Genomic DNA, 270,799 nt, shown 5'->3' on the forward strand with positions numbered 1-270,799 from the left:
CTATTTCAGAGTGCCTCTCTCAACTCCCATTTTTGGACCAGTGTGATTTAGCATAATGGACCACTGTGAGGACTGGTGGGAGGGGAAGAGAAGTGAGGCTGTGTGTGGGACTGTTAATAACTCGGAGGGACCATGGACACTTCCCACAAAAACCGTCCGACTTGTCAGGAAGGGATTTTTTTTAAGCTGAAAGCTCTTGGAACGGGGAGAACACATGAAGCAGGGAGGAGTGAAAATTCATAAAGAAACAGCTCCAGAAGTCTAATGTTATGTTCAAGACATGTATGGAGAGGGGTAAAGAGGAGCACAGAGTATAAATTAATGTCCTCTTCTGAAGGTAATTGAGGAATAACCTCATAAACTGAGCGTACCATGGATAGCTGAGAGGCAGAAGGGGCATTGGATAGGCTCTTGGTTTTAGCTGAGTATGTTATTACTTATAATTGTTATTAACTGCTTACTACATCTCAGTAACAGCTTTGTAGCATATATTAGTTTTGATTGGTTAAACTTTTATTTTCAGCACCTTTATTTCTCACCTGCTGTTTAATTGCTCGGTGTTATTAGACTTACTTGTTTTTTCCTACTGTCATTAGGAGCCTGATAAAGGGAAAGGAAAATTGACTGGAGCACAGCTCACTTCTCTCTAGATCCCAGGTAGGGACCTGCTGTAAAGCATGTTTCTTGGCCTATCACTGCTCTTCATCTGTAGCCCTACCCTCCCAAGCTAGGCAGACGCAGGCTGCAGAGAGCACCAGAGACAAATTAATGTCTTGTAGCCTTTTAGAAAGCAGCTGAGGTTGAATACAGTTCATCTCTTATATTTGCCCTTAGTGTTTTGAAAACCTGGATTGTAATTCTGCTTGTTTTGGTTCAGTCAGATGATATCTAGAGGGAGAGTGTGAGCTATAGTGAAAATGTTTTTAATGTGACTTTTTAAGTGCTATTGTCCTAAAAAGAGAGACGCTGCCTACCACATTGGTACGGAGGGGCACACTGAGGGTGTTGAAGCTTGTTTGCTGTCAGCACACAGCTGCTGCATGCAGGACCTTCCCTAACCTGCTGGAAGTTTGGAAATACAATTTTGTAGGTTTCTGTAGAAGAAATTGTTTTTTCATCACCCTTCACATAACTGGCAACCTGTCTGACAAGCTGCTAAGGCTGATATCAGTAACAGTTGAAAATCACCTCCTCTGCAAAAAGCCCTTCTTGTATAGGAGGGTGTGGACTGAGCTATCTGCCAAACTGTGTTTTCATATCTACTTCCTTCCTCTTTTCTGCCAACATTCTTGAAAAGTTCACTGTGCTGAGGTACACACTGATTCTTAGAATCTCTCTCAGCTGCTTTTTGCATTTTCACAATCTACACCTCTCCTTCCGCAGCTTCTGGTTCCTTCTTCACATCCTCTGGTCTGGCTTCACAACCTCAGGATGAATTCCAGGCAGTGCTTTCAAGGCTAACTGGATAGAAAGCTCTTTGCTTGCAAAATACAAGCCACAGAAAAGAAGAGGAAACCCTGATACAGTTAGTTGCCTATATTCTGCCCAAACCACACAGGACTTGCCATTTTATTCTATCTTTAAGAAATTTTAGGTTGCTAGCAGTTGGTTTTCATCTGAGCATCAGTTCAAGGCAGAAACAGAGCAGGGTTAGATTGGTGGGGCTCATGAGAAGCAGATTTGGATCTCCAGTGTGAAAGGTCAGGTTGAAATCTTGTGTGGGGGTTTATCAATCTTTAACTTGCTCTGTCTCCTAACTTCAGTGGTGTTTGTCAAGGCAGTAGTAGCATATAGACTAAGGTGATAGCAATCCTGGAAAGTGCATAGGACAAGTTCAAGGCAATTCATTATGCTGAGAAACATCTTCCATGAATGTGAGTGTTTGCCATATTAAAATACATGTTTACAATGCAGTATGCAATAAGTAGAGCCAAGAACAGGGAGGATTAAAGATGATGTGGGTAATGGAGAAGAAACCAAAACACAGCCACCCAGCAGGACCATGGGCTTCAGAGGACACTCAGTGTTGCTGTGAGATTCCCTCTTGAGTGGAACTGCAGAAATGCCATTGTACTATAATATAAAATGATTCCATATCCTGTTTCTTCCTAGTCATGATTTCTCATTTTAAAGCTGGGGCAAAGGAATGCAAGGGGTAAATGATAGGTTGCCTAATGTGCCATACTGGAGAAAAACTGAGTTTACAGTCCCTAGAGTCTGAGGCCCTGCTCCAGTTAGCAGGCAGCACTCCCCACCTGATGCAATTAAGGATCATGAATCCTTTTTAAAAGCAGGATCATTTGCAGGGTGCTATCTGACCCGAATATAGATTTGCTTAGCAGCTCCATGATTTCTGTTCCTCAGTTTTTCTGACTTGTTTTTCTCTAGAGCAGTTGATTGCTAAACTTTCAGTTCTGCTGCTCTCAGCTGAGAAGGTGGTGGAGCTTGGCTGGCTTATGCTATGAGAGTTCCCTGTAGCAGTGGTACCAAGATATTATCACTGTCCAGCTGTGATCTAGCTAACCAGGACTTTGCAACACAGGCTGATTTTGCTCCAAATTACACTGAAACTTTGGCTTCTATGGCACTTCAACATGACAAGCACAATGAAGTATTTAACACTACTTCAGTCTTACTGTACATGAACAGAACTGCTTTAAAAACAGATAATTCCCTATATGAGATATATTTCAAAGGGCAGAGATGCACTGCCATCAGCAGTTATTTTCAGTCAGATTCTTCTGTAGCAATTTTTCCTCCCAGTCTCTGTGTGTAGAACTGGGAACAGAAGGAAAGGCAGGACATTGCTTCCCAGGGCACAGTGCTGTAGAAATCAGACAATGATAGGGTAAATGGCCATTAGGTAAGGAAAATTAGAGAACACATCTGAACCGATGTACTTGAGCTTTGTTGAATGTAGTACAGTGAGACTGCGATGACCACTAGCCGAGATTGTTACTGCTGCTTTCTGCATTGCCCAGGCTTAAGTATGCTAAAAAGAGCAGCTCCTTGCTCATGTTTGTGTTTTTGGTATGGTAGCAGTTGCAATGGACACACAGGTCAAATATTGCAAGTAGAGGGACATGGGTAAACATCTCCATGTGTAAATACCCTTGTTTTGAAAATGCCTATGCACATTTAGTTGGCCAGCTCGTGTTCTGCAGTTCATCAGCAAAGGAAATTCTGTTCTGCCTCACTTCTGAGTTCTGCTAATCTGATTACAAAAGCAAAGATCTCTGGGGTTCCCACTGCTTCTCTCCTCCAAACCAGCCCATCCTCATTTATTCATTTTGTCTAGCCCATAACGCACCACACACAGAACAAATTCCAGATACGGATTGACAGGGACAACAGCACTTGACTCCTATATTGGGTAACTACTTCCTATAAGCTTATGTTTTCTGATTTGTCCTTCATTTTTTGATTAATAAATACCCTGTTTCTATTTGTTATTCCAAGAATTACTTCTTCATGGCAATCCCTTTTATAGCATATATGAGAATGAGATATAGGAGAAAGAAATGAAAAATGTAGCTAACAAGTGATACTGTCGTCATTTGCAATGTCAGTAGGTCCTTAATGACTACACAACATGCAGAAGAGGTTGTGTAGGTCTTTTTATGAAAGCTGTTCATATTATAGATGAGTCAGAATAGTCATTTCCCCAAACTATATAGAAGAAGTTAAATTTGCTCTGCAGTTGAGATTCAAGGCTGACAGGAAGAACGTGCAAATTGCCAATTTATTTAGTAAATCAAACTTTGCCATTGTCAGACACATTTCACATTGAGGTGGACTCAAGGATTTTGGAAAAAGGAAGTGAAGGCAATGATATGCTTCCAGGAGTTCCAGATTACAAGAAATTAGAAATACTTCCTCTATCTTTATGATTGCTTTGACCTTGCTTGCACAGTTTTGACAGCACCATCCAACATATGCTCAGACAAAATTTCTTTTGTTTTTTTCCTGTCTTCACTGTCCTTTGTCCTGTTGTGTTTTTCCCATGGAACAAACGTTGTACAGCCATTACTGTATATACCTTGTTATATCTTGTGGATTTTTTTTGCAAATTAATTCCTAAAGTATTCCAAGGATCATATCCTCCCAGTTACACAGGAATCAGATGAAGAGTCATGTATGCTAGCAGGAAATTGGATTGGAAATGTGGGCTTTCAGGTGTTCGTCAAGGAGTGTCAACACGTGAGTTGAGCAGGTATACAAGAGTTAACTGTTACTGCCTATTAGAGCTCTCTGCAAAGTTAATGGGAATGTGTTTTGTTTATTTTCTTGCAAGCTGGCTAGCTTCTATGCTGATCAGTCAATATGCACAAGTGACATTATTAAATACTTGATACTACCTGCCCATTAGATGGATGAGATGAGGCCTTCTCATAAGAGCATACAATTGGAGCTTTCACTCGCAAATTTTGTGATTATTTGACCGACCACCTGTACTCCCTCTTCCTGGTTTAGCTTCAAAAAGGAAGCTGATCTAAAATGAAAAAGAAGGCTTTGATGTCAGCAGTGTCAAAGGTGAGGGGAGATGCTGATAAAAAACGTTTTAGCAAACACATGGATAAATGGCCATAACAAAGAGAGTCTTTATGAAGCACCATGCATACTGTAAACAGAAGCAAACAAGAAGGTCAGTTGGATCCAAAATAAGAAATTAACTTAATGACTGCAATAACTAAGACCAGTCTGGGTGGCAGTGCCATCTAGTGGGGTGTCACCCAGCCACCCCCAGGTTGGTGAGGCTGCCAGGTGTTGGGGTGACTGCTGGCAGTGAGGCCCGGGGAGCGCCAGTGGAGACAAGGCTCCGCTGCTGCCTGCTGTGGCACAGATGGTACGAAGCCGTGCTGATTTACTGGTGGCCTGCTGTGCGTGAGCAAAAGGTCTAACTCCGGGACTGTCTGAGGAAGTTTGGAGACTAAGGGTGCTGGCAGACAGATGTAATCTAGTTGTCTCAGAAAGCCTGACCATGCTCGAGGGGTCTTCGGTGTCAGGCTGTTTGCCTCGATGACCCAAGACAGAAGTCTTTCAACTGAGTCCTGTTTTCATGTTTGAGCTGTGCTGGAATATAAACCTTGATGTCTATGTTTGAAATGTTAGTGCACACTGCCATTAAGTCCATCCTCTTGGAGTCTCTAGTTGTGTAGATAAACCAGGTTGTTCAGAGGTTCAGTAGTTGTTGTCTTATTTTTGACACTGGCTCTCCTAGAAAGGTCACTGTGTTGTGAAACTGGCCGCTTCCAGGTTATGGGATTTTGTGAGTGGTATTTTTATCTCAGGTATGTTCCTTGTTACCTTGACACGGAAGGAATGTCAAGGAAACGTCACGTCCTTCCTTCAGGCCTTTCAGTCTCTCAAAACTGCATTTTGAAATGACTATGGAAAGCAGGAAATTGTTCAGTATCCTTGCTTATATCATATCTACTCTACTGAAAGATCAGTTAGCTGTTTGACAAGCTGATGAAGATGAGAATAGTTAACCCCACTAGGTATTGCCTTTCACAGCCAAAGTTTAGTGCTAAGAATGCCTTCTTGCAACGCTGTGCACAGGCAAGGTGAAAACCCTAGGACTACCCTGCACCAGTTGACTCCAGTTGCGGGACTGGTTACAAGCACTTCGTACAGGTGATCCAAGATTGGCAGAAGCAATTTGTGATAGGCAATTTATTTTTTATGGAAACACAGACGGCTGCTGAGGGTTGCTGAAAAGCGAGGGAAGGAGGGAGAGCAGCAGAAGTGATAGATGCAATAAAAGATGTAAATTCTGGACTGCATAGTCAGTCATCACGTATGGCTGTCCCAGTTCTGATTCCCTTCCTAGGGCAAAGGCCTGAACCTCCCTTGTGTTTGGCCACAGGAGTGTATCGAAGAGAGCTGGAGGGGCTTGTGGTCCATTACATTCAGGAGAGACTAACCCAACCCCCTGGGTCTACATAGCTCGACTTCAGGAGCTTAATTCTGGTCTTGGTTGGTGAGGCACAACCAGCCAGGCAGGCAGGAGCTGGAGACACAGGAGCAGCCATGGGATAGCTCTCCTGGCAATCCACAGCTTACTCTGATTAGATCATAGGTCTGTTTTCTGGCTTCTAAGCTTAAGTGCCATAGCTTCTGCTACATTTCTTGCTATGGTTCAGTGTTGTGCAGGCATGTGTATGTCTGTATGCAGTTTGGTGTGACTCTTACTTAAAAGTGAAACCCAGAAGCACTCCAGTGGGGACAAAAAGGAATTTTAGTCCAAGTCCCCAAAATTAATTTTGAGTCTTGCATTTGTTTTCCAGTGACAAACCATAAGCCTGTAGAAACAGCAGATGTTTTGCTCTGTTTCAAAATGTAGGTCTTGCTGGCATCAGATGACTCTTCAGAAGGCATTTGGGAAGTGGGAACCTAGGGATAGGTGTCATTTCATCCCTGGAAATTAATATTCAGTCTTCCTGGCTGTAGAACCAGTACTTGCACCTTTAGGAATCACTAGATGAGGACAAAGAGATACCAGAAAATATGTATATGAGAGGGAGCCCTTAAAAAGCCAACTTGTTAATAATGTTTTGGGTGTCTCACAATAAGAATATATAATAAATATATATATAAAACAACTAGGAAGAGATGGACGTATCCATTAATTTTTTTGAAGGGATAGATCAAGATATAAAATAACTACTAGGTAGCTAGCTATTAAAGATAAGTGCATATTAACTCCTTATTGGCAGAGATCAGGCTACGAGGTGAACCTTGCATTATCAGTTAAACTGTGGGGACAGCAGACAACCCCCTCTTTCTTGGCAAAGGCACTGAATGTGCATCCTGAGGCACAATGGATAATGGTAGAATTTTTTTCTGCTGTGTTTTCATTTTTTTCTTGCCTCATTTTCATTGCATCAGCAAGTTTGGAAGGTAAGAACTACTTTTTAGAAAATCCTTTATGTTGGCGATGATGCACAAATCCGAGATACTGATCACTGGTCATTACAAGACACAGAGCTAGAGCAGGAATTAATAAATCCAATGTCCTGCCCTCTAAATTACATCCTACCTCTCTGAAATTCCCTATATGTTAGTGGTTTTCCATCTGCCCTCCCAAAAATATTATGCCCTTAAGGAAGAAACTTCTGCTATGGCAGAATAGCCCAGTGAAGTCAAATTCAAGAGTTCTTGTGTGTTCTGAAGTATGTGCTAAATGGGCTGGGAACTGGCAGACTGAGCAGAGCAGCACTGCAGGATTTCCTGTATGAGAAGGCGAGCACTGCTGTGTGTGTCCACTTGCACAAATTCAAATCAATTTTCCCAACCTTTTTTTCTGTTCAAAATAATATTCAGATTTAGAGCCTGTTTTCCATGAAGTCAGCTCTCAAACAGATTTACAGGAGCATGTAAGATCACATCATGGACAGAACTACAACTCCTTCTGAGTGCATGTATTAGTTTGGTCAGCATATGCTTTCAGAAAAATTATTTTCTCTTGATTTGCCGGGTTGAATTTAACCTATTACAGTAAAACATGATGGCAAAGGAGCTTGGCCTCACATCCCAGCGGCTGGGGGAATTCAGCTTGTGTTTGAACAGTAGACTAAACTCTGATGCTTAGAATAGGTTTAGCAGGACCCATAAAAGAAGCAGACTGAATGCTGTATGTACAGTGGCTGTAACTATAACCAGTTAGAAATATTTCTAATCTTGGCATGCGAGTCAAAAATCCAAATATATTGCCAGTTAATTTCAAGGCATTACATTCAGTTTCTGAGAAAAACAGCTGTCAAGTATCTAATTAGTTGCATGTGGAGGATCTATGCAATGAATAACAAATTGAGTATGTACAAAGCTAAACATTAACCTCTTTGGTGCTAATAGATATTAGGACTTAACAGAGGTCCTCAGTCACAGGATGAGGTGGGTGTGATGCTTTGTAGTGAACTGTTGGTGCAGGGACTGGCCATGGCTGCTGTGTGCTCTCCAAGGGCATGGCTGATTCCATGTAAGTTTGAGGACATGAGGATCACCTCGTATCCGAGTGGGTTCTCAGAGCTTGTTCAGGAGAGTGGCTGACGCTGGTCCGAGGTACATCGCTCCCTAGGACAGTGGCATTCTGCAGTGGGGCTGTGGAAAGTTTCCCAAAGATTGTGGAAAACTGCTGGCTGTCTATCTTCAGTAAACTGTATTTGGGATTGTTTTTTGCTTGAAAATAAGAAATAATTATAATAGCCTCTCTAGCCTTTTGTAGTTGAAGTATTTGTTTTTCAGTACTCTGTTGGTTCCTAAACCCATTCAGCCTTCTAGAAACTGTGAACTGCAGAGGCAGAGGGAGCTGGCAAGAGGAAAACGAGCTCTGCAGATGGGCCATAACGCCTGAGTCATTCCTATTGCAATCTGTGTTTTAATATTGTGCTACATCCCTGCAGTGTTGCAATGTTTGGCTTTTTAGGGTTTGGCAAAGAAAATGGGAAGGTGTGAGATTTGCTGAAGGCCTGGATGTAGGTGGGGAACACTGAGGACCCAGCCGGTCAGCCTGAACCAGCTGCAGCCCAGCCCTAAGAGGGCAGCCAGCCTGGTGGGAATCCTGAACTTTGAAACATGGCCACGGCCATGGAATTGGCACTGCACAGCAGAGTGCTTCCCTGCTTCTCTGCCAGTAATTCAACAAGAAGCTCCTTTAACGAGCTCAAGCCAGTCATTACAATGCTGGCTGCTGGTAACTCAGGGCCTGGGGTGCCCCTTGCCCACCTTCCTGCTCCCCATTTCCTGCATCAGTGCATTCTCCAGGCTGCCCTTTCCCCCTCTCCAGCACAACTCAGTAGGATTCCAGATTATTTGCAGAATTTCCAGAAAATAATACGAAAATTCTGGGAGGAGTGCAAGCGCTGGGCACAACCATTTAGTTTCCTTTTTGGAAAAAAAGCAGAGGTGGTGTTCTTACATTATGCAACTTGTCTTTACCTCATGGCTGGGTTGCAGAAGGGAAGGGAGCTCACGTGGCAGTACCTCTGCCTTTCCAGTCTGATGTGTGGAGATGCATGAATTTGCAGAGCCCTCTGTAAAGCGTCTTGTTTTGGTCTTTGGCTCAGAGCACTCTCTCTTCTGAGATGCTGTGTTGTGGTACTGACTGAGCAATAATGATGGGGCATGAAGTCAAGAGACTGTGATTGTGTTCTGAAGCATATTAATATGGGGTTTGTAAGACAAATACAGGAGGAGCATTAAATGTTAGCTCTCTTCATCTGATGCATTTATCCAAATAATGGTGTTACCCCTTTAGAGAAAGATTCCTTGCATTCTTTCATTACAATCTTTGATTTATCAGCCTGTCCTAGGTTCCACTTTATCAGAGATTCAGATCTTTGCCCATCCTCAGAGTGGAGCTGAGGACCCAATTCACTGAATGGGGGGATAGAGAAGTGATGATTGTATGAATGATGTGCGGCTAGAATTGGTATCTAAAATAAGCTCCAACAAATTTCCTTCTCAGCTGCAGGATGGTGACCCCTGCCACCATATGAAAAGCACAAATGGTATCCTATGTTATGAAAGGTTACCTAGTAAAGTGGTATGAAATAATAAAAGAATCGCAAAGGCAAAACCTTTTCTGTGGTCACTGCTGTGACTAACAGGGTTTCTCTGTGCTCATTTAAAAACATGCTGAGGATTTATTTGCTTGTGTGTGTGGGATGAGAAAGGATCCCTGCAAGGTGGCAACAGACCAGAACAAATTTCCAGCAAAAGTTTCCAGCAAGCCTAAAATGTGTATTCATGGTGTTCTCAGGTGGGCTTTATATAACAACTAAATAATAGGTGTACACTTGTGAGCCACTATATTTGTCCCGTCTGCACATGCTGGAAGGCCCAAAAGTGGGGTTAAAAAAAGGCTCAAGCAAACAAGTCCATAAGAAGAGTACACCAAGGTGAGGCATTTGCTAAAGATGGAACACAGCTTTCTCCTCATTGCTTTGCGCTCCTGGATCCTGCCAGAAATACGCCTCAGAATAACAGGATCATTTTTGTTGCTGGCCTCTGCTCTGTCTGCATCATTCACCACACATGGTCATGGTGTTGGCTCAAGAGCTTATATGCAAGACACTGAAGGAGTAGCCAGACGAAAGTCTTGCTATAAGAAAGACGGAGGCATTCATTACATAGTCAGCTCTGGCCTTGTCTAGGTTCTAAGCTGGCAGGGTGGAAGGGAGGATCTGGACAGGGTACCAGGAGTCCCCATGCTGGATTTCAGTTTCTGACTCAGTGATTGACTTCCTTCCGCTTAATTGCTGTCTCTACACCTTTGTAAATAGCTGTAGATGCTGCATACGTTCCACATTGCAGCCAACCAGACCCATAAAGCAGTATGAACTGGGGAAGTTTGGAAAAACGGCCTCATTGCTCTGTTTCCTTCTTCCACTGGCGCAAAACCTGCAGAGGTTCACTGCAGTTGATGCTACTGCACAGAAAGGATGAATGCAAGGACCCTTTGTCACTGCTCCTCCACTAGTTTCATTAGCACAGGACGGCTGGCTTGAGTCAGACCAGACAGAAGTCCCTTCGTTCTTCTTGGAGTGTCTACGTGGCAGAGGGATGTTATGTGCTCATTAACTTCCATGCAACTCTAGTTCTCCTTCTATTACAAAACAAAACCAAATAACTAAGCCAACTCTGCTTGTGACTGGAAAAACAAAACAAAACAAAAACAACAGAAAAAGAAAAACAAACCCCAAACCTAACTTTACAGTTTTTTCCAAAATATCTTTAAGCTGTCTGGAGTGACTCACTGATGTCTGCTACACATCAAGCAATCTAAAGTTATATTTTAAAATAAAACTAGAGAGGTGAATATTAACTCTTCTTCAGCCTCAGCTCCAGATGTATTTATGGCTTAGTGTTCTGGGCTGAGACTGTTCTAAATCAACAGGAGAACCTATGCTTAAGCAACTACGAGGTGATTAAAATAGCTGTCTCCTCATGTTGGGCTTGCAGAATGAGCTCTGCTCATGCAGAAACTCCAGGCAAGCTGTGCTCCAAGCAGTATTCTGTTAGCTTTGGAGACATAAAAAGCTTGCTTGGTTTGTCTTGCTGGTAAACACATTGCCAGTCATACGTTGGCTTTAAAAGCCAATGTGAAAGAAGTCAGTGTTGTAGTTTTCCAGAAATGTAAATCTCTTAATACTGACTGCAAAAGCCAGGGAGTCAGGGGTAGGGGAAGAGGGAGAGGTAAACGTGGGCCAGTTCTTTGTCATGAAGGCATGAAAAATGGGTGTGTTCTTAAATGAAATTTATTCTGCTTGTATTTTAATACTATGTTCCAAAAATCTTTTAAAATACTGTCATCCAAGAATGCAGGGAGTCCACATCTTTTGGCCTGTACTCCCTTTGGGCAGGCGGTGCACCAGTGGTGCAGCTGCTGGTTTGAAACCTCCCCACAAGAGGATTTTTCATGCAGCTCCTGAAGCTGTTGGAGTTCTCCCACCAGCTTGTTTACCGCAGCAGTCTTGTGTCCAGAGCTGCAAATGATATTTCATAGAGTGATAACCACATTATCATAGCAAACAGGGTAAAAGGCAACCAGCATAGCCCAGCACTGTAGATTGTAAGCATTCCTGAATAGCCTCTCTTCTTACAGAACTGTGAACTGCTGCAAACTGTTTGCTTACAGACGTGCTGCTGGGAATGGGAATGACTTCTTCACTGACAGGCAAGGCGTGAAGAGTTTTTCCACATTAGCTGCATAAGTCTGTTGAGATGATGGTAAGTCTGATGGATTTTTAATTTCACTTTTCATTTCAGCCCTTCATTTCAGCCCTTAGTGATGCATCTTCACAATCCCTCATGACTTGCAGCTAGCTAAGTCAATGCAACCTCAAACTGCTAAAACTCTGAAATGTTTGCATGTCTGAAAACAGAATAATTTGCAAACAATGTAAGCAGCATATGCCAACACCACATACAAAAAGTACACAGTGCACATACTTGCAGGAAGAAGTAAAGTCTAAAGGTAGTCCTGGTATGTAGAGACATTGTGGTTTCATATTGCTAATTGTTTTAAAGCACCACCAACAATATCTGCTCATTTTTCCACATGACAAGGTGACGTACCAGTTCTCTTTCTGTAGTTAGGAGCCAGTTTGACCCTAGACATCGGCACAATAGCTACCTGGAGTAGCAGCCTGCTGGCAGCAGCAATGCCTATGCCACAACCCTAGGCAACCAGGCTGGTTGTGGCTGTGGTGGTGTTCAAGCAGAAGGGGACGGGATTTGTATGGCAAAGTTTGCAGTCAGACTCAGTGGCCCAGCAACTGAAGTTGCTGTTTTCAGGTTTTTTCCTTTCCTTCTTGTCTTTGTGGCTGGAAGTGGCTCCATTCCAGCCTTTTATCCTAGGAATGGAAAAATGCAGTGTTGTCTACGTAGATGAGAAGCTCCTTAGAGAAAGACTGTAATGAGAAGCTTTACCTTTGTGCAGAAATACTGACAGCAATGGTGTTAAGCTTAAGCCCTGAATCTGGGAGCAAGATGCATGATTACGTGCCATGCTTCTGAGTACCTAAATGATCTGGCTATTTAGATCAGCCTTTTGATCTACTACAGCTGTTACGTTTACCCATCAAAAGAAAACTATGCTATGTTCGGCAAGCATGTCTTGGTTAACCTGCACTTCAAAGTTTTGGCCCTTATGTACCTGAAGGATGTTGAGCCTGCCATTTTCCCTTGGGGTTGCGTGAAGTGACATTAGGTGAGACAAAGGAGAACCAGGCATCCTGAATTAAAAGCTTTTTTTTAAGCTACACACCACATGAGTTTAATAATTTCTTGAGCTTGGATACTCAGTCATGTTTACAAGAGTAAAATCTCATTATGCTCTAAATATAGGCCTGGCAGTCTCAATCTACTTTAAATACCATGTTAGGTTAGTTACAGTACAGTTACAGTACAGGTTAGGACAGTACAACAATGAAGTCTCACATTGCTTAGACTTCACTAATTTTTAGGACATGATGGATCTTCTACTGAAACTAATAATTTAATGAAAGGATCACCATGATGAGACCCCTGCATAAGTTTTCTGGCTGTTTGCTACTTTACAAAACTGTGCTAACATGCAATAGGGATAGATAATGATTAGTCATCTGTTTTTAGCCTGTTTTACATTTCTTGTATGCTTGAACCACGGGAAGTGGTTCAAAAGAAATATGGAATGATGTCGATAGGGATATGCGAATCAGTGAAGACATCAGAATGTAGTTATGTAGCTGCTGCTCAACTATGTTCAAGTGACTAGTGACGGGGCAAGGAGGGACCACAAAATGCAGCAGGTCTTACCAAACTTACTCATTTACTAACTGGAACATCTATTCTGGTCCCTGCTGTTAAAGCACACTTTTAACAAAAGGGAATCAGAGTAGTGAAAGGTTTTACTGTAGTTACGTGTCACCTTAGATTCTTTTTGACACACATATCTCAGAACACACAGAAATGCGTGGTACAGTGTCACAGTGAATTGGGGATGGCTGCATTATCTGAGTGTGGATGAGTAAGTGCGTGCTTCCTGAGAGAGTGCCAATAAGTAATTTTTCATGGTGTACCATAAATTCCTGGACACACAGGCATTACAGAAATAAGCCTGGGTAAATTCTAGAGTCTGGCAGGTAGAGAAGTAGTAATATGGACCTGCAGATATTTTTAAATAGTTGCCTTAGTTATATTGTATCTAATTGCACAAGGCTCTGAGTGAAAGAAATAATAGGCGTTGCAGCTTTAAAATTCTGTGAAAGGTCTTCAGATAGTTTTCTTGAGTGTGAATCATATCATGCTAGGTACTAACTTCCTCATCCTCCCCTTCTACAAAATGCCATGCATTTAAATGATTAAAAATGTATTTGCATGTTGACCTTTCGTGTAAAGCAAATCAAAATCCCAGAAAACTCAGCTATGTGTCTGTTCTTCAAAATTCAGGGCTATCTATGTCAGCAGCTCATAGAAGCTCTCTGGTTACAGCACTGAATAGCTGTTGGCGCCTTTACCTTTTGCTATAATTAGTAAATCAGTTTGGTGTTTGGAGATTAGCAAGACTGCTTTGAAAGATCTAGTACTGCTCATAAGGTGTCCCGGTGGCTTCTTATTTCAGAACAAACGGAATATCTCTCTCTCACTGTATTTTACAATCTTGGTTGCAAGCTCCAGCTAGAGCGGAAAAATTTCAAAGGCGTTGTTCAGTCCTTGAATTAGCAGATGTTAAGTGAAGGGAGTGAGGAAAGGAAATCTGAACCAATGGTCTCCTTTTTCACAGTTCAGATTGCTACTCAACATAGTGAATAACGGAGCCTGAAGACTAACATAATAACAAATAATAGTGACATGGCAAGAAAATTCCTATTTCCCTGGTAATGAGCTGATCCCCAAATAGGATCAAATGCTGCCACTTGGGAGCTAACACGAGTCTCCTTCAAGTCGGTTATCAGTGAAGTGTATACACTGTCCGTGTACTATGGCAAGTTTTTCCCAGGGATACTTTGCTTTGGAGTCAAAACACTTCAAAATCAAAATGCTCTGCGACATTGGCACCTTTGGTGTTAATACTTACAGTTCTTGGTGGTCAGTAAGGTAGAACCAAGGGCTACTATGTGCATGGTGCAGTACAAAATTCTTTATACAAAACTAGAAGCAAGTACGTGCAACAGAGAGACAGATGGGATGCCTTTGTAGCTTAGAGCAAACAAGGAAGCAAAAATAGCTTGTAAAGTATTTTGGCTATCAACAGTCTTGTTTAATACAGAGGGAAAAGTGATATCGTTTGTGTAGTTACAGTTCACAGACACAGATGATACTTTTACTGTAGTAATATTCTACAGATACAATAGATATATACATATATTAACAGATGTTAGAGGTGACAAACGTTATATTAGTTCACCCAGTCCATCCTAGGACTTCCTAACTATATAATTTTTAAGTGTTTGGAATGGGACTTTAGAAATTATTTTAAACACTCTTTTACAGCATTTTCTTTTATCTGTTCTTTTCACAGGCAAACAGATTTCATATTCTGATTCCTGAATTTTATCTGAAATATTATAATTCTGTACCATCTCATTCTCTTCCCAGTCCTCCCAGATTATTATCGTCAGAGTAATTCTTCTTTTCATGACTAGTTTATTGTCCATTTTCCTTAGATTTGTTAACAAGCTAATCTAGCGGTGAAATGGAAAACCTGCATGTCATTTAAACATGCAATGTTTCTGTCTCAGAAAAGTCTATGGTTCTGCCCCATGTGACATAAGAGAGAGTACTAGTGAGTTGTAGGTTCTGTAATTACTCAAGTGCTTTTGAACAGTTTCCCCATCCTTGATCAAATGGATAGGCAGATAGGCTGGTCCCAGCTACCACATTTTCCAGGCAAATCGGTAGTACTAGGTTTTCTTTCAGCAGGATGCTGTGAGCTCTCTGTGCTGTGACACAATATGTAAACTGAGCTGCCTGATTTATTTTTTTTTTAAATATACCTGTAGTTCCCTTTTTTGCCAAAAATGAGTGTGTGAGCCTTGTTCAGTTTCGATGAAGAGAAATTAGTGATGTTGGCTATAAAATGTTCTATTTTGATTAAGATGGGATGAAATAAAGCCTTGCTGATCTTAAAAGTAGCTTAAACACAAGTACAGAATCATTATTGTATTTTCAAGACTGCCTTGAAAATAATATAATATAAAACTTGCATAGCTGATTACAGTAAAAGCCAAATGCCAGTGACATGAATTAACTCTGCTGGATGTCACCCTGATGCACTTGCATTATTGAACAGGCTCTGGAGGTCAGTAAAACAATTGATGAAGCTCGTGTTGAAAGCTGCCAGACATATGAGAACTTTCAGGCATTTGTTTAAAGCATTAATTGAAAAGAAGCCTTTGTTTGTACAAACAACACCTTAAGAAAACAATGTGGAGAATTTTAAAACAGTTCAATTTATTTGTATCATTTTTCACATCTCCCTTGGTTTGCTCAAAAACCCCGCCACACAGAATAGTTACATTCATCTTTCTTTATACTTTGCATTGTGACCAAGCCGTGATATGCAGACAAGGCAGAGTTTGGGTCAGAGTTCAAGTGTTGCCTTTGTTCAATAAGATGTTTCTGGAATCCTTGGAAAAGTGATGTAAAATTAGCATAGGCTCTCAGAAATCAAAGCACTAGATGATCATATGACTATCTCTCTACTGAAAATGGGAATTACGGTAAAAAGACTACAGGCCTTTGCTTGTCTGTTGCACTATTCTCTTCCTTCTACTGCTGCTCTCTTTTCCCCCACTACAGCTCTCAGAATCCAATGAAACAGAGCCATGTCCTCAGGATTTCAACCCCACTCATCTGGGAGATCAGGCTGCAGCAGATTTCCCACTTCTTGTGTTCCCATTTAGCATTCTTTACACTGTGTTGCAAACGACAAAATTATTTTGGAGAGCTTTCAATGCTAAGGTACTGTTTGGTTCCTGCAGAGGAGCATCCAGTCTAGAGGACTGCATCACCCCAAAGTACTCTTGCCAAAATGTCTACTTCTAGGAACTGGATTTTGCAGGTATGCGCAGCAACGGGAAAATCAGATTGTTACAACAGACTTCATGGAATACCAAATTGTTGTCAAGGCCCAGAAAATGTTCAATCTCTTTGGGCAAACATAAACTGTGGAAAAGGACATGTTTTTTTCTGACAGTAGCACATTAACAAATTGTGCCTTTGGCCCACCCTGACTCATGGACTTAAAGGAGAGTGAAACAACCTGACGATTTCCCTTGAAAGAAACACACAGAGGCAGCTCCTCAGCTAGTCTGAACTCAATAGAACAACTCCGGTGTATGCCATCCGGGGAGTCTGACCTGTAGTTTTGGTTGTTTGAAGGAACATCCTTCCAGAGAAACCTATGTATACACACACACAGAGGGAAACATAAAAGGGGGACACACACACACATCTATACACGTGTGTGCGCCTATTTGTACACATTCCAGCCCCCGTGGATCCTATTGATAGCATACAGTTTGTTTGGCCAGTTTCTCTTTTCTGTATGTTTTAGGGAACACAGCTGTTCTGTAGACCTCGGATTCATACTTGATATCGATTATTTATTTTTTTTTTTCCTGAAAAAGCAATCTTCTGTTCTGATGGAATCTCTATCAGCCCAATACAATTGTACTGCTATAGTCAACGTTATTCCCCACAAGAAGCAACTCCTTAAGAAATGAGGGATCCCTCCTTAGCACTGGAGAGAACTATTAATCCTATGATTAATAGATTAGTGGATACTCATACTATGAGAGTAGAAGTTTAGCTAATTTCTCACCGTGCGGGTGCAAGCGGGGGGGGGGAGTAAAGAGCACTTCTGTCCTTTGGGGCTCCCCGGTACCTTTGGCAATACTCGGTGTCACACCGCCCCCGCAAGGCACGTGTGCAGAAGTGTCCCCGAGGGGAGGCACGCCTGCCCACACTTCCCCCAGCACCGCCACGGGTGCTTGCTCTGGACGTTGTCCCAGTCTGAAATTTTTGTCCTTCATCTTGGCCATCTTGCCTTTTAGAGGAGAATCTTGAACCGTGTAAAGCGAGTTGCTTGTGGTGCTACAACCAAACACTGAGCAAGTATGTGACCTTTCTTTTCAGAGCACATGCAGGAAATGGAAATAGGTTTGTTAATGAGACAACACGCTGCCGGATATGTGCTTGTGGTATTTAATGTGCTGTGGTGTACTTTCATACGCAGAGGCATGCAGCTAAGCTTCTGTTTGCCGGAGAGATGGCATATAACTCACAGAGCTGCTAGGCCGGCCTCTAGTAAAGGTTTTATTAAGCTGAGGCCCTGTGTTAGAATTTACCTATTTTCTGATGCTTTCTGTTGATATTTTCCATGCAAGTTGTCTCCCTTAGAGACATGCAGAGTGCATCTACACTGAGTAAAGAATTAATTTCCTTGTGGTGGGTTTCTGTGTAGTCTCCATTGCTATGGCCATCGTATCTGAATATTTCACTTTTACACCTGTGGGAAGTAAGAGGTGAACGCCCCATCCATCAAGTTTCTACTAGGTCTAGATTGACATGTAGTGTTTTCGGAGTGTTTACTGCTTTATGTGTTCAGAGCAAAAGACTTGCTAAATATTCTTCTCAGTTGAGCGTTTAGGACATCTGCCAGTCCTATTCCACATGTTCTGAGTTTACCACTCAGAAAAGAAGCAACATGCCATTGGAGACTATATTCTTTCTCTCTTTAAGCATTTAATCTGGAAATTGAGGATGGATGTTCAGCCATAGAGACAGGAAGACTCCAACATGTATGCTCTGAACAGAGCTGGCCTCTCTTCCTCAGCTTTTTTTTTTTCTAACTTAAGAAAACAGGTCTACTTTGTAAAAAAATTGGTTTAAATAACTTGCCAGGTGGCATGCAAGAATTGTCTGGCAAAGATTGAATTAGATTCTAGTTCTTCAGGTTAGCATTCATTCCACTCCACCAGTGTCATCCCTTCTTCATTCCACGCTCTCCAGTTTCTACAGCAATTTCTACACTGATCCCTATCGGCTGCCCCAGTCGGAGAGGAAACAAGATGGCTCTCTCTTATTGACTCTTGTAACCTCATACTTGGATCTAGTAGTATCTTGCCAGAAGATACTCTTCCATCATGACCATGCTTATAACAACTGTTCTAATATAAGCTATTGTGGCTCTACTGATTTCAGTACATTGCCGCCAGCAGAGATGCAATAGTTCATGCTGGCAGGGGTTCAGCTGCAGCGACTGCGCAAGGCAATGCTGCTCTTTTGAGGCAGATCCCGGTTTTGTTTACTTAGGAAAGGAATTGGTTCTCCTCTCCAGGTATACTGTATCAACTGTACAGTCATGAATGAGCGTGCTAAAGTGAAAGTAGGTAACTTAAAAGTATTTACACAGGGGTTTTTTACCATATGCAATCCCTGTTAGCCAGTTCTTTACTTCTGAAAGGCTAAATATATTGCTAACATAATCCACGCAGTGAGGTAAGAACTGTTGTGGTTAAACCCTGGTTGCAAAATCCTACTGAGAGAAGGCCAAGTGATGCTGGTACAGGGGGGAAAATGAGAAAGGCAGATCACACTGAGGTTTCTTTTTTACTGTTTGTGTGTAAGGATGGGTGGGGCACGACAAGAGCATTAGATGTATGTATTGGTTAGAGAAGACAGCAACTGCAGTGAAACTGCTGCTGCAATTTAATGCATGTCTTCCTTGTACTTTGTGGCAGAGGGTGGAGGGCGGAGGGAGGGTAAGAGACAAAAGAACCCCTTGGCTAATACATAAACATGCTAACACAACCACCTTTTTGCTCCTTAAGCTTGTACAAGCAATTCTTAGATGTATATCTAAGTTGTGTTGTATGAAAGTTTTAGAAATTCTGTCCTCCCAATTAATTTTTGCTCTATTTAAACAGTATTTGTTAGAAAACTATAGAAATACATGCTTTCTGTAGAACCTGTAAAATGTATGTTGGGAATGTTACTTATGTGATTGATCAAAAGTGACAGTTTTGAAGGACAGGGAATACTTGAGGAAGCTCCATAGTTTTGTGTCAAGGTAACATCTGCAGCCATTTAATTCAGTTTGGCATCTGTGAACTATTCTGCTTCCAACTACACAGCTGGAAATACAAGCTAACTCCACTGAGTATAGTCGAAGGAGTTTCTGATGCTGTAGAAAATGGGATCTTTCATGCTCTGAATTTCTCCACCCCCCACACCCTCCCTGCTGTAAACACTATGAAAAAGAACACAAGGAGTAAAGCTCAGTGTTCTACCAAGGAGATCTGTGACCACCAAACCATCTTTGGTATAAATATTTGAAGTATCTCATCTGAAAATTCATAGAGCTGTCAGTTTCTAAAATAATCTGCTATGAAACTGTGCTGTGCCATGCTTTTGTGTCCACATGCAGGTCACACAACAGGCAAAATCAGTGGCAAAACTGTGTTTCTTGCATTAGCTGTGGTAAACGAGGAGGTTGAAAGCTCCAAATATGCAGGAGGATAAAGTATATTTTATATATATATAATTATTAACTATATATTTATATCTTTTAATATGTATTTTAAATATTATTTAATATATGTATTTTATAATATATATTAATATCTATATTAAGAAATCCCCGCTTTTTCACAGGTGGTGGACTTTACTTGCTGCATGAGTATTCTCAGTATAACACGTGTATTGATCCGGCATACGCGTGTAAACGGCTGAGCCATAAACTTCTTAGTTTGTGGTGTCTGGAAAAGCTGTCATGTTATCTGTGCTTTTATTGCCACTTGAAGGTTGCGGTGGTGGCGCGGGACACTCGGCAAGCAGCTCACCCTGGGCTCAGCGGCCCGAGAGCCGCGCCGTGGGGAGGGCCCTGCCCGCCGCCGGCGACGAGACCGCCGCGACCCGCGATGGCTCCCGGGAGAAGCCGAACCGCGGCGCCTGCCCGGCCGAACGGGGCCCCGGCCCCTGCCCCTGCCCCGCCGCCGGCTTTCGGGGGCTCCCCCGCACGGCCCGGGCTGCCGGCAGCGGAGCCCCGGCTGCAGGCCCGCCCGGCACGGGGCCGCGGGCGGATCGCTGCGGCAACGGCGGCACGGAGCTGCGGGCCGCGCGGCAGGGGGAACGGAGCTGCGGCCGCACCGACCTTCAGCAGGCCGCTCCGCCCCGCGGCTGCGCGCCGAGCCCGGCTGCGCGGAAAGCCCGGCGGGGGGCGGGGTGAGGCCGGCTGCGCGGACGGGAGGGCGGCTGCCCGCAAAGCCCGGCGTGCGGATCGCGGGCCGGCCCCAAGATGGCTGTCGTGCACGGGGTGCCGCCGCTGTAGCGCCGCCAGGACCCGGCAGCCGCGCCCCGGCCGCCGCGCCCGCCATGGAGTGCCCGCACCTCGGCTCCAGCGTCTGCATCGCGCCCGACTCGGCCAAGTTCCCGCAGGGCTCGCCCTCCTCCTGGTGCTGTAGCGGTGAGTGCGCCCGCCGCGGCCTAGGCTGCGCCGGCCCGCGGTGGCCCGGCCGCCCCGCCGCCCGGGCGCCTCTCGCCGCCGCCCGCGCCTTTGTTCCCCGCGGGCAGCCCCTCGGCGGGCGGGCGGCTGCGGCAGGGCCCGGGGGCCCGGCGGAGGGAGGCTGTCCCGGCCCCCCCCCCGGGGCCGCCCCGCGGGACCCCTCACCGCGGGGGGCGCCGCGCTGCGCCCTCCTCCCCGGCTGCCGCCCCGGGCCGGCCGCCGCCCGCCGCCCGTCTCGGCGGGGCTGGGGGGCAGCGCCTGGCCCGGCCCGCGCAGCTTTGTCTGGGCCCCAGCTCGTCCCCGCCGGGCGCGGAGCGACGCGGGAGCGCGGCCCCTCGCGCCTTTTGTCTGGCGGGCCCGGCCCTGGCGGTGGGGCGGGGGCTGCCGCCGGGGCTCGGCCTCAGCCGGGCGCTGCTTTCTTTGTGCTAACGTGCGTGTCTGGGAGGGCTGCAGCCGAGCGCGGGTTTAACTGGACCGCCGCGGCCGGAGGCGCCGCTTGGCCCCTCGGGAAGGCCGGGAGGAGCTCGGTGCGGGCGGCCGGGGGTCTCCGCTACGCTCGCCGACCGAGTGCCGCGCACCGCCGCCCTGGGCGTGCATCCCGCCGTCCGTGGGCGCGGGGGCTCCCTGTGGAGGGGCCTGCCCAGCGTGTGCTACGCTCGGCGCGCTGGTGGAGCCCCGCAGGCTCCCGCACAGGCACCCCCGGCGGCTGCTGTCACCTGCGCTGCGCGGTTCTGTTTGCTGGGAGCGCGGCGGGTTTGGGTGTGCGCGGCGAAGGGAGGTGGGTCCCCCTTAAAGGAGCAGCGCGGCCTGTGCCCCCCGGCACCGGAGAGAAGCCTCCGCTGGGAGCGGCCGACCGGGCAGCACCGGAACGCCAGGTACATTTTCAGGTGTTCGGTTTGTCGCACGGAAGACGGTTGTCCTTTGTCTCGGCGCCGGCGCAGCGCAGGGAAGGAAGGCTGCGGCTGGCCGTGCTCCCCGGGCTGCGGCTCCCGCAGCCGAGGTGTGGCAGGGCTGCTGCTCCCTGGGGCAAAACCAGTTCCTTTACTCTGTAATGCCTCTGGTTTTTACAGGGGAACGAGGTGGAGAAATGATTAGAAGGAAAGGAGAAGTATAGGGAAATTTGTTGTCCCCAGTGTTTCTTTACTGGGGAAAAATCCCATAGTGGCAAGAAGTAACTCTGTGTTACCTTCAGAGTGGCGAGGTAAGCAGAGTTGTCAACCCGAAGCATATGGCAGCGGGGAACCACCCTTCAGAGAACTTCAGAAAGATAAAAGTGCCAAAGCTAAAAATAGAACTTTCCAGACTTAAAAAAACAAGCCAATTTACAGCTACAGGACCCGGATAATCGTGCTGCTTCTCAACAAAGAAATTGAAGTGATTAGAACAAGTTATTTTGCTGTTCAGAGGTGTTTCTCCCAAACCAGCACTGGCAGGGAGAGCCAGTTTCTGGGCGATCGACTGAATCATGGTGCTGTGAGGCAGGAAGAAGGTGCTGGGCAGTTGACGAACTGAACAGTGTGGGCTGATGGCACCGTGTCCAGGGGAGTGTGTTTGCCGTGCTTTTACAGAAAATTAAAGATAAGTCACACAGTACTTGCATAGATAGCTATGGAATTCCTAACAAGTGGCTAGACGGGAAGATGGCTACGTTGAGTTTAAAACATTCCCATTGAACAGGCAGCAGGCTCTCGTTAATTTAAAGCAAATGAAAATTGTTCGTGTTACAAATTAATTTTACGTTTCTACTAGTATAGTAAAATGTAGTGCCTCCCTTTGCAGTTCCAGCTAGTCATACGTGATCATTTTTACATTAACTCCTTAATGGCATACAGAGTACTGTTTCTTTCTTGCTTGTACTCATTTTACTGAGATTAATTTTTTAAACGATACATAATACTGGTTTCTGTCAATTCACAGTAAATACCGTTTCTTATTCTCACTTCTCTTATTCTCTGGTTTTGCTGCAAATTGGTAATATAAAAATAAATAGAGAAAATGCCATGTATAAATGAGTATCTTGTCAAAATTTAATGCATTTCCTATTGCTTTTGATGGTGTTTTCTAAGGTTCCGTGGGCTTAGTTCTTTTTGTTGTTGGCGTTGCCTCAGTTAGAGAAAAATATTTGGAAAGTAATTTTCTGCAGCCTGTAATTATCAGGCATCTCTCATCAAGCACGTTGTCTTAAAATGACTCAGAACTTGTCGTAAGCCCTGTTATGAGTTGCTGCTGACCTTTCCAGAAAAGGAGAGTGAGTGGAGATAATGGTACAGGAAGCTTTCTGGCAGCCACCTGACGTGCCAGTGATAGCAAAACATTGCAGGATAGGTTGGAGAGCGAGTTATTATTTGAGACAGCCAGTGGCTATTTTTATCATTATCTTGCATTTCTGCGATTTGAGGAGCTGGAATTGTCACAGAGTGATGCGTACTGGTTAAGTACCTTTTCCTTGCCCCTCCACAAAAACTCTCATGATTGCAACAATGGCTTCACAAGGTAATGTGGAAACACTTTTGAATGCTCTTATTTGATACTGAATGTTGTGTCATTGTATAACGGAGGAGTGTTGCATTTGATGCTGATGTTTGGAAGCTAGCTTTACTGGAGGTTGAGGAATTGATGAGAGGAGCACGTGCGCCAGCCTGAGGGGTTCTTGTGGCCTAAATCAGTTCCCCTTGAAGCTACCTGCCAGCGTTGTTATGGAGGCCTGGGGATGCAGGAAGCCTCTTAAAAAAGCAGTAAGAGGAAGCATTGACAACAAATGTGTTGATCCAAGTATGATCGTTTTTGCTTCAAATTAAAGAGGAATGGTGTATGCTTGTTTGTAAGTGTCTTTAGAACTTCTCTTAGTGCTGTGCAGTTTGGAAGTCGGTGAGTTTAAGCACCAGCATTTAGAAAATGGCATGCCTTACCCTGAGTATTTAATCCGGTCAAGCGTGCTTTGTACAGTAAGCGAGGCAGAAAGCAGCATGCATTTCCTCTGAACAGCTTTGAGACTATCAAAACAGCACTCAGAGTGCCTTTTTTTCAGATCCAGAGGCAGGTTGTTGTAATTGGGCATTTAAGAGGAGAGGAGATGAATATATAAAGCAGAAATTGTACAGAAACTGAAAATGGCCTTTAATCACTGCTGTCATGTGAAATACTGCATGCAGATGTCTGTTAACTCCAATTAGAGTGCACTCTTTCCATGCACTTCAATTTCTGAAACTTCTGCTGAAGTTGGAAGCAGAGTAGCTGGAGGTGTTGGCAAGACTGCAAAGTGTCACAGACTGAATCAGTTGGATTTGTATGATGAGCCACACCTTCAGCACTGTTGTGAAAATCATGTAATTATGAAAAGTACTTTGGAACAGCTCAGATGTGGTATTTCTCCACAACATTTCATAGACTCATCAAACCACAGGGAGCCATGCCTCATGTAAGTGAGATTAAAATCTTCTAAGCACACCTGTGCAAGTCTGAAGAGTTTTTCCAACTTTTTTTCTGCATGGCTGAGGATTCATTAGTTGTTCTCACTGGACTGCTTGATGTTTGGTGTAGAGTTTGAAGTTCTTTCTTCAGAAGAACAACTGCAGACAGATTGTCTCTGCTGAAACAGAGATTTGGTGAACTTAGTGTTTTTTAAAGTGGAACTGTACTTCTTAAGTAAGCTTAAAACTCTTGTTTTTCAGATCACTGTTAGTTAAATACTTTTTTTTTTTTTTCTCCCCTCCCTTAAACAGCATAATTTTGTTAGATTTTGAAGAGCAGCAGTTCTTGCTGCAGACTGGTATTTCCTGCAAAAGCTCAATATATTTGCCTGGCAACTGTTCCTTGCATTCTAACTTCTGTTGAGTAAGATCTGTAACTTCACTGCTGGTCACAAACATACGTCGTGGCATTTGCAAATGATGCTGGGACCATACGAAGTACAGAGGAGAACTAGCACGAGGAAGCTGTGTGAGGCCTAGTGAGCAATGATTGTGATGGAAAGCCACATGCTGAATTAATGACATTTTTTCTGTGTTTGAAGTAATTTTCTAAATTACTTAGTAGTAAATTTAGTTTTAGTTTAGTTCAGAATAACCCAGAATATCACTGAATGCTTTATTTATATACAAGAGCAGATGTTTTGGGCTGAGGAGGAGAACTTTCAAGAACATGACTCTACTGAGTCAGACTGCCTTTGATAATTTTTTTTTTGTCCCCCCCCCCCCATCAGTTTTTGTTTTTGTTTCCTCGGTTAAATAATTTACACTGTTCGCTGGGGTAGGTAACAACCTTCTGCCACACTGTGTTTTTGGCACTGGACTGTTGCAGTCAGTGCCAAAACAAATATACTGTAAAAGCTCAGGTACACAGGCTTTAACCCTCTTGGTTTTCCTTTTCATCTCTGCTCCTCCTTAGTGTTTCTTCTCCATCAGTATTTGTCTCTCCATTTACTTTTTCTTTTTTAGTACTGAGGTAGACTCAGGGTAAAGCTCATCGACCGTGTGTGGAACTAATGGTCTGTATGTGTGGGGCTTATTTGTCACCCTACATCTGGAAAATGAATTTGGCTTGGAAATTACCAGATTCATTCTGAAACATAAAATGACAAAATAAGTACATTTAAAAAAAAAATACCTCTTTTTTTATTTGGTCAGTTAAATTTGATTTCAGAGTTGGGTGAGTAGTCTTTCATCTGTTTCTCTGGGTCACTGCAATGCAGGAATGCTTGTTAGTAACTGCAGGCTTTATAGGTGGTTGTAGATCCTTAAATTAATTCCCAGCTGTCTTTTTAAATAAAGCTTGTTAGGTTTGGGGTTTTTTTAGACTCAGTCTTGCTTTCCTTAAAACTGTAAATCCTGTTTGCATTGGTCACTGATGTATGAGCTAGCCATGGGGGCTGTAGTTCTCTTTGCCTGTGTGATAGAGCGTAGTGCTTTGGAACCCATTCCGTTAGGAGATGCGTATTTGTTGAGATGGGGTAAGGGTCTCAATTTTGGTCTCATAAACTAGACCTAATTTTCCTTTTAATTACAAAAAAGGGGAGTCTGTTCTCAAATGCTTGATTGTCTTTTAAGCAAATAAACTTAAATTAATATTTTCTAGATTTTCTTTTCAAAAACTTGCTTGTACTCTCTACTCAACAAAACCACAATCTGTCATAAAGGTTGAACGTACGCTGAGGAGAGAGGCTGCTTCAGAGGAGAGCAGTAGTTGGACGTTCAATACATTGCCTTTGTTTAGAAACTAGATCTAATCACTGTGATGATTTTGAAGCCGAACTTGGAAGAACAAATTTTAGTACTGTCTGTTCCAAAGTATTTAATGATCTAACTAAAAATCAGTGGTTTGAAATGACTCTTCAAAGCGTTCCATGTGGTAAGGAAGACAGGATAGTCTGAGACATCATGGAAGTGGGAGATACAAAGTGGGTAGGAGAGTGTGTGGCAGGCTCTTGATTTATCTACAGATTAGTGCCGATCTCATTACAGCTGGTTTAAGTGTAAGCAGGATAGTAATTTTCACCTGCCTTTCCCAAGCACTTCAAAATGTGCAGGTGTTAAACAAGATCAATGCATTATTCTTTGTTTTTCTGATCTTTGTGAGGTGCTAAGGCCCACAGAGTTATTAGGCTAGTTAGTTTTTTGTCGCATCTGCCTGAGGTTCGTAGAGTGAAAATTCCAGACCCAGTGTTTGGGATGAAATTAAGCTTTGAGCCATTTCTTTTTTGATCAGTCCCATCTGTTTCATTTAGTAACCTGTTCATGCTTTGATTTCTGTTTTAACAAACATTCATCAACTAGGTAAAAAGTGGCTAAAAGGCCATTAATTAAAATAATCCATGCGGGTTAGAAAGTGCAACTTAACCAGAAGTTTAGATCTGAAAACTAGTTAAGGTATTCCTGATTTTTATTTTGAGATTCTTAGAGGAAATGGTCTTTATTGTGTAGAGTGAATTAGAATTATAACTGATAAAGTATTCATTGCTTTATGGTGTCCTTGTTATGCGAGCAGTGTAAGATTTTGTGTCCTTAGTGATTCATTTCCTTGATTGTAAGAGGGTGTTTTGAACTGCACATGACATGGCGAATGCCCTTATCGTTCAGCGATCTTAGCTGGTATGTTGAAGCAATCCTCCAGTGGTTGGGGATTTTTTAGTCCCTTTTGAATACCTTGTGTTATTTTGGATCTTGTAGTTATGATTTTTTTTGACAGAATTTATTACCCATTTGAATCAAGTCACAATACTCACAGGCAGCCTGGCAAACTAAGGCGATTCTTGAAGTTAGCCTGCCCCCCGATACTGCAAGCAGACAGCTTTTTGATTTTAAAGTGACCTGGTGCTATCAGGCTTGGGGATGGGGGCTGGAGGTCCTTAGCAACACCAAACAGGCAGACACTGATTTTTCAAGGTAATTTGTAGGTACACCGTTTAGGATTCTATGTATGTGAGCATCTGCTTGTCCATGTCAAAATACAAGTGCATTTTCTGAGGATAGCCATGACCCTCTCAAAAAAAAAAAAAAAATTAACCTTCAGTTCATTATTTTTTTCATTTGGTAATGTTTTTTTTCCCCACTCAATATTTATCTCTTTTTTTTGTTCACATGGATGGTTAATAATGTATATTTCACTAGTATTGGGGAAGTAGAAATGAAATGGTGGGGACTACAAATAAGCAGATTAATTAAAAGGTTATATAAAGAAAGAATGAAGACTCCTTGCTGTCTTGCCCCTCTTTTCTGGAAACTCCCATTTCCAGCTTGAATGTTTTGACCTGCGCTTGATTGCTGACTGACTCAAGAAGAGCCCTTTCCTTAAGGGTTTAAAAATTACATTACGCTGTTGGCTTTGCTGTGTTTCTTTCTGGCTGCTGTCAGAAAATGAGTGTTTGTCTCGCTTTAATGTCAAGATTGGATAACTTTTTTCTTTTTTTTTTCTTGGCATGCTACTACTATAATGAGGAACAATATCTGTTTTCCTGTGAGGGCTAAAAGCATTGAATTTTAAAGTATATCATTATACATGTGTGTGTGTGTACATATGTATTTAAACGTAGTTACTAGTTAGTTATCAAAGTAGCCAAACAACTAGAAATTGTTTTTAGAATGCGAAGGAGAAACAGAGGCAGCAATTTATTTTTTTTTCAAATGCTTTTGGCCATGATTGTTCAGTAGAATAAGCCTTGAACTGATGTATTTTGTCTTCTTTTCCTCTGTCTTCATCATGCATGTTTTCTCACTGTTGCTTTCAGGTAGGATGTGATTTCTGTGGTGTACGCAGGAAGATCAGCTGCTGACGTTTCTTGACCTGAAGTTTGACTTGACACATAGAAAGACTGAATTACCAAAAAGTACAGCACTGCTGTAGTCTGCGAGCTAGCGCCGGTGTGCGTGATTGGTAGTGCTCAGTGACCTTATTTCTTTACCATAACAGAATAAGCAGCACAGCATGTTCTGGTGTGTCTTTGTGTACAGCTGCTGTAGGTGACCTGACTGGTTGTGCACACCTCCCCGTTCCTTTAACCGCTTCCTCAGGAACTGGCCTGCCTGTTTACGCTGCTTGAAAGAAGTTTTCCTTACCTACTTGTCTGCCTTTCCACTACTCGATTAAGAATGTAGGCAAGTAAAAAAGCACGCATTTTTTAACGTCCAAGTTTTTCAGTGTGGAATTGGGATTGCATAATTGAAATACTGAACTGTAAGCCATTGTGGCTGAGGAGGTGAATTACATGCAGATGAAGCTAATCATGCTGTTCGCTGACAAACATCCTTCAGTGTTAGGAATGTGTCGGGCACTTCAGTGACCTATTTATTCTATGAAAAATTGTTCACATACACGTGTTTTATATTCCTATTCAGTTGTTGTTTAGTATGTCTGAATGGTTTTCCGTTGTAATAGAGTGCTTCGCTGTAACCAGCTGAAGTGTCTTTCATGAGACAGAGCAGCACTTTTATTTAGTGACAGAGAGGAAGAAGCCATGTGTACCTGTATGCATGAGCACAAAGTCGATTTCATGAGTTCACTCACTATCACAAAATGAATGACTTGTTTCACTAAACTTAATCAGTCTGGTTTTGGCTGAAAGAAAATAGCAGAAGAAATAACTGGGTTTTTTTTCCATAGCTGTAAGGTGAGGGTAGCTTGTTTGGTAGTTTCAGTGTTCTTCAGACTGAATTCTCCTGCATTTGAATGAATTGGGTTAGGCTAAGGCTTGATACTGTTGAGACTTCTGTTTGTTGTGCATCTCTTTCTTTCAGTGTTTCATACCCTCATAACAATAGTTAACATTTTTGTTAGTAATGCTTACCAGGAAACTTACTTCCATGTAAATTCTCTTCCTTTGATGTAAATGTAATTTCAATCTCATCTTTTCTTTCCTTTTCCTCAAGAATGTGGGTGTTAGCTGATTTTAAAACACTTTGAATAGTGTAATTAAACACCATTTCCCCTTCTGCCTGGTTTCATTATGACCAGAATGCTGTTTTTCTAAACAGGCAATAAAGAAGTCTAAAGATGTAAAATATTGTTAAATAGAATGTTTATTTTTCTAGTATCAAACAGTTTAGAACAAGTTCAGGCCATTTATGAACTCAGTCCCAGACATGGGACTGAGTGTAGGATCGAAAGAAGAGCTTTATGTGAAAAGTTTGAAAACAGACTTTAAAACCTAAACAGTAAAACAGCTGACTTTGTAGGTAAGGTGTAGAACGTGGCTCTAGTTTTCAAAGCCTATAATGTTCCTTTTCCCTGCATTCTCTGTCTAGAAATGGGCTTTAGCCTATTTGAAGTTTTAAAAAATACTCTTGTAACATTTACTTCCTTTTTCAGTCACCTGGCTTTCATTACAGTTACACATCTGGAATTGACTAGCCCTAAGTTCTAAAAATGTAGACCAGATACTTTTACCAGATGTGTATACAGTTTAAACACACCACTCCCCCCCCCCCCCCGCCCCCAAATCTCAAATCAAACAAAAAAAAAATGAAACCCAATGCTAACCCCACCTCCCCACCCCTCCTACCCCCTGCCAAAAACCCCGAACTCCCAACCCCCAACCCCCCCACCCCTGCAAAAAAACCCAAACCCACCAAACCAACAACTATAGGCATTTAACTCAATATTTAAGTTCTGGAACCTGCTCTTAGATTACAAAATGTTAGCATTCTGCTTGAACTTGGTGGGCTTCTGTGTATGTTAGTGCTTGCCCTGTCTTATGATTTTACCAATGTGTTTAGTTGAGAATACTGGTTTCTGTATTATTGATTCCTCCTGAATGTAAATGGACTGTAGGGTCAGGTAATAATAAAGCTTGCATGTATACTTACAGCAGCTGGGGTTTTAAATACACAAAAGAATGCAAAGTCAAAAACTGTGAACATGATCAGTTGTGTTGATACGTGTGTACTTGGTGCTGTGTAACTTACGCTGCCTGTTATGTTTACGTGCTGCCTGTAAAAACACTGACTTACCTTGGAGGGTACCTAGATTTTTTTTAGGCCGCTTTTATTCTGCTAATAAAGTGGGGTTTTGAGTGCCAGGGTGTCCGATTCTGCACATATCCAGATGTCCTGCAGTCTTGACTGATGTTCTGTGATGAGTAAGACTTCTGATTTTTGCCCTGAGAAGCTGCTTTATTGTATATGCTGGTTTATGACCGAGTTTATGGGCCAGAAGGAAAGACTGCACATGGCTCTGTCATGTTGTGATTTGCACAGCTCATTGTAAGTGGAAAATCCTTGGTTCCAGTGTCGATTCTAATGATTGAATGTTTCATCTGGTAGATTTTGACTGTAGAATGCATGGGTATTCATTGCTGTGGAGACTGTAGCCTGGGTAAAAGCTGTGAAGGCTGGGCTCCATGAAAGTCACACTTCCTTGCTTTGGCTCACGGTTCCCCTCAATAACTACTTATTCATGGGAAGTGCCATCTTTAAGAGAAGGAGTTGTCAGTCCTCCCTCAGCACGGAAGAGCTGCCTGGAAGGAAGGTCTTCTAAGGGTGCTCCTGAGGTATTCACGGCTTGAATGAATGGGGATCTTATGGAGAGAACTCCTCAGCTGATTTATTCAGTCTTTGAAAAGAGTGTTGTGTCTGCATCCAGAGGGAGTTCCAGAGCTGTAAATTCCAGTGGTGGGCAGAGTCTTTTTGCAGCCCCAGCATGTAAGCCCATATGAGGGACCACATCCAAAATGTTTGTCTCCTTGGTATTTATCACAGTCTAATAACGGCAGAAGCTCCCTACTTAGAATACCGGCTTTCATCGATGGCATTCTCTGGTGCCTATACCTCTCACGTTGCATATAGCATATGGGAACTTTTAGGTATTTTAATTCAGAGCTGTTTTAGGCAAGTCACCTGAAAAGTTTTGTGTAGAGTGCTGAGTTTTGGGATGTCTTACCCTTGCCTGCAATTAAAATGACATAAAGGACTAAGGTGTTGGGGCCAGTAGGCTCAGTTCTGAACTATGCTGATAATCTTGTATTATTTTGGTAAATTATTTAATTTCTCATTTTTCAGTCTATAGATTGGAAGTGGGCTCTGAGAAATGCTCTGAATCCTGTGACTGAAAAAGTTTGCATTTGAGATCTTATACTAAAGGGTCTTGCATAATTTGGGTTAAATGTTTGTGCAGTGTTTTGTATTCCCACCACTTGTGAACGTTTTCCAGGATTTTTGCTGGCAGGTTTCTCTTGCCTTCCAGATCTTTGGAGGAGGTAGCTTTTCCCCTGATGCCTTAGGTCTGATGTGTCACAGACAGAAGGATGGTGTTTCACAAAGCAGGGGTTTCACATTCTGATACACAGATTGTTGCTGCTTTTCTCTTCCCATGTTGTTGCTGGAGACTGCCCAGCTCTTCTTTTGCTACATTTGTCAGGTCCTTTTAGGACCAAAATGTAGGGTAACTGAGGATGGTTAGGTAAAATGAAGTTAAAGGTATGGGGAAGGAAAAATAGGTCTGTTTCTATAGACTACTTTCACATTATTCTTGCGCCCCCCCGCCCTTTTTTTTTTTTGAGAGAGAATGGGCATGTGGGTACACACCCATGCATACGTATAGCATATGTATACATGGTACACATACAGCATGCTAGACATGTAGCACATATGTGTGTTTGTCATAAGTGCTTACATGAGTGGGGCAGTTTGCTCAGCGTGATGTGAGTGACCAGTGCAGACACAGCGATGTAAATACTGTTCCTTCTGCAGATGCTGAGGTGAGTAATGGTGGCCTTTTTCAGTTTAGCTTGTTCAGTGTAGCTGACCTGCTGTGTCAACATAAACTGAACTGAGAAAAGGTCTCTTAGTCCAAAGATATTTCTGTGTAGGTCATTACGTTATTGTAGTGTAACCGTATAATTATACAAGGAAGATAGTGTTGGTACAGCTCCTTTTGAGAACAAAGTCCAGGCTGTTTTGTAAAGGCTGTGGAGACTCTTGGAAACAGTTTAAAGACTCTTAATCTTGTTTCCATTCAGTGTGCGCTTAGCAGAAGGACCAAAGTATTGCTCTTATTGTGCTGATATTTCTGTGGCCTTTTCTTTAGTGATGTGGTAGAGTATTTTAAAACTTGGATGTAGACAGGGTTCTGTAGTAGCTATGGCCTCGGGTCACTTGTGCTCGGGTGCCTGGCGAAGTCGCCGGTTTGCATCGATCACACAGCTGCGCTGCTGCCAGGGCTCTGGTGGATGCTGTGTCTTGCAGGTTTCTTAACTTGGCTGCCTTACAGATACTGCTTCCTGTTTGTCTCCTCCTCTTCCTAGTTCTTTTTTCTTCTGCCAGTTTCTAAATTATGCAGCGTGCTATTTAAACAAAACTATTAGTTTCACAGGTTGTTTGTATGCTTCTACTTAGTTGTGACTTTCCTACAGTGGAAATCTGCAGCTTTGTTCTGTAAGGAATACTGCGTTTGCCAGGAGTGTTCGTGCTTCACAAGACGGCGTTGGGAGTCAGTTTTCCCTAAGAAAAAGTCAAGGTTCAGAAGTACGTATTTGAGTGATCCTGAGGGTTAGATGGGGCGTGGGCCCTGTGATGAGGCTGCTGAACTGATTAGCCCATGTCTTAGTCATTCTGCTTGGCACAGCTCGGTGGAAGTTATCAGGATGATTTACAGAAAGTGGAGGCTGGAGGGATGACTCCAAACATTCCCATAGTTATCTATGCGCCTGTATGTAGCGGTGTTGGGTTGTTTTCTCACTTGGGGGGGGGGGGGTTGATACTCCGTTTACAGAGGGCTCTGTAGGCTATATAACAAACGAGTAATCGGATTTCACTTGGAGAAATCATTCTGTATAAGACAGTATTTCCCCTTCCTATTACATCATGAAAAACTGATTCTAAGCTTCTGAATAAGCTGATACTGATGTAAAATGGCAGATGACTTGCTGCTTCAGACAACATTGTGGCATTGCAGATTTGCTTTCTTTTTTCTTTTGGCATGTTAAATATCGTCTTTGCCTAACCACTTGAAGGTAAGCTAAAAATACAGCAAAGTGAGGCAGTCGGTAACTGTCAAAGTAGCCGCTCCAGTTCAACCTGAGAAAACAACCAGTGTTCCTTAGCCTGTATACCGCTGAATAAGGTGTAACAATCACAGATACATTTTTTCTAATATGGTTAAGATGTTTGTAGAGTATAACTTTATTCCAAATTAAAGGGTGCTAATGTAGTGCACCCCTCCTCCTTTTTTATATAGCACTTAAAAAAATTTAAAAAAGTAAAAACCCCAATCCCAATTGGAATACTGATTGTTGAGGGAAGACATATGCACCTGTACAGATGGATTTGAGAGTGTTTCCTCATGGTTCGGTGTAACTGTCTGACCTGGAAGTTCTTAACTCCCAAGTCTGTTTTAAGGGCCAAGTTCCAGCGCTGTGTAAAGTGCTTTGAATTGAGAAGGGATTTGCTATGGATCTTGGTCTCTTGTTTCTAGTCTGCTTCTAAGCCTTGTGCCTTCATGTCAGTACCACATCTGAAAGGAGTCACATGCATTTTCTTTACAGATGAAGCCAAACTGTCTACCTTTAATTTAGATTATGAGCAGTTCAGGACAGTGACTATGCTTTTGCCGAGTTCCATGGTGCCTGTCTTATTAAGACTCCTGACTAATGCCTGAAGCTCCCAGCCTAATTTAACTTATTAATAGTAAGGGACAGATGGTAACTGCTTCAAGATCTGAATTGAGGAATACCTAGAGAGCCAAGCTTTAATGCAGGTATCTACCAAGCCAGCCTCAGAGAAATACAGAATGCAGTCTTCAGCAACCTTTAAAAAAAAATTGCTTGTGTAATCCCTCAGAACAGAGCAACTGTAGGTCACAAATATTGTACTGACTTCTGTGTTTAATCTTAAGTGGGAGTCACTTCCATGTTATTTGAGTTCTTTGTGGGAGGAGATGTTTGTGCAGAAGATAAACTACACATTTCTAATGTGATGCAATTGGGACAAAGTTCTGCCTAAAAGTTTAAGCAAACAAATGAGCCATCTTTTCCTATTCCCTGATATCAAAGATGAAAAATTTTAGTGGAAGCTATGTTTTTGGCGTTGTGCAGAGTTGGTGGACTTGTTTGCTGCCTTTGTACAGAACATATAAACCTGGTGTGAACTTCGCAGAATGAGCACTACTTCAGCAGAATTTTGACACTCGACAGGCAAGCAGTGCAGGTATTTAAAATACCCGAGTGTGACATTGTAATTGCCTGGTATAGGGTGGAAAGTAAGAATGATAGTTTACATCATAAAGCTTTGACCTACTGGTTGAGATCCAGTTCTGTCCACAGATGATAACATAGTGAAAGTAAAAACTTTTTTTTCGAAGTGAGAGATTTCTGCTGGGATTTTAATGCCAAGATGACTTTCACGTTCCTGGCAAGGAAAGTGTATGGTAGTCGTTTGTTCGTGCAGTGCTTAATCTGTGTTTAAGTGCATGAATGGTTTTGGTTTCTCTTTCCTTCTGGTTAATTTTTTACCTTTCAGTTTGTGTAACTCAGGAAAATAAAATTGTATCAGGTTAAACTGGTGGTACGTTTAGCCCATTTTTAACTGATGATGGCTATTTAAGGTCTTCTGTTTGGCAGTGCCGAATGTTGGTTTTCTTGATAACATTTTGGTCAAATTAGATGCACCTCTTCCACTTTCCTAACTTGAAATGTAAGCCAGAACAGCTCTACCTTGCTGCCTGCTATCTGTTGGAGGATTACCATCTCTGTTGTGGGAACACATCAGCTTTAGAAATAGAAAAATTTGGTTTTGGTTTTCCAAAACCAGAAACCTGAGACATGTGAGGAAATGTATTTCTGAAGTAAAGGAGTAATTGCAGCAATTGAAGAAAACAATTCTGGAGGCTTTACTAAAGAGTTTGAAGTCATTACTTCAAATAGTATTCTGTGGAATGTGCATTTTTTCCAGTGAACTTAGTTAGATTCTTAGTTTCAAACGTTCCTTGGATTGGGCCTATGAAGTGAAATACAACTATTTGTAATAATGAATTCAGATCCAGAAAACAATTCTTTAAGCAGTGTTAGCTAGTTTATTTTTTGTCTGATTTAAGTAAGAAAGGTGAAAGCTAATGGTGGAAAATTATAGAAGCTCTTCTAAAGAGCTAAGCTAGTTACTCATCTCCTGATTAAAAATTGTGACCCCCTCCTTGCTTTTTTCATTTTAATTATCATGTAATTTGATAAAGAAACTTCTTTCGCTTTTGCCAGCATGGTTTTCTCTGATAGTCTTTGATCCCAACAGTTTGATGTGTACCATGGTTTGTAGCTTGTGAACCTATTTTTGAGTGTTGCTAGAAGTCCTGCGTTGCCTGCTCAGGGGATGCTGCCCTGGAGCAGCTTCCGTGCACGCTTGTTACCCAAGTTCCTTTTTCTGAGGTGTGACACCACACAAGGAAGGCTGCTGCTTAAGCTTTCCCACAATAAAAACCAGTATAAATTACATGTACGCTAGGGTTTGATCCTCTTCTTTGTCCTTCCCTCCCTCGGCCTTGACACACCCTCATGTTTTTGGTGCCTTGTTTTTCCTCCGTAACTGTCTTGACTGACTGCTCCAAGCAGCAGTTATTTTCAGTACGTAGAAAAGTTAGGTGTCACCATACCCTTTTGTGTTTTGGGGATAACTTAAGTCATCTTTTATGGTTGTTTTCTGCCCTTGCGGAATTGCACTTAGCATTTAATTTTCTTTTCTCATTAGGCTGGGTTTTTGAAAGTCTAGTGCTCTTTCTGTAAATTCTGTGCTAATGGATAGATGTTAACAATTCTACTTCATTCAAATCTAAGTGTTCTGTGTTGTAGCATCCCTCCTTCAATGACATGAGCCAGATTGGAATTCCTCTCAAAATTTGAGGGTTCCATGTCGGTTTAGTTGTATTTCCAAAATTGCTATTGTTTATAAAGATGCATGTACTTTTTCTTGACTTGATTAATGGAAATTTTGCTCTGCTTGCCTGTTTTACTGTGTCCTGCTTACATGGGTTACTTACTGAGATTTTCTTTCTAATCTGAATTTACAGACTTTGCTACTGGGTTGAGGTAGGAGTTAGAACGATATCCCGTTTCTGTGACTCTACCCAGGGGTGGTGTTTCATCATTTTCTAGCATCTACTGTTTTCCCCCCTTTAATCCCTTTAGTTTAAAACATCCATGTTTGTTTAATTTTTCTAGGCTTAGAAAGCAGCTAAAAACTTCTGACACCTGACACTGTGAAGCACAGCACTGCATTACATTTTACCCTTTCAGCTTCTTGTGCCAGACTGAAAGAGTAAAATCCTTATGGGTAAAGCCTTTACCAGCACTGCAACATAGGAATGCATATTGTAAATGGTATATGTTATCGTGCGTTGCACAGTAACTTACTCTGTGTGCTTCTTATCAGATTGCCAGGCTTTCTTGCAGTATCTTCTTTAAAATGACTTCTTGTATAACAAGTTTTATGAAACAGGAGTGAAGTACTACGGCTTTTTTCCTGCGCGTTCGGTGGACTGTCCTATTAAAAGCCAAAAGGGAAGTGTTTAAACTTTACCAGTGTTTTTGCTACTAATGCTTCTGATATTCTGGTATTACATTTCAAAATCAAGTAAACCTCATGTGAATACAAATAAATTTTTAAATTTTTCATGGAGTATAACAGATAAATGTGTAGCTTGTGACTAAAACCCAAGCCAGAAGAAGGCTGATGTGCTTTAGTGTCGATAGCTCTTCAGTCTGTTAGCTTAGTCCCTAACACAGGTTAATGAACATGGCTGGCTGTTGTGTATAGCTGTGCTGCTAAGGTGGAGTCAGCAGAGCTACTGCTAATGCTCAGGATGTGTTACACAACTGTAATATCAGAGACAATTAATTTGACACTTTTTTTTTTTTTTTAATCTTTTATAGTGTGCCGGTCAAATAAAAGTCCGTGGGTCTGTCTGACATGCTCAAGTGTCCATTGTGGAAGGTGGGTACAAAGTGTTAGTATGCAAATCTTTTAATCAGACCTTTACCTTTTTCCTTGTTTGCTTGACTCTGAGGCAGTTTCCTGAATGCCTTATAATTCCCTGAAATAAACCTTTCATGATCTCGTTTAACATTGTATGTTTAATACTAAACACACTTCTTTGCTGCCTTGTGAGAGTCCCGCGATTATACTCAACATAATTCTTTTTCTGAAAGAAAAGTATACGGTGAATGTGATTGCTCAGCTCAAAGAGTGCCTGGAGAACTCCTAATTCAGGGGTTTGTTGTAAAGTTCCATTGCGTGAAAGGTTTTTTCTATTGTAATAAGATGAAACCAGTAATAATTCTTGGAAACCCACAAATCCAAAGTTGGCACAGCTTATTTTAAGAAAAACAGCAACTGTCTAGCTTAGACAGAAAATACCTTAAATGTACTGTAGTGTAGTTTTGGAACAAAGTTATTGCCATAACATTTAAGAACTAGCTACCATTGGAATTCCTTCAGAATACATCTGGTTTTTGTCTGTAGTAGTTGAAGTACACCAAAAGAATTTGTAGAGGAATGATGGAGTCAATGTTTATTCTTTGTCAGGATAATTGTAGAAAATTTGCTGCTACATAAATGTTTGAGATGCACATATTTATGAGGACGCAGTTAGTGTTGACATTTGGACAGTATCTGAGATGTGAACATGTTTTCATCTGTAGGGTAGTGTCTGTGCTGATGTGCTTCTATTCTGGAAAAGCATCATTAACCTTGGTGACTTTGTCTTTTAAAGTGGATTCAATGAACTCCAGGTTTTGTTTCTTTGATCTGGGTAACAGTAACTGCCACAGTTTTAATAATGTCTCTTACTCACAAGCCCCTTTCTTTTTCTCTATTTATGTATTAATTTATTTTGTAAATGTATACTTGGTGAGAGCTAAGAGAGGGGGAGCTACTTCTTGTTAGTGTGATGGTGTGAAATAAATAGTTTGGAATATTTTACTTGTTACTAATTAAAAAAAAAATATGGTTACTGTCCACTTATGACCTTTCTTGCGTGCAGTTAGTAGACATTGAGTGAATTACTTAGGCAGTTTGCTTTGACTTTCTGAACTGCTCCCATCCATCAGGAGTAGAAAATAATTGAATTAGAAGAATGTAATATAACTTGCAACGGGAGCACTTTTGATCGTGAAAGCACACAGCATATTCTTCTGTTCAGGTAATGTTTGAAATCAAAGGAAAATAAATAGAGCTTTTCAGATCTTTGCTTGAAGTTCATCCTCCAGGTTAGTCACTGGGAGCATTACTGACTGTGTTACAGCAGCAGAGCATTTCTGTGGGAGCGTAGCTTTATAAACCTGGCATTTACACCGTTAGGCACAAAACCAAACTCCTGCAAGCACAACTGTCGTATTCTGGTTGTGACAGAATTGCTGCAGGATTGTGCCAGCACAGCAATGTTGATAACTAGCACAGCTGCGTTAGCAGAATTGTTTACACCTGCATGTGGGAACAAGTGTAGAATACAAAGACCTTCATGTGGAGCATGTGTGGACTTCCTATCTGTTCGTGTGACTGAGCTCAGCAAGCAAGAAATGGGGAAGGAGGGAATTCACCAGAGGTCTGGCCATGCACTTCTAAGTATTAATGATTTTTCAGCTGATACTTAGGGCTCTTGCATTTGTAATGACGCTTTTTGTTTTAATTAAAGATACTTAATTTTCTAGATCTCAAATTTTGAGTGTGAAAATACTCATTGTGTCAGCAAAAGAGCTGTAGGTTTTAAATTTTTTTTTTTGGTTAATGTGGCCCCAAGCCCTAGAGCCTTTCATTTTCATGAACTTTAGAAAACATAGAATGCGCTAACGCTAAATCCTGCTGCAGAGTGGGAAAGCTTTAAGTGCATGTGCTTTCATATGGGGGTCAGCACACTGTTAATCACAAACATGATGAGTGCTGGATGGTAAAGAAAGTAGAGCTGTAAGAAAAGTATATGGGAAAGCAATAAGGAGAAGAACCACGTTACAGGTATGGAAAAAGGGAGCTAATGATTTTCTTGGTCGTGAAGGTGCGTCAGTCATTAAGGGCCCAGGTCCTGGGGTTTGGTACAAGGATGCCAGTTTGTGGTTGCTATGAAGGAGATGGAGAGATTAATTTGGACAACACGGGTGAGTAAAGGGATAAAAAAATCAGAAAATTGAACCAATGTTTTCACACAGGTCAATTGCCTATTTTAATGCCTGTATAAACATTGGATACTTATTAGGCTGCCTTTTTTCTTCTGTTTTCAATGAATGCTTGTTAAGTAACTGTTTAAAAGAATAATACTTTTTTTTTGTTTTTAATTTATTTTAGATATGTGAATGGCCATGCAAAAAAGCATTATGAAGATGCACAGATTCCTATGACCAATCACAAGAAAACAGAAAAACAAGAGAAAGTTCAGCATACTGTGTGTATGGATTGCAGTAGTTACAGTACATACTGGTAAGGGTTTAAATGCTGTAAGTTGACAACTTTTTACGTACTAGAAGGTGAAAGCTTCAGACTGATGTAGACCATTGTATTGCATGCATTTTTGAGCGTTTAACCTCCTGATTTCCAGACCTAGCTGTTTAAAAATAGTTACGAAATAACCTTTTGCTTTTGCATGCATACGTAGCACTGGTTGAGGCTAAACTTCGGCATTTCAAATGACCTAGCAGAAACACTCTGAAATAAATGTTATTTATGTGGTTTGGAGTTGCTTCTGTTTGCTTTGAAGTGTATTGAGAAACTAACCTTTTAATTGCAAAAGCTGCTGTTCGGTTGTAATTACTCCTTCCATCAAATTGGTGAGTCTTTTGCATACCCTTTATTTGTCAGAATATCAGGAGGAACCTGTCGTTCCTGCTGAAGAGATGTGAACTTGAGGGACGTGTGTGTGGTGTTTAGGGTTTTTTTTCTGATACCAGCTTTTTTTTCTTCACTCTGAAAGAAAGTCTGCTTTCTTTTGGAGATTTGGTGCAACATGTATGAGTTTGAGAAAGTGATGGATCCTGTTGGGAAGCAGCGTCAAATCTCTGGCAAGATTAAGTAGCAGAATCGCAGAAGTGTTTTGTTTCTAACAGAAGCATGGCCTGGGCTCGTATATTCTATAGTTTCTTAAGAGTGAGATATGAGCACTGTTTAGGGAGATGGAATAGTTACTCTGGTAGTGTCAGGTTCCCTATCTTCCCTGTTCCTCCAAGAGCAAAGACTGGAAGTTATTGAAAGCAATGCTTGTGTGTGTTCAGTGGCTTCCATCCTCTGCACCCCTAAGCAAACCTGTTGACAGCTGCTTCCCCATCTCCTGTTGGCTCCATGTTTTCCCATGAATGTTGTTAGTTCTGTGGTGTGGCAGTGCAGATTTGAACAGTGCAAATCTCCTGGAAATCTGCATTATGGTCTTGTAAAATTACTGAGTAAATAGCTCCACTGATAGGTATTTTTTTGAAATAATTGGGTTTCTTTTGTGTACTTCATCAGGGAAAAATCTGTTTGCTGAAGTTTGGGTATCCAGCTCTATGAGGAATACTTCTGTAACAAATATCTTTATCCTCTGCAAGTAAAGTACAGTTAAGTGGTCTCACCTGAAGAAATTTTGTTAGGAGCAACTAAAAAATTATTCAGATGGTGCATGGAGCTGCACAGACACTAAGCACAGAAGAAAGGTTTGAGTAGCTTTGTGATGTATGGGGATTTTGCTTTTATTTACATTTTATTTAAATTACCAGCATTTTCATCTGCTCCTATGTGAAAACATTAAGAAACATAACTTTTTCCCAGGTGGTATGTATGCACAGGTTACCAGCAGTGGAACAGCCATGGGAAGCTAATTCCACTTTCCCAATTAATGTTGGTAACAACTGAGTTCAATGTTGTGGGTTTTTGTTTTTGTTTTTGGGGTTTTTTTGTTTTTGTTTTTTTTTTTTTTTATTTGAAGTATGACCTGTCTTCTAGTCACTCTGAAGGTAATAATATGTGGAGGAAGTTTAAGCAGGGTATTTGAAGTCTTTATTATAAAATCTCCATTTACATTTTTAAGACTTGCTGAGGCTTGATACCAGCAAGTCAGAGCACCCTGCTGACCTTATCCAAAACTGAATGTGGGCATTGCAAAACAATGGCAGCCAAGCAGAGACTGTGGGATCTGTTAGTGAAAGAAACTGTGCTTGTGAGGAGTAGGTAGGCATGCACTCGGGAAACTCACTGGTGTTTCACAGCATATTTGTGGTAAGACAGATGAGAAGCAGTTTGGTATGTGCTATCTTTTCTGCTGTAATTGAAGTAGAAGGCTGAGTCATCTATGGATGAACTGGAACTAATTGTAGAGCTTTGCCTTGGGGAGTTCCTGTTGCATATAATTCACTAGCAAATTATAACTCTCCTATGTTAATATGAAGCTGAACAAGTTTCAAAAGCAATGTATCTTTGCTTTCATTTAGGATATTTCAGTGTTTTCTCACCTGATAATCAGGAAAAGATTGTTTTTGTAACAGGTTTTGTTATTGCACCTGTTGTTTTTCAGTGGAAATGAGTTTAAGATGTGTAAAGATGAAGCAGAAAGCATTCAGACCAGCTTCTGCCCCTTTGTTTCAGAGTACTGTAGGGATTGCTATCAAATAGTGCTTGCCAGTTAAAGCAAATAGTTGAGTGAATTCAAGTCATAACTAGCTACTGTGGCGACTGAATTTCAAAATGTTGTGTTAGCTTCTTCGGTGCAGACATGAATCCAGTAGACGGTGCTATGTTTATGCAATGATGTTTCTTTTAAGTGAACTTTTATTTGAAGACTAATATTTTATGCTAGCAATGTGGGCATCCTCAATAATTTGGAAGTCAAGAAAATACCATCCCAAGACTTAATTGAATTCTACTTCTACAGTGAAAATAATGGAGGTATTTTGATGTGGTGCTGGCTTTTATATGTTTATTTGCAATTTTGTTTGCCATGCGGAGTTGAGTAGAATACTCTTGTTCCATTTTTATCCTATGGATCCCAATTTACTGTGTTCCCTTAGCATGCATGATAGTAGTGGTGAACAAGCTTGTATGGGCTCTTTCCTAAGCAGAAAGCATTTAATCCTCTGCTTTTCTTTGTCCATGTCATAAACTTTCATGCAGTCATGAGAGCACAGGCCGGGGTTTGCCTCAGCTATTCTTGTCAGTCCAAGGGGAAGAAATATTATGTGACTGTTGAAGCTACCATGGTTTATTGAATTTTGTTTCTAGTTCACATGCAATCCTGCTGTAAACCAGAACCAGATCAAGCAGTCTCCTGTAACTGCATTTCAGCTTGGACGTCTAGGTGTGTATGTTGTCTTTTAGGTGGTCACAAGCTTTCAACATAGCTTTGAAAGGAAAATATTTCAGTTCTGGTGGAAGGGTGGTCAATTTTGATATTTTTTTTTAGTCTGAGATGACATTTTTATTGTATTTATGATTTTGGTAATGTTTTGAAAAATACAGACATGTTGGAGGTATCATTAAGTATTGGGCAACTAGGCATTTGCTTTCCAGGGGGTTTTGATCTTTTTCTATGTCCTCCTGTTTGCCTGTTCAGCTTTCACAGCGGAGAAGTTGAGTAGATGTTGATCTCTTACTTGTTATGAGAGTACAACTCTCTTCTTGGTTCTTTGGTCACTTTTGAGACAGTAGATGCAATACTAGATCTTCAGGCTGACTTATATTTGAGACCGTAAGCACTGAGAAAAAACAAGACTCCTGAATTCCACTTTTTGGAGATAATCAGCACAAAGAGTTCACAAGAAGTACAGATCTCTTTTCAGACTGTTGCACAGTGCTTTCTCCTGCTGTGTCAGTGGTGGTTTTTCTGTGCACGACAAGTAAAATGATATGTGTAAGAAGCCTGCTTTCAGAAATAAGTTTCCTGAAAGAGGACTCTTGTAAATTTGTTTTCTTGGTTAGCACAGAAGTAGAAAAGCTGCCCTGTTAATGTATTTGCATAATAGGTTTCCCATGTTCATTTAATCCCAACACAATTTGCAGGTCAGGTTTCTGACCCATTAGCCTCCTTGTTATCACTTAAAGGGACATGGTTGTGCTCATGTCCGTGTCTCCCCAGCCCCCTCCCCCGGGCCGATGTTAAAATAACTTTAACTTTTACTGTTAAAAAAGGACTTTAAAAAAATCCTTTCTTAGTCTTTTGTGATGGTGGTTCTGTTTATAAAACAGGCTTATGGTGCTAGCACATGAGCATCCAAAGGTAAGATTGCTCTGGGACCGTTATTTTGCATTCCGCCAGTCAGTGGAAACTGAAGAAGGTAAAAAGCCTTTTATCAAGACAGTAAAACTCGAGTTCTTAGTGTACTCATATAAGGTGTTAGCACAACTAAGGAAATGGGTTTTCTTAATTTTTCCTGTCCTGTAATTCTTCAGATCTGGGATTTTAAACATGGCATGAAGCTCTGTAACTTACTGAGACGGCCAGCACTAAGCGTAAGTGCTCCCCAGAGCAGTGCATACATTCACTGGCTTGCTGCCATTTCAGCAGCAAAGCAGGCCAGAAAAGACCAGCCCTTGGAGGTAGCAGAGGTGCTAAAAATAGAAAGTGTATAGAGAAGAAAATACATATAAGGGACCCTCCACGAGGTACAGAATTCTCTCTGCTAAAAGCATATTGTGGAACTTCTGTATGCAAAAAGGTGTATTGTTGATTGGTGATAATCCTGAGGATCATGAATTAAACATCCTTTGAACGTCAGCTGCACATATAGGAAGTAATGTATTAGCAGTTTACCTTTAAGGTCTGGGCTTAGCAAATTTTAAGCTATTAAAGCATAAACTACTTTCTATGCTGTTTAAATCATTTATGCAAAATAGATCGGTACTAGTGCTGCTGTTTCTCGTAGTTGTGCTGAATCCTCCATGTTGCAAGGGAGGTGGTTTAAAAAAACCTGCCCATTAAAAAGAGAAATAGAAGAAGCTTGTCTTATTTTTAAGTGAGTCTTGAACTTACTTTTCCACTGTTGCAAGGACCCTGATGTTTAATGATGTATTTGGTTTTATTCCTCATCTCGGGGAAAGTGCTAACTTGCAGTTTTAAATAAAGATGTAACTGGTGTGTGAGATCAGACTAAAAATAAGTTTAACATGATCTTTAGGGCGTTGGAGCAAGTACTGAATCATCGTTCAGCAGTACATTGGCTTAGAGGCTTTCAGTGAGCTTGCATCTGCTTTCATTCCCCGTTTATAAACGTAGGTAGCTACACAACTACAGTAACAACGTACTTGTGGTAGTGTAACAGAGCGTGTGGGCAGGCTTGGTGCTGGGGGGGAGTGGGACTGTGCTGATCCACCTGCACCATGCTTACCGGTGCTTGGCTCTGGTGGCTGTCCCTGAGCTGCGGTGTCCGGCCAGAGCGACAGAGGCGGGGACGCTTCGTTAGGTGATTGTAGGTGGCTGATGTAGCTGAACAGGGCTACTTAAAACATGGCTGAAAAATAAACATGTTTATTAAATTAATAAACAAATTTATATTATTGGGACTTCTTCCCAAACTAACTAGGTCTGTGGCAATCTTTTTGAGAGGGGAAAAAAAAAAAAAAAAGCTACTGCCAGCAATAGAATTATCTTAGTAATTTCTAGATCTTGCGTAAGTATCCATAACTGCTGTGTTCAGTGTTTGGAAATCTTGAGAGTTGTATTACTTTCTCTTCTCAGAGGCAAAAATCAACAGAGATCCTGGACAGACTGGTCTTACAGACTCCTGTCGGTGGCAAGGGCCTTTATTTCTCAACTCTTTAGTCTCTTCAAGAATCCAGTGTTTGTGTTAACATTAGCAATACTGTTGCCTTTGAACTACACCATAGATTTATGCAACAGAGAAGGTTGTGAATTCCTGTTGTGCCTGCAGTCGATAGCTTCATTACCTTGTGAAGCAGGATTTGGCCCAGCAAAGGGGTAACCTGCGGTGGTGAGGATGTGCTTCATCTTGGAGTCAGTTCTGTGCCCCAAAAGGAAGGGAGAGAAATAGTTACAGTTCTGATATTAAACATACCCAGAGTTAGTCAGTTGTCTTCCCAGGAAGCATTCAGTTGTCTGCCAGAACGTGAAGCTGCAGTTGATGCTCACGGTAAGCCCAGGGCTGACAGGTACGTTCAGAGCAGTTACCTCTGTGGGATGTGGGGGAAGGGAAGCTGTGACAAGTCTCTGCTCCCTTTTTGTCGCAGTGCTCTCAAAAGAGCTGGTGCAAGTGTTAAGCCTTGTCTTACCTTCCTGTTTCTCACACCAGGATATGGGTTAGCTAGTTGTTGAGCTAGCTTTTGGCTAACCCTGCAGGGGTGCTGTGAAATGTCACCTGCTGTTCCTGCGCGCAGCAGAAGGGCTGCCTTGGCTGGCTGCCTCCTTTGGAGAGACCGTGAGGATGCAATTCTTGGTTTACCAACGTGCAGGTGTGGATTCTGCAGGGCTGGGCTTCCTTACTGACTGCAGCATTTCTTTCCAGCGGTTTTAAGAGATATTTGTCCTTCCTTCCCTTCCGCTTTCTGTTAAAGCCACCCCTGTATACAGACATCCCCTTTCCTTGGCAGTGGAAGAAAGAGCGTGGATAAGAGGGTCCACATCACTCTGGGATCTCTGTTCCCTCCGTGTTGAGAGCAAGAAATGCAAGGGATTTAAAATACAGCTCGCAGCAGAAGTTAATGCTGTCTTGCAACAGTGTTCTCCTTGTGACAGTTTTCTTTGCTACTTTCTCCTTTCACTTCCTCAAATTGACACCTGCACTGTGGTATTACCACCACCTACTCAGGAAAACAGTGAAATAAGGGGTGGGGTTTTTTCAGCATTCCTTAAAGGACCCTCAGCCACCCCCTTAGAAGCGGTCTGTAACCTTTGCCTTTGCACTGTATGAGGCATTACGAGGTCACAGTTTGAATATTAAATTATAATGAACATCTTTGCTTCTTGGGAAATAGGAGGTCTTTGTAGAGCATTATTGGATCGTAGACTTTTGTAACCCTTCTGTTGAGAGGCCGTTTTGATTTGGCTTTACGTTTGCCTTGAGGCGGTGTGGGGATCAGCTTCTCTATCTTTTTCAGCTAAGTTAAGTTACTTTTGGACACTTGCCCTGAAAAAGCTGAAAATACTAGCTTAGGTTTTGTCAGAGTTTCTGTATATATGAAAACTATGAGACATTGGGTGATATTTGTGGTTAAAGCATTAAGTGCAAGTTGCTGCAGACTTCTGGTGTGACTTTGGACAAATCACAGAACTTCTCAGTTAACGTTCCCTGGTCTTTTTTCTGTAGTAGAAACTTTTACAGTATGTGTGTATCTGTTCAGCACCTCAGGCTTTAGTGATAGCTTTACAGTATTAAAATACATTGATTTATGCTATACATTCATAAATACTTTGTATTCTGTTTACCTGTTGTCAGCTAATCTTTTATGATAAATCTTCTAGATTGTCTACTGATGCTGCTTCTGGTTACACCCTATGTTTGAATTTTTGTTGAACTGGAATTCTGCTTTGGGACAAGCAGTACATTGTGCTTCTGATTTCTAATGAAGAACTGAGCTAGAAGAAAAAACATGTAATAAGATGGTGCCTAAACCTTCTCCTGCTGTTGGGTAGTTTTCAGTGAGGACCAAGCTCAGTATATAGGTGTTGTGCTCTCCTGTTCCCTTCGTAGTCTTCCACTGAGTCACTTCAGTGCTTCCTGCACTTTGGCTTGCATGGCTGTTTTTGGAGTACTTCACTGAAATCCTTTGCACATCCTGATAAATGTTTTTCTTGCAGTTATCGCTGTGATGATTTTGTAGTCAATGATACCAAGCTGGGTCTGGTACAGAAGGTCAGAGAGCACCTACAGAACTTGGAAAAGTAAGTAGTTTGTTTACATCCAGACTGCTTTGGGTAGACCAGTAATACTGCATCATTTAAGTGGTATTTCTGTTTTATATGTATTTACATATTTAATACGTATGTACATTTTGTTCCTTGTATGCATGTGATACTAGGTATGTTTACGTATCCTTTTCATCTCCGAGAAGCAGAGGTGCAGAGTGAAAGGATTTGACTGATCTTGTACGTTTTGTTTCTTATACAGTGATACAGGAATATAGATATAAATTAACTTGCTTGCTGCCAAGCCAAAAATTACTGTCTTTCCCATATAAATGGGAGAGAATTTCCAAAACCAGAATAAATTTCTGGAACAAGTATATTGAAGTGAAAATTGAAAATGCAGGTGGAAGTAAGTCTTCATGTTGATCGTGTAGTTTGGTTTCCAAACAAAAAGATAAAGAAGGCTTATGAATTTGGAATTGTACAGAAGAGACGTGGTTTTGCTCTGCCTTTGGCACTGTTCACTGAAAGGGAGGTGCTGCAGCCCTTGTGATGCAGGTACTGTGGCCACTGCTAGATAGCAAATAGTCTTTTCCCGGTTTGCTTGGAAACCTTGTATAATACCAAACAGAAGCACACGTGTGCACAGTGCTTCCAGGTAACATGCCAGTGCTCAAGAGTTCAAATAGGTCCTCCTAAGAAAACTCTCTGATTTTGGGAAATCTCTGGATCCTCTCTGCGGTGTGTGTTGTGGGTTAACCCCAGCTGGCAACTCGGCCCCACTGCGCTGGTGGGCAGGGGGTGGGAAGAGAGAAGGTGGGAAAGCTGGTGGGTTGGAACAAAGATGGTTTAACAGGTAAAGCAGAAGCGGTGCAGGGACAAAGCAGCCCAAGGGATTCACTCACCGCCCCGCGCGCGGGCAGGGTTCGGCCGTGGCCAGGGCTGCAGGGCTCCATCGCTGCTTGGGAAGGCCAGCGCTGTCACTCCGAACCTCCCCCCCTCCTCCTCCTGCCCCCGGCTTGTACGGCATGGTACGGCATGGCATGGTACGGCATGGCATGGTACGGGGCACACCCTGGGCTGCTGTGCCCCCTCCCCACTGCTTGTGCCCCCCAGCCTGCCCACGGTGGGGTGAGGTGAGCAGCGGCCAGGCTGTGGCTCGGGGCCCCCCCCCCAGGCCTGGCTGCGCAGGGAATAACTGTCCCAGCCAAACCAGCACTGTGGGTCACTTACTCTGTAGGTAACTTAACTTTTTCGTTATTTTCTATCCTCTTTTTGATGGGTTTCTCTGGTATGTAATGAGATGTAAAGATGTTTAAGCATAATGAGAAGTGCCCATTAGTATTTCAGAAACATCCTGGAGATCCAACTCTTTGAGAGATAAATGATACTGTGGAGGCTTCCATTGTGTGTGATGACAGTTTTTGAATGTTTGGAGGGCTTTTTAATTAAAAAATAAATAATAAAAAAAAAAGCACTGCCACACACCCTGAAATCTGCCACAAGTTGTGATTTTGCTGTTACATTAGAGGGAAATCATAAACTGGTAGAATTGAGGGGCTAGTAATTACCAGTGATGTGGAAAAGAATAATTAACTGTTGTTGTAACTTTGTATTAGTATTACACTTAAATATTACTTACGTTTTAAGTAAGAGAAGTCAGCTGTAATACACAAGTGCTAGCACTAGACATTTTTTTGATTTCTGGTAACCCTACTTTGTGCTGATTTTTTGAAGTTATCTTTCTAAAGGCTTAGATGATTCTTCTGACAGGAGTATTTAATGGAAAATTCTGTATTAAATATTCCATGATTAAGGAAAAATGTCAATATTTTAGATGAAAAGTAGCATGCTAATAAGGTGACTTTTCAGGGTGTATGCTGTAGCATACGTAACTTAATGGCATTAACTCGGACATTAGTGTTGAAAATAAGATGCGCATCTGTGCTCAGAAGGAGGTGCAGTCTGTTTTAGACTATGAAAAGCGTGTGTTGCAATGGGGAAGCTCTTTGCTGTCTTAATGACATCTGATGGCAGATGTAATCGCTGTGTTAAACATTAGGATGCTTATCTGTTGTCCATTTCACAGGATATTTTGTGTTTATAGTAAGTAACCCCTTAATTACTTTCCAACAGTTCAGCCTTTACATCAGACAGACATAGGAAAAGAAAACTATTGGAAAACTCATCTCTGAACAGCAAGCTATTAAAAGTAAACGTAAGTATGACAGATTCTGCTACAGTGAGTTTAAGGGTTTTTTCTAAATCTGCTGAGTCTTATAGTTGGCCGGGACTTTAAGTACTTAGTTACCCAAATTCTTGCTGTATTTTGTCTTTCTCTTCTCCTGACTGCACACCTAGATATTTTTGATATATTGAAAAGTATGTTTGATGTTCTGCTGCATTTCTGTTGACCTGGACTTTGAGCTTCCTTGCACTTAGGAAGGGTTTCGTATCGAGATGGAGCTTCAGAGCAGTTTGAGCTTGGTGGGATCAGCAAAATTGGAAGGAGCTAGTACCTATTGGGATGAAAACAGGGATAGACACAAGGCTTTCTTCTCCTGAGCAGACAGGGGTGTTTTGTCTCTCTTTTTCTTTGGTGGGTGTGCTTGGTGTTTGTGGTTGGGGTTTTTTGGTGGGTTTTTTTTTTTTTTTTTTTTTTGTACTGCAGAAGGCAAAGAAGCAGGTGCCCATTCTTTTGACTAGGGGGATAAAAGAGTAATTGTTAGGAAAGTAAAAAAAAAAAAAAAAAAAAAAAAGACAAAATTTTGAAAGACATCAGTTAAACTTGCTTTCAAAAGGAGCTGTGGACTATTCTGAAAGCTTTTCTTACTCTGATCTCTCACCATCAGATCTGCAGAACAGCACTCAGGAGAGGATGATCCAGCCCTTGTTGGTTGCTGAAGGGCTGCATAGTTTCTTCCAAACAAAGATTGCTTCAAACCAAATGTCTCTTTTTCCACAGTTTGGGTTGAGGGAGTTTCTAATCTTCAGAACTTCCCCTAGATTTTAGGGGGGGAGAGGGGAAATACTGACCCTGCCGTATGCAACTGCTTCATCTTCCCCCTGGGCAGAGGGAGTGGCAGAGCAGAGCTGTTCTCCTTGGCCCGGGGGCTGCAGGGCAGCTCTACTCAAAGGGAGCTGAAGCAGTCGCTGTCATCAGCTCTGAGGAGCAATTACCTGATTGCAAAGAGAAGGATTTCTCAAGAGGAGTATGAATAGAAATAAGGGGGTGGGGTGAGAGCAAAACAGTCTGTTTCTGTTTTGCAAAGTCTGTAGCAGTGTGGTTACTTTAAAAATGCACTACCTACGGTCAGTTTAGGGTCCTCTGAATGTGCCGTCCTGATCTTGGGGTGATTGAGGGAGCCTGTGACAAATAGTGGGTTTTTTTGCTGTGGCAACACACAGCATCATTGTCTGGAAAAACTCAAAGCCAGAGAAAACTAGAAGGAAAATTCTGGACAACGTTTAGATACAGAGAAGACAGAATTAGAAAGCATGAACTTAAATGCTGCTTTTATTCTTAGTCTGTGCTGTTTTCTTTTCTCAGTTTTATTAATACTTGAATATCGCCCGTGGCAACAGATGATCTTTTTATTGTTGGCACGTTGGATCCTTATCTAGAAAAGACAGGGCGCTGCTGTTTGCATTAGTAACTGTGCTGTCTCACCCTGGGCAAGAGTGAGAAAAGAATATGCTAAGGATGCTGTGATGTTTGTACTTTAAAGTTTTCTTCCTTTATTGGAAAGCAGGTCTCTCTTTATAAACAATTCTTACGGAATTGTAAATTGCTTATGTAAATGATACTTTTTTATTTTAACAACAGTATCTGCTGTCATTAGTTTTTCACTAAAGGTGACGTTTGTGGTAGATTTGGGGAGGAAAACAAGTTTTATTGGAACATTGAACACCTTTGGTAACCTGGATTTGTATGCAGTCTTTGGTGTCAAGAAGTATGTTAATTTTGAGATCCTACTACTAAAAGATAGTCTAGCTTCTAAATTCTGTTAGAATAATGAAGAATGCTCTAAAATGTCATGAACTTCCAATGTCATATTTTGTAGACAATTGAATGTGTCCCAAGTGTTGCAGATTCTAGAAGTTGTAAGTGCAACACTGTCCATGTTTCTCTTCCCTCTCCTCCCAGCCCACCCTGAAGATCATTTGGCAAAAGCAAGCTCATCTGTGGGTAACATTGCTCTAACCTGTTGAGACTTCTAGACTGTGAATGATTTATGTTTTGCTTCTCTGCATTCAACACATCACTTCTGTTGCACAGTCTTAACTTGGCTGTTTCTTTCCCAATAAGTGCTGTTGTCTGGCTTTCAAAAACCCCTGGCTACCACAAAACCCCACCAGGACAGCAGGGTAATGCTGGTGACTTAAAACCAAGCTGCAGGCTGCCTTACTGTGCATATTAGACATGAGACTACATGGATAAGGGTTGGTATTTTCAGTTTTCAAAGGCACTTCAGGGGAAATTGCTGTCCTGTCCAGTTCTCACTGAGCGTTATTGGAACATATATACACACAAGTACTTTGCAATGAAAGTTTCATGTCAAGTTGGAGCTTCAAGGCAGTTTGAGTTGGTGAGGTGGTTGCTTTGGCTTTGAGACTGCACTTTTCAAACAGTGAAGTTTGTTATTATTTACATCTATGCCAGTATACCAGCAAACAGCTCTGGGGGGACAAAGTGGGGGAGCAGCAATAAGCCTTTCTTTAATTTACCCGTTCTTGTTTGCAGGGAAGCACCACTGCCCTTTGTGCCACAGGCCTTCGGAACCTGGGGAATACATGTTTCATGAATGCAATCCTTCAGTCGCTCAGGTACTTCCGAAGCTTTCTCCGCGACTGTGAGAGTGGTTGTGTGCTGTAGCATTAGGCAAGTGAATTTGGCAAGTTGCCACTGTACGAGAGTGTACCTGGATTTGCAGGACGGGGGGTGTGCAGGTGCCGTGAAGCTGTGTTTCGCAGTGTGGGACTGCCCGTGATGCAGCGTTCCAGAGGAAGCCTGCCATATCCTCAGTGGAAAGCGAGATTGCCCTGTTATTGCTGAGGCTGTTGAAACCTGTTGATGCTTAGGGTTGCTGTGAAAGCAGAGACAGTGCTTTGAGGGATGGGGTCTCACGAAGGGGCTAGGGGAACGGTTTCTGCAGTGCTGAGATGTTAGACTGCGTTTCATTGCTGCCGAGACTACTGCTGCTCTGTAATTGTCCTTTTGCATTTCCCAATTTGCCTGCTTCACTGGGAGACTGCCACTATAGCAGGACTAATAAAAGCAGGACTCCGTTCTGTTTTCTATCATTCAGGGTTCACCGTCAGGAGTTGAGGCACATACTTTTCATGTTCCTTACTGGGACCGTGGTGGCAGAGGTTAGAATTGATTGGCGGCAGACATGGAGTTAACTTCTCCTCTGCAGATGCAGCCTGCTTTGTTAGGGAATGGCTTCCGATCCCTCAGTCTGTCATGGTGTCTTAGTCAAAGCAGAGCCAAAATGTAGTTATTTCAGGTAGCTGGGATGATGATATTTACAGATCTGTTCAGTCGTTTACAGGAGATGAGTATTTGCTCTATGGTATTTCTTCTCTTTTGTACTGCTATCCTCTATCACTGCATGAAGTTGTGTTTATGCATTTCAAAGAGCAAGTTCCAGAATACATAATATTCTCTTTATTCTCTGCTCTTTAAGGATTTATTTTTTCCTTTTTCCATAGTAACATTCAACAGTTTTGCTGTTACTTCAAAGAGTTGCCTGCTGTGGAGCTGAGGAACGGGAAGACGGCAGGCAGGCGAACTTACCATACCAGGAGCCAGGGAGATAACAATGTGTAAGCTGCATGTTCCTTGTTAGCACAGAACTGCTGGAAACTTTTATGGAAAGCAGCAAATGCTTAGGTGGTAGAGCCACTATATGCTTTCAGTGCTGCAGAATCATAATAAAAATGATTCATGGGGTACAGAGTCACAGAAAAATATTGGCTGTACAAAAACCCCAAAAACCCAAGCTTGCAGTTTGCTGGTGCTGCAGTGGGAAGCAGTCAGATATATCAGAACTGGAGAGTGACTGTATTGAAGGTTAAGAAGTGCTAGTTATATGTACTCCAGACATGTTACTTAATTCCAGCTAAAATACAGTCATGGGGATGTGTCTTTAAGGGAACATACTACAAAAACAAAACCAAACCTCTAAAAAAATCTGAGTAAGCGATTCACAATCTGTAGCTTGATTGAGCAGGTGTTAAGGGAGGGATGTTAGCAGAGTCTACAGGAAAGTGGTGAAAGGTGGATAGATTTCCATGTGAGTCCTCAACATCAGAAATGTGATTTTCCTAACCTTTGTCTCTCTCCAGTGTTATGGGTAGGATTTTGGACATAAAATCTTTGAACTACTGGAAAGGATATTTACCCAATCATTACAATCTTAGCCAAAGTAATGTCTGGTATTTGTACCATTGAGCTAGTAAACCTATAAGGGTTATAAAAGCTGGTGATTAACTTGGGTTTGTATTACTTTCTTTCCAGTTCATTGGTGGAAGAATTCAGAAAGACCCTCTGTGCTTTATGGCAAGGAAGCCAAACTGCATTTAGTCCAGAGTCTTTATTTTACGTTGTTTGGAAAATCATGCCAAATTTTAGGTAAGTTGTAAAATAAGGAAAGTATTCTTGATTGCAGCCTAGTATTGCTGGTGTCCTACTCTAAAGTTTGCTGAATCCATGGGGTGTACTTTATGCAGCTTTCCCATATGCCCACAAATTGAAAAGGATGTTCGCTTTGACAGTTTGTTGTTCATCGGTAGTGCTTTTTTTTTCCCCCAGCCTCCTACCATGTGCTACGTGTAGCAGTGTCAGAGAGGACAGACATCTCAAATACTAAAATAGTAGTAGTTGTACATTTGAGCCAGTGTTCCAAATGGCAGAAAGAATCAAGATAATGACTGGTAGATAGGTGCCAAGTGCGTGGTGTTGACAGAACCCAAGTTTGGCTGCAATAAGAAGGTGATGTAGTCAGATCAAAAAAGAAACAGCACCTACAGGCCTAAATGCAGACATACTGGCTGAAACTTCCTTGATTCTCTCAAAATACTGTATACTCACCAGTTGGACGTGAACTAATGGCTATAAGAAAAAAAAATCTTGTGCATAATAGGCGTTTTGTGCCCATACTGACAAAAAAAAAAAAAACACGATAAAAAGAAAGGCAAAAAGAAGGTTACCCAAGTAAATCAGTGTCGTTCCTCTCCAAGGTCTCCCTGTCCTGGCCCCTGAACTTCTTTCAAAGGAGCACTGAAACCTGTTAGGATATATTGTGATGAAGGTAAGTTGCTCCATGTTCTCAGACAGTAAAGATGTTCTGTTATGTGACATCTCCAGCAGTGCTGAAAAGATGCTGTGAACACATCTGCTCAATCAGTAACTGAATAACGCTAATCTGTTTATTCTTTTCTTCACGCTGCCAAATATGTTTCACTCGGCTTATGAGAATCAAGGAAGTTTAATACCAGTAGTTGCAAGGAGTGACCAAAACATGATAGGCAAATGATCATCATCCATAATGTCCTTGACCAGTTTCCCTATTACAGTCTTCACTATAATTCTTGTTAGATTGAGAAACCAGTTCGTTAGTTCCTCAAGCAAATTTTCAGCACTGTGGGTTCTATCACAGCTTTTACAATAAAAAGTGGTTTGTTGGGGTTCTCCCCCTTCCCTTTTTGTTCCCAGTTAGCTGGGAGCATGTCTGTGATTGACTGATAAGAGAACTCATTAAATCATACGGAGAATAGGCAGCTGCTCAGTAGATCTCCACTCCCACATGATCCGAGGAGAGAATTTGAACAGTGCTTAATTGTACCTTGTAAAAAAAAAAAAAAAATCCTACTTGTGAGATTGGGAGGAGAGGGTGGGTGGGCATACATGTGAAAGCAAGCTAGAGGCAGTAGTGGGTTAACAGCAAACATCTGCTTTGGCTTGTGCTTATGGAGCCTGAAGTGATGGGGCAGGGGTAGGAAGCATGGTTTAATTGTTGTAGCCCAAAGAGTTTTGGTTGTTAAAGGCAAGTTGTGCCTGCCTCTGAGAACTGCAAGTGCTGTTCTTCTTACAGAAGGCTACAGAGGAAACTGCTGCTGATGCACTCCATGGCTGTCTGTCTCTTACTGCATACAGAATATAATTTATGGTTACTGTAAGCACAGCTGGGGTGCCTCTGGGCTCTAATCCTGCTGCGGAAGTCCTGCCTCCTGACTGTTGGGCAAAGTCTGCTGCTGTTGTGCTGCATGTTGGGAGAGTTCTGTAGCCCCATGCTGAGCTGCAAGATGTGTATTTTGCTGATTTGCCGCTGTATAAACAGTACGCTCTATTTTCCTAGTGACTGCTCCTGTTTATAGGAGCTTGTTGCCAGTAGGAGCGGGAATGTCAGAGGTGGGCTTGAACTGAATTGCTTCAGGTGGATGGAGATCCGTTTCGTTACACAAGCTGACTAGCAGAGAAACTATGCTTTTTGCTGAAGGGCTCTAAGATCATAGTTTATTTTAAACTGGTGTTGTCCATATCATCATGTTGTTTTAAAGATCTGTATCTTTACTTACGCTTTTTAACAAATCCAAAGAATTTTTTGTCTATAATTAACATTTCTGTATGCAAGTATAAACGCATGCACCAGGAGCACAACCAACAATGTGGAATGATTCCAAAGGTTATTTCATCAAATTTGTGGCAGAGCAAGTGTGCCATATACTTCAGAGCTCTTTTGTAGAATCCTAGAGCCATTTGGGTTGGAAAAGGCCCTTGAGATGAGTCCAGCCATTAACCCAGGATGCCCCAGTCCATGACCAAACCATGTCCCTGAGCACCACAGCTACATGTATTTCAAACACCCCCCAGGGACAGTGACTCACCCACCTCCCTGGGCAGCCTGTGCCAGTGCTTGACTGCCCTCTCAGTGAAATTTTTTTCCCATATCCAATCTAAGCCTCCCCTGGCGTAGCTTGAGGCAGTTTCCTTTTGTCCTGTGGCTTGTTATCTGGGGGAAAAGACCAACCCCCACTGCCTGCAGCCCCTGACAGGCATTTGTAGAGAGCAACCTTAGGTCTCCCCTGAGCCTCCTTTTCTTCAGGCTGAACACCCCTGCTGCCCTTGGCTCCTCATCAGACAGGTGCTCCAGCCCTGTTGCCCGTCTCTGGACACGCTCCAGCACCTCAGTGTGCCTCCTGGAGTGAGGAGCCCAAAACCAAACACAGGGTTCGTCCTGCGGCCTCACCAGTGCTGAGTACAGGGTGCCGGTCACTGCCCCGGCCCTGCTGGCCACGCTGCCTCTGATACGAGCCAGGATGCCACTGGCCTCCTTGGCCACCTGGGCACTCTGTGGCTCACGCTCAGCCGCCACCCCCCGGGCCCTTTCCCCCCGGGCAGTTCCCAGCCCCCTGCCCCCACCCGCAGCTGCCTGGGGTCACTGTGCCCCACGGGCCGGGCACTGAGCCGGGGTGACCCTCACACAACTGGCCTCGGCCCATGGGCCCGGCCTGCCCAGCCCCCCCACAGAGCCCCCTGCCCCCCAGCAGGGCAGCGCTGCACCCAGCTGGGTGTCGCCTGCAGGCTGGCCAGGGTGCACTCGATCCCCTCACCCAGATCCTCGATAAAGATCCTAAACCAGACTGCCCCCAGCACGGAGCCCTGGGGACGCCCCGTGTGCCCGGCCGCTGGCGGGAGGTAACTCTGTTCCCCACCCGCTCTGGGCTCGGCCATTGCGGCCGGCGCGTTACCCGTCTGGGCCGGTGCATTACCTGTCTGGGCCAGCACATTACCCAGCTGGCCAGTGCGTTATCCGGCCAGTTTGTTGCCCAGCACAGGACACACTGGCCCAGCCACGAGCAGCTGGTTTCTCCAGGAGATGCTGCGGCAGACGGTGCCAAAGGCTTTGCTGAGGTCCAGGCAGCACCACCCGCGGCCTTTCCCCGTCCGCTGGGCGCGCCATGTTGTTGCAGAAGGAGCTCAGGCCCGTCAGGCAGGACCTGCCTGGCATAACCCCGTGCGGGCTGGGCCCGATCCCCGGCGGTCCCGCACGTGGCTTGCGCCGGCACTCGGGGGGAGCTGCTCCATGGCCTTCCCCAGCACCGAGGCCGGGCCCACGGGCCTGTAGTTCCCCGGATCCTCCTTCCTGCCCTTCCTGCAGATGGGCGTCACGTTGTCTGTGGGGGCCGCCCCGGCTGGCCAGGGCTGCTGGTAAACAAGGGCGAGTGGCTGGGCGAGCTGCTGCGCCAGCTCCCTCGGGACCCCTGGGTGGGTCCCATCCGTCCCCGCAGGCGCGTGCGTGTCTCGGTGGAGCAGCAGGTCAGTAACTGTTCCCTCCTGGACTGTGGGCACTTCGTCCTGCTCCTCCTCGTCCCCGTCTTCCAGTTTAGGGGGCTGAGTACCCTGAGGGTAACTGGTCTTGTTAAAGACTGAGGCAAAGAAAGCATCAAGTACCTCAGCTGTTTTGGCAACATTCCCTGCCACATCCAATAAAGGATGAAGATTATCCTTGGCCCTACTTTTGTTTCCAATTTATTGGTAAAAACGTTTTTTGTTATCTTTTACGGCAGTGACCAGCTCAAGTTCTATGAGTTTATGAGGTGTTTAATGTTGAAAAGATGTCTGAAGCAAAGGCATTCCATAAATCTCATCTTCAACTGTTTATGATGATTGCTTACATGTTTATTAAATTGAAGATATCTGTATTCAGTGAACTAAGCAAACCTTGTGTTATCTCAGCAACTTCAAAACGATCCTACAGTGCGCAGTTAACATTGCAGCTTTGCAGTTGAGTTCTGTTTTACTACTTCGTTTTGTAATAATGTATAATTGTTTTGCAACTTTGAGAGAATAAGTCCTAGTTTTGACTGTCCAGGACTGGCCTGGCAAAGCACAGCAGGGTTTCAGGTGCCAGTTTTTCAGTGCTGAAAGGGAGGTGGTGCTGCCGATGTTTGTCAGGGTGCTGTAAGAGCTACGTACAAACTCAATGTTTTCTTATTTAAAGCTGCTAGTTTGAAAGAAAACATTTCTGTAATCCTACAAGATGAAGAGAGTTTATCTCCTTTTTAGTTTGTTACCTCCTGGCAATACTTTTGTAGGACATACCCATGTTCTTCACTAAGCACATCAGCCTCACAGTTCTGCTGCGCCAGGTCTGTGCTCGCTTCTCTCCCGCTCTGGGTACGGTGCTGAGCGCCTCACGGGCGGTACCACCCCTGCCTGCCTCGAGCAGTAGCATGGAAAACCATCTCCTGTCCTTTTCCGGACATTCCCACGTGACAGCTATTGCCAGTACTTAGGTGGAGTAGTGAGGAGAGAAGGGGGCAGGGGAGGCATGATAAAACAGCTTGAAAGAATGGACAAGAGGGAGAGGGAAAGCCAGCTCTACTACGCAGGGATTTTTGTAACGAGGCCTACAGAGACTTGCGCGTTATTATGTCTGTGTTGTACAAAGCTTTCACTGTTTTGCCGTGTTTGCTTTCCTACTTCATCTCACTGTACGTCTCGTGGCAAATGAATAGCAGTGCATGATTTAGCTGAAATAACTTTCAAGGCATATTTTACCCTGATGGCTTCTCTGTTCCCTTTGATTAGGTTTGTCAGTGGTGAAATAATACTGGTGACCCTTTGAGCAGCATTGCTGCTGGTAGCATGACACATCTGGGACTGGAGCCCTACCCTTCTGAACGCAAATGCTCGAGAGATGCTTTCAGTGCCCCACTGTTCCCTCCCCCTCTCAATCAGTGGTGCGTGGGTTATGCAGGGGAGGTGTGCAATTGTCAGCATGGCTATAGATCTCGCCCTGGGAGAGGAAGAAATCTCTCTTTCATCCTCATTCTTTCAGACTTCGTATGGTAGCTGAAAGATGCATGTGGGAAACAAACCCAGGATTAAATTCCTGACTTTGGCGGGGAGGGGAACAAACAGGCAAGCAAACACCTGGAACTGCCAAAGTGAGTGGGATCAGTGGCTGAATGAAAACCACTGAGAAGCACCGACTCAGAGTCCCACATGAGCAATACATTTTGTGGTGTCTTCTGAATCTTACCAAGCCTGAGATTTCAGTATATTGACCATAATTTATAGTAGTTTCAAAGTAGGGGTAGATAGCGTGCTGTCTGAATGTGATTGCTAACAGTTCTGCGGAGGTGCTACTCACATACTAGCCAGTAACAAAGAAAAAGGGGAAATGCTTCTCGTGACTGAGGGGAAGTCAGTGCTACCATTGTGTACTTTTAATTAACACATGTATGAGACCTCAGATGTTACTAGCACAGGCTGGGTTTGGTGAGGCCAATTAACGTGGCAGCTGTGTTAACTGAGTACATGAGCAAATGTTAGGTCTGCTGCTCCCCGTTATTTTATAAAAGGTGTTCTCCTGTCTAAGATGTATATTCTTAAATGGTTCTCCATCCTGAAAGACAGACGCATAGAGAAAGAGCGAGCTGTGAAGGACAAAAATAGTTTAATTTGTCTAGACATTGCTGTACCTTTCCAAAGGCTACTTGGAAAACTTTTTTTTGAACAAAATACGTATGTCTCTGTAAAGTCACTCAGTATTATTAAACAAGCAAAGGTTGTTTCCTGTGACTGCGGTGCTTTCTGTGTCTGCTCTAAAGCACTCTGTGCAACTAGTGACCTTGTTGCTGTTGTTTCCTTTTCTCTTAAGGGGATACCAGCAGCAGGATGCCCACGAGTTCATGCGTTACCTTTTGGACCATCTGCACCTGGAACTCCAGGGTGGCTTCAATGGTGTTTCACGTTCAGTAATTTTGCAAGAAAATTCTAGCCTGTCTGCAAGCAACAAATGCTGCATGTAAGTGTTTTTTGATTTCTTTGAAACTTTAATGTCTTTGTATGGGTCTCTATGTGGTGGATCTGAAATTTCGAATTCATGGTTCCTTGTTTAAGTCTCCTTTAGTGCCTCTATAAATGTTAGAAATTACAAAGCTGCAGGTGATTAGCATCCTGCAGGATGTGCTTTCTTTCAAAAGGATCTTAGACCAGCATTTTTTGTAGGTGTGAGTGAGCGTACAGGCTAAGTTGTAAACACATTGTAATTCATTAGTCTGTCAAAAATAAAAAGAAAGAACTCTGTATTTGCTATTCTGTACCCATATAGAATTCTTTCTTCTGTTCAGACAGCCTCGTTGTCTTAGGGTGATAGGTGGCCTGAACGGTACAGGAGCAAAAAAGTGGGCAAATATTTGTAGGTTTAAATTGTCAGCAGACCTGGATTAACGACTGAGCAATGTTAGTTTTAAGTCAATTTTCCTGCAGATGATCTTGCTATATCTTGACACAGTTAAAGCTGTTGCGTTTTTTTTTCCTGGTAGTTGTGATTTTCATGTTACTGTGTGTCTTGAAACAGAGGTAATGTGTTTCACTCCTGAAAATACTGTTGTTTCTGAATTCTGTCCCAGGTGTGTTTTCTCTCAGATTGAAACTGTCACAGAGAGAAAGCACTTTAATTTGCTTCAGGAGGGAATGTTAAGTCAGTTCAGCCTGCACATTTGGTCCCTAAGCCCTTGGATTCCCTACGTAAGAGTTGAGTGAATTTTCCCTTCTTATACCAATGAGGACATACAGTAAGCAGGTCTGAGAGGTAAAGGATTTTATAGATCCTTCATTAGGGAAAGCCTGGAGTTTGGACTGTACTCTCAACCACGTTTACATTCCTTTGCTGATGCTTCAAAGTCCCACAGAAGAATTTTAAAATGTTTGTAGAATTTAAATGTATTTGAAAACTAAGCCCATTTTGTTTTGTCAACATTTTGAATGTCGAAACCCAAGGAGAATTTGAACTTTGTTCAAAAATCTACCGTACATTTGTCTGGAGAGTGGCTGTTCAAATGCATGGTGAGGTGGAGTAACGTTGAGGGCAAATTAAGGTCACATACACTTAAATGCCAGCAGTAAAGTAATAAATAGGCGGTGAATGCTCTCTTCTCGAGTGCCAGTTCATTTGGGTAGCCATTTCCTTCTGCTCAACAGGAAGCATTCACATTAACTGTAACGGTGTAGGTGGAGTGCAGATAAGGAACGCAGGTTTCTGCAGGCTTGTAGCGTCAGATCTGCAAGCACAAACTAGCAGGTTTAGGAGTTGTATAACAATACAACTTAAAACTCATGGTTTTTTAATTGGACTATGAGAAGTAAGTCCATTGCATAATCTGCTGAAAAGACTGGGAGTAATGAAAGCATAGAGAACAATGATGGTGATGCATATTGTTTATCATATCTTAATACAACTTAAGCTGTCTTTGGAAGTGAAGTGCAGAAATAAGCTCTAGGAAGTCAAAATGACTTGTAACAAAGGGTGTAGAATTAAAAGAAAAAAGTGCTCAACCTACTTAAGAGGGAAGAATTTTTGTTTCAGAAACAGCCTTAATCACAGGGTTAAAACACTGTACCCTGTGAGCATCAGCTCTCCACTACAGAAATGTAATCAACCAGAATACTTCCAACACTGAAATTTTGAGCATCTGCTTAGAGCGTGCGCAGTTCATGCTACAGGATAAAGCAAAAGTAGTATAGTGGCTAAATACCAAGTACTGTACAGTTCTAGGGGGAGTTAAGCACCTGTTGAACTCAGTCACTGTTTGTTACCCATGGACAAAACCGCTCTGCCTAGTAGCGGTAAGTTGTAAGCAGTGAACACCTGACAGGTATTGAAAATTAAGCTCAGACATTCTGACTGACTTTACCTCTCTGACGTTGTTTGTCTAGAAATGGAGCATCTACTGTTGTCACAGCAATTTTTGGAGGCATTCTCCAAAATGAAGTCAACTGCCTAATATGTGGGACTGAATCTAGAAAGTTTGACCCATTCCTAGGTAAGGTGCATCTTGCTTTGAAAATACCAGGTGACTTAAGGCAGACGAATAAATCTGAAGGTTGATATAGATGTTACATGACTGAATCAGAGTTTTAGCCTGCAAAGATAGGCATTGCTTTATTCAGCCCTAACTTTTTTTTTTTTAAAATCTTTGTTTTTCTAGACCTTTCGCTAGATATTCCAAGTCAGTTCAGAAATAAACGTACTAAAAATCAAGAAAGTGGACCAATGTGCACACTACGAGGTAAGAGTGCATGGATAATGAGGTCATTGCCAGGATTAAGAGTTTATACTCTTCAGAGTATCTACTTGAGTGACTTGGTACCACGTGCCATCTAATATTGTGAGGTTCTGCGGTAGAAGGTGCCAGAATAATTTCTTGTGCAGGTTTTATTTTACCCCAGTCACTGTACTGACATGCTACTGTGGTAGACTGGGGCCAAGAAGTGCTTCAGGAGGTCAGCTAAATATCAAGGAGGGTTCCAGCTTAGGTTTTTCTTGGTGGCCGGAGTATTTCTCAGGCATTCCAGCCTTTCCAACCAATCCCTCTGCATTGTTGCCTACCGCATTTGCTAAGGCTCTGTGTGCAGAAGTACACGGATGTTCTGCTTTTTAAACAACGTAAATACAATCCTGCAAAGCTGGGCAGGAGTGCTGTTACTGACCTTGTTTCACAGGACGTTAATTTTTGCAGAGCTGTGAATATACTTGCTGCAGATTGTGAAGTATTAATCAAAACCACATTGTTTTCTCTGTTCACTCTGTACCTAAAATCAAATCAGCTGTAAAAGTTGAATGTTCTTTGTTAGAAAGTAATTTAGTTTCTTTTGCAAATTGTTGTGCTGAACATTGCACAGAATCTTGTTTGAAAGACGGAGACCTTGTGAATGCCTTTTTTCTCTGGAACGGTTTATAGCTGTTTCCAGGAACAGGGAATGCTGCACGTTTCAACACATTATTGTGTTACACACATGATTGCGTAGCTTCTTGCTGCGCAGATATATTTAACAATTGGACTGACTGCAGCAGATAGACACACCTTTTCTACACTGCTGTATTTGTTGTATTTCACGTTACAAAAATCACTTGATGTCATCTTGAATCAGGTTTCTTTGCATGGGTGTTTTATTTTTTGTATCTTTTTCTATTTTAGATTGTCTTCGCAGTTTCACAGACCTGGAAGAACTTGATGAGACAGAGCTGTATATGTGTCACAAATGCAAAAAGAAACAGAAGTCCACCAAAAAGTTCTGGATTCAGAAACTACCAAAGGTTCGTACAAGCACTACAGTGTGACAGTATGTTGAAGGAAACAATGTTTCAGCTGTCAGTAAACTCCTAACCCTCCCACCTACTTCAGGTGTCTTAACACCAAGTTCATCCTCTTCCTCTAATGCATCCTTTTTTTCCCCCCACCCCCCCCAATCTTGTAGGTGCTATGCTTACACTTGAAACGATTTCACTGGACAGCATATCTGAGAAACAAGGTTGATACATATGTTGAGTTTCCCTTACGAGGCCTAGATATGAAATGCTACTTGTTGGAGGTAAAAAGCCTGCCAATACTTTCTGTAGAAACTTGTTCCACGATGTATGTCTTTATTACAAATTATAGTTGGTGCTCTTGAGATTTGAAGAGTTTTCTGTGTTTTTAACCACAGCCTGAAAACAGCGGCCCAGAAAGCTGCCTGTATGACCTCGTGGCTGTTGTGGTGCATCACGGTTCAGGGTGAGTACACGGAGCGAGCCTGCTTCCCGGCAGAGACCACCTCCCCACGGAAGTACATGCAGAGTTAATTAAGGTGTTTCTGTCCCCAGTGAATGTCTGTATTTTTACTGGTGGAAATAAGCAGTAATTTATGAACTTACATGGGACTAAGCTGAATTAATTTCAGATGGATCTATACAGTTATTTCTGTGAACACCCACTGGCAGTCCTTGGGAGTAATGACTACAAGTGTGAGGCAGAATGAAAATGAAAATAGTCTCGTTCCTCTAGGAATGGAAAGCCTTAAAGCAACGGAGTAAATCAAGTTAACGCCTCATTTTGAAATTCTTAGTACAAAGCAGAAATACTTTTTCCTGTTTTTACTCAGTTTGAAAGGTGCACGTGCCTTAATGCTGAGAGTGTGTGCGCGTGTTGGGAACCACTGGAAGCCAAGACTGGCACAGTGAAGGCAGTTATCCCGTATTGCCTGCAGTCCCGCAGGAGTGAACACTCAATAGGCTGCCGCAAGGCTGGCTGGTGTTCATATTTTGAAGTAAAGCTGCCGGGTGTGGTTTTGATTCCCCCCCTGCATCCTTTCTCCAGCCCTGGACGGATCCGTTGAGAGTAACGGTAGTGGGGACAAGACACCTGTTTATCCCGAGAGAAACACGGTGGTGGTGGTTGGGCAGCCACTCTGCGGGTGTGAGCTGTGAAAGGAGTTTTCTCAGAGTAACTAAACCCCATTAATCAAAACCTTGCGGATACCTGAATTTAATTCAAAGATACCAGACCAGTTCTGTCCAGGAAGCCCCTCTTGCTTTCCCTGGAGGAGTGGTCTGGACTCTTAGAAAGACGTGACTAGTAAAGGCAGCCCCGACAGCGCGCAGTGCCTCTCACTGGTGCTTCAGTCGTTGGAAAAGTCTATGGACAGCAAAGGAAAGCTGGTCGTGGTTATACTGGAATTAGATGGTTGGAAACATCGAGTGTGTGTTGTAAGGTGAAAGCAAGCCTTATCTTGGGGTGGCAGGGTAATGAAAATCGATGGAGTTGTAGTTCTGGTGTGTTAAGACTCTTATTTAAGAGATTATGGCTCTAAGACGTGGATTGGTTTAAGATGAACTTGAAAATTTTTCTTCTTGGTATTCTGGGATTAGTTTTGCTGTGAGTGCTTTTGACTGTATTTAGACTCTGTTCCTGTCACTAGACTGAAATGGGGAAGATTCCTGAAAACAGCGTAGCCAAGTTTTTAGAGCTAGTGCTTGAATCGCAACAGATAAACAGACTTGATTTTACGTAGGCAAACGTTGAAGTTCAGTGTTGCAAGCAGCCTTGCACAAAAACTGTGGGATGCGAATGAATGAATACAAAAAGCCCTTTTAACTCATCCCAGTAAGTGACCATTTTATTTAACGTGAAACTTAAGTTTGGAGAACTTTGAGCCCCACAGGTTAAGAAGGGAAGCATCTTACCAGCTCTTGTGGAGGGCTGCCAGTGGCTTTCTTCCTCTGGTTCCTGCAAGTGTCTTAGCCCTAATAGCAAATGCGTCAGGGAACGGGCTGCTCTGCCTCCTTCTGATTGTCCTTTCTCTCCCCCTTCCCCCCGCGACAGCGTTGGCTCTGGACATTACACTGCATACGCAGCTCACGAAGGCCGCTGGTTCCATTTCAACGACAGTACTGTAACTCTGACCGACGAGGAGACTGTGGTAAAGGCCAAGGCCTACATCCTCTTCTACGTGGAACGGCAAGCCAAATCTGGATCAGATAAACTTTAATACCTCCTTTAATTCTTACTTATCAAGTCCACCGGACAAAACATTTCCATTTTTCCATAAATACTTGATCCAAGACTATTAATTTCATTGTGCACTTTTCAATTTCCTCTTGTGGGTTTTAGTTTTGTTGTGTCAATGGTAGCATTTGACTTACTGAACTTGGACACAAACTAACTTTTTTTTAGTTATACCAGAAAACCTCAGCAGATTTTGATTTGCTGCTTTAGTCGTGATAACTCAATTTTTATATATATAGTTTCATGAAATAGTTATTTGACTTTTTTATATTAATGTTTTCAGTTCTCACTTTCTAAAGGCACATTTACATCAGAGAAGCTTTCTGTCCTCCTTACAAGCAAGATAAATGTGCTTCTGATTATGAAGAGCAATACAACTTCATGCTGTTCTTACAGCTGTTACGTAGATATGATTTAATCTCTTCAAATTAAGGAATTGTTTGCACGTATTATTTTCCCTCGTGCAAGAAACTAAACCGTGACCTCTGAGCAATCATTCTTTGTCTGCAGGAGAGAGGAGATGTGGCATCATTAAATAGACCAGGTAATTGCTGCTGTATTGGTGTGTATTCAGGCTGCTGACTTTCAGGAATCATTGTAAATAAACAGTTGGTTCAATTGTATCAATACTGCAGTTTAATTCAAGTATTCCCCACATACGCTCTGCCCTTCCCCCCTTCAAATTTTTTAAAATTATCTTAAAATATATACATGTCTCTAAATTGCATTGAGATTTTAAGTTTTTGTAACTGAACCTGAATTGCCTTAAGACTAGGCTGTCATCCTGAAATGTGATCACAAACACTTCCTTGCTTGAAAACTTGAGGGAGTTCCTGGTGACGGGCCCCAGCCCTCCTTCCTGCTGGGAACGGGGAGCACAGCCCCGAAGCCCGGGGTCTGTGAGAACAGGCTTAGGTCTAAGCACAGCTCCTGTCTGCTAAATGCCTGCAGTTCACTTAAAACTGAGTGGGAGCGGAGGGTGTTCAGCCGCGTGGCGTGACAGCTGGTCCAGCAGCTCAAGGGAGGACGCTCAGCGTCACAGCGTGGCCGGCCCGACGGCTGGTGACGAGCCGAGGCTGCTGCGGACGGGAGCAGACTCGGGTAGCTGTAGTAGTTACGCATTGGCCTTGGGGGGGGGTGTCTGTATTTACCTTCTCTAGGCAAAAGCTGGAGGCATGATACAGTTTTTAAAACTTGGCTATGTAATGGGCAAAGACTTCTATTAAAAAAAAATAGAGTAATTTTAGCTGTTCTGGAGAGTGGAAATCAGCAAATAAGATTTAAAAAAGGGGGACAGGAAAACCAGTACTGCAAAAGCCAAGAACCCCAAGAGAACCCTGAAATTTGGCCAATGCCGAATTTCCATTCCCTTCCGCAGCCCCGCCCTTCCAGCCCGCTCCCACGTGCCTAGCAAGGAACTGGGCAGCAGGAATCTCAGAGGCGTGGTAGTTAAGAGAAGAATTTACTTAACGCAAATAAACAGCGCCTTTCTGTTACTGTGGTAACAGTAAAACACGAAAGAACTCAAGTAAAATGTGACTACCCTTCTTAGTTAATGCTTCTGAAAGACCTTTTAGCACGTAGCGCAGTTGTCCCTAGGGATTGTACCACAGCTCAGCCTGGTGCTCAGGGAGTACGCGTCACTTCCCTGCCATGGGTTCCCTGCTGGCTGTACACCGATAAGTACAAAGAGAAATCACAATCGGGTGGTTTCCAGAATGTCATTTTTGTAGATTTTTTCACAGCATCTTAAGCCAGGAAGGAGAGAAATTGGCTCAATACAAAACTGCAGAATGCATTCAGCATTGCTAATGGTGTATGACTATGTAAACTGTACGCTAGTTAAAATCTTATTGTGATTATTGATACCTTAAGTGACATATATAAGGATGTCTTCTTTTACTGAAATTGAACAATAAATAGAAGTATTCATTGCTTTGAATTGTAGATAGTTTGTCACCTGCCATTTCTGCGTTTCTTGCAGCCCAGTAGGTAGCTGTCACCGTTGCCCCAGGCAGAATCCCCTGGTTGCGCAGGCGAGGGCAGTGTCCTGCCGCGTCACCCTGCAGGGCAGCCGTACTGCTCCCACCTAGATTCCACCTGCAGCTGTGTTTTGTCTGCGTGCTACTTGGATCGGATTCCTTTAGCATTTTAGTTTTGAGAATATGAAGCTTAAAATATACAACTCGCTACAGGCCAGAAGCAGTTTAACTTGAGTAGTCATTAGTCAGGTGTCTCGGTGTTCTCGCAAACCAGTGATGTAAATGTGCCTTTCTGTATTTATAGAAACTTCAATTTGTAATCTTCAGCAACGTTCACTTATTTTAAGCGGCTTCTACTTCTCCAGTTAATTTGTTGGGTCAGTTATGTTCCCACTTTGGTATTTCCTTGCAGTACCGTTTGCTCTGTAGGGCCAAGGTCGCCCGCAGGGGCCGGGCGAGCCGCAGCCATGGGAGCACGATGCAATCCCGTCACGCTTGTTCTCGCGGCAGGTGGTGACACAGACTCAGCCATATGCTTTGCTGGAACAAGTACATTGTCAATCCTTTCCTAATTTAACTTTCTCACACTGCAAACCCAGATGGACAGTATGAACAGTTTGTTGTGGCAACACAAGTATTTCTCTTCCTGGTGGAGAACTTTGCTTATCCACTGTATTCTATTCAGTGTGGTGTTGAAAAGAAAAAGAAGTAACTGAGCACTGAACCAGTAACATATACTGCACCTGGCCTAGTATTACATTTTTAACCTTGTATATCCTATATTTATCTACTAGCTTGGGGCAGGAGGGGGTGGGGGCGGGGGGTATCATTTCATTCAAGCCAAATGTTTCTTTTCTACTTACTGCTGATAATAGTACACACTAACTGGCAAGATTTTTTTTTCTTGCTTGTGACTGCTCCGCAAGCAACAACTGCTCTCTACAGTTCAGACTTGCATATTTTTCACCAAAATGTGTCTGATCAAAGGTTTTCCTTTTGTCAGTAATGTTCAGCCGCGTATACAACTGGAGACAAGATTTACGTAAAACAAAACTGCAAAACGTGCAGCGCTCGGAACACGGCGCCAGCAGGGTGGCGGATGGGGGGGCTGCGAGGCGCAGCGCCGTGCAGATTGCTCAGGCCCCTACAAAGGGAGCTGCTCCTCATGCTGTAGCAGAAGGTGCTGCTCAGGTGCACCAGGTGTCAGCAGGAGAGCAGAGAACTTTCAGAGAGGCAGGGACAGCGGCCCTGTCAAAAGCAGGCGGCCATCCGTCGGGGTTTTGCAGAATCGATGGAAAGCGTAACGCGTGTTGTTCAGAAGTTTCCCCCACAATGTTTCATTACTGATGTGTCTGTGTCTTACCGATGAGGTAATCAGCACCTTGAAAATTGATTCCAATGTGCTTTAGGATATCCTCAAGTACTGTAGTGCCATAGTTGTAATTGTTTACCATTAAAATCTAGTGTGTAATTTTCAGTGAGGATTACTGACTGTGCTCATCTTGTGTGTTTCTGGAGCATTTCCAGGTTGAATATGAATTATATCTCATTCACACAGTGTGTTTATGGAAAATGTGCCATTAAAGTATCTCCTTTCCTTAGAAAATGAAGCTCCTCTTGTCCTTCTAGGGCCTTGCAGAACATGATGACTTGTTAATCCTTTGAACAGAAATGGCAGAGTGCTTTACCTTGTGCTGGGGAAAACAAAACAAAGCAAACTGAAGTGTTCCCGCTATTTAACGCTGCTCCCAAAACCAAAACGAGGCCTTGGTGTTCAATTTTAAAGGGCCTTGTCAGCCAACAGCCGTTAATGTTGATACCAGATTGTGGCGTTTGCGTCCTCTGCATGGTAAGAGTCCACCCTGGCACTGGTATCCTCGTCATTCAAGTTTGCTTGCCGGTTGCCTTTTTTATTTATAAATAATTCTCCTGCACATACCGCAACTCCAAGCCATCTCAACTCTTTACACCTGCTCAGGAACGAAGGTAAGTTCCGAAGGCTAGAGGGACGCTCGTGTGAGCGAAGCCCAGCCGTGCTGGCCCCCTTTCTAGCCGCTGGTTCCCAGGGCCGGGGGGATGGGCTGGCCACCAGCTCTTCTTGCCCCTTGGTGGGGCATCCCCGCCTGGCTGCAGCCTGCCAGGAGCGGGATCTCCTCCTCAGCTCTGGGAAAATAGTAAATGACAAAGGATACGAAACCGAAAGACTGGCAATTGTTAAGCACAGCTTACTGTTATATAGTAGAAAATTACTAACTCTAAAGAATTAAACAGATCCACAACCGCTGCTTCTTTGCGTCACTGTGCGTCGGCATATGCAGCACTCAGGCACAGATAGGAGCTAAAATAATTGTTGCAGACTGCAAGTGAATTTAAAATGTCTGTTTTTCAGAGCTGAATTTCAGACTGCATTCACGGGGTAAGAAGGAAAAGAGAAACTCTGGTCCCACTCAACTCTGTCATATATTGAAACAAACCCAATTAAAATGCGGCTAAGTAAAATCCGGCTACTAAACCCATGCAAGCCGCCTGAGAAACCCCTGCAGCGCGCCTTGCTGTTCCCAGCTACGGGGCAGTTGAATGTGTTTTCTTGTATTAACACCAGAGAGAAGACAGACGTGAAATCCCTTGATCTCAAGCATTTTTATTGCACAAACGTTAAAGTGATAGGGCTGTTCATTGTTGCTTTTAATTCTGACCTGCCCTTTGCTGCAGCTTTATTTTTCTTCTAGGAGAACTGGAAAACAAGCACTTGCCCTCTTAAAACCGATTCTCTAGATCCTTTTCCCACCAACATTTCCAAGTCGATGGTAGCAGAACTGAACCTGTCACACCCCTCAGGGCGACGTGTACAGCCAGGGCTGCGGGCAGAGCCTGCGGGTGGCTGGGGGGGACCGGCTGCCTGGGCTGTTCACACCCCACGGGCAGGGAGCTGCTCCAGAGCCCGATGCTTGTCAGCTGGAGTGCCTGACGTGTCTGTGTGTAGGTGGCTCTGTCCGTTGGCGTCTGCCTGTTGCACTGATGTCCATGTTTGTTGGTGGCCTTTGGTGCCTGCTGGTGTCCATGTCTCGCTGCTGGTGTCTGCCTGTTGGTGCTCATTGGTGCCGGTTTGTGCCTGTTCGTGTTGGTGGTTGGTGCCTGTTGTTGACTGCTTGTGACTGTTGGTGCCCGTGTCCGGCTGTTGCTGTCTGTGGGTTTGCCCAGGTTTCTGTGCGTGTGTTTGTCGGTGGGGCTGTCTGTGTTTTAAAGCACCCTGGGAATGTTGCAGCACCTTTTACAAGCCGTTTGCGAAAGGTCATTACCCAGTGTAACAGCCCCCAGCCGTGATGCAGAAGGGGAAGCTTGGCCGCAGCAGCACCAGCAGAGCTGCCAGGGGCTGCGCCAGGGGCTGCGCCAGGGGCTGCGCGCTGCAGTCCCCGACCTGCTGCTGCCCAGGAAGCCAAAGCCTCCAGCGGGGAAGGCTGGCACCGCTCTGCCTTGCAGCTGCAGCTACACCCCCCACCCCCACCCCATTCAGTAACTCAGCACAAGAACTTCGCTGAACATCGGGAGCGCCCACAGCAACAACAAATCCCTTTTAAGGAAGCATTTCATGGCCGTCAAGTACTGCGGCTCTACATGCCCATCCCATTCCCTTGCAGGAACAGAGCAAGAGTTGCATGCATTCGTGTTTCTTTTCCTTTCCCCGTTCTTAGCTTCTGCACCAGTTGTTCGCCAAAAATAAACACCGTTCCACAACCATATATGTGCAACAGCCTTCTGGTGATTGTCAGCCCCCTCCGGCACTGCCGTGATTCCACACGGCCAGGAGACTGTCGGCTTTCTAACACGCTCTGAGGGGCTATGCACATAACCCAGCTGAATCGGGAATGCCTTTTACATCTGTTTTCTTTTCTGGACAAAAATAGTAGGAAAAGTTTAGCAAAAACATGTCACAAGTTGCTAGAAGTGTTTCAGGATCCTGTACTGTGGCCTTTGTTGAACTTTCACTCTCCAGTGGAACTAAAGAAGGATAATTTTCTCCTGGGACCTGCTTTAAAATACTTATCCATCTGCTGGTATTCAGAGAGAGTCAAGGTGTGTAACATTGAGGACTGGATGAAAAACAATTTCCAGAAAGACTTCTGTAACAGGCACGAAAACACTGTCAATGATTTCTTACTAGAAGTTTGCAACAGGTATGTTCTTTGAGTGTGAAACTCTACATCTGCTGTAAAGGTTAACTGCCTTGAAATGAGAGAATTGAGAGCTATTTACTCCATACATCCTACCTGAAATGGAGCATTAAGTACGTGAGTGCTTTGGCTTTGCAGTCTGATTGCAGCGTGAAGTTAGTTTTACAGTGGCAGTAGCATATACTGCATATCGACTTTCCTTAACCCTATTTTTTTCCTTGTTTGTTTTTGAAAAAAAGAGTAATACGGGGAAGTGCAACACTGCCTACTAAATGGCTGCTTAACTGAAACGTGCCATTCTGGCAGTGCAGAGCACTGGGGGGGGGGCGGGGGGGCACGGGCTAGAGGGAAGGCATGAGTTCAAATAGCAAATACATGTCACAACAAAACCAAGTTAATTAAACATGTTACCAAACACCAAATTTGTTTCATTCTAAGAAGTAAGTATTGCTTTTATACTGAAATTTAACTCTTAGCTTTTTATAAACTACAGTAAAGGAAAAGAATTATCACTGTGGATGGGTACACAGCATTTCTTGTAAGAGCTTTACTGCTACAAAACAGCTTTAAAGAAAAAAAAAAAAAGTTAAATTACCTTAGGAGCAGCAAACGGGGTAGGGCCAACCCTAGTGTTTTAGTACCACCAGGGACGGTTGCCATCGTAGATGGGAGCTGAAAGGGGCATGTCGGTGCCCACCCTGCCAGGGCAGGGCTTTGTGCCACAGCGCGGAAGGCAGAAAGCTCTGTTTAGCAGCGGCAATTTAAACCCCGGCAAATTAGAGGATACTGCGAGCACATGGTGTCCTGGTGAGAACCGGCAGCGGTGCAGGCTCAAAACAAGGACTGAAATGTAGGTTCAAACCAGAACGTTAAGTTGCAAGTAATACAGTTCAGAAGTAACTGTTCCAGAACAAACTGATAGAAAAGTTTGGGTTAATTAGCAGAGCATCATTAGGAAGCACTTCTGTGCCTAAAAGGAGGGTATTGGGTGATGCACTCTCTCATTTTGGCACTAGGTTGCCTACCACAATGCCAGACTTTAACTATTTCCACTTTTTTGCCATCACAAATGAGGATTCAGAAAGGGGACACAACCACAGGTCTGCAGAAACAGTTTAACATTTAAATGCTTTTCTCTGCGATCTCAAAGCCTCTCAAAATCCAGCAAAGGCCTTTCAGCCTTAACGTGGGTTTGCTTCCACTAGTTACTGAATTCTTAAAAATTACACTGACACTCACCCCCCCCGCGCACCTCATCCACTTTAGCCTTCCTAAGATAAGTTCCTGCCTTTTTTTTTTTTTTTCCCCCACTGAAAGCATTTCCATCTAAACAAAATCCCTAGCGTTCTGTGCAAAGAAGAATGCAAATTAAATATCCAGCTTTTCCCCCCGACCCTGGAGTACTTTCACTCTGTGGATGAAGTCACAGAGATGGCAGATTGGAGCCCTTCTGAACTTCGCCTGCTCTAAACCACGGGCTTTTCTAACTGTTCCTGAGGGTAAAGGAAAAGGGGGGCTGGGGGGACGACCACGCTGACAGCAGCACACTTTACTCCCCCTGCTCCAAAGGTGAAGTCAAGCAGCAGTGGGGGGATGGGCTGGGGTGCAGAGACGGGAACGTACCATGTACCAGTTTTAAGGACAAACGAACACGCCGCAGCCGTGGCAGAGCCCCTTCTTCGCTCCCACTGCCCTTGCACACCCACCCCGACACGGGCTCCGAGCACGGATGTGTTCACAGCAACCGCACAGCTCCTACGGGGGGAGGCAGGCGAACCGCTCTGCCCGGGGGTCTCCCAGGCTTGGTGCTGGCGCTGCACCAGCACGGCCCGCAGCAGCCCCGGCTAACGGACACCAGGCTGCACCGCGCTGACCGGGCGGGAGCGGAACCGTGCTCGCTCTGCGAAGGCTTGGCAGGGTGGCGCGCAGGGGCCCTGCACGCGGAGCTGCCTTGCTCCCGTTTGCCACCCACGGACGGGGAGTCGGAGCCAACACCGTGACTAGGAGCAGCCCTTCGCTGTGCTCTCCCCATCCGCCCAAGCCACAAAAAGGAAGCTTTTGAAATTTGCTGCGTCATTGTTTACCAGTAGCATTTTTACCGTTTTCAGTGATTTGAAGGAAGGTTTAAGACCTGTTTGGGGTTCGAGCATCAACACTCTTAGCTGGCATCTATTAAGTACATCCAGGGAGCTGAAACACACCCATTAATCCCCATAGAATCAGGAGTGGAAGTGTCTTACTTGCCCATGCTCGGCTCTTCATTCAGTTGTCCTCACACTCATCCTGACCTGAGTCCTCGCCCACGTGCTGCGCTCGGAGAAGCGCGGCACCATGCACCGCCTTCCAAAAACCAACGCAGCTGCAGCTGAAATAGGCGCCTACCTCCCCTTCCCCACCACACCGAGGTACCGACATACGGACACACAAGGCAAAGGTAAGCCTCACGACCAGCAGAGCTCAGCGTTAAGGCCTACATACGCCCCCACCTGCTCGTGCCACCTTACCCCTCCCAATGGAAGAGGATGTATTTTTCTACCTTTCATATTTACTCTTGACTATACTAGCTTCTTCAAGCTCTATTACGTATTTTCCCCCTTGTCTCACCTGTAACAATCGTGTTTTCAGATGTCCAAACCTGCTATCTGTGACCCTCGCTGGGTGTGGCCACGTTACAGATGAGTGCATCTTGCTGCTTCTCAAGAACTGCCCAAACCTCAAGACACTCAAACTGGAAAACTGTGTGCGGATCACAGACCAGACACTAGCAGCAGTGACCCTCTACGGGGGATCATTGCAAACGCTCCATGTGGATTTCTGCCGGAACATAACACAGACTGGTCTTGAAAAACTCAGAGAAAAATGTCCTTTGGTAACGCTGAGAGCGGACAGAAGCGCTAACATGATTCCAGACAATAAACCAGAAAAAAAGTCGATGCTTGAAAAGGCATCAAGGAAATGGGTTCAGTTTTAAGTGCAACAAATTGTGTAACGTGTAATCGGTCAGTGTGAGTATCTTACTCCACTCCCACTCTCCTCTTGGGTAGCACTGCTGCAAGGAACTGCATTCTGGTTTAAGTCCAAACAAATGGCTGATACATTTTGTAAAGGCTGCACAAAGGCATGCTTCTCCACCAGGATGGTCTTAAAGAAAAAAAACTGTTTTCTTTCTGTTATTCCTTGAAACTGGAAAGACGCGCGTTGCTGTCACAAACGCTAGGTCTGATTACGGCTGAGAACTGCAGTTTCGATACCCTCTTGTTGCAGATGACTGGAATGCACCTCACTTGAAAGAGAAGCAGCAGTACGTCTTACTGAGGTACAATAAAATTGAGTTGACAGAGTTCAATAAATTTTGACAAGGTTCAGTTAAGTTCATTAGCAAGGTTCACCTTATTAATTACTGCATGGAAGAAGCATACAAAGGAAAACTGAGTTAGAGTGATTCACACGGAGACCAGAGACACAAACAGTAAGGAAGACCCTCCGGCCGAGTCACGAGGTTCAGAGCGACCCCCCTGCTCCCTGCACTCCTTACGAGCCTAGGCGCGGCTGGATCCAGCCTTAGCCTCGGACTTGGTCAACAGTTTATGTCTTAACGGAAGACACACACACACACAGAGTAAGGAGGACTCTCCTGTGGGGGCACAAGGCTCAGAGTGGACCCCCCTTGCTTTCTAAGCTCCTTCCACAATGGGAAAGGGCATAAAGCCACAGCAGACAGAGCTTGGGTAACTGTATGATCTACACGAATTTCAGGGATATTAACAAACTCAGATTACAGGATGTATATATCCATACGGTCATTCCATCTGCTGAGGCCGATAACTACACCACAGAAGATCTTGCTAGCAAAAGCAGAGCACCTGGCAGCCATCGCCTCCTCGGTGACTCACACCTGTAGCCCGTTTGTCAGGCGTGCTCATTACAGGAGGGCTGCATGGCAATGCAGGCAAAACACAGTCTGACCCTTCGCACGCACTTTGCCAAGACACTGAAAGCTGCCACTGAAGGAAGGGCAGTATGACCGAACGCTAGACCTATAGGAAAAGACAGTGACCTAGAACCTGTAGCTTTAAATGCTACATTGGGAACACACCGCAGTACCGGTCTATATAAGCACCCGTTTCTCACTGCCAAGCACAAAACAAATCGCTATTTTCATCCCAAACCACAAAGCTGTCTCTTTCCTGCATGCTGCTCTGCTACATGGAAAGGAACCTTTTTCTTTTTCTTTTTTTAATGAAAGGTTGCTATGGCATCATCTACAAAATCTGACACCAAAAACTGGCACAGTTTTATTCTGCTGTATAAAATTTGCCTTGGTACAACAGATGGGGATTTGGTCCTGGGATTGAGTACTCGGGACTGGTAACACCATGTTCCAACGGCTTTTGACGCATGTACAGATTTTCACCCAGAAGAGGTAAACATTTCCCAGTGCCACCTTACTGTGTGCCACCTGCACTGCAGTTACCTGTCAACAATTTTAGTTGCCGAGTCTGTCTTGGTGTAATGATACAGAAAAAAAAAATCATTGTGATCATCTAGTTGGAATTACTCAGGTTTCTGTTTGAACCACAGCATGCATTTTTAAAAAGCACCCTGTTGCAAACCCTGTGCTTTGCTCTTATGTGAGAGCATGTCCTCAAATTCCACTTTCTGTTATCTTCCCTTTTGTCTAACAACAAAATTCTGACATGAACTCAGAATTCTGGCTCCTAGAGAGCACACCCCACCCATTCTTGCCGACTCTGCAGCTGAACTTGTATTTACCTTAAATCTCTCTCCCTTGCAACACACTCTGCGGGAGGCCTTTGCGCTTACAAAGGACGGCAGATGGTTAAGTCTGGCTATCGATAGCTGCGTTCCCCCAGAGGGCTAGATGTCAGTTCAGCTTGGACGTCAAACAGAAGGCTGCATACAGACCAGTCTGACAAACACTATGGATCCTGAACAGCTCCAGCTTAAATCACAGCGAAGTCTACAGCAGTTAAAAAAAAAAAAAAAAAAAGGCTTCAAGTTAAAACCTTACATAGAGTAGGAATACCTGAGTGTGTATGTCCTTACAGTTAACGCAAATTTAGAAATATTAACTTTGGGAAATCCTGTTCTGTCCCATAAAGACAGTCAACATTTCTGCTCCAGGGCTGTGTCACTACAAGCTACGTGCATGTACCACAGCGAGCCCGTTTCTCATTTACATGTGGGACTCTGCAATTGTTGGTGATTAATCTTACTGCACTGGTAACAGAACACTGACGATATCTGCTCGTTAAAAGCACACAAAATGGAACTTGCACTGCTGGAACTCACGCAGATCAACACTATCGTGGTTTCAAATGATCTGACAGCTCTGTTGCATTTTAACACTTGTAGCTACAGGTACAGCTTTGCAGACTTACTGCCTGTCTGCCTGCCTTTGAATCCTTTATATGCCCGGAAGACTCCAAGAGCCAGCCTCTCCTCTAAGGAACAGAATTTATGACTTCTTAAAAATGCTGTTTAACAAATTATTAAAAGATTGACACAAATATCTAACATGATACGTGTTCTTCCTTAAAGAACAGTGTGACTGTAGTACCTCTTTAAAACAGAAAGAACGCATGAAAAACTGCCACTGAAGCAAAGCAGACCTTCTTCCCCTCTCACTGGCATCTCAACTGCAGAAACAAGTTCTGAAGTTAGACCTCAATTACCTAGGAACAACTGGTTTGATTTTCCAATTTCTTGCTGTATATTCTTTTTACAATACTGTTGCTCCTTTTATTAAAGATATGTGGAGAAAGCGCTTGGAGTGTCATAATGGGGAACTTGGCTCGGGTGCCACAGGTAGTCCTGAACAGAAAATTTATTTCAACTGATACATTGTCTTTTGTTCATGTTTGAACAGAAAGGAAACATGCTATCAAAATTCCACTTGAAACCAATTTTTACTGCAAGAGTAGTACTGTAAAATTGTATTTCCAATTACTTTCTCTAGGAAGATAAGTTTCGAACAATCTCAGCAGAAATATTTTAGTAGCTTGCATGCCTATGGCTTTTTCTTTCCTCGGCAAGAACCGATGAGCTAGCTATCCTGAAAACATTCTTTATGTGGTGCATCAAAAATGGAAAGAGGACTTTACAGCTCTCACCATAAGTGAATATACTTACTCCTTCTTTCCATCCCGGTTAATTGATCCACAGATATCCTTTGGTACTCTCTAATTTGACTGAGCTAAGAAATAAATCACAGCACTACAGAAACTTAGTCAGAGCTGAAATTCTAGAGAAATACTTGACCAGCGTGACTGTCTGTAAAACACTCACTCAGAAGACAAATTTCATTATCGTATCTTCACATCTTAAGAGATATTTAACGGCACTGTATGACACTGTAATATTCTGGTATTGCATTAACTTATTCCTAAAATTGAGGTAGGACCCTTATGCATTAAAAAGGAAGGAACAAAACTGGAAGCACAGCCAGGAAGGACAAACAGCATTTATAAACCTGGAAAGGAGACTGCTGGGCTAAACATGCTCACTGTGATGTGGAAACTGAGGTGTTGACACAATTCTTACCCTGGATATACAACTAGTGAAAGAACACCAGTTTCACATATTGTTGACAAGTCAAAACAAGGCAGGAATTCCACAGTCACATTAGAAACCCAAGACCTTCTCCTGATGCCAGCTCCCCAAGCGCTGTGATAAAAGATACATGTCTGTAGATGTTAACACGTAACAGATTTTCAAGTAGCTACAAGATATGAAAGCAGGTTTGCATCTGTCAACATATTATTTACGCCTTTTTGCCAGTTTTCTATCAGGATTGTTTTGGGAGTGGTGTGGGGTTTGGGTTTTTTTGGGGGTGGGTGCTGTTGTGGTTTTTTGGTTTACAGAGCTAAAAAGGGTCTTGGAACACTCTCCCACTTGGCTTCTTTGCCTATTTGTGCACAAATGCTCAAGGTCATATTACTTTGCTCCTCCCCTCCCTGAATGGGGATATTTGTTCATGATGTGGTAAAATGTGAACATAGCTGTATCGATAATGTTTTTCAGCATGAATAATACATTTTCTTACTTAGCAATCCAATTAGAAAATTGAGTATGCAACTATTACATTTTACTTAGGGTATTAGGTAAGGATGGAAACATGTTAACCGTTTTCTTTAGTTCCAAGCCATTTGAGTTCCATCAAAGTTCTCTTAAAGTTACTGAAACATTTTTTACTCTTCACAGACCCTAATTCTAACTTACCAGCTATGTAGGGAGGAAGGCTTGTTATCTAGCATTTTATGAAAGCACTAAAAGAAAGGGGACGTAAACCAAGGTGCCTACTTGGAAGCTGCATCTGGTTAACAGGTGCAAATGGCAAACAAGACTTTGTTATCGAAAGTTTGTGCCCTTTCCTGTGCAACAAGGAAAAAGCAACATTCAGAAGACCCTTCAAATTTCCATTGTGATAATATTGCTCGGCTTGGCAAGAAGGTAAAAGAAAATTAAACAAAGCCCTGCACCACAGTGAAACTGCTTGCTTACCAGCAGCGGTATTTTTTGACGTTATACTTCATCACTCAGTCAGAAGAGCTAAATGACAGATCTAAACCAAACTTCCACACCTGACTGGATCACCTGTTCACCTCTTCTCCAGAGAACACTACTGTTCAAGAACACATTCTGCTCTTACCAGTTCTCTCTCAGCATGACGGATGCGCATTCCTCCTCCTGCTGCATTCTAGCTCTGGCGAGGAGCCAACGCTACTACTGCTAGCCCCAGAAAGAGCGGGGCTTCACCCAGTTCCAGTAACTTGCCTATCTCCAGTCACAGGGACTGGCTGCTCATCTTCTCTCAGTGTGGCGTGCCTACCTGTTCCAGAGGGCTGTCCAGCTGCCTGACAGCCCAAAAGGCTAGGGAGGCACTTCCTAGGCGGGAAAGAAAGAAGTAGGAAGAAGCGATTGGGAATACCAGAGATGGCAGAGAAGAAATTACCGAATCCCAGGGTAAAAACAGGATAAGAAACAGAAATTATGGGCTTCAAGAAGCGACAGCCTTATAAACCAGAGACAGCGAGCGCTTCTTGAGAGGTATTTAAGCATACAGCAAAGGTTAGGTACTACTTATGTGCAGCAAAAAATTAGCAACAGCAAATAGTAGTCATGTTCAACAAGGGACCCAGGCTTTTGGCATCGCAGCCATCTATGCAGCACATTACTTCTGTGGCTAAAGCGTTTCAAGCTGGTTTTCTCTAGTTATGCTTAGAATTTAACACTTCTATGCTTACTGTGCCCCTGTATCTCGTATTAATTTGAAAGGGTCTAGATAAACTCATTGTCACACACCTGTTCTCACCTCTGATAGCCCCTGCGTCACGTCCCATGCAGTGCTGGAAGGCAGAAAGGAAACGAGGCACGGCACTCGGGAATGGCTCGCAGCCACCTTGCCACAGCAAACTCTGCCCACTGCAAGGTTCGTTACAAGGCTGGGCTGTGTATTTTTTCTATAAATAACTGCACATACATCCTACTTATACTACTGAATACTGGTAATATTTATTTCCCTTTCTATATGGGGAGAGGTTTGCATACATAAAATACCCTTAAACTGACAAAGTTAGAACTTTCTCAGATGGCCTCCAATAGTAGGACATAATCAGTGTTGTACGTTCGTTATCTTTGAATAAATTATGTATAAGATACATTATGCAAGAAACCTGAACGTGATTCCAGGCTCACTCAGGTGCCTGAGCAACAGAAAAATGTCAAGTAGCAGGTTAAAAGGAATGTATGTGCAATATAATTATGGTAAAAACAAAGAGTAGGATAAAATAAAAATAATTAAGCGCTTGATAAGTTTTAATAATGCTAAGATAGAATATTCGAAGGACAAGCACAACAATAAAAAAGTCTCAATTAAAGCAATCAAGCGCAATCCTTTAATCAACATTAATATCATCATCTTTCACTTCACGGTAAGCTGCCTGCAAAAATACCCCCATCCAAGTAGCCAACTGCATAGTCCATATAAAACTAATTTTTAGGCGCAATTCCATTATTTTCTGTGCCCAATTGAAACAGACTCACAAACTAGTAGCACTAATTCAGACACATAAACGACATATAGCAGGCAATAATGCAGGTTTAATATGGTGTTTTCCCCTTTTACTTTTACCCTTGTGTTTTTTACATATTACACCTATAAATTTAGACCAAGATGTGAACACATGACCCTACACCATAGTGATGTGGCACCAAAATCTCCATCCCATTTGGAACCATAATACATAACGAGGCAGGAAACTAAGCCTGCATGATTTCACAGCCCCAAGTCCATCCTTCTAGAACCGCTGGAAGACCTCCCTCCAGATGTTTCATGTCGCAGTCTGGTTCTTGCTCATAGCTCAAGAACCTTTTGCCTTTTTCATGAGCCAACAACTAGCCCTAACTGACAGAACCCCGCTAGATAAAACCTGGATCTGCAGATTTTTACAGCTGATCAAGTCAGCCCTTTGACCAGTACTAGCTGGCAGCAGTGCACCAGTTTGGTCTCGGGCAGCCGGGAAGTTTCCCCATCAATCCCTGCCAACGTACAACAATCACATGAGGGAAAACAACAGGAATTTCTACCCCTTCTCCAGACTCAGGCGGAGCAGTCTTGTCCCAGGCGAGATGGAGTTAGCAAGCGTTCTCGCTAGCCCTCAGGCCCCGCAGCATCCTCACCAAGGGGTGTGGTGAGAATGGGGACGGGACGAGGGCTGGGCAGCAGTGACCCAGCTGGGGACAGACCCCCCCCTTCTCCTCAGCCCAGGTAACTCCTGAGCACCAAGTGGCAGTTGTGGTCTGAAACAAATCAGTTTTGATAGAGACACTGGGGAATTACCTATTCTACAGCACTTCCCTAACACGGACAAAGGTTTCTTTGCACAGGGCGTTAACATAAACGTTAGGTGCAAGCCACACGCTGCTGGCAGAAACACACCTACAGCTGCAAAGAAAGGAAACCAAACACCTGAAAGTTCCTAAACACAAAGGCGTAACCAAGAACATTTACAAAATCCATAGCCTTGACTACTACCCCCATCACTTTCAATTTCCTTTTTGGTACTCCGATCAGGGATTAACTCCATCAATCTGTACATTAAAAAGGATTTTTTTAACAAAAGAGGTAAAGGTTTCTAAGTCAAGGTGGCAGTATGTTGTTATTGTCAACAACTACTCTTCTGCAGGAGAAAAATGCTTAAATGAAAATCAGGAAGGAACCAAGTCCAATGTTAACTTGTATCAAAGTATGAGGAATAAATAGTGGCATACCCCAAAAAGCAGTACCTCAACGACATTACAAACGCAGAGCACAGTACTACCCATCACGTTCATTGAAGATAAACATTTTAAGATGCTTCAAATGTCACGTCCTGTCTAAACACTGTCCTACTGTAATTTCCTGAGAGAAAATATAAAATGCATACAAGCAACTGATTCTTGAATTTGCTTTATTTTTCTCTGCATAAGGAACCCTGCACAGGCAATTCAAATTAAAACAAAATAAATATGTGAATATTCATGTAAAACTGTCCTTGCTAATGAACAATTATACACAATGTACAACTCTTCATGTTCACTGGGAGGGCTTACAAATGTACTATTCCCAACAAAAATGCACCAAAATGTCTCCATGCAAACTTATCAAAAGTGACCAAAAAAAGGAGAAAAAAAAACTTACCGATCATACTTTTTTTTGTTTTCTTTTTCATTTTTTCTTTTTTACAATCACAGAAAAATAAAAACATCTAATTTTTTGTTACATTTAGAGTAACTAAAATGTGGCCACTGTCTATTAACATCTGGTTTTATGCTCCTAAAACATCTATGGTTACTGTAAAATTATGTCAACAATGAATTGGACTTAGGGCACTATCTGTAGTAAAAGGAAGATGATTTTGTTCACAGAATGTTAATAATCTGTGTCTGAGCCCTCTGCATTGTCCACATTCCGTGAGAGCATATAATTGTCCATATCTATAGACCTGCAATTATTGATTGCATAGCGCAAACGCTCTGCCATGATTAGTTGACTGGAGTAAGGTGGGAGCCTCAGTTGAAAGAAACAAGTCTGTGAGGTAGGCAAGCTGTCGTAAGGCTGTGGAAACGGATAAAAGGTGGGACACTGTTAGGTTTTGAATGAAGCAAAAACCGCAACATAGCCATATTTCATTGCTCCTTCCCTTCCCTGCCATCAATCAACACTTTCACTTTCTATCTCAAAATTCCTTCTAAGCGCAGACTAGCCTCCCTTGTTTACATCACTTGTTTTCATCCTTAAGTATGTGCACAACCACTGCTACCACCTGCTCTTTAAATAGCTCAACCCACTAATGAAATTCAACTATTTGAAAAGTTGATCACACTACTATTTAGCAGCTCACTGGAAGATACCAAGCACCATTCACATTACATACCACAGTGTACCTTAACAGGAGGCAATCTGAGAGACACCTAACTGGAAGACGGCAGTGAAACCACTGTTACCTTAGATTTGGCCAAGTTTTTGATTCATGTAGTTCACAGAAAATGTGTTTCACTGCACAAAACCCCAAAGTAATGCCAAACAAATGCACCCTGTATGTGAAGTAGTACACTGTGAACAGTGGTTTTAAGACGTCAAGAGTTCACATACTATTAGATCATATGTTGCTACTTACAGAAACTTAATTAAAAAAGAGCAAAAATCACTAAATAAAAAGGGATTAAACCAGAAAATGACTGTGGAGAAGTTATAACAGAAGAAGGTTTGTTTCATGTGCAGGAACTTGTCTTGACCTCCAATCATATAATTACAGCAAACACACCGAATGAATTAAGATGCAACTCATGCAGTGTATGTCCCTCTAGTCAATTGAAATGTTTGGTTTTAACGGCTCAGAGCATATCCCATCCCATACTTTCTCTGTAAATTTACAATTATGGAAACCTGTCTCCTACTGCCAAAGGACATAATATATTAAGCAGGAATTTAAAAGAAACAAAAAAAAAAAAAAAAAAAAGAAAACAGCATCTTACCCTATCAACCTTCATTATTTGGAATCGCTGAGAGATATCAGCTGTGTTGGCTGGCAATCGAGATCTTCCTGACACAAACCTCATGAAAAGGACTCTCTCCTCATTTGAAAATTCTTCAAGGGTATGCCAGAACCACTGCACCAGCTGATGCTGCTCATCAACTTCTCTGTACCGCACAACTTTCTTCAGAACTTCAACTGATATTTCTGGCATTCCACAGACCATTTGCTCCAGCTGCTTGGCAGTCAGAAGAGACAGCAAAGGAACTGGAACAATCCAAGACATTCCTTCTCTTACAGCAGCCACCTATTGCCCAAAACCAAAGAAACATTTGAAGTGCAATTGTTTCACCTCTGGCACTCAGCGTACCATCCAAATGCAAAAGTAACATACCAGCTGAGAAATGGGATAAAGACACAGAATTATAGAACATCTGCCAAATACAACCTCCCACACGTGCACCTCCCATAAGGGCTGTTTCCTCTCTCAAAATCCTGAAGAATATTACAGGTATTTTCAATTATAATCACACATTAAAGAATATGTTTTGATACAAAACAGAAGAAGTTAGAAGTACAAGTTAGCAGTACAGATGATGATGGCTAAACCGAAAAACTGTAAACACCACCCGAGTTGCGACAAAGTCATATTTGTAAGAAGACTGTACTTGTTCTAGAAGACTTAGGATCTGGTACCCCTGATGAGAAAGTTCCTTTTCTAATGCAGATAATACCATGCATGCATCTCTATCTTGAGAAAAAGGAAAAGAACTTTCCTAGCATGTAATTAGTATAATGCTTTTGCAAGCTTCACTATACAAACGAGACAATACACAAAAGTATGCAAATGGGTAATGAACACTTCTCAAAACGTTATCATGAAATATTTGTAGTTTCTATGCTAAAGCAGAAGAAGAATAGTTTTAAGTTAAATGTTTGTCAATAATATTTACTATAGCTAGTCTCTACATTGCTGTAATATCTAATCACAGTGCACAGCATGCACAGTTGCAGGTTTTTTTCTCATGAGGGACGGACAGTTGCAGTGGGGCTACTCTAATGAAAGACAAGTTTGGTTTCTAATGCTCTTTTGTCAACTTAGCAATTAGCAAGAAAACCAGGATCAATTTAAAACCAGCTCCCAAAACAGTTGGGAGGCGTGTGTGTGAGGAACCACAGGGACCCAGGTGAGATGCAGAAACCCAGAAACCCAAGCTTTTCTTATTCCCTAATAACTGGAATGGAAACTTGCATAATTCAAAAAGCTGTTGGCATTAACAACAGGGATAGAGTCACAATGAGATTCTTACCTGACGGTCCATTTCATGGAGTCTGTACTCAATTGCCCTCTCCACATACTCTTTCCTGTTTGAAAAGGTAAGTGGGATACTGTTCCCTCCAGGGATTATGGGAACCATCTTACCATCAGCACTTTGGCCAACAAAAGAATCTAAAGGAATCATCTGTTATGCAAAACAGGAAAAGTATGTTCAGTGTCAGTCATTCCAGGGATCCAAATGTACTATTTTACTCTCAGGCACCTAGAACTAAAATAAGATCACAAACTATTCCAAATGGATATCAAGTGCTTGTTTTCCCCAAACCAGACGTTGAATTATATAAATACTGAAGTTAAAGCCAATCTGATACAGTAACCACTTCCAGAAAAAAACTAAGAGCTCCGACTTTCGTATCTTACCTCATGGAAATTTTCTTCAGTAATCCCACTGTCTTCAATGTGAAGAATGCTGTTGAGGGTCTGCACATAGAGCAGATCTACCTCCTCCAAATCCTCCAAGATGAGTGGGATACAACAAAGTTGCTTCCAGACCATTGGAGCCAAATGAAGATCTAATGGCTTTTTTGTACGGATAGCTACACCCATGAGAATGCCCAAGAACTTAAACTGCATCAGATGTTCATCTAAACATGCCGAAGGGTTAAAGAGAAACCTGAAAGAAGAGGCAGTGAAAATACTCCAGTATTATTTCTATGCTACTTGGTTAGAAGTAAAAGACAAAACATTTCTAAGCTCAGCATAGAAATAAGCTAACAATTATCAGCAAGGGGTGGCCAAAGAAGATCATTGTTATCTTTAGCTGTTAAAACGATGGAGGCCAGGATAAGCAGAACTAATCCTGACCACAAAGGCCAGCATTCTTGATGTTACTCTGAATTCTGCCATCAGCAATCCAGCAAGTTCATGTTAAAAGCATGCCCTCTCCTCCACAATAAAATAACATCACAACCTGAAGGAAAAAATACACTACAGCCAACTATGAAATCTCATCATTTAGTGTAAAACAATTAATAGAAGATTTTAATTTTCACTCACTAGTATCTGCAATAAAAGCAAATGCTGGACGACTTACCTATCCCTATTGTAGCCTACTTCAGCTGTAGCATTTGGGGAAGGAATAAGCAGGTCTACTATTCCAGTTTCCAGTTCCTTAAAAATCAACAACAAAAAAGCCTTCTTAGACATAGGCATAACAAACCTATTACAGAAAGACTACGACACGATGGCATTACAAGACAGAATATTCAATCATAGTGATGATCGGTTCTTACAAATTAATATAAAATATTTAAGAGAAAGTAAACATGGTAGTGATTATTTTTAATAATACAAACATGATTATTTCAAGACCTGCCCTTACATCAGACTACAACGGTTTCTTCACTGCGACCACTCTTTGATACATTCTTGGTTCCTGTTTCAGAAATAACTGGAAGCCATAAGCTAGACACCCCACAGGTGCAGCTTTTTCAAGAACCAAATACGAAGCAAATTTTTCAATGAGTTCTGTTCTGAACCCTCATCACACCTTGTATTTAATGTAAACCATCTAGGAAAGAACCCCAAAATTACACGTCAAGTCCTTACCTGAATCAACCCTACTTTAATCTTAGAGGTTTCAGAAATTCCCTTAACACATGGAGTTCTTCAGCTTCCTCCATCCTGTATCCTAACTCTAAGTCCACTGCCAGCTCCAGCACTACCCATAGCTGTTGCTCTGTCCCAGACTAAGTAGATACCCTAATTATCCTCACTAATCCTCATTCTTTGCGTTTTGAGGCTCCTGGAAGATTAAGGAACAAACTTCTCCACCAAGCATTGCCTTGAATCCTTCTCCTAGCTACAGCCATGGATGTGTCACAGGGCTGAGTCACATCTTTAAAAGTATAGGCAGTACGCATTAGCATTGACCAGCTTTATCTCAGTCCTGGCAGTCTGAAGCCTTCAGCTTCCTGGGGAATCTGAGAAGACAGCTCTGTTGACAACAACAACAATATCGCTTATAGACAGGCAAAAGTGTGTGCTTCCTGCTACTGATCTCCTTCCCACACTGAATGTGTGAGGTGACAAGTCATCTCCGGGTATGTGAGAAACACCTGCCTGAAGGTGTTTCTGTATTGTGTACAGGGAACATACTGTAGTCATGGAATGCAGTACAACTGCTCTTCCAGGGGCACTGGCTGGGAAGAATGAGGGGCTGCAAAATGCATCGGTACCATGTAGGGGCCATCTCAGAATTCCAAGGGGCCCGCCGTAACACTAGTTACAGTGTGGCCTTATGGCATCTCCCTGCCACAATCTAGGAAGATTTCTTTACCCCCAGAGCCATCCCTAAGTAGGCAGCTCTAGTGTTGTGGCTCAGGACTGAAGAACAAGTATTTGCTATGCCTGGAAGAAAGGAAATTTGAAAAATACTAAAACACACCAGAGGCAACAAAACCTCTTCCCAGGCATTTTGAACTAATAGACTTTTCATACCTGACACATTTCTGTAATCGTGTCATCAAACACTCCACCTGCATCATCAGCTCCTTCTCCAACCAGTTTCACTTTCCAGGCACGGGAAGGCAGACGAAGGTCTGATGCATTCAGCTTTACCACTTGTCTTGCTATTTGTACAAAAATGGGCTTGCATTTCCGACCTCTTTCAAAAAAAAACCAAAAACCAACAAACCACAGCCATACAATGTAGCTCATGAACACATAAAGGCTACTGAAGTCACTTCATTAGTAAACTTGTACAGAGCGAGCTCAGTATGCCAGAAGTAAGGGAAAAAGTATGAATATCAGTAATTGTTTGGGGTCTAATATAATACAATGCCTGTGAAAACAATACTGACCTGGTTGATATCCTTTTCACAGTAATTTGTGGCCCATAGTTTTTCCCCTGAACCATAGTTTTTCCTATGGAGCGCACCATGGGGAGCGTGTACACTCGGGGTGCTAGCAAGGGCCTTAGCTGTCCTTGAACTATTCCCCATGTTCCAGCATTGTAATGAGATGTACTGTTCTGCAATAAAGCAGCATGAGAATAAACATATTAACAGAGGATATTAATTCCATTCTTTACAGAATAAAATTCTTCATTACTAACCACTAGCACTTCAGTATTTCAGGAAACAGGTTAGCACTATTTGTCTTTAGCTTTGAGGCTTGTAAGCTTTTGGAAGCTGAAACAATAACACGTTAGCATGAAACATTAATGTTAGCACAAGCGAAAATACGTTACAATACTTCGACAAAGTCTGGCTTAATCCAGATTTTTTTTTTCTTTTTCTATTTATTACAAACCCCCTACAGAACCTGTTATTAAGATCCATCTTGATCAGGTCTGAAACTCTCTAGTGACATGGCGTAACACAACAGAGCTGCTTTTTTTCAAATGGAACTTTACCTGGTTATTGGGACTGAGGTTAAGTAATCTCCATGAAGAGTACATGAGGTCAGAAAAATGGTACAACAGTCTGAGCCTTGCTCTCACTGTATGAATGCTCACTTCTTTCAGTGCCCCGTACTGCGGTGGAATGGCATCAGGTAAACCAAGCTGTAAAGGCACTGACACACCTACCACAGAAAAAGAGAAAAAGCATCATTTCATAAAGGGTAGCTGTACTGCTTTTGGCCAGGGTGGAGCTGATTCTCTTTGCAGTGGTTTATGTGGTGCTCAGCTGCCAACTGGATTTAAAGCATGACAGCAGCAAAATTTGACAACCTGCACGGATATAAAACGAAACAAGTGTTGTCCCAAACGTTCAGAAGTTCTCGTTGCACTCATCCCCCAGGAAACACAAAGCCTCCCTCATACGGCCACACAATCAGCCTCACTGCATTACCTGGCGCTCTCGGTGGAACAGGCGGAGCTGTCCAGGCAGCGCTGTGGCACCGTCCTGCTGAAATCTGCCGAACATTCTTGCCTTGCAGGACGGTTATTAGGGTTGGTTCTCTGACATGGTTGGTATGGCCCAGTCCAAGCTGACAATTTGTAACAGGTTTAAAAGGGACAAAGAAGAATCAACAACTGTGGTGATATTTCTAAAACTCTCTTAAGCAAAGATTCAGAGCAAATGGTAAAATATGGTATTGATCTACAGCATATACTGGGATAAAAAAAGATTTACTGTATATATCTTTATTATTTAGCATTTACCTTTTATTTTTGATAGAATATTGTACCCATACTCAATGGGAGTAGCAGATTTAGATGCCAAAGAGGCCTTAGAACAAGTAGAGATGTTTTGCAAGCTCTTCTGCAGACTGAGGAACTAACCGATGCTGCTAAGTCATCTATGTTGCAGTCTTTCTTAGGCACAGACAACATAGCTCAGGTGTCTCTGCTGGGCCATTTAAATGCCATTTTTGTTCTAGCACATAAATTCCTACAACAGTTTATGAAAACACAATTTGTGTGAAGAGAAAGTTTACTTGAAGCTGTTCTGACTTCTTACTGATAGTTTTGTATCCTATGGTAATTGCATATTCTAAAAGTGAAATTTTCATATTAGAAGAGTATAATTTTATTTTCTTTTTCATATAAAACAGTTTTTTTGCACTGAAAGGAAAATCATATAAAATAGGCTTTCAGAATGAAGTTTCTCTCAATTTTTTACCCTAACAATTTTTTCTCTTCCAGAAACACAAAGCAAGCACCCTATAAAAAACCAAACAAACAATCCAAACCCAAAAGATCCTCTCAGAAATTACTCTAAACAACTTGCCCAACAACCCTTCTCAAAAACTCAGTCCTGAAACACCAGAGAATAAACTCCAAAATTTTGTGGCCCAAAATCCCTGAAACACCAACTCCTAATATGTCAAGAGGCTCCTCCTTATACCTGTAGCACGCAGAACTATCAAAAAGCTGAAATCCTTTCAAAAATTTGAGTTAGACATGAGGTGAGGGACAAGAATAGACTTTTAAGGGCCGGGATAAAATTAGGGTCCAAAAGAAAACAGAGAATTTATTATTTAATAATTATTTTTTCTCACTTCAAAAAATTACTCTCTAAAGAGTTAATGTTCATGAAAAGCACCTAAAGAGTTCAAAAATGTGATTGCCACAAACCATAAGTTTTATTATGTTGAAAAAATTGATGATAGCTCAAGAATTAGGTAAAAATTTGTGATTTTTTTTTAAATCTTTGATTAGAATAATTCAGCTAGAACGTTTCCAGTGTTTTCCCAAACTGCTACTGTGTAAAAGCATAGGAAATAAAAAAAAAATAATGGAAATGCCTGAAGTGTTATTATGGCTGAGTGGGAAAGGAGGAGAACAAATACAAAAGCTTTCTTCTCCACCAAAATCAAGATATTCCAATCACATCTGTAAAGAACAAGTACAGCCTTATAAAGGTTAGAAATAGACAGGGAAGAGTTCTGACCTGCCCTTCCGAGTTGCTTCCCCATGCGTATACATCCCCCGTAGATGACAAAGCCAGCGTGTGCTCTGCTCCGACGGCGATGTCTTCAATGAAGATTCCTGACAGCACTGGAACCTGCTGGGGTCTGTTGTGATTTCGAGCACGACCTTCTGGCAAACCTATCAGGCGATCTAAAATTGCAAGCACATGTCTCTATGTGTAAAGAACATTAAAATGTTAATTTTACTTGCAGGTAGAAAGCAAGGAGGGACAAAAACCAATTCTACATACTCTTAGAACTTGGACACCAGTACAATTGGTTTGGCCAAGATCTAGAGTATGTCTCCCACAAAACAGTGATTCCTACAGTGCTCATTAAATTGCTAAAGCTGTTATTTTAAGTCTCAAAGATCAAATTCTGTTAAAGCAAGACTTCCATATGTATATGTATGGTTTTATAACACTTATGAATTAGCTGACTTGAGAAGTTTAAACAGGTTTAAATCAGTGCACTTGGAAACTCTCCCGCCCAGATTTTTAAACAACTTGTACAGGCACATGCTTTATTAGACAAAGTAAACTTTTAAGTAACCCAGTGTTTTCACACACGTGAAATTCAGTGAATTTTTAGGAAAACCCTCTTCAAAAGGTACATTAATAAACTGAAAGGCTATCCTGAAATCAAACTAGAGAGAGCTACAAATTTGGATATTACAGATGTATGTTAAGATTGCATTGTTGAAGTTCCAAAATTCAGATTGTGTCAGCACAAACCTAAAAAGTAGCATTAGGTCAGTCTCATAAGTACATCTCAATATTCTTCCCTTTCACTTGCAATACACACAAACCTATAGATGGAAAGTGCCAAATACCAGATCACCATCCTACCTTGTCCAAAAGTATATACATGACCATCTTTTGTCAGTGCGACAGAGAACTGGGTTCCACAGGCAACTTTTTTTATTCCAATTCCACAAAGAATATCGACTTTCTAAGGGGTAAGTGAAAGGAGAAAGAGCTATGGTATTATGAGGATAGAAACAGAAAGCAAACAAGAATTTAATCTGTAACTCCTGCTTCCTAAAAGACATTTTGTAATTCCCACTGTGCAATGCATACATTGTAGGATTACTCTAATTAATGCTTGTAAATTAATACAGGAAACGGAGACACAGTTTTCTCTTTTTCTTTAATGGTATCTTATTCTATGCAGAATAATTCAAATACCTTTTTTTTTTTACTGGGAGTGAGCAGGGACTGGCATAGGAGGAAGTAGATGAGTGTGTAAACAACCTTCCCCCCACCCCCGCCATTCCAAAATAAGAAAGCTCTCTAAGATAATCCCAAGGTTTTCACTATTTCTATTGCCACTGAGATAAGGTCACTATTATTTATGAGAAATCCTTTAAAAGTATCAAGCTCAGCATAACACAGCATCAGAATTATTTATGCCAGACTGTAACAGAAAAGTTTGGTAGGTGGAATTAGTAATTGCACTTCTGATAATTACACTCTGAACACCGCGTAACACATTTAACAGCACTGAAAATTTATGCAAAGAGTAATTTCTCTATGAATTCTAACCTGCGGTGAAGATTTTGCAGTGGAATTTCCCAAACCAAGTTTACCATAATCTCCGTCTCCAAAAGCCCAAACCATTGAGCCATCTGTTGACACAGCTACAGTATGATTGAGTCCACAGGCCACCTGGTTGAGAGAAATACATTATGACCACAGCTTTTGCTAACTTACTACTAACTCAAGCACCCCAACTACCTTTAAGAAAAGAAAAATTGTGTTTTAGAAAAATAAGTAACCTTTTAAAACAATTAGAACTTTCATTGCTTATCACAGTGTTTTAAAGACATTTAGGACCACAGTAGTGTCTTGTAGGTACTTGCTTGCTCTCAGCTCCTAGAAGCAAAGCATAGCATCATGCTACACATGCTCATTGTTTAAGAACATAAAAACAGTTCATGAATTCATGTGTAAAAATGCCTGAATCTTGAAATGTTAAAATGTTGAAAAACATGGGCAGTTTTACAGAATGAGGCTCAAGAGTCAGGAAAGTAATTATTTTAAAAAGCATGCATACTGAAATTCCGCCATCATAATAAAAATAAAATCCAAGTACAAAAAAACCCAGAACACTTAAATACATTGAAAACATCAGCTTTAAACAAAGATACATGGCTAGTTTTAGATAAACCATGCCTGTCCAATCTGGTAACCCTCCAGCGCCGTCACTCTTTCTGGGAGTTTCTTATTGGAAGTATTTCCAAGTCCTAATCGACCATAATCACCATTTCCAAATGTAAAAAGTTTGCCATCTGCCGTCACCACAGCTGAATGTTTGAAGCCACATGACATCTGGAAGCAAAATAAATGTAATTTTTAAACACGTTTTAAATTTGGGGGGGAAATTATATTAGTTATTACATGTAAGTATGTAATACCTTTTCCTCCCCTAAACTACATTCACTTTATAATAAGAGCTAAAATTTTAGGTATTTTAGTATTAATGATTTCTCCAATGACCTCTTACTCTTCTCAACAGTAACACTGAGGAGGAGGACAGGCAGATATTTGTGTGAGGAAAGCCTTTCAGGTGTTTTGTTTATTTATATATTTCTACCAACTACTGTTTTCTGCAAGCAGACTACTATTGTTGTGCAAATATTTTGTATTTTTATAAAGAAACCTCCAGTCAAAGCCAAACAAGTTTTTGTGCATTGCTATAACACATCTAGTACTAGGAGGAGGTCTTGGTGACCGGTTTTGTAGGACAAAGTCCCCTGAGAAGGACCAAGGGAAACTTTTAAATCATGCCTGTTATTTCACCAATTTTTTGGTCACCCCTCTCTTCCACGCCCTTTCTAATTTTTAGTCTTCTCCAGCAACAACTGTCAGGTAACATCACACACCAACAGTGAGCTCTGCGATATTAACATCCTTCAGCTGGAAATTACCAGCTTGGTTCATAATGCTCAGAAGTAAAAAGTTGCCTGTCTTCATTTGGTATATGAATCCAAACTGCCAAGACTGACAATGGTTCTGGAACATTCCCAGCACTAGACAACCACACCTGCACTCTGTAGGAGACAAAAATATTTTGGCACCTGCACCACTTCTTCTCCTTGCAGAGCCTCTATTTGTCTAGGCCTGCGCTGTCTGTCGCTGTTCCCATGTCCCAGTTTGCCATAATCTCCATCTCCCCAGCTAAAGACTTCCCCACTTTCTGTTAAAGCCATGGAATGTCCATCAGACCCACAAGAGGTCACCAGCTGTGTTACAACAAAGCCTGGTAAAGGAAAATGAGAAAACAACATTTAGAATCAATTAAAACAGACTCTTAACATACATTTATCCAAGTGCACCTAGTGGTAGCCAATTAAGTCTGGGGAAAAGAACCAACCAAAGGAACTGTTTTCTTGTTATAGCAGTTTATCTATTTTTATTTTGAACAAAACCTTCATCTTCTCATGTACAACCCATGCATTTCATCTGCCATTAGTTTTGAAACGAAACGTTCCTATCTTCAGCAAACATTCTTCCCTGCAGCCTTCTTAAAACTACGGAATTTTAAGATACTACTACTCAAATCTTCATGAGAAACTAACATCTACTTCATTTGTCCAATTTTTTGAATTTAAGACTACAATACTTTACTGTGTAAGTGTGCAAAACCAGCATCTACATAAACAATTATATGAACTACCACACACCCAAGGATTTTACCTTGAAGTGCTGAAATGACTGTTAACACATGAAGATCGTCAGAATTTCCTTGTCCCAGTCGCCCATAGCTCCCTTCTCCACAAGCCAAAACTGTGCCATTAGCTTGAATGACAAAAGTACAATTCTGACCACAAACAACCTAGTTTAGAAAGAGACAAAGGGGTTTTAATGTTTTTTTTGTCAGATGGAGCAACATTGTAATACCTGCATTACAATGTACAATCTCCTTTTGATTTTTTTTTTCTTTGTAATTATATCAAGGCAACAGACTTTTGTCGCACTGCAAATACCTTTGTGACAACCCTATTAACGTAAGACTTCACCCAGTCTGTGTTTAACAGAGTTCTGTTACTCAATCTCATCATAATAAAAACCTAATTGAAACTTGCTACTGGTTTTGGCAAAACTTCTTCCAGTGACAGAAATCACAGAAACCTGAGATTTAGTGTTGTCGTTTCCACTGTGAATGTCAATGTTATTTCAGAAAAAGGAAATTGGCACATGTATTATGTTAAAGCTGTGCGGGTACTTTCAAATCATGCTCGTATGAAAAAAATCGTTTTGTCAGATTTCAGTGGCTTCTTGGCTTGAATTTGTCAAATAATTAAAAGACTTTTTAGTGAAAACACACGTTTGGGGGGTACTTCACAGTAAATTCAAACAACAATTTGATAAGACATGTAGAGATTTTGACAAACTGTACAGATAATACATGGTAAATCATTAAATCATGACTGTTCTTAAGCGATCACCTGCTGAGCCTGAGAGAATGAAGGTGCTGCTACTGGTATCATGACATTTCTACCAGCTTCTGCTAACTGCCCATGTCTTCCTGCTCCCCACAGATACACGTCACATTTGCCTCCCAAGTGCCAATCCTATGGAACAGCATGAAGGAATGCTTTAGAACAAGAGTACTTTTAAAAGCTTCCAATGTTTCAAAAGGATTTAAAAAAAACGGTAATAAACCAACCCCAAACCATCAGTTTTACTAACCTCTGGCCTTGACGTTGCCCAAGACATTATCTGTTCATCCATACCATTGATCCATTTACTATTATCCTACACGACAAAAGCCACAGTTACCACATTCAGTTCAGGATGCACCTTGTATTTTCTGTTATGTAATAGATACCTTCCTTTCTAACTACAAACAGTACTGACATTCAAATTATTCTAAACAGTGTAGCAACAACAATGAATGTGTGAATACTCAAACACTTCATTTTCATTCATAGGCCAAGTTTATTTCCTTAGTACACGTATCTAGCAATGGCACTGTTATCCGTAACTCGCAATCCAAATAAGTAAAAAAAAAAATCAAACAAAATTTGTCATGAAGTAATCTTTCCCTGTTTACTGATGTTTAGAGCTTTTTAAGTTTTAATTGCAAACACCGGCTTTAAATATTGTAAACTTGCTGATAAAAAAATTCTTAATCTAAAATTTCTATTTTGGTTTACCTGCCCTAACGAGTCATTAAGACAATTGACACTAGCAAAATAACTCTGTGTAGGAATGTGCCAAAATTACTCTAAAAACATCATTGTAAAGCTCTATGTCTCTTGCTTCTCTCACATACAAAAATTACTTCTCCGTTTTGTGTTGTTTCGTTTTGTTTTTACTGTGCAACTGGCTTGCACTCATTACACACCAAGAGCGCAACCTTTACAGTATATTCTAACCAGTTAATTAAACTTACACTTATTGCTGCTGCTTCTGCTAATGAATATAAATCTTAACAGTTCAGAGATGTTAACTGCATCATACCAGATGCTCAATAACAACACGCTTCGCTGTTGAAACATGTAGTGCATTTTACCATCAGGAGGGTAAGCTCATCCTCTGGAACAGGCTCCAGGTCGGGAACGGTGAAGGACTCTGGGAACTGCGCGCCCTTGGCCAGGGCTTCGGCAGCTTTGATGGTAGTAGAGAAGCACTCCAGCCAGGCCCATTCCGTGGGGCTCCAGGCTGAAGGGTCGGGGAGGCAGCTCTGGTGATGAGGCGGTACCGGGGGGGTGCACAAGAGCTGGTCCAGGTGAAGGCCCACCGCGAGCGACGCCAAGCACTGCATGTAGGGGCTGTGAACCAGCTGGTCTCCACAAACAACGTGGGGCTAGAGGTGAGGGGAGCGGGACAGAGAAAAGGAACATGCCAAGTCAGAAACATATATCAACCCATTGAGAAATAGGAGTCCTTCAAACCTAGTCATGTAGAAAAATACTCTCTTCCACACTTAATCAGAGTTTTTCTAAAATATTCTCAAATTAGGAGACTATTAGCTTTGAGAATGCTGAAAGACATTTTTAAATAGGACGTCGGAAAGTATTCTGGGTTCTCTGTGGTGAAAGACTGAAACGAGCTCAGATTCAAAGAGCGACCTCACGTCAGACAAATTTTACACGTCCACATTAGCTCTTCTTACCTTTTCGTAAGCATACTGTTCCTGAAGCATTATGGGCAAACGTTCCAAGAAGGCGCGCATGCAAGGAGCCATATTCAATCCCAGCACTCCTTGCTGTTTCAGTGCAGTCCTACACGTTGCAAGGATGTGATTGGAAGATATCCACTCTGACGTGCAGTTCACTACCAACACATCCTGTTCAATAGCAGTCACAAGACACATTAGAAATTAAAAATTCATAAAGCAGGATTATGCAGCTCCATTGAGTTATCACCAATCATCTTAGTTTCTGTAGGGGCCAGAAAACACAGCCTTGAACATTTCTTGTCTCTGTTGGTCAATAATCTGCTGACAAATGCCTTGGAGTAGCCATCTCCATTTGCCACCTCCTCACACACCTGTGTCAGCCCCACGATTCTCACTCCAAGAAAGAATGCAGACGTGGTAATAAGCAGAATTAATTTCAGTGAATGCTGCAATCTTAGTTTAGGACTTAGTTTAGGTGTAACCTTAGTTTAAGATTTGCCTTGTAATATGACCTTCAATATTGAGTCTGTATTCAGGAATCGCTGTATTCAGAATCCCAAAATACTTAGAACCACATGCAGCATGACTCTACTAGCAGGAGTCATGTGTGCCATAGTATGTTTGTTCACAAAAAATACCATCTTTTGGAACAATCAAGTGTTATGAAAGTTCTGTTCAGATGCCAGCAGTTCCTGACACAGCAAACCCTGAACTAAATTCTGATGCTCCTTAAAAATTTCTGAGGTTGAGGCTGCTTTAGATTAAGTTAGATCACTGAAATACCTTATTTGCTAAGGGAATGGAATCATTTCTTCATGCTGCCTAAAGGAAAATAAAAATAAAATTCTGTCTTCTGCCTGTTTTCACTGTCCATTTATGACTGCTGCCATGAAACAGAAAGGCTAACGTAACCGATGTGCAGCATGCTTTATAAACACCAGCTCAGGATTCCACCCTGCCCCCCCCCCCCCCAAATTAAACACGGGACACTATTAAATAAACCCCAGTCTTTTTACTGTCAGGTGATAGCTGAAAGCCAGAACAATGTGTCTTGAAAATATAACAGAGATAGGTATTTCTATCTGCATTTGTCTACAAAAACATAGAAAGGGGGGGTGGGGGGGGGGCGTGCAGGGAGAAAGGCAGGAAAAGCAGAGAGACAAATGGCATTGTCTTTTAACAAAATAATTGAAAGAACATTACTTTAAGACATAGTGTCACCTTTGATCTGTTAGAGCAAGCAGCCACTCCAACCTCAGGTATCCATACTGCAGTCTGAATAGCTCCAGAACCTATCACAACACTCTGTAATACTGAACCATCCTAAGGAAAGAAGTGTTTTGAGTCAGTGTGTATACACAGCTACTTTTCTGTTTAAATGCATACAATCACATTTCTAAGGGATGATATTCTCCTAAGCTGTTCAATAACCATTTAGAAACTGAAATGTTTATACTAAAAGCCAACAAAAAAATAACCTAGAACTTTTATCATATTAAGGAGATAACCAAGGATTTAGAAATGTTTAATAATCCACATTATCTGACTCCCGGAAAAGTTCTCAAAGTAAGATAATATTGTTCCCAACTATAAAGAGAGAGCAGCTGGTTCTGTAAAGCCTAACTGATATGACCAAGCATAGAGAATGAATGAATAGTAGAACCATAAAATACAAAACACTTGAATGTTAATTATAATTTCAATCTGTATTTTATTATAAATAATTTTATACTATGCTTTATCGTATGCTTCTAACATATGGCGGTGGGGAGAATACTAGTCTGATTCTTTCACTATTTTGGATACTTATACTAAAAAAAAAACATCCCACATCAACAATGATCTTACCCGTAAAGACCAAATATTCATGAGACCACCAAGTCCACCAGATACTAATGCCAGTCCATCGGGACTGAATGCAACAGTCCGAACAGGAGTAATGTGTCCTCTCAGTTGAAATACACACTTGACTTCTACTGCTTTTCTGTATCCATCCTGCAAATTATTTCATAGTTACGGAACACTGAATTACTTACAGAAAACAGACTAGCATAACGGCTCCTATATTCTGCAATAAATACTGATCATCCATAGAGATGGGGTAATTTCCATAAGATAATAAAAAAAGACTAGTACTATGATAATTTTATAAATATCTCTGTCACGTTATCACCTTTACTCCCCTTACAAAATGCCATTGTTTAAAGGCCATGTTACAATTTATGTAGGTGAAATTCATCTTGACTTAGTCTAGAAAAAAAGTTAAGATCTTTCTAAATTTTAGTATGAATGTATCAACTTAAAAATTAAAACAAATCAAAATACAGTCCTTAGCCAAATAAAACTCATTCAAACCTGTGATTTTTCATTTCCTGTTCTGAAAATGCCTATACATATACAAACGCACTGCAAATATTTTTTAGCAAATGTCTCCTCTCAGGAAATGTTGAGATTTGAGTAACTTGCTCACATTCTTCTCCTCCCCCCAGCTTCAGAATGAGCAGAGAGGATTTTTTAAACACTGAGTTTACCCCTTTTACCTTGGCAGTTGTTTCTTGGTCCCACCATCCTTCTGAGCAAGTTGAGCTGGACTGCAAAGTGATTACTACGTCTTGGGGAACAGTCCAGACACACACCAAACCATTGTGGCATCCTCTAGAGGAAGTCAGGGTAAATCAGAAAAACAAAGGTATTAACTAACAAAGTATCAGTGGTCTGGTATTAACTTAAAATACCATTAGTCTTTAGCATCCTCCTATAAAACTACATTGTATCAATTAATGTAAAATGAAAAGGATGTTCCCAATGAATAAATGCATTTTTCCATTCCTGCCCCCACCTTTTCAATTTTTACTAACACCACAGTCTCAGAAAAAATATTTGGGCAAAGCAAGAAGCTTTCAGGCAGCAGTATTACAAACAGGTCTCTGGCATGGAGAAAATGGTTGGTAAGGTGACCAGAGTCACTCTTTCCGTTTGAATTCTGAAGCCTCATGAATCTCATGTCAACTGGCTTACTGAATTAATGTTACTTAAAAAAAAAGACAAAACTTTTCTTTGATCTGGACACTAAAGACTGATAGAAAAGACTTGCAAAAGAGCTATAGAAACAACAAAAAATTACATACGTAGCAAGTAAAAGCTGCAACTTGGGTCCTTTCCCTGGCAGAGCACACCAGGCAATGCCATTCACAAGAGCTGGATGGGACAGCGAATGCAGGCGCCTCCAGCATCCTCCCATGCACCCCCAGAGTTTCACTGTTTCTTCTTTGGCACATGTCAGAAGAATCTTACCAGTTGGATCCCACTTCATACTAACAATCATATCCTATTGGATTTAAAATATTTAGAAAAACATCTTTTGTTTTGCACAGGAACTTAAGCTTCACAAAAACGTGTGACATATTTTACAAATTAAGAACGACAGTCTTTTAAATCCAGACACAGAATAGAATCATAGAATCATTTAGGTTGGAAAAGACCTTTGAGATCATCAAGTCCAACCATTAGAACATGTATAGCTATGTCCTTAATACACTTCTGTTGCTGTATATACATACACCCTTCACAATCCCTGATAGCAAAAAAAGCTATACAATTTTTCCTTTTTTACAAAATTTGGTAGACTGTTCCTTTAAACTATACTGTGTTTAACATGTATCTCAGAAACAGGTATCTGTTGTTAAAATAATCTGCAAAAACAATCTGCACTTGAATTTATAAATAGCTTTCAAATAGAGAAAATAGCTTACACACATCTTTACCTAAAAAAATTACACATTAGTTTTTATTAAAAAGACTAACTACCTTATGTGCATCAACTAGAACGATCCCTCCTTTTTCAAGGGGTTCCTTTGTTCCCATTAGCAATTTTCCATCCGAATAGCCAACTGCAAATGGTCTGTCTTCACTGAACCAGGCAAGGCATGTAACAGACACTACATAAACGGACAAACAAAATTTAATTAAACTAAACTAAACTTCACTCCTGCCAAAGTGGTTTTTGCAGTGCAATTGTCTAAAATATGAAATGTGTAACAACTTCCCCCACCACCAAGGTTACTCAACATACTTTTGGATCTGAAAATTGTCTTGAATTTATATGGTAAAGATAAAACTGAGTGTCACTGTAATGACACCTGTTGAGATTATTTTTTAATAGTTTTTTCAGTTCTCTTTTTATTAAAATTAATGAATTACATTCCTGACATGGTGAAAATGCTAGGGAAAAGAAAAGAAGTAGACTGAATCCTATACATATATCTGAGATAGGGAAGCTTCTACCAAAACCACTGAAAACAACTGGAGCCTTTCTTGGCACATAGATATGGCCTCACTTGATTCTGTTAAAAAAATGCGAAACTTTCCTGAAGAAGCTATATACAAAACCACACAGCACTACCAAAGATGTGCTGCTTGATGTTCCCTGCGATTGGAACTGTAAAGAAAAGATGGCTGTAAGACAGTAATTCAAATGACACTGAGTACATGCCATCTGTAAACAGAGGAGCCACTGCAGGGAATCTCTATGGATTTTATGTAAGGACAAGGAATGTCAGGATCGGACTAGGTTGCTACAAACTGCCTCTGCTGTAGGGGCGCCAGGGTGCTGACGGAGATCCCACAGACTTTTCTGCTCCCATGAATGAATGATGTTGCAGGTAAGGTAGCAGAAGTCATATCCCATGAACAAGAATAAAAAAGATATTGAGATTATATACTTGCTTAATATAGGAAGAAAAAAAAAGTGGGGTGTGTTTCATATTTTTTCTTAATTCTATTTAAATACTGACCATCCTTTCTGTAGCAGTGTTCCAGTTCTAGTCGGTGCATGGCTGAAATATCTACAACTTCAATAAGTCCAAGAGACCCATCCATACGACCAATTAATAATAATTCTGGAGCATCTCCTGTCCATGCTGCAGCTGGCCCTTCTTCTGGCCAAGCTAGAGCAGATACCCAGTGAGGCTGAAGATCTAATAATCCTCTTCCTCCTAGGAGCCCAAAAAGTCTTTTAAAACTACTTCATCTTCATGAAGAAAAGAAAACAATAGAAATACTTTCCATGGGAAAATATCAAGAGATCGTATTTAGAACGAGGACATACTACAAATTCACATAAGTTATGAGACTACAAAGCAGTGGTCCACTAACCTACAGAGACACATAATTTAGCTAACAAATCTCAATTAGCAGTCAAGTTACATAGTTTTGTTAAGGAAGGAAACTAAATTCTTCAGTACTTAGTAAATTTATACTTTTATCTGCAGACTGTCTATTAACACCAGCAGTGTGACTGGTGATTTTCATAAGCACAAAACAACAGAATGAAGTTTCAGAGATTACAAATTACAAAGTAATTAACAGATTTCCTCTCAAAGGAGTTCTAATGGTATTATGCTGGATTAGTCAATGGCAGCACAAACGACAGTAAAAATGTAAGAGAATCTGCTTGAAGATGCTTGCAAACTGAACCACGGAATTGGGAAGGGCCTTTCCTGGACCAGGTTCAGTCTCCTCTATCACAATGTAATCTCATAAATGTATCTAATTTTATAACATTTCTTCCCCAGTTGGTATTCCAGCTTATAAAATATGAGATCACAATCTTTTGAACATTAGAAACTTGAAGTTACTCACAGCCAATTTATTTACATTTCTTCTTGTGTCAACGCTATCCATTTGCTTACATAGCTGCTTTTTCCCTCTGGCCTTCTCCTAGAGTTCATCTTCCTAATGTATTTATTTAAAAGCTTCTTCCTCCAAGACTCTTTCTTTTGTTCAAATAAACAAACAAGCTCACTCATTAGAAGACACTCCACCTAGCTGATCACTCTAGCTCTTTCCCTCCATCTGCTGCAGTTAATCTTTGCATTCTGTTGCATGCACGAAGGTAATTCTTACAGGTTATAGAAATACTGTATTTACAGACAAAAATCACTAAGAATGACACCTAAAAACTTCTCATTCAATAGGGACTCATATGCTGCTCAGTTTTCTACTGAATTAGCTGTAGATCACACATACATTTGTGTTTAGTGCCTCATTCTAATAAAGTAAGTTTACAACACGTTATGGAAGATGGTAGGCATTTAAAGTGGAAAGCACACACAAATGCTTGGGTAAACATTCAGTACGGTAGCAGCTTCCCTATTAAATATTAAATATATTAAAAATACTTTGTATCATTAAAGTAGTTATGAGCATACCATTGACTTGCCATATGTTCACCATCTTTTCTGTAGCTCCAGCCAGGTACTTGCCGCTGATGCTCCAACAGACAAGAGACAAACTCAGGTCACTGGGTGACCCCAGACTTTCTTCAGAATCACCTTCTCTGTAATAGAATAAAATAACGCAGTTAAAAAACAGGCATTTCGTTTACAGAGAGTGCAAAACATGGAATTAATGAAATACCAGAGTTAAAAACTGGAGTTCTCCTGCCGTAACTGCAGATTTACATAGTAAGTTTTTCTGCTCATAGTTCTATATTCTCTTTAAAACCACTTCAAATAACAGAATGAGGTAGTAGTAATTTCCACAGTAAGAAATTTTAAGTTAGGTTTCAATTAGTAAGCCAGGTTTAATTATATTTACCTATTTGTATCTCAAATTTAACATCTTTGGTGAGAGCAAGACTTTAAGGGAAGTCATGAAATGAAACAGAATAGCTTGGACAAAAGAAATGAAGTACAACTTGCTCTCAATTTTAGATTAAACTCTTCCTCCCGTTACAAAGTTGTTATACTGTTCTAGAATTCTATTTTAAAGTTTGCTTTGGCTAACTGTAACAGGACCACTGGCATATTTTGTTGCCCTGAAGGTCATACATGACAGGCAGAGTTTTTACTGATTTTAGTAACAGAAAAATGAAGGCTATAATATTGCCAGGTTGCATATTGTAGGCCAAATACTGTATCATCTCTGTATTTTTGAAGACACAGGAGTCATACCTTTGGTGTGCTGTTGCTTAAGCAGGAGACATTTTATTTGTGAATAAAGCAGGTACTGGAATGTTTTAAACTATTAACAACAACATTAACTTAACTAACATAACACATGTTACAATATTAACATACTATATATAATACTGTATCAGGGAACAGTAATCTAGTAGCATTTAAATAATGTTCCTTCAAACTCGGGAAAATAAAAAGAGAGAATTCCATCAAAAAGAAGGGATAATGTCTTTTCATCTGCTCGTCTCTCAACAACTGAAAAAGAATAATTCTGCCTGTAACGAACTGGCACTTACCCAGTGCCACACACATAGAATTGTGTTGTATTTGTATTAAAAATCACTATTGGGACTGTTAGCAAGGAAGCCCATGAAAGTACTGCATACTGAATCACCTGTACAGGAAGCACACTTTTCTGCCACACAAATAATAGAAGGTCTCTGTTAAAGGAAGATGCTGCTCTCATTACTATCTTCTGACGTCAAGTCACATCCTTCCTTGTACTCCTTTTAAGGCAACATCTAACAGCAGCAAGCAAACCAGAACTAAAATGACTGCTAAGAAATCATCATGAAACAACTCTTTAGTTCACTATTGTTTCTTTGTTCTCCCGAGTTAAACTCATCTAAACTGTACAAAAGAGTTAGATTTCAATCTTTTCTTTTTCTTTCGTCTTGTTTGGACACATCCAAATGATACAAAAGTACTTCCCAGACACTCTCGTGAAGAAGGATTATGCTCAGTTCCCGAATCCCAGAAGTCATTCTTTTTTCAAGCCTGATTCAAATGACCACACTCGCAATTATCATGTTGTACACTGGAACTGTCCACTGGGACCCACTGAAGGGATACTCACTTTTTTTTTATAGGACAGTCCCTTACACTTTTTATTTTACCCATTTCTCATTATAGTAATTAATTAAGAATATTTTAAAACAACTTTATACTGACTCTTATCAACTTGATATTGAAGTTGTTTTCAGTTTGAAGCTATTTAATTTACTTTGCATGCCATAAACACAGCAACAGTCCCAGAGGAAAAAAATGAGAGAACGTCAGTGCAGGAGATACTGCACAGTTGGCTCTTTTCATTACCTTGCACAATTACAGCTTAATTTAAGTATCTGACTATTATAAAGAATTAACTTACAGCTTGTTGAGCACACACGTCTGTTGCAATGAATACTGCTTCTTTGTAACGTTCCAAACTCTTATGGTGCCATCATTTCCACTAGTAGCCAAAAGTCCCTTTTTATTGCACCAAACACACGTCATGACCTACAAATACCAAAATAATCATGACAAAACTGGAATTTAAATCTAAAGCTTTGGTATGTTTGTTCATTAATATTAAGCAAACATTAAGTAATGGGACACACTGTAAACAATTAAACAAGACAAAGCCAACCGTATCCTGTGCTTCAAGAAAAGCAGCGTGGCTGGCAAGCTGAGGGAGGTGACTGTCCCCCTCTGCTCCTCTCTGGCAAGACCCCACCTGGCATGCTGCGTTCAGCTCCTGGGCCCCCGACATAAGGCCATGGACCTGTTAGGCTGAGTCCAGAGGAGGGGCCCGAAGATGGTCAGAGAGCTGGAGACCCCTCCTGTGGGGACCGGCTGAGAGAGTTGGGGTGGTTCAGCCCGGAGAGGAGAAGGCTCCGGGGAGACATTACAGTGGCCTTTCAGTACTTAAAGGGGGCTTCCAAGAAAGATGGGGACGGGCTTTTTAGAAGGGCCTGCAGCGACAGGACAAGGGGGAATGGTTTTAAACTCAGAGAGGGCAGATTTAGATCAGATATGAGGAAGAAATTCTTCCCCGTGAGGGCGGCGAGGCGCTGGCCCAGGCTGCCCAGAGCAGCTATGGGTGCCCCATCCCTGGCAGTGCCCAAGGCCAGACTGGATGGGGCTGGGGGCAGCCTGGGCTGGGGGGGGGATGTCCCTGCCCAGGGCGGGGGTTGGGACTAGATGGTCTTTAAGGCCCCTTCCCACCCAAACCATTCTATGATTTTTCTGCTTCTACAGTATTGTGCACCGTAATTAAGCATGCTCTGTCGGGGTGCTATACTTTGTTCAGACCCATGCTCCACAGGCCACTATTGCACAGAATAGGGGACAAAGACTTTAACTACTGTGACAGACCAATTAATGCAAATTAAAATCTAGTCTAAGAAAAGATTGAAGGTGATTATGCTGACTTCATGTACTGTAAGAACACTTTCATGTCCCCTCTAACTGAAGCTTCAAAGCTAAGCGTTTTTCTGCATTAGAGGTACCCTCCAGCAATAGCTCACTTCACCAAAAATTAACTTCTTGTGGGAAATCATTTTGGCCAGTATACTTGTAAAATAATATTTTACTTTTTCTGTATTCTACAAATGCAAGCATTAGAATTTGTGCAATTCTGGGAGAAATCATGCTTACCCTGTTCTGATGAGCCTCTAGTTTTATGAAGGAACATTTTCGTAAGTCTCCCCCCATATCAGCGAGGGTCTGAGGAACAGTTTGATTATCTCGATCGTGTGCTGCAAGAGTTCTCACCAGCTGCTGAGCAGCCCACTGCCTATGTTGTGAAGATAACCTTGAAGAGAGGCAGCAAGCTGCTAGTGCATTAGCCAGCTCCAGAGGGCCTACAGCAGAAGGATCATAGGAAGGATGGGCATACAAATGGGCAATTAAACCTGCTTAAACAAAACAGTGAGATGATGCCTAGATGAGTACCAAACAGAATTACACAAACAAACACAGAATTAGCCATAATTTCCAGAAAAAGAGAAAAAAAACCATAAGAATGCTGCGCTCATATTAACTGCTAGAAAAACTCTTCCGATACAAACAGAAAAACAACTCCCTTTAAAATTTCACCCCAAACCCTAAGAAGAGAATTATGAGCAGCCTTATTCCAACCATATGGAAAATGGCTGGTCAAAAACCAAGTACTTTCTGAACAGGAAAATGCTTCCTCTGACAGAGATAAACTGCTGTCACTGCTGTGTCCTCCCCTCCCTTTACCAAGGAACAGCCTGGTGCTGAGGCCGAGCAGCTCCTTCTGGCCCCTGAGCTCCCGCGGCCCAGCTCGCGACGGCCCAGCCAGGGGCTGGTGGCAGTAACCAGCTGTCACTCCCCTTACTTTCATCAGGTTGGAAAGTCTTGGCTACATGCCTTTGAAGACACATACATTCATTTTTTTTTTTTCCAAAGTGGAAAAGATGCCATTATGTAGCATGACCATATTTCTAAGTAAAATTTGTTTACTAAACTGTTTTGAGAGTATATTTACTTATACATTATTCTAGCAAGTCTCTCAAATACAAACGAGGAATTGAAGATTCAATAATTAACATTTTAAAACAAAGCTGTATCATACCTTTCTTTTCAATTTCTGCTTTATCATAGTTTGGCCTGAGTTTGGCCCCTTTGTCTGCCAACAATGCTACAAGCGCCTGAGTAACCACAAAATTTGGAGATGTAACAAGTTTGTTTTCTTCCGCAATTCCTCTTAAAAAACTCGGCAAAAATTTTCGCTGAATTGGATCATCAACTGTTGTCAAGTTTACACCAGTTGCTGCAGAAATCAAATTCTAAAAATAAATAATTAAGGACAATAAGTAACCAGACCAAACAGAAAAGTCAATTTTGGAAAATATTTTCAGTTCAACAAATCATGCAGTGTTTTCAGTATTTTCAAGGGTTTTTTTTGGAAATCCTCAGCTCCCAACCACTTTTATTTTCATGTACAATACGGAATTTATGTCTTCCGTCCTGGGGAAGACCTAGACTTAATGGAAACAACTATTCAGATCCAGAGATATTTTTTTTTTAAAGAAAAGCATCAAGTAACCAAGAATACCAGTAAGAACTATGGAGCTTATAGAAGACCTTTTTTATGCACCTGGTGGTACCATAAAAAGCAATAACCACAATAAAATCCATCATCCCACCAAACACTCCTATTTCTCCACAATTATATTTCAAACTCAGAAGAACAGAAGAGTTTAATTACTCTGATTGCTTAGAAGTTTCCTGATAAATATGAAATCCTGCTGCATGTCCACAGCTGTAATCATCTCTTTCTAAATATAATCTGTGCTCCACACAGAATTGACTCAATTGGAAAAGCCAAAACTTTAAGAGAACACTCTGTCAATACAAAAAGCACATCTATTTTTTCCACTTGAAGAGTACTCAGGGAAAAAAAAAAAAAAAGTAGTTGCTCGATTTTTTACCAACAATAAAACATACTCTTGTGCAAAGCCCTAAACAAGAACTCTAAGGAGATCCTCAAACTGAGGCCAGTCTGATCACAGCTCAGAAGAGCACAAATTACCAGTATGTTAAAAAAAGGATTGTTGCATCTCATGTGTAAGTCTTTTAATATAAATATTTATGTTGAAGTAACAGTCCTACCTGTGTACATAACTGTACCAGCAGCTTTGCAGCACTAGGAGTGTTTGATGCCAAACAGCCCACTGCTGTACTCAGATAGGCAAGGCAAGATATAGGCTTGCTTGTTTTGCTGTGTATTCCTCTAGATCGCTCTGTTGAACTTGACACAGTGGATGGACTTGTGGAGAGGCCTGCTCTCCCTGCTGCAGCGAGGCACATTAACCGAACCAAAGTTCTGATATCTGTTAATCCCAAGGATTCAAGACCAGCTGCCAGGCTACAACTGGAACCACTGCCAAAACCAAACATAAATAATCCTGGTTTTATGAGTACATTTTGAAAGAAAGGTAAGTTTGGATAAAACTATTACCAAAACATGAGTAAACACTGCCTGTTTGATTAGCTGGACATCGTTACTATGCAGGGGCAAGGGGAGGAAAGAAAATGAAGCTGTAGCCCCCTCCACTCCTTTTCTTTTAAGCTGAAGACAAAAACACATAATAGACTTGCCCTAGCAAAAATCCATGAGTTTACGTGGAATCACTCCAAACAAAGTTACATGGATAATTCATGTTTAGAGTTACGCTATGACAATATGCACATGTACATGCCAGACCTCTGTGACGTCTTCATAGTCACATAGGTATCTTGTACAAGGCCAGTTTCTAAATCCTCATATCCCATTAACCCCTGCACTTCACCTTCTTTCTTCCAATGCTTACATCTAATACTTCCCTTGCACAAAAACTCACTGACAAACATAGCATCTTTACTTTCTGAACGGCTGACACTGCTGGAATCCACTTTCCATATAAGATGTAGAAGTTTCAAGACCGGGCTCAAAAGAACAAAATCAACAGAACTTTTTCTCTTAATAGTATGATACGAGTATGTAAAATTAGAATTGCTTTCCCAAATAGCTTAAAACTGCATCCCTATCGAACATAACTTGGTAACTGGCTCCAAATGAAAATGTTCAAGTGTTGCCAAGGATGCCACAAACCTGACAGACAGAAGTGAGAGTGCTCTCATAACCATAGTTCTTGCAAGAAGGACTTGGGCGGCAGCAGTCACTCTTCTCAGAGCCATAACACGGTCATGTGGATTTACTAGGGCAGCTGCTTGTTCTCCTAAGGTTATCCTGCCAGAAGAACTTTTTTCTATAGAGCCGTGACAGCCTTAGAAATAATGATAATTTGCATTAGTATTTAAAGAAAAGCAAAATATTACCATATAGTAATAAGCCCAGAAGCAAATTTGGCCTAAGTTTGAACATTACTCATTCGTTCTTCAACATTTCACACATACAGAACTATAGTGATAATGACTGCAAGGAAAATACACTCCTGAAATACACTCCGTAATTTAATTATTATTTTCAGCCTGATGACCACAACTTGATGATACTCAAGTTAATATTAATTCCTCTGCTTCCCTCTTCCATTAGAGGGGCCTACAAACTTAAGTAATCATCTGGCATTTCAATAGGCTGGTCAGTAAATCCCAACTTAAATCCAGGAATCCATCTCCGAGTTCTGCACAACATGCTACTGGCATTCATTGTAGGACCACAGTCACAGGTTTTTTAGTAAATAAAAGCTTTATACCTTCCGCCAATAAAAGTGCCTCACACTCCTCTCTCTAACTCCCCTATAATAAAAGGACAATTTAGAACCTGTTGTCACTTGCTCGTGGTGGGAGGCAGGAAAGACTGTCAAAATGTTTCTGCACTGCCCCTACAAAACCACACCAAACGGGAGGTACTTGTTCTCTGAATGAAACCCAATTCAAATGTACCTATTTGCATCAATGTTTCTTCCATGCTGTTGGTGGCTGTCACCATTGCAACTGAAGCCCCCAGAGGGTCGCTGTCAGGGAACTGTACAGGTTCAGGCACAATACGCCGATCATTTAACCCAAGAGGTCCAGCCAGTAATTCAAACTCCTCTTCTCCTGTCAGCTTTTCATCTTCATCTACATCTAACATGTCCCAGTCTTCTGGAGTTGCAGAAATGTAATTAGACTTGGTTACAAAAGCTAAAATATCAAGTAATTCCAGTTAATAAAAAAAACCAATACAGGGTATAAAACGTGGATTAAACCATCTTCTGATGTTGACATAGACGCAACATAATGAATCAGAAAACCAAAATCCTGCTCTTGCCCCATCCATTAAACTTGATCTTAATTTCTACTGCAGAGAAGTTTCATGGAAGATTCTCTAAAGTATCAAACTAGCTGTTTTTTTTAAAAACACAGAAATGAGAGGTCATCACACCTAGCACAAGACAACTCCAAAACCTGTAACATAGTGAAAAGCATAGACGTATGGTTGTGCTTTAAAGCATGGTAATGGGTGCATATGCCAAAGGGCTGAAAGGTAAAGACAGATACTAGACATTTCTGATCTTCATATTTTATCAAAGAATATGCATGAGTTCTTAAGTTATAATAGTACACCCAGGCTTTTGCTTTTCCTTCCTGGGGGGGAAGGGCAGGGGGAAAGGAAAAAAAGAAACATCACTGTAATTGCAACTCAGTTAGGCATTTTATTCACTTCCCAACCACTTAGAGGACAACTTACATTTACTGATCCCTCCCACTCTATCTCACTCCCCATACAGTAGAACCTGAACAAGTTTTATTTACTGGAAGATGGACTGGCTGTTAAATTCTGGAGCACTCATTTAGTCTTAAGTAGACAAATGTGACAAATCATACGATTGCCATCACATAAGCTACAGAAAGGCCCAGAATCAAAGAATCATGTGGCAAAGGCTTTCCACAGTCACTAGAAATAGTTTAATGTGAAAGCCATCCTCAGGAGCCATTCTTAGATAGCACAAAGGCAGAACAAGTAAGAATAAGCCTAACGGCAGATTTTTAAGACTCTAACTTAAGGTAATTCTCCTACATTACTCTGAAGAAATGTATCGCAACATAAGGCTTTGTATGTGCAGTTCTGCATATAACATGCACCCACAATACCTTATCATCCAAAGTCAGGTATTCGCCATTTCAGCTACTTAGATGAAAGACACAGGAAAAAGTGCCACTGATTTTTTTTCCCATTTGAACTAAAAAAAATATTAAAATTCAACAACTAGTCTGAAGAAGATTTTAAAGTATACCTTCATGCACAGTTTCATAATGGGTTTATTTGCATGGAGGTACTTTACGGAAAAATAAAACATTGTACAAGTGCAAAATATTTAATATCTTCAGCAACTTACAAACATACCTTCATAAACACTGTCCTGTTTACCTATTAAATCAGGAGCCTGGCCTTTGTACCTGTATGAAAAAGCAACAAAGAAAATAACCAAATGGCTCCAATATTTTACATATATACATAATAATTTTAAACTTTACTATTAAGTTACTTTATTGTTAGGTCAATATAGATACGATTTCTGGAAATGGCTAGTAATAGAGAATTAAAAGGCCTTCTAAAGTGTCTGTGGAGGGAGGAAGCATTTTGCAGTACTAATGTAAGAAAGGTCCGTAAAAAATACTGGAATTGTCAGCTAGAATTGAGAAAGGAAGTTTTAAAAAGTCAACAAGATTTGGCAACATCCCCAAAAGTAATTCCTTGGATTTCATTTAAAAAATAGCAATATCAAGATAACCTTTTTCCTAAATATGACTTTGTTGAATACAGAGAATTATTTTAATCCTCAGTTGAAATAAAGACAATTTCTGCTAGGAATTTTGATTTCTTCAATCAAATTCTTAAAATGTTAATGCTAGTAAGCATTTTTAAGATGTTTCCTTTCTTTACGCAGAGTATTTCTGTACCTTTCAGAAGCTGATGTTTTAGATTTACTTTTCAGGGCTAGGTATTTCTCTCTGCAGATGCCGCACAACAAATAGTAAGGATTTCCACTTCCACATTCACCACCAAACCAGCCGTCTACGTAGGAGCCATTGCTTCGATAGCCCTGGCGATTTGCACTGCGACCACAGCCTGGGTGGTTTCTTTTCATGTGTTGATTGAAGCTGACAACGCTGGATTCACATAGTTCACAAACCACTACTTCTTCTCTGTCTTCGGATTCACAAACATGCTGCATAGTAAGATTTTCACGTTATTTTTACAGAATAAATATATTCATATTAGATACAAAATATGTCAGTATTCTTAAGTGGATGTTCCTGCCCATTTCTGTTACAAAGGGTGGTATCAGTGGTTACCTTGCACAAAAGCAAAGCAGAAATAGGCAATTTATGCCATAACGAAGAGCAGGTCATGTCAGAACAGGAAAAACATTTTGAAGTAAAGTTTCAGAGGATGAGATTTTCCTATTTCATTTCAGATCTGACTCAAAATTCCTGACTTATAACTTTTCACATATAACTCTGCTAGTTCACATTCCTTGTTATCTAAGTTAGCTGGTTCTCCTCAGAACTTGACTAAGACTAGACTCAACACAGGAAAAATAATCCTTTTTTTTTCAGGCCATCGGACTTCACATTTACTGAGCAACAATAACTATAATTTGTGTCAATAAATTCCAAGGTTTTGTCTGGATATAAAGTTCAATTTTTCCAGAATTACACTTCTGTCCTAAGTCAGTCATTTCATTGTGATGTTCCAGTGAAACAAGCTCTCTGAAAAGCTCAATATGCACACCGAAACGCGCTTCCATATTGGTCAGGTAACATCATAATTAGATGACACAAGCTTAGTCTTGTAAGTTGCTTGTCTAATTTGACATGGATAATACAAAAATTAACAAGCTGCTCTTAATATATTTCCTCTTCACCTCAAACATATTTTTAGTGGGCCACACAACAACTGAGTCAGGACTGTCACCATATCCTTCCCAGAGAATGAAATACATTACTGAATTAAGAAAAAATGATTTAAGTGCAAATTATGTTGCTACAGATCAGATATTATTGGTGGTGGTTTTATTTTAAACAGAATAAACATTTCCCACTCTGTGTGTTACCTCACACAGCTAAGCAACCTGGACCACCTACTTGATTTGTGAGTGATATCATCAAAACAACAACTATATTAGTTCTGTTCTCATCTTTCAGAGGAGGGAGGAAAATATCTATGTACATACGGAAGTGCAAAGCAAGAACCACAAGAAAGCACTATTTTTAATCTAAAAGTGAAGCTACAGAACACAAGAGGATTTTAAGCATTGCTCGTATTTAGTAAGGTATTTTCAAACAGGCTATAAGCATATATGCATGTTACTTTAGATTTTAAAATACAAAGATGCCAAAAGCAGTAAGTTAAAGCAGCCCCCGCTGCAGTCACACACACCCAGGTAGGCCAATCCAATACCTCTGGGATCCACATTCCCAGAATATCATTATCACTAGCCAGGTCTTGCCCAAACATAGCTTCCATTGCTTCATCATCAAGGTCAATTTCTAACTCCTCATCCAAGTTGAAGTCATAAAGCGCCCCTGGATCTTGCTGCAAAGATATCCCTTCTCTTCGACTCTGATTCCGGTGGGCCTGTACAGAGCGGTATAAGCCCGCTCAAGTGAAAAAGAAAGAAAAAAGAAAAAAGAAAAAAAGAAAAAAAGAAAAAAAAAAGAAAAAAAAAAGGAAAAAAGGAAAAATAAAGCAGTTTATTTTGCATGTAATAAAGATGACTGTACTTTCAACTTCCTTTTGCTTTGTTTTTAACTCTTCCACCAAACATAAATCTACTTATTACCACATAAAACACTTAAGTTAAATATGCACTGATACACATATGAAAAAGAGTTTTGTAACTTTTGTGGTAAATACCAGTCCCCCTCCTCTTCATTTACTTGATAAGCAGAGACCTTGGAAATCTTTCAGTATACTTACCAGCACGTGCTAGCAACGTTCGGGCAGCTAAATCAAATTTGTGTCTTCTCGTTACAGCAGACCGACTTCTAGAAGGAGGTCCGCTCGCAGAAGCTGCGTTATCCACATGATCCATATTATCAGGGCTGCAAGAATTTGTAATTTACATGCAAATCAAACTAAGGTTTAAACAGCCACATACAGTAAAGTAAGGAAAAATACTGAGATCATGTTTACTGGTATTTTTTTTCCTTTCTTTCACAAAAAGAAAAAAAGGGCATTTGGAATTTCAGAATTTTCAGTTCCACTGCAGCACATACTTACTGTCTTTTTGACTGTGAGATTTACCTCAAACTAATCAGATGCAGCAATGTCAACACCTATTTGATACTCATTTTATGCTGTCAGTGTTAACTACAGCTTGATTTGGGTTTCTTCTTTTTAAAATAAATAAAATCAACATTTCTGTTGTTGCTGCTTCAGCCATTCCCCCTTTTGCCCAAAATGTTTTCCAAAACATGAATTTAAAGTTACCTAGTAACACCTGTTACTTAGTTTATTTCTCCCAACCAAAATCTGTGAGTTCTCAGTGGATCTACACTTTACCTGAGGCAAAGTAACAGGAAACTTAAAAATGGTATCTCAGTATCAAGGAATCTCAACAAAAATGTTCTCAAAATACATCTTGTAATTGTCATCCTCCCTATCAAAAAAACAGCTGGTATGATTCCTAATAGGTGTCACTTAAAAATATAACCACTACTTTCAGGATTAAAAACAAAAGAAAAGAAAACCCACCACCTTTCCTCCTCGTTTAATAGATAGTTCAGATCTTAGGCTGTGAAGGTGACTGAGCATGCAAACTTCAATTCAGTGTCATCCTCTCTGGACAAACCAATAATTAATTTAAAAAAAAAATGCAGAAAAATAACTGTTCATGAAAACACTGAAGGAAAAAAAAAACATCCAAGTAATGAAATTTTGCTTTATTGCTAAAGTCTTTTAGGTAAAATGAAAAGCTATATGCTCTCATTTTTTTCATTCCTCCTTCCTTTTTTTTTTTTTTGAGGGAAGGGTGCTGAGTTACATTCTTCCCTGGTTCTGTGCACAAACAGCACTGGAAAACTAATGCACTGTGTACACTTAATTTAATTGCATCTTTGCTTTTACTCATGTTGTAACAAAATTCAAAAGTGGCATTACAATGTAATGTTCTGTCAGCAACAACGAAGTTGTGAGATTTTCAGTTTCAGAAACAGATTACAAGCAATCAGAAGGAAACCACATTTTACCTTTCACTAAACCCTTCCTCCATTTCAGTGGCATCAGCAGAAGGGATGTCACCTGGTGACTGACAATAACAACGATCAACAGATTTTCCACCACTTCCAGAGACTATTGTCCCATGTCGTGAATCTGCAGTCCCTTCTGACTGGGGTTCCTCATCATCTTCATTTCCAGGGTGCTCTATCATCCACATGGCCAGCACTGTAATATTCTGTGCATCTGCTTCTCCTCTGGCACCTGAAAACAGGAAAATTACACTTTAGAATTGTATCGTATCATCGATGGTGAAAAAATAACTCCCCCACAAATGGTTACAGAACTTAAAACCTAAGTATTCCATTGGAAAAAAGTGTTTCATGTTGATCAATATTTTCAGTTTAAACTGATATTATAGCAATAGATTACCTGTAGCTTCCATAGCTTTTGCAATTTGCCTGAGGGAGAATCCCATTTCTAACAATGGAACAGCAATGGCAGGAGGAGGAGGGGATGTTGAAAGTCGGCTGCTTGGATCAGACAAAGCTTAAAACAGAAAATGTTAAATGTTAACTGCATAAATCCTTCTTCAGTGTTATTTACAAGACCTTCAAATAAGGGAATAATTGCCTTTAACAACTTTCCCCTCTACTACTATCCACAAAGTAGGATGCTTTCTGTAATGAAACTAGACTGTTCACGCCCATTGGTAACATATATTCTGTAAGCCCCTGTTTAATTAAGCAGAATACAGATGATATTAGAAGAACTATTTCTTTACAGATATTTATAAGAAGTTGACTTCTATTTAAAACTGTACCAAATTATCTATTTGATTTATATTTAGGTAGACCAGATGAAATTAGCCCTGTCCGAATCATCAAGAATTCCATGTGTTAGGAAATTACATCAATACACATACCTCTTCAGGTAACTCAACCAAGCTGGTGACATACCTGAAAAATGTCTTTGCAGACAATGGCTATATTTCTGTGCAGTGTCTTTAAAGGGACTCTAAAGAGGTCACTTACTGACCAAAACTCAAAGTTTCCTTATCATTTGCCATAAAAGTGGGGTTTGATCAACGAAGGCATCAACAATGTACTAAAAAACACTGCTGTAAAGGCAGTATCGTGACTAAACACAAATCACTTCGTTTAAAAAACAAAACAAAACAACACAACAAAGAGAGAGTGAGATGCGAAACCCAGCAGACAAGTTGCTATGTAATAAATGAAGCAATCAAAAGACCCAACTAATACCATGGAGATAAGAGCAAGCATAAAAAGTTTTATCTCTCAGGAATTTTAAAGCAATGTCTTTGTTTCTCAGCACCAAGTATGAAATCTGGAAAACATACTTTTAACTCAGTCTCTTCCATTAATTTAATACAAAATGCCTATGTATGAACTTGTCTTTTTCTTTTTAGTATTATCTCCTCTGCATCACAATCCTCATTGGTGCTCTTTAGACTCAAGATTCTCATGTTTTCTCAGCCTCCTAGCTATTCCATTCTGCATGTATGCTGGAACAGAGCAAGTTTCTGTTTTGAGCACTACAGTGCAGGTGGTAATAAACCTATGAACAGAAGCCTCGCATTACTTTCACGCGATTCCAGACAGCAGCATGAGGAGCCCTTGAAGGTTGGACGGCCCCTTCTATCTCATTAAACAAGATTAATTGGAAGGAGCCGTACTGGTGTACGTGTCATAAAATACACCAATTCTTGGGTTTTGTGTGGTATGTGATCTAACAAAAGCTAGAAAATTAGTGCACTGAAGAGTGGCACACAACCAAGAAATAAGCCCAAAGCAGGTTAACATCCTGAAGTAATTACCAATCATACTGTGTTCTCATTTTATGTATGTAGTTTGTAATCCATTCCACAGCTTTTAAAAAGTAATTTGCTTGATAAAGTCTACAGCTAGGCAATCTACAGCTTTTTGTCCTAAGACAGTAATTTGAAAGTTTTCAATAAAGCTTTGCATACTAGGTTGCATTAAAAAGAAATCCTGTTGGTTTTCAATGTCTTAGGAAACTACACTGAACTGTGAATTTACTGATTTGTCCACATTTCTATCTGTATCAACTACAAGCTTACCTGTACGATTGGCAGGCCTCGCAGACTGGGAATCAGGAGAAGTCAAACTTTGTCTCCTTCCAACTTCATCTGAAGGAGATGTTGGTAAAGAAGATATTGGAGGCGTCTGAGCACGTCGTGCTGGAAGTACAGTTGTAGTAGGGTAACTGGAGAACATTTGCCTTTAAAAAAAAAGAACAATAAACATTTATATTAAAAAGAACTATGCTGAAAAAGGTCTGACAAGAAATCTGACGTATAAATTAGAGTGCACTTGGCAAGTCATACTGTACAACAGTTGAGTTTTCTGAGGGTAAGGTGCAATACATACACTGGGGTGAGCAGAAGAAACATCAGCTCAGCTCATTCCTACCACCTTTGCCTATAAAAGATGTAAACGCTCTTCCCGTTTCCTCACTGTGTTCAGAACTCAGCCCAACTAACAAATCAGGTGAATATTTTACTGTCCCTGTAGTAAGACATTGTTCTGGCTTTTGTCAAATTGCATCTGCAAAACCCCTAAGAACAGAGGTCAGATACATCAACAGAATTAACAAACTTAGAACAGGACTCCATTTGATGTAAAGCAGATTTCCTTCCGCATGACAAATAGCCTCTGCAGATTAACTAGCTTTATCTTCCTTCCATTTCAGTATGTGAGGGTAGGATCAAACAAGGTCTTAGCTTGCAGGATATGTTACCTACAAATTAAGATATACTCTGGTTTGAGATTCAACAACTATTCATTAAAAACACGAATTTCACAGATTTGTAATTTAAAATATATCAAATAAACACAAGAACTGAAGGAAGGTGTTTTCTCCTGTCTTGAAGAACTCAGACGTTACATATATATACAGTGTAGATTAAAAACTTCGCAGGTTTTTATTTCTAGTAACACATATCCTGCAAGGCAAAGTAACAAATTAAACTCTTATCTTCTGCAGAGGCAGTTCTTGACAACAAATGTTAACATTTTCAAAGGCTTACACAGCTAAAGACATATATTGTATATAAACCACACAACTAGTTCCTTACACCCACAAAATCATATATGCCGAGAATAAAGGTATTTTACCTAAGGAGACTGAGAGGCATAACACCAGGTGATTCTGAAGCTGGAACTGTTTCCGTATCAGTTACTGGAGTAGTGGCAGTGGTAGTATCCTCCAGAGAGCTGCTCATGAAAGACGTTGTGCTAGAAGCAGAAGGGCTGGTTGTAACTGGTGTTTGGGCTTGCTGAGACTGGTCACCTTCTTCTACTTGTTGATCTACTTCTGCAACAGAAAAAAGGACATGACAGGAACATTAATACAATTGCATAGAGCAAAACAGTAGCTGTGGCTAAACTTTCAAAGATAACTATAATTTTAAATTCCCCCCCAAAGAAAGGGATGCACAGAAATGGACACCATACAAATACTGCTGCCAGTAACTCATGGACGTACATGAGGAAATCAGCCTATCTGCTCCTGCTGCTGTCAACACAGGGTACTGAGGCACATACACAGTAAGTGGTGAAGTCTTTCCAGGTGGTGACAGAAGCCATTTACTTATGCTAGATCTTATGAGATTTAGATTTATGATTGTAACAGCTAAGACTATTCTCTTAGGCAAAGCTATTTCTAACTCAGCAGTGTAAGTAACATTTTAAAATGTTTTTGGTTGGTTTATAAGAAGTCCTTAAGACAGTAAAGAACCAGATAGCACATTAATAAGCTTTAACATTTTAGATTTTTTTTTCTTTCTTTAAACCCTTTCAAATCATTTCCCTGAAGATGCAGAGTGTAATACATATATTTTTAAGAAGAAAAAGAATGATACGTATTTTCTCGTCAGCTTCTGTTAGGGCAGTGCCAAATATCTCAGAAAAAAAACCTCAGAAAACAAAACCTCAAAACCAAAACCCCACAAATGATTTAGAGATTTTCACAGACAGGAACACAGGTTACTTACACCTGGAACATACACATGCTCAACATCACCTGTTACTATGACCATATACAATCATGTTTAACAACAATGAATGGTGAATATGATATTTACGTCACACATAAATCCTTCTGAAAAGTATCTACAGAACTGCTCATTTTTAAGAAGAAACTCTTATATTTCTGATTGGCTGATATGCTTTCATTTTTTATTAAAATAAGGGATTGGGGAAAAGGCAAAAATGTCAGTATTGTATCTACAAAACAGTAAAGCATCTTTGTAAAATTTCTCTGTTCAATTAAATTCTTCCAAAGTATAACCACTACAAAATTACAAGATTGTTATTTGTATTATCATTGTTAGTATTGATTTTAATGGAAATAATAACATAATTTAGCACTATACTTCCATAATTTTGAAATGGTACCTTGTTTAAGTCTTCCACCAAACTGATCCTCCAGCAGCCCGTGAACCACTAATTTGTAGATCATGGCTTGTGCTCGTTCCAGATCTGCCAGTCCCAGAGCTCTTTTAATTGGGGAACGCATGACTGCCCGTTTCACCATGTGTCGCATCAGGAACTGCAAGGCAGCACGCATTTCAACGTCTTCGTGAACAACTGGAGAACTAGCACAATCAGAGTTGTGACCATTTTCTGCCAGGACTTTTGGTATTAACAGTAGCTCAGCATATTTACTACAACTAAGAAGAACACTAAGTGATTTCATAGCGCCCAGATAAAGATAAGACAGCTGTACTGCTCTGATTTCTGACTGCACTATATCATGATTTCTTGGAGTATGTTCATGATTCTTTTTTCTTCCTTCAGCAGGTTGGTGTTGGGATTCCATACCGAGTGCTGACGGTTCTAAAGAAAAGGAAGCGATTTCATTTTCCGACTTAGAGCTTGTCGAGCTATGTCCTTTGTTATCATCAGCACTTTGTCCTAATCGTGTATCTGATCCAACATCACCTTCCGTTTTCTGGTCCACTTCCCCTTTATCTTCAGATTCATGTCTGTGTTTTTTCTCGTGTCTCTTGGTGCTTTGCTTTCCTGTATCTTCATGAATGCCAGTCAGATAGGTAAGGTCCAGTAACACAGTAGCTGTCAGCCCACGAAATCTTGCAACATCAAAAGGCAGTGGTTCGCAGGGCTCCAGATTATACAATGGAGTATCACTAGGCGACCAAAAAGTTGGGAAGCTTTAATAAAGATCAGAATGACACAGGAAAAAGCAAGTGAGGGAGAGACAGGAGGAAAGTACAGGAAATAATGTAGGCAAAGCAAGATGTAAAATATATTTAATAAAATGAACAAACCAATTCTAAAAATTAAATGCAAACAGAGGAAAATGAGGTTATGATCAGAAAATGGGGAGATATGGTATCAAAGTAAAGGCAACAAAGCGTGCACAGGTTTTCAACAACAAGCATTAAAACCCAGAAACATCACAGAAGCTATCAATTCTGTGCTGAGGTTTCTGCCGTATTGTTTAGGAATATGTAACAGACTTCTACTAAGAAAAACTACCTTAAGCCAAATTCTACCATCATACCCAAACTGAATTTGTGAACAGGTACAAAACCACAGAATGAAAACACTCCTGAACTTTTTTCACATTAAAGAAAAGCTTTCAATGCCCTCACATTCCTGTTCAACTACTCATCACAAGGAGCACATTACTGATAGCTTACGATAATTCTGTCTCTGGTTATGGCAGGACAGATTACCTGGAAAGGACAGTGACTTTTTAAAAACACAGGTCAGAAAACCCAACAGACACACATAATGTATGTCTGTCTATCTGTCCATCTATATTCAGTGATAATTTTTTGTAATATTTAGGACGGTTAGACTTGACTCATTTTCACTCTAAGCAGGACAAAAATTCACCAGCCTATATTTCCATACATTTGTATTCTCCATACATCCAGCAGATAAAGGACTTTTAAATCTTCCTTTTATTATCCCACAATGTTTTCCCATCTTACAATGTGAACTTCTACCTAAAAATGAAAGCAAGCTTTAGCCTGATTTTAATCGAGACGGTACATTCTGAACTTACTTCAATGAATTACTAAGAGCTTGCCTATGTTCAATCACTGTGCCACTTCACTCAAATTTTACTTAAAATTATTTTAGGGGCACACTTAATTTAAGGCTATATTGTCACATGAGCGTACTTGAAAGAATTTGTATCCAGAACTAAATCTGACAAGCAATGGCACTCCAGTTTATTTAGTTAAAGTGACAACAACCTTTGCATAAAGACAAAATAGGCATAATGTTGCAACAGTTTCAACAGGTGAACTGACCTCAGTTGTTTCAGAATATATTTGTAAGTGGTGGCAGAAAAAAATAATTATTGCTCAATTTCTCCAGAAGATTACTATTCAGCTATAGCCAGAAGGAGTTTAAGAAATTTAACGAATCGTCTTTTCCACACAAAACCATAGACATTTCCTGTGAGAGCACCAGAGCGCCCAGAGAAGCCACTAGCTTCAGTTCAGAGCTCCCCTCCAAGGCACAGCTGCAAGGGAGGCGGAAACCAGTGCCCGCACCTCCTTCCAGCCTCCTCCCCAGTGCTCCCCACCACTGCACAGCAGCAGCTCTGGAGTGTTAACATCTATGACAGGGGCACTCCTTTAGTTCTCCAAGGCAGGTCAGTGAACGAACAAACGCTACACTTCAAGGCTGCATTAATTTGAAAACCATCATCCAACCCACCATTAAGAAGAGAGAATCCTCCCCTCTCCTGACCTTAACCGCTCCTCAGGTCCCACAGAGCATCTCCCCATCCCGTAAGAAGGGAAGGACAATGCAGCAAGGATACATGTTCACAACTCTGATAAACCAAATCAGGTCTCTCTTCAGAACCATGCTCACCATTTACAACAAAAGTGGGCACTAACCCCCAGTAAAAAACTGCTCTTTACAGACATAACCAAGAAGCTGTAGTAAATTAAGAGAGCAATAATGTTTCAGTTAGCCAATACATACCGATCCTAAACCAAGCAATGCTTATTTCAGATCTAGAAAAACTGGCAACCTGGTCACATCCCAACTCCAAAACCTAGAGGCTAAATCTAAGGAGTCTCATAATGCTTATCAATTCAAAACTATCAAATTATTTTTGATATACAAGTAATTTTATTTACTGGATATCATAAAAATTTAACTTTTAATATCTGTTTGTTTTAAAAAGTCAGACTTTGAAATCTGATAAAATAATTGATCAGCATGACCCTGATATTCAACGTATGTTACCTTCTGAAGACTTCCAAGCACAAAACACTACTAGATGGTGAAAAATGTAGGAAATGAGCATACCTGATAGTAATCTCTGCTTCATCCCATTGGACCTTGGCAGATGTGCTGCCTTCCTTCACTACTCCAAGCAAGGTGGCATGACGTCCCGTTTGCTTGTGTACACATCGACCTCCAACTCTAAGACCAGCATCAACTCCACCAATTACTGCTAGAACAGGCCACACTTCCACACAAAGCATCTTCAGCTGCAGTTCCGAAAGGTCAGCCAGACCATGCCTACTGTGTTTGCTTTTCTCCTCCTCTTTATTTTCTTTCTCCTCTCTCACCTCGTTCTCTTCTCGACTTTGAATTGAGCGACTTTTCTTCAGCTTTTGGCCTGCTTCTTTAAGACACGTTTTGATTTTATTCAGTCTTTCCATCATTTTTTTATTGATGCAGTGTGTCCAACGGTCTGTGCGATGAAGGATACGAATGAGTTGGATAGTGGCTTCTGCCAGCACTGCAGCTACGGGACTACAGATGGGGTCACCAGGTAGCAAATCTCTTGGTGTACCACGCATCTGCATATCACAGATTTTCACCTAAGTGTTAAAGAGAACAGTTTAAATGTTACCTTCTCAACATACCTGAAGCAGCTCATTTTATAAATGCAGGAGTCTCCTGCTGAATAGAGAAAACTACCAGTATGGTCTTTTTTTGGCTTGGGATCCCTAGGAAATCCACCTTAACACTGATCAAAACCTGCACCCCTTCAAACTCAAGGAGGCTGAAATTACAACAGTTCATGGTTTCTCAGGTATGGCTACCTGGAATTCCTAATACAGCATTCTCCCTGGTTTCTGGGGAATGCAATTTTGTGTGTAGAATATTAAATCTGTAGTAAATTAATTGTACATAATAAAATACAATACAATGTACAATAGATTGGACTACATGATATATAAATTTATGAAAAGTCTAGCTAGTGGGCGAGTGACATAGCGCTACACATGCCATAACATTCTCAGCACTTGTCAGCTACCACCTCCACCCCCCAAAAAACCCAACATCCTAACACTGACACTGAACAGAAGGAAAAGGAAAATTTATGACCTCTTGTTAAGAGTTAACCCCACTAAGGCTGCTAAGTCCCACACAGCCACTTGATCATCACACACCCCCGACGGTGAAGAGAATCAGAAGGGCAAAAGTGAGAAAACCCATGGGTTGAAAGAAAGAAAGTTTCATAAATAAGAGAAAAAGACAAAATAAAATTAAAAGAAAGTGATGCAAAATACAATCGCTCACCACCAGCTGACTGATACCCAGGCAGTCCCTGAGCAACAGAAACTCCTGGCAAACTTCCTCGCAGTTTTATTGCTGCGTGTGACATTACATCGTATGTAATACCCTTTCGGTCACTTTAAGCGAGCGGACCAGCTGCACTCCCTCCCAGCCTCTTGCATACCCCCAATCTACTGGCTCAGAGGAACAGAGTGAGAAAGCTTTGGTGCTGCATAAACGTTGTTCAGCAATAGCTAAACCACCGCATTACCAACACTGAAATCCACAACACAGTACCACAGGCTGTTGTGAAGGATGCTGACTTTATCTCAGCCAAAACCAGTACACCTATGAGGATGAACATTTAAATTACCTTCTCTCCTGGATTACTGCTATAGAACATAACACAAGGGTATAACTCTGCAGCATCCACATCTTCAAAAGCTAGTTTTGGTTCCTAGTTAAAAAAACAAGACAAGACACTCAGAACACTGACAACCAACAATATGAAACATGACAAAGTTGTACCTGTATTGTAATCCTTGCAAGTACCAAAAGTTTCACAAGTCTGAACTATCACACTCAGCTTTATCTAAAATACCCATGCCAAACTACTGTTGCAAAAAACACCAAAAAAAACAACTGCTGTTAAATACCTCTCCATTTTTACCAAAGGAAATAGTTCTTGCTTCCATATCTAATACGCATGTGATGAAATCTCCTTGAGTAAAGCTGGACAGAGTCAGAGTTTGTTCTCCATTGTGATAGAGGTTACCACTGTAGGCTCTATATAGCCACATATCTGAGGTAGTGCGATGGTTAAAATCATGTACCGGCCAGCGAGACACTCCTACACATGTGCCTTCATTGCCTCGATTCTCCTTCACAATGTAGAACTAGCAGGCAAAACAAAACAAATGGAAAAAAGTCAAGAATATGTATTTCAACACAATAAAGCACTGAAAATTTACCTTATGCATATTTATGTACACTTTTACCTGTTTTACTCAGAAGCTTTTAATGAATGAAAACTAATAAGCTAAAATCATGCCCTACCTCTAAAATGACATCTTGGTGTATAAGGTCAGTCATTAAGTCTTTAAAACTTAACCTACTAGTAATTAAGAAAACTGTACGTAAATACACAAAGATGAGGTGTTTTTCTCACTCAAAACATACACACCCAGAAGCTGGGTTACAAGAGCTAAAAACAGTATTACAGAAATAAGTAAGCTTTACTCCTAATGTTCACAGTGATTCACACAGATCCAAGTAAAAAAAGAAGTAAGAGTGCTATGTTCCAAGACTGTACTAACAAGGACTACAACTGTGTATGTATCTATAGTCCTAAAAAAAACAAAATAAAAATAAAAAAAAATCACTCCAGATGATGTATTAAAAGCTGGTCTTGTCAGTCAGGCTGATGCATCTTTTTGCAGGAAAAACAAATGTTTTATGAAGTGCCGTTACAAAGAAAAAAATTCAAAATCTACATATAGCAGCAGGTAACTTTTGCAAGACAATACACATATGTGCTGATTCTGGATCTCAGGGGCACGTACCATCACCTCTACAAGTACACAACACATATCCTGTCTCCAGTCTGTGTACTGAAATACACAAACGGCAGTGCGCAAAAGCAGCCATACACTTCACTTTGGATTGGCAATCAGAAAACTGTAGCACAATCTAGGTTGGAAAAGACCCTTAAGATCGAGTCCAACCACAAAACTAACACTGCCAAAATGTCATTTACTCAAGAATGTTGTCAGAAGGGGAAAAACATAGGTAACTGTTGGTTATAAATCATATTATATTTCTAAAACAAACTAAGAGAAGTTGAGAAATACACTTATGCAACCTACCTTCCACTGGTAACACCCAGAAGTAACTCCAGTGGATGCTAAGCCATATCCTTTCCCTCCACTTCCATGAGTTAGAATCTGCCCATTCTCCACTATGCAGCACTGAGCTTTCTCAGGGTCAAAGGACACTTCCTGTATGGGAAGATTCTCATCTTCATCTTCAGACTCTCCTTGCTTCTATCAGAAACAGGACAAAATGTCTGTGGTACATGTAACTCAGCTGCACTCAGTCAAGAGAGAAGGTACAAGCATCGTTACCTGTAGCTTCATCTCTTGTTCTTTCTCCTTTATTTGAATTGCATGTTTAGCCTGAGCTATTGGAGTCTCCCACATGCAGTCAGACAGAAGCGAGAATAATCGTTCAACAACCTGGGGTGTTAGAATATAATTCAGATAATTTGAAATCCAAGATGAAGACAACAAGTAATATCATATTGTTATACTTTGCTTTGCAGGTAGATATGTCAAAATATTTAGTGCTCTTAGATAAGCAAGTATCTTACACTGAGCCTCACTTGATTCGGACTCTGAACAAACCTATGAAACATTTAAAAGTTTAATGAGACTTTTTGAAGAAACAGGTGTAAAAGCTTATAACAAAATATAAAGACCTGAGCCATTTGATCGTCTTCAACACCAGATTCACAAGCAGGCAGTACAGCTTCTAGTACATGAAGTGCAAGAAGTCTTGTCCTCAAATTGCCAACCAAGGGAACTCCTAAAGATGGAACAATACACTAATAATCTGAAAATGACTTCTGCATCAGGCATACACCTACGATGCCAGCTGCATGCCACCAGTGCCCAATTCTCCAAAGCGTAACTTGTGTATGTCTACTGAAATTAGTTTCAGATGTTCACTATGTCACACATGGTCACTATGTCACACATGTTCTAACAGGACCTATTTTTAGGAACCATGCTACGGAAATGCAGGTAACAACTGAGCACATTTCGAAAAGACCATACCTGAGCAACACTTCTGAGAAGCAATGTTAAGAAGTACTTCTGTCCACTTTGGAGATGCCATTTTTGACTGAATTGCTTTTGAAGACACAACTCTACGTAGGAAAACAAGAAAGTCTCCCAAGTGCAATTCCGCTGCATGTTGCTTCCGGAGGGCAGCTAGAAAGTTTAGTTAAAAGTTTTCATTTACAACCTTATTAGCAGTCCTTGTTACTGGCAACAAACTCTTCTCTAAGTAAAAATACAACGATCAGTTATGACATGATGGCTGACTGTAGACCTTGGCTGGCTGACAGGCGCCCACCAAGCTGCTCTCCCACTTCTGCTCCCCAGCAAGACACAGCGAGAAAATTATTAAAAGCTTGTGGGTCAAGATACAGGCAGGGAGGTCACTCATCTTTTATCATCACGGGCAAAACAGACTCAACTTGGGGAAGATTAATTCAATTTATCGCCAGTGAAAAACAGAGGACAAAATCAGAACACCTTTCCCCCAACCACCCCTTCTTCCTAGGCTCGACTTTACTCCTTAACTCTTCCACCTCCCTACCCCCACGCAGAACAGGGGGACTGGGAATGAAAGGGGGTTGTGGCCATTCTGTAAAACTGTCTCCACTAGTCCTGCTCCCTAACGGGTCCTTCCCATGGGCTGCACTTCTCCAAGAATGCTCCACCGTGGATCCTTTTCCAGCCCTTCAGGAACAGACTGCCCCAGCGTGGGTTGCCACAGCTCCTGCACGGACTCTGCAGGCTGCAGCTTCCTTCCAGGCACAGCCCCTGCTCAGGCAGAGGCCCTAGTGCGGCTGGGGGCACAGCCTGCTGCCCCAAGGCCTTCCCCACCAGCTGCCACTGGGGAATCTGCTCCTCCTCATCCTCCCCCTCCTTCTGCACTGCCCTGGCTGCCTGCAAAGCTGTTCCTCGGGCATTTCTCCCACTCCCTCTCACACAGCTGCATTTTTTTACCCTTTCTTAAGACGTTCCCACAGAGGCAGCCCCCCCAGCTCTGTTTTGGAGCTGGCTGGAATAGGTTCTGGCTGACAGAGGGGTAAGCTTCTCCTTTCTCTGCACAGAAGCCACCCCTGCAGCACTTTCCCACTACCAAAACCTTGCTATACACAGTTGACACACAGGATTATTTATAAAAGTCCCTGTTAGAGAAAATGTAATCACTGGTTTCTAAGTATGTTTTTGTTTTATGGGGAATTTTGATGCAAAATACTGTACTTCCTCACACCTTAACTCGTATTCCAAGGCAGCTTTAACAAGAAAATGTTTGTGGCAAGACCTTATATCCTAATTTCTAATTAATTACCTTATGATTTCATCAGTCGTTGCATTATTTATAAGTGAACATCATTATAAGCACAACCAAAACCAAATGTACACCTAAAACCAAGCTACAATTAAAAATTCCTTCAAACACACAAGTTCCACAAAAATTCAAAATGCTCATTAAGGGACTGCAAATTATGTGAAGATATTAACACTTTAGAATACATTTTGTGGCAGATTTTTTAATATGACAGGGTAGGGTCAACCTTTTGCCATCCACTCAAAATGCAGAACTCTATAATACAAAGCAAGTACAATTTCCTGAATTAAGCTGTATTTATTTGCAGTTTAAAATTTAGATAATTAAATTCTTATGACAACGTTTATGAAAGACAGTACTTGCACTAACTCATTTTTTGAGGAAAAGTGTTCTTCTCCTCATTCTAAACCAAATGGAGTAATTCTTATTCTCAACCTGCTCCTACTTTTAAACTGCTTCATGGATCAAGTCTGCATGAATCTGAACCAAGCACAGCATTACTTGATGACTTTATTTAATCTGATTTACAGAGTTAAGAATTACCCAACAATAATCAAAATAGAGCACAGTGGGTGAGGGCCTCAGCATTCAGTGGTTTCTTCTATTATGTTTTCTGGTATTTCAAAATTGTAAGAGAAATGATGCAAGATAATTACCTCTGAAGTCTCTCTTCTCATTATCCACATTTGAATCTGCCTTTTTTGATTCTACTTCATCTTCCTCACCTTCCCCTTCTCCAAAGGAAGCCATAAGCATCACACCAGCCTGTGATAACAAATTCTTCAGCTGACTGCATAACAAATCCAGCAAAGACTGGACCACCTTTGGGCTCAGTTTGTCAGCATAGGTTCTATAAACACAGAGAAGTAAAAATAAAGAGTATTTGAGAGGTGATCCAAGGAACAATAACAAAAAGACACAACAGTAAACTCAGAGCAAGTGACAACTGGGCTTAATGCAGCACTAATTCTAATTCATTCTACTGCAGCAGGTTACTTTTCCTCCTCCTCCACCATACGCTTGGCAGATTATTCTTATCTGAACCCTCCTTTTCAGACATTTTAAAACTGTCCAATCTTTGGAATCAAAAGATACATTTCCAGTACTTTCTAGGGGAAAAAAAGAACAACTCAGTCAATGAAACATAATCCCATGGAAACTTCCAAAGATGGGGTGTTGTGTTTGGTGGGGTTTTTTGGGTGTGGGGTTATTGGTTGTTTTTTGTTACATAACAGATTTGACAGGTAAATGCAACATGGTGTATGAACTCTGAAATGAAGATGCATGTACTAAATATCAAATAATACTCTTCCTCCAAATACAAAATACTTTCTCCATTTTTTTTTCTTTACTGAGTTAAACTAAACACTTAAGTACCCATGCAATTTTCCCTGGTCTAACAGAGGCCAGTATTCCTCAGAAAATTACTTTATATTCTGAAAAGAGGCACAATGTACTACTCTGAACAACAACTACCACATTATCAGTACTGCTTTTACACAAATTACTTTTACACAGCAACAGAAGGCCTCATCATATCAACTTTATAGAGCTAGATACAAAGCCAAAATAGCAAAATGAGGAATACTGGAGTACAGTGTTTACAGACCAGAAAGTTCTAACTATTCTGGTCCAAACTCCTCAACAATATTTACCAGTTTTATGTGCATTTTTCTTATGAATAATGTGACTAGTCCTTTTCCCCCTCCCCCCCTTCACTCTTATACTTCTGAATAATATCTATTGTCCTAAAGCAAGCTCACACAAAATAAAAGTTATTTTTAAAGGGTGCTGAAAAGCTTAACAATTAAGTTTTCTGAAAGCAAGGGAGCATTCGATACTTACCCTGTGGTGATAGCGAGGATCTGAAGTAGTCTTGTACTGGCTACTTTCAAAGCTGTGCTGAGCTGAGAAATGCCGGTTTTGGGCAGCAGCTGCAGTGGCTGTCCTAGCATGGTGTCTGTGCCACACAGTTGAGAGAGCACATTCAGCAGACCAGTGGAAATGGCCAAGGAGACATCAACAGGTTGGTAATGTACGCTGAGAGCAAAGACTGTCACCAACAGAAGACGCTGTTGTGCTTCTACGGTTAAAATAAAGTTGTTTCAATTAATAAGCTGTTTAGAGTAAGAATACCAAGACAGAAGAACAGCAGATTATTTTTTAAATAAAACTTAATTAAATTATTACGTCAAGTTAGCCTCCTTTGTCAGACACTTCGAGGTAGTCTTTCTGATGTACTGTAGCCCCCTCTCTCTCAACGCAATTTCTAGGTCAAGGTTGTCTAAACAAGAATATAATGTGTCTAGTTTGTGATGTAGATGTCCTAAGGGTAAACCTCAAACCAGAATTTTCCCTCTACGGTAAGGATAACTGGGTGAAATACTTAACTGTCTACTTGTACTTTAAGTTGATTCTCAGCTTTTCTTTCAGTTCCATTTTAATTGTAAGTGAAAACACAAAACGATTCAGGTAAGAATGCTCATTAGGCTCTACCAACAAAGTGAATTATAGAAACCTTTTCTGCACTGAAGCTCTCAGTCAGTGCACATACAAAGTGCACAAAGAGTGCAGAGTTCCCACTATCCCTTAAGGATAGAGGGACACAGCAATACCTGGGTATGCACACAGCAACAGCCGGGTACAGAAGGACAGGAGAAAGGGCTTTCAAAACAAGCCAAATGCCCTCATCCTTGGATTTGGGTTTTAAAAAAAGTTCACTTGAACAAACGAAACAAGACTGGAGACTCTTCCTCTCTTCAGAAAACTGCTTACCCGTGAAAAACCTCAAAATCACTTTGAAGTGCCAAAGATTTTGGTGACTGTGGAAGGTTATGGTATGTAGAATAGAAAGGCTGACAATACTTAAAAGCATTAAAGTAGAAAGGCCTAGCATCTGAAGGAAATTAAAACAGAAAAAAGTTTAAAAGCTTCTCTCTCTTTGGAAAAGAAGTCAGACAGATATACTTCAGTGAATTCTGGTCACTAGTATCAGGCTGCTTTGTTAAACACATAAGCCCTTGTACTGTGTATCAGAGGACATATTTTGCAAACATGTTTTTCACTTACCTATGTGATGCTTATTAGCTTGCAGAGCTCTTTCTAACGTAGCAGACAATTGCTGATAAATTTTGTGCACAGCCACCTGGATTTCAATTTGAATACTTCTCTTAGCTGCTCTGATACCATCCTGGGTCAAACAAACAAATCAGTATTTTAAGGACTGATACATTTTTGTTACCTAGTTATTGAAACAACAGAACCTATTAAAGTACATACCTGGTAGTGATGCAATCTTACACTCTCTCCTTTGGCACCTGCATGTCCTACAGTGCCCAAACCAAAGCAGCCAGCCAGAAACTGTAGTCTAACAGAAGTAAGCAATGAAGAAGACTGAAATCCTGGTACTTGACGGCTTCCCATTAATGGCACACTGCCTTTTTCCTCCATCCCTGATAGAAGCACTAAAATCTGATGAAGCGCTTCCAGACGAAGCTAAAAATAAAGGCAGGCAAAAGACAGTATTAAGTAGCAAGTATCCTTAGAAATTAGAATTAGATCATCTTTAACCTGTGAGAACTAATGAGATGGTTTATCATCAACGCTTTTTTTTTTTAGAAGGGAATTCTTTAAGTTTTCGTTTACAGTTTATTTACATAAAGTTACCAGTTCCAGTTAAGATACTTCAACAGAAGATAGGAAAAATGTCCTTAAAAGACAGAATTTGGACATTTTAAAAAAAAATTAAAAATTCATAAAATGAGCATAATGTATGAAGAATAAGAAAAGGCATTAAACTTACCTCAGCCCTCAGCTGCTGTTGCTCCATTGCAATTACTGATGCTTGTGGACTGGTGGACATACTTTCCTCTGGTTCCTTAAATCCTGGTGAATTTCCCACATCTCCACTTACAAAGCTGACAACATTTTCAATCAAAGTATGAACTCCAAGGGATCTTGAGAGATCAAAATCGGACTCAACAAATGAGTAGGAGGAAGTGTATAACCAATCCCTGCTGTGTTTCAGTCGAACCCATGAGTCACTTAAAGGTTCCACTTGGCTGTGTATTGCTCCTAAAGATACACATAATGAAGTCACATAAATTCCAGTTCACCAGGTAACACATTTTCACAGTAGGTGAAGACTGAACTGCTGCTATTCATACAGGCGGAAAATGGATATTCATGTTAATTATACCATGCATTAAGCAACTCAGAGCAAAAAACTTGATTTAAATTTACAGCAATTTCCCTAACGGGAAGGCTGTATTTCTTTTAATTATATTAAGCAATATTGCAACACGCTGCCAAGTAAGAAAACAAAAAGATAGAAGCCACTCAAACTGCTCAGCTTAAAGCTAGACCACTGAATAAAAATGCTTTGCAGCTAAATGACAAAACCGTAAAGAAAAGGTCTGCTACAACAGAAATTGTGCACTTTGGGTATTTATTTTGAGGTCTAACCATAAAATGAGAGTGTTTTTTTGTTTTATTCAAGCCATTGTATATTGCATAGTTTAGAAAAAAACACAATGTTATTTTAGATTAAATTTTTACAGAATTCATGGTTGCAGAAGGGAACAGACAATTTTTTATTTTAGACTAACAGAGAACATTTACTTTGTTATGATTCAAGATAAACAGATATATGTATATTAAATACTAATCTACAGCATGTGTTAGATATATATCTTTGTCACCTAGCAATTGCACAAGTCTGTTTTCAAGTGTTTCCTATTACATCAGCATGGCATTACACTACCTGAAACTTTACCATCACTGATAATTGAACTTCTTGAAATGAGCATCAGCCATCAATCTGCAGCATTGGAACTTAATTACCAGCATATATTTGATCTCACTTCCAAGAGTTTTACTAGAACTCTATCCCTGGCACAAATGACTGCAATGTCACTAAAGTCATCCCTTCATCAGCAGTTGACTGAGATGCATCAGTTAAATACCCATATCAAAACAGAAGTTACTATTTTATTATTTTGGTAAATGCTGTTAGCCAACTCAGAGCTATGCAAGGTACTACAACAGGGCAGACCCTGCTCAAAAAACCTTTGCATCTGTATAGATAGGTAACGTCTGGAGACCTGTGTGGAAACCTAATGTATGTTTAAATTAATTTCTAAATTTTAGTTTGCATTATCTTAAATGATCTACGTAGAATTTTAAAATATTAATCTCTCTTGCGCACAGTGAGCTACAGTTAAAATTCGGAGAATCACAATCCATTCACAGTACTCTTACAAATCTGCAGGGTAACACCCTCAAACATTATTAAACAGACATTTTCAGGAAAAAGTCACACAAATTCATCTGTTGAAAGCTTTCTTATATCAGCGAGGCTGAGTTCCAGCTGGATACTCATTCCAGGACCTACTTTAAACACTGCCTACCTGCAGCAGCTCTGTAAGCAGCTGCCCACAGGAACGAGGACAGACAGCACATCGGGTGCTGGCCTTGGGACAGATCCCCTGGCAGCCATGCTACACCATTCCTTTCCTGAGCTTTAGGTGAAATACTATTATTCTGTCAGCCAACATGCACCTCCAGGTCACCGTTTGCATCTTCACAGAACAAACATTCAAAATACTGTGAAATTTTGCTTTTCCTTTGTAAATTAGGTAGTTTATCTCCACTTAATTGCCAAAAAAATTAATTGTCTGAGCTATGAATTACGAAAACCTGTTCACATCGCACTTCCTTTGCTGTAAATAGTGTTCATGTGCCTGGTACTCCTTACACTTGCTACTAAACAGACTGCAGTGGCTTCAGTAAGAACCATCACAGTACTGAGGTTGTATTAGGTATTTGATAAAAATACACTACACAGACACACTATTTTGGACAATGCAAAGATTAAGTTTAAACAGTACTTTTCAAAGTGCGATCAAATTTCCAAATTTCTGCTGGGTTATGTAACACAGCAATGTTACCTGGTTTACAGAGAACAACCTATTTGGTCATGCTTACTATGAAAGGATTTAAAAGAAATTCTGTTAGTCAATTCTACACTTTGTACTTGGTGACAAGATTTAAAACAAAAGTCAAAACAGATACCACCTTACCCAAAATTTAATATTAATTCTTATACTACTTGTTTTAAAGCTCTCTATTAAAAACTAAGTTATATGCTGAAGTGGCAGGTAGAGAAACTTAAGGCAAATAGGACAGAGCAGAGTAACAGGGCGCTAACATACTCCATTTCATGTAGGAAGGAGTTTCCTAGCATACGCATGGTGAACAGAGGGCAAGGGAGAGGATAAATGAAGCCTCAGATTACCTACATGAAGCAGAGCTAAACCATTACCGAGTCTGCAAAACCCTGCCTACACAGCAACAACTATTTCAAAAGCCTCCTTAAGCCCTACAGTCTTGCAGCAGCGGGAGAGCTTAAGGCACCCCGAAGCAACATTAGCTTCCTATCCCCTACCTGTCCTACGCTACGCTGCTGTGAAGCACAGCACAGAATCAAAGAAACAAAAAGCAATTCCAATGTCTTAAATCATAAACTAAAGGAGACTTTTCATGGATTAATAGAACATCTGAAGAAAATTTCCTTGTGATAGTCAACAAATCTTACAAGAAAAAAAACCCCACCACCTATTAATAAAACCCTAAACTATTTCATATTTGACAAAAGATGTGGTCTTCACTAATAATTTTACAGATTAAATGTAAACCAGAGGTTGTAACTAAAAGTACAGAGTTTAAAAGTAAAGATGTCAGATGTCACAAGTAATGTACTTCAGAATTAAAAACGTTTAAGAATTAGGTCACACATCTGAAACAACGTAATTATTTTTTCCTTGAAGATGTTAAATATCAATAGAAGAATCAAAAGTACAATCGTATGTTAGAGCTTAGCTTGATTCTGTGTAATACCAATTACACAGAATTGATTGCAGCTTAGCACTTCCATAAGTCTCTACAATCATATGAACAGTTGCACATAAGAATAAACTTTAAGCTTACAGTACAAAAAAAAAGTTTACTTGTCCTTATAAGCCAGCTTGTAATAATGAGTTTTCTAAATGAATGTGGCACAGCTGCAATACACACTTCATAAAACAAAATATGTAGGGAAGCTATAGAGACAAAAAAATAAACATGCCATCAGTTACTTGCTTGAAGCTCTTCTTTTTTCTGGGGCTCAACTGGCCAAAAAGGAGTAAATACACTATACCACACAAGAATCAGAAGACAAAAGCAGACATTTGAAACAGAAAGTAACACATTCATAACATCACTTCCTCATATTATTCTGACTTAGACTTAAATATCAGCCTCACCTCAATCAATACAACAATATATCAAGCAGCAAAGTCTGGGGAAAAATATTTACTCTTCTTTTGCATTAGTACAGCCTAGGTAACAGACCTTCTAAATGCTCCACCTTCTTTTCAGGGAAGAAAAATATATGTCCCCTTTAACAGTTACATGCATATATCACGACATGTTTACATCCCTTACTCAAGCATGGTCTGTTTCAAAATGCAGAACTCATTATTACAGATACACAAAATTATTTCAGTTTAACTTGGATTTCATTTAAGTTGTTGCTTTTTTCAGAGTTGTGCAATTGTGTTAGTAAAGTACTACAGTACACACAAGTCCACTGAAATTCTTTGTTAATTCTGAATAAAGATTTATGTGAAGTAAGAAAACCCAAGACTGGAAGACTCTCATTTATCCGTCTAACTATGTTTATGATCGCACTGCTAAATATGCATTCTTTACTGTTAGGTATCTAATGCAGCGTACAGTATCCCACAGGTACTGTACAGGATAGGTGTAACATTCCGAAGTATCCTCTCTGTATCTGCAAAATTGAAAAAGGTTAATCTAAGCAACAAAAAAAACCCCAAGGGTTTAGATATGAGGGGAAAAAAAATAATGTGTTCATCACCCCTTAAGGGAAAAGTATTAAAAAATACTTTTTTTCTGCAGGAATGGAAGGAGAAGTTTATTAATTGAGAAATAACTAAATAACAGCAAAATAACAGCGAAGAACAAGATACTCAAAGGATCCTCAGGCAGTCGTATTTCTGAACAGATACAAACATGAAGGAAGAAGGCAATTAAAGACTGTAATGACTGCCTAAGATGCTGAGTAAAAAGAGAATGCTTTCCTTCCATACTCATCAGCAAGACCATAGGAAAAACTTACTGTATTAGTAGTCTTTCTACTGCTAGTTTTCTATATTGCCATTTATGAACAGGAACAGCTTTTGTACCTTAAAACATCAAGCTAAAACCAATAGCAAGATTCAGTTATTGAGGAAGTATGATCTGAATTTTGACTAACGAGTTGCTGCATTCAATAAACAGTTCTAAAACAGGGGTCCTCAAACTTTTTAACCAGGGGGCCGGTGTGTGGATGAAGTGGCAGGCAGTCATCTGCAGCTCCTTGGTTCCCCCCCGCCCAACCCCTGGTGGGGGGGTCTGTAAATACCAGGGGCCGGATTGAGGACCCTGGGGGGCCATATCCAGCCTGCGGGCCGTGGACCCCTGTTCTAAAACAAGCCAATCCACTCCCCTGAGAATTACTCTTGCCTGTTACAAAAGAACCACTCACCAGTACCCCACACGCACATTATTTTCACAGCTTTGCAAGGATCAAATACTCTGCATATAATACAGCTGAGGATAAATCAACCCTACAAAAACTCAGCTGGAAACACCATGTGTGGCCACAGTTCTGTTACAATCCAGTAAACTGGTTAAGAGATGGGAGGAACCTCACACCCATGTATTAAGGGATTTTTTTGGGGTGAAAATTCCCTTAAGTTTCCAAAATAGCACAGCCTACAGGAAAAAAACAATGATTATAGAAGTAAAAAACCTTGCTTTCCATTTAACTCTGCTTGTCAACTTCCTTCACACAGTTTATGAAGAACATGCTTAAGAGAACAAATACTTTCAAGGGACTGCTGCAAACTGCAGTAAGGTATTATTCTAAAAAACACACGTAGAAGGAAACATGATTGATTTTATTGAATAATAAACTTCAAGTGAAAGAAATGAGATGTGGTTCCTATGGCTCTTCTGTAAGACTCCACTCGTTCTTTCCCAGCTAACGCTGCCAACTCTATAGTTCAAGACCACAAGAAGTCGAAAAGTTCAGCTCTGAGTCCCTTAAAGCAACAGTGGTTACTGTTGTTTTGTAGAAATAGGGACAAGATAAAAACAGGAGGCTTCACTTTATGTTAACTGCAATCAGAGAAGTGTTTCCCACGTATACTTCTGTTGTAATGCAAAACTATCCTCTGCACTCAAAATAGAGATCTTCTCTAGCATCTATATGGCACACAGGTTTCCCTTCTCTCCTCCTCCTCATTTAGTGAAACATAAAACCTTCCACATCTTCCACTCAAAAGCAGATCATATGGAGAAGTCCTAGGAACACAAGGTAAAAACATGAATATGGAAAGAACATGTAAAAAAAAACCCTAACACAGAAATATGCCACTTGTTTCTCACAAAAACATCTAATGGTTGCTTCAGGGAATCTGACTTCAGTGGCACTTAAAAGATACAGCTGGAGAACATACTGCAGCACAATGCTGTATTCTTCTGTAGGTCATTCTACAGCAGTTTACTTGCCACAAACAGGAAACTAGGCTTTTGCTAATTCTTCCATCCTTAACAAATGTAGCAAATACAGATATAAATGTAGCTCATCTGATGGAATGACTTAATCCCTTTTGCCAGCAACTCTCGATGAAGCACAGCATAATGTGAATATGCTGTAAGAATTTAGATTTCTCCTATTCTTCACGCTGAGGTTAACAGTGAACATAAAGGTCCCCTTCATTAGTCACAGCGTATCACAAGACTGAAGATGAAACTGCAGGAGCTTTACCAGTCCAGACATCTTTGATAGGCACTGCAGTATCTCTAGCACTTCAGTGTGCTGGTTACAAGGGCTGGACAATCCAGAATGGCTGCAAGTTACTTCACCGAACACTGGGGCATGCTTCAGTTCTAGAAGGTAACCAGGATTCACAAAACCAGACACTTCATAAGAAACGGAAGACCTTAGATAGCACCAAGCTGAACAGCTTGTTCTCTGGATCACACAGATCTTTGTAGATCTCCTTCTGACCTTGACCTAAGTGTCAGGAATGCCTTCCTGAAAATGAACCCTGCATTCAATGGATGAGTCTGATAATGGGTACCAACCAAAACTGTCATATAGATCATCCAGCACAAGCAGAAAAGTTTTCATTATTGTATGCTGACTAACTTCCAGTTGCCAAAACCAGGAAAAAAAATATCTGTAAGCACCAGGGGGGTCTTCCAGTACCAGAGAACAGGTATCAGTACATGTGGTCACAGTGTTCAGTTTGCAAAAGAGCTAGCTACGTGAGATTCTTTAGGTTCTGACCAACTGCATTTACCCCTGTTTCTCCTCAGTGTTACACACCTCATCCAGAACCTTCTTCCATAATAAAATGCTTCTATAGACCAGTCGGTCAGTAAAGTCTATTCTTGCATTATTCCTCAGCTCCTGGAGCCCATGATCAGAACCACCTCATCAGTCTAACCAACAGCTCAGGAACCGCAATCCGTAAGGTATATTGTACCTCAGATCCACCCCTAACCCAAGATGATTTCCTGGATTACTTTTACAATATAGAGGAAAGGAAGTACAGAGTTCCATGTCAGATTAATGGCAAAGCTAAAAATGGTGGCTTCAAAGAATATACTGCACATCAGAGTGCTGACAGAGACTATCAGATTGAACACGGAGAATGCCAGCAGCCCTAGCCAATTTTTTTACTTGCTCAACTGATTCAATTGATTATCCATGTACAAAGAATTCCTTTCCACATCATTTACAAATTGAAGTGTAATGGGCGCTGCCAGTGGTAGTTTGCTTCACAATTCCAAAACACTTTTAAAAGCAAGCAACTTCTCTGCTTAATGAAGAAGACTGTTAAACTAGAACTCTTACATTACCTAACAGTATTAAGGCTTCTGTAATTAAGGCATATTGTAACTCAACCTAATTCTTGTTAACTTGTTCCCAAGATTTTTACAGATACAACAGACCTAAGTCGTGATTCTAGCAGAGACTCTGTATCATCCAGAGTGAAGTGGGACTTTTCTCCCTCCGCTACCTTCTGTGAAGCAGCTCATTGAGATTCCCACAATGAAGCAGCAACAAAAAGTATAAAAGCTAAAAATTTCATTTATATTGGAGCAATGGAAAAAGTGGTTGCTTGGTTCTGTAGGTGTGCTGGTGTCGAGAGGATAGAAAAATTCAAGTGGTATTTTCTGGATGAGTTCTCCATGTTCAAGCACATTTTATGGTAAAAGTTCATTGTTAGCACAAGAATAGTGTTCCACTTGAACATCTCTGCCAATTTTTCATTCCTGAAGTCACATGAGGGAAAACAGAATGAAAGTTCCCAATTCACTTGACCTCACAGAAATCCTCACTTGCTTCAAAAGAGCACTGCAATTCTAGATACGAGAATAGTTATAACCTAGGAAATACTATAACCAAGCCACAAAGCAACAGAACTTAGCACAACAAACAGTAGGCAATAATAATTTTAAATGTTGTTTTTAAATACTTAGTTTAACATCCTGATTGCCATTATGTAATGTATTATACTGCAAGCACATTTTAACTTAAACACTAATGTATTTATCAGGTCAGTATTCAGCAGGTAAACAATAAAACTTACCCCTCTTTCTGTGTGAAGAAGCCAAATCCAAATCAACGTTTCGTCTTCCACTCTAGATTGAAAGATTAATAAAAGCCTCATTTCTTTACATGAACATATGTGGCACAAAATATTTGAGTATTTAAAATACATCTCTCACGTGTGACAGTGAGAAAGTTAATACAGTTGTTATAATTTCAATCGGTTTCCTACCATTATTACTTTCTCTTAACAATGGTCGCTATTAGAAGAGAAACTAAGGTACTGAAACACAGTACTAAACATATGTTGAAGATGTACTTCCCACCTAAATACTATGTTGACAATCCCTAAATACATAATGCTAGTTTACTTACCAATGAATAACCTTCCTCATCTGATTCTGGCTGAGACAAATCAGATTCACTTCTTGACTTAATCAGTCTGTAGTTTGAGTTTGCATGGATTGAGCGACTTTCTGCAGTAAGACTTTCACTCCTGCTTCAGGTGCATGCACATTCACACGCACATGCACACACACAGGAAGAAAATAGTGACATTAGGAAAAAGTAAGAGTTGGTAGTAAAATTTAGCTGGTACCACAGTTTTATTTGGGATCAGACTATCACAGAACATCACAAGACCACACCAGAGAGCAAAAAAAAGGTCTGATGACTTCAGTTATTATGCTTATAAAGGGTATTCATAAACTGCTACTTCTTAACACCCTTATTGGTCAGCTGAACAAACAGCAACCTCAAATGAGTGACCATTCAATTGCCTTGGTAGGTGTTTCATACAGCATACAAAACCACTTCTCAGCTGAGAGGACAAGAAAACAGGGACAGATAAATGGGTGAAAAAGCACTGAACTTTTTAAAAACCCACCCATAAAATACATCCTAAAGTTGATACACTGAACATGAAAGCCACTTTGACAAACAGAGGCAGCCACCCATGATTTAGGCACTAGATTTCCAGAAAGAGGCAAAAAGAGTAAAAGGGTACTGAAAGTATATAATCTCTCTCTGAACTCCCCAACAGTATCTTCATTTAAAGTATCAGAGTAGAGTTTCTGTACACTAGAATCTTAAGCAGACTCATGAGTTCACTAGTAGTACCAGCTACACAATTCCTGTGTTATATTCTAATACACACAAAGTTCTCTCAAATAAAAGTTTAAGTTACCAAGTTTAGAATAAAACTGTTACCAAGAATATCCCAGGTTATGAAAATTAAAAGACATCAGGTACTACTTACACTAAATTATACACTTCTCCAATTCAATGAGCTGTCTTGGCTTTATTTTGCTATTCTTCTGTATCTAACAACAGTGTCTTACACATGCCAATATGTTAGGAATATTTATAAAAATCAAATACAAATGGCACTTTTTTCACAATAGGCTTTGAAACTTTTGCTTTTAAACATATCCTACAAATATTTTTTGGAGTCTACTATGTAGAATATTGGTAAAGTTAAAGAAAATATAATTATGGTAATAAAAAATCCAAACACACAAACAAATTTTAGGAAAAAAATAAGAATTTTTCCAATTGCCTCAGATTATCTGCACAGGACTTCAATACTATCTATCATTAAGCCCAACTCTACAAAGTGAATATGGTCTACACAGAATAAAACTCTTATTAAGGTTTAGTTAACGTGGACAAAGAAAATTGAGAAAAATCACTGTTCTCAACAAAAGCATAAGGTTGCTCTAAGCAAAAACCTTCTTCTAAAAAAAATTCTAAGAATCCTCAGAGGAAAACTGAGGTTATTTAATCAATTGTTAAGGAAGAAGAGTTAACTCTAAGAAGTAAGCAAACCTCACCTTGTCATGAGTCCAATCCCTTCAGGTGTAGTAGAGGGAGGCTGCTGTAACTGTCCCTCCTCCCTTCGTTTCTGCAGCTCCTCAATAACAGGGCTGACTCCCAAGATCAACAAGGCACATCTGTGGATCACAGAGTTGCATGCAGCAGTATACACATCCTGACCCTCTGTCAGATCAGTGCTGATTCTTCGTTCCTGCTGAGACTGAGGAGGTGGATCATCAAGTCTAGTCCCTGTCCCAGTGTTCATCCTATCTCGATCCCGACTGCGAGCTACTTCACGGGCTGATAGGAAACATTGAAATATTTCTGTAACATGCAACACAAAAAGAAGGTCTTAACTTCTAGACAAAGCTACACAGCTTGAAATATTCATCTACATCTTGGGCCAAGAACTGGCCCACTACAAACAACAACAAATATTTTTCCAACAGTGAAAGAATACATTAATAATACAAAGCTATAAAAGAAGTCATGCAAACAGGTTAAACGAAGCATTTACACAATGTTAAGCTTAAAATGAAGAGGACAATGCAATTTGACAGAACACTAAACGCTTTCAGTGTCTTACTGCAACCCAACTCCTGTTTGGATAGCATCAAAGAGAAAGAGATTATTTCATGTTTGCTTTTTAGCAGATGTATATAACTAATGTTTCTGTAAATCTGTATTCCAGACACCAGCATATCTGCAACTCAATACTGAAACAGTTTCAGGCTTTTGTTAGCTTCAGTCAGTACGATGAAGATCCCATGAAAATTCTCAGCCTTCCCTTTGCTTAATTCTGCCGTTGTCTTAGGTGCCAGATTTGTCTAAAGAAGCTGTGTGAGAGACTATATCATCACTGCCCAAAGAGCTACAGCTCTCTTGAATTAATAATTTTGAAGATTCAGTTCCCCTTTGGAAAGGCAAAGGTGAACCTAAACACTTCCTTCAAAGACACTAATAGTCAGAAGCAGCAAGGCAGCAAGGACATAAACTAAACTCTGCAGGTGAGGGTCTGCTTCCCTTAGGATTTCTAGTAACAGAGTCATCATCACCTTTCTCCACATAACATTACTGGTCTGTCTGGATATTTCTGGATACATCTCCTTTATTGTACCCAGAAACCCTGTCCAGGCAGCATTTGAGAACGCCAGCATTTGCCCAGGATAACTGCATATCAAGCAGCAAAAGTACATAGCATCTACTGAACACGTAACACACAGGTAACACCTTCTAGAGCCATATATCATTTCATGGACGTGCACTTCTATTCCACGGTTCACTTTCAGGAAAGCCTACTGCACTGTGGAGGTAATAACACATCATATAGAAACTCAAGGTGTAACATACATTGTGGCCTACAAGATCCCAAACAGGAATATGGGAGTCCTAATGGGGAATAGGGACTATAAACACTGTCAGCAAAACAGTGATGACAGCAGAGGCTGGAAAAAGAAAAACATTCTAGCGGTATTCGGAGGAACAATATTTGGAGAAGAAAAAAAGTTATGTATCTATGGAAAATATTTCAAGTCAGCCCACTTTATTTTTTAAGCTACACACATTCTACGGTAATTTTTTAAGATATTTCTGTCTTTGAGGACACTATAGTAACAATAGAAAAAACAACTGAGTGTGACTGTACGTTGCTTGAGTAAAATTGGAAAAACTAAAGATTAACTACCCCACTGAACCTGACTACAAACCCAAGTCACTATAACAAGTTTGTGAAGTTCACCTTTTTCAAGCTATCTTCTCAAGAATTGAACAAGTTTTTTAGAAAACCCGTGAGAAAGTATTGTAAATACTGTTAAAAAACACTGACTGAAACCGCTGCATTTTTCATAGATTCAAGAAAATCAAAGGTACAACTGAATGCCAACTCAGTCAGTACACTGTTATGAACAGCATTTTGCTCCTGAACTTCAGGATAATATAACCCATTAAAGCTTACTACATACAAGAGTAACACATACCAACACAGTAAAAATTCTATATGTAAATACTGATGAAAACTCAGAGATCTATTGAACAAAAGTTTAGAGAAAACAAGACGAAACCTATTAGTCTTGTAGACAGTGCATATAAAAATTGTTGGTATATGTCAGATGCCCTGAGAATTGCCCATAAAGGCAGTCCACTTGCCTGGTATTCACATTCCCTTGCATCAGACTTTTCTGACCCAATTAAAGCACTGCATCATTTTATAAAAATAAACTTCTTATAATGTTTATGCAGACAAATCTTTCATAATGGTTTAAATAATTTCTCCATTTTACCTCAGGAGAAAAATATATTGTCCTTCCAAAGCACATTACGTTACTAACACACGTAACTAGTACTTACTACCAGCTGTCATAACTTCATGTTCTCTTTCCTCCTCTTCATCTTCTTGTTCTGGGTGTCCTTCTTCTCTATCGCGTTCTGCCTGCTCCTCCATTTCTGCTTCTTCATCAATTGTACGAGTAAAAGAATGTTCTTGAGTATCAATATCGGCAGATTCTTGGTTATCTAACATCTTGATTAAAAAAAAATATTTATACAGTGAAATTAACTCTCACCAAAATAAAAGATGAACATAAAGGATATAGGTATCTAATAAGTTTTTTTCTATCAAAAAATTGCTCTTGATATTGTGGGAAATAAATAGACAGCTGTTTACATTCAAAGCTTTAAATACCCAAGTTGGAAAATTTAGTTTTCCTTTCGTAACCATTACTCAGATTATTTGCAGAAAAATGTCCCCTTTTAATGCTTACTATTGCCAGACTTTGACACTTCAGCATCAAAGCATTTAGTAACCACATGCTGTTGCCTAATAAAATTTTCTCACTTTAAAAAGAACACAAATATGATAAAACTTACTTCAATGGACAAGATTTTGTTAGCGTTACCCAATATGTTCCCATTTTCTTTCTTAACAGTTCTGAACTTGCAGTTCTTTCCTCCCTTTTATTTCAATGAAATTAAATAGATGTACACTCCAAGATCAAAGATTAGCATATAAGGCGCACAAGAAAAATAACAATCTTCGAATTTTAATTTTAAAAATCTTTTTGATTGAGTAGATATATTTTGTTTGATGCTTTCCTTAATTTGAGCATGTAAGAGCTGACCAGCAAAATACTTACTACCCAAAAGACAATTTTCCAATGTAGGAAACAGCTTTAGACAATCTGAAGAAGGCAAAGTTTTAAATATAAAACATACAATTACATTAAAGGTTTTAGAATACTTCGGAAGGTAACTAACCATACAACTCTTGGGACATACACATCCCACCAGCATAATTCACCTGCCCTCTCCTGTCAGTTTTCTGTTCCAAAAAAACAGAAGGTCCTGGTAGCAGCAGAGGTGGCACCTCTTATTTGCTCTCATCATTCTATCATTAAGCCCTAATAAAATGATTCAAAGTTGCCATCACGCTAGTTCCAGGCCCAGTCTTATCATGTCTAACATCCACATAGGGTTGACAAGGACAAGTCGCCTTAAAGTAATGTTAGGACTAAGAAAATAAGCTGGCTGGGGAGGAAGGAAAAAGGGGTAAGGCAGGGAAGGGGAAGACACGAGGTACAGAGAGGGCAGAGATCAGAGGCCCAGCCAACTCGGTTGGTTCGGGAAGGGCAGCCAGGCTAAGCCGTGGCCTTAGGCACAGCTGAGCAATCTACACCTAACTTGCAGGCTTCTGTGATCCAGCGCACCAGCGCGATGTTTACAGGGAAAACTAGGGCTCAGGCTGCGCTTGAGTCAAATATTGTCAATCAATCATTTGCTTCAACTGATTTAATACCGCAAGTACTACAGATTAACAGACTCTATAATTATACATTGCCTGTTTTAATCTGGGAACTCCTGCAAGTTTTTCAACGAGATAGAACAAAAATACTAGCAACATATATGAAACTAACATTCAGTAATACTTTCTTAAAACACCGTAAAGCTTGAAGAACTGAAAAGAGATATACAGTCTTACCCATCTGTCTCTTGAGGATGATCTAGTCTGGATAAGTTCCATGTTCTTGCAGGCAAGCAAGCGACTCCGAACTTTATATACACAACGGTATACTTCTGCCAAGGCTTTGCCAGGCTGGTACCTACACAAAAGAGACCCAAAATGGAAAATGTCATACAAACTTTCTTTTAAAAATTTAAGCTGAACTCTTAAAAGCAGCTTTAAGTTACTTGCCTGCTCTCACCACAAGCTTGACTAAGTAAACTTGTATGTTTCAGAAGAGCAGCAAGAACAAATCTGGACACAGTATCTAGGAGTGATTCATTACTTAAAGTTGCAGTATCCCAATCTGAAAATAGAAAGGAAATGAAATGGCTACTGAAAATATATTTGTTTGTTGGAAACAATGACATTATAAAAAAAATCTTCATCCATTTCAATCTTTCAAAGTAGAAGTAGTTTTAATGTTTATTGATGCCAAACTTATTTCTTCACTCATAAATACACAGCTTCAGACAAATGTGTTTTCCTCTGACAGTTAGCCAAGGGCATCCACACGAATTGCCACCAGGGACTCAAAGATCCGAACCAACAATACAACCCCTCTTTCAAGCAAGGATACTGAACTGGAGCTCTTCGCTTGACCTAGCCACTGATCTACATGGAACTTGTTTAGAAACACACCATATTTGAGACTTCCTGCTCTTTTACACGAGGTTGAAACCACATTCAAAAATCGTTATGCAGACTCACTTTTTCTCCGGTAGGAAAGCCACCTATTAACACTAGGACAAGCTTCACTACTAACAAGAGACATTTTCAGGTCTCAATATTAAGGTTAGTCCAGTATTTTCAGCAGCTAACTTTTTAATTTCGAAGTAATTTTTCCCTATTTTAAAAAGTACCATTATGAAAATAATATTTTTCTGCTATAAAATAGCCGAACTACCAAGCAAACCTCCACAAGGCACTATAATTTTTCACGAAGGGAAAAAACCCCAACCCCTACCATCCAAGCTCCTTACAACTATCTTCACAGTATTTTTTTAAATTAATGTTAACTATGAATCCCTGCAAACTGCTGCAGAAATCCTATAAACTTGCATGCCCAGAGTTTAATCTAACATACCTGCTCCTCAGCAAGTACTACTACTTTGTATTTGATATGGTGTTAACTGCCACCATACAACTTGCAGTCTGCTTGCATTGCGAAGAGAGCAGAACCACATGAACTTCTGAAAAACCCAATTCCATAACCAAAGTAACACATATTGGCCTACTCATCTCAGATTTTGCCAACAGACAACCAGCATTTTTTACTGGAATTCACACTTCTGTGGAATTTTGCAAGAGAATTCTCTGTGTTGCTCTCAGCAGGCACACACCACCATTTGCTATCATCTTGATCTGGCCTAGCTTGGCCAGAGCTACAGACAACCACCTCTGGATCCAGCAGAGTTACAGTACAACCTTAATGCTTAGTGGACCTCATTAAAACAAGACCTGGGAAGCTTGAGCAGAAACCTAGATTTTAGGCAACAAGCATGAAGAACCATTACTACTGTGAGGCCAGTCCCCCAGAGACTTGGAAAAGAGATGATTACTCCTTCATGCGACTCCTAACACATTTAGCAAATTACTCTGCCTTCCCCCATTGCCTCCCCATCAATTTTTCTTTTTAATTCAGAGTTTCACCCTGCTCTACTAGGAAAACAGAAACACCAACAAGTGAGTAAACAAACAAGAGTCTCTCTTTTTTCTAATTTGGAGGGAAAAAGAACACTGAACTACGTGTTTGCCAAGCACTGGAATCAACATCAAAAGTACGTAAAAGAAAAAGCAGAAGAAAGATCCTGGAACATGAAAATAAATTTAAGTTTATGATATCACAGAATCAGAAGTCATTGGCAAAGAAAAGACAGGATTCTGCTAGACATGAAGTTGAAGCATGCAATATGCTTTTAACACCACATACACACATTTTCAACATCTTACCTTTACTAACAGCATAGTCTTGCATACTGATCCAAAGGCTCCTTGCTGGCTCTTTTGTACAACCCAAGGCCAAATCAACGTAGACTGTAATCTCAGGTCTCAGCTTATAATCAAAGGGCTTCTGTTCCTCATTTCCAGATAGGGCCACTTCCAGTAAGGAGCTCATGCATTTGTCTAACAGAAGGGAAATACCTAAGAAATGGAACTCCACACACTGAGGATTACAATCATCTATATAAAAAGTGTGTAAACCAGCTTTCACTCTCCATTTTTAAAAAAACTAAAATCAAGACATCTCATTGTCCAACTAGAAACTCACATTACATAAGGAATAAAGTGACTCAGCGTTACAATTCATGTAAAACCACTGAAGATTTAGGGGTATTATCTAACTCTGCTTCAATAGCATAATCCTGGATCATTAGTTCTACCTGAACTATACAGTCATATACCTACAGTTACTGCATGGACTCATTTCAAAATACTATGTCTTGTAAATAAGTTTTGAAGTAGTCTATTCAGGATCAGAGGAAGGAGAGGTGAACTAAGAGAAACAGGCCACAGAGAAGCAGCAGCGAGTGCATTATTCAAATAGGAAGGAATGACTAGAAATACTAATGCTGAGTCCTGTTAACAGTTCCGGCAGATCAGAAGGATTGACGTTTTCTTGTCAATAGTATTATTTCTAATAAATTAAAATTACATTTTTAAAGTAAACTATAATTTAAGATAATATCTTTCAATAATTATTATGAACAATGGAGCCTGTGGTGTGTCTGCTAAATGCTGAGCATCCAAGAGAAAAGCATTTAAAATTAACTCAGTGAAGCCTGTGTTACTTCTTTCACTGAGAAACTACAGATCTTTTTCTTCCATATGCATTTCCAAGACCCTTTGTAAACTACAGCATATACTTAAATATCCGTTTTCCAACTTCTTGTATTACTACGTAAATAGACAAGAATGCTGAAAGACAATCCCTAAGTACACAGACTTACTCAAACATCGTCAGGAATTTCAAAACTGAACACAAATATTTACAATGATAATTAGACACCTGCATTTAACAGCTTACCTAAATGAGGAATATCCATTTCCACTCCATCACTGAAAAGTGGAGTTTTCAACCAATATGCTGTATCTTGCTCCTCAGGGGACACTGGGGGCCCTTGAAGCATGCCACCAAGACACCGCCCAATAAGCAAAGCTACTGTTCTCTCCAGATCCACAAGCCATACCCAAGACTGGGCAGGCTGTGGTAAGGGCACTCCCGCGGGATCAATTAATTCAGGTCCACCTACAAGTATTAGCAATGAATTGTTAAATTAGTCACTGTTGCCCAGATGATAAAATCAGTGTTTCTTTTACAAGAATAGAATGGTAGTTTCATGTATTACAAACATAGTATTTTTATATATCAATACATATTTCAAATATTGCTTTTAGATTCCCACTCAAATCAATGTACATTTTGAGTTGACAGAACAAAGAATTCTGCCTGCAGCTCAAAGTATTTCACAGCAAGGGATGTCAATACATTTAAGAATTTGAAAAGGAGATGTAGCAAGACACTTAGCTTAAAAAAAAAAAAAAAAAAAAAAAAAAAAAAGGACAACTTAAAAGGGGAAGTTAAACTTCCACTACACAAAAGGTGACATGCTGATCTTTATTTTTCAGATTAAAAGTGTGTTAGTTATTACACTTACCATGAAGTGGCCACTGTAGTTCTTGATCTTCTAAAAGGGCTGCAGCAGGTAACAGTCTATTAAGACGATCTAAAGGTGGCAACAGATCTAGCAGGTAACTCAACAAAGGCCGAGCTACTGATACTGGCAGTAACAATAATGAGTTGACAATCTGAGACAGCATGCTACCAGCAGCTGATACATAAATTACATCTACAGAGGAAAAAAAAATATATTCTGAATGATATATTTCAAGCACAATTTAACAAGTACAAAAGAACTGCATGAAAATACCTCAGCTGTCTCCAAATGTCTCAATTGTATATGTTGAATTGGGGGGTTTGTTTAATAATTATTATCTATACAAAATCTATTAAAAAAATATATATATTTTACTACTGCACTTTTCAGTCATCTCAAAAAAATGTACTTTCAAGAAGAGAAATCTAGAACTAACAGAACTGAAACAATAATGCACAGACAATATCCTCTCTATTCAGTACTCTTCCTGCATGCAAAATGTTCTATTGAAGCCACGAACCAGATGCTATCCTTGGGTAGATAGTTAATCTCCTCCTTTTGGGGAGGCTTGGGATGTCTACTTTATGCAGATATATGGAAAATAAGGTGGTTTAGTATTCAAATCTAAACTAACAAGCCCTAAGCTTATGGAGCCACCATTAGTGATTTTACCGCAAACATTTACCTCTCAGTTTTTCTCCAACGCTACCGTTCCATGAGCTCTCCTTCAGCAGCGTAGCAGAACGGGAATAGATATCTGTAGCATGAGGCAATAAAAGCTGAAGGTGTTTGTGAAGTAGTGCCACACTGCTGGAATTCTAGAAGGAAGGAAACAACCATAAGTCTGTAAATGTATTTAAAGCAGTTTAACTTTCAAATACTCACAACGATTTTCAACAGGAACATTACAACATTCTGGTGCTCATGCACATTGAATTTCTTTTTTCCCCACCCTAAACAATAAAAACAAGGACACACACCTCACTGACACTGTTGATGTGGCAATAAGCCAGCAACTGTTTCTGCAGTGAACATAAAAGCTCATGAAGATGAGCTGGTTGGCTGTTTTCTGATGATGATGTACCCAGTAAAAACTTATCGCTGTTTTTTTCCAGTTCCCCAAAGGCTTGGTCCTGTTATGACAAAAGTGGGGAGAAAAAAGAACCATCAACTGCGTCTTCCAACACTACTTCCAACAATACTTTACCATGTGCACCTGTAATTATTGAAGAAATCTGGTAACGTCAAGTGGATCATCGGATAACCGAACTCAAAATCACAATTGTTTAGAATGTCACAGTAGTGACTGTGATAGCTGTCAAGCCAACATTTCTATTCTAAAAAGGGTATTTTGGGATACAGAAATATTTTCTGTTTAACTCACCAACGGTAATTGGATGAAGAAACTCATTCCCCACCCTGGTCCCCAAAAATCACAGTATGTTAAAATATATAACCCTTTAGAATTTATTGTGGGCTGATACATAAAATGTTTCAGATTAGAATCCTTCCTTGCACTATCTAGGATAGCAATAACAGGAGCAGAAGGCAGATGACTGCTTGAATTCATTCTGAAATCAGTTAAAAAAAAAAAAAAAGAGTTCATTTCAAGTACAAAATTCAAGGCAGATAGCTCAAGCTAGATGACTGGCAGAGGTCTAGAAAAAAGAACAAACAACTACCAGCCCTCACCCTCAGGAGCTAGGGATACTACGCCAGAGAAGTAATGATCTCTGATTTCTTCCACTGTTCTATTTAACTGGCTAGTTGAATAAAAAGGTGAGTCAGTTACTCTTACACTCCCCTACACTTTCTAAGAACAACAATCTGTTTCACATGCTCTGTATAAGAAGATGGCTGACCTGTACTTGCTTCACTACTATACGGTAGTTACTCTAGTGAAGTTAAACAGATTCCTGGTTCTGGTTCTGGCTATCCTTCTCTAGTGGCTGAGATTACACTGACACAAAGGATTCCACACGATCTACTCACTTGATGTGTTACATTACATTCTATCTTCCAAAAATTTTTGAAGCCAAAGCAAGAGTAATTAAGTACTTTAGTCTGGTATGAAACCAATACTACATTTACATAAGCCAAGTTAAACAACAAATACCACTATAGTAACATTAGAACCATAATGATGAGATGACTTAGCTGATGTTTGTCCACTTCAGGAGAAATACACAAGGCACTACTACTTTAGCTAAACAAAAAGAGCACCATTTTCTGAAAGCAGGGAAACTCTTTTCACCCTAAGTATTCAAAATTCATGGACATTAAGAAAAATAAATAACTAACTACAAGGCCTATACATACCGTATAAAATCCCAGATTTCTTAGAAGAGTCTTCATTAAGATTTCAGCTAGATGAGTATCCGGATGACTGCTCTGGATAGCATACGTTTGATCAGAGAGATTTCCATAGCTGATACATAATGAGGAAGTTTCTGTGGCATCAGACGGTGAGCTATAGCCAAGCAGGGAAGCTACATGTGTGTGGTCCTGCAAGCTTGTCAGAATAATGTCCAATTGCATTCGCTAAAGAAAAACGTTTAGACACGAGAAATACTCTTTGTTAATGAAGATAAAATAATAATCTAAAAAGAAAAAAGCATCAGACATAGTTATGCAATAAAGATATTCTACTGAGACATGAAAATAAGCTGGAGGACTTTACCAAAAAAATCCAAACAGTTTTTCCTGCTGCTGAAGTATTAGAGAATAGATAGATAAATATACTGAATTAGATGACCATACCTAGTAAAAAAAATCTGAGATTAAGGGAAAGATATTAGACATTGGACCAAATGCTTTCTCCAGCTTGTCCTACTTATCTGATTACTAGGGGGACAGCGGGGCAATTATTCTAATAAATACATATGAAAAACAGAAAGTGTAAAAAGCCATTAGAACAACGGAGGTGGCAGATGCAGAGCAATGACCTTCAGTCTTCCTTATTATTCCCCTCTGGTGCTGGTTATGAATCCTGAAAAATCTGATCTAGTAACTGCCAGGGGTTTTAGTCTGTACAACTACTAATCTTCAGAAATCTTTAGAAAATTAGCATCAGAAGATTCTTCTTCATAGTTTCAGTGTCAGTGTAAACCAGTCTATTCCATAGTGTGTAAAGTAAAGGATTTGACCAGGATCAGGATCCCGTGTGTACAGAACTGAATAAAAGTTTATCTCATTTTTTAATCTGAGACTGCTGCTGAAGCTTCAGTTCCTATTGCCCTGAAAGACAGTTCCTTGAACTTCTTTCCTTCCGTTTGTAGGATACTGGGCAAGTTAATTCCTGCATTAATTCTTGTTATTTACATTCAAGACAGAAAAAGAAAATAGGAACACCCCAGTCATCTTTGCAAAGCAGGGTGAAATCCATATAGGAAAAGCACTATACAGGTATTCTTCCCAGAATATAGTTAATTTTTTTGTTACCAAGACTATCAGGCTAGTATTCAAAAATACCTAATTTTTAAACTTGTCTAGATACTCTACCACAGCAATTCCTAACCTTTCTGTAGTCAAACTTCACCTGAGAAATCACGTAGTTCTCCCTCCCTCACTATATTCTGATTTAGCCAGGCTACCCACAGATTTTGTAAAGTTTGGCTTTGCACTGCATTGTACCAACAATGTGCTTCCACTCTGCAAATGAGGCCCACCTCACTGTTCAAAATGTTCTAGGGGAAAAAAACCCAACCAACAAACCCCAAACCAACTGCTTTCAAAGTACAGAGTATTTTTACTTGACCTTACCTGTCCTTTCGATAAGCTTTCCCATCTGTCAGGACCTTGGGGCAGAAGAGAATGCAGCAATTCCATTCTCTCCCGCAATGGAGGAAGCAGCATAGTTGCTCCTACTGAGAGAGTCTCGATTACGACCTAAAATTAGAGCAGCAGAAAATACTTTTACAGTGGGGGCACGGAGAGGGGGGAAAGCATCAACTCAACTGTATCTCTAAAAAACACAGAACGTCACACAGGATATATCCAAAACATCCACTTACTGTCATTTAACATCAGAATTCTATGATACAGTAGAACATTAATCTTTTATTCTGTGATGCAAAGATAATGCAGCACACTGAAGCAATGAAATGAGACCAACGTATTGTCAAAACAATAAAAAATTCTTTGTAAGTTGCTACTTCATGTAAGAGTGCCATCTCAGGAGAAGTTACTCAAGTCAGTTCCTCAGTCCACAACATGAACTTTTCAAGCTCGTTATGACAAGCAGTAATAATTAAAATGTTACAAAATAAAAGAAGCTTTTGAAATTCTTATACAAATACGCTCCTCTGCTTTCAGATCATGAAACAGTGATGGCAATTAAATGAGTAAAAAAGTCAGAATTGTGTCCATCAGAATGACAAGTTCAGAAAGTCAGAAAAATCTCTAATTACACAGTCAAAAAAAGGAAGAAAGAAAAGAGAGTAGAAGAACTTTCACATGTAAACAAAAAAGCATTACTTACTTCCTGAATTTCATCAGGGACAGAAGAGTCCATCAGTCTAAACAACAAATTTCGAAGAGGACCAGCTTGCCGGCCAAGAATGCTAGTAGCTACACCTCCAGCCAGTGCAAGTGCAAGATGATTAGAAAGCAGCTTCAAACACAACTTAAGAAAATTGTGATGTTCCCTGTAGAGACATACACCCCTGTTAATCTCTCCTATTATTAGCCTTACTCCCTTTCACTTACTAGTGCACTAAGCTTTTAACTCTCATTTGATTTTGCACATGAGAAAGATAAGTAAATTACAAGTGGGCCTTTAAAGAAACTCCTCTGAAAAGCTACTGCCGGTCTCCTTAAAAAGAACAAAAAACAAAAGTAGAATACAGAAAAGTGTCTTTGTGGACAACAATTCCAAGAGGCATTCAGTTTAGAGAACTAGCCTCATGAACTAGGAGGCAAAATCATCCCAAAACACACAAATAAATAAACAAATATATTCCTCTCAAAAGAAAAAAACTAAACTTTTAAGTAATAAATGTAGTCTTCTCTCAGAAGATTTAGGAGTACAACAGTCAGATTAAAAATGAAAAGTCAGGATATTAATTTCTAGCCCTCTTAGAGAAGAAAACTGTTGAAAAACTTTGTAGCAAGGAAAAGGATTCATAAGGACCTTTGATATTTCCAGTGGGTTTTGCAAATGTTAGTGAGGAAACATTCATGCTTTCGTATTTTATAGCAATACATTTAAAAAGTCACCTTTGATGAAAAGGCTCAAATGTGGAAGCTGTAATAACGATTACTGACGATTTGTCAAGAGGCTATTTTAAGTCAATATGGCACTATCAAGATAGCTGATTATCAGTAAGTTTTACTGCATCTCATTTTCTGGAGCACCTTCCAGAAAAGACAGATTTGCGGAAATGCATAAAGGCTCCCCATATCTAAAGCAAGGAAAATGCTTCTTGCACATGTATTTCAAAGCTAAGTGACATTTCCTGTCTACAAATCTCATGTTTGTGAGAAGCAGCTTGCATTTTCAAATCTAATGGAGTATCTTATTTTTAAAAAAAAAAAAAAAAAAAAGGAAAAAAAACCACCCATGTGGAACTCATCATGAAACATCCCAAACTGTCCACTAGTAACCTTGTCTGTATCAGACGCAAACTGCTCTGACTGTTAATACTATACCTCATTACAAAGTTTCCTAGCCTGTCATTTCCTGAAAAAAATGCTTTTCTCATTTTGTTCATTCAGACGGAAAAGTTATGCTACTTGATATAACCTGAATGACAGAATCATACATGACCTTTAAAGAGCTTTCATGCATTCTGAACTATTTCTAGCTCTCCAGAGGTGATCAGAGACCTTGAGCCGCCAGAAGGAAATAGCCCACCCCCACAGGCTAAAAATGCTTGTGGAAAAAATACCCTAACTCCTTAGATAGAAACAGGGTTTTGCCAGAGCACTGACCCCAATGCAAAATGCAATGGCAACTACCCATCTCCTGCTCTGAGCATCACACACTGTTAGCCCACCACTGGATGTATGGACCAATGGGTTATCACTTGAAGAGGGTTTGTCCTGGCCTGAGCTTATCAGTGGATTAGTCAGTAAGGATCTCCCCAAACCGCTTACAGGAGGAAGAACTGGCAAAGCAGAGATAATGTACAGAAATCATGCATTGCAATTATACAGAAAAGTGTTTTTTGAAGGATAACTCTAAAAACAAATACGTAATTCAATGCATAATTAAAATAAATTCCAGACAAAAGATCCTGCTACATTTGAGGCACTGAAAACTTCCTGTTATACAAACGGCACCTGAATGAACAAATAACCCAGACTTACACTTGTTAAAGAAAAGACTACAAATCTGTAACATTCATATGCTGTATATATATACCTTGATGAAGGAAAAGGCAGAGGGGGGATTTCACTGTTAATTTTGTCACAGTAGTGCTCAAGAAAAGAACGAAGATGCGAAAAGGTACTTTCTTCAAGGTCTACACAATAGGGTCTGTGCCATGCCACAACTTGCCTGGAATCAAACATCAAAGTAAATTAACTACTGAAAATATTCTAATTGCTTTAATAAATTAACAGTTGAGTACATGCTTGAATGAACCTATTTCTTTCTTAGAACAAACTAACATGATTGAGGCAGACTAACTTCCTTGAAGGTTGTTCTCCGCTCTCTTTTCTGAGAAGTTCTTTACAAATCACTCCTCATTTATGAACAAAAACACCTACAATGCCATAAATATAAAGCCATATGTATTTAATCTGACTGAAGCAAAAGCTGATCAATATTCACAAAGCGCTTTTTTTTTTTTTTTTTTTTTTTAAACACAAATGCCAGATTGTAAGGAGATTTTATTACAAACAGGAAGAACTCAGAAAGAGTAGTACCACTTAGTACTGTCTGAGTGTCACCTCTGAGTTGATTCTTTTAAGATAGCTCCCTTTAAAACAGGGCATTTGAAATTCTTCCTGAATTATCTTTCAAATACTAAGTTTTTCTATTCCTTTGTGTTAGTCCATATATAAATTAAAGTTTACCGGTTCAGTCAAATCACTTGGCTCGTGTCTTTGGTGCAACAAAGTAGTCTTTCAGTTACTGTATATTAATAACCGAAGTATTTACTTTAGTACCTGTTTTTAGTTTAGGTTAACACGCAGCCATCCAGAAATTTGTTAAGACATCTAAATCCACATCAGTAATTTGTCTACACTTCCCCATCTCCCAAAGTACTTTGGTTAGTCTACCCCCTGTTACACTAAAGGAAATTGTCTAAGCCATAAAAAAATCTTGTCAGAAGCACAAAATAAAAAAAAATACTTAGTTGTTTCTCCTTCTACTGCCTAACTTGTGGATTTTTAGTAGAGGTAACTTTAACAGCAGATTAAGAAATCTTCATATACAAAGAACTAATATCCAAATCCTTGGTGCTGCTAAATTTTCACTTGAAATCCGTAACAATATAAAAATAGAGAGATGGGGACGGGAGAGGAGAGAGGAAGAGAGAAGAAAAGACTCTCCGGTCCAAATCATTACAAGCAGAATACTTGAAATGCACGACACAGTCAACACCTTCAGGAAAGAGTTAAAAGTTCAACATATCCCAAAGTGGACTTGTATACAGAAAACAATATACCTGTCCCCCAATGTCATTGTTACCTGTCCCTTGGAAGAGCTGTCCAGGCAAGGCTATGGGACGTTCCTGCTGAAATCTGTTGAATTGCAACTCCATCTAAGCCACTTACTTTCTTCGGCTTAGTAATGGGACCAGTAGAGTTTCCCTGACCACACTGTCCCATTGAATTGTTGCCCCAAGCATAAACTTCATTGTCTATAAACAGAAATAAAGTAGAAAACAAAACCTGAGATACAGCTGCTTTTAATCAAGAGGACAATTATGGGGGTTTTACACCTTATTCTTTTTACCATGAGAAAGTGCCAAACAGTGACTGTCACCAATCGAAATATCAACTATCCTTGTAGCAGCCAGTTCTTCAATAAGCTTGGGTCTGAGAGCAGTTGCCTCTGAAGAGCCACAGCCAAGGCATGCACCACAGCCCCATGCATACACCTAGAGCAAACAACCACAAAACATCAGCGTCTGCTTCATACAACCTACACTTCTGCCCGCCCAGCCACCCAGATCACTGGCCACATGGGGAGGCTGTTGCAAGAAAAGAAACTGCTACACCAAACTCCAGAATTTGTAATCCATACTTTAAAAACCCACTGCCTTCGAATCCCAGTGGGGTGACACTGGGGGTCAGTTAGGTTGCATGTATGCAAATGCTTGTTGTATGACATGGATATACATCATGCCGGTAAGGGCTCTCATTTACCGCCTAAACATTTACCTGCAGGCTCTCCTGAGATTGTTCAGATTAGAAATAAAACTTTCAGTTAACACCTATATTCTAAAATACACATATATTTTAAAAAGATATTGAATCGCTTAGCCACCTGGGTTGGTTAATGCATTAAAAATTACAAGCATTTCACTGTTTTTTGCTTCCAGAGCCCACTTTGCTTCCTGAATCCCATTTGATTTTGCACTGGTTACGTTTATTAACCTCAAAGTAATTCATTTTCTGTGGCTAAGCAAGACACTTGAAAAAGTGTAGTTCTGCATGACTCTTCAGCACGTTTTGAATTACTCTAGCACATTAGGATCTCAGTACTTAAGCAATCTGTAATCAAGAACTTAAATATAAGTAAGAGTTGAATATTTTCTCAGGTCAAAATACTAAATGCTGAAATAATGAAACCACACCATCTTCATCAGCTCTCACAATTTGAATGAAAACTTGTTTTTGCCTACCTGCCCTGTTGATGTCAAGGCCAGTGAAGACTGGCTGCCAGCACAAACTTTTCGAATAAACATTCCTTGCAAGGCTTCTATAACTTTAGGTTTATATACTCTATTTGTGTCACCATGACCAAGTTTGCCTATAAAAGGAGGAAACACAAGTGGAAGGTATTTTTAATATATAAACTATGACAATTAGAAGTACCAAAAAAGAACTCTTTTTGGATTTTAAAAAAATGTCAAGAGTATAATTTTAAAATTAAAACATATTACATTTTTTATAAAACCTAGTCTCTTTCAACTGCTGTAATTACAGACTTCAGGAAACAGATATCTATTTAAAACCAGAAATATTCCTTCCATATATCTACACTATTCATTGCCTGCTGTTTAACTACTAAAGCCTTCCAAAACACTAATCTTTTCATATTTGGCAAAAAAAAAAAAAAAAAATTACTTTATAAAGTGACTTGAAAAAAACAACTTTCTTGCTTTCCTGCATTTTTTTCCTAACAGCTGTGTGCATCTGTGTAATGATTAATATATTTATTCCTTATTCTCCATTTAAGTTCTCTTGAAAACAGCTGTTTGTATCCACAACTTCACTATTTTCAATCAATGACCTCAGAAACAAGGACTGTCACTAGACCATGTCAGTGTGTTGACAGAATAATATACCTCAAAAGGAAGGAGAAAACCCCAGATCAAATGTGAAATATACTACAAAGACTGACAATTTCTGCAAAGCATTGATTCATGCTGGTTTAACTTTCCTACAACAATATTTCAGTACCACATTATTAATACCCAAAACCCAAATTCTTTCTAATTTACTGAAACAGAAGAGCAAACTCCAATATTTTGTGAAGGTTAAGATTCCCGTCCTGTTAAAAACTTATTTTGCAACTGAAATTACAGAAAGAGGGAGACAGCGGAGTGGAAACCATTCTGTATGTGCATGTCAGAGCTAGCTTCTGAACAAAATTTAAATTCCTACCCAGTTCTACTAGCCACCAATTTGATTATGAGATTTCTGTAGCCTGCGTTTTCCTCTCTTCTCACACTAGGCTAAGAAACCAGTAATACAGCAATTTCAACCTGAGTTTTAATTTTTATCTATCAGCATAAGCAAATTTAGCTAAATACAGTAATAGTTGAAAATAAATAATTCTGTGTTTGACAAAGCAACTACTGGCAATGAAAGTTAGAAGCCTTTCATTTTTGAGATGAGAAACGTTTCTTCAAGAGGCACTTTAAAATGCAACAGTTTCTAGTACGTGAAAACAGTTATTACCGTATCAAATGACTGAGTTTATTTGAAAGTTATCAGCAAAGTGGTTTTTCCACAATTGTTCATGCTTTCATGGAGCCTTCTGCTCTGTGAAACCCCTCTTCCTTCTGATAATCTTTTTTAAAGTCTATAATTTTGCAGTTAAACTTCATGTATTATTATATTAAGATTTTACTAAAATCCTTTTCTTGAACAGCTACCAAATGACAAAAAAATGTAACAACCAACCCCAACAAAAAAACCAAACTGCAAGGAGAACTGAGGCTACAAGGTAGATGAAGTAAGACAAAAATTACTCCCAAAATGTTATTTTTACCTACCATTGTCTCCTCCTCCAAATGACCACACTGTTCTCCCATCTTTGGACAGAGCTATTGTGTGTGAACTGCCACAGGAAACCTCTCCTACATTGCTAATATCTTTTACTAAAGTTGGAATGTTGCGGCTGTTGCTGTCACCATGACCTAGGGAAAAAAGAAAAATGTATGTTCTTTTTGTGAAGATTTAAATTCTGCTTATGGTTTGTAATCTCAGTAAGATTTCGCAAAACCCATATACATGTAATTGACACAAATGATAATTTCTGCCCACTTTTTGGAAAGATTCTTAGTAAGGTTTGAAAGAGATCTTCAGTAAGGTTAGCAAACATTTCCTTTTTATAAGACACACTCCAGAACACTTGTTCATACCTTACTGCCACTAAATCTTAGGGCTATTTTCTACCTAGTTTAAAAGAAATAAAAATAATTACTAGTACAATTGCCTTTAATACTAGTTGATTTAAGTAGCTGTGCTTCCTAACACTGGACAGCACGAGGAAGCTAGAATAAGGGCACACTCCTACTTACTACTGTCAGTACAAGCTTATATACTGCACAGACAAATAAAACCAGCAAACTAGTTAGTTTTAGATAGCGACAATTCCAACTGGTCCTTTCTGCGGAAGCCAAATACTTTATAGTATCACCTACTTCATAATAAGCATGAGTTACATGTCTTATAAACAGAAATTCTGGAGATATCGAAGAAAAACGGGGAGCAGAGGGAAAAGAATACTACACATGGTATACATAACTGGTTTGAACAAGTTACACCGACCTAATTAAATGCTACTTTTAGCTGCACACTGGAACTCACCATTGCATACTTCAAGCTCCCCAAATCACGTAAAAAACCCACATTAACCTAAAACTCAATGAGAACATTTCCACAGCCCCCCCCAGATTTGTAGGTTAATGCTCTAATGCAGTGTTCTTTTCTTAACAGCAAGTATAGGCTCAGCACTTCTACTGATTACCCTGAAAACCAGTGCCAGTCAAGTTTTATTACACTATCCTCATCTTCTGCCCCTGTCAGTTACTTGCTTTCACCCCTCTACTTGGTGATCTGACAGTCAAAGCAAAGACAGCATGAAGGAACTGACGCTCAACTTGAATCAGTTTTCTAAGCCAAATCTGTTGCTGCAGCCGAACCTCTGGAGAAGGGTTTACACTAGGCATGTCAGCTGCACAGCAACGATGAGGAAATAGAAACACCATAGGTTTTGTTTCAGTTAAATTTAACTTTTTTGACCTATTAAGGTAAAAGGACATTAAGTCATTCCAGCAAACTTAACTTCAAGTTTCCTTGTTAGCATCACATTCAAATCAGACCCTTGATTTTATTAGCCAGTTATTCAGGGCTGTTCAAAGAGCCATCCTACCATCACTAGATCACATTTAACTAAAATTCCAGTTCACTTAAAATGTCTACTGTTTATATTTAGAGCGGCAGTGGCAATCTTATATTGTTTTACGAATAAACAAAGGCAGCTTTTCCTGAAAAGAATTTAAAAAAAAAAAATCCGTGTAAAATTAACTGCGTTAAAACTGTTTAAGAGTCTCTACACTATTTTAATACAGTCACCTGCATACACACACCTGTGTACACATGTGTACGTGTATTTAGAGGGGACAATAACAGAACAAGGCAAATACACGTACAGTATCATTATCCGTAACAATTCTTGCAAATGAATCTCATGAAATTTTAAAATTACCTAATCTTCCAAAGTCTCCTTCTCCCCATGTATATAGCTCTCCATCTTCTGTAACAGCGGCACTGTGTCTGTATCCAGCAGATACACATACAACAACCTATGTTACATGCAAAAATAAACATCAAGTTTTTACACAAACTGAATAGGAAGCTTGAAAGCTTGCAGAAGTCAAATTTCAGAATCAGTCTACGTCAATCAACTTGTTCACATGTGTGGAGAAAATACACACAAGTTAATCCTTGCAATCTTTTCTATTTAGTATTTGGTAAGTGGAAATCAGCGTACTAAGGAGACATGTTTACACATGAAACTGGCCATGACTTATTTATCAAGCAAATTTAAAGTAAAGATATTCTAGTCTTACAGCAGCAAAAAGCATCATCAGTGGACGTTTAAAACACTGGCCAAAACACAGACAGGGAAGAGAAGGCCTTGCAGGACAACACAAAGCCACTTTTCAAATGAAGCCACCAAAAACTTTTAGATTAGAAGTCCTAATGCCACAGCTAACAAAAGCAACCAGCTCCTGGAATGCCACTGCAGTTCAGCAAAATCACATGAGCAAGCTTCACACTTCATACTGGCAATGCCATTGTCACAATCACATGCCTAAAGGCCACAGTAAGTTTCAGTGCTTTGCAGAAAGCAGACCCAGCCTCAAAGAGAAGTTTAGAAAAACACAGAACTTTTTCGTAACATTTTATATATTCCAAATTTTACACATCACAACATCACAGAACAAAAATGGGTGTTCTACCATACAAAACATACCTTTCCTTGCAGAGGACCCTGAATAAGTTTGGGATATTTCTGAGTTGAACTATTTCCATGTCCCAGTTTTCCATAGTCACCGTCACCCCAGCTGAAGACTTCCCCTTCTGTTGTAAATGCTAAAGTGTGACCATCAGATCCTTTCGAAGATGACACTTTTTTAATAGACCTATGAGGCTCAAAAGTCAGTTTCTTCAATGTGGACTGATTATTGGAGTCACCCAGTCCTAGCCTCCCATAGCTGCCTTTACCACAGGCTCGAACAGAACCATCCGTAGAAATAACAAACGTACAATATTGTCCTGCTTCAATCTATAAAAGGTTAAAAAAGTAAAAACATAAAGATTAGATAAATGTAAAATTCACATATATGACTAGAAATTTGTATTTTTAAAAGAATGACAGGTTTCCTTACCTGATCTAACCCTCTCATATAACATCATGTAAGAACTAAGGAGAATTTGGACTTCAGCAAGCAGTAAAATTCAAATTCTTGAAAAATATTTCATGAGTAAATCTATTTTCTTGAGGTAAAGGATATAAATAGCGATTCACCTATTTTATTTATTTGCACCTCTTCTACAGACTACACAATTCAGCCTGCCTTCAGTTCTCCAAGACTCATGGAGGGAAATGGACAGTCTTTGAAGATATCTTAATTTCTTAAGATTAAAAAGACAACATCATAGCTTGATAAAGCACTGTACATTTTGCTTAATTTACCAAGTGGTAACATTACAGAAATACGCCTAATGCTAAAAATCCACTACCATTTGAGAGTATGCATTTCAATTACATAAAAAACAAAGAAAGACGACCAAAAGTTTTTTTTTTAAAAAGTATGAACTTGCCTCTATTGGAAAGTCAGCACACAGCTGAAGAATGACCTAACAGCAAACCAACTAACCCTGCAATAATTTGCTATAGGAATCTTAACACACCGTAAGTACAAAGCAGGTTCAAATCTGAAGCTTAGAAGTACTGTGTGTCCACGTGATGAAATGGCACAAAGCAGGTGGTAGACTGCACAGTGACAGCCCTATTTACTGTGAATTAACTTCTTTATATAGACCAATCCTACAAAGACTGTCAATGAAGGTTAAAGCAAAAAGTCTTTATCCCAGTAGGAAATCACAAAAATAACATGGTATGGGTGTATACAGCACTGTTCAAAGAGTAACCCATTCATTCAGATCACTTATTCCACTCGTGTATTAGTGTCTTGTTCAAACAAAGTTTTTTGAATGCATAAACTTGCTTTATGATGCTTGGTCCTGCAGTCCATTGGCATATAAATATAGCAGTGATGTCAATAGGAATAATTTCAGAGAATGTACCTAAATTGTCTCGTGACCAAAAAAATGCTTTTACTTAAGTCAACACTGCAAAGCCAATATAGTAACAGAAAAGCAATCTATTATATTCTGTCACACATGAACAGAAGTGCTCAGTCGCAATGGCAGAATCTGTCACTGAAAGTAGAAAGAGCATACTGTATATTGATTTTCAGAAAGCTAATTAAGGCTGCTGTGCCAGCAGTTAGCAGTTTGGACTTTTAAACTAGGCAACCTCGGTGTGAAAGCCACCAATCAAAAAGAAGACTGAGTAATTGAAATACCTTATAAACAACAGTAGAAAATAAAAAATACTTCAAAAAAAAAAAACCCACCACACCAAAACCCCAAAAACATAACCACAGGCAAATCTGTATCTGCAAATGCATTTCATAGCACGTTAATTAATTCAATCATTCCTGTTACATGGATATTGATCTGTGTGTGTCATTAAAATGGAAACAGAATGTTTTTTCCAGGTGTCAATAAAAGTAGTGAGATACTTTCAGTGAAATAGCTTGTGTGATTAGTCCTGAGCATCATACCTTCGGTACAACTTGACACTCAGAAATAAAAACTGTTAAACGTTACAGAACATACCACTATGAGTATCACTCACCGTCTGTGCATCAGAAAAACTTGGAGCAAGCTTGGGCTGAAGTATTTTCTCTTGAGTTCCTTCTACCAGTTGATGACTGCTGTTGCTACCCCAAACATACACTTCACAGGTCTCAGAAACAATGGGAGCATCACCCGTTTGAATGCTGTCAGGGCTGGCACATGTTCTTGAATAGTCTGACGCCATTCGACAAACCTATTAAGATTAGAGATTTACTACAGTAGCATTTTCATTTCTTTCCATAGTCACGTTTTATGCAACTTTAATTTCCCCTCATTATGATTCTCGGTCTAAAACATAAACCATCTGTCACTGTATCATTAGCTTGCCTAAATTACTTTGTTTCTCTACATCTTAGTTTTTCACCTTTTTTTGCCTTCCTCTTTTACTCCAGAATAACTCAGCAGAGACTGGACCATACGCACATGCACACACCAATCAGATGTGCGAGGGAGAAGTAAACTACAATTACCTTAAAATCAAAGTTTGTTTATAAAGACATACCTCTTCAAATAAACACAGAGCTGCCTCGTAAAGAGAACATAAGCCGTCAGAGGTTCTAGTTGGCTCTCTCCATTGACTTCGATCTGCAGATGATCCCTACAATTTTTAAGTGTTATTATGAGAAAAATACTTCCACACAGCAACAGTGCACCTGTACAAAATACATTAGGGATTTTTTCCTTAAGCAAAATTGAAAGCTCTTTCTATAAGCATAAGTAAATGACCTTTCTCCCCTGAGCTGTGATAGCGGCATGCATACAATTCAGGAAAACAAAGAAGTGACAAGTGCTAGTTAAACGTTCTTATTTATTCATTTTTGTGAAAATATCTAGGTTGAGAGTTGATTTCTCCTAATACTGTTTTGTTCTGAAATCCATGTAATTTGTGTTTAAATTGATTATTATTTTGAAATGACTAATCATCATTAATTTTTTGTTTACTTATCTTCCATAATTTGGTCACTAATTTTATATCTAGCCCAAAAACCAACAACAAATAAAAATGCCCATCAGGAAATTAAATTCAATTCAGATCCTGCCACTGCCATATTCTTCTCATGATCCCTATTCTTTAATTTTTTGTAGCTTTTAAAATTTATGTTTATTAGCAAGCATTACAAGACTGAGAGGAGAGGAAAGAATGACTGCTTCAGGGAAAAAGTCATTTCCTGTTTCAGTCTGAGCATGAGGCAGAAGCTTGCCACAGCTTCTGATTGCATATTGTGCAATCATTTCATAGCTTCAAAAAGATTATTCATCTAGGCCAGAAGTAGGCACTCAGCATGCAAAGCAGTGTGCCATACTTCCAAACAATTCAGCTCATTTTCTTACCACATTAATTTCTGAGCAGTAGCAAAAATGCTGAACATCTCAAGTCTTACTGATTTCCAAAGAGATATAAGCAGAGGTCCACGTTAACTGGACAGCAGGAACACCCAGTTTAAATAACTTTGAACAGGAAACAAGGCATATTGCAAAACTTTGAATTCTAACCAAATTCAGCAAAGCAAGCCTTAAACACAGTTCCAGGCTTTCTAACTTCTTTGCTATGAACGTAAATGTAAAGCGCATGTGGATCAACTAGGTCCTTGATTCTTTTCCTGAGAAAAGGCGTCAGAGCCTAACGCCAAAAGTGGCACACAGGGATTGCTTTGCTTTTCCCCTTTACCTGTGAGCGGGCAGGGAATGAGAGGAACAGACAGTGGGTAACAAAGGAAATAGTGAAAAAAATATTTCACAAAAAACCCCAACCTTTTTAACGTATTAAGTAAACTATTCTGCAAATTGGTATTCAGTATTGAGAAACTATTTGAAATGAAGATTGCAACTACATTCACAATGTAGAAAAATCAAAGCTGCTATACCTACCAAAGATCGCCGCATCTGTGATAGTATACTCATAAAGCAATCAAAGCTGATCATTCCTTCCGGGCTTTGCAGCAACTTGGTTTTCTCCATGGTGTTTACTACGGCTGAAGCACCTAAAGCCATTTCTATCCATTCAAGAAGATATCGCAAGGCACCTCGTTGGGCAGCCAAACCAAGAAGCAATTCAGAAGCTAATCTACGACCTAAAGTGTCTGCCCCAGAGTTTGGAATTGTTACTCCTTTAAGAAATGTTGTTACTTGTGATAAACAGTCCAACCCCATTGGTGGAATCTTGCTTTCATTTGCTAAAGATAAAGGTGGTAAAGAGCTCACGACTTCTATTGCAGTATGGATAACATCATTGCAAAGACTGAGGCCAGGTCCTGACGCAGGCATCATCCAACTTTGTCTTAGCAGTGCAAATAACAAGCTTAATCCAGTCCGAACCCCCATTTCTATGAGTGCATCTGTACTCGACCTTGGACGTTCGCTGACAGAATGCACATCTGTTGATCCAGAACTGCTTTCTGGTGAATGCTGCTGTTGTTTTACCTTACCCTTATCATGGTATTTATTAGAAAGTGCATAGAAGACACGCTGCAACACAAGAAGACGTTTTCGAAGTGCTCCAGCAAATGGAGAGTCTGAGCATACCATCTTCGCCAGTGCCAGCTGGCTGCTAAGAAGGGCATCCAAGTAGTGGTCCTGTTCATCACTAGATAGAGATTCCCGCTCAAAATCTGGTAACTGAGGTCCTTTGAGGCACAGCACCTGCTGAGGCAATGGCACTACTTCTTTATTGCTGACTAATTTAGCATACAAGATAGAAACTCCCTCCCTTGTTGCAATGGATTCACTGTCTTCTGTGATCCAGGAGCTGTTCAGATGTTCAAGCCATTTCAGCTTCACAGGTGGGACCATAGCTGCCATGTTGGTTTACTCCTTTGCCATCAGTCCTAAAGACAGAAAAAAACCCTGTAAATAGGTGTGCAGTACTATCTACAGAACTCACTACTCACAGTAGGACAAACCCTAATAACCCTTTAAGAAAGCAAGCAACAAAAGATGAGTCACCAAGAGTTAACAAAGTTCCACCATTTTACCCGTATAAGTACTGCGACTTGGAATTCAGATTAAGTACTAACAGAATAGTTTAGAAGTAGTAGTAGTATTAGAAGAAAAAAATAAGAGAGGCATTTTAAACAAATAAGTACATGTGTATGTGCAACTTCCTTAACATGATGTAAGATTTTTATTTTAAGTCTGCATTTGCTAAATCCACATACACAAAAATTCACACAAAGCAAGTTTAATTCTGCTGTGTTACAATGAAAATACACTTCTAATATTCTCTAGAGAAAAATAATACTCTCAAACTGAGGACAAAGATTTCAAAAAATGCACAAGATCATACACAACTCTGTACAAGTCAGTGGAGTACCAGTGTAAACCTTCATTTTACAATAAACGAGGCTGCTAATTCAGGCCACAGCTAAGGGCTCAACCTGCCAAACACATTTTTAAGTCCTGCTGTCACAAGCCATTCTTTCCCCTGAGATAACTGCTGGAGTGGCACATTGTGCAGCTCCTATTCACCCACTGAATAGGCTCTTCAGAGCCAAATATACATTTCAGCTATTCCAAGTAAATTTACAGTATCAATAATTATATATAATGTTACATTAAAGTATTGTATAATGTATGACTCAAAGTATTGAAAGCTTTTAGGACAGATTTTTAAGGAAGGGATCACTAACAATACAAATGTAAAGAGAAAACTTACTGCAGCAACACCAGTTTAGGGGGAAAGTTCAAATTGGTTGTCAAACCAACCTGACACAACATTCTTTCAAATCAAAGGTGCCAATGAATTTCAGAAATCATTTTTTGCTGACAATTTTAGGGAAAAAAATCCAACACATTATGAATTATGACATTTTTATATGGATGCAAAATCAATTAAAACTATACAACGAAATTCCTACAAAATTCCTGGGAATCCTATAGTTAAAATGGGATTCCTCATCACATACCATAGCTTTTCTTGGCTAGCACTCACCCCTGGAATCCATCTCTCTTCTGACTTTTGTACTGCCTGAACTCAAGTAACTTATTCAGTGGAACAGAAAGATCCCTTTTCCCCTTGTTCTTCCCTTGAGAGATGCAGTAGGGTCTCAGCTCTACACAGGTGGTCTAAAACATCAGTTACAAACTCTACGTGTGAAACATGAAAGCTCTGATATTAAACCACTTATAATTTGGCTTAGGTGAAATATAGTTTCAAGGTCTGCATTTTTTGTTCACTGTTTTAAAATCTAAAATAAATCAACATATGGAATGATTACACCTAACTTACAGAAAATCAGATCTTTTTGAAATATAATCTGAGTGCATCAATTTTCAAACTGAACATGGCAACAGGTTCTCTTTGATCACTTTCAGAAGGAAGAATATATCGTTGGAAAAGCAAATTATTTTCTCTACATAGCCCTTCTTTCAGGACGACATACCATAGGTGTACGGCACAGATGGTATGGCAAATGTTGCATATGGTCTTGTAGTTCCCCAGTGCTCAGTCACCATAAACCTCTCAACCATACTACTGAAAATGAAAATGTAAGCAATTTAAAAATAAAAAAAAATCATCAGAAAGTTATCTTGTATATTCAGAAGTGTACAGTATTACTTAGGCAAATGACGCTGTATTAAACTACTTCCAAAAATTAAGCTGGTAAAAGTTTACAGAAGAATTGTATGTTAGGAAGACAAAATTTGAAGGTAAAACGGGGGGGGAAATTAGGCTAGTTTTTAGTTAAGTTTTGAGAGATTGTCTCTGTTTTGAAACCAACAATGTAATGTTTTGATTAATAAGTTGGTAAAATAATGACAGCACAAAGTGCAGAGGCACCTCTATCACTGTAGACAAGTGTCACATGGAAAGAACAGTATGTAGCCAAGAAGCAGTAAGATTAATAGCTTGAGATTTCATCGTAAAACATACAAGCATATACAATTATCGAATAAAAAGTTATCCCATAAGTAGAGAATCTATTATTTGGAGATTCGAAAGTAGAAGAATCTAGTGAGTCACAGAAGGATCATGAGTATCATGAAAGAAAATACAATCCTGAGTAGCATTAACAAGCATTTCCAGAATGGTTAGGAAAGGTTACGTAAGGGAAGCAACTTTGACAGAGTTTCATAAAATGCTAATCAGTTGGATTAACCAGCTAGATTTCTGTCACCTATATCCTGAACTCATTGAAGATTGACAATGGATCATGTGGAGAAAGAGATTATTCCTCTGATCTACCCTAACAGAGAAGCTAGCCTGAAGATAAGACTAGGAATGTGGTTTTCCAGCACAGCAAATCAAAATACATACATACATAATGAAAATGAAATTAAATGAAATCTGGTCTATAAACATAGCAGAGAAAAGGAAAGGCAGGGAGGGGAGTGGCTAAGTAAGCAAAAGGAGAATATAAGCATAAGAACAAATGGGTATTTAATGATCATAAATGCATTTAAACTGAAAACCTCCGAAGTTTGTTGTTGGTTAAATTCTGCAGTGAGTTTCTAACAAAAATAGAAAACCCTTTTCAAATGGAGTATAATAAATTCTGATATACAACATAAATTGTTCTAGTTTCATACTGCCACGGTCTAGAAGTGTTGGCCTACGTTAGACTGAGGTGAGAAACCAGCAAGGCTTGTATTAGGATAGCTTCTTAGAAGGGCTTATTAGCTCAAGCACAGGACCATGTTGATGCAGTCATACTGCTTTTACAGGATCCAAGCCAGTCCATGCATCTTGCTGCAGCATGTGTCATAAAACTTTTGAGTCCACTTCTTATTTTTCATCTTGCAATTTCAGGCTATTCTGTCAAAACTTAACACTAAAAAAAAAAAGGAAGACAATATGGTTTTAGAGTAACTATCTTTTGGGATATCCAGCTACTTAGAAATCAAGTGAGGGCTTCGTTGCCAGATCCTATTCATAGCTCTGAATCAAAACCCTGGCATGAGCAGGAGAAATCTACAGAAGAGTTAAAGTGTGATGTGCACTGAGCATTTCATGTTTGTGTCTCAGAGATTTCAAAGACTGTCTATTTTAATGTCTTTTTATTGTTCACTTGCAATCTAGCAGCATTTTAGTATTTCAGGGCTGTGCAACTGGACTTAGGATACTTTCTACTGACTTCTATTTCTGTCTTGCAATAAGGTATTTTCTATTCTTGCTCCACTTGCTTAATATTTTTACCCTTATAAAACACTACTGTCAGTAGACAGCTTTTGAACTCAACAAAAACATAAACCACAAGAACTACACACATGTGAAATGAAGTCCTTAAAAACACGGTTTCTTAGTTATCATTTACACAACGTTGAAGTACTGCAAAAGTAAAAAGCATTGATAACATGACAACACCCCTCACCCCAAAATGTGGAAACAGACACAGAGTTTGAAAAACTTATCACATGTAAGAATGCAGACTGATTGTAACTAGTTGAGTCCAGGGTTCTTCTAAATCTAGGTCCTTCTAAGTCTAGGTCCGATAAAATTTTTAAAAATTAATAAATTAATAAATAAAAGAGAAGTCTCTGCTCCCAAAGAGAAGTTAGTGTTATTAATTTGAATGCTAGCAGGATTCAGAACTCTGGTTTCTTCAGGAAGATTCCTGATGTCAACTATAAATGTTGTCAAGCTAACTTAATAGTTTAATATGCAAAGCATTTTTCAAAGCAAAACAGTGTCTTCAAACTGCTCTTTTTAAAAGTACTGTGTTTAATAACCCACAAATGCTTTACCTCCTATTTTACAGACCAGATTTGGTTTACTCCTGTTATATAATCATTAACCATGGGTTACACAGGTTCTGAACGATCAGTTTCTGTTCTTTGACCCTCCAAGTTCTAATGTAGTACAATTTCATCAAAAAGTTACTACAATATTCTGAAGGACAGGTCTGTGTTCTTTGACAGTCTGAGCCCTATTTGATCTAATTTAAAACGAAACCTCTGGGGGGTGGAGGGAATCTCGCTGCCATCTAGTGAGAGGCTGTGCTTACCACAGCCGTCCTGCTCGGTGCAACGGGTGACACACAGCGCAACTTGGTTCTCTCGCAGCCTTGACGTTTCACGCTTAAACAGGAACGAACTATGCTACAGCTCTTTTACCAAGAACTACATTCTGCGCTATTAAAGCACCTGCTCCAGCCACACTTTCGCTAAAGCAATTAGCACCTTCACAGAAAGCCTTATCTGAGCCCTGGTGAGCCTTGCCCAAGTAACTTCAGTTGTATTACAGCAGACAAAATCCTTACACGTGTCTACCCCACAAAAACCAGAGCTACGACTGTTAACTACCATTCAGAGGCAGGGAACATTCTTTGCATTTCATACTAGACACACCATCTGTTTACTCACACTACAAAGCGCACCAGCAGTTCAGCCTCCGAGTGACACAGACAGGTATCATTACATGCAGTACCTTGTTCACCAAGAAAAGGTAACATTTTCCCAGGTGTCAGAGGAGGATTTGCTACCTACTGTTTGGTCTGAACTGCAACTGTAAGGCCAAATAATGCAAACTTCAAAACTCTGGTCTTCAGTGACAAATTTAGCACCTTCTCGAGAGGCAACAATGGGGATCTAGCTACATGAAGCAGTTCCCTGAATATTTGCTTTATGTTATGCTTACCCCAGCTACTCTTCACTCAGAAACTTCAAAACTTGCTCATGTACCTCAAAGGTGCAAATACAGCTCCTTTTCCTGAAAACTGGTAAGATTTGTTTTTCTCTTCCCCTTGTACGCATCTCTTAAAAATAGAGACTGAAGCTTGAATCCAAGCTTGTAGTAGTGACCTACTCTCCTACTGCAAGTTGGTCTGACCATCCTGAAAGTAACATTCAGTTTGATGTGACGGGTAGCGGTCTTTAACCGCACACTGATGGCGACAAGCTCATTTGATATAGTCCTGATAATGCTCTCTGAATACAGATGTAATTTATCTCTGCCTCTGTGGGGAGTACAGGCACAGCGACTACCTATCACTGAAGTGAATCAGAAAAAAGGTAACACTGGCTAGCACAGTTTATAGGTAGGGTTTATTTCCTCCAGCTCACTGCCCGAGGACCACAAATCGGAGGTTTGTAATTGCTTCAGAGCACAGGCAAGGACATCTCATTTCTTTTTCAGTGCAGGCAAAAAGAAAATACGCTTGACTTTGAAAGACCATATGAATTACTCACTGATGTTTTACTATATCTAACCACTATAAGGTCAGCTCACAACATGGAAGGTACACCAGTGTGTAGTCCCACCAACTTGCTAAACAAGCTGATCACATGGCTGATCATACAGCCAAGCACAAAGGGAGAAGGCAGAAACGTGACAAAAAGTGGAGAAAGGAAATACTTTCCTTTAAGTGGCAGCAGCACAAACCTAGAACAGTCTTAAATGTATCGCAACAGCTTTATAGAAGTATTTAACATTGGAGTACTTAATTCAAGCTTCGAATTCAAAGTTCCAAGAACTTTCTGGGATTTCTATTTTAACCAAAAAAAAAAAAAAAAGATCTTTTTGAAATTGCAACAACTGTTCTTGCTTTAAAAATAGCCCTATCACATTTTGTTATGTGTTTGTATTTTCAGGTTTTTTGGACTCCAATTAGAGAAAATATTCCTTTCAGCAATCTGAAAATAACTTAGGCTGCTGTCAAATCACTAGCCAACATTTTACGCATAGAAAACTACCAAATCATCCAAGTGAACAGCTCCCAGTGGCTAACAAAAAGCTACCATTTAGCCAAGACGATGCCTTGAACATTACCTATTACATAATTTCCACATACATAACAAACTTTTTAAATCCCCATTATTATTGAAAGTTTTGATATTTACTTTATACAAAAATGTATCTGTCCGGTACCAGGTGAAGAAAAATCTATTCATATTGACAAAACATGAGCCACAAAAGCCCAGCTCTCCTTCCCCTATTCCTTGTTTTCTTCTCCTCCTTATAAAAAAAAAAAAATATTACAAAATGAAGTAAATAGTGAGAATTTGCAATACAACTCATTTGTCATATCTTTGAGAACCAGAGTTCCTGTTGGGCAAACAGCCATTATGGGGGAGTAAAAGCCCACATGTTTTTCACTGTTGCTGATAGTAAGTCAACTAAAATGGACTTAAAACTCATAGCTGAACAAGGATTACAAAAGTGTGTTACCAAAGTTAACACCTATTTCAAAAGCTTATTCTAGGGCACAGTTAGGGCAAAATGGAAATATCAAATCCTAAAAAACAAGTTCTATGTAACCTGGATGTAGAATTTTTTTCAAAGTAGCAATGGCAGCAAATTAAGCTGCAGTAGAAAAAATCTGAAGGTAACTAAGACTGCCTTCAGAGCTTGTTTGCTAACTCAGAATTCAAAGTTTTTTGTTATAAAGTTAGAAATCAACATGGGAAACTTCTGCCTAAGAGTTAACTTCTGTGAGAAAAAATAATACTTACGGAACACACTTAAGTAAGTGGAAATGCTAATCAAGTGCAGCCAATGAAAATTTGTTCCACCAGGAGTAAACAAGAAGCATGAAAGAAAAGCAAAGATACAAGCTTGAGACTACCTTCAGCAAAACCCAAGGCAAGGTCAAAGGTCATCTGCATTCCTTATAAACATTATTTGGACAAAAGAATTTGGGTATTTCTTATCCAACTCAATGCCTGCCAAGAAAGCAGCTTTCATTAACAAGTGTTAGGAGGAAGACTGAAACCTACTGATACTGCTGGCAGTTCCAAAAAGAACTGCTGCCAAACAGAAGATGGAAGGAAAAGGCATCTGTCCACCACCCTCTTAGAAACTGCTGTTAAAGTTGGGGCAAAAATGATGCTTAATAACCGTGAGTCACCGACAGTGCTGCAGCCTCTACAACTGAACTGAAGGAAAGGCTCAGACTCACCAAATACTCTAACTGAAGCATCTGCAAGCTGCAGAACAAAGCAAGCTGTTAGTCACCCTTCAACTGGGGCACTAACCTCTGGTTTCTTCTCTTATATCATACACAAGTGTATGAGAAGAAAAGAATTTTGAAATCTGTGAAAACAAGAGGAACATAAAGAAGAGGGTTTTTTTCCTTAGCTAAGAGGAGAGCAGAACATTTAAATAACAAAAGAAAATATGCCTAAGAGAACATGGAACTTACTTGCAGCACAGACAAATGTTCTTTGTCCTTTTAGTTTTAGTCCACCACCTAAAACACACCCAAAGACAAACCTACAACTTCCAAAGCTACACCTCACTGCATAATGAATGACCATTCCCCTATGTTTCAGATTCTCTGTTTTCAAGCATAAAAATAGAAAGCGGCCACCTCTTCTGGTCTGGTCATGGTTTTCCCCATTATGTAAACAAACTAGCTAACACCAAATACACAAATTACCTCATGCTATTATCACTCAAATTCTAAGCTCAGCACGAAGTCTTCACATCTTGCAATAATTAATAAGCATAAAAAGATAATAGGCTGCACCTCAAATTCAAATAAATCAACTTACAAACAAGTCTAAGCACCACAATGCTATAATAATGAAATGGTTCACACACATTTCCATGTGGCCAAGAACTCAGAGAGAATGAAAGTTTACAACTAATTTAATATCCCCTTTTTCCATATATTTCTGTTCATCTATTTACTTACATGATGATTTTAAAGAGGTTTTGGTTTAGACAGTGTGTGCTGCATCTAGGAAAAAACCAAACACAAACCCAAGAGCCTACAAGCGTTTGCCAGCAAGACAGAGTAAATGGTAATACTAATTAATACATTTAAGATCTTCCCTTTTGAGTTAAAACATATGGGAAAAGAGAAAAAATTGTCATATTTCAGGGACAGAATGCAGTCTTTAGTGGCCTAGCAATGTTTTTAAAGAATTTAAATTATACTGTGTTTGAGTTTGGTTTTCTTAAAAACCACCAGCTACTTCTTACAGAGCACTTTAAATATTCATTTTTGAGATCTAAGCTTGCCTAAAATAACTAATAAATCAAACTTAGTAAAATGCAAAAGGCCTGCTGGAAGTAATAATTAAGTACAACAATCAAACAAATGAGCTTTAAATTAAGGTTAAGTTTATATTACTCATGAAACTAGGCCAAACAGTGAATGCTCTTACTGCTGAAGAAAACCATGTATTTTCTAAGGAAGTAAGAACTATCCCTGTATCTTAAACAAGAATAAAATAGGAAACTGGAAACGAATCTAACTAAATTTACAAGTTTTTCCCATGAAATGGAAATAAACTATGAAGTGATAAACTCTGTCACCATAGCAATTTAAACACTCAGAAAACAGAAAGAGGAACTAGATCTTGCAATTAATCCCAGCTTGTTTATTTTACTTATACACAATACTAAGCCACTGACTGCACCAATGCATAAGCAACACCCTGATGTAAAACTGACTCGGAGAGGGGTGTGTGTATATATATTATAATTAAATAGTCGATGTTTATGTGTCTGAAGCACAAATAACTGGTGTAACATTTATTTATTTCCAAAAGTGGAGTAATTCTTTAAAAAGTCACAGTTAACGTCAAAGTGAAATTACAGGAGAAAATATATAAAATGTATTTTTGCATTTATATAATGCGCCATACAAACAGTAAAATGGGGCTGGAAAGTAACAGTACATTTACCAGTCACTTGCCGTTACCTTCTAAATTGTCTATGGAAAATGCAGATTTTTCTAGAAGGGGAACAAAGCAAACACTAAAGAGCTCTCATAAACCCACTCGGTTGGCTCAGACATGAAGACCATCAAATCTCTAAGAATGGGTTTTTTTTCCAGATTTTTACTACAGCTCTGGAAATAAAGAAGTTTCTAGATCTTCTCACTTGGAGGTAAGTGGGACAGCTTTGATCAACTTCAAATGCAAGCATAAGAAGCTCACTAAAGTGGAAAAAAATTACAAAACAGGTTAATAACAGAAGTTCTCAACTTCAACACAAAGGACTTGGGAATCTGGAAAGTGCAGCAAATAGTCCTGTATTCCAAGGGGGGTGGGGGGGGGGGGGTGGGGGGTGGAGATGGATAATGATAATAATTTAAAAAGGACTTTAGCACAGAGTTGAAGGTCAAAGCTTCTAAGGTTATAAATGTCCTTTTTCTGAGCTTAATTGGAAAGACTGGCCTTGGACAGAATGTGTACACAACTTCCCAGAAGGAATTTCCATAGTCTTCCCTTTCCATATCAGCTTGGAAATTATGGGACGTATTCAAATTTGTCACCAAGAACTGCCTCCACACAGCTGACAAATTTATCCTAATTTAAGTAAACAAGAACGCCCCTTCTAGGGTTTCTATTAAGAAAAAAAAAAAAAGGTTTCTGAGGAGGTGCTGCGTATAGATCTAAGAGATCTATAAAGCGATACATTTATCACAGCAGTTTTATAACCGCTGTGATAAATTAAAGAAAGGTGGAGAAGGGACAGAAGCTATATAAAGTGACTAGAGTGCAGACACTGTTGCTTCTTTTTGAGGGAGGAACAAAGAGACAAGGAACAGCTCTAGGTTACTCCAAAGAAATAAATAAATTCCTGCAAGAAGAGATTTAGGTATGAGAGTCCAGGCAAGAAAAAGTAGTGGGTTTTGTTTTGTTTAAAAAAAGGTTGTACAAAAGATCATTAGAAAGTGGAAGACAGTAATGTTAATATTTTAAAAAGTAGAGAGTGTAACAGCAGTTTCCCTACAAAATGTGTTTTGATTTTTTCAGTCCTTAGCACACACATTCAGTTTATCAACAAACAGAAACCTCGTAAATGGTAAATGTGTGGAAAGGAGGAGTCGATTTTAGGGCTTCCCCCCCGCCCCCTTTTCCTTTTTTTTTTTTTAAAAGCATCATAAGGCCATGGACCTGTTGGAATGAGTCCAGAGGAGGGCCATGAAGGTGGTCAGGGGGCTGGAGCCCTCCTCCTATGAAGGCAGGCTGAAGAGAAGGCTCCAGAAAGAGCTTATAGCAGCCTTCCTGTACCTAAATGGGCTGACAAGGAAGCTGGAGAGAGACTTTTTACAAGGGTCTGTAGTGACAGGACAAGGGGGAATGGCTTTAAACTGCAAGAGGGGAGATTAAGATCAGGTATTAGGAAGAAATTTTTACTGTGACAGTGGTGAGACACTGGCACAGGTTACCCACAGCAAGCAGCTGTGCATGCCCCATCCCTGGAAGCATATAACTGCTGCCCAGACTGCTAAAATGAATAATTAAACTATCAACTCAGAAATGTAGGTAAATTTTCAAGTACAGCGATTTCCCTTTGCTTGTACACACCTGAACCTTCCTGCTTAATTTTTACAACTTTGTGCTTTTCTCCCTGTGTGCAAGGTCTAAAGAAGTAACCATTGTACTACAGAGATAAAAAGCAAAACTGATTTTACATCAAGTGTTGTTAAATGGACACAGTAAACAAGGGGAATATATTTTAGCCTGATCTTGAGGCATCACTTGTCCATAGAGGTTTTCCAACTTCGAAAAATCATTCTTCAACTAATAGAATTACAAGTTTCAAAGTCTTCTATGGCTCATGAAAGTCTATCTCTCTGCTTTCTCCTGAACAGCAATAATACTTCCTGGTAAGCATACTTGACAGCATTTTCGCAGTCTGGCACTCAAACAGAAGCAGAGCACGAATCTTCCTTCTACTTTTTTTTGTTGTTTTTTTTTTTATATATTTAATTCTTTCAAAATAAACCCCAGATACATCTTTATGACAATCAAAAATACTGGAAACACTGTGTCTCGTACAAGGCCCATCTCTGTAACACAAGTACCTCATCACGACTTATACAACTGAGGAAGGTTCAATTATCAGGTCATCATCACAAACCCCTACAATTATAAATGTATACAAAACCCAAATGCCTCTCAAAGATTTGGAAAAGCGCTGTCATATTCTTCTGCTCAGAAAAAGCATGGCATGTCAGCCAGAGAAGTAAGAGGAGAGAACCATGTGCTATAGGAAGCAGTATTATGACTCAACAGTAAGTTAGTACAATGTTTCTGGAGAGAAAAAAACATATTACCACTTACAATCATAAAAAGATTTGAGCAACTCTTAGAATAACGAAATTTAGTATACCATCCAAACTCTACTTTAGCTAGTTTTATTTCTCCCTACAGTGTCAGCTGAATAAAATTCACTCCCTGCATAAATGATTAGGTATAAAGCAATTCAGAACAGCTTCAACAGTCTACCCCAAAAGCCAGAAAACATGTGGGAAGAGCTAAAAAATTACGTTAGAACTTAGAAGGGTTAAGTTATAATATCCTGTAGCAAAACAAGGATTAATTTATAGAAAAGTGAAAAAATTTAAGTATGACCCAGAAGCTTCGAATTTTGGAAACATGAAGACAGCACCACTTAGTGAACGACAATCTGAGAATCAATATGCATAAAAATAAGATACACTATCTTCAATAAGTATGAAGAAAATATCTTTTCTTAAATCAGTGACTCTAGCACACACTGGAGGTATTAACAAGATCAGAATTTAACAAAGCTACATATTAGCACATTTTTAACTTAGTCTGACTACAGCAGAAATCAAACACAAAAACAACTATTCTGACAGAAGCTAACTGCTCAGACTCTTAAAACTGCTACAAGAGCAGCTGAAAGTTTCATTTTCTGCAAAGCTCTTGAAATAAATGCACCTATAAAGCAAACATTACATGTTCTAAAACCCAGAGTCTTCTCAGAGGAAAAATAAACCTCACAAGTACTCGCTCGCTCGCTCCCTCCCTCTCTGCAATTAGCAATTTCAGCAACCTCTGTAAGACGCTGACTACACTTAACTTCGTTTTAGGGGAACCTAATTACAAAAGCTTGTAACACAAGAAGTTGGAAGTCTGTAGAGTCAAATCAAAGGCAGGAAACCCCAAAACTAAAGAACGTGCAAAGAACTGGCTGTAAAACTCACACGCCTCAATTCTATTTACTGTCTCACTGCAATGTTATACCACCTTTCACCAATGGACAGGTAAAGATACTTTCTAAACAGAGTGCAAAGAAAACAAAGTTTAACAAATAAGCAGATTTGTGTATTTCTAAAGGACAGAGTTCTTCAGTGTGTGTTCACTGACAATGACCCTTTCTCAAGTTCACAGCACTTTCATTTACTGTTTTCAACATGAGTGGTCCTAGAGTAAACTGTGCTAGAGGAACTTTAAGCATGGTGTTACCTAAGTGGTTTCTGAAAAGGATTAGAAAATTGAGTATTTAGACAGATGGCAGCCAGGGCACACTACAGCTCTTAATATTGCTGTAAGTAGTTAAATCTTTGTTTGTAACAGTGAAAAATAATTTCTGCATGTGGGGCAGAAAAATCAAGCTTTTTGTGGCTTACACAAAACTTGGGAAAGATTTCTTAATGAGAATAATCAGGTAATTCTACCAGCTGGTTAAGAACGTAATTTAATTAATTCACCGCAAGTGAGACTGACTATTCAAGAACAACTTATTTCTGAGATCTTATTTTAGGTAAATTCTTAAGAAAGCAGTTCTCTATACATAGCCGATCACAGGTCTGGAACAGTTAAAATTTATTTGAAGCACAACTGAAAACCTGATGCAGTATGTTTCTACTTACTGCCCTGCTGTGATGATAATACAACAATTCCATCATGCAAGTGGAATCTCTTCAAAGTTACAACATTTAGTTTTGTAGCATAAGCACTTAGAACTCGTATACATTACTTTGCTAATTCAAATCAATGTAATATTCTTACCAGTAAACCAAAGTCTTTATTCTGTATCCAGGTCTACTAAATTATCATCTCAACATTCTGTCCAATTCCTAATACAACTATGACACACAAAAAATGTCGTTATTTTATTTCTCCTTTGTACTTTCAACTGAAACCAAAGATTCTCTCTTTTCACAGAAGCACTACATACCTCTTATCATCTATATCATATTCCTTTGCTTTTTTCCTAGTTCCTTTATTGCTATATGATCACCTACACTGATATAATGGCCTACCTCTAGTATCTGTATATATGTGTGACTCCAGAACCAAATGTGGAATTCAAGATACAGATGTACCTTGGATTTGTGCAACAAGACGACTCTTTTCTGGTTTTGCCAAATTTCAGTCCTAACATTCCATAAAACAATGTATTACCTGAAATTTTTACCATTCCAGTCTTCCATACTTCTTACAAGGGAAGCACAAAGTCCCAGTCAGAATCATGCTTCACATGCTACCAACTGTTAGAATGCAGCAACTTCTGCAATCCTCAAAGTTTTACAATCTGAAAGTATAACTAAAAACAAAGCAAACTCTTTGATTTGCTTTCCTCTTTTCATAAGTATAGGGTTGTATATATGTGGTTTAGCTGCCAATATCAGGGCTCCAAACAACACTTAGAGCCTTTTTCTTGAAAGGTAATTTAGAAACCAGGAATATATAAAATTAACTAAAATCCTGCCTTGTCATAGGCCAACAATGTAAAACCCACAAGATGTTCCATATTACTCATGGCCAGGGCAAAGTGTGACAGTTAAAACCAACATTAAAAGGACATAACGTTGCCTGAAAAGAGTTATTTGTTCGATATTTTACTTATGCCAAAAAGCACTGTAAATCATGTGCAAGATAATGTTCCTCAAACATTGGGGTTTTTTGGCCAATACATTTAGTCTATACGCAGTGTCATGACAGGTGTGAGGTGAATGGGAATCTATACAAAACAGTCATGAGAAAGAAAAAGAGGAAACGATAAATTAGAAAATACTGACACTGCAGAGAAATTACTACAAATTAACAGCAAATTGAAACTAAAGAGACAAAAAGAGACATTAAAAACAGAAAAATAAAAGGAAAAAGGGAGAGGCGCTAGATAATAGTGGATGGACACTAGAACAATGCAGGTAAAATAAGCCATGGTCTCCTACAAATCTGGAACAGCAAGATGACAACCAAAAGAAACTAAACCAGAAAGAGCAAGCAAGAACAGCAGCTACAGCACATTTTTCTTCATTTGTAAGAAAAATGTTACAATGAAATACACACTAACATTAACTGATTTCTGTGAACATCTGTCTCCACTGGTCACAATATCCACTATCTTTCCTCCTTATATTAGCCTTCTGCTCATCGCACAGAAACCAGATTACTGATACCCTAATTCAGATTAATTCCGCAGCCACCTATCAACTTTTCTTTCCAAAAATTAAATTCCATCTAGCTTTATAATAATTGTCAGGTAAGCCATGCTGAAGTTCTATGGATGTTCTTCCAAATTTAGTCTTCCTACATGATTTTAGGTTGCTTTAGGATTATTTATTCACTATCAGGTCTACTATTGAAACCAATCTAACCTTATGCTTTTTGCTGGTCACCATTGATCACTTTGAAAATGTTTCAGGAGACAGACAAAAGGAGGACAAAATTATTTTTAAGTTAAAAAAAGTTAAATCTATTTGCTCGCTTGCCCTTATATTAATAAAGAAAATGATACAGAAACCTAAACATGGTTTGTGAATGTAAACCCTGATATGCTTGGGTGCCGCACGAAACCTACCCAAGCAGAACAGAAATAAAAGTTTATTATTACTACTCAGCAGAGAACCTTACAAAAATCAATTTAATCCATTACTTCTTCAGATGCATAAAAGTACACTGAAACAAAAGCCAAGAATGTAGAAGCCAGGCCACATACATAATCATCAAAAGCAGCTAGTAAAAAGAGGAGCTGAGAAGCAGACATCCCCATGCATCAAAAACGTTCCAACCATTTGTGGAAAGAAAGGTGCCTGATCTTCAATTGGGAAAGAAAGGCCTGAAAACACTGGTGAGATTTTTACCACTACCACTCCTGCCCAAAGGTACCATCGCTCGTACTTCTTATAACTACTGCTAACCATGTAGTTGCAGTATTTCCAACCACCGTAAGCTACAGGAACAGACATCTTGTAAAAACCAGAAAAATTATTATGATATATTTACTAGTAATCATGATTTTAAATTGAGAAAGTCAGCAATGGTCAGACTGCAAAATCCACATACGTAATTTAAAAGTTAATCAGATCAGCACTCTCATTTAACTTTCAAGTTAGCGCTGATGTAAGTGGAGGTGGACTGCAGCCTCTCTAAGATATATAAAGGGGGCACAGAGGAAACACGGAGAAAAGACTTCTTATCACGGCCGGTAGTGACAGGACAAGGGGCAATGGTTTCAAACTCAAAGAGGGTAGATTTAGATATTAGGAAGAATTTTTTTATAATGAGGATGTTGAGATACCGGAACAAGTTGCCCAGAGCAGCTGTGGGTGCCCCATCCCTGGCAGTGCCCAAGGCCAGGCTGGACGGGGCTGGGGGCAGCCTGGGCTGGTGGGGGGGGGGGGGTCCCTGCCCATGGTGGGGTGTTGGGACTAGATGGTCTTTAAGGCCCCTTCCCACCTGAACTATTCTATGATGCTGTGACTGTATGACCTCCAGAGGTGACTTACAACCTAATCATCTGATGGTCCTCTTAGCAAGTTTTTTATTCTCTTGTCTCTGGAATACGAGTAAGATGTAGGTAATTACACTTTAAAATACAGCTGAGCCCATTTGTTTTAGTATGCAATTTCTTATTTCAGAGAGTAAAAAAAACAGTATTCAAAAGCTAGACTGCAATGTAAATGCAATATAAGCAAAGTACACACTTTGTGTTAACATTGCCATTTCTTGACTCAGAGTACTCCCAGTGTAACTAACGGAAAAAGAAACCCGTGTTATATAAATTCATGCATTTGTAAGGAAATGTTTGAGGATGGTATTTCTGTATTATGCAGCACTGACAGAAAAAAAATTAAAAAAAAAAAAATGTATTACTAGTAGGGAGGACTCAAACTGCAGGCTCTTCTTCAAACAGTAAATTAATTTCAGCTCCCAGCAGAGAACATGATTGCTTGAGCTGCCTGAACATACTCCCAACAAAATCGATCGAGTCAATCACAACAGGCAGTCAAGGCCATATACCTGGCCAGTTCCCAGGCCAGAATTACACTCACTGCTTGTTGACTGGCAAATTTCATAGCCACTGGGTTCCAGGCTATTTTTCCCTCCCCCCCTCTTCAGAAATTACAAGGGTTACTACGAAGTTACTATGATGCACAGTATGCAGCTATACCACACTGCCAGTTACTTCAGCAGCCCTAGGAATGTAGAGTTTCATCTTCTGAGGGCTACTGTAGATGTTTTTAAAGAGAAAACACCTACTAGATTTGAACGTTCCATATGACTGTCAACCACTACAGGGAGACAGGAAAAAAGAAAACCTGCCAGCAATTTCTGAGCTTGCACACTTCTGAAAACCAGTCATGAGAAACATAATCAAAACAGTGCCCACCACTCACTAACATGATTTTGAAACCAGGAAGCCAAAACAGCCATAGACAAATGCACCCTACATTTAACTAAAACATACTAGTGCAAAATAAAAAAATCTTTCATGTTCTATAAACAGAGGAAGATTGAGTATCTGTACAGCACCTAAATGAAGACTGTTGTATTGAAAGGATAATGACCTCCTAAAACCTATGACCAGAATCCAATGCCTCCTCCACCAAGCCATCCTGAAACACACACAGTTTTTGTCTCCATTACCTGTTTCTAAAATGGGGATAGAAGTGCTTCTCTAACCCATGATAACTGCAAGAATAATTACACTAAAAATGAAAGAAAGATTGGAATACTATAGGTGGTGAGTCTTAAAACAAAACTGTATCAATGTATCTAGTTTTAATTTTACTACCAAAATACAAAGACTAATTTCGCATGTAGTTTTTCCCTATCTGTAAAATGGTCCCACTCTAGTCATCACTGACACTTTAAAACATGCAGAGCACCCCTGAATGCTTTTCTTCAAAAAGGCAAAATTATGGCTATCTGAAATCAGTAAGCTGAAGACAAAAAACAACTGAGATTTTTAGTCAGGCCACTTAAATCAACTAATTTCCACCTCATTTTTCTGAAATAACAAAAGAAAAAGCTTTCACTGGTAAACTGTCTTTCAGTTCATGGATTAAATGAAAAAAAACCCAAAACATTCTGTGTTATATGCCCACTAAGCCAAGCAGTCCTTCAGCAAAAATAAGTCAAAGACATTATATCCCTATTATTTTTAATTAACGCTTAGATAGCCATACCTCCTTTACACAGATTGCAGAAAAAAGATTTCAACATCCCCACTCCCCCTTCAACTTACATACTTCCAGCCGTAAAAACACGGTTATCCTTAATGTTCAGACAACAAACAAAACATACACAATACATTTAAATAAGAACATAAGAGCAGAGAGGAAAGCCTCAAACATACAGAAGTTTGTTTATACTCGGACACGAGGAGCCCTAAGACATTTCAATTCTGAGCAACAACTACTGTGTATAAAGCCCCCTAACAAATTCCTTGTATGTGCAAGGATACAGGAGACCGGCAATGCCCTTCATCTATCCTGTAGAACATTAACACTGGACAGCTTTTAATCTTTCATACCACATCAACAGATTCCTCTAGAGTATTGGTGAGCAGTAGCAGGCTGACCAGGTAGACAACCTACTCTTTCAGATTAAACATCTATTATATTTTTCCTCATAATTATGTGAGACTCAATCCCGACATCCAAGTCCTCAGCAGTCCCACAGCCCTATGCAATGGAGAAGATGTGGTTTATAGGGGACCCCTAAAAGGAGCATTAAATTCATTATACAGAAATTTATAGCTTTTGACGTTTTGTTATGAAGTAACAGCACAGAAGACTTTGCTAAACTACAAACCTGATCATGTTTATGACACACATGTATATGCATGTACACACACATATATCTATGTACTTATGTATGTGTATATATGTAAGTACATATATACATACACATACAAATGTACTTGTATGTAGATAAATAAGCAATACATATGCACGTATAGAGAGCACATAGTTGCAGCTACAGCAAATTAAACAGTCCATGAAGCAACAACCGGCTTAGATAACGTGACATGAAGAACAGGTCTAAAGCAACAGAAGATGAAGATGTTTCACCAACAGCACCCAAACCTCTCCCATGGACACTGCGAGACTGTAACAATATGGTTCTGCCCCTAAAAAACACAGAACGCAGCTAGTGTACAGTAACTTCTAAAATTAACTGTATGCAGTTAAAAAATAAAACAACACACCTGCTAGGACATCACTTCAGAATACAAAATAAATCATGCCTAAACATAACTATACATATGATTCTTCGGTCCCACAAGTGCCAGCAAATGAGCCGCGGGCAGCCGGTGCGGTTCAGATGCCAGACTGGAGACACCGGGCACACCTGCAGTCACACACACGGCTGACAGAGGCCAACGTGACCAGCTCCGGAGGGCCGCCGGTGGCACCAGGCAGCTCCGCCCGGGATGCACACCGCCCGAGGAGCGCCCGCCGCCCGCGCAGCGCGCAGGGGAGGCCGCGGGGGTCCCCGCCGGGGCCCGCCGCGCGGCCGGCACCGCTCACCCCGCTCCCGAGGGGCACGACGGCCCCCGGCCCCCTCCCCGCGGGGGGGGCTGCTGCCGGCCGCCCGGCCCCCGCCCCAGCAACAGGGCCCCGCACCCGGCCGGCCCCACCTGCCCCCCCCCCCTTTCCCAGCCGCCCGCAGCTGGAGCCGCCCCCCGCCCGCGCCCCCCCGCCGGCGGCACAGGGAGGGGTGCGCCGCCCCCGCGCGCCGGGCCGGGCCGGGCCGCAGCGGGGCCGCAGCACCGCACCCGCCCACCCCCCACTCCCCACCCCGGCGGCCGCGCCCCGCCACTCAGCGGTTTGCGGCGGGGGGGAGCGGCGCTGAGGGGAGCCCCCCTCCCCCGCCCGGCTCGCTCGGGCCTCCCGCCCCTGCCGCCGGCCCCGCCGCCCCCCGCGCTCACCGGACGGCGGGCCTCAGTGCGGCTGTGCCGGCAGGCCGGGGCAGGCGGCGGTCGCCCGCCGGAGCCGCGTCCTTTCCTGCGGCAGCGGCGGCGACTTGTCAAAGAGAAAACATGACGCGGGCGGGAGGCGGCGGCGGCGGCGGGAGGCGGCGAGATCTCGCGGGGCTGCCGCGCGGGTCTCGCGAGGCGCCGGCCGCTCCCCGCCCCCGCCGCCGGAAAGCCCGGCCGCCCGCTGCCCGGCCGCGGGGGGGAGCCGCTGCCCGGCCACGCCAGCGCCTCCGGGAGCGGGGCCGGGCGGGACCCCGGCGAGAGCCGCGGGGCAAGCGGGGCGCAGGCAGCGCCGCGGGAGGCGGGGCAGCCCCGGCCCATCCGCAGGGCAGGGCTGGCGCCCGGGCCGCTCTTCCCCGGCCGAAATGGAAGCCCGCCGCTGGCACCGGGAATGAAAACCACTGCTCTCCTGACGGGCAAGGCACAGCAGGCAACCGCTTCTGCATCAAAGTGGCCTGAGAAACCGGTATGGGGCGTGAATCCTGCCACGCGGCTGAGGACAGCGACCGAACAGATGCACTGGGGAGTCAGTGACGGGAAGGGCAGCGGATGCTGGATGCAGGGACGGAAAGCACAGAAGAGGCAAAATGGGTCGCGTCGGCCCGCGAGCAGGTGTATACTGCAGAAGAAAACCTCGGCTTAAACAAAATGAACATGACAAGTAGTAAAAGCGTCACTGGGGGATTGAAATTCTAAAATAGGAAAAGCCTAAAATCAAGACGGAATTGCAGGCTAAGGCAGTGGCAGAAACCATGACGTGCCAAGTATGACCTGTGAGACCACACCAGCAAGAAGCAACACAATGAGTGATTTCAGTTACACCCACTGCGACTAGACATGGCCCACACAACGGCAGGGATGTCATGACTGAATTAGTATACATTGTTATCGACTTTCATTAAACAAACAGGAAAACAAGAGAAGCAAGAGAAAAACCTCCGTGCAAGAAGCAACTGCATGCGCACTGGGATCCATCAGCCTAAGGCAGGAACACAATGGAAGTTTACAAACACTGGTGACATGAACAGGGAACAATTCTTTAGACCTCTTCCAATCGAAGAGCTAGAGGCTAACCAGTGGAACTAGTAGATGTCAAATTCAGAACAAGCAAGAGAGTGATTTCTTCATACACAATTCAGCTGTGGAACACCCTCCAGCAGGACACTATGAGCAAAAGTTTGCCTGGACTCTAAAGGAACTGGAGAAAAACAAGAAATAAAAATAAATACATCACAGACTAGCAGACACCTCTGGCTGAAAAGTGCCCTGACCTACAGAACATCGAAGGCCATAGAGTATTTGGGGGGACATTACTATGTGCTTGCTCTTGCCTTTTCTTCCCTAGGCATCTTCTGACAGCTGTCCTCAGACATACGGAACCCATGGACCAGCATTCCCATCCTCATGCCCTTGTCCTCCAGCCTGTCTTTGCCACGTGTCTCCTCAGTATAAGCCTCCCCTTCCAGCCCAAAGCACATACCCTTAATAGTTTATTCTGAGGTATAATGTGGTTAGGGGATTTACTAAGGGTAGAGCTCAGCTCCCTGGAAGGGGTCTCATACTTCACAGCTCAAGTTCCAACTATAATCCGATCAACTAGCAACTTTGGAGGCAGATCCCAGCTATTCACAGCTCTTTACTCTGTGTCCCCCTAAAAGGCTACTCATGGATTCACAGTTCTTAGCAGCAGAATAAAACACAAGTGCCTTGCTTTGAAAATAGTCTTTGACTCAACAGAGCTAAAAAACACAGACCAAAAAAAGTCTCTTGTTAGCAACTTACGTGTGTAATATCAACCCACAGAACAATGGCCAAGACAACCCATTTTTGTTCAAGAAGCCTTAAGTCTTTTTAGTTTTGTACCCCTAACCACAATGGGTAATCATTTGCCTAAAGCCACAGTCAAACCCTGCTGAGAAACAGCAGCTTCTTTGTTGATGAGAACACCTGTGCAAACAAACCACCAAAAATGGGGTAAATTATGAAAACATGTTAAAGCCTTCTTTAAGTATTTAACATATGCCAGCTAAAGGATGCTGTGTAAGAAATAAACTTCAAAAAATCCAACAGATAACATCAAAACACATTCAGTTCAGAACTCTCCAGCAGATCTGCCATTCCACAGAACAGAAAGCAGAATAGACACACTAAGCAGTACTCCTCAACATGCTAACGTGCCCCACACCCACATGCTTATGTTAACCACAGCATGAAGACAAACCTTATCACTAACTGCAGGGTTTTATGGCTTGCAGGCTCCATCAGCAACCAAGCATTGTACAGTTCTCAAGGAATTCCTCTTAGGTTTGCAAAACGTTTAATGTTTTTAAGTTATGTACACTTTAATATTAAGTTCACAAAGCTGCAAGGTTTTCTTGCTCTGTTTGTCATGTCTTGACACAGGCCATCGATCACCTTGCAATACCAAGTGTAGGACTTTCATCTTGCAACCGGGCTGTACGCAGATGTATCCGTCTGCTTCGACAGAGGCTCACTGATCTCAGAATGTGTGTTATACTGCAGACACAACGCAGCCGCTTTACAGACTGGGACCTGAGGTGCCAAGAACATGAGAAGAATAAAGGAAGCAAATTAATAGTAGTTTTCTAAATTAGAATTTAGAATAAATATCTTTTTAAACAAACATGATGACTATAATATAGACTGTTGTAATTGAAGTACCTAATTTGCTAAGATGCCTTGAAAATCTTTGCCACGTGATTTCCCATCATTACTGTTGCAAAAGAGCATGCTACCAACTAAACGTGGGGGTAAGTTGGGGGACAACAACAACAAAAAAAGGAAAATGCAGTTCGGTATACCCAACCTTCACAAGGTTTTCAGCTGACAGAATGCTGCCAACGTCCCAAAGGACAACCACTGCAATTTATCCTTGAATTCTCCCATGAAGCTTGTATATTAGATAGCAATTGTTAGTATTTGGTACTAACCACAATCTTTGATGAGTCTCAAACAGCCTCTAGAAGTGACTTCCCCAGTTTCTCTGTGAGTCCGGGAGGGCTCTTTTAAGAGCTGGAGCCCCACTCACTGGGGACTACGCTGCTTGAGCTACTGTCTCACTTACGGCCAGCTGGCACTCAGGATCTCCCTGACTCAAAGAAAACCCAGGATGGCAAGTAACACAGGATAAGGAGGCCCTATTCCATCTCCCTGTACTAAACAAGTAAGTATTGTCAAAATTCCTGAGAACCCCAAATGAAGCCGCATCCTGGTCTACAGCAGTACCAGTAGGTCTAAAAGTAAGGATGTATGTAAGGGGAACAAGATCCACATCTGCTCTGACATTGCCTATGGCTGTCACTAGAAATCTGCCACCTTGTGAGAGTCAAACCATCATTAAATGAAAACATAGCACTTCCATCCTTTGGAAATTGCAGGGGCTCACAGAACTCTTTGAGGCACCCTGAGGACACATCAGAGGAAAGATCAGCCCTCCAGCCACCTGCAACTACATTATTAACAGGATGAAAATAACAACAAAAGTTGGGAAGAGTTTTATGGGAGAACCCCAAACATAAGACCAGGAAAACTCAAATCACAGCTTCTCAGTGGGCAACATCTCTCATCCTGTCCCATACCACCACCCACTCCCTTCACAGCAAGCACAAGCTGAAGTCTTCAAAGCATACAAATTTGTAGACTTCAGCAGGTAATGCCCAGACTGCAGGACATTCACACTCAATTTCTATTTCCAAGACAGTCTCCATCTTAGCTTCAAAGCATAGACAGAGGCCAGAAAAAAGCCCATGCAATCATGCAAGTTTCAAGGGAAAGGAAGCTGTAGGTACTACCTTCATTAGTTCTGTGCTCCCACCTCTTTTTTTTAAAACAGAAATAATCCTTCCTGACAACTGCAGATCTCTCAAGTCCCACCTCCCCAGCTTTCCTCCTTCCCAGCTTCACTTGGACTATGGCAGATTTCCTCTAACATTCAACTGTGCAAAACCTGTTTTACATCAATGATTTCCTATTATTTTATATGAGTTGCTGCATTATTTGATTTCAATGTATTGTTATGTAATCCCATCAAATGTACTTTTAATCTTGGGCAACGACGAGAAAGATATGATAATGAAAGAACAATGCGCATGTTAACATCAAGTCCTTTTTCTAAAACTGTTAGTAATTATCCTTTATTTTTAGTAACCGCATTTAACTCTTTATTGTCTTCTGATCCAGACATTATAACAGGGCTATGACCAATTCCACTCATTGTTTTTTCTAAATCTTTTTTTGTAATGCGATGTCTAGGGCAGGACCCAACATTCAGCATTAGACTATGCTATTTATCTAGGGCTTGTTCTTAACTACTTCTCCACAATGCTGGATAATTTTGCGTCATTATAGAAAACTGGATTTATATATGTAGTATCCCAGTTAACTGTGTTTTGCTTTTACTGACTTTTTTTTCCAGCAGACATTGCTAACATTGGCATGCCTTGCTGTTGTCATGGCAATGAAAGAAGTCTATATGTCTCTGGATGTGACTCAGAAATCATTTTATACAGAAATGGGACAACAATTAGAATAACAGATATTGGATGTTTCTATGCCACCGGTTAATAAGTGGTCAATGGGGAAAAAAAGAAAGAGCCCAAACCAGCAACAAAAGACACTGAACATAAGCTCCTTGATTGGAAACAAGACACTAATTGCTATTTGTGAACCAATCTCACAATTAGGGCTGTGTGGGTAAAGCTTTGTCACTGTCAAGTGTTACTAAAATCACAGTGATCTGCCTGTGCAGTTACTTAACTAGACCAGGACCCAGATTTGCCCAAGTAAATGCTGCTCTTGATGTTCAGAAGCACATGAGAAGATTCTTGCATACTCATCCCAATAAAGAAAGGTCTTGAAACAATTTCTCTTTGAGGGCTCATTCAAAGGCAGGACACTTCTCTTGGCCAACAAGTTCACAATTTACACGAGGCAAAAGAAAGAGAAATACTTTAGAGAGGCAAGCTTACCAATGAAAGGATGAGGAAGGGAGCTTGTGTCAGTCACTGATCAGGTGTGGAAGAAGCAGTTGCAAACATTAACACAACCAAAGCCAGCCTACACCAGTCTATGAAGCGTCTGGAAGAACTGATTGCTAAGCTAAAAATACTGTTCACCTATGTCTTCTACATGTAACTCATCACAACACTAGCTCTCTTCTGGTGGATCCAAGGTATATGAGGTGAGCCGTTATTAGAACATTTTGGCTGTGCAGGGATACCAAGTGTGGAGGCACTGAAATATATGCATCTGTGTCAGTCACTAATTTCATCTTCTGACTCATGTTCTGGAGTGACAGTTCTTCTGCATGGCACTTCCCGCTCACACCAAGCTGAGCCATACTACACGTAACTTATTAGAAAGCAATCTAAAGCCACATCCACACAGCCAGCTGGCTCTTACCCCAGTACAAATCATCACTGCCACAGAATCAGCACTTCCAGGGCTCAGGATTGCAGGTGGCTTTGTCACTTTTCTTGCACTGTTGGACCCCAACACTCTGTGAAATGCAGAGTAGGAATCAGTCTGAAGTAACCTGAGATTTAAGATCTAATTCAACCTGTCACCATCTCTCCCTTTCTTTAGCTAGCTGGTAACTTTTTCAAACTGTTTTCAAACACCAGGGCAAGCCAGTCTGGGTGAAACAGTGATCGGCACCTCAGAAATGCCACTGGCCCGGCCAAAGCAGGAAACATGTCAGAGAACAAAGGGGAAAAATACATGGGGAACAGGAGAGGTTTGTACAAGAAGAGAACAAACGAGAATATAAAGTGCAAAATAAAAGGATTATTCATGAACAACTAAGTAACAAGTAAATTCATACACAAGACTAATTCCAAACTAATCTATGCATGGGTACAACACATTTCAAGCACATGTAGCAAGAAGATTATTAGAACTTCAAAAGGATTAGTAATTCACATTAGCTGAATATCATAGTATCCACTGCACAGCCAAAGTGCAGCTTAAATATTGTGTCAATAATAATTACATGCATAAAGATATTAGAAAGAGTTAAACCATAAATGACCAATGGTCAAAGTACCATTCATAGGATTCCCACTGCCCAGTGGTACTCCTGCCAGTTGCTCACAATACCTTTAGGGCCTTAAGAGTCAGTTTTGGTCTTCTGCTTTAAGAACCACTGTTGCACAACCCTGCAGTCTGTCCTCACTTCATATGCCTTTAGCAGCAGTTACGAAGAGAAAAGCACTTGTCACAAGTGCTCCCCCTCCCGTAGCTCTCCCTACTCTGTAAGCAAGGCAAACCAAGACCTCTAAATAGAAATACAGAAAAGAGGTAACACAGAGCTGTAACACCACCTTTCTGCTTACTACTGGAGCACACAGATGCAAGCAGACTGAGACTAGCTGTCCCTTTGCATTTAAAGTGGAGAGGTTACCCGGCCATCATGGCCCTGGAGCCACAGAAGCAAACAGACGGGTTAGTCTTGGCATGACATAGGGGGATGTACTGGAGAACTGCCAAATATAGTACGCAAGAGATGTGTGCCTGTACACATTAACTTAATGCACAGTAAACTCACTGCTGTTCCAAAAAGGAGCAGCCACAGTATTTCACGAGTTAATATTTACGAAGCGTTGCATCATACGAAACTGGACTTGTTTGTTTCTAGCCAGCACTAGCATTCTGTTTTGCTTCACAGATATTCTGGAGGTGAAAAATTTAAGGAATAAAGATTAAAATTAAAATTTATGCAGTCGTAAGCACAGCACTGATCCAGTCTCCATTTTCATAAGGAGAAAAAGAAGCAACACTTAATTAGTTTACCTAGAGGGCTTCAGTTGAGCGAAAAGCTTCCATTTTTCTCATTGAGGCCACCTGACCTTGAGTAAGTCCCCTTCCTAATTACTCCTCTGTGAAGTGGGCATAATGCCACTACTTAGACGTATAGCTTGCTTTCCAATTTCTTCAATCCTTTTGCATAAAGGCAAAGTATTACTATACCATAATTGTTCCATGCAAGATCCTATACATGACATCTTTCAGCAAGAGGCATTTAATTTTGTATGTCAAAATACAGCATTAATTTTATAAAAGTCATTAATAAATATTAAGCCTAGGAAAATAAGCATTTCTTTATAGTTGTGATTGTTTCCTTTTTCTTTGAAGAATACATATGCATAAAAGTGGTAAAGCTATCCTCAAAACTAACAACACTCAAACACTACGGTTACACACAATATGCAGGTTGTCTGTGCCACATGAAGCCTGAAGGCCTGGAAGATATTGTAAAACATCTTGCCTGCACAGCATATTCTAATGCATTGTTTAGCATTCTTAAAAATAATGACATCTTCCATTTTCTCTAGCAGACCGTGCCTCAGATTAAAAAAAACCCAACATATATATCCCCAAGGGAAAAAAAAAACCAAAACAAAGCAACAAATCTCTATTTTCTACCCAGAATTCCTCTTTCTGAACATAAGCTACAAAAGCAATTCACTCTTCTCCAAGTTTATCATTTTTGCAGCTCTGACAGCTATGTCACTTCCTTGCTTATGCTCTATTCCACCAATTCACTAACTATTTTTTCCTTTTTTCCTATTAGTTATTCCTCCAAACCCTAAACTTTTTTTTTAAATGTGACTTTTCTTTGGCTTCTGTCAGTTCATTGATATTTTTCTAGTCTTTAACTGGAAGTGAATATTCTAACTGTTGTCTGAAAGCTGTACAATGGGGAATTATCCTTCTGCTTTCATGAATCAATGACTACTCTGTAAGGCGAAAAGCAGTTTTTCTCTTCCCATTGTTTTCACATTTCCTCTCATTCCATTTGTTCTTGCATTCAATTTTTTCCAGCAAGCACCACAACACAAATAATACCCTCCTGCACCTTTCACTCTGAGCTCTCGAAATGTTTTTCAAAAGGAATCATCTTTCCCTTACAGCGGTAAAACACAAGGTATAAATAGGATAATTATCTCATCCCTATATGTCTAGCACAGGTTGTGTTCCAGCTCAGCATGTTACCCAATATTCCACTTTTAAAGGAAACCCCATGCTCATAGTGGTCTTAAAAGAGACCAGCAAAGTTACAGCACTGTTTTTTTCCTGTCCCACGTAGCTTCTTCGGCTGCTACCACTACAGTACATCACTGCTTCTGGGGAAGGAAAGTGCCCACTCACAGAAAAGACATGGAAATACAAAGGTCACTTTCAAAATGAATACTGGAAAGCAATCTTTCACACGGAGCACTATCAACATCTTCTTTCAGAGAGGTAAAAACTGAAGCCTAGACAGATGAAGCAACTTTTCCAAGGCTATTCTGGAGTTTCAGGGTAGAACTTGGAGCAGAGCCAGGAATACACCTCTAGTCTCCACAGGCCCATACTAGGGTTTAACCCAAAAGTCCAGAGGTCCTGCTCACAGGCATCTGAATTTGTACATGCCACAAAGTCCTGGACTTGACAGACACAACCACAGAGCAACCAACAGACATTTCCTCTTTGCCATAGCTAACTCGGCCCCAAACCACCCAGAAGAGAGAGAAGCCAAAACATTTATATTGTGAATCACCAATAAACACTTCAACCAATTAACAAGTTGGTAAAAGACCAATACAGCTGTGCTGATCAGGGGGTAATCATGTCTGTCCCAAACTACTTAGGCGGGTAAATGGCTAGGATTGATGCCACTGGCATCAATAGGGAGGCACATATTCACATCTTCTGTTCTTGCATTATTGGTACTCTTTATGATAGCACTTACTAACACTACCACCTCAAAAAAACCAAACCAAAACAAAAAAAAACAAAAAACACCGAAGCCCCATCTAGTCCTAGAATCAGACAGGCAGCAACGTCAAGTCAAGACAAGCTTCAGCGTGCACAACTTGAAGATATTAGTTCACTTTTTAAATACTAAAGGGGGGAAAAAATGGTTTTCTGGAACCAGTCACATAGCTATCTGCAGCTATTTCTAATTTGTCCTGAATCATCTGAATTACAGAAATAACTTCAGCCTGAATAATCATCCAGCTGAGAAAAACATCAGAATCTGAGCTGGGAACTTGTTTATTGCTTCTCAAAAATGAGCTGAAGTGCATTCTTGGGGGGTTTGGGGGTTAAGTGTTTCTGGTCTTCTGTGTGTTATGGACGTACAACAAACGCATATTTGAGCAGTTCATAATAACAGGTTTGGGACTGGAAAAGTCAACAGGACAATTTTCTGTGTGCGCGCCTTGGAAAAGAAGAACGCATGCTCTGAAGTATGTTCTGTTCTTTTACCTAGGGATGGTAAATTGTAATACCTGTTCCTGATGGATAGTACTTTTTGAAGCATGTGACCAGAGAACATAAGTGTTTTGCCAGGAAATAAGAGAGGAATAAGAAGCAAGGAGGATAAGGCAAGAAGCCAATCAATACACTGTGGCAAACTCCTGCACACATGCTACGTCATGCCTGAGACTTTTTCCCACAATTTTTCTAGATGTGAAAAAGCCAATAAAATCCTATCATAAACACTTTACAGTAGGTATAGCAAGGAAGTGCTAAAACTATTCTTTCTTTAATTGTATCTTTTCTTGTAAGGCCAAGTGTTTGCTTGGTCACACATTCAGGATTTGGTACAGTCCATCTCCAAGCCCAAATGCTGTACTAAGGGGCAGGCATACGGCTGGCTGCAATCCACCTGATCCTCCCCCTCACCCCTCCTGCAGCATTCAGCTGATGACTGAACAGGTTTTTCTTTCTGTTATTTTTAATTCCCTCAAGCTGCCTATTTTTCCTCCTTGCCAAACAGCAGGAATATTCAGCTCCTGAAGGCCCGGAATGGCTGCTGAGCGCTGCTGGGCACTGCACAGGCCCTGGGGCAGCACAGGCAGGTGCAGAGCACCAGGCAGCGGGCACCAGCACGGCACGGCCAGCTCATGCAGCGGGCAGCAGGCACCAGCGCAGCGTGACCAGGCCATGCAGCGGGCACCAGGCACCAGTGCGGCACAGCCGGGCCATGCAGCAGGCACTGGGCACCAGTGTGGCACAGCCGGCCTATGCAGCGGGCACCGGGCACCAGTGCGGCACAGCCGGGCCATGCAGCGGGCACCAGGCACCAGTGCGGCACAGCCGGGCCATGCAGCGGGTGGGCCAGAGCGCCCCGCCGGGCCATGCAGTGAGCAGCAGGCCTGCACCCCGCTTCGGGGCTGACCTGCACACCAGCACACTTGCCCCATCCTCTCCCACTCCTCCCACTTCCAGGCAGATTTCAGAGACTCATTCCTGGACAACACATAGGGTCCAGAGGCTACCATTTCTCACGCCAGTTTTCTTGTCAGTGCATGGGGACAAGCTGTTTATCTCAGGGGTCTTCAGCCACTCTCAAATTTCCTCTCTTCATTTTGGAGTGAAAAATCTCAGACGAAGTACTGTCCGGATTCTGTGCTGAATGCAGGGCCAGCTGTCCCAGCTGCGGCAGCCCACACCCCATCAGTGTGGTAAGCAGCTTCCATCAGAGGGGGACAGCTGTGGTGACAGTTCTGACCTAACACAAGCTGAACATGACTAGAATAGGTTCTTAATTTTGCATTGTTTGGGTTTATATGTTGCCATAAACATAGACGTAGCAATAATAAAAATTGAATGTAAAAAGAATGTAAAGATTCCACAAGGAAAATTAGGAAAATGAACAGGAGCCATTTAAAAACAGGCAAAGAGCAAGACAAATACACAACAAACTCAGTTAAAACCCCATCCTACATTCACTTTTTAATTTGCTCTAAATGTACTACCTTAAGCTGTAGGTAGATAGTGCTAAATCAATTTAGTTACATGATCACACAGAAAATAGCACTAGAAACCTTTCACCCCTCTTCCCAGAAGCAGAGCTGAACTATCACACAATACCTTACTTTTAGTAGTTTCCTTTTTTGTTTGTTTGTTTAACAAAAGCCTGGGATTTTTCTAACAGAAAAAGAACGTACAAAATAAACAAAAGTTTTGCTTTGAAATGAAAAGCAGTTCCATTACCCAGAGATGTTTGGCTAGATGATAGAAAGCGCTGCCCATCGCACGGAAAGGGCTGCAAAGGGCACCCTATTTTGCCAAGCTGGTGGCCCGAGGAACAGTGCATCCATACATCCGCTGGGTAATGGGCACATTTAGGATGGGATGCAAGTTATCCCAATCTGAACTTTCTGCATGCCATTTCTGTACCCGGAATGTTATCAAATTGCTAATAAATAAAAATTCTGTGCATAAAGTAACTCACAGGTGTGGAATATGATTTTTCTTTTTTTTTTTGTTACAGATTCCAAGAACTCGGCAAAACACCAAAACTCTCCCTTCAACTTGTCCTCTTAAATTTTCAGTGTAACTTTTCACAAGGTGAAAAGGTCACTTTTAAAGCTGCAGGTCCAACAGCTCAACACACCATTTTAAGTTTTCCCTCAAGCTGTATCACCTGTGGAAACACTGAGGTATTTTCAAGCCCTCACCCTCAAGGAAACTGGTATAAAATCGGGTTTCAGTTAAGTCATTGGATGTACTGTCTGTTCACATTCAGCCTAGAGGAGCCTAGCTCTGCAAGCTAAAATTGCAGGTTTGGTCCGTGACTGAAAAAAGAAGTTTTTATAATAAATATAACACAAATATTCATTAAATCCCAAGTGTGAAATTCTACCAGAGAAAGACAGTTTGCAGTAAACTCAACAAAACCTCAGATCTACGCTACTTGCTTTAGAACCCTGAATGCCATTATCTTGAGACACACACACAGAGAACACAAGAGACTCCCTAATACACCGTAACATCTTCAGTGAATTCTCCCTCTTTTAAATTCTCCATATAACTTCTGGATTTCTCCCTCTCTCTCACATTCCTATTTCTGAAATACTTTCATTTAAATGACTATTAGAGAAACCTCATCAATTCTTGATTTCTCGGTGCCAAGCAAAGAGCAGCCTCTAATTCCTGTGAATAGTTTAGTTCAGTGTGTTATGAACTAAGTACGGAATACATTCTACATTATGCAACATCTTGCAAACTTCAGTAATGAAGTTTTATTAAAGACAGAAATTAACCCTTGGAGTTTGCAGGAAGGTCCAGAATTGCCCAGCTGCCCAAGATACAATTAAATAAGGTCTCAGGGAAGTTATACAATACTGGGTCTCATTCCAAGTTTTTTATTACTTAAAAAAACAGAATAAAAATATACAACTAGCTACAACAGCTGAATACAGCCTTGGAACATCCTTTAACGTTAATTTATAAATAACTGTAACATCTTGTCATTTGTCCATGGAAAATGCAAACAGGGTAGTATGAATATAGAACAGTTGCATTCAGTACTGTATTTGTATGTGATCTTTTTTTCTTTCAACTAATCAGCACTGTATTCGTTAAAAATGTTAAAATGTTTTCCAGTTTAGTAGCAAGAGAGGCTGGGTTTGGCCAGCTTAGATGTGCCTATCCCTTGTACAGTGTATTGTCAACTGTCAACAACGGAAATGCCAAGGAAAAATGATCCATTCAGGTGAAGGCATGGGAGAATCCATGGCCTACAGTTAAACTAAAGTGGTTCAATCATGTGGATAATATTCAAAATTTTAATTTTCCTTTTTCTTTCTAAAGGAATTAGCTAACAGGGCAATTTAATTTGCTCAGATTATGTTGTGACTCGGCAGTTTTTATTGGGCTTTTTACAGAAGCTTTCTGTGTTAGGTTGCCTCATTTTATTACTCTGAAGACTTATGTTAATTTTAAAAATATAGCCCTGTTTATGCTGCACATAAGCAATAACAGGAATTATTATTGAGTACTTTCTAGTATGGAGAAGATAAGTCAAAGACAACACAATAACACAGTACTGAATAAAGCTCCCCCCCCAATATTTAAATAACCAGCCAGAGTGACAGAAAAGGAAACAGTAAAAGGGGGAAGGAAGCACCAAATGGGACAGAAAGATTCCAAAAGGAGCATTTTTTGACTGAGCTTAGAAATTCACTAGGTCAGGTATCTTCTCCAGCTGAAGCACACAGTAAGTTCATACTATCTGCTATCACATGTAGAGCTCCATACTGACATACAATTAGATACCTGGTGTGCCAGCCTGGTGTGAAGTGAGGCAGAGGCTTTAAGATCCTTTTTGGGCGTGCTCTCACATTATTATTTCAGAGTGAGGTTATGCAGTGTTGAACACTGGTGCTAGAATCAAAGTCCAAGTTATAGAATTAAACATACTAACAAGACAAGTACCAGAATGTTCAGTTTCAGCATGGTGACACGCTAATCTTAGCATCATAGAATGGTTTGGGTGGGAAGGGACCTTAAAGATCTAGTCCCAACCCCCGCCCTGGGCAGGGACATCCCCCCCCCCAGCCCAGGCTGCCCCCAGCCCCGTCCAGCCTGGCCCTGGGCACTGCCAGGGATGGGGCACCCACAGCTGCTCTGGGCAGCCTGGGCCAGCGCCTCGCCGCCCTCACGGGGAAGAATTTCTTCCTCATATCTCATCTAAATCTGCCCTCTCTGAGTTTAAAACCATTCCCCCTTGTCCTCTCACTGCAGGCCCTTCTAAAAAGCCCGTCCCCATCTTTCTTGGAAGCCCCCTTTAAGTACTGAAAGGCCACTGTAATGTCTCCCCGGAGCCTTCTCCTCTCCGGGCTGAACCACCCCAACTCTCTCAGCCGGTCCCCACAGGAGGGGTCTCCAGCTCTCTGACCATCTTCGGGCCCCCCTCTGGACTCAGTCCAACAGGTCCATGGCCTTATGTCAGGGGCCCCAGAGATGAATGCACCAGGTAGGGTGACAGTAGACATCTCTTTTCTGTTGCTGTAGGGTGTCACAGAAACAAAAATTCCTATTGCATTAGAAGGTACCAACCAGGAACATGCCTCAGGACAACAGATGAACCCACACCCACTGCCAGCACCTACATTAAACTTTGCTCCCCTCACTATGCAATACGTGACCCTTCCTCACCTCTCCCAGCTTCTCCTCAGGGTCATTCCCTTGCTTCCCTCATTCACAACCCTTTCTCTCCTTTTTAAGTACATTGCCCAATTTCCTCTCGTGTCCATCAACATCTGAACCAGCCCACCAGCACTGCGCTGCGAGGCCAGCCAGCCTGCAAATACACTTCCTTCCAGTTGGCCTCTGCTCAGGCCACACAATACGATCAGCCTGGCAGCCACTGCCTGTCACTGGTGGGGGGACATCTGTTTTTTAGGCCTGGCATGGACAAAGTCTAGTGGAACACTGTGTCATCCAGCTGCTTGAAAGTGCAACATGTCCCGATTTAATGCTAGTTCATTTTAGCTTCAAGCAGAGGAAAGGATTCACCATCAACTGGGTACAACAGAGAGGATGGGGAAAGCACAGGTGTGAATTAGCTTGGTATTTTATTTTTTCTGCAAGTATTTTCAATGCCTGAAGTATAACCACCGTCATTCACAAGCCTTCTGTAGAATGTATAGATGCATTGAACAGCAGGCAAATTATTAGCACTTGGAGATGCCACTCCAAGAAATGTCCTTAGCTCTATCTTCTGTGTAACGGGTGTCTTAAGAAACAAACATCAAGGACCAAAGGAATTAATATCAAAACTGATATCACCCTTTCATGCATCAGTTGAACAAAACAATACAAATTAATATTATTGCTCACATCTGCTGGAATAATGATTCTTAAAGTTCATGACTGAAAATAATAATAATAATAATTAAAAAGTAGTCATTTACCTTGGTCATAGTTTATAAGGGATGCAACAGTCATGATCCAACTAAACTGAAAGCAGCAATGCACTTAAAGCAATAATGGCAACATTTTCAATCATGTTTGCACACTTCATGTAAGGGCATTCTAACTAGGGATCAACAACTACAGGAAGGTAATTCAGAAGTAGCATTTGCAGCAGCAGCTTTGCAGGAAGGCAATTTGGGACATACGGATTGAGAATGCTGTCACTGACAGAGGAAAAGTCCTGCTCAGACTGTTCTTACATTGCTACTGCTGTTAGATGTCAGGATCACCACCACTGCAGACATGGCTGCACAGTAACAAATCACAAGCCTACAGCCGCTGCCTCATAAAAAAATCATATCTATGACTTTAAACCATTAATAAAAAGGGAGAATGTAACTTGCAAGTGACAGTAGCCTGAAGAAAAATTCCCAGATCTTGCCTCCAGATTTCAAAGGCTTAAGTATAAAGAGGAAATGTGTAACACATTATACTGTAACACCAACCAATTTTTTTTAAGTACACCAGCATGAATAGCGAAAGAAAGAGTGATCACCTACATTGCGCCTGTCTAAAAGCACAAATACAGTTACAGTGGCCTGGACAAAGAGGAAACTCCCTGACATAATACATACATCAACCCAGAGTATTATCTGATTACTGGTTTTCCATTATCAGTAAGTCCTGAGGCAGAAACACCGTGACACAGTGGGGACTGCTAGTGATGCCCTCTAGCATCCCTCTGCCAGGACATGCCCTGGCACCCACCCAGCCCTTTGGGTTTATTTCATGGTGTCACCCCCTACTAGGGAATTACTGGGATGAAACTGTGCCAGAGTTGAGCACCAGAGAACAGATTAGACCATCATGCACGTGGAACACGGAGACAAGGCAAAACAGTGAAATAACAGGGAGGGCAGGAGGGATGCTACTGGCCTGTCCTTCTTCCCAGGCACCTATGTGGGACATTGCAAGCTTAAAACCAGTGCTAATTCATTCCTGGCTGCTCTACCGAGACCCGGGATCAGCAGCCATGCCTCAACTGAGGCAGGAGAGAGAGAGTCTACAGCAAGGGAAAGAGCAGAGACAGGGGCTCTTCCCTGGAAGCAGGCTGCTGAGAAGGATTTTCAGGCTTTGCAAAGGAGGCCAGGGATGCTTAGATCTGAATGCAGAGACAACAGCACAGGTCATAGATACTTTAGAAGAGCATCTGGAATAGATGCACAATCTCATCCTTCAGAGAGCTCAAGGTCAGGCTTTTAATTCAATTATAAATGTTCTTCTCTGTCTGAAAATGATGGCTTTTACAGCATGGGGAATCAGGCTGTGCTGCATGATAGTTTCACACACACACGTGACATGGGAGCATGACTGCAGGACAATACGGGCCAGGAAACCAAGGAAAGACATTGCATCCTATTGAAGCAGCAGGGCACATCTGAGGCATGCCGAAAGCAATTACTGACATGGGAAACCGGCCAGCCTACCACAGCCAACAGCCCTCCTTATAAAATAGCTACAGGGCATCTGGACCGCAGCTCTATATTGTTTCAAAGACAGGGCACCTCCAAACATACAGTGTTACTTAACATTTTAGGATACTGAATCAGAGAACAAAAATAACACCTAGCAAATTACCAGCAGCTCCCCACAGCAGTGAATTCTGTACCTTGGCTACAAAGCGATCAGATGCTTAATTTCTCCCGAAGTTACAGTTCAGCAAGAACTTAAGAAGATTTTAAGCCTATATTTAAAAATAAGCATGAATGCAAGCCTTTTCATGATTGTCAGTGTTTTTTCTGAGCAAGAACCTAGTTGACAAAAACAAATCAAATTGATCAGTTTCTTGCTAATCCTTACAGGATGCTGCACCCCGTTATCAAAGCTGTCTGTGACGAGAAGGTGGTCAGATACCATGATTACTGTCATAGTAGATGAGATTTTAAATAAATACTATAACAAATTTTCTATGTTATGTTTTAATTAGCTAAGACATCAGAAGACCAGACAGATTTTTATGATGGCATGTCTCTGTTCTGCTGATCTTTACTATTTAGATCAAAAGAGATCTTGACTAACATTCTGTAGCTGTACGCATACTCTGTCTGAGGTAACTGCCCTGAAAATCACAACCCTATTTACATTTTTACTGAACAAAAATCAGAAGTAAAATGGTGTGTCACTTCCAAGGTACTTATGAATTAGCATGTGGTCAGGCACAAACCACACATCTGGCATAATTTGTAGTGCCTAGGAAGGGTTTAAGTAACAGGATATTTCAACAAGAGTATAAAGTTCCTGTAATAATTAGGAAGAACAATATGTAAGGAGAGAAAATCTTTAGTTCATGCAGTTAGAACAATACTAAGACATTAACACTTTCTTTTGGCTGTCAATAGTTGTACATAGCTATTAAGTACAGGATAAGTCTATTGTACATAAACATTATGGACACCTGATTAAAAAGCAGCTGCATAACAAAAATTGATTTGAAAAGTACATAGTATTTTGTAACTTTGCATAATTTCCTATTTTTTGCAAATTTTGGGTTTTCATAAGCTCTTTTTATAAAGCTTTTGTGTAACCTTTTCTTCTCTGGTTCTCTAGAGAGATGATAAGCAAATCTGCTACAAACACAAAAATGCATAAAAGACAGGGGGTGGGGTGGGGGTTGCGGGAGGCAAGGAACCCAAAACCCATGCATTTGAAAGAGCATTTAAACGTTCTTAGTTTTCCTTTCTATCAAATACAACATCTTAAGTCGATATTAAATGAACATTAATGTTGATTCAATAGAAAACTGACTTTTCAACTGATTCCAAGCTTCCCGTAAGAATGCTGAAAGCTCATTTTGCTCAATTGCAAAGCAGAGGTTCCATTTCTTCTGAGAAGTTTTACTCTATGTTTTGAAAAAATAGAGCAAGTTGAATATACGATTTGTCCAGAGACCATGCAGGAGCACGATTCTGTATTAAATTACCTGTTAAGAAACAGGTAATTTAGCATTCACTGTAACAAAATTAACATGCATGCACACACAGCAGGAGACTCCTATTTGCTCTTAATCTTATCTTTACTTTTTCCTTCAACTGAACAATTCACACATTTTACATCCTGAAGAGATAAGAGGCTTGAAATTTTAGAAAAGTTTCTTCTAATGTTAGCAAACACTACGGTACAAATCATTTTAAGAATTCAGAAACAAGTATCCCAAACAGAAACTTTTCCAGCCAGACACCCTGAGGAAAGGGGAACTCACCATATGCATGACCAAGTCCTAACAAAAACCTTTTCTAATATATAAAGACTAAAACACTTTTTTTTTTTTTTTTTGGCCATGAATTACAAGTGTAAGCAAACAGACCACTAAGAAAATATGTACAGGTGAAGACTATTACTGTATCCAAATACACTGAGTTGTACTAATATCTAATATGAAGCCTCTGGTAATAACCTTTTACTAAGCCTGAGCAGACCATTATCCTTCCTCTATCTGCTGATCTGTAACAGACAACCTCCCACTGACTTAATTCTTATGCAGTCCTTTAAAAATGTGTAAAGTGTGTGCTGCATGGTTGTAAAACATCAGCACAAAGAGCAAATTCTAGTCTAGAAGCACTTGTTCCTATTTTGCACAAGGAAAGCAACTGTGTCAAGGTGTACATGGTAGTTAGAAGTTCATTCTCCTTTTATTTGCTGACATATGTTTTATGAACCCAAGTTACAGAAAATACTTATAGATGGGAGAGGGCTAAGTGATGCAAAGTATACTATAGGCAATGTAGTTTTACCAGACTTGGAGGTGGGGAAAAAATTACTGAGCCTAAACCAAAACCACCCCAGCAACCTGAAACTAGGACATGGATCTCAGCTGTGCACAGTTAACCTCAGGGGTTTCTGCCTTGTACCCTGCTGTTAATTCCAGCATTATCTATACTTACCAGAAAAAAGAACCAACCAAACAAGCTTGTTCCAACAAGTTGAAAGCCCATTGAAAATTCAGAATTACCAAAGACAAATTCCCATCATGCCAGCTGGCCAACAATCACTTAACAATTGCCTCAAGAGTTTGGTTTGTTCCTTTACAGTTCTGCTTAGTGCTTCTGAGTACAGAGAAAGCAATTCTTAAAAAAGCAGAATCTACCAAGTTTATAATTTCATCACCTCAGAAGCCAAGCCTTTTCAGTACCAAGGAAACCACTAGAACAGGCCTTCTACAACTGAAATTCATGGTGTATTTCTGAAGAGGGTGTCACAATCATGCCTAAATTAATGAGGCCTCACCACGTCCCAGTATCAGGTTTGTTATTTACAATCAAAGGCTTTGAGATCCAGTCTTACTTTCTAATGAAAGACACCTTTTTTGTTGTTACCACACCAATATTTTTTTCATTACCACTAATCACTTAGACCATTCCCATATGACCACACTCAACACCTTTTGTAAGAAACTGCACCAAAGTCTGAACAAGCCACTCCCAATTGTCACGTACTTGTCAGGTCAGTAACAACTCCCTGTCCACAGCCAGAGCTGGATGCAGGCACACCAGAACCCCTGCCTCCCTGCATCCGAGTTTTACTGCAGAGCATGTCTATTGTAGAAAGCAGCTATTTTTATCAACCTTGACTTTTTGATCAGGTGCTCTTTCCCTTTCCTCAGCACAGTCCCAGAATATGCTGCATGTCTTCTGTCATTTGGCCTGTTACAGCCAAGCCTAGATATATTTTTCTTAATTAATGCACATTATCTTGGGTAGGCTAGATATATTTTTCTTAATTAATGCACATTATCTTGGGTAGGCTTAATTAGTTTCAAAATAGACTGAGAAAGACACTAATACTACAAGAGACCACGAGAAAGAACATTTTAGCTACCTCTTAATAATATTTACTATACAATGGCTTAATTAAACTGCCCGACAGAAATAACAAAATTAAAGGTTTAACTGCTTTATCAGTCTTAAATTCAGGTGCTGAGATTCAAGAGGGAAAGCACCTCTTACCATCCACTGTCAGATCTTAGTACAGATATAACATGTAGCATGACAAGCGTTGCCATGTGATGTGTATTTACTTGAGTTGGTACCATCTGTATTACTCAGGAGCAGTGGAGTGAAATGGAATCATATTGATTTACAGTCATTTAGGGCCACGTGCTCTGTCAGTATCCTAGGAAAGCCTCACTAAGCTCATTTGATGCTCAAGCAGGAGACATGAACAAAGATAACAGACTACCTGGTTTGGGAGGTGATTTTTGGTCCCATATAGCACAACTTTTTCCTGAGGAAAGTTAGTTTGTCGCAGCCTCAGGGGAGGGGTTTTCTCCAATGCTTCCACTAGGAAGTGGAAGAGAATCAAATTATTTTTGCAGATGTTCCCTGCCATCTGCGTGCAGCACCCTCTGCGCTTGCAGAGTCAGGAACACAGCCCAAACCCTACAGGAGGCTGTTCGGCAAGTGCCTGCCTCTGGCCACCCCTCTGGAGCCTGAAGGATTCCCTCAGAGACCATCAGTCCTGTTACCCAGGTGAACTGAAAGCCCCATAGCTGGAAGCCTCCTGTCAGAGGACAGTGCCATTTGGAGTGGTAAGAGTTTTATCACTTGGTGGTCCTTCCAGGCTACGTTTTACAGAAGCGGTGACAGCAGGAGAAGGAATCATTACATCCACCACAGCCTCAGAAGAGCATCTATACATCACTTGCAGACAAATAACACCTTGCAGATATAGAATACCTCCTCAGCTGCTTCCCCTTAAATGTACTGTCCATTACACATCCTTTTGGGGGGCAAAGCAAGCTGCCATCCTAATAAGCACCACTCAAACCAAAGGCATAGAGTTGCTTTGCCTGAGATACATATCCATCAGCAACCCCCAGACCTCACACTCTGATTTTCAGTACATTTTCTAAGCAGCTCCAAATGTCAGCAAAACCACTATCAAGGACAGGTCAGTCATCTTCCTTTCTAAAATTCACCTGCTGTGGCTGGACTGCTGATCTGTGTCTCCCCGATTAACTGTTCTGCCCAGAGACTTTCAAAGTGCCTGCAGATTGTGTGCTGCAACGTTTATTAAAGATCATGCATCCCCTTAGACATGAGCGGTAACAGCCGCAACAAAGGGAGAAACAAGCACTGCAGATCACAGCAGGTCAGAAGTATTTTAATTAGTGTTAATTACAGAAATTGCTTGAAGTTGAGGCACGACAGACTGCCAGTGCAGACCTTGTAATGCAGAGCATGCACTGCCTGTCCAGAAGGCAATGAAAGTCACGTCCCGAACTTGCAGGCAGCACTCCCATTTTTGCTTCACCTGGGTATTGCTTCGTTTTTATTTCAGGTTGAAGTTGTCAGAAGAGACTTTTATGGCCCTCTCCTGTTATTAGGAGAGTTTTCCAGCAGCAAATAGACTCAGTGGTTGAGTACACCCTGCCTGGTCTACCTTTAACACAGGACTAATTGTGTGCACGGACAGTTCTACACCAAGAGAGGCAGGCTAGGCATGACATCCAGTGGTGAAACAGCCTGTATTACCCAACATGTTTCTTTGGCCCATGTAACTTTGTCACCTGAACTTCTCAAAAGTGAAACCCACCTGAACAGTCCATTAGGACTTACTTCATTCAGTGGAGCCAAAGCCATTAAACAGAATAAACGATACATTCACCATCATTAAAGGGAAAAAATTCTCAGCCACGTATGTAACAGTCTGTAGCCTCTTGAAAGGAGTTTCAAAACAAAGAGAATGAACATCTGGAATTCTCCCAGTGTGACATTTCAAAGAAATAAACTGCCAGTGCACTCAAATGAAAAATCTGAGTGGAGTACATTTTGCAGTGGGGAAACAAGGCCAGAAAGCTGCTGCGGAAAGAAGAGAGCAAGAACTTCAAAAGCAAGACAGTAAGAAAGGAACCCACATGGTCTTGAAAACACACTCCCTGGGATAATTTAGAGAAGCGTACTAGCATGTTTATCTTCATTCTGTTCTCTAGCGATTGTGTTCAGAGGTCTTTTCCTTCCAGATACTCTTACAGAAAGGTCATCATGTTTCCCAGGCAATGCAGGCCCTGCCTCCCCATCCCATCTACCTCAAAACCACCCTGTAGTAAAATATCCCCAAGTAGAACATACCCTTACAAAATGAAGTTACATTTTCTGTCTCCTTCACATTATGCTGCAAAATCAAACTTTTTATTTGCATGAAAACTGCATCACTTTTTTCCACACTATTTTATGAGAAGTGTAAGCTGGCAGATTTTCCTTATGCACATATGGATCTTATTGAGAAAGCCATCTCCTGCACTTAGTCTGTGCTACAGTACGCAGCCTGTGTCACCTCACCGTGGAGCACCCTGTCACCCACGTTTGAGAGGCTGAGAGAACTCTCCCAATAAAACAAAACAGCAACTCTGAGATACACTGATGTTCACAAACCTTGCTGTAATTCTACAGTTACTTATTCAGTATATCAAGCAAACTGCCAGCCCTCTGAAGTGCATTAAAACCCCATAAACAGCCACTTAAGAATAATCTTGCAGTCCCTATAGTCTGGTTCAAAGTAAAGCCATGGTTTTTGAACTAGAATACCTTGGGTACTAAGTACAGTGACCTATTACACCAGGTTAAGCTAAACAGCTGGAGGTGCCATTCTTGAAAGACACTGAATGCTTTTCAGCACCATCTTAAAAAAAAAAAAAAAACCAAAACAAAAAAAGCTTTTAAACTGCTTTTCAGCACCTTGTCATAGGTTTCAAATCATTCTAAACGTGACAGAGTAAGTTTCCATAATTCTTAATGGGTCCTAGATGACTCTAAGAATAACAATGAATTACTACTACACAGCCCCCTGCTCTTCAAATGCTGTGACTTGTAAAGAAGGTCACATTTACTAGCCATAGAGAAAAAGCAAAGATTAGAAGAGGATTCCAGCTGACAACACTTTCCTAAGAGGGCTCAGATGAAACGAGGCTGCCACGGCTCAGTTGTCAACCCAGGCTCTCGGATCACTTTTACATTTAACAGTTTGTATCGAGAATCGGCAAGCATGAAGGAGAGCAAACTCCTTCCTCTCCCAGTCATTTCCTCCTCTACTAAAGGGCAAAGACAAACCTCCTAGCAATGAAGTTCGGTGGATAGAAAGAACAGACTGTAGTGTGGCACTTAGACTGGCCACAAGTCTGCTTTGCCACAAAACCAGAAGGATGACTGGGGCTGGGTAAGCCCTTCAGCCTTCCACCTGAAGCTGGCAGAAAGCACCTATACTCTCCGCATTACCTGAAGAAAGTTAAGGATTCCCATAAGCAGTGGGATGAATGTGGAACTACCCCAGAAAGGCACAAGGAGAGGTAAGAAAAAAAGGCATACCTGAAATCTAACTCGTTTTCAAGGCTCCTTTCCTTCAGTGCTGTACTGGACTGTGGGAAAGTGCCTGCCGCTGTTTGGAGGTAGCTCTGAACTGTTCCCTAGAACCAGGCACCAACCAACCTTCTCCTGTGGGGAAGGTCAAGTCTTCCGATCAGCCCAGCTGCAAGAGGGGCAGCTGCTTCTACAGTACATGCAGGACTTGGAGGTTGCCCAGACCAAAGGGAGTAAGCACTGTTCTCTACCCCAGTGATCAGGGCTCTTAGCTGTGAAAAGGTGAGAACTCTGTTAGCCAAAAGCCACACAAGAACAATTTATGTATTTTAGGTTAAAACACATTGAAAGCACATACCATTGCAGGCTAAATGGCTTCAGCTTTCAAAGCAAAATAAGGTTACATCAATTGGTTCTGAGCACAGAGACCCAGGAAATCAGTTCTGCAATACAGGTATTAGCTAACTAGAAAGAAATTGCAGGAAGGAAACAAGCAGCTACTGCTCCAAAGAGCAGAAGCTGAAGGACAGATCTGGTTCAACCTCACTGCACGCAACTGAGACGTCTGCATGCAGAAAACACAGATCCCCCTCCTGTAAGCAGCATTACTCAGGTTCCTCTGACCGTGGTCCGAAAAAAATTGTATCTATCAACTACGGCAAAAGCCAAGGTACCTGTATGTCCACATGCATATCTATTCTTATCTCTCCATAGATAACACCAGGATACGCTCGACAAGAAAACTATGAATTGCCTCACATGCTCTAGAAAGCCCCAAGCTAGAGACCTAAATCATTTTATACAGCTTGCCCTGCTAACTGATCAGTTGCTTCATTTACCACAGTCCCATTTACAATGTAATTATAGTGATTTTGCATGATTAACTTTAAAAAAAAATACTATGTTCTCCTGTATAATATCCCTCTTCCAACATTACACATCAAATGGAACAGCTCAAAGAATTCTTTAGTCTTTAAGACAAAAGATGAATCATAAATCAATTCAGGCCACTATTTGCATAATGGCACATCCCTGGGCTCCAGCCACAAGCCTGTTAAGTAGCAGGGTCTACTTCTGCACCCTGGGATGACGGACCATTGTTGGTAAGTGATCTGCTCCCAGTAACGGGCTTTGGATCTACTCCAGTTACACATCTGCCTGCTTTATACCTTTCCAGGTGTTCCACAGACTCCTGTAGGATTACTTCCTGGCAGAATAACACCACGACCTGGAGTCTCTAACTCATTGATTCAGCTCGTAACAGTATAAATACAGGCACAGACACACAGTGTGCGGGCGACGCTGCTTATTTAAATATTGACTTCTGCTACCACTAGGTTACAGAGTGCTCCCGTGCCAGACTGAGAAAAGCCTTTCCTCTTGCTTTGACCCAGGTGCAGATGCAAGGAAATGGATGACAAGAGTAGTATTAAACATTCCCAACTTTTCACAATCACAGGCTTTGAGCCACGCAGATTTCAAAATCAGACTTCACTTGTTGCAGGCTTTTGAGGACTTGACTTTGTGTGCTGCAGCTTTTAAAGGCCCAGCAGGCACTGAGACAAAACTAAGGCTCAGCACTGAGACCAAAACTCCATCCTTACATTGTTTTCTGTTACTTGAATTGCGTGACTAGGACTAAACTCAATCTAGCATTTCCTGTAATTTTGTCAATGTAACGAGAGGCTCTAAGATAAACATTAGAAATGCTTTTCCATGTTTCAAAATCAATGAAATTCAAATTTAATACCAAATATATGTGTGTATAAATATATTTATATATATAAAACACCTATCACCATATTGATAAACATTCTTTGGAACCACTTTTGACAGCAGAGGTAAGAACAGGAGTCAGTCTGTTAGTACCTCAGCACTTCTGTTTCCAACCAATTTAAAAAAAAAACAACAAAAAACCACAAAAACACTGCTGCCAGCGTGCCTGGCTGGTGTTTAATACTGCTACTCCATCAGGGTTGGAGGGAGACCTGTTGTGAATGGCAACAGTTTATTTACTGTTACATTACATTACAATGTATTTTAGGTAGAATAGAAAGATTTAAAAGGCAGCTGAATTATTTTCAAATTTTTTTACTAAATAATTATTACATTAAGACGATTTACGCACACTACTACAGGGTACCTCACACCATTTTTAACAATGTGTCGTATGTAACCCATGAGGCTCATCCTTGGGGGGGGAAAGTATTTGAGGAACTACTGATGCAACAATTTTTCTTACCCGATTTTGTTGAGCCCACCTTAAAAAGGCCTGTGACTGAGAACAGTTCTGAGTAGGATAGGAAAACATCGCTCCTCTGAGACTGATGGTCACATGTTGTGGAAAACTGACGGAAGAAGCTAACACTCAAGGATGGCCTCTTCACCTAACTTCTTAAAACTAACAGCAAACCACACCAACAACGACACTGCAAGGAGAAACCTGGGAAACTAAGCTCTGGCAGGCGGAGGGGCAGGTAGAGTCAGAGGTCCATGCTATCAGGCCTCTGAATAAGCCAACAGTGCCATGTTTCTGATGTGGGGTATGCTGCGCACAGGGCGCAGCCACAGGCTTCCCGTGCAAACACCACCTCCAGACACACAGCCATGCCAGCCGTGCCTTCCCCTCTTGTCATGCTGCCAAGGCCCGCTCCCCACCCCACCAGGGCTCCCTGAGGCTTCTCCTCAAACCCCTCTTCCCTCAGCAAAGTCGCTCAGTCTGATGCGGCCCACGATCCATCAGCAAACGGCATGCTCCCAGCTCCTCACAGCCTCTGCCTCGCCATCCCGCTCCTGCCCTGGGCCTGGCAGCACACCTGCCCGACCCCAGCGGACACAGCTCTGGCCAGTCCCAGGGGCACTCAGCTCCCCTACCCCAGCCGCATGCGGCCCACTCGCCACTCGGCTCCCGGGCCCGCCAGTACATCGTGCCTGCCCACTGCTGCTTGTAACTCCTCGCACTGGAACACCTGTGCTGAGAGTAACATGCCTCCTGCACGATGAAGTCAATAAAGTTTGACATTTACGTGACAGACAGAGAGGACATTGACATACAAAGCATGAAGAACGTCAACCAACTCAGAGCGCGACCACATGGAAAAGTGAGAAAAGGTGACACCTCCGAGCCCTCCTCAGGCCTCAACAGCACGCTGTTACACGCGTACCTCTTGCTCCCCACCACACACAGCCTCCCTGGCCTCCCTACCGACGTGGACAGGAATGATGCCACTTAGTAAAAGAGAAAAAGGGGCCACAGGCACAATGCAGGGAGCCGGCCCGGAGCAGGGTTGAGGGTCACGCTCGCCTCACCCGCTGGGCCACAGGGCTGTGGTCCCAGCACCACCATCCTGAGGGGAAGCCACCCATGCTGGTGCCGCCAGCCTTCCCTCCCACTTCGGCCTGCAACTAACGCCAAACCTGCTGCCCTCGCCGGCCAGCGGGCTAGCTGGCACGAAGCTCCTCCATGGTCCCATGCCGCACGGCTCCTCCTGAAACAGCCCTTTTGACCTGCTGCCTCCGGGAGCCCCCCGAGCCCCCCACCCCAGCAGCCAGCGCCTGCAGCGGGTGGAGCGCCATGCGGGGTGACACCGAGGTGGGGGTGGGGGGCGGCAGCTCCGGAGCTCCGCGCCCCGCCCGGCACGCGCCCGGCACGCAGGCGGCCCCTCACGGCAGCACCGCCATTTTCTCGCCAGCGGCCGAGACCCGCGGCGGCGGCGGCCCTGAGGCCCCTCCCCACCCCCCCGGGCCGCGGTTCCCGGCAGGGCACTGCCCCCGCCGCAGCCGCCCACCCCTGAGGGAGGGGAGCGGGCCGCAGCCCTGCTGCCGCTGCTGGGGCCGCCCGCGTACCTGCCGCCGCCGCTCCCGCCTCCGCCCCGGCCCGCGCGGCCGCCAGGGGAGCGGCAGCCACAGCCGCAGCGCCCCCTGCCCACGTGCCCGGCGGCACCTCAGCGGCCCCGCCCTGCCCCGGCCCCGCCCTCGCCCCACACCATCCCACAGCCCCACACCACACCACCACCCCCCGCACCGCACCGCACCGCACCGCTGCCCCCCACACTTCCCCACCCCATCCCACAGCTCCGCACAGCACCACTGCACCCCGCACCGCACCGCACGTTCCCGCCGCCCTCCGCCCTGCCGCACCCCACAGCCCTGCACCACACCACCGCCCCCCACACCTCCCTGCCCCAGCCCACAGCCCCGCACCACCCTACAGCTCCCCACACCGCACTGCCCCGTCCCAGTGCCCTCCGCACCACACCGCACCATCCCACAGCCCAACCCCGGCCCAACCCATTCCACCGCACCGCACCATCCCGCCACCCTCCGCACTGCCCCATCCCACAGCCCCGCACCCGCCCGGGAGGGCCCCACTTCCTTTGCCCAGCCCGACCACCAGCCAGCGGGGCAAGGAGGGAGGAAAGGAAGAGAAGGGCACTCGTGCTGCTTTGCGAAATTTTATTAGTGAATCAGGGTAATACATGTTATCTTCGACCGTCTGTACTGCTTCTGAGCACGTAAAAATCAGCATTTCACTTAATAAAAATAGAGCCAAACAGATTTAAGGACTTTGCCACAAAAATAACAATAAAAACAGTCTGGTTTTAATAAAAACACTTTTTTTCCAGACTTACCGCTTATCTCCAGGTTCCTTGCTGCTCATAAACAATACCCAGAAAATAGATTTTTCTCCCAGAAAGTAAATTCTGTAACATACGCTGTTTTATTGAAGCGCACTACAGCTCCCCCCCTCCACAAAGGGAACCCCAGGGCTGCCCCCCAAAGCCTGCAGCGATGCAGCGCAGTGCGGCCCCCCCAGGCGGTGCCCCCCATGCCACACAGGCAGCCCCGCTAGCGGGACCCCTGCTCTGCGGGACCGCCGGGGCAGTAAATGCAGAGGCCACCGGCCTCAGGAAGCCATGGAACACTCCCCGACACTCCGCAGCACTCCCCAACATGCTGGTAACGCTCCCCAACACACCACAGAATTCCCCAACACACCGCAGTGCTCCCCAACGCACCGGTAACACTCCCCAACACACCACAGCACTTCCCAACACACCCGCAGCGCTCCCCAACATGCTGCAATGCTCCCCAATGCGCCAGTAACACTCCCCAACACACCGCAGTGCTCCCCGGTGTGCTGGCAGCACTCCCCAACATGCCAGCAACTCTCCCCAATGCGCTGGCACCACTCCCCAACACACTGCAGCGCTCCCCAACATGCCGGTAACGCTCCCCAGCGTGCCGGTAACGCTCCCCAACATGCCGGTAACGCTCCCCAACTGCCGCAGTGCTGCCCCTGAGGACAGGAGGCTGGACCCACACAGTGCGCCCCAGCCCGGGAACAGCATGGCTTGGCCCCAGTGCTGAGCGTCATGCTCCATGTGGCAGCCATGCCAGGCTGCCACGCCGGACCACCACACCGGGCTGCTGGGGAGCCACGCCGGGTCACCAGGTACCCACAGACAACGGCAAGCCCTGCTGCTCTGCCGGTGGCTCAGCAGCGCTGCTGTCCCTAGCTGACTAGGGCAAGTGGATGGCCGAAGATGGCCCGCCACCAGCGGTCCGTAACGTCCTGGTTAAAGCACCAACCCACACCTTTTATCAATGCAGAAGCAATCAGCCGGAGCTCAGGGCCCCGCACTGCCCTGCTGCTGCCTCCCAGCTGGCCCAGAGGCCGCCGGGGCCCCGCACAGGCCGATCCCCGCCACCTGCACAGGCCGGGCCCCACACAGGCCAGGCCCCGCCACTCACACAGGCCGATCCCCGCACCGGCCGGGCCCCAGCACAGGCCACCCCCAGCACAGGCCAGCCCCGGCACAGACCAGCCCCAGCACAGGCCAGGCCCCGCACTGGTTGCCCCCTCCCCAGGCTGCCTCCCCCCCCAGCAGGTGCTCAGCCCAGGGCTCCAGGCGCCACCCCACCACTTTGGCATGTCTGGAAGCCAGGGTCCCTGAGACCCCAGCAATGCCGGCAGCCACGCTGGCCCCCAGCTTGCCTGGTGTTCCACAGCCTGGGGAATGCACCAGCGGCAGCGCGTGGGGCAGGGGACGCAGGAAGCAAAGTTCAGTAGGTCAGCTGGGCAGCTTTTTAGCCAAATATATATATATATTTAGTGTTCTATTTATGAAAGATTCCTTCCCAATACAGAAATAGCAGGTTTTTCCATTACTGCTCTCTCTTAATATATACATTACTATGGTGCTTTTGAGGAATCTGCCTCAACAATTACACAGAAAGCTCAGAAACAGACCTTTTAATCGGTTGTGAAGAGAAGCCCATGCCCTGCTCCTTATCCTGCAGCCAGGCCCAAGTCACAGGCTGTGGCAGCCCAAGACATGAAATGAAAGGAAATTAAATTCCTAACATCAAAATGCAGTGACATATTTGCAAAACATTCATTTTCCTGCTTCCACAATTACTATACCTGCATTCACTTTCCCTTCCTTCAACCTTCCAAGCCCGAGCTCGCCTCCACTCCCTGTGCATCCCTCCCATCCCTCTCTGCTGCCTCCCGCACCCCATACGCTGCCTTCCCCCACCCCACACGCCGCCTTCGCTTTGTATCTCTTCCCTCAAACTCTACGTTCTGCCTCCCTCCTCCAGTGCTTCTCATACATCTTCTTTTCTTAGAAATACTTTCTCCTCAGCCACATTTTAGTCTCTGCTTAAGCAAAGATATAAAACTACAAATAAAAGTAGCGCATTTTTACTTCTTTCTTAGAAACTGGAAGCCAGGCAAAATTAACCCGATACTGGTTTTCAACACCAGTTCACACTTTCAGCTCTAAAACCTCAGCCTAGAAGTGACAACCATAAAGCCAAATGAAACCAGTTTCCTTGTCAGTCTGTAGTTCTTTCTAGTAGGCTTGCTTTCCGATGTTTTCATTTATTAAATGGCAAAATAAATAAGAACGCCTAACAACTAATATATTTGATTAAAAAAAAAGCCTTAGTCTATGCGCAGGTTTTGATACCAAATGAACAATACTGGCTTAGAAACTAATGAAGTTAAAATGATGCAGCTTCCTGGCACGTCACACCACTATCGACGTGCTTACTTCCTCCGTGTTGGATACAGTCCCCTGAGTAACACACAGATGTTTGTGGTGTGGGTTACATGTAAACAGCACCTACACAAACAGCTTTTAATGAATTTCCAATTTGCTGACAATAAATTAAAACAATGACAAAGTCTAATAAAAACAATTTCTTCATATACCTTGGGTTTTTAAGTGCCCTGTTCTGATGAAGCATCCTGCCATCATTCTGTAAAAGTATTGCGTTTGGGTGCGTGTAAGTCATTATGCAATTTTTTCTCTTTTTCATTCAAAAATTGCCCTGGCCTCTCTCATCCTCCCAGTCGCCAGAATCAGTTGCACTCAAACTGGCAGTGGCAGTTGTGTTAGTCTTCAGCCAGAGACGATGGCCAGAGCACAGTTCTTACTGCAGAACAGGACTGTTCACTGCTACGTTCATGGAATCAAGGTTGCGGTATGTAACGGCACTGCGATTTTCTCTTCAATGACAGCAGTAACAGAGTACTGCACACAGCTAACAAAACCTGTCAGATGTCTGCCATCACGTATTTATGTTATTAACAAATATAAAAATGGTATAGAACATTTTCCTTAAGACTCAATAACAATTTCCCTGACTGAAATAATAATGCGCGCAGTCTTAATCATTGTGTGGAATGTGAATTACTCTGCAGTAAAAGAGTATCAGTAGAAACCCTACATCCTGAGCGCGGTTGATATCACAAAGAGACTGAAGCACCACTGAAATGCCCAACATACAAAAGCACTCTTTTCGGTGCTTGTGCTGCAGCATTTCCCTGGGAACCTGGATCCCTCATTTTCCAAAATGCTCAGTAGGCATTTCATAACATCATCCAGCTGTTGGCGTAGTCTTGAGGAGTGAGAAGCATCATACCAAGGACTCCGAAAAGAAGGCAACGTCTGCTGTCAGGGCTGCTTTTTTCAGCAATGATGAAAGTTCCTCTATCTCCTGCCCGTGGAATTCTCATTACATTATGATATGCTGCTTCTCCTCTGATGAGTGGCTTTTCTTTGTGGAAGATCCTCACTGTCACTTTCGCAGTTTCTCTGAAATAGAAAGGCCACAATGCTTCAGTCACATAAATGAGGTACCACGCTCCTGCACCTGATGTTCTAATATTATTAGTGTATCAGCCATTGAGAAAAGTAGAGCTAATGGAAATGTCACACCGAGTTTCACTCCAGGAGGTCACATGCGCTGCAGGGGTCCATCCCCCCACCCCACCACACAGCTGGGCACAAGAGCAGCCGTGTGGACTCTCTCTGCAGCTGCTCCTTTCTCCGTCAGACAGCACGGTCACTGCTACACTATCCAAACATAATCTGCTGCCTCCATGCAGCTCCTTTACAGAAGAAATGCAGCTAGCACCTGAAGGGTTTGTTACAGAATCACCAGCTCTCCTTGCCCAACATTTCTGTCACAGTGACACAACTTACAGCAGCATTAAAGACACACCAGGGATGCCACTGTCCCGTCTGGTCTCCCACTCAAAACCATTGCCATCCCACTGGGCTGCGTACCCACATAAGGACCACAGAAATAACTGCACAGTAGAACTCGTCCTTCTCTTCTTCCCATCTGAGAAACATACTTACCAAACTTTCATCTTGCATGAGGACCTTTTTCACCAGCGAACGAGAGAAGTGGTTGCACAATGAGACAATGCGGTAAGAAAGCTACAGAGAGAGGGGAGAATGAGAACTGGACCACATGTACGCAGTGCTGACCTACCCAAACACATTTCATTTATCCACCACGCATTACAATTTTACATTCAAGCTCCGTCTTGCCCTCTGATCGCATCAGGCTTGGGAAGCCTTACATGAGGAGGATTAAAGGCTCACTGTCATACCTTCCATCGTCTTCTAGCATATTGCCTTTTGAAGTTTTCCATGTTAACAACAGATGCTTGCCGAACCAAAGCCTGTCGCTTGTCCACTGGCTGGAAGATAAGAGAGCAATTTTATTGCCTGGCTCCCTTTGGTGCATAAAATACTACGACTCTGTGTGGTCTGGAGCTGGCTGCAAAGAATGCTGGCTGGGGAAGCTGTGGATTTGTACAGGAAAAAGCAGAAGAATCATTCAGAAGAATTCCCCCCCTGTACCTGGACAGGACCCTTTAGCTCAAACAAAATCCTAAAACCAGTGTAAAGTGGCGCGGACTTTGCTCCAACCTCCACTTTTCCCTTCTTATTCATAATGATCCACGCACAAAAAAACAAACAAGAAGTCTGGCAACTGCTTTCTAGCTGAAGGGCAGGACGAAGGACAGCCAAACAAAAGCAGGATGTAACTAAGGGGATGCTGGAGGGTGCTAAGGCAATGCTTTCATTTTGTAAAGCTGCTAAGGTGCTTCTCAGTGCACAACAGCTCCATCTCCATTTTCTCTGGATTGACCTCCTATCAGCTGGCCTTTATCCATGTCCCTCTTTCTCCCAGGCATTGGGAGAGCAACAAAAAGGTTCCACGCTGGCTTGGCAGAAAGGAGACGGAACTGTTGCCAGCGCATCAGTGGCACTGTGGCATGCAGCATGCTGCACAGGGGGCTTGCACATTCCTGTTAGAAATCACGACAGAATAAGACTAAACCCAGCATCATCACACTGTTAGGTCCTGGGCTACCTTCCACATTTTGAGATCAAAGTTTTCACATTTTGCCCTTTACAAGGATATTGTAAAAGCAAAGATATGTTCAGGGCCCTTTCCCGATTTCCAGCATGTGGCTCTTCATTTTGTTCTAGCGCATCTTTTTTGAATTGTGGTTTTACAGGTTCTTCTTTCACCAGGCTGATTTAAACATCACAGGCAAGTTTGAGGCAGTCACTTCAGATCTGAAGGTGGAGAACATGTGAATTCATGTGAATGTGAAACATGGAATAACTTCGGAGAGCACTAGCAACACTCTACAACTCAAATATTAAGGTGGTACCAGAGAGCAGCCCTTTTCCTGTGTCTCACAAAGCTGGTCGGTAGAACCCTCTCTGCTCACCAGAACCTCAAGAAGGTTCTCAGTACCCGGCCACTGCCAGCAATCTTCTGCAATTAGTCTGAGCATGACAGACCCCAAGCAAAATTAGAAGGTGGCCCAAGAAAAGTAAATCCATGACCAGCTTTGGTCAACATTGGACTCACCACAGATCACAGAACGGCTGTTTGGAAGGGGTATCTAGAGACCATCTAGTCCAACCCCCTGCTCAGGGAAGGTCAGCTACTGCAGCTTGCCCAGGACCATGTCACACTTGGGTTTCAAAGGATGGGGAATCTGCAGCCCCTCTTGGCAACATGTTCCAGGTGTTTGATTGAACTTTTAGTAAACAAGTTTTTTAGCTTTTTTTAAGGCTTAAATGGGATTTCTTTACTTCAATTTATGCCTGTTGCCTCTTGTCCGGTCACTGGACAGGTACCACCAAGTACAGCCTGGCTCTGTTTTCTTTACTCCATTCCAGCATGTATTTATACAGATTGAGAAGATCCCCCCTCAAGCCTTCTCTTTTTGGCACTAAACAATCCCAGCTCTCCTGGTTTCTCCCCCTTTGATAGACACTCCAATCCCTTAACCATTTTCACAGCATTCCATCAAACTCACCCCAGTATGTTTTGCTGGCATCACTATTACAAAAACAGCTGTCATTTAGTATTAGTGATGAGGATAGATGCTAGAGCATATCCAAAAAACCTGAGGCTTTGTCCTCTAACCGCACCCAGAGTGTGAGAGCACAAGGCATTGATATCCTGGAAATAAATGTATGAGGAAAAGATCACAATACCAACGGAAAAACAGGAAGAAAAAAATCTAGATATCAGAATTCAGACACCTGCCTAAAATTTTTGGATGCCAATCTGGTGTTAAGGAACAGATGATCCAGAAACCCTGACACAGTCCTTCTGAAAACATAGCGCCTTTGAACTCCAAAACCACACCAAAATCTGCATGGACCGGAAAACTGTATTCGACAGGCTGAGGGGGGGGTGGGGGGCAGGGCAGGGAATTCAAAACCAGATCTGGCAAAAGTGAAAAGGGAAAGGCCAGGAATCAACCCTCCAAAGATTATGGAGTCTATGCAGTGACAGCCATTCCAGCAGTTCTGATCTGCCTATGTAGGAGGTGGATAACCCAGAAATATTTTTACTGAGCTGGACTGGAATTCAACTGCCAAGCCACCAAGCTAGACACCTGAAGAAGCAAGAGTAACAACAGAGGATGGAAGACACATCAGTGATGTTTCAAATATTATTTTTTTTTCCCAGCAAAATAATTGATAATGTTTATGAGACAACAAATTCACTTTTCTCATCAAATGGTATAGGTGTAGCTTTTGTGCAGGTATCTCAACAGCAATTCAAGGAGCCAAGCTTGCAGCTTGGCCTCCTTCTAATTTAGATGTGGGCACCATTTGCATACAACAGCAGTGGGACATTTCAGCATTAAATATCATCTCACACTGCAAACAGTTGGCGTGGTGTGACAAAACGCTGACTAGAAATCAATTGGAAGTGGAAAAAATGTCACTGGCTAAATGTCAGCTGTACAATCATAATGAAAAATTTGAGTGCCCTTTCAGCAGCAGAACCACTGCTGAATCAAAACAGCTCACTTTACAGAACTCCAGACTGTTAGTATCTGCCTCTGCATCTCTAGCAGCCTGCAAACCTGTGACTTTGTCACTCTCTCCGCCAGCAGCATATCCCCCCAAAGGCAGCGTGTCAGTGACCGCCTGAGCTCAGAGAGCACCAGTCCCAAGGGCTGAGGCACAGCAACGTTAACCTCACCCCAGCACGCTCAGGAACAGGGTGGCCTCATGTAACATTCCTTCTCATCCTGCCAGTACATTTATTCATAAAGAAAATCTCAGTGATCGGAGAATATGAGCTCACGGCTGAGGGAAGGCAGACTCTCCTTCTTGAAAGTCTTTTCTGCAGATATTAACTCTCAATAGGCTTTAAGTTACTTTTTAAGAATTAAAAACACTATCCCTCATACAAAATCCAGTGTTCTGCTTCCCCTAGACAGCACCTTGTGGGTCTTCCAGCTCAAAGGAACCTGCAGGAGCAATGACTGAAGCGTTGCAAGAGAATAAAAAAATGGACATAAGTAGAATTTTCAACACTGTTTGTCACAGCAGAGCCCAGTTCTCCACAACCATCGACAGCAGCTTCCTAGGGACATCTCCTGGCTACCTACACTACTTCAGAGCCTTTGAAACTTGTACATCTTTTACAACAAAGACGCAACGGAGAGCACATCCAGTTTCCATCTCCAGCCAGTACAACGACAGGAATAACAATACCCCTGTCGAGTAACTGTTTTCAGAACCCTGAATTTTCACCAGCCTCTGCACATCTTTATGACAGCACAGTAGCGGTGGGTCCGCTGTACTCTACACAGACTGGATGAGGGTACGCTTTTATTGTTTTATCTCAAAGTAGGAAACATTACTCTTAATAACACGATGAACAACACCAGTTCAATTTAGTTAGGTCACTCACTTCACTGGAAAAGGAGGAGGGAGGCTGAGCAGTGAAAGGCATAGTCCAATATATTCAAAGATCCGCTCTAGATGGAGGCGAGCAGCGACACGGTGGCACTTGCTACCACCTCGCCGGCTCTGGTAGCAGCGGAGCAGGCACCCTCAGCCAACTCCTACAGCTCAGCAAAGGAGCTGTGAGCTACCGCAGAACCTCGGCTGGCAACTCTCTTCGGCACACAGAAGCGTGACATCTCTTTGTCTGTCACTAACCTCACCACCAGGGAACAACTGTGCACTGCATAAATATTTATTGTGTCCAAAAAAGAGATGGGTACATCTGTGCGTATTAAAACAGTATAGTCAAATTACTTCTTTGAAATACAAGACTGCAGGGCATGATTCAAATTTGGGACAACTCGTCTTTTACTTTCTAAAACTTAAGAAAAAATCTTCACACCGAGAACACTAGCCTCAAATCCCACACCACAGATTAAATTAGTTGTAGCTTTGTCATCCTCTTTAATGTAGGAAGCAAAGGAGAGGTCTACGTTATCACTCACCACTCACAAATTAACATTTGCACTGTAAAATTACATACATGCTTATTTGATCAGTTCATTACAAGCTCCCAACTGTCTTTTGAATAGGGTTTCTTTGGTACAGGAAACTTAGCTGTTGATTAATCCGTTAGTTTGAAATTCAGCTAACATCTTGATGGTAAAAGATTTCACCCTGCATAACAGGCCTAAAAATTAATCGTCACTTTTCTTCATCGGCCGCCATTTCACAGAGAATTTTCACAACACTAGCTAAATGTTACGTTACTGCACCATTTACTTTGTTTTACAGGACAGATTTAACTTTTGCAAATACTTCTCTCCTATGGCTTACAGAACTGCCTGCAGCAGGTCTACATGACTGTTTCCTTCATCCCACCAAAGATTTTCCACAAGACATTTATTAGTTTCCAGGCATCCAGCTTCTAGTAAGGACAGAGTGACCTACCCTTTATTCCAAGTTAATTACTTAGCAATCTTCAGGAATTGTACTACATGAAGAAGTATGATATAGGCAACGCAAAGGGCTGCAGGGTTAGATGTGTCCACACCACTGTGATAATCTAGTTCCTGCAAGTTCAGACACCAAACATGAGGGAAAAAAGCCTTCAGCACTACAAACCACCAGGAGCTTAGGGTTTGGTCAGAATCTCGTGCAATACATCAGAATTTCAATTTTCATTGTAGGTGATGTTTTTGTGTAGAATGTATGCACCAAAAGCTTTTAAAAATGATGTGCACTGAAACAGGCAGCAAACTCCGCACCTAACCTGATCTACATCACTGATTTGATTCTGCTATATCAAGATTCAACCCTGCAAGGAATTCTTCACAGCGAGATCTATTTAACAGCTCCATTAGTGATTCATTAATATCTTTGTTGAAAACAGAGTCAAAGTTCCCATTCACATAGGCTTCATTTTGCAGTTGAAAACTACTCATTAAGTCCTGTATCCACTTGAGTTCCTCAGAAAGTTCCTGACTGAGAGATTCATACTGACTCTGCAGATCAGCATATTTCCTGGTTATGCCCGTAAGACCAGCACCTACAGTCTTGATATCATCCTGTAGGTGTCTTTTCAGGGATTCAATTTTACGGTATTCATACTTCAGCTGAGACAGCTTGTGCCTCACGCTTTCATTCTCTTCTTTATACCAGGCTTCTTTCTCATTATAAATGGAAACCAGAGCATCGATGTCCTCCTGCAGGGAATCGTGGGTTGCAGCCAAAGTGCTGAAACCCCGTTCCGTAAGTGAAATGTCTTCTACTACCCGGGCAAAGCGCTCGAAGTTGATGTAGGTGTTATTGGGAGGCATACTCGAGTGGCACTTTATGGTGTACTCTCTCAGGCGTTTTGTCTTCAGCTGTGTGTTCTCAGCCTTCTTGTTTTCTTGGACTTTTGTTTCTTCTTTCAGCTGGTGAGTCGTCAGACAGAGGAACCAGTATTACTGAATGTTTACAAGACAGTGCAGTAATGCAAAAACTCTACACAAAGGATGCAGCCTGAACTTCCACGATGCTGGAAGATTCTTTGCTCTCACAGATATTCCTTCATGCATGTGATTAAAAGAAAAAAAAAAAACAAAACCCAACCACACACACAAACCCAAAAATGAATGCAACAAGTGATGTGCATTCATTCCGATGTGGTAAGAGTAAATAACAAGGCCGCAATATATTTTCATATTAATTTTTAGCAGTTAACAGTACTAAAGCTATCAATATTTGTAAGAGGAAAAACAACAACCCTGAAAACACTCCAGTTAATGTTTTGTGCAATGCAAAGCAAAAACTGAATTTCAAACATCCTCATCAGTCATGCTGGGATTAGCTAAATGCATTTTCAATAAGAGACTTATCCACAAAAGCAAGCAATGTTTGTGATGAAAAAACACATACAGACACACAAATGTAAGCAAACCAGCACACCTGGTACAGCAGTTACATCTTGAGAGAAATTACATTTTCCACATTGGCTATAGTCAACTCTCAACTCAAAGAAAACACTAAACCCAACAGGCAGTATATATCCATGCAAACAGAGAAGAAGGATGGAAAAACGCAAAGCCCAGACTACTGTGGGATACTGCAATGTGCATAAATACCAAAGCTTTGTCACCCTCGTTTTGACAGTTTTAACAATTAAAGAAGTCATTTGCCAAAATGCAAGGATTTAGTCAGACCCAACCAGATTCTTCCCGGTGCATCTCTGAGACACCCAGGGTTCTCTATGTACTTGGAGGGCACTTTTCCATTTAACACACCAATAAGAGTGAGAATATCATCTCTGCTTTGCTCATGGTAAAAGATCTGTCTTCTTTATTTGGTCTTACCGTGATCCACGGATGAGACAGAGCTTCCTGAATTGTAAGCCGTTTCCTAAAAAACATCACCACAAAAAAAACCACAGTCTTGAATGAGAAATGTTTGGTACACACGTCCATTAACCTGCACTTCTCCTAGGCTCAATATGAAGTATTTATCGAGACAACACCAGGACTAACTAAAATGTCAGGGTTATGTTTCTCCATGAGGCATACTGCTTGTGTGTAGTTTTGTAACTGTTCTAAGTTTCAGTAAGGAACTGTCCTCACTCCACACAATTTTAATTCTTACTTGATCAGAATCTACCTGTACTTTTTGTGTACCCTTCCATTAAAAGTAATAAAACATTACTTTGTTTTGTTCATCCTACATGCTTAGAAAATTAATTCTTTCCATATACCTCTGATATGACTGTGTCTGAAACAAGGTACACAACTTTAATTATATCCAAACCACCCTTTGCAACACGATGCTACATCGCTGCAGAGCTGCCAGCTCCTGAAAGCAACATTTCTGCGAGGAACTGATCAAACCCAATCAATCCCAACCTCCTTCTGCACAGTGGCAGTTCAGTAAACGGCACCTTGAGAGCACCAAGAACCAAAGGCAGAAACACAAGGGACTGCCCCCGTACACGTGACAAATACCAGTATCACTGACTTGTCCTTTCCTAAGAGGAGGTTGGCAGACCCATGCAAACCTCTCATCGAACCCCACCTACTCCAAGGCCTGAGGATTTGCAGAAACCTTGACCATTTAACAGCTTGCCTCTTTCTCTCTAATACCTGTTTTCTCCCCTAATGAAGCCATTAGAAAGAACTGCAATGGCCAGACTTCCCTCCAGGACAAAGAGGGTTACAGGGAAGGAGATGCTACTTCTGCGTGCACTTCATTATTAAAAGCAAGAAAAACGAAAAAAAAGGTCTGTAGTTCCTACAAACTGGGAATAGAAACCTGCATAGCTGTCACACAAATTCTAGGTGACTGCAACAGATGCAGAGAGACTTAAGGAACACGTGAAGATTCTTCTGCCCTTGTACTACCGGGAGCGTATTCTGGGATCGTGTCACCTCCTTGCAAGTAGTTCATAATAGATCGAAATATTGGAGTGGTAGTTACCCTGAACTAGAGATTTTGTATCATTTTCTGCCCTTCACCTACACCCTACTGTACCAGCTTGACTCAGGTGAGAATTCAGTCCTGAAAGTGAATTTTAACTGCAACCTGGTTCCTTTTCTCAGGTCTCTGGGTGCAGTGATCACCTAGGGGCACAGCAGCAGCCTTGCTCTTGAATGGCAACAGCCGCCGCAGGGAAAGCTCTGCAGATCACGCATCAGCCTGCGTTTCAACAGGTTTAACTTAGAGACAAATGGATCTTTCTGAATTTCTACTTACCGTGTATCTTTCACCAGGAGTTTCCGAATAAAATCTTTTGCCAGGTCACTGGTATTGCTGAAAAATTCTTCATCGAATTCATAATTCACAGCTGTGATGTTGGCAAGCGTTTCTTGTTTAGTTTCTCCAAGGAAAGGTGATGCACCACTAAGCCTAGATAAGCCAGAAAGAAGAATCAATTGGAAAAAAAACCCAGCGGACATCCCCTAATGAAATTACAGTGACTGTGTAATGTACTCTCAGGGCATTTGTGGATCTTCTGTTGTAGCAGCCATGCCATGTGGGAAATACCAGGCCCAGCTCTGGCTGCCCACACCTGCGGTTATATGTCAGACTCCTCTTGACAGTCTCTAGTGCAGCACTAACGCGTGCACACAGGTAGAAACGCAGAGTCTCCTCTCCTGAGCGTCTCACTGAAGTCGCTGCTAATCAAACTAGAAAAAGCTGAGGAGAGCCTCTGTCCCTGCAAACCCACAAACAATACCAGGCAGAAGCTTGTGGGGTATTGACTCCAAGCAGGTAAAGCAATGTTCCTACAGATTTTCTTCGGGTAGGAAAAGCCGTGCCCCTCTTGCTTTTCTGTCCGCAACGCTACCGCCGAGCTCCCCCGCACAGCGCGTGCAGCCAGGAGACCTGGCCCAGCTGGAACCAGAACAGCGCGCGATGGGCGGCCGGGTGCGTGGCCTTGCCGAGGGGCCAGCTCTGCCGCAGGGGTACAGCCGTGCTGCTCATTGAAAGGAACTCACAAACAAAAGGACGCTGGCTGCAATAAACCCAACTGTTTCTGAACAACACAACGCTTCATTCTGTTGGCACTCTGCTCCAACTGCAAGGATATAATGGAGATATCGTAACAAGAAAATGCCATTCAGCAATCTGTACTTAGACAGAAAAAGCTGTCACCCTGCTCTGCTTAGCTCTTGACTGTGACTGACGACCTTCATCTTCGATGATGATTTACCTCTGCTCCACAAAACTCAAGTGCCATAACAGATTCCTGGCAGACTCCTCGGGCCCTGCCTCCCCTCCCTCCCTCCCTCCCTCAATCCACGGGGATGCTGACTTGCAAAAGTCTGGTTTACAGGAAATGTTATTTATACCAAGGAAATTGATCTCATCCCTTTTTTAAAGTCTTCTGGGCTATTGTTAGGCTTATCTATTATGTCTAGCTTTGACAGCAGCTTCAGGGTGCAGCAGGCTCAAAACAGACTGCAGACTCCTGCGATCTAAATTCAGGTTTTGAATACTACACTGCTTGCTTATACGATCCTGCTCAACAGACTTTTTACCCCATCTGTACTGCCAGTACCACGCTGACTGGGAATTTGGGGGTAAGGAGAAAGTTAGACAAGCCCACCCGGGCCATTAAGCCCAGTCCCCAGCCACCACATGTGGTTTCATCCACAGCGTAACCGTTTGAGTGCGTGAAGTGTTTCCTCTCCCTCTACAATCACACCATGACACCAAAGCAGCTGACACAGCAAGGCAGTGCGAGGTGCTCCAGCTGTCTTGGATGCAGTATGTTTCACTCCATAAGCCAGAGTCAATCTCGCTCCTTAACAGGTTTTACACGCTCCCTCTGAAGCGCTTGTTCCACTTCTGTTAGCCACAAAGGCGGCTACAAGCAGCCACCTCCCCACAGACCACAGGTGTTGTTCCAAAACTAAAGCTTGGAAACCTGCCCTGGAGCCTTGGTTTCTTTTCCCTTTCCCCAAACTGTGCCATGAAGCAGCTGCAATTCCACCTTCTGGCCCTTTGCTGGAAGCCCAAGCTAACAGTGCTCTATTCTCCTCTGATATTTTTTTTTTTTTTCTGTTTGGGACTCAGCTTTGAGTTCTGTGAAATGGGAGGATTCTCAAATCCTCACACCTAATGCAAATTACTTTTGTCATATCCTGACTCAGCGCCTCTAAATATCTAAGAGCAGACCTCAGTAACAAAGGCTTCACCCTTAGAACCCAGTGAATCACCCCACCAGTTACTGAGTTGAGGACTTGTATGCATTTTGCTCTCTGCACCTCATGATGTCATCCCTTTGATCGCTGCGTGTTTGCTAAAGTGGGTGGTAGCATTAAACACAACCCATTTATTCAGAGTTCTTCAGAAAAGGCTTCAAAATTAACAGGCAATACCAGTTAAAGACATACAAATTTCTAGTACGTAGCACACCATGCAAGCTGACCCCTCACATCATAAAAAGAGTGCTCTTTTTGTCCTGATCATTTGTCTGGAGACAATTTTCAACCTTCATTACTATGGCAGCCATTATTGCAGCCGGGTGAACCCGATGTCCTCCATGGGATACAGCAGAGTAAGCCGCGTCACTGTCCTCCCCAGGACAGAGCTCGGTGCAGCAGGCAAACCTCAAGGGTACCTGGCCACCTGCGCATCGCTGTCATCGCGTGGCACGTACCCCCACCCGCCCGTCTTCAAGCCCTAAGCCTTCCTCTCATCATTTCGGAGCACACGTGACCAGTGATTTACAAAGTTCAGCGTCCTGTTAAGCACACGTGTCACTGAAGAGCCAAGTGCTGATATAAAGCAAGGCTCTGGACAATATTTTAAACCCCTTTACCAGAGCTTGGGCTCAACCAGTATCCCCATCTATTTCTGCCCCGCAGGACAGAAGGGAATTTGTTGCACTGAATCCGATTTCTCAGACCATAGCACTTTTACAGGTTTGGGGCTCTAAGCCTTGGGTATAGCCCAAGAGTGGATTTAGTTCCACTATATTTATTTTCCACCCCGAAAAGGCAGTCCCTCCCCTGCCAGCCTCCATGCCTGTACTGAGCCCTGAGCTGCATAGGGCAAACCCCTCTAATACAGAGCGCACCTTCTTCTAGCCTGGCAGCACGTGAGCCATCTGTGTCCCAAGGAACAGCAGCAGCCCAGGGCAGGAACCTTAGGGACAGGCATTTCCAAGCATGCGGTATGCACCACGCGCTGCTCCCCAGCAGTCTCAGGAGCTTGATGTCAGTGGAAGCAGTTAGGTCCAAGGCTCCCTGACCACTTCTGTAACACTAGTGTCAAACCAGAGGAAAGAGTTCTTGAAGCAGGGAGTGCTGTCCCTCCACTGCCTGCATCCATTGTCACACAAGCTGTTTCACAAATTGTCAAGCCCCAAATTAAAACTCTCTCGACTCCTTGTCCCCAGGATGCCCACGGAACCTCATTTCTTTGACAGTTTGAGCTTGTCATAGTTTCCCACATTTGTTTATTCATCGCCAGTTGACACACTTTTCTTCCAAAAAATACCATTTTTTTCCCCCCCTGTGCTTACTGACTGCAACGATAGTGCCAAGTAGCCTTCGCTTCACAAGCTTTAACAAGCCAGTATTTCTCTTGTAAGACAATTCTCAGTTTGCAGGGTCAACTTCTCTGCTCTTGCCCCAACTTAAATTCACCTCTTTAAATATGAGTGACCATACTCATACCTAGTAATCCAGGCTGCTGCCTTTACAAGCAAATTAGAACTTCCCTGTTTCTGCCTGAAATAACTCACCTTGTAAATGGTACTATTCCACTTGCTATTTCTATCCTACACACACACACTGGTAGCTCACAGCCCTTCTACAAGCCACCAATACCCTCGGACTTTTCCATCCTCCACCATTTGGAGCTGACTGGGTCCCGTCAGAGGCAGAAATGCCCAGTGCTGCCAGAGACATTTGTTCTTTACCCGCTCAGGGCACCCCTCTTCTTTTACCCCTTATGTTGAGCGTGGAAAGGCTGCAGGATAACATCTGCCCACCAGACAAACCACCGGCCACCTGCGTGTGCAGCTCTTTTCTCAAACGACAAAAGGGAAGAGCTGCTTCGTACTAGTGCAACAGAGCTTTAGGAACGCTTCTACAGGAGTGAATCTGTAGTACTCACAGTATGTAGGTGATGACTCCTATGCTCCTAAAAAACAAAGGAGATTAATTGCAAGGGTTCTACATGACCTGTATTCTTCTTGATGTACACGATACGAAAAAGTCAATAGTAGCTACTATAGAGGCAGGAGAGCCACTGTGGTTTTAGGCAACTGCTAATACCTCTCTTAATGAATAGTGTTTCAGGGAAAATGTGAATTTTACATATAACTTCAAGTAATAAGGATATCTGAAGTCTCTTTATATATTTCTACTTCAGCAGGTATTTTCTACAGTACACATCAGAAATACCAAGAAATGGAAGCGAGGCTGTTACTTCTTTTGTCTGCCTTCTCAGTGGATCAGATTAGTAGGCAGGTCTCCTCTGCATGCAGTGCTCTTATAAATAAAGCTGTCACAAGCACTGCAGGAACATGTTTTCTTTTAAGAGTGCTCCTCTGCAGCGGACAGTGGCAAACTGTTAACTCTATAACGGCCATCATTAAAGTTTTTCACTGTAATTTTGCTGAAATTAAATGCTTGTCTTTGAATTAAAAAGAATGCATAAAAACGGGAAAACCAAACAAAGAGTAATAACTAATGGCACTTAAGATTTTTGGTTTGGTTTGGTTTTGATTTGTTGCAGTAGAATGGATTCTATTCACAGCAAATTGGGGAAAAGTAATAGTAGACCAATGTGGGGAAAAAAACCCCAACAAAATGTTAAAAACTTACCACATATCTGCAGCTAGTCCGAGCGGTTCATAGTTTACTATCTCTGGAGCTGCAAGAAAAAATTAATCAAACAGCAGCAACTGAGGTAACAATTTTTTACCAGGCTGAACCGAGTAGCATGGCAAGAATTCCCATGAGGGAGAAAGGGGAGTGGGAAGAGGAAGGGTAGTTCCAGGATTGCACTGTTCCTAGCTTCACAGCCCTGACAGGAGTTCAGGTCCATGGGTGTCCAGAAGAGATTATGCAGAGCAACTTGGAGCGTAACGCAACTCAAAGGGTGAAGCAGTATTCTACACTAATTACAGTGCAAATTACAACAAATAATAATTTATTTCACCTTCAAAGGATACCGTTATTCCTAAGAATCTGAGCTTTTGTTTTGGTTTTAATTGGTACCATTAAAACTAGTTTCCAATGGCCAGTCAGAAACAGCCCTTAGGAAGAGACTGAAATTACATGCCAGCCTACACCGGCATCCACGTCAACCCTGGTATCTTGGTAAGAAACATTTCCCCCAGATAAGACCTTACCCAAGAGAAAAGACCAAGGTGAAGGAATGAGATGAAAGAAAGGTGTCTGTAATAATTGTGTTTAACTGGAATATGAATTGCAATTCTCTCCCTGCCCCCCACCCCCCAAAAACCAACCCCAAAACCTCTAACGGAAACTAGTAGAAAAGGGTAGGATTAACGTAAAATCCAATCAAGACAGATTAGAATTATGATCAGTGAGGAAAAAGAAAAAAAAGAATCATGTGGAAAATGTAAGGGGAGGGGAGGCTTTTGTACACAAAAGGTGCACAGTGTTAGGCAGTTTTATCTAGAAAGCAACGTTACCCATGTATTTGCGTACCTCTGTACTACAATGCAGCATGCTTACTTGCCCCAGGCAACAAGTAAAGAATTATAATTTGTATTTGCAGGGTTTCACAATCTCAATCCTGAATTTATGTCTCTAAATTCCTTTGGCAGCAACCCACCCTCACAGGAGTAGCACATCTGGTTTACAGAAAGCACCTTTCGCCCATTCCAGAAAAACAGAGTAAACCTCTAGATTCAGGTCACCTTGGTAGAAATGAGATTCAAAATACCTCTGTCCCTCACTTCTTAACTTTGAAAACATGTCTCAGCTTCCTCATGGAACTTGCCATACAAGACAAAGGAACTGGTCACTCACCTACAAATTCTGGAGTTCCAAAAATGTTTTTAAATTCAACCCCATCTTCTATTTTGTGAGCTAGGCCAAAGTCAATGAGTTTGATGTGTGGAATAGGGATATTTTTGTCTAGAAGCATAATGTTTTCAGGCTAAAAATAGAAGACAGATTTTTGTTATTATCATATTAGTATCTTGGGAAAGTAACAGAGGTCAAGTGCTTTTTTTTCTTCACATACACAGCACTTGTGCCTAACCATTTACAACTCATTCTTTTGATAAAAGGATGGCGACTGTGAAACTTGACATCACTGAATGGACCCGAACTCCACAAAAGCAAAGCAAGTCTAGTAAGAGTAATACTTTCCTTCCTTTGTCTCATGCAAAATCTGCCTTTCTCTGTTTTCCTGTTAGCACTCCTAAGCTTATTTTCTTAATGATGTCTATTACCCGGATGAAAACAAGCCACCCTTGTTTTCCAGCGAGGCAGAAGGTTTTCACACAACTGCATGTGGTTCCCCAGTCTGACAAGGTAACACCAGGAGATGATCAGCCCAGCAGCACTAATACACTGCGCAGTGGAAGCTCAGTTGATCTTGAGAGAAGCTACATCCCTGGCCCACACGGGCTCCTGGGAAAACGTCACAGCCTGACCCCCTGGATCTGCCTCCGTTACACCCCGGGTGCCCACGCAGCAGCAGGTAGCCGGCAGCAAGTAGCTGAAGCGGTGCAGACATCGGTGCACAGATGGACTGGCACTGCTCCATCCTGACGGAGAGCCGCACCACTCAGGGTTTTGACTGACAGTAATTTTACTGATCTGTCGAGTTTACACTGGGAGACCTCGCTATTTCTGTTCAGCTGTAACCCACTGGAAGATGTCTTCCTGGCTGCTTCTTGAGGGATTCTAGTCACATCTGAAGCTACTTAGGGAAGGAAAATACTCTTCTTTATGAGATTAAATTCACAGCTGCAACAACAAGGCCAGGAAAGGTCTAGGATTTACTATCTGTACAGCCCAGAAAATGGAAAGAGTTGGGATCAGAGGTCCCAGCTCATGTATGATAGCAAGCTATTAAAAGAACATGTAGCATTTCTCACAGCACTGTAGAGAAAAGCTGAAGCTAGAACTGTAACAATAAAGCTAACTCTTTCAACCACAGACTTTGACTTTCTTTGCCAGATATAACGGATATTTCATAAACTTATATCTCCAATTAAATTCCTCAGTCTTAGTTACTCCCTACCATGGCCCTATTTCACAGGTTTCAGAGTAAACGAGGGGTTCAATTTACCTCCCACTAAGAGCATTAATGCATTAATTTGTCATAACTTAATCATAAGCTCAAGAGCAACAGTGAGATAGTTTGATTCCCTGCTGGCAGCCGCCTTGCCTTCTCTCAGCAGATCCTAATGTGGAAGCAGCTCCTGCTAACACACACACTCAGTCAGAGCTGCGCTGGGAAAGAAAGCATGTGAATAATTTATTGTCATCGTCATTGGACCAAGAATATTTTAACCTCAGGCTAACAAGTCTGGGTTTCTTCCATGGATCTAGGGCACATGCGTTTGCCCCAGATACATGATGTAAGCTTGTTTAGAGCAGATGGAACAGACTGAAACGGCAAAAAGTCACAGTCACTACATCTTGGACTATTTTATTCCTTAGGTGGTCTAAGTCACTGTAGCTCCACTGCAGTCGATGGAGCCCTGTCAAGTGACAAGATAATTATGAATCATCCTCTATCTAACCAGATCACTGCTTAAAAATGCATGTCTAATTTAACACTAGCACAACTCCAAACTCAGTCCTATAAAACCCAGGAAAGTTATTCTGTGAATATGTTTTAGGTCATTTGGCACTCACTGTCAGTGAAATGGTTCTTTACCTATCCTTTCTGATTTCTGTCTTGCATATCCGGTAACATCTTCATTGTCCACCTGACATTACTGGTATTAACTATCAAAATTAGCAGCTAGAGATCAGTATAGAAAAATTTGCACTTATATTTTCACAATAATTTCATATTACTGGTTATTACACTGTTTTCTAATATATGGTGAAAACTTTCAGTCTTTGGCTTCTGGATTCACTTAGTCATTTCAAAATCAATTTGCACATCCTTTGTATGTTCAAATATCTCCTATGCCTTTTCACACGCATGCCACGAAGATTTGGATGGTAGTTTTCTAACCAGTTTCTTAGTTTAAATGTGATTTGCAACATTTGCAACAACTACGTATATGCCATTAACACCGACTCAAGACCAAGCAATTGAAGACAGAGACAGCATTAGGCACATGTTTAGCACAAGGGATCAGCATATAGATCCCGAGAATCCAGGAGGAGTCTATCCTTAGCACACAAATAATTAGTAATTAATAATAAACTAACCTGGATTTAAAATCAGGACAAGGACCATGTAATCTAGCAGTGGAGTTTCTTCCTTTTTCCTTCATTTTAAACCAGTTCCCTCCTCTGTTTTATTCTACTTTATCCCAGGGGATAAGTGCATTTTGAATGTATTTCTGGAAACAGCAACGTCTGAGGCAGGCAGGTCTGCAGCTGTGAGTCTGCCGCTGAGAAAAGCACCTTCTCCTCATCTCAAGAGTTTCATTCCCACGGACAACAGGCTCCGAGGTTCAGAGGTGTTCACCTAGGCAGGCCACTACCAAGAGCAGAGAGAGATGGTCTCTTCTGCACTGCCTAGGCCAGGTGTTCTGACATCAAAGTCAAGAAGGGCCAAAGCTATCGGTGCCACCTGAGATGGCAGGAAGAGAGCTCTGTGGGATGGGCTCTCAAGGCCCTGGGCTGCTCAGACCGCACGGGATGACACGTACTTGTGTGACTCCAAGCACAGCGGGGACTGGAAACAATGGTTGTCTGTAGCTGGATCTGGCCTTCCTCTTCCCAAAAATGCCTTTCTTCTGCACATAATTCTAACTTTTTTAATGTATTTTTTTTTAAACAGCATGCTTTGGATCGTACCACAAATGCAAACACCTAAAGGATAAAGACTTACAATTTCTTTCTCTCAGTCAGTAAACATATAAGCCCATCCAGAAGTTACCACAGGCCTGATGAAGGAGACTCTCTTCCTTGGAGCACTCAGCTGTGAGGTGCATTTAAAATGGTTTCCCTATTGTCTTAGGCATGTTATCAAATACAGATATCAAACAAATTGTAGAAGGCACAGTCCATCATTAAAAACCGACAGTAAGTCTAAATCACTATCTTTACCTTTAAATCAAAGTGAGCAATTTTCTTAGAGTGAAGGTAATTCACACCATCCAAAATCTGCTTGATGAATCTGGTTGCTTCCTCCTCACTCAAAGACTCCTTCTGTGCTAGGAAGTCAAAAAGTTCTCCTCCAGAAACCCTGCAAAATATACCAGAAAACACCCACTTACCTACTGCTTTGTGAGACATAAAATAAACATAAGCACAGCAAACTAAAGTAACAAAAAACCTCCATACAGTTAGAAAAAGGCCACTCTTGCAGGTAATTTAGTGTTTTGTGCTCTGGTCCCAGGTGGACCAAAACCTCCTTTTGGCTGCAGCTCTCCCCCCTGTAAATAAATTAAGGACTAGCTTTCCGTATTCCATTGATGCTGCAAGGTTTGATTCATCAAGCATATAAAGGACCAGAAAAAGGTACATCGTTTTATGAACATACAGACATACGCATATTTCCATAGGAAGGCTTTGACGTTAACCACTTCAACTGCTATCTTTCAACATTTTCTTTTTGGATGAGACAGAGGAAATGGAACAAGTTGTAGTAGTCCACAACTGTTAGAGGATTACTTCTCCTACCGGTTGCCATCAGAAACATGAGGCAGCCAGATCTGCCAAGAGAATCTCTTTTCTTTGCCTGACAGCCATTACACGCTCTCATACAGGTTCTTGCCTGACACAACTGATAGGAAAGCATTCCTTGTGCTGGATTTTGAAAAAGAAAGTAGATCGTACCGGCTTGGAAGGTACCTAAAATTGTTTTCCCAGATCAAGGAAGTGCTATTAGTTACTATGAGTTTTCACATTGAAATTGAAATACATTCCACGTGTATTTAGTACATAAGACTTCTATTTTCTTTTTCGTGCCTTGTATTGAGAGCTCCAGTGCTATTTTTCTATATATTATGAAAAAGGATGATCTAGGTATTGAATGGGGTATTGGCTGCAGATGTTGCTTATCATTCTGCTTACATTTACTGTTTCCAGCCATTGATATTATGAATTTATTCTCATTCAGATTGGTTGTTGGGGCACCCACAAAGCGGCCATTGCTCTTGGGCTCAGGTGTGCCACCACCTGTGCCCAGCACTCGGAGCGCAGGCGCTGAGGCATCCAGCAGCCATCTCAGACATCAAGGTTTTGGCCCATTGTCTGCTGAAACACCTGTAAGAGAACCGGCAGGTCCCAATGCTGGGACTGAGCGCTGGGACTCCCGCAGTTCGGCCCCGCTGTGCATGACAGGGCCTGACCCCTGGCCCCTGCGCAGCACCGGCGGTGACAAGGTGGTGACTCCTGCTCCGCCTCCGCCAGAGCAAACTATGGTCAACAGCTACAAGAAGCACAAAGAGAAGTCAGCTGCAAACAAGAATAATGTGTCAAAGGCCACAAAGGCTTATTTCCCAGCTTCTGCTGTTGCTGTGGGTGGCAGCACGCCATGCTGTCCGAAGGCAGCGGTGTACACTGCGCCTGTTGACCTGAGCATCAATTACCGGGTATTTTTTCGCAGCTCCCCCATAGTCAGAAACTCTCTAACACGAGGCGGGACACTTCACCTGAGCAGAAGCCACTTGGTGCTTCAATTGTTACAACAAAATGCCTGGCAAACAAAAATAAGCTTATATGATCTAGGAATATGTTGCAAGTGCTGTCCCTGGCTGCTGCCTCCACCTTCCTATTAATCTCAGTTACGTGGCCTGAGACTCTTATTTGGTCCCTGATTTTCTTTTTAGGTGACACGTGCCAAGGGTATCAGCACCACCATCAGCCTTGCTGGGCAGGTTGTGTTTCGCCCTGTGCGTTCAGGAGCCAGGGAACAGTCTCTTCCCCGCCTTGCAGTAGGTTTAGGAGCCTGGGTTCCTTAGTTTAAAAATTATTGCAGCTGACTGTGACAAGCCAGTAAAGAAATCGGTAAGCAAAACCTGGTAGTCTCTTGGTGAAATCTGTGCACAGCGAGCAGGCAAACCCCGTTTCCTTAATGATTTCTAGTCAACCTGCGCTGAAGCAACCCCCCCGGCAGGCAGGGCGGCGGGGGCGTCAGGAGCCAGCGGCACAGTTCCGCAGGGACACCGAAGCCAGCCATGCCGGCCCTTTACCCTGCACAATGTCCTTGCTGATTGCTCCTTAAGGTGGACTCATTAACCTGGACTAAGAATAAAACCAAATTCTGTCTCGGGCCAGGCTGACAGCTCACGTAGCCCAGCCTCCAGCTCTCCCGACACCTGCAAACGAATGTACCGCTCGAGGCGAGCACCCAGCTGAGCCACTTGGCAAAAGCCCTTCCATCACCGTCCCCTGGCACAGAGGACTGTGCTAAGGTTGTCGCATGTCCGTGCCTCTTGCCTGCGTGGAGGAGACTGGCAACTTTCTTTTGAGGAATCTCCTTCGCTACACGGAAGAGTGTCAGAAAATTGTTCAGCTGCCCAGACTGGAGGTGTTTCATCCCTGTCTCTCCTGCTGCCCCCAAGAGTGGTCACTTAGTATGGCTGGGTTAGCTCCTCAGGGCACACCAGGGGTTTTGGTAACCTCAACAACGTCCCGGGCAGCCAGCAACACCTGAGGCATCACTGGAGAAACTGCGCAGCCCGCAAGAGCGAGGATCGCAGCAGATTTACGTGCTAGCTCCTTGCTGTATTCTCCCTTTTCTCCAGTTCACACTGACCTTGAATCAGGCAAGGCAGCAGGGACTTCCAAGGTACAGAATACAGGTACAGCATAAAAAAGATTCCAGAAGGCTGAAGTCCCTCTGTTACTTTTTTCAGCAAAAGGCTCCCTCTTACAACTACATAAGCATTTCAGTTTCTGAAGGTCAGAGATCAGCATACGTTACAAACAGCCCAACACATCAGCCTAAGCTGCAAAGATCTTAAAAGCCACCTAAAGGAAAATTCAGTATGTGTGATTATTTCTCCTTAACAAAGACTCAGGCTTTAAAAACAGGTTTGAGTACAGAGCAATAAGCAGTGTAGTGCAGGATCATTCTTATCCAAGTTACGCGCCTGAGCTCAGAGAAACCCTCAGGCAGAAGAGACAAGCAATCCCAAAAGCCCTTATGGAATCCCAGACAAAGAAGCAGTTCAGCACTTCACTCCTTTGCAGTAGAACACTCATAACTGCACTACAGGTTACATTTGGACATCCAGGGAGGTGTGTTTTTTAAATCAGCACCACCTGTAGAAGAGCAAATGCTCCTTTCTCAAAAGACCTTGGCTTACAGAAAAATCCCTTCCTCTGGTTCCATCTCTTTCCCTTTCACCATGTCACCTTATTCCCAGGGCAAACAGAGCAGCAAGGGAATCGATACCCTTGCTCTTCCTTCTAAGTCTAATAAAAGACAAAGGACAACGCTGCCTCACTCCTGGGAACAGCTGTCTATTTTGTGTCCACGACCTCGACACCACGAGAGGAGAGGGGCCTGGCATATCCATCACACCTGCCTTCAGGCTGCTTGTTGGGGCACAGCAGCCTCACAGCAGGGCCCAAGGGACAGAGCAGCCAGGTCACAGAGCGCCGTGGGGAGCACATCCCTGAGCCAGCGCAGCAGGAGGGCAAAGCGCACACCTGCCGAACCGCGCCGGAGAGCAGCTGGCTCAGCGATGCCCATCCTGCTCCGACCGGGAGGAATGGCACTGCAGGGTCAACCCTGCACAAAGAGGAGATGGTCCTGCCTGTGCCAGCACAGTGGGTGTGGGACAGGGCCAACATTTTAGCCCAGACTCTTCTAAACACCAGGGTAGCTTCTTCGGTTAATCAGGAATACTGGGGACATCCTTCTGAAGCTGAACTCCACTGCAGCTTAACGCGAGATTAATTGGCCAGGTGCTGTAACACTTATGTTGATAAACCACAGGGAGCATGCGACTGATATCAGAGTGTCAGGAGAAGAGATCATCTGCTTATAGAGAGAATTTAATTATCTTTATGAGCAATTATCATCATCCTCAATTTGTATACAGCAGCTGAATGCAGTGGCCTTAATCAGGTCAGAACTCTGTTGCATCCAGCCTTTTAGAAGTGCAATAAGCTACAGCCTGACAATAGGACACACAAAACATATCAGGCCATGCGAGGACAGGAAAAAGCAGAAGGTAATGAAGCAAGAGGTTATTTTAGCACAAAGTAGCTGCTAGTCACAGAAAGCCAGCTCCTTTCCTGTTTTCCAGCACTGGCTACGAAGGCCAACATTTGGCCATAGGCATATACTTAAAAAGTAACAGATGCTTATCATCGCTCACATGCCACCTGCCAGCAGTCACATTAATCTTCAGGAATTCTCCCTGGCCAAAATGCTGGCTCCCCTGGCAAGCTAGTGGTTATTTCATCTCACTCCGGGATCAAAGCCTGGATTACACACACAAGGTCGAGGCAGGTGCCCTAGGGAACGTATGGTCTGCAGAACTTGAGCCACAGAGTCTCTGTATTTCCTGGTCATACATACAGAAAAATTGCATCAATTACTCATTACCTAAAAACTGTAGTAAGTAGAATACCTCAGGGTGTCTCCTCACTTACGTCTTTACTTCATTACCATGAATTGACAGATAAAGTCTATGTCATCTTCTGCCCAGCTCCTCTAAGACTCAGAGCTTTATAAACTAGGTGGTATTGATTGCACAAAAGAGCAGGACACAGCCCCAGAAAGCTTAAATTGATGTCTGTCTGCCTTCAACACATGACAAATTTCATCCCCTTAGGCCAAGACCATAGCTCCTGACCACAAAAGCTCCGTTTATTAGATGAGCTGCTTCCACTCCTGGCTCTGATGAGTACAAGCACGTGACTCTACTCCCTGCTTGGTGTGACAGTGTTCAGGTGTCCCTGGTTCTCAGCGGAGATTAGGAATGCCGAGCCACACAAATACACATAAATATAAATCTGCGCGTGCACCAAGATAATTTACAACCCTTTCAACTGCTTAAGACAGACCAACAGCACACTGTGAACTGTACAGGAGATGCTTTGGACATATGATCATCCATGCACACAGAGTCACTCACTTCTATTACGGTCCTGACCCTCAGCCATGAAACACCCAGACTGGCAACTAAGTTTCACCCAAACTTATTATCCCAGTGTAAATTTCAGTATAAAGAGATCCAGCCACTTGGTGCCTCCCCTTTTTCATTTCTCGAAAAAGTGATTTTATCATGGCAGATTATTTTTTCACTCAGTAATTGAATTAGGCAACGCCAAAGTTTTCTTGAAATCACTCTGGAACGAACACATTGTCCTGGTTTCGGCTGGGATGGAGTTAACTTTCTTCTTAGTAGCTGGTGCAGGGCTGTGTACTGGCCATGATGTGAGAACACCATCCATAGCACACTGATGTTGTTAGTTGTTGCTGGGTGATGTTTATACTCAGTCAAGGACTTTTCGGTTCCTTGGGCCCTGCCAGCGGGAGGGCTGGGGGGGTGTGGGAAATTGGGAGGGGACACAGCCAGGGCAGGTGACCCGAACCAGCCCAAGAGGTATTCCATACCATGGGATGTCATGCTGAGTATATAAACTGGGGGAAGAGGAAGGAAGGGGGGGACATTTGGCATTATGGCTTTTGTCTTCCCAAGTAACTGTTATGTGTGATGGAGCCCTGCTCACCTGGGGATGGCCGAACACCTGCCTGCCCATGGGAAGTGGTGAATGAATCCATGTTTTGCTTTGCTTGCATGCGTGGTTTTTGCTTTAGCTGTTAAATTGTTCTTATCTCAGCCCTTGAGTTTTACATTCTGATCCTCCTCCCCATCTCTCTGGGTGAGGGGGAGTGAGCAAGCGGCTGCGTGGGGCTTGGTTGCCGGCTGGGGTTAAACCACAACACACACCAACCGTAACACTATTAAATGTGGGGACATCCAAACGTTCTACGGCATTCAGCTGCAGATGCAATGTAGAGGTGCAAGTGATCTTCCTGCGACCTCCCAGCCACGGCAGGTTAAATCTAGTGTCATCGGAATGCTGGGCAAATAGCACTGAGAACAGAAAGCCACGCAGCAGCAAGTGACTTGGTTCCCCTCCTGACTTCACAGTGAAGAATTTGCATCGCTGGGGTGAGCCAGGGAAGGTGAAATGAATTACAGTGACCTACCTAAGGTGGTATCAATTTTCTGCAGCATCTGACACTTCAGTATATTCAGTCTATCTGATCAATCTGCTACTTACTCTAATAACCTTCCCTGGGTATTGCACGCTAGTAATAATGAAAACTGCTGCAGCTGGTCTATGTGTCCTGCTCTAGCCCTGCAAAAGCAACACTTTACTCTTTTGGGATATCACTAGTCCCTTCCCCTCCAATACAACCTTAAGTCACATCATCGGAATCCAATATAATTTTGATTCATACTGGGTTGTAAGACCAAGAGGCAAAAACGCTATTTACACAGAGCAAAGCTCTCTTGCCCAGGCTGGAAATAAGGGTATTTCTTCCTCAAAAAACCCTGAACCTTCTATTCATCTTTATTGATGAATTTATTGTAGTCCTTCTACATCACGTTACGTTTTACAAAACTGAAGAAATTCCAAAACATATGCATTAGTGTCAGCACTGAAGTGACTGCAAACTTTACCCTCCACACACAATTCAGGTTAACGTCACATAACCAACCCCCTGCACGCAATGCCCAAAACATGACGCCTTTGAAATGCTGTTAAAATGATACGGCAAAAGCATGGTCCGGCAGGTCTGCCCAAACAGTGGATCTCACGCTGCCCGGCTAGGGATTCTGAAAGAGGCAGAACATGTTCAAAGCAAGTTGTGTTATAAGAGATTACATGGTTAGTCTGTGGTCTGCATCCGTCTCTAACATCTCACCTCAGTTCCATCAACCATAATGAAGGGCAGTAGGATGTAAGAAACAGTCAGTGGCTCTGGGATGTATTTCTAGGCTGGTGAAACAAACAGCCAAACAAAATCCACCAGGTAATTAAATAGCTATTGCAGAGACTGGTAATTTTGATACTGCTTCTTGTTCTAATAAACCAGCATTTCTCTGCATGGTAAACACCTATTAGCCAGGTTCTCCCACTCCTTTTCAGTCAATAAGATTAAATACAGACAAAAGCATCAAAGGTGACCCCCTGAAATACAAACTCATGTTTCAGCTAAGCAAAGGCTCCTTAAGCCAAGGCTCTGTGAAGATGACTCCTGACCACACTTCCAGCTTCCCTGGGCTATGCATTTACTCTTCCAGGAAGGGACACGCACAGGTTCTGCAGAACAAGCCGTTGTCCCCTCAGTCCAGACAGAGAGGCTGCTGCTAGCTTGCCTTAAACCTCTCTTCCACAGCATGAACCATTTTGCGGTATGTAGCCAACATATAGTTTAGGAGAGTCACCCTAAACCAGCAGCCTGGCTGCCCGAAGGGTCACGATGGGTGACCTGGGGTGAGGCTAGGGCAGCCCACAGGTCACCTGGCTGGGGGGCTCGCTTGTCAGCAGGACCTGCATGGCAAGGGCTGCCCCCCATCACATGGCAGGACACGAGCAGAGGGAGCAGCTCTTCACCCCTGCCCTGCTGCTACTCATCCCCAACAGCCAAAGCCTAAGGATCAAAAAACCTCTTCCCTTGCCCTCCTCCCCTCTTCCCCCAGTCTCCTCTAAATGAAGAAAATACTGGAGCAGTGAGAACGGCATGGCTGCAGGGTTTGCAAAGGGCTTGATGGCTTCACATGCACTGGGAGAGACGAAAACAGGAAGGAAAATGAAACGAGTGTTCAGCAGCCATCGGTTCTCCCTCTGAGGTTCACGCCAGGGCAGCGCTAGGCAGGCACGAGGTAACGCCTCCACCAGCACACTGCTGAAGCTGACGGCACTCCCTGGCTCAGTGCCCACCGCCTCGCTGACGCCAGCGCGCACCTGTATCCCCAGGGCACGTGGAGGAACTGGGGGGCCTGTTTACCAGCAACCTCACTCCATCGTCCTGCCAAGATCTGTGAGGCAGAACACCACAGCCACCACCTCCGTGTTCCGCAACCCCTGCAAGCGCCTTCCGGGTCCTGTTTACCTCCTCCTGCCCGGGAGGGTAGGAAGTCCCCTTACTCACAGCTCAAGGATGAGGACCACATCCGTCTTGTTCTCATATATGTCGTGCAGCTTGATGATATTGGCATGCAGGATCTGCTGCAGAATAGTAACCTCCCGTTCGATTTCCTCGCGTCTCACCCCTCGACGGCTGGCCCGGCTCTGACGTTTTTTAATGAACTTAGCAGCATACTCCACACCGGTGCTTTTTTCTCGACATTTCTTCACTATAGCAAACTGGCCACTGCAAGGAGAAGAAGATAACAACAATTCTCTTAAAGCTTTCATATAATCACAACTTTCCGAACAAGCTATTCATATACAAAGGTGCAACCCCTGAGCAACACCGCTAACCGTACAAGCTTGTTCTTGGTACAGTAGTGGGGACTATCAGAGTTCTGCAATTAAAGTCACCTGAGCATATAAGGCAGCCTCCCGCTGCGCCTGAAATGCAGCAAAACCGAGCGGGGTCTGACAAGGAGGGAGGACAGATGTTAGAATCCCTAAAAACCGGTTCATGTTTAAATGAATAAGATCTGTCCCAAAAGGTTCAAATTACCGCTCCTTCACTGGGTAATGCTTAAGGCATTCACGTCTGCAACACACCATGGCATGTTCACGCATGCATTACGGTACTTCCCTTAAGAATAATTTCTCAGAAAAGAACTCAAAGGATCGATAACCCTTTGGAAATGTAGAACTGGCCTCCAGTAACCAATTTTCAAATAAGATAATGGTTTATTCATATTTCTGCACTCCGCTTGATGAATTAGCTGGAAATGTAACTACAGTAAGTGCAGCTTTCTCACTGCACTACTAGAATGTCCCACTGTACCAAGGAGTAAATTGGCTGCGTTAAAATTTATAAGGCATGTAGCTGCAGTTTGCCAATAAGGTTTTCCTTGCTGTGGTTCCTAAAGTAAGATATATTCCAGCCCGACTGCAATATTTGCCCCTGATCTCCTACGAGGGGAACACGTGGAGGCCACACAATTAACTCAAAGAACAGCACCCGTGGCTGCAGCCGTGTCAGCGGAGAACCCCTCCAGAGGGAACGGTTGTTACTGACCCTTCAACGGCACAGTAAGGGAACCTGCCCTGTTCTTCGGGGGGGCTTTTCTTTCTCCATCACGCTCCTGAGAGGCACTGTTTGACTTTAAAGAAGGCATCATCTCCACAGAGACGATGTTCCCTCCTTCTCAGGTGTCTTCTGAAAAAATAACTGTGATCAAGCTGACAGATGTCATATCAAAATTAAGAAAGGTGGTCGGCAACTAAAGTAGGATTTGAGTAATACAAATTCTACATAAGGCAAGAATGTGGAATGAAACAGGGATTATTCAGAGGATCCTTCTGCTCCTCCTGTTTTGAAGGGACAACTGTGTTATATCTTAGAAATGCTTAAATCATCCCAGCCATACAAACGAAGGAATTCAATCATAAGCCATTACTGTACGTTTACACAGCAGTCCACACAGGATGTGCTAAGAGAGCTACCTCTGCCTTACAAAAATTAAGGGAAAAGGATGGTCTGTAGCTTAAGTACTGGAGGAATTTGAGTGATCTGAATTTTGCCATGTATGTATCATATACCCTATAGCAATTCACTTTTCCCTCATCAGCAAAACAGGAAAGAGATTTTCTTCCACACAGAACGCCTGTGGGTATTTGCACGCTGCTTAGCACAAAGGTGTCCGTTTCTGTCTGCTGCTACTTAACAGACATGTTAAGAACAGTCAGTGCTGTGCAATGGAACGGAAGGGGCTCCTCGCCAAAGTGACCCCCAAAAGCACCAAAAACCATGCTTAAACAGAAACACGTTTTTTTCATGAAGGACTGCTCAGCAGATTTAATTAAAGACCTGTAGCTTTTTAGGTTTGATTTAAATTTGTATTATTTAAATTAAGCAAAGAGTACCGGGCATACAGATTTAAATCAATATTAACTCCTTAGGTTGATTAATGAAAATACCTAGGTACTTGTTAGTCTGAAGTTACGTGAAACCTGTATGGTTTGAGGTTTCATCACAAACTCTCAATTTCAACTAGTCTTTACTAAAAGCAAGTTAGGATAAAGATTTTTCACCCAATGCAAAGTTTCCTTGTTTGGACACAAACACGTTCTCTGATTCTCAAGTTTTCCTTAGATCTTAAAAAACAGAAATTCAGAAACTGTCATGTTTTAAAAAAGGAAAACCTAGGTTAAAGTACAAAAAGCATTGATATTATTTTTTTCAAACACAACTGATGCAGACTCACTGCTCTCCTAGCTCAAGCACCTCCAGCCCAAGTAACAGTGAGGAGTAAGAACGTTTGGTCTTGACATAAACTTAAGTCAGTTCAAACATGAATGAGGCCAGCCCGTGCCACTCAGGATGAGTTCCACTCACTTCTCTCTCCCATCGTTCAATAGGAAGCCACCCGGTATTTTCACCAATTCAGTGATTTCAGTAACTTTCATAAACTACACTCGCTTTTGAACAAGTATGTACATTCTAATGAACCTTCTTGTACCAATGGTACCTTGGAATTTTTTATTACTTTACCTTCCTGTAACTAATTATTAGTGTAGACCCAGACATAGCGATGTGTAAAATACATAATAAAATGGGACACCGAATCTGAGCTGGTGGAAAACAAGGAGCTAGTGGGGAAGCACTGTAGCAGCAAGAACAACTGTCAAGGAAGATTACTCTAGCAGCAGTGTTTGGAGATTGCGTTTGGTAAGTCTGATGGCAGGCTGCTGCTGCCAAGTCTTGAAGCAGTATCTCTGCAATATAATCTACAAAAGTATGAACGGAAGGAAAAGTTGACTCCTTTTGCTTGGACACTAGTTCAAGCACTTCATCACCCACCTGAGCACATCCGCGGTTTCAAGTAGCAAGAACAGTTTATTACCATCCCAAACCTCCTCTGCCAGAAACTGTAAGCTGAGGGTTACTTCTTTTTATTTATTTTTCTATTGCTAGATTTATCAAACTCCTTTTTGGCAAGAGGGAAAGAAAGAGAAAAGACCACAGAACACACCTTGCACACGGGCCACGTATGTGCTGTTACAAACACTACTGTGACAGTGAAGGTGCACCAGAGAGCTGGAGAGTTGAGCCCATGGATAAGGTCATGCACTTCAATCTGCTTTGTTTAAGTGTACAATGCATTTCCTGATAAAAGTGAGATGAAAAACTGTAAAGCTGTAAAAGCTGTAAAAACAGAACAGGACTTTAGTTATAAAGTCTGGCTAAAACTACTGCTTCACGGAAGCTGCCTTTTGTTTTGGCAACTTGATATCAAAAGGGGGCAGGGATTAAGCAAGAAGAGGCTGTTGGCCAGTATCTGCAGAATCTCACTGATTCAGAGGCAAGGAGCCCCAGTTCAAACCCATGTTCTGCCCTTTTCATGTTAATTGGAATGAAAAACATGGAAACTTTAAGTCTGCCACATGTACTCCATACCCCACCAAGCATTCCTTAGTCAGAAAAGGCTCAGGTTTTACCAATGATTACCTGACAAAACCACACTTTTGAAAAAAAAAAAAAAAAAATCAAAAACATTTCACTGCATTTCCACCAAGGGGCATAAATAAATGTTAAAATCCTAGGAAGCTATATGGCCAGGGAGCCACCGTCAACTAATCAATTAAGCAGGGAAGCCTCCAAGAACAGTGCAAATCGCTCCCCTTGCCTGGCATGTGTGAAGGCTGCAGTCATGCAAGACCCTACCGCCAAAGGAACCATCCTGCCCAAGCCTCTTGTCTCATCACGTTCACAGTCCCTGCTGATGTCCAGCTGCTCTACAAGCAGACAGAGCAAGGCAGGGAGCTGCTGCCGGCACCCAGGAGCAGCCCCGCTCGCCCTGCCACCGCGCATGGCATGCCACAGGTCGCACCCTGCACCAAAGGGCCGGTCTCCAGCCCCGAGTAGACATCCAGTGCCAGGAATTTCCTTAGTCAGAGCACCCAGACTCACAAGGCAAAGACTCATCTTACAGCTACCCTTCACCTTGGCTACTGTGATTTTCTCAGCCAAGATCTCTCTATAAGGAACACAACCACGCTCGTTGAGTGCAACCCCCCACGACTACACTGCAGAAGCACCGAACTGTTATTGTTTTCACTATTATTGTATCCTTCACTGGCAGGGGAAATGAGAGATGCAAGTACAGTTGGAACTTATTTTATGCAGCATACACAGCAATTATATTCAGAACCTCAGAATTATATAATGTACCTAGTGCTTCGTTAACACAGACAGCTGGTTGGAGTCTGTCTTAAATCTACCATGGCAAAGAAATTAAAAATTATGGCTGTCATTTGGTGCTCGCTTGCTCTCAAAAGCTAAGACTCCGTGGCAGAGGCAGCCTCTCATTTCAAAGGGTACAAACACCACCAGACAGCCTGAAGTACTTCTCGTTGGTTTTCATTTTCATACATATCCTAAACACCTCTCAGGAGAGAGGCGGGAACAGATGGGACAGTTGTATTTATGCCTTTAGGAATCATCAATCACAAATGGAATGGAGACTGCAGCCATGTGTCGAATCCATTAATTGATTCATATTTCTGCCTCCTGATTTTATCTTTTCATGCAAACCCTGGAGAACTTAAGAGAATTAAGCTGCTACAAAAGCCCCAAACTTGCCTTAAACATTCTGCTAAAAGAGTTTGTTCTGTAGCACTGAGAGCTGTTTGCGTAAAACACCGTGGGTTTCAGGAGGTTCTTGGTTTTTGTTCTTTTTTTGCAAGCCATGCATCTTGTTTGGTTGAGACCTTCTAAAGAGACATGGCACTAATGTTGCTTTGTTCGCTTCCTTGAATTCTCTCTGGGGACATAAATTTTGCCAGCAAAATTCCAGGAGAAAATATTATTTTATGAGTGCTGATTGTGGGAACGAACACAGTCATTTTTGCATTTAAAAAGTCTAGTGATACTGTAGGTTTTGTACATTTTTGTTTACTGAAAAGATGACAAAAGTAGTAACAACATAGCACAGGAATTCCTGACTTCTCCTTTTACATACTTACAGTGTGGGACAACTGTTCACTGCATTACCCGTTCCCCTGTAACATACCGCTTCCCCCCCGCACGTGTACCCGCTGCCCTGGTTTCAGCCGGGACAGCTGATTTTTGCCGTGGTGCTGGTGGGAGCTGGGGTTTGGCTCTGGTGTGACAATGGGACAGCAGCCAGGGGGCCCGGTTTGTGGAGTGGGGCACGGGGACTGGGGCGCGACACGGCCAGGACCGGTGATCTGGACTGGCCAAAGGGATGCTCCATCCCACGGGACACCGTGCCCTGTACAGAAGCTGGGGCAGGGGGCTTGGCTTGGGGTCAGGCTGGGCATCGGCCAGCGGGTGTAAACAATTCTGTGTTGTGCATCACTTGTTCTCCTTTCTCCCTTCCCTTTGGATTTCATTCCTCTGCACTTCTCCCTCCTTTTCATTATAACTACCATGATTATTATTGTTGGGTTTATTTTATTTCAAGTATTAAATTGTTCTTATCTCAACCCTCGAGTTTTACATTCCTTTCCGATTCTCCTCCCCATTCCCCCTGGGGGGGAGTGAGGGAGCAGCTGCGTGGTACACAGTCACCGGCTGTGGTTAAGCCATGACACCCAGGAACACCCACTCTGCCTGCCCACGTCCTGGTCTTCCTGCAATTTCCTTCATCCCGTAAAAACAGGCTCGTGCAGACAGCCTTCACTGAGAGAGTTTGTGACCGAGAAGAGGCTGCAAGGCACGGGGCAAAACACAAATGCCCCATTTCTTAGCCCCGGACATTTAAGACAGATGTGGTGCTGCCCATGGCCCAGCCTCAGCCTTCCCTACCCCTGCAGGGCACGCCGGCTTGGCCCGTGCCTGCTCCCCGGTTCCCAGGGCTCCATCAAAGCACCACAGGGTAACGCTGAAGGACCTCCCAGCCACCTTGAAGACTGTCACAAAGCAGCAGCTGGTGTCCCTCTCCGCAAAGCAGCCCAATGCTTTGCCAAGCACTGACACGCTCAAGTACACCACGAGAAGACCTCAAAGGCAGGGAGAAAAGTCTTTGCACAAGCGTTAAAGGGCGAGCACGCCGCTCTGCCTTCCCCCCAGGCACCATGACTAGCTCACACGGCGGCCAGGACAGCCACGAAGGGGAGGGGGTGGCTCACTGGTATCGTACGTAGTCAGACACACTCTGGATTTCTTGTTAACCACGGAGCCTGCACAGCCAAGGACCGACGCAACACCGTTTCTGCAGCTCCTAATGCATTTTCATTGAACGCTGCAGAATCAAACGGCCTCAGCTTCCCAAAACTTTCCACCTAGGCTAAGAAAAAAGCAGAGGAAAGGAAAGCAGGTCTGCCTCTGACACCCGAGTTGGCAGCAGTGAGAAGTTAAGCCATTTGCTTCATTTCACATGGGGAGTTCTGTGGCTGATCTTAAGACTCAAAACTAAATTTCACAGCTCAGATGTCCAAATTTCCAACAACTCCACCAAAAATCATATCTTGAAGTATATCTCTGAAATGAAGATGAATTGGATCATAAACAGCAGTATTTAAAACGCACACAAGATAAGCTCAGAGGCTGACACTTCCAATTTTTATTTTTTTTTTAAAGTAATGAAGTTTGTTCCCTTTCAGAAATATTTTGGACAGCTGTAGAAAAGCCTTGTCACAGATTCAAGACAGGCTGTCCTCAATTGTGCTACTAGCTCAAGAGTATAAACAATAGCAGCTGCAAACCATCAGTTATAATATAATTTGGTAGGACATCAAATCTGTCCATCGTTAATAAGAGAACTTATCCTAGCAAGGAAGATAACCTATTATTCGCATTGCTACTATCATCTAGGAGATCTGTCGCTGAATAAGACCACAGAGACAGTACTGCTGGGTGGTTTGGAGTCCATGTCCAGAAGCATGCTTTAGAGGAACACAAGTTCAGCTTATTTAACTGTGCAGCTCAGGAGAGGATGTGGAAAGGACGTGGGGAAGAGAGAAACCGGACAATCCAGAATAACAGGATAACTTCTTGCTCTTTTTTCAAAGTTTATTTTTAATACGGGTTCTGGAGGGTAACGTTCTGGGGCAGAATGTGACTTGAGAGAATGACACGAGTGCAGCCAGCCCGTTCGGAATGCCTGAGCGCATAACAGCGGCATTGCTACGGAGCACTGGAGTAATGACAGCCTTCAAGCAGCTATCTGCATAGCTGCGGGTTTATATGAATCTTCCCCTGATAGTCCAGGAAAACCCCATCACTGAGTAGCTGTCATGAAACACTGGAAACATGCAAACAAAACACCGAGATGACAGTACAGGCTACCTGACTGCAGCCAGGCTCCCTAAGGCCAGGGTGGGGAGAAGGTCAGGGAGCCGATTCTGTCATTTGAGCAGAGCAAACCACTTCTTCCCCAGACACCACACTCACATTCCCTTTCTGCATGGTCAACCTATTTCTTTATGTTCCATTCATGTTCAGCTTAATTTCATTCATTAAAGAATTCTAAAAAAGAGGATTTTCATCTTCATCATCATCACTATTATTATTATTATTGGTAGTTGTTAAAACTTGAAATTCCCATTAAATGGATGATACATTAGAACACGTTGACACATACACTTTACACTGAAATAGGTTTTCAAGAAGTTCTTTGAAAAGTTAGTGAACCTGGAAAAGGACAGTGCTCTGGCTTTCTGCCCATCAAGAGGCGACACTCAGTCCCCTAGATGAGCCAGGACAGTTTACTTTGGAACAGATTTGCAAGGGATTTTAGGCAGCAATTTCCCACTGACTTTAGCAGTAATCAGATTCCTACACACTTGACAGAAAATAACACCTTAGTCTTTCTGTACTTCATTTCCCGAAGTCTGTAAAATGCAGGTAGTGCTACTGGAAAAATGAAATAAAATTGTAAGGGGTAAGCACACAGTCAGACCTACAAATTTCATGCCTCTAGCCATCATCAGAATTGCAATGATAATCATTCATATTTTTATTCACTAGGTACTCCTGCACAAAAACACATGACCAGAAAGGCAAATGAAATAAAACCTAACAGCATCTCAGCCAGTCTTTTCCCTGCCTAGAGGCACATGCAGACCGCTGTGCACACAAGGCAGTTTAACCCTGCTTTTCACGGAGCATCTGAAAACTCAGTAGAGGATCTGAGCATGTAGCTGGAATTCCTTTTGTTTCCAGTTTGGGAGCTGTTTGCTGGCGGTGAGAGGCCACTCGGCTCAGCAGGGCCAGCAGCACATGGCCAGGGGTGCCACCACTGCCTACTGCACAAACCAAAACACAGCAAGACTTTCTGTAGAGGAATGAAGCTGGGTTAATTACCATCGATAATAGACAACTGTGGGCTGGCTGATGTGGGTAAGGTGCAGCTGTGGCTGGTTCTGTTAAGAGGTTGGGCAGCCAAGGAAGAGAGAGAAGAAGTAGAGAGGAGAGAGAGAGTGCACACTGGGTGAGGAGAGACCAGGAGAAGGCAGCAGGGGGACCGGCCTGAAGAGTATGTTGGTATGAGATGGTAAAAGACCTTGTTGCAGCCAGCTATTTTTGAGAGTGCTGTGACGTTTTCCACACAGTTGGGTTTTTTTTCATTATTTGAATGGTGCCATAAACATCTATTATGCTTTTTATATGTTCACTTTTACCTACAGCAGGTGTAGGGAGGTGAAAATTCCTAAAAAGGTGACGGTTCCCTCTTCCCATTTGAGAAGAATGGGACACAGCAATGCGGAGTACGCTGAGCCACAGCGGTACGGATGCGGCAATACTGACACCGGCACAGCTGCTTTGCCTGCACCAGATGGGAAAGTTCATTAAACTGCAGTGGACACAAGAAAATGCTTTCCAGCGAAATGGAGATGACCTTCCGTTCCCCTTGATCCTCTCCTCCCTTGCATGTTTTGTTGTTGCTTATTATGTTTTAACAAGGTTATGCTGAGCTCTTCCTCGCCTACTTCAGCTCTTGCTCGGATGCGCACATCCCTCAAGATGGAAGCAGAGCTAAAGAAAATGGGGCTGGCACGGCAGCCAGCTGGCTTTAACGGTGTGATTACCTTCCGGGCAATGTAAGGGCCTTGAAGGAACCTCCTCACACCAGAAGCCTCAAAGCCATGCGATGTAGGAAGGCAACAAGACTCAGCCCGATTGCAACTCAGAATTATATTACGCACCAGGAAGGTAAAAGACACACTGGAAAACTTTCACGTTTTTGAGTGATCCAATTTAAACTGCTTCCTCCCCACGTACTGAGGAAAACAGAAACACCTGGGTGCTGAACTCGGATCGGACAGAGAGTGGAACAGCCTCAGGCATGTCACTTCATCCTACCTTACAGCAGCGCCCTGAAAGCAGCAGCTGTACCCATGCGACAGAACTAGATGGTTCCAACTCACGTTTGCATCAAATTACAAACACACAATTCTGATTTAAGATAATTTTCTATAGAAGAGTAGGGTAAATGTTTCAGTCTCGCAGCATCCTTCCCCACACCCCAAAATGCACTCTGTGTATCTAAAAGCAAGGTTTGGGGCACAACAACGTACACAAGGCACTAAATAAAAAACACCACCTTACTATAGGAAGGAGCTTACAGGAGAACTGAAAAAATGAGCTTTCACAATATATAACAGTGATCACCATTTGAATAAACCTATGATTTTTGTATTTCTCCTTTCTTCTTCCCATTTAGGACATTCAGTTCTGGGAATGCAAGCCTAAAAGCATTTATTTCCTATTACAAAGCCTACCCCAAAGACAAACAACGCAACTCACGTATGTGGTTGCTTGTGCTTAGGAAGCTGAAACACAGCTTAGAGATCTAATTTTAGGTTTACTAGACTTTGAAAAGTTTGCCAGTCATTGGCTCTCTTTCTCTAATGAGATGAGAAATTATGTCTGCTCCTTCAACAGCAAGGATAAAAAAATGACACCCTATCCAGTGTCATATATTCTCTGAGCACTGAGTCAGTGTGCTATCTTTAACCCTGAAAACAATTTTATTTATGTTTACTGACAGCAATCAGTTACTTCACAGTCTATGTCATAAATCAAGTCAGGTTCACCTTCTGTCAGCATCATACTGTCCTTTCTCCAGTGAACGAGCTTACAGCATCCTTTGCTTTCATTTTGCATAGTCTACAGTTAGAGGCAAGTACAAATCCTAAAAATATACTATGAAATCATCATATCTACATTCTTAAGTTAATATACATAAACATAATCACGGAGAATAGTGTGAATAGTGTCTAGCTAACCTGAATGCAAGACTTCTCTAGATTTAAGAGGTTGGTTTATTTAGTTTCAGCAAAGAAGAGTCATTTATTCTCAGTTACAACAATTGTTTTTATGTCAATGGTTTTGTTCATCATGCTTTTTTGCCACTATTAAATTCAGGCTGGTTTTAACTGGCAATCTCAAGCTTAGAAAGTCTGCATCTTATTACTTTTCCATCTTTTTCACTTCTATTTCGTTTTCTTGAAAAAACTACCCTAACAATCTTATCCTTTCATGGTTGCATTTTTGTTAACTTTCAAAGGAAAGCCCTTGAGAATTGTTGCTGAATGCCTTTCTTAAAAAAACTCAGGCCTGAAAAAGCTGTTTTCCTCTCAAATTTAAGTGATTAGAGCAATTGCTCTACTGCATGTAATTTATCAAGCTAAATACTTTCCTCCCTCTTTCCTTACGCTTCAGAGATGACTTCGGCTAGTTGTGATTGCATGCTCTTCCCAGCAGAGAGGACAGGAGCCTGGTAGGAACTTCCTGTACAACCCATTTGTACACTCTCAGCTCATCTGTGAAACACAGCTCACCCAAAGGCTGTGCAAGGTTCACAAAATACATGCATACAAGTACTTTCCTGGAAGCTTTTTGTAGGAAGCCTGCGGTCACAGCCAGAAAGAACTGGAAGCCTTTTGTAAATGTATTATAGCAATAATTTGTAGTATGGTTTATTTTTTGAAGACTAGGGGTTTTGTACACTAAACCAGGATTTGGTACAGCAGAAACTTAACCTAAGCAGTAAATTAATAGTATGTCCAACAGCACGATATTTACAAAGAAACTAGAGTACAATAGCTGAAACAACAAAACAGAAATCCTGCCACGACAAGGTCAGTGAAGGGAAAGTATCTTGCTGCTTCCCTACGACTTAACAGAATGAAAGTTAAAAAACCCCAAACCTTAATCTGTTAAATACTCTACTGACATCTCTTATAACTTCATAAAGAGCTTTAAAAATAAAACTGTCACAAACATCACTGTACTTTGTTTAAGCTGCAAATAAAAAGTGAGTTTTGTTTTGTTTGGGATTTGGGGTTTTTTTCCCCAGACAAAGCGCAAACAAAGTGGCTACCTCTCCTAAAGCAACTATACAGAACCTAAACTGTGACAGACACCAGATTATGGCAGAATAATCTAAAACGTTTCTTAACAGAGCATTAAACAGGAATCTTGCTTGGCTACTAAAAAGTAGATAATTTCTTCACATGTGTCAAAGATACAGAAGTAATTCCAGTTCACAATATACTATGGCTCTCTTTTGTGCCTTTCGCACAAGATTATCATAGAAATACCACTAACTTAGCACAACCCTGTGATACAGACTGAAAGAAAATTGTTATGATATGAGAAATAACTAACATGACTTCATTTCAGGCTCGCTAAGTGCTCAGGCAGTGTCAGGGTGACTTCTAACCAAACCAGTTAATGTCATAGAAAGAAGTACCACTACTCCAACAATCTGCTACTTTTTAAACCTAATGAGCTGCTACTTTATATAAAGAGAGGGAAAAAAAATCAGCTGCCACGTTTAAATACACTGGCATTTTCACCCCCAACGCATGTTTTTACTAGCTGGTTATACAGTACTCTAGAATACAGTGACTTTACAGGGTAAGTTTCAATATTCATGACAGGGAGGTGCTGAGCACCTTTGGACATACCCCATCTCTAGATAACATCGCTGTCTGGCACCTTTCATCCACAGTTCTTTACAGCTCATGCACAGGTAACCAACACATCCTGGCCGCTGCCAGAGGAAAGTCAGAACGGTCAAGGAACACGGACTCAAACAGAAGGATCCACTGTACTGCAGCAAGTAGAGAGCAAATCAACTACTTGAAATTCAATGCAAGATTTAAAAAAATCTAGTGTTTCTGAGCAATGCTATTACAGGCTATCAATAAAGTAACATGTTATTTGCAGTACAGCCAGTGCCTTCAACACCATTTTGGGTCATTAGCCCTGAGTCACAAGAAACCGTGCCACCTACTGAATCATCACTGGCATCTCCTGAAGCTGTTAAATGTTTTTTGAAACTTCCCAACCACGCAAGAACAAGCAACATGGCCCTTATCAGCTCCCGAGGCTGACGGAGCAGAGTCTGCGGTGAGCACGAGCACGAGCCCAGCGATTCTGGCAGGTTCCTCACAGCCTGGCAAGCACTCTGTCTCAATGATCTCAGTAATCTGACACTCAAGAATAAAATGCACACAATAAAAATTTTTCCCCACGTTATCTATCACACGTAGCTTTTTAGACTGAACGTCAGCTCTCAGAGTGGCAATGAACAGAGTCCAGAGACGCAGGGAAGGTCACAGCTGACTCACGCTGAGCAGGAATAGCTGACTTGATAAGCTGTTCCCTCTGCTATGCAGCAACACCAGCGCGTGTGCAACCTACACGCAGGAGGTCAGCACACTGTACCTTTGGGCTTAAAGGTCCAAATCCAGCTGGATATCAACGGAACATAACATACCTGGGAGCAGATAAATTGTAATAGGGCAACAGTATTTTAAATGGTTAAATGATTTTCCTCCTTCCCCATATATGAAACAGATGGAAATCATGCTGGCATTTTAATTGAGATATTAGGAAATCATCTGGAAGTCCAAATTCACAAAGGGTTGCTGAAACTCCCCTTTCACTGTTCTTTGTGGATTCTTCTGGTCTGCCAAAATAAGCAGTGGAAGTTGCCTCCTCATTTTATTTAATCTTTACTACACTGAAATAAACAATCTCCTCCAGCAGCAGGATAGCACAGAAGCTACATTATTTGTTCCCTCCGCTCTGCCTACATAGCAAACAGACAGGTCACTGGAAATGCTCTTTGTGAGGACTGTAGGTCCACAGAACTCAGATATTGAGGTTAAAACCTTTCTCACAGAAGCTGTAGATTCTGTAGTAAGGTTACAAGTCCTGGCTTCAGGATACACAGTCACTCACTCGGGGGGTAACTGAACCTGCCTTATGGGCAGCCCAGAACAGGCCAGTGACTCCAACCCAAACACTCGGGCACTGGACAGAGAAGTCCGGCGATGTGAGTGATTTTTTTACGTCTCTCCTCACCAAAGCATCACTGTGCATCACGCTCAGCTATTACAACAGGTTTTCACTCCAGCTTAAAACTGCTGATGTAGAGTTTTAACAATGATTAATAGATGTCACCTCAGCCAAATTAAGCTTGACCATCAGAAGTATGTGCAAGCCCTATTCTGCATAAGATGGTAATAATCTGTCCAATGCTTTATCATTGTTAGTCCAGTGGTGAGCTGCACTATGTTTATTTTAAGTGTATTTTTACTCATAAGTAACATTTTTCATTTCAAAAGCATGGAATGAATACCATACAGGGTCTATTTTCTCAGCTGTTCAAACTTCCACCTGCTTTCTACTGCAATGCAAAGTGGAAAAAATAGTTTTATTTTTACAGAAATGGCAAAGCAAAGACTTGGATTAAGCCTAATATTCAGTGATTAAAGATGCTACTGAATTTGAGTTTTCTGAGCAATACCCACTGGGGTCACCCAGCTCTAATTATACTTTCAAAGCCAGATATGGACTGAGGAGATACACTAAGATCACTTCCATCATCAAGATGGATGGTGGTAATAAGGAATTCCCTTGAAAAAAACACATGACTTTGTTACTAAAGTAGGGCTAAGGCTAGTTCTAAATAACCAAGGCCAGTTCTTCTCAGTTACTGTAGGTAAAGCAGCTTTGTTATTAGAAAAAAATCCCACAAACAAACAACAAAAAAATCTCAATATCTTCTCTGCACTTTCTGTAAGAAATCAAAGATTTTGGAAACAGTTGAAAGAACTAACAGGGAAATCTGTTTGAAAAGGAAAAAACTTAAGGTTACTCACTCTGCTAGAAGGAATTAAAAATTCTAAAAATAGTGACCGCATCAGACAGCAGATTACAACCATCGGGAAGGTGACCAAGTACCAGATGCCAAAATTGTTTCAGCAAAAGATTCAATATACATCAAACACATGACATAGAAGATTTTTGTAACAATAAATAGTAATAGAGGTGCTGGTTAGTGCTCAATAATTGAATTTATATTTTGCATCAAAAGCAAAAACTTGTTTTGTGTGTGTTGTAGGAAAAAATAATCCAAGGCTATTCTTCAAGATTTAAAGAACTCATTCCAATTATAACTTAATCTAAGAGCAGAGTTAAGGTTCAAGTCTGAGAAAGCCCAGTAGTGAACCATTCCTATAGACAGAAAAAACAGCCCTGGTGTGAAGATTCTGTGCGATGTGTGTTAAGGGTAAAACTCCCAGCTGCAATCACACTGCTCTGTTTACAGGGAGTCCACCTAGCTGGATGACAGCACTTTTTATCATGGATTTCCAAGTTCCTCCCCCAAAGAATACCTCAGTTATCTCTGCTTTTTGTTTTCATTACGTAAACAAATATTACCAGCTACACTGTCAGAACAGCACTCGTGCCAGTCCCAAGGTCCCATTACCAGCAGTAACGTGTGTGAAGCATCGCTCAGACCAAAAGGCTCCCCCTGCCTGGGTGCGCAGGGCTGAGCCTGCACGCAGGGAGCTGCAGCGGGGTACGGGAGGCATCACAGGCCAACCATGAAAGATCTAGCTCAATGTTCATCACGAAACCGCTATTAAAAGAAACCCAGGAGACAACTCAGTGATATTTAAGTAGTGATATTTAAGCACCTACAGCAGCAAATTCCTCAAAGTGAAACACAGACCATCCTGATATGCATAAAAATGTCACAGCCTTGCTGTAAAATTAATTTCCACAGTCTAAGCCTGGTCCACTCATATTCAGGTCACCTTCTGATTAACCAGGCACTAACCTGGGCTTCTAGGAACTCCTGAGGCACAGGACCCCACAGAAAACAGCCACGCCAGCGCTCTAGTTTCCACAACTTCAGCAAGCCCTACTTGTTTTTCCTGTCAGAAGAAAAGCTCTTACAGTTTTAAAGACGTGCCAGCTGCCTTTCTCAGTGGCCACCATGCTGCATCAGCAACAGTCTGTCTGTCTTTCCCAAAGCAGCAGATTTCAAAGTAGCACATGAACAAAATTCCTGTTCCTCATGCAGACTGAAAGACTTGGGTTTGAGTTCCTATGAAGATGAGTTCATCAGACTATGCATCTCGTATCCGTGCAAGATCTCCTGCCTCTGCAGACAACTCGGCACAGCCAGACAAAAGCTGAAGCTACAGATGAGCATCGCTCATCGTCACCGAGGCAGGCAACTGGACAGGCAGGTAAGGCTGGCACACTGGGGGGGAGGCAGAGCCCCTTTCCTACAGTAAAATAATAATGAAGGGCAGGGGCAGACTTCCTTACCCAGACACATCACCCCAATAATAACACTACTAGTAATGGTAGCACTGGTGTCTGTTACGCGTGCCTAAGCTGTTGAGCACTGCAGAGCGCTGAGCTGCGCCGTGCGGCACACTGCCTCGGGACAGCGCGGTGCCACACACTGCCCAGCGGGAGCACGCCGCCTCAATGGGCACTGCCAGGAAACACCTCCCGACAAGGTCCGTGACACTTCCTACCCTCAGCCCAGACGTGACATGCCACCATGACACTGCCCAGAAGGCACAGATGTCAACAGCTCTCTACAGCCTGGCTGGCAACACATGTAGGTAACAGATTAATGACTCTGTGGTACAACCTTTTCTAAATTACACAGCACATCTCTGAAATTCTAGCACCCTCTGTGCACCTACCACCACCGCCAGTGTTTGCTAGTACAACTGGAAAAGGCTCCTGCAGGTTTGTACAAGAACTCCTTCTGTGCAGCTAGACAGAGCTACCCATCCAAACCACAGGTCCTGAAACATTCTGGCAAAAGGCTCTCTAGCGAGTTTTGTCGCTGCCACCTTCCTGGGAACTGTATCACTAGGTCAGGAGGCCAGTTCTTCCTTCTCTTGGCCTGCTTTGGCCTTCTTTAAGAGTTTCCATTCTTGGTTCTCTCTTGCTGCCACCTCCCTTGCCACAGGAACCAGTGGTTATTTGACCTGCTGCATGTTCACAAGCAGACAAGTTTGCATTCACTCCTTCACATTCTTCAAGAAGCATTTCCCTTGCCTTGGCATGCCATTCCAGCGATCTGCTACACACATTGCTGCTACATCACGGCAGGATACTCCTCAAAACAGGCAAAATTGTTAGTAGGTTTCTTAAAAAGTTTATTAAATCTATGGTAAAGGATGCAGTTTGCCATTACTTGAATAAAAGTGACATCTAGCAACATAAACTCACATTTGAGAACGAACACATCTTGAAAACATTCTATGCACAATAATTTTTTGAGGTATCCGGTTTTGATCAACGCCTCAGACACAGAACAAAACTGAATCTACCAGGAAGTCCGATGCCTTCAAAGAGTGATAGCACTAAATGCTTGGGAGGACTGTATAACGTACTCCCAAATCACACCACCTACTGCCCTTGGGAGAAGGTGGGAGAGAGAGGAGAATCTTCTGCTACCTCTGCAGGCACCGATTACTTTATACTGCATTGCCTTCTAGCTCTTCCAGACTTCTAGGCTAACTAATATAACTGAGGGCATTTAAAAAAATATCCCTATAACATACTAATATTCAGTTAAGTTTTCTAAACTCTTCCCTTCTCCTATCATAAATTTTGAAAAAGAAAAAAAAATTTCAATATTCTAGCAATAAGCTGCGTTACAGATGTCGAAAGGTTCTCTATTATAAAATGCTAAAATCTGCTAAATGCACTCTAGAGGCTCCTCTTTTTTAGGCTCCCTATCAGCTACTGCTGGAGAACCTCAGTCCCCACAGACTTCACACTGACAAAGCGGCTGATCCTATCTTGCAGGAAGTAACTTTAAATACACATACATGATAATAAAGTATTGCTCTCACCCAGCCAAGGCCACGCTAACCTTTCTAAGTACAGCTGCTAGAGCAAACAAGCCCATCAGCAGCCTCTTCAATGCCACATCAGACTGACTGGCCCATCCCTGCACATACCCTTGGGGGAAGCCAGGCAACAGAACTGTAAACCTAAGATTAATATTTGAATGACTGAGGGAAGGCTGGAGCTAGGCAGCTCGTCACAGCACACAGCTGCAGCTACGGAAAACCTGCTCCCCCTTTCTGCAAAGACTTTTCTCTCACACCATTGCCTTGCCACAGGAGACAGCTACACCTCCAGGACCACCTGAGCTGCTTCTAGCTCAGCAGTGATTCCGAGAATGACCTTGTTGAGGAGCCACAAATGTGCCATTTGCAGCATTTTACGCAGCTGGATCTGCAGAGCCGTTGCTGCAGCCACCTTCAGTGCTGTACAGTGACAGGGAGTGTCTAATTTCACCACCAGACCAGATTTATCTAAGCCTCGCGCAGAGCACTTGCAGTAGGAAAGGAGGCTCCTATTACATACGTGCTGTGCAAAGACTTTCAGAGGAACAGGTGCTGGCTCTGTCACTGAGATGTTGTATTTTAACTTCTGTCTGAATCCGAGCTAGAACAAGCATTAGGCCTCTATCAATGCCTACTTTTGTTCTCAAGAAATCACAAACTCCATCAGAGTACACAAGCAGGACAGACTCGTCACAGATGTTTGAAAACCTTTGTTTTTTGAGTGAGTTCTGTTGCCAGAATGATAATAAATTAATCCTGTACCTGTCAGCAGCTAACAGCTTGTTGCAAAAATACTGCACTAATAAATGTCATCTACAGGTTCCAGGGCATCGGTCAGCATTAGCATCAGTAGGTGCTGCTCAGAGATCCAGAGGCATGATAACCCAGCGACACCCCACATGTAGCACGCAGCCGAAACAAAAGGTCTGCAGAGCTCCTGGAAAATCTGAAAGTGAGAACACGCTGCCACAGATGGTGTGACATTATATTCATGGGCATGTGTAAAGTACACAACTTGAAGACGCTCAGAGTAAGGGAGCTAATCCCAGTCTTGTGGCCCTCTTCTCACAAGGTGCAATTACAGGGCTTCCCCAAGAAACCGAAACAGGCAGCAGAGGTCTGTTTGTTACAATCCGCCTGCTTCCTTCAGGTCTTGCAGGGAACACTTTTGCCTGCAGACCTCAGCACCAAGTCACACTGGGTTTCTCACCTACAAGGAGTATTACACGTAAAACGCTGGGAACTGGAACGTGATTTCGTCGTGGAGTTTAATATCCCTCTGTCGCGTGAGGATGGCACCTGCTCATGTATACCCCTCCTTCTTCTGGTTTATCTACAAAAGGTCTTTCTTGCAGAAAATACACCCATTAAAAAAGGCAATAATTTCAGATTCCATATCTGACTGTAGCTTCATCTAAACCCAGCCCATCACGTGATACCAGCTCACGGCACAAGCCCGGGACCAGCCACGTCTCTGCGACACGCAGCCAGGGAAGGAGGAGGGATGCTGTGAGCACACCAGCCTTCGCCAGCCACAGCCCCCCAGGCAGGCTCCCACAGCCCCCACCAGCCTTTGCCAGGTTGCTGTGAGTACACTCCTCCATTCAAAAGGTCTAATAACCATCAGCTTGATGTGGAGAGCGAGGTTTGTAATCTCAAAAGACACTGGATTTCCAAATCCAATTCAGGAACCAAAGTAAAAATATGCTGCTCAGTTTCCAATTTCTCATTTTAGCAATTTGACTGTTACAGCGCATAGAGCCTCGTAGGTTACAAAAAGCACACCTTTTACACCCTGCGTACATACACTGCATTTCTTTACTGCTCGCTGTTTTCACTATCAGGCTGATGTTCTCAGGACTATCAATACTCAAACGTAAGCAGTTACAGAAAATTTAACAGTTGAGGCCTTCCTGACGGGGAAGGTAATGGGAAAAAAGCCCGACAAAGCCCCAAATCCAAAAAAACAACTCACTTAAAAGAAATATTCTCAACTCTAAAGATGAAATCGCTGGGAATGAAAAGGCTAAGATTTGGCAGGGAAACAGCTTCAACTGAAGTGTTTTAATGTAACTAAATTATTGGCCCTTGAAAAAGGGTAATTGCATACACACAGTCATTTATCAAAACCAACTGCCAGACTTTGGGAAAGAAGCCAACATGCCTATTGCCCTAATTTAGCTATTTGCATATTAAAAAGAAAATCACTGGAGGGTTGGACTCTGAATGACAACCAGCTCTCCTCACCCAGAGCCCCCATGCTGCTCAGGGACTGGGGGAGCCCTGTCTCTCCCAGTTCACAAACAGCACAGTGCTTAAGCAGGTGCTTATGGTTAAGCAAAGTTACAGCTCATTAACTCCACCTGTAATTAATACCTGCAGATAAGCCTTTCTAGATTAAAAGCTAGATACAGGTATTAGCCAGTCCTGCCGAAATATTGACAGGTAAATCTTTTCAGGCATACACAGGCAGTGTTTTGCAGGCAGATATGAAGATGTTCCCAGCGTGGAGCCAGCTGAAGCAGCCGTCCGGTGCGGTGCGGCTTGAAGCACGCAGCCCAGCCAAGGGCACCAGGCGCTCCTGCTTCCCAGCTGTTCAGGGAACCCACAGGTGAGCTCAGTCTAAAGCACAGACACAGGTGACACCTATCTACAAAAGACAATGTAAACATACCTTTTGTTGTCCTAGTTGCAAGGAAAGAAACAGGAAAAATAGTTAGCACACTTACCCTAAAAAAATTTTAAACATTATCCAAAGCGCAGTTTTTGTAAAGGGATGTGTTTCTATCGTCATATGTTACAATTGGTTTAGGCTATCATTCAGAGTCATTGTTTTAAGATGCGGCAAATATCACCATGTGTCAACTTCTAGAACAGTGTGGTGTCATCAGTACAAACTTACCTTCCCAGCTCTTCCCCGATTTCGTAAACATCCTCCACCTTCTGTTGCTTGAACAAAGCCATACTTGGACTTTTCATTGATGCACAAAGATATCGCAACTGTAATATCAAGAAAGAATGGCACAGATTACAATCCTCCAACAGGCAAAAAAAAAAATCAGTAAAACACGTTTCTGGTATAGTCACTTTGGATCCATTGTAGCTTATTCATGGCCAAAATTACCACTGATCAAAAGAATTAATTTAGCAGTCTCAGCCAAATAGTGAGGCTCCAAATCTGGAAAGGGGTGAACGCCTGTAAGCGAAGAGTGTTCTCATCCCTCGCTGAAGTACCTGAGCACGTACTTAACCAGAAGCACAGAACACGCCTTGAAACATAAATGTGACAGAAGTAAAGCAACCAAGTAATAATTTAACAGACTTACAGACAATGAAGCATCCACACTATGCTAAAGAGAGCTAGCATGAGAATCAGCACTAGAGGCTTCTTCACAGAAGTGTCAGCAGTCAGACCACAAACCAAGGAGACCGCAAGGCAGCGTCTCCTTTTTTCCGATGTCAGGCGGCGTTTCTGAAGCACACAGGCAGGACGGCACACGGAAACCAGAACTGCTGCTGCAAAAAGGCATTTTGATTCCGTCCACCGAGTTTTCATTGCAACACCTTTTATCACACACTAGATGTTTCAAATGAGAAAGACATTTCTTTCTCTACATTTCTTGCATGCAGTATTCTGTGTAACTGTGAAATTCATTTCCTGAACACAGTCTTTTAAGTTGATAAAGTCTGTGAGGTCTGGAAAGATAAGCCTCACCTGGGTGCATTTGAGCGTCTGGGAGTGTATTATGCTGTGGCACTTTTGGAAGAGAAGATGATCAAAGATAACATTACTCCTCAGGATACACCCACACAACAACGTAGGTTATGTCAACAGGTTGGATTTTAACACAATAACCAGCCGGCCAGCTTACGGAATGTTTGGTGTTTCCCGTATAGACGGACATTAGCATTATCGCCAATGACCCCAACAACACGCACTATTTAGATCAGAAAGTGTAAAATAGCTGTAAGGCCTCTAGCACCACAACAAAGTCTAACTGCACTGAGTGGCACAGCTGTTCCCACACATCTCTAGGCTTCAGCAGCCTATCTGTACTTGTCAATGTGATGTACGTTTTCTTATGAATCCCAGATGCTGCTTGCTTCAGATTCACTGGGGACTTCCAGGTTCTCTATTTCTGTACAGCTCCCACATGATTTTAAATAGCAGTGTTTGGCATCTGACTGTTGCACACTGCAAAGCATATTTCACAAGCAAACAAAGCTCTATTTCAATCCTTTAGAAATAAACTCAATCCAATGTTGGAAGAAGATCCAGCTATTCTGATAAATTACCAGGCTTATAAAACAGGACAAAGTACCAAGAGCAATGGCAGGGTTCCTGCCAAGTTGAAACACACATATTTCTTTTAAGATTTTTCTCTAACAAAAGCACACACCATAAGCAGCAAATACATTGTAAATATCTAACTACTTGTCAAAACGCAACCAGCTTTTGTCATGCACTCACCTCAGAAAAAAAAACGGCTGCTTTGTTTTCCACCTTCCTTTTTATAAACCATGGGCTTCTAACACATGGGAGGCATGCCAAGTATCAGCGCAATCCCCTTCCAGATATGCTCCTTCTATTGCTTCAAAGGAACAGAAACAGTCTCTTAGCACTTGTACATAACTTTTTGGCTGATGTCAGCAAAACCTACACATTAGAACAAACTTACCCGATTGCTTTGTTTCAAGCAGAAGGGCTACTGCATCAACATGTACACTGATACCAGTTGGGGAATAACAGTCACTCTTTCAAAACCCAGTAACAACAAGGGTTATCAACAAAATCGGCCGTCCCTGTGTCCGGCGCTTGGCACCAGTTACAGAACACGCGAGCCAGGCAGCAGTACCTGCTTCCATGCTCCTGCGAACAACTCTGTGTAATTCCGTGACGGCTCCCACCATACCTGCACACCTGCATGCAGTGCGCCCTTTCCAATTGCCATCTCCAAAGCAAAAGGAGATCCAGGGTGACTTTGTGACCGCTCGCTCCCCTCCACTCCTTTCCCTTTCACACCATACTCGTTAGGTGGGGAGCCTCAGCCCACGGCCAGCCTGCGGCGTGCTCCCCTCCATGCTCTTCCTCCAGGATGGAGGAAGGAGAAGATACCAGGCACCGGCATTATCCGGGCAAGCTCCACTCTCTCCCCCAAGGGACCCACAGCTTCACTCTTACCAGATAATGGGAAGTATTTCAGCTATACATCAAAACTGCATCCTCTCCTTTTTGAAGGACGCATATCTGCACGCCTCATGGGACAGCCTGCATATTTCACGTGCCATGACTGACACGCATCTGTCACAGGCCCAAAACACATCCATTTCTGTCATATTTCAGGTGTTACCGTCTCCACTGCACAACAGACACCTGCAGGCACCTCGTGGAGGAGAGGGAAGTGCAAGGTATTCCTAGCAGCAGCTTTCACGCTCCCCGTAGCAGCCTTGCTGGTGGTCTCCACCACAGCTGTGGTGGCTCTCCTAAGGGCTCCATGAGGACTATGCATTGGCATTAACAAAGCTGTTCAAACCTGCCTCAAAACCCTGCACCGGGAACAGGTCTGCCTCCCACACCTCCCAGTATAACCATGCTCTAGCAATGACCTCCCTCACCCAGCCACCTATGGCAAAGGACAGAAACCCCACAGGCAGTGACACTGACAACCAGAATAAGCACAGCACCATTAAACATGCTCTGGAAATCCACCCTCGTGTTGGTGAGCCTCCACTAGATGCATTACAGTGGGTTGGGTTTTTTTGCTTCCATTTTCTATCCCCATACTTTCTCAGGCGTTTTCTGGCTGTTCCTTACTTTGCCTATATTTTTACTGTTTTTCAAGATGAAGCCAGGTGACCCATTCTAGTACTTTGGTCACTAATTCCCTTCCCAAAGCCATGTTCATGCCTGGGATGAAAACGTCTCTTTTCCCTCCCAATGAAAACAAACAACTCAAATTCTGCTTTGTAAGCAAATTATTGTATTCCTCAATCAACCTTTCGTAATCTCAGAGAAAGCTCATTGACCAATACTGCTCAAGGCTTGAAACTACAATGACTGCTTTAGTAGCATTTACAATAACGAGGACATTTCTGAGCTATTGGCTCCATAGTAAGTTTACATAATGCTGCTCGGAATTGTCCAGAGCAGGATCTTTTGAAGTGTTGGTGCAAGACCTAGTTCAACACCCACAAACTTCAGAAAAAGCAAACAAAGGACAAAGCCAAGCCTTGCTAAAACCCCCAAACCTTGTGCTCATCCTGAATTGCAAGATTAAGTTCTGAGTGGAGGCAAGAGTCAAGTATGAGAAAATGCTCACATCTCAGGAGACACTGCTGAGACTCGCCCAAAGACTACAAATCCCTCAAGCTGACTACTCCCTTCATCAGAATCCAAGGTACGTAGCTACAAAAACCATTAATGCAAACACACCTAAAAGAAAACCATTGTTCTGAGAGAGAGAGTCTGTCATTCAGAAGAGCAAGTTACAAACACTGCTTTGAGGATGGGGAACCCACCCAAGATGCCTCTGGGAACCATCACTTTATGTTTGATTGACAAGTTTACTCATTTCCCAGCATCCTCCAAAGAACATACCTATCTCTGCAGATGCATAAATCCATGCAATGTTACCTCAAAAATAACCAGAAAAATCTCACCCCTTTTGCTGATCTTTTAATTCACACCCTTGTTCTGCAAAGATCAAACACCAGCAAGCTCACTCTCAACACCAAGGAACCATTAAAGCACCCAGGTCAGCCTAGAGCCCCGTTTCTGAAGTCTGAACACAAAACTGTTCCAAAGTGTTCAGCCCCTCCAGTCGTATCCCCGATGTGCTGGCGTTCCCCATGTCTATCACTCTGCACCATCTGACACTGCCTTCCATTCTCATTACTTCTGCAGGCATCTCTCGCTGGCTTTCACCCAAGTCACAGTTAGATGCCCAAAATAGATCCCACACTTAATGATCCAAGACAATTGTCATTAGCAAATACACAGCATAAAGGCGATGAGATAATGAAAGATCACCTTCACACACTTAAAATTAATCTGAAATAAAACCACCATTCACAAGCATAAGCATAACCCTCCCCAGCTATTATGTACCGATCTTAGGAAACTAAGGTGGTTTCACGTTCAAAGGTTTAAAATACAACATTTTTGTCAGACTCCACTTGCAAGTACAGAGCACAAGTGTATCAAAGGAGGAATGAGAGCCTTAATTTTTTCCTCTGGTCAGTGATTTCCTCATGCTGGTCAGTGAAAGCAGGCTGAATTAGAGATGGTCATTCATCGCTTACTCATTCAGACAGAGAAGCTGTGCATTCATGACCCGAGGAAATAGCAACAGCCAACCTGCTTTTCTAAGACACTCTTTATGCTATCGCTTCTGGGGCACGTGCCCAAACAATATCGCAATGCAATGAGTCAGAACCATCCCAATCACTTTGGGTCTGCACCAGAATTCATTAAAACCAGGACGGGGGAATCTGCTACAGTGATTTTTGGATCAGACCAGAACTTTTAAGAGCTCTGAGGCAAGCTCTGCAGAGATAACCTTCTGTGTTCTTTCACGGAACGTGCCATATCTATTCTGCAACCACCCTATGTTGGGACCATCTCTTCCATACCAGTCTCTTTCCTCTAGGATTCCTACCAGTGAGCATTTCAATACAGAATTCATCTTCCTTACCCTGTTTTCACGATACCCCACAGTGCGGTATATGATACTTCACCTTTTACTCCTGCAGCCAGCTCCCCTTTACGCATCCCAAATGTCACAAGGTGGCAAACTATTGTTTATCTGATGCAAATGGTTTTCCTACAGACATGTAACAAAACTGTAGCAAACCCAGAAATAGAATGCAGACCTCTGAGATTCCAGTTTCAGGCACTAGAAACACGTCCCGCCTAATCTCTTCACATTCCTAAATTCTGTCACACCATAAAACGGGATCTCATTTACACTAAGAAATCACAGTTTCCCATTGTGATCTAAGGCATAAAACACGTGTATTTCATATCAGTACAAAATCTGAACGTAGATATTCTTATTCCAGTAGAGAAATGCCTTTTTAGTGCAGCTTGTGCGGCGTGTAAAGGAAATTGATCTAATGAAATCCACTCTTCTGAAGACGGTGACAGAATCCCCCTTAAGAGGAGTGGAAGTCAGTCAGTCCTGTTTCTCTCTCTTAAAAAAGGGTTCCCTGCAGAGGTAAGTTATTAGTCTGGCGCTACCAAATTATGTGACAATCAATGACTGGACTACACGTGTCAGATCCACAATGAATGTCTACCCACCACTGAATGAGAGCAGGAGTAGAGAAAACAGAGGTGTGAACAAAACTGTTGGATCATTTGGCCTGTCACCACCATTACGTGTTTGTTTTTTTTCCTTAGGGTATCTTTTACACTGAAGAAAGCAGTTACAAGTGACTGAGGTAAGAGCTGGATAATCTTACTTTCTCAAGCACACCTGACATGATTAAACCCTTTGCCAAACTCAGAAGCATCCCCTGTGGCATGTTTTTATAACCAAACAAGTTATACTAAAGCAAAATCCAAAACGCATTACAACAAAGTAACAACTTCTGTTGTAAGCTGGTTTTTAATACTGGAAAGTGAGCAGGACAATTTAGAATCAAACCTGGACTGTTTAAAATTAGTAACTGGGGGTGGGGGTGCAGATGACACAAAACCAAAAACCAAAGAAACACCTGAAAAACACCCACCCACCCCCCAAAAAAACACCGAACAAATTCAAGTGATATTGTCATATAGCTTTGGTGCTTTATGCAAAGACTAAACAGATTTTTGTAGGCATTAAAGCGTTTTCTTCTTTCCCCCTTCTCCTTCCCTTTCTCTCTTTTTTGTCCTAGAAAAGACTAAGCAATTTCAACAGCAAACCCCGTGTAGTTTTTACCCTCTGCTTTCAAACAAACCTAATCAAAGCAAAGTTACGTTAATTTCAGGAAACCCTTATTTTCACTTCAATATTTTCCTGTCAGAAACCAACAGCAGCCTGAACGTTTTGCTGTCAGAAAAGGGAGGCAGCTGTCCCTACCTGCGTGCCCACGGAGGGCACACACCGCGCCGCGCCAGCCCTTCCCTCCCGGGATACACAGAGGGATCCCGAGGGATCCCAAGGGATCCCCTCCCCAGCTCGCCCTGCACTAACGCCCTACGAGGTGCCCGACCACAGTGCCGCCCCCCAGCCTGCCCCCGGGCACAGGCACCGGGCCGTGAGCTGGGAGCCCGCGGCGGCCACGCACCGGCCGGCCCGGGCCCCGCCGCCGAGCGCCCCGACGGACGGGCACCGGGAGGCCCGCGCAGCCCCGCCGCACCGCTCCCCGCACCGCTGCCGCAGCGCCCGCTCCCCGGCCCGCCGGCGCCGTCGAGGGCTGTTACCGCGGGAAAACACGCGGCCCCTGCCCGCACGGCCCCTGCCCGCACGGCCCCTGCCCGCACGGCCCCTGCCCGCACGGCCCCTGCCCGCACGGCCCCTGCCCGCACGGCCCCTGCCCGCACGGCCCCTGCCCGCACGGCCCCTGCCCGCACGGCCCCTGCCCGCACGGCCCCTGCCCGCACGGCCCCTGCCCGCACGGCCCCTGCCCGCACGGCCCCTGCCCGCACGGCCCCTGCCCGCACGGCCCCTGCCCGCACGGCCCCTGCCCGCACGGCCCCTGCCCGCACGGCCCCTGCCCGCACGGCCCCTGCGCAGGCGAGTGAGTGAGGGTGAGGGCCGCGGGAAGGTCGGACACCTGCAAGTGCTTCCGACCCGCCACCTGCCGCGGGGCCGAGCGGGGCCGCCCTCGCCCCACGGTTCCGCGGCCGACAGCCGCCCCCCCACCCCCGCCAGGCTGCACCCGCGGCGGGACCCCGCTGCCGCCCCGGGAAGGACCGCGAAACCCACCGGCCCGGGCGGGTGCCGGCGGCACGGCCAGGAGAAGCTCCGGGGCGCGCACGATGCCCGTGCGGACACGCACCCACGCGTGGGGCCCCAGGCAGCCGGGCCGCGGGGGCAGCAGGGCGGCGGGTCCGCCACTGCCGCTGCCGAGGGGGTGACCCGGGGAGCCTCCCCCGGCGGCGGCGGGGCGGCTGGCACGCACGGCCCGCGCTGGAAGCACCGGGGGGCCGGGTAACCCCAAGGCAGAGCGGCACGGCGGCCCTCCCGGCTGCCCCCCGCCGCCCGGCCCCCGGCCCCGCCGCTCCCCCGCCAGGCTGAGGCAGCGCGGGCGGCCCCGCCGGTCCCCCGAGCCCGCCCCGGCGCCGGGCTGCAGCCCCCAGCCCCCAGCGCGGCGGGAGCGGCTCGGGAGCCGCCGGGCGGCACCGCGGAGAGGCGGACGGGGGAACGGGAGAGGGGGCAGCGCCCACTTACCGGCCGCGTCCGCCGGGCTCCTCCGGCGCCGCCCGGGCACGCAGGGCCCCCGCCGGGCCGCCCCGCCGCCTGTGCGGGCGGGGGCCGAGGGGGCGGTGCCGGCGGCGGCCGCTCACCGGAGCCGGGCTGCCCGGGCGGGGCCGCCGCGCCCCCTCGCGTCCCCTGAGGAGCGGCGGGCCCGCGGCGGCGGGGGGTCGGCCGGGGGGGGAGGGGGGCCGGGGGGGGGGCAGGGCCCGGCGCCCCCCGCCCGCAGGGAGAAGGTGAAACAAAGCCCCCGCGTGGTGCGGGTGTCCCCGCGGCGTCCACCGCGCTCCGGGCCCGCAGGGGCGGCCGCCACCCGCGGGGCACAGCCCGGGCCGCGCTGCCCCGTGCCCGGAGGGACCCCCGACCCCCATCGCCCCGGTGGCTCCTCCCTCCAGCACCGCCCCAGGCACCGGCAGCAGCTCCGCCTTCGCCTCGGGCACCGGCGGCCTCCTCCGCAGCGGCCGCGCCCTGGCCCGCTCACCCCGCCGCCGCCAGCCGGGGCGCCCCGCACCGGGGCGGGCTCAGCCGGGCACACGGACCGCACCGCCGCGCCGGGGCCGCGGGAGGGGGGGCGGGGGGGCACAGCCGGCAGCTGGCATCGCCGCACCCGGCCGGGGGCACGACTCGGCCCCCGGCGCCCTCAGCCCCCCGCGGCTCTCCCGTGTGCCGGGAGCCCTCGGAGGGGGGAACCCTGGTTCCGCGGCTCCGGGAGATTCGGGACACACGAAGGCAACGGCAAGGAAATAGGGCTGAGAGGGAGGTTCATCAGAGGCGCTTCATTTGCACGAGCCTTGTTCTGTGTTCAACACAGGCCGATGTTGTGTGGTCCCAGACTCAGTGTTACCCGGTGAAATTGCCGGTTGGTTCGAGAAGCC

The 270,799-nt window shown here is 42.0% G+C and overlaps 4 protein-coding genes and 2 long non-coding RNA genes across 37 annotated transcripts; 2 read left to right on the forward strand and 4 right to left on the reverse strand.

Moving 5' to 3' along the window:
* Positions 1 to 17,583: 17,583 nt before the first annotated feature.
* USP3 (ubiquitin specific peptidase 3) lies at positions 17,584 to 66,180 on the forward strand. Of its 5 annotated transcripts, none has more exons than XM_027798112.2 (15): positions 17,584 to 17,604; positions 37,338 to 37,398; positions 39,742 to 39,873; positions 47,168 to 47,251; positions 49,352 to 49,433; positions 51,960 to 52,042; positions 52,931 to 53,044; positions 53,739 to 53,852; positions 59,890 to 60,036; positions 61,950 to 62,056; positions 62,222 to 62,302; positions 63,212 to 63,330; positions 63,492 to 63,605; positions 63,720 to 63,787; positions 65,375 to 66,180. In XM_027798112.2, coding segments are annotated over exons 1-15 (1,473 nt in total). In that variant the 5' UTR covers positions 17,584 to 17,603; the 3' UTR covers positions 65,541 to 66,180. The 5 variants fall into 5 exon arrangements, with proteins under 5 accessions (XP_027653913.1, XP_055573261.1, XP_014142837.1 ...); XM_055717286.1 differs by lacking the exon at positions 17,584 to 17,604 and adding an exon at positions 20,693 to 20,956; XM_014287362.3 differs by lacking the exon at positions 17,584 to 17,604 and adding an exon at positions 23,330 to 23,488.
* Positions 66,181 to 70,160: 3,980 nt separating this feature from the next.
* Positions 70,161 to 74,477, reverse strand: LOC129736570 (uncharacterized). Its single transcript, XR_008733352.1, has 2 exons — positions 72,307 to 74,477; positions 70,161 to 71,430 (listed from the first exon to the last, which is right to left on the reverse strand). It is a non-coding gene; the product is annotated as an uncharacterized LOC129736570 (long non-coding RNA).
* Positions 71,380 to 76,742, forward strand: FBXL22 (F-box and leucine rich repeat protein 22). Its single transcript, XM_005434123.4, has 2 exons — positions 71,380 to 71,714; positions 74,337 to 76,742. Exons 1-2 carry the CDS (start codon positions 71,380 to 71,382, stop codon positions 74,680 to 74,682), a joined length of 681 nt encoding a protein of 226 aa, XP_005434180.1. The 3' UTR covers positions 74,683 to 76,742.
* Positions 75,931 to 81,257, reverse strand: LOC129736571 (uncharacterized). Its single transcript, XR_008733353.1, has 2 exons — positions 80,047 to 81,257; positions 75,931 to 79,619 (listed from the first exon to the last, which is right to left on the reverse strand). It is a non-coding gene; the product is annotated as an uncharacterized LOC129736571 (long non-coding RNA).
* A 909-nt stretch (positions 81,258 to 82,166) lies between these two features.
* On the reverse strand, positions 82,167 to 191,988 carry HERC1 (HECT and RLD domain containing E3 ubiquitin protein ligase family member 1). 20 transcript variants are annotated; one of them, XM_055717265.1, is made up of 80 exons: positions 191,850 to 191,988; positions 190,930 to 191,026; positions 187,730 to 188,061; positions 165,516 to 166,471; positions 164,149 to 164,244; positions 163,645 to 163,839; positions 161,692 to 162,003; positions 160,921 to 161,017; positions 159,203 to 159,346; positions 157,604 to 157,731; positions 156,712 to 156,856; positions 156,445 to 156,616; positions 155,170 to 155,304; positions 153,286 to 153,451; positions 152,568 to 152,693; positions 151,125 to 151,346; positions 149,786 to 149,938; positions 149,491 to 149,623; positions 148,806 to 148,997; positions 148,175 to 148,396; positions 147,100 to 147,291; positions 145,339 to 145,453; positions 145,126 to 145,246; positions 143,499 to 143,670; positions 141,170 to 141,476; positions 139,713 to 139,836; positions 139,378 to 139,429; positions 131,469 to 131,740; positions 130,946 to 131,161; positions 130,736 to 130,856; positions 129,512 to 129,749; positions 128,323 to 128,516; positions 126,358 to 126,513; positions 126,000 to 126,106; positions 125,647 to 125,757; positions 125,389 to 125,565; positions 124,180 to 124,419; positions 123,897 to 123,980; positions 122,321 to 122,841; positions 119,417 to 120,192; positions 118,136 to 118,334; positions 117,079 to 117,239; positions 115,407 to 115,523; positions 115,007 to 115,238; positions 113,736 to 113,860; positions 113,196 to 113,416; positions 111,713 to 111,981; positions 111,156 to 111,208; positions 109,712 to 109,951; positions 108,918 to 109,092; positions 107,936 to 108,206; positions 106,896 to 107,109; positions 105,953 to 106,212; positions 104,685 to 104,812; positions 102,785 to 102,912; positions 101,369 to 101,569; positions 100,383 to 100,513; positions 99,704 to 99,903; positions 99,116 to 99,230; positions 98,424 to 98,570; positions 97,797 to 97,898; positions 96,570 to 96,743; positions 95,967 to 96,260; positions 95,141 to 95,206; positions 94,897 to 95,022; positions 94,145 to 94,283; positions 93,526 to 93,707; positions 92,621 to 92,776; positions 91,991 to 92,113; positions 91,295 to 91,397; positions 90,428 to 90,597; positions 88,883 to 89,021; positions 88,444 to 88,613; positions 87,890 to 88,059; positions 87,528 to 87,693; positions 86,122 to 86,198; positions 85,449 to 85,701; positions 85,060 to 85,212; positions 83,751 to 84,056; positions 82,167 to 82,830 (listed from the first exon to the last, which is right to left on the reverse strand). In XM_055717265.1, the coding sequence occupies exons 4-80, from the start codon at positions 166,443 to 166,445 to the stop codon at positions 82,645 to 82,647; spliced, it is 14,706 nt and encodes a 4,901-aa protein (XP_055573240.1). In that variant the 5' UTR covers positions 166,446 to 166,471; positions 187,730 to 188,061; positions 190,930 to 191,026; positions 191,850 to 191,988; the 3' UTR covers positions 82,167 to 82,644. The 20 variants fall into 20 exon arrangements, with proteins under 20 accessions (XP_055573240.1, XP_055573242.1, XP_055573241.1 ...); XM_055717267.1 differs by lacking the exons at positions 187,730 to 188,061; positions 190,930 to 191,026; positions 191,850 to 191,988 and adding exons at positions 168,026 to 168,117; positions 185,461 to 185,595; XM_055717266.1 differs by lacking the exons at positions 187,730 to 188,061; positions 190,930 to 191,026; positions 191,850 to 191,988 and adding an exon at positions 185,461 to 185,607.
* Positions 191,989 to 213,012: 21,024 nt separating this feature from the next.
* Positions 213,013 to 270,058, reverse strand: DAPK2 (death associated protein kinase 2). 9 transcript variants are annotated; one of them, XM_055715583.1, is made up of 13 exons: positions 269,901 to 270,057; positions 263,993 to 264,113; positions 262,424 to 262,521; positions 242,390 to 242,611; positions 234,364 to 234,502; positions 231,145 to 231,274; positions 229,969 to 230,017; positions 229,256 to 229,282; positions 225,380 to 225,532; positions 223,993 to 224,038; positions 217,486 to 217,575; positions 217,229 to 217,309; positions 213,013 to 216,679 (listed from the first exon to the last, which is right to left on the reverse strand). In XM_055715583.1, the coding sequence occupies exons 3-13, from the start codon at positions 262,498 to 262,500 to the stop codon at positions 216,605 to 216,607; spliced, it is 1,089 nt and encodes a 362-aa protein (XP_055571558.1). In that variant the 5' UTR covers positions 262,501 to 262,521; positions 263,993 to 264,113; positions 269,901 to 270,057; the 3' UTR covers positions 213,013 to 216,604. The 9 variants fall into 9 exon arrangements, with proteins under 9 accessions (XP_055571558.1, XP_055571553.1, XP_055571551.1 ...); XM_055715578.1 differs by lacking the exons at positions 213,013 to 216,679; positions 217,229 to 217,309; positions 217,486 to 217,575 and adding exons at positions 221,388 to 223,074; positions 262,848 to 263,034 and having other exon boundaries at positions 269,901 to 270,058; XM_055715576.1 differs by lacking the exons at positions 213,013 to 216,679; positions 217,229 to 217,309; positions 217,486 to 217,575 and adding exons at positions 221,388 to 223,074; positions 262,848 to 263,037 and having other exon boundaries at positions 269,901 to 270,058.
* Between the last annotated feature and the right edge of the window lie 741 nt (positions 270,059 to 270,799).

This window comes from Falco cherrug, chromosome 7 (genome assembly GCF_023634085.1).
Source record: "Falco cherrug isolate bFalChe1 chromosome 7, bFalChe1.pri, whole genome shotgun sequence".
In the NCBI taxonomy this organism is placed as follows: Eukaryota; Metazoa; Chordata; class Aves; order Falconiformes; family Falconidae; genus Falco; species Falco cherrug.

Coding starts and splice junctions, on each gene's coding strand:
- FBXL22 (XM_005434123.4), top strand. CDS start 71,380: ATGCACATAACCCAGCTGAATCGGGAATGCCTTTTACATCTGTTTTCT. Junction 71,715..74,336: donor TTACTAGAAGTTTGCAACAG/GTATGTTCTTTG, acceptor TCGTGTTTTCAG/ATGTCCAAACCTGCTATCTG.
- DAPK2 (XM_055715575.1), bottom strand. CDS start 262,500: ATGAAAAGTCCAAGTATGGCTTTGTTCAAGCAACAGAAGGTGGAGGAT. Junction 229,283..229,968: donor GGACTAGCTGCAGATATGTG/GTAAGTTTTTAA, acceptor TTTGTTTTTTAG/GAGCATAGGAGTCATCACCT. Junction 225,533..229,255: donor GGAGTCATCACCTACATACT/GTGAGTACTACA, acceptor TGGCTTATCTAG/GCTTAGTGGTGCATCACCTT.
- USP3 (XM_055717286.1), top strand. CDS start 20,866: ATGGAGTGCCCGCACCTCGGCTCCAGCGTCTGCATCGCGCCCGACTCG. Junction 49,434..51,959: donor GCAAGCTATTAAAAGTAAAC/GTAAGTATGACA, acceptor TCTTGTTTGCAG/GGAAGCACCACTGCCCTTTG. Junction 63,788..65,374: donor GTGGTGCATCACGGTTCAGG/GTGAGTACACGG, acceptor CCCCCGCGACAG/CGTTGGCTCTGGACATTACA.
- HERC1 (XM_055717265.1), bottom strand. CDS start 166,445: ATGGCAGCTATGGTCCCACCTGTGAAGCTGAAATGGCTTGAACATCTG. Junction 139,430..139,712: donor ATGAGGAAGGTTATTCATTG/GTAAGTAAACTA, acceptor CTTTCAATCTAG/AGTGGAAGACGAAACGTTGA. Junction 126,107..126,357: donor TTCTCAGAAGTGTTGCTCAG/GTATGGTCTTTT, acceptor TTCCATCTTTAG/GAGTTCCCTTGGTTGGCAAT.